General features: G+C 38.2%; 1 protein-coding gene and 2 long non-coding RNA genes across 8 annotated transcripts; 2 read left to right on the top strand and 1 right to left on the bottom strand.

Moving 5' to 3' along the window:
• Positions 1 to 66,950: 66,950 nt before the first annotated feature.
• On the bottom strand, positions 66,951 to 165,519 carry LOC105476927 (cerebellin 2 precursor). 4 transcript variants are annotated; one of them, XM_071085188.1, is made up of 7 exons: positions 165,390 to 165,519; positions 83,501 to 83,566; positions 74,209 to 74,840; positions 73,711 to 73,755; positions 72,048 to 72,570; positions 68,926 to 69,045; positions 66,951 to 68,648 (listed from the first exon to the last, which is right to left on the bottom strand). In XM_071085188.1, exons 5-7 carry the CDS (start codon positions 72,402 to 72,404, stop codon positions 68,451 to 68,453), a joined length of 675 nt encoding a protein of 224 aa, XP_070941289.1. In that variant the 5' UTR covers positions 72,405 to 72,570; positions 73,711 to 73,755; positions 74,209 to 74,840; positions 83,501 to 83,566; positions 165,390 to 165,519; the 3' UTR covers positions 66,951 to 68,450. The 4 variants fall into 4 exon arrangements, with proteins under 4 accessions (XP_070941289.1, XP_070941291.1, XP_070941290.1 ...); XM_071085190.1 differs by having other exon boundaries at positions 165,363 to 165,493; XM_071085189.1 differs by lacking the exon at positions 73,711 to 73,755.
• LOC105489348 (uncharacterized) lies at positions 120,429 to 186,362 on the top strand. Of its 3 annotated transcripts, XR_011616780.1 has the most exons (4): positions 164,546 to 165,047; positions 182,091 to 182,239; positions 183,431 to 183,692; positions 185,391 to 186,362. It is a non-coding gene; the product is annotated as an uncharacterized lncRNA (long non-coding RNA). The 3 variants fall into 3 exon arrangements; XR_011616781.1 differs by lacking the exon at positions 164,546 to 165,047 and adding an exon at positions 120,429 to 121,063 and having other exon boundaries at positions 183,431 to 186,362; XR_011616779.1 differs by having other exon boundaries at positions 183,431 to 186,362.
• Positions 186,363 to 189,197: 2,835 nt separating this feature from the next.
• On the top strand, positions 189,198 to 195,564 carry LOC139359970 (uncharacterized). The gene is made up of 3 exons (XR_011616778.1): positions 189,198 to 189,286; positions 190,544 to 190,660; positions 194,149 to 195,564. It is a non-coding gene; the product is annotated as an uncharacterized lncRNA (long non-coding RNA).
• Positions 195,565 to 206,495: the final 10,931 nt, after the last annotated feature.

Genomic DNA, 206,495 nt, shown 5'->3' with positions numbered 1-206,495 from the left:
CTTTTATACAAATGTTCATGGTGCCATTTTTCCTAATAGCCAACAAGTGGGAAACAGCCCAAAATCCATCAACTGATGAGCAGATAACCAAAAGTATGGAGACACACTCTAATGTACACAAACCATAGAAACATTGTGCTAAGTGAAAGAAGCCAGTCATAAAAGGCCATACATTGTATAAACCTGTTTATTTGAATATTTCCTTTGTTTTCTTGTTTTCATTAAAATGTGTGCTTTCCTTAAAGACATAGTTTCTCCATCTAATATTTCGTAGAAGCTGTTTAATTTCACTTTTCTGAAACTGCTTTTCTACCATTGGGTCTGGAAGTAGCAAAGACATTCTTTGTGCTCTTCATTGTCAGTTTTCCGCTGTTCTTCCTCCATCGTCCCTAAATAACACCAAGAGTGAATCTCCCGTTATCAGTCTACATCATCTATCTTCCATCTTTGGTTCAAACACCTTATTTATCACTTCTCTGCCTCTTCAAGTTTACTTTAATTGATGAATATATTAACTAGCATAAAATGATCATGCAAAGTTCTAAACTAATCACTTAGTTTCCAGGAATTGGTGTATGTGTGTGTGCGTGTGTGTGTGTCTGTGTGTGTTTTGTTTGTTCCTTTGGTGGGGGATGGTGTCTCCCTGCATCCCAAACGCATGCACACAAATGACTGAAATAGTTAAAAAAAAAGCCTTGTGATGACTTTAGTACTCGACTACCATGGGTAACACAAGAATTTTACACAACTGATACTTCTAGAGTGTTCCTAAGGTTCTGTGGCAGACATCTGTCCAGCATCATGTAATTGAAAGTAAGGATGTCAGATGCTCATTTATCCTACAGGACATCTTCTGCTCACCCAGACAAGAGCTATGTAAGCCACAGCCGTTCTTTCTTAACTCAGAAGGAGGGTAAGATTGGCAGTCTAAAACCTGTTTGCTTATTGTTTGTTTAGTTCCTACTAAATGTCAGGTGCTTTTCTAAGATTTGAGAATATTAGATCATTTCATCATCACAATATGATATCCATTTAAATGTTGAGTTAATTGAGATGCTGATTAATAAAGTTACTAAAGTTAAACAGCTAGCTACGAGGAGAGCAGGGACTTCAACACTGCAACCTAATTCCAGACGTCTCCTTTGTAAATACAATGTGTCCTGCCTCCCAGACATGGTGAGGATGAGTCCATGTACTTTTAGCTTTATCAAAGAAAAAATTATTCTCTAAGTACATCAGAGGCGACAGAGATCATGAAATGCAGCGATGAAAAAACAAACAAACAAACAAACAAAAAAAAACATTTCTGAGACTCTAAGAACCCTAATTACATTTCTTGTAAATCACTTATATTTTACAGTTGGGTTTTCCAGGACTCTTGATACCTATGTTTATATTTCTGGGATTAGATAATATGTGGTAGATTTATAGAAGCTGGAGGCCAGGACTGTGCATAGTTTCTGATACATTGAAGTGATTTCGGTGGTTTTGTGACATCATTTTACTCATGGATTTATGATGAAGAAGATCACAGCAGGCAGACACCCAATTGCCAGTGGTGTTACAGGTGGGTAGTAATGATGCCCCACTCCTGTCTTGTGCAAAAATCTTACTGTCTCTCCATCATGAATGAAAGTCTGAATGTTACTGGCACTGACAGACACACTCTGGGATAAGTTTCTGTCTCCCAAGTCATACTAATGTTCACTCCCTCTTTGCATATCATTAACCAAGCATGAAAGCTCAGCCCTGTACAAACCACTGAAGCATTTGTGAGGGCTGCTGCAATGGGCTGGCTGCTGACCACATACTAGCCATTGCAAGTGCCTAATGCATAGTATCAGGACCAGAATTCATTAGGCCATTTCAGTCAAAGTCTTACAACGTTGGTTGTGTTGGGTTCCAAGAAGTTCCTTGACCTCAGGTCTGTCCAAAAACACACCATTGGCTGGCAATCAAACAAAGCTTGTCTGAGTCACCTTGGTGGGACTGTTGCCTTTCATTGCAGCCTTACAACTCCTGTGCCCCTCATGCCTACATAGAACTGGTTTCTGGACTTGTGCGTCTCCCTGTTCTAACTGTGCCTTCTTTCGTTGGGCTTCTCTGTCTCTGTCCTTAGAAGGCTGCGTGGAGGTTTTACACTTTTGCTCTGAGTTGAAGATTCTGATAGAGAAGAAAGGCAAGAGAAAAGAGGAAATGGGCCACTGTATGACCGAAAGTGGTGGGCACCAGTAATAAACTTACTAACGTGACTTAATTGGACCAAATAATTTCCTTATTTCTGGTAAAATTCATTTTTTTCTTTGACTGTGGGTAAGAAGTGCCGTCTGTCTGTTTTTAAACGTAGTTAAAGGAAACTTCCACATTCCTGGAAAAACCCCAGCTACAAGTCGAAACGAATCGAAGGGCATCAACACGAGATTTCCTGTGACTTACCACAGTGGTGTGTATTCCCTAGAGGCCTCTTATGCTTAAATTAATTTAATCACGCTTTATGAAAATACCATATAATTTTCATTTGTGATAATCTGGCAGCGTTAAAAATATTACCGTATATTTTAAGCTAATAAATCTCTTAGGCTAATAATAAAAATCAGCCTCTTATACAATGATTGATAAAGCACAAATATTATTTCAATAATCATTAAAAGACAAAGAAAGTATTAAGATGGTTTTCCTTTTGAAGTAGTGTGCTAAATAAATGTTTCGTAGTAAATAGACAATGTATATTTCTACCTTCTAGAAAGGTGAATTATTTTAAATTGACTAGTAATCTGAATTCCACATGTCTACAGAAAACATTCAACGAGGTATACACAAAATAATGCTCAAGAATTGATCTCAATATTCCTTAAGTTATGCAAAATCATATCAATCTTTTGGAGTAATGTCAACTTTATGCTAATTTACAAGCACTACACAGGAGTTTATTAGATTTTATAAATGACTCTCACAGGAGGTATATATTGCAATAAAAGAACAAAACATATTTCCTTCGGTAATAAATGCAAAATGTACTCTTGGCTAAAAACTAAAACCTGGTAACAGAATTTAAATTAGAACTGTGTGCTTTTTATAAATTTTGTTTCTAAATATTAAGGTTTTTAACTAACATCCTAAATAAGAAATCATGTGGATGATTTTAAAAAATATTTAATATTCCATTGTGGACTAATTACTTAGTAATAAAGACTGACAGTTTTCCTAGGAGAAAAATCTAATTACATTGAGTTGACTGCCAAAGAGATGGCTCCACAAGTCAAGTCACTTTACTGGTAATGCTATGCAAACTGCCACAAAGAAAGTAGCAATCGAAGGGCTAATTTCATTGTTATATCAACATGTGTGAACAGAAGAGATTTACAATTATCCTGGCTAATAAACTTAAGGGAAAGTGTGTGGCATGTATTTGTGATTCTGATACTTGACAGGGCTATAAACTATAAAGCCCAGAGTTAAATCAATCAGCTCAGTCAATTAAAAGAAAATAAAATGAAACAAAGTTAAGTTGTTCTTTGAGTGAATTTTCCCCTTGTTTACTTGTTCCTTACCTTCTATTAAATCAAATGAACAAAACTTCGTATAGATTTGTCTTTATTTGTTACTACTTCATTACTTCAGCAATTGAATGTGGCTTTAAATGAAATGGGTTTAATATGTATTACAAGAAATACATCTTCTTGTGGTATATCTTAAATTGCCTGAGATCTCTTAAAAATGCTTAGAAGCATAGTACGCATAAAACTTAATACAGAAGATAAATGTTGGTCAACCAGATATTTATTTATTTATTTATTTGCTACATTTACAACATGTTAACAATTTTCTGGCATGGCATGGTGACTCACACCTTTAATCCCAGCACTCTGGGAGGCTGAGGTGAGAGAATCGCTTGAGGCCAGGTGTTTGAGTTCAGCCTGGCCAACACCTTTCTTGGTAGACCCAGTCTCTACCAAGAAACAAAAAACAAAACAATAACAACAACAAAAACATTTTCCTACATTTCTAATTAATTTATAGGAACCATTGTATAGCCTAAACTTTATATTAACTTAAGGCTTACTATGTGACAAAGCATGTTTAATCATTAGGAATTACCGTAAAAAATGGAGCAAAGCTCCCTGACCAATAACAGCCACCACTACTTCTGTGATAGTCATTCTAATTCTTGATCTTGAATCAAATCAGGGAAAGAAGCTCACATAGGCTCACTTTGTTAGATCTTCAGTGTTACAAGTTAGCTTAAGGAGCCCTGTGAGGACACGGACAAGCTTGTGTAAATAGAATGGGTCTAATGTGAACTCTGAAAATCCCAGATAGTTCGGCCTCTCTTCCAAGTGAGGTATGCCAAATGCTGAATACCAGAAATGCCAGGACCGAAGATGAGGCATTTCAGAGCTCTGGAAACCACAAATAACCTGAGCCTACCTCTGTTTGTATTATAGGCTTTGAGATGAAGCCAGAGTAAAATTGAATTTTATATAACTAAAAGAGGTTAGAAAACTGCACTTTCTCAGTGAGAATCTTTGATTCACTGCACAACTATTAGTTCCAGACAGAAATCACGTAATGGGATACTGGAAATATTCATTCTGTAGCCAGTATAGGTAACTTTAGGCCCCCTCATTTGGTCCCACAAAACTGAAACATTGGCATTTATTTAATGCTTGGTATAAAAAGTCATAGGGCTCAGAAAGGGCAGTATTGTAAGCATATCTGGATTTACAGAATCAAGAAAGGCCTTTACACCAGAAATGGCAAGACAAGAATTAGGCACTTTAAGGCTATTGCAACCATGAATATGATGAGCTCCCCTCAAAAACAGTGAGAAATTAGCAGGATGCCTAACCATCTTTAATGAAAGGTTTAATTACTGTAGCTTCATGCATCTAATGTTTTCCTGCAAAAAAAATAAAAGTATATCAATGTGCTATTTTTGAAAAAGGTGTCTTAAAAAAACAAACATAAAACTGGTCTATCCAAAGAGGTGGGATTAAAAATAATGGTCTCTCTAGATCACATTTTATTAAAATTTAAGAGAAGATTCTTAGTTCTTTGTTTACATACCTCGCCATATCAGATTCATAACCAAGTACTATATTCCCTACATTTGAAATGTGCTTGAAACCATCCTCCTCTCTCCACTTCCCATGCTGCTACCTCGGTAGAACCCTCTTCAATTCTCACTGAACTCTCAATAGCCTCTGACTTGGCTTTTTCCACTTCGGGTCCCTCACATTCCCCATAAGAGTTACAGTGACTGTTTTCATCTAAAGTAATACCAAATTACTCTTCTACTTAAAACCTTTCATAAGAGATCACAGCACTAGAATAAAAACCTAAAAGTTATCCCTTAGGACACTCAAAGCCCTTTGCTGAGGAGCAGCCCCTTGCCAGGATCCTCCAGCTTATCTCCTATAACTTTCCAAGAATGAACTAGCATTCAGTCACACACTGGCCTCCTTTCTGCTCCTGGAATATCCTCTGCTAGTTCTTGACACGTGGTCTTCTCCATAGTTCCTTGTGCCCAAGTGCTTCCTGGTTCTCTTTGGGTGAACTTGCTTCTTCTCATCTTTCAGATCAGGATGAAACACCCACTCCTTGCAGATGGATTTCTTCTAGAATTGTCCCATCTCCTCGGTGGACCATCTATCATAATATCCTGTTTATTCTTTCTACATAAGGTTTCATGCTCTTGAATTATGTGAGTAGGAAGTAATACCTCAAGACTATTCTCCACTGTTTTTGTAGTGTCTTCATTTTAATTTAATGTATTTGTATTTAATTTAATGTATTTTGGTATGTGTCTACTTAGTAGTCAATATCTAAATTAATTTCCCCCCAAATAAGCAATTGTCTTATATCATGTAGCAATGATACATCACTTTTCATTTAACATAAAACTTAAATTTAGTAAGTATTTGATTCATATATATATATTCTTGTTTCTATTTCTGCACTTTTAATTCTATTTCACTGATTATTTTTCCTTGTGTTATCACTGGTACATTGCTATTGAACAAAAAGTAATTTATAATAATTTCACTTTCTGATGGGATGATAAACTTCTGAAATTCACTCTTTTTTTCTTCTTGTTTTTTTCTTTTTTTCAATAGGAAATACTTTTTAATTATCAAACACTTACTTTTCCAGATGATTTTAAATACATATTATCCATTCTTCTTCCGTACAGTATATTAATACACTGCTTATCATTTACATATGTAAACACACATATATATACCACATACGTATATATCAGGAAAATTTTGATAGATTTAACAATATTGAGTTATCTCTTCCAGAGGCATGCTGTATCTTATTTGTTATATTTACTACTGGACATGTTACAATATTTTGAATTATGAGTATGACTGGAGTTTCATAAACTTTTATTTTTTGAATAATTGTTGTTTATATGTAACATATTCTTAAACACATCATCTCATTTCACAGAAATTTGTTGTTTACCCATTAGTTCTAAGAGTTTAAAATTGAGTCTTTTTTGTATTTAGCCATACTGACTATAAATAATTATGTTTTGTATTATTCGAGTATGACTTTCTTTTATTAAGTGGACTGTATTTCTTTTTCCCCTGAAACACAGTATCTCTCTATTGCCCAGGGTGGAACACAGTGGAGCAATCAAAGCTCACTGCACCGTGGAACTTCTGGGCTCAAGCAACCCCACCTCAGCCTTCTGAGTAACCAGGACTACAACCACCACGCCTAGCTAATTAGAACTTTCTTTTTTTTGTAGAGACAGAGTGTCACTATGTTGTTGCAGGCTAGTCTCAAACTCCTGTACTAAAGAAATTCTCCCACCTCAGCCTCCAAAGTGCTCAGACTACAGTGGGTTCATAGTGGTTCACAGTGGGTGTGAACCACTGTGCTCAGCTGCAGACTAGATTTTTAAAACATTGAAGAATCACAGCGTTGATCCTTACCTTGCAGATGTACTTGAACATTTTTCTGTTGAATGTAATTTTTAGAATTAGCTGGTTTCTTATAAATTTATGCTTAGTAAGTGCCCCTTTATTCATAATTTACTTAAATTTAAAAAATCAATAATGGCTAATATTGCTAATCAATACTTGTAACATGTAATGATGGATTAACTAGTTTCCTTTTCACATTGTTAATATAGTAAATTTTGATTAATTACCTAAAATTAAACCAATCTTGTCTTCCTGGAACGAACTCTACTTTTTCTTTTGATGTTATTCTTTAAATAATGTTCTAGATTTTATTTACAAATGTTGTTATGTTATTTTAAAATATATATATATATATACTAGCCATATATATATATATATATATATATATACTAGTCACATATATATACTAGCTAGATATATACACACACACACACACACACACACACACACACACTAGCCCAGCTAAATTTTGTATTTATAGTAGGGACAGGGTTTCACCATGTTGACCAGGCTGGTCTCAAACTCCTGACCTCAGGCGATCCGCCAGTCTCAGTTTCCCAAGGTGCTGGGATTACAGGCATGAGCCACCATGCCTGGCCTAAAATTTTTATATTTACATTTAAAAACAAATATGTTTATGTATTTATCACATTTGGAAGCTAGGCTTATGGTTGCTTCTTAAAATGAAGTGACATGCTTCCCAAAGCATAGTAGTATAACATAGTAATAATCTGCTAACTGAAGGTTGGTTTGTACTTGCCAATGAAGCCATATGGACCCCACAATTCTGTAAAGTATACCCCAAAAAAGTCTCAACTTTTTCTATGGTTATTGATGCATTTGAAATATCTGATTTCATTGACTCCATTTTAACCATTTGTGGAGAAAACATGTATTTGTTCTGGACTTACAGGTTCACGACCAGCTAGTCATAAAAACATTCTCAGAAGGATACTGATCTCTTCCATCAGTATGGTTAAATCTCTTTCTCGCTATTTGTAGTTCTTGTTCTCATGAGCATTTCTACTTTATTTTCAAAGCACCAGCATTTAGCTTTAAACCTCAGTTCTATTTTTAACTCTAATTTATTAATTTTAAGTACAAGTTTTATCAACGCCTTCCTCTTTTAGCTTACTTAAAATTTTATTTTTCTAGCTCTTAAATTAAACTGCTTATGTACTTTAAATACTGCCAGGTAATAAAATCATTTTCTCAATAATTAAAATGATTAAAAACATTCTTCATAAGCATTATAGACAGTGTTCTCATTTGTGTCATTTCTAAATTTTTTATAAGATTCTCTTTATTTTACATTTTAAAATGAGTAACAATTTCAGTTGTTGCTGTTATTGTTAATACCTAATTTTATTTCATTGTGGTTACAGAATGTGGCTTTAAAGATCTCTATTTTTTGGAAGTTTCATTGTGGCTAAGTACATTTTGTACATAAATTAAATTTATGCTCATATCATTTGACCTGGTAATTCAACTTACAGGAATGTAATTTTTTTCTGAGAAAATAATAGATTTGTATACAAGTAAATTTATTATACATTAATTGTACAAGAAAACTTGGTAGCAACCAAATTGTCACACTACCCGTAATTTTGGTACAGCTCTGAAGAGATATGCTTTTAAATAAAAGTCAAGCATCTGAGAATTCCCAAGGATGTGAGAAATAGTAATTGAAAAGTATGTGAAGCAACATATCCTGTAGATATATAAAATTATTTACATAGGCACAAAAATGACTGATTCAAATATATCTCAAGGCTAACTATAATTGTTTTGCATAGTGTTTTGTATGTTTTATGTCTAACCTTACTTATTTGGTTATGAGAAAACACTTTGGGCCAATAAATATGTAATGAATTATATAGTGTGGTCCTCATGCACCAAGCCACAAAATCCAAACACAAAGTTTACTAATTCGATCAATAAAGGTGTCATTAGAAGGTTTCCTCAACTCCAGCCGTGGATGTCAACATTCAACCTCCAAATTTTAAAGACTTCAAAGGAATTCCTAGTCAACACTATTAGAAATCAAACCTAATTAGGAAAAGCTACTCAAAATTGTTGTAGATGTCACTCAGTATTGCCATTTTAAATTTCGTGTTTATGCCTTTTTATCCAAAAACAAAAACAAAATTCACAAAAAGTGGATGGGCAAAGGGAAGGCTTTGCAGAGAGACCCCGCCTGGTGTGGCATTCTCAAAGGTATTTTAGCTCACAGCTCTAAGCTGTGGTTTTTAATGTACCTTTGTTGGGAAATGATCAGACACAAAGAGCAAATACCAGAATTTTATTAAAGGATTATTATTGGGTTTTGAGGCATACAAACAAAACAGGTGTTTGTATATAATCTCCACATTTCCCAGAATATTATGACCCTGTCCTTGAGGATGAAAGTGAGAACATTTCAGGAAGCTTAGATACTGGAAAAAAAAAAGTCTTAAAAGATATTATATTAAAATTAAAGCGAATATAAGTAGATAAATATTCTGAAAACATATTTTATATGTCTCAAGAATCCTAGAGACTATTTCTCTAAGTTTGAAATAGGTTAATAATTCATTTTTCTGTTATTTTTCTTATGATATTAGCTAACTTTGTGGATATTTGTCTCTATGCATATAAATGTGTAGTATGTATCTAGCTATCTATCAATCTATTAAATTAAATCTCATAACACTGAATTTTGTAGTTCAAAACTGTATGGTATCAGCAATTTTATATGACTAATATAACAAACATAAGAGAAGTTGTGTTCTATACAAGACTGATATTTTGCAGACCAGTCTCTGAGAAAAGGAGTTGCCCTCCTTTAAATACCCCTACAAATTGACTAAAATCTAGTACCTATAGAGTCATACTCAATAGCAAAGCTGGATCCCAGCTCACAAGCATATCTTACCTGCACAGATGAACACTGAGCTGACAAAAGGGGACTAGTGTAACCCAGTCTCTGATCGTGTCAGGGAAGAGCCTGCTGCATCCATTGCACTCACACCCTAATCTAGCACACTAGGGCTGGAGTTAAATTCTTGCCACATTACATTGCTATTGTATCCTAGTGCCTGATGCCACTAGGAGAGGAGGGACCAACACTTCTCTACTCATGCAGTTTAAACTCTCCACAGCCCAGGATTTGGGGTGCGTTTATTAGAATCCAATGTCCTGACAGGTTTCTGTGCCATCCTAGAATGAATGGGCCCCTGGGAGTCAGTTGTGTGCATTCTTGCTACAGATCTTACTCTATTAGTTTCTATACTGCCTCAGCAGGTCTGGTATGTGCTGTCTGTCCTGTTTGTACATCTGTGCATGAACTTTGCACTGACTTGACTTAATGCCCAACAAGTACAAGGAACCATACCAAGAGTGATGTTGGGACTTGGGAGATGTTAGTGGTAAGACCAAATTCTGTGTACTTTCTGTATCCAAGATACCTATACTCTATTTTGGGGAAAAAAAATACATATATATATTAAAATTAAAAATGGTAAATCTCTAAGCAATGTCAGAGGGAAGACTATCATCATAATTTGAAAGCTACAGAAAAATGCATGCATAAGAAAGGATGGAAAGAAATCACTGACCTAAAAGAGTCAAGAATGGCTTCAACAAAAATAAATTCGTTCTGGCTAGGGGATTGCAGATAGAGAAAATAGTGTTAAAAGAGGCATGGAAATGATAAAGAAGAAGAATATACTCAAAAGATAGTGATTCAAAATTTTTGTTTGGAGTGCGTGGCTCACAACAAAATACAGTGGGAGATCAGGACTGAGAAAAACATCAGGGCGAAACCACAGTAACTTTGGTTCTCTGTTGAAATCCATCCCTTGAAGTCTTAGAGAAAGAGAACACTGATGAGGAGGGGCCTGTAGGTCTGTGAAGAATCTGCCCATATTACATAGCACACCTGGAAACTCTCTATTTGATCCCTGATATGGTTTGACTCTGAGCCCCACAAAAATCTCATCTTGTAGCTCTCATAATTCCCACAAGCTGTGGGAGGGACCCACAGGGAGATAACTAAATCATGGAGATGGGTCTTCCCCATGCTGTTCTCGTGATAGTAAATGAGTCTCACCTGAGCTGATGGTTTTAAAAACGAGAGTTTCTCGGCACGAGCTTTCTTTTTTGCCTTCTGCCATCCACCCAAGATGTGACTTGCTCCTCCTTGCCTTCCACCATGATTGTGACGCCTCCCCAGGCATGTAGAACTGTAAGTCCAGTTAAACCTCTTTTTTTTTTTTGTAAATTGCCAGTGTCGAGTATGTCTTTATCAGCAATGTGAAAACAAAAAATACAGTAAATTGGTTCCAGTTGAGTGGGGTGTTGCTGAAAAGATACATGACAATGTGGAAGCCACTTTGAAACTGAGTAACAGGAAGGGGTTACAACAGTTTGGAGGACTCAGAAGACAGGGAAATGGGGGAAAGTTTGGAACTTCCTAGAGACTGGTTGAATGACTTTGCTGAAAATGCTAATAGGAATATGGAAATGAGTTCCAGGTTGAGGTGATCTCACATGGAGATGAGGAACTTGTTGAGAACTGGAGTGTAGGTGACTCTTGTTATGTTTTAGCAAAGAAACGTGGCATTTTGCCCCTGTCATAGAGATTTGTGGAACTTTGAACTTGAGGAAAGTGATTTAGGGTATCTGGTGGAAGAGATTCCTCAGCAGCAAAGCATTTAAGAGGTGATTCGGGTGCTGTTAAAGGTGTTCAGTTTTAAAAGGAAAACAGAGGACAAAAGATTGGAAAATTTGTAGCCTGACAATATGATAGAAAAGAAAATCCCATTTTCTGAGGAGAAATTCTAGCCAGCTGCAGAAATGTACTTAAGTAATGAGGAGGAGAATGTTAATCCCCAAGACAATGGGGAAAATGTCTCCAGGGCATGTCATAGGTCTTCGTGGCAGCCCCCGCATCACAAGCCAGAGGGTTAAAAGGAAAAAATGTCTTCTTGGGCCCAGCCTAGGGTCCCAGTTAAATGTGCCACCTAAGAACTTGGTGACCTGCGCCCCAGCTGCTCCAACTGTGGCTGAAAGGAGCCAACATAGAGCTTGGGCATGGCTTCAGAGAGTCCAAGCCTCAAGCCTTGGCGGCTTCCAGGTGTTGAGCCTGCCAATGCACAGAAGTCAAGAACTGGGATTTGGGAACTTCCACCTAGAATTCATAGCATGTATCGAAACACCTGGATGTTCAAGCAGAAATTTCCTTCAGGGGTGGGGCTGTCATGGAGAACCTCTGCCAGGGCAGTGCAGAAGGGAAATGTGGGGTCGGAGCCTCCACACAGAGTACCTGCTGGAGCACTGCCTAGTGGAGGTGTGAGAAGAAAGCCACCATTTTCCAGACTCCAAAATGTCAGATTCACTGACACTTTGTACCGTGCACCTGGACAAGCCACAGACACTCAAAGCGAGTGCATGAAAGTAGCCAGTAGGGAGGCTGTACCCTGCAAAGCCACAGGGGTGGAGCTGGCAAGACCATGGGAACCCACCTCTTGCATCAGTGTGACCTGGATGTGAGACAGAGTCAAAGAATATCGCTCTGGAGCTTTAAGATTTGACTTCCCTGTTGGATTTTAGGCTTGCATGGGGCCTGTAGCCCCTTCGTTTTGGCTAATTTCTCCGAGTTAGAATGGCTGCATTTACCCAATGCCTGTACCCCCATTGTATCTAAGAAGTAACTAACTTGCTTTTGATTTTAGAGGTTCATAGGCTGAAGGGACTTGCCTTGTCTCAGATGAGACTTTGGACTATGGACTTTTGAGTTAATGCTAAAATGAGTTGAGATTTTGGGGTACTGTAGGGAAGGCATGATTGGTTTTGAAATGTAAAGATATGAGATTTGGGAGAGATCAGGGGCAGAATAATATGGTTTAGCTCCGTGTCCCCATTCAAATCTCATCTTGCAGCTCCGGTAACTCCCATGTGTTGTGGGAGGGACCCAGTGGGAGATGACAAATCATGGGGGCAGGTCTTTCCCATGCTGTTCTTGTGATAGTAAATGGGTCTCACGAGATCTGATGGTTTTAAAAATGGGAGTTTCTCTGCACAAACTCTCTTTTTTGCCTTCTGCCATCCACCTAAGATGTGACTTGCTCCTCCCTGCCTTCCGCCGTGATTGTGTGGTCTCCCCAGCCATGTTAAGCTCTAAATCCAATTAAACTTCTTTATTCTGTAAATGGCCCAGTCTTGGGTATGTCTTTATCAGCAGCGTGAAAATAGAATACAATGCCCCAAACTGCTGGGGCACATCACACTATTCTTTACACAGAAACAAATACCAGTGGCATGGACTCCTTCACTGGAGACCATGGCCTACCCTAACAGGCCCCGGCCAATTTTACTTTTGATTTCTATGACATTCTTCTTCCTGCTTAATAATTCTTCAAAAGCAAAAGGAATAGAAAAAGTTAGGAAGCAAAGTGCATATGAAAGAGATTTCTCATACTGAAAAAGGGCTTTGGATTTGAAGTGTCTCATGATGTGCTTTAGCAGAAGCTAACATAAAGCAAAAATCTTCTCTCTCCAAAAAGCTACCCTTGAAAATCTAAAGTCAGACCCACTATTAAAAGAGGTCACTGAAATTATTCCGGTCTTCATATTTTGTTCCTTTTACCAAAGTTAAACTATTTTAACATTTGTTTAATGAATCTAGAAGGAAACCTGAAAATTGTGTGGTTTTGTTCTCCTGCAATGTACATCCCCTATGATTTATTTATATTAGTCCACTTCCTCATTGCTATGAAGAAATACCTGGGACGGGGTAATTTATAAAAAGAGAGGTTTAATTATCCAATGGGTCCACAGGCTATACAGGAATCATAATGCTAGTATCTGCTCAACTTCTAAGGAGGCCTCAGGGAACTTACAAGCATAGTGGAAGATGAAGGGGGAAAACGTTCCTCTTACATGGTGGGAGCAGGAGGAAGAGAGAGAGTGGAGAGGTGTCACACACTTTAAAACAACCGAATCTTGCAAGAGCTCACTATCGCGAGAACACCACCGTGTGGGAAATCCATCCCCATGATCCAATTACCTTCCACCACAGCCTACATTCAAAGTTGGGAATTATAATTTGACATGAAATTTGGGTGGAAACCCAGATCCAAACTATACCACTATTTATTTAAATATTTTACTTTGTAGTAGTAAGGTTTTTTTTTTTTTTTTATGTCTTTGACTATTATTGAAAGTCAGTAGCTGAGTCATTTGGGGGTGGCTTCATTTCATAGTGAGTATTTCATGCCTATCTAGGTGTTCTATGTGAATGAATTTTAGTCTTCACTTTATGTCACAATTCACGGAGCCTTTAAAAGTTCTAAACCCCAGCCTGGCCTGAGACAACGAGATCAGCACTTTCGGGGTGGGATCCAGGGAGTGAATTTGTTATACTTCCCCACCGTCAGTGAGCAGCCAAAACCAATACTCCATACCATTTTTTCCAAATATATATACCATGCTCTTGGATCAGAAGAATTAATAGCATTTAAACTTGACATACTGCCCAAAGCAATCGACAGAATCAGTGCAATCCCTGTCAAAATACCAACGTCATTTTTCACAGAATTAGAAAAAAAGATTCTGAGATTCATATGGAACCAAAAAGGAGTCGAATTGGCTAAATTTCTTATACCTGCAATACAATCTATACTCTTCCTTGGCACCAGGACACTATATTGATACTTTAGAAAGTATGTGTGTAAATCACAAAAGAATTTTGATCAATTTGTTGTGAGACTGCACAAAATAGCAGACAGGCTCCTTGCTCTGAAAATCATCTAACAAAAAGATTGACATGGTCGACATTTTTCAAAGTAGTTTAAAAAAAGGCATTTTTACTATCTTGTCTCCTGTGAAATAAGTGATTTCTATGATGTAGTGTGGGAGATTTAAACATTTACTGTTTCTACAATTTGCGAACATTAAAATATACACTGTAAAGTCCGGCAGAGTTCTGTAGGGAGAATACTAAGTTGGGGAGCTTCAAGAACACTGTGTTTCTATAGCACCAGAGCTAACCACCCCAAATTTCTCAATAAAATAACAAATCTACTGAAGCATTTGAAACTCTATAAAAAGTAAAAGTAATATGGCTCAGCTTCTGACTAGGCCAGTTTAATAATTTACATGTCACTTATTTTTGTAATTCCAAGTAAACTGTGATATAGTTATTCCATTTTAAAATTTACAGCAAGCAAATCAAGTTTATAAATAATAAAATTATTAATTTGTAAATCAAAGCAAAAGGCTGCATTTAAAGGCAACAAAATGTTGGAGCTAAGCACCTAGTCTCTGGTGGTATACACCAATAAAAAATCCAGAATCAACCACTAAATAGCTGTGGAAAATTACGCAAATTATTTACTATCTCAGGACTTTGTTTTACTTATGCTTATTATGGGAATAATAATATCTGCTTTGTAAATGCTTTTTAGGCATTAAATGAAATAGAATGTGTGAAATGCTTAGAATAGCCCCTAACGATTATTTTTAAAAACACCCAAACGATGTTATCTAATGATTATTGTCATATAATCTTTTTGGGGAAAGGGACACTCTAAATAATAAATGTATCTAATTATATAAATTTACTTTGGATAAAAGGCCACCAAGTAATTTTGCAAATGTACATGTGTATTTGCTTTCAAAATAATGATGAAAAAACCTGAAATACATTATTACTTCAAAGAAAAATCAGCATATCCTAGTGGCTCTGCTTGTGCAATTTTATTTAGACTGCCTGAGCTAGAATTCTGATAGTGCTGCAGTACTTAAGTTTCCTAACTACAAATATGCCAACTCTAAGACTGGATTAATAAGAGCCCATACTTTGTCACATTATGAGGATTCAATGAGGTGCTTCAGGTAAAACATGGGGAAAACTAAATGCATATTATTCTCTTTTTAAAATTATTTATTTATTTGTTTGTTTTTGAGACTGAGTCTCGCTCTGTCGCCCAGGCTGGAGTGCAGTGGCCCGATCTCAGCTCACTGCAAGCTCCGCCTCCCGGGTTCACACCATTTTCCTGCCTCAGCCTCCCTCTTGAGTAGCTGGGACTACAGGCACCTGCCACCGCACCCAGCTAATTGTTTTGTATTTTTAGTAGAGACGGGGTTTCACCATATTAGCCAGGATGGTCTCAATCTCCGGACCTCGTGATCCGCCTGCCTCAGCCTCCCAAAGTGCTGGGATTACAGGCATGAGCCACCATGCCTGGCCTATTATTCTCTCAATAAAATGTGCATTTATTATTAACAGCACCTTGACCAATAATTGAATCAACATAACAAGGTCTTATTTTTTTTTTTTTTAATGTTACTTTGCAATGGAGTCAAACAGATATCACGCATACACTTTTCTTAAATATACTCTTAGGTAAACCAAAGAATCTGGGGGTGCCAGCAGTCAGTGGGAATCACATTTTACATGTTAAAGTGCCTCTGTTTCAAGTAACAAAGATTTCCACATCAAAGGGCTTGTACAAGGAGAAATGTGTCATCTCATAGCTATCGTCCAGAGATAAGGCCTGTTTCAGGGTAGGATACTTCAGAGATGGCGATTTCATCAAAGATCTAAGTTCTCCCTGCTTGTCCACTCAGCCCGTTTCTGTACTGAAGGCTTAACTCCCCCACCGTGGAGGCAGCTCCATGCATCACAACCCAGCATTCCAACATCTAGAGGCAGAAATGACCTGCTATCAATGTCTCTGACTCAGGAGCCAAAAGGTCTCTCATTGGAGGGACTAGGACCTATCTTCAACACTAAACCTATCCCTGAAGAAGAAAAAGGTACCATAGTATTTGAATTAGAACAACAACAAGTTAACTCTAAAAGCAGCCATAAACCCACCTATCTCTGAGTCATGTGGGGGACTAGTGATCACCATGAAAAATCAGGGCTCTATCTCCAGCAGGAGGGGCAAATACATTTGTGGTATGAAATAGAGTTTCTTCATATCCCCAAGATGAAATATAATTCTTTTACCTGCTAATGCAGTACAGGATACAAAGTATGTGCTCAATAAATCATTTGTATTCCTGCAAATGCCAAGAAAATGATGTCTGGAGGTTGAAGACAAAATGGTAGGCAAAACAACTTAAGAGCATGACACGTCTTGTTCAACATCATATGAGACTGAAAGAGTCAAGGAGACTAACTGAAAACTTGATTCTAAGTGTCTCATAATTCATATTTTCAAGGCATTTAATTTATGAGCATATGACATTTTATTTGCTTTTAAATGTCTTATGTTAAACTGTGCATAGAATTATAATTTATGAGACGTTTTTTCATGAATAATAATTTCATGAAGTTGTTTGCACAACACAAAAGGACAAAATAGTAAAGGTTTAAGGTGAATGAGCTGGCTTTATCCTTATTTATCTGGTACCTGCCAAGCATTAGTCAATCCTGTGGAGGTATTTTGCAAAAATAAATTTCCTAATACATTTGCCATACTGTGTTATATCAGCAAACCCCTGGAAAGACTTGGCTAATAACTGAACTCAGCCAGCATTTTCAAGCGAGTGTTTAATAATAAAACTCATATGTCAAAAGATAAACTGTGTGGTCACTAAATTAAGCTCCTACTATTGCTACAACTCTCCAACCCTAACTCTACCAATAGAATCCATAAAAGTCTCTAAATTTGTATTTACAAAAATGTTCCCATTATAGTTTAAAGACTTTACTATTTTAGAGCACTTTTTGATTCACAGAATAATAGAAAGATACAGAAATATCCCATATGTTCCCAACCCCTACACATTCACAGTCTCCCCTATTATCAACCTCACCTATCACAATTAAACACCCTGTTAAATTGAGGAGCCTACATTACACATCACTACCCCCAAAAGTTCATAGTTTACATTAGGGTTTACTCTTGGCCTTGTGAATTCTATTGGGTTGGATAAATTTACAATGAGATATGTTCATCATTATAGTATCATACAGAGTATTTTCACTACCCTGCCCTAAAAGTCCTCTGTGTTTTACCTGTTCATCACACATGCTTCCTTCTAAACCCTGGCAACAACTAATCTTTTCACTGTCTGCATAGTTTTGTCTTTTGCAGAATGTCATATAATTGGAATACATTATACAGTATACATATATACATATACAGTATACAAATATACATGTAATTGGAATCAGAGAGTACACAGTATGCATATATAGTCTATACAGAAATATGCATTTAAGTTTCCTTCATGTCTTCTCATGACTTGATAGCTCATTTATTTTTAGCACTGGATAATATTTTGTGGCCCAATGTATAATACCACAGTTTATTCATTCATTCCTTCACTTATTGAAAAGTACCTTGGTTGTTTCCAAGTTTTGGTTACTATGAATAAACCATGTACACTATAATATGAATAAACTATATATTATAAGCATTCATGCGCAGGTTTTGTGTGGACATAGATTTTCCCCTCCTAATACCAAGGAGAGTGATTTTTGGATCACATGGTAAGAGGATATTTATTTTTATTAACAAATCGCCAAACCGTCTTTCAAACTGGCTGTAGAATATGCATTCCCATGACCTGTGAATAAGAGTTCTTGTTGCTCCACACCCTCACCAGAATAACATATCACCAGTGTTACCAGTGTTCTGAATTTTGGCCACTCGGATAGGTGTATAGTAGTAGTTCATTGTTCTAATCAGTTCACATTGTTTTGCTAGTTTAAAATATGTAAACCCCCAGCCAGGCGCAGTGGCTCATGCCTGTAATCCCAGCACTTTGGGAGGCTGAGGAGAGCAGATTACAAGGTAAGGAGTTCAAGACTAGCCTGGCCAATATGGTGAAACCCCATCTCTACTAAAAATACAAACATTAGCCAGGCGTGGTGGGGGGCACCTGTAGTCCCAGCTACTTGGGAGGCTGAGGTGGGAGAATCGCTTGAACCTGGAAAACAAAAGTTGCAGTGAGCCAAGATCGTGCCACTGCACTCCAGCCTGGGCAACAGAGTGAGACTCCATCTCAAAAAAAAAAACAAGAAAAAAGAAAAAAAAGGTAAATCCCCAAGAGACTAAGTCCTTTAAATGAGATTCATAAACAGCATTTATACACAAATACTTTGAGTGCTGATTGTATTTCAGCAATCTGACTTGACTCATATAAAAGCATTCTAACAGTTTTAAAACCTAAAATGTTTGTTCTATAATTGTGTGGATAATTTGAGGCACAATGCATTTTTTATAAATATTTATAAAACGAGGGTCTGAAGTGCCTTATATTTATATCTTTTGGATGAATGGCTATTTTTTGGATGAATGGATGGCATATTTATATAAAGCACCTGAATAAAGTCATGGTGCATGGCATGTTACCTACATCTGTAACACATAACAGCTGTCGATAAGGGGGAGTTTTAATTTCTGAAATGAACTTTTGAAATAAGTTTCCAATGTACTGTTAGGAATCTATGAGGTTTATTTTTGAAAAGCTAACCACGCTCCATGCTTTCAATGGTTACATAGCACTCAGCGAGTGCCACATGCTGGTTTTGGTGCTTTAGATATATTAACACTTAATCATACAGCAAATGTGTTAGATGAAAGCCATTAATATCCCTATTTTTAAATGAGGAAAATGAAACAGGGAGAGGTTAAATACCCCTCATATAAAAGTATCAGAGCCTGGGCTTGACCTCAGGTAACCCAGCTTGGAGCAAGTGCTTACCACAGTATCCTACTGTCTGTCCCACTCTCTCTTTAGCAAGTCAGAATCATTAGATTTCCTCAATAGAACTATTTCAGCGAAATGCAGCTTTTAATGGCTAGACTGGTGTACACCCTTCTGTTTGGGTACAAAATGAGATGAAAAAGATGATGGTTTTGATTTTTATTGAACCAGGTTGATAGCCCATTTCTAAAAACTGATGAAAAAATGTACCAAATCTATAATTAGTAAGATAAAAGTGAAGCTAGAGTGTCTTTTAGAATATGAAGTTAGTCATCTACATAGAATGTTTTTTTCCATTTGATAGGTAATTATGACATATTTAGTAGAAGTATGGCATCAATTTTCTTTGTAACATACAATTAATACCCTGGTGTTTTGTCATTTTTGAAATCATTGTCCTTACATTGAACAAGGGAAGGCTTATTTTTGACCATGAAGTGCTCCAGGAAGCGACCACATGAAGTAGAGAGAGAAAGGAGATTATATAGGTATTCATTTTGTATTCATTAGGTCTGGGGAGGAGAATAATAATTTGCATTTTCACAAAAGCCCTGGTGAAACTGATACTGCCGCTGAGGAAATCACACCTTAGAGAACCACAGTGTACTGTGGTTACAGATTCACACACGAATCTCAGCGGCTGCACACAACTCAGCTTTATTTCCCACTCAAGTTAAGTTTACTGTGCATCAGGAGGATTTTCCCCATGTTGGAGTTTCTCCATTAGGAACAGGGCTGCTGAGGTCAGAGTGGCCAGAGTGTGGGGGGCCCTGTGTGTCCTGATCTTAAGGACAGGCTTGAGGGGCTCATACAGTTCCAACCCACATCTTACTGACCAGTGTCTAGTCACGGCCCAACCTAACTAAAACAGTTAGCAGAAATGTGGCCTTCCTGTGTGCTCTGGAAGAAAACTATGTTCTGGGGTTAATGAACACATGGCATTGTGTCTACCCCAACGTTATGCACTGAGTTAGCATGGCTGAAATGATTTTCACTCATTGATCATTATGATTGTCAGACCACCCTTGGGTTTAAAGAAGCACATTAAAAGACTGTGTGATACAAGGCTTTAGACCTTTCCTGCAACTAGCATAGTGCTTCCTCTATAACAAGTGTTCACTAAATATCTCTTGGATGAATGGATGGTACATGCTCTGTATGTTTTCTAATCATAAGGACAAAAAATTCAATATTTGTAATACTGTGCCAAAGATACCATATGGAATTATATAATAGATAACATTTTTCACGCTTAGGACCCAGTACTTAGTAATTTTCAGGTATGATCTTATTTAACTTTTAAATCTGTGGAGGATATATGCTTATAACTAAGATTTCATGATAAGAAGACAGGCCTCATAACTTCTAGGGGAACTAGACATTCCCACTTGTACATCAAGGATAGAAAGAGGCTGGGCACAGTGGCTCACGCCTGTAAAACATCCCAGCACTTTGGGAGGCTGAGGCGGGTGGATTACTTGAGCTCTGGAGTTCAGGACCAGGCTGGGTAACATGCCAAAACCCCACCTCTACAAAAAATACAAAAATTAGCCAGGCATGGTAGTGTACACTCGCAGTCCCAACTACTTGGGAGGCTGAGGCAGGGGGGTTGATTGAGCTCCTGGGAGGTCAAGGCTGCAGTCAGCTATGATCATGCTGGCGTACCCACCCTGGGCAACAGAGCAAGATCCTGCCTCACAAAAAAATAAATAAGTAAAAATAAAAAATAAAAGTAGAAGAATAGAAAGATATATGGGAGGAAACTCTCTGCTTTTCATTTGTTCATACTTCCTTGAATAGAAAGTATGCTTTTTAAAGATTAAAAAATAAAAATAAACAATTCTTGAACTGAACACCTCTCTTATAGGTAGAGGGTTCATGAACATCCTGACATCAAATGCCAGGCAAAGGGGTTATTGTTCCTAAGCCAAGTTACTGATAAACAGGTTAATATCCATTCTGTCCAGGTTCACAGCTGGCTAATGGGTTGATTGGTTCTGTGTGTCGATCCACTGCAAGTTTCTCTCTGACTTCCCCACCAGAAGATGATGCTTGAGGCAGCCCTAGAGAACCCGCTTGAGTTCACTGCTTACTCCCTCTCATAGAGTACGTAATAAGTCTTCAGAAGTAACTTATAGAGAACAAAGCACTCTAAAATCCTATATAAGTGGTGAGAAGTTTAATTTTTAATAAACTGAGCACACAGTGACCAATATGTCAGAAAGTACTAGTTATTGTCAGCAGTAACAGAAATTTGTAGTCAGTGGTTTCCAGGAGAAATATTTATTTATTTATTTATTTTATTTATTTATTTATTTTTTTTTTTTTGAGACGGAGTCTTGCTCTGTAGCCCGGGCTGGAGTGCAGTGGCCGGATCTCAGCTCACTGCAAGCTCCGCCTCCCGGGTTTACGCCATTCTCCTGCCTCAGCCTCCGGAGTAGCTGGGACTACAGGCGCCCGCCACCTCGCCCGGCTAGTTTTTTGTATTTTTAGTAGAGACGGGGTTTCACCGTGTTAGCCAGGATGGTCTCGATCTCCTGACCTCGTGATCCGCCCGTCTCGGCCTCCCAAAGTGCTGGGATTACAGGCTTGAGCCACCGCGCCCGGCCAGGAGAAATATTTAAAAAGCAAAGACACTCATAATAGTCTTTTGGGTAACGCTGTTTATCTTCCTCTTGGTTTTATCTACTGGAACATTTGAAACTCTTCTCACTTCCGCATGCCTGCATCCAACACAAGCAACTGCACAATGCACCTACACACACACGGAAATATCAGTGGACAGAAATGTAACTCACTATAATCTGAGAATAGCCATTTATATTTTCAAGATCAGAAATTTGGAACAAAAATTACCACCTTTCCCCATTTTCATTGTTAGTAATCAACTGAGAATTTATGCAATTATTCAGAAATTACTCATTTGAGTCTGAAAACAATATTGTAACAGAAAAATATTAGAAATAATATATTTAAATAGTATTACAGCTTGAGTGATTACGTTTGTTGACAGCAAAAACAACTTATTGTCTTTTCATTGTACATATCCTATATGTATTGTGCCTACTAATGTACTTTTTTGTTATATAGTTATTTGATCAGGGGAGCTAAATAGTACATATATCTGCATGCAACAAAATTTCATTAGTTTATTAGTTTGGTGTGATATCTCATTTTATTTGCAATAAAGTGAATAACTAGTTTAACTGAATTGTGGGTATAACAAAGAAAATCGTTTGTTATTCTCTAAATTTTGGCTTTGCATTCTATAATATTCAGGGTTAAATTTGAGTCTGCTGCCATAAAATGAGACCTGATATTCTTGCCATTCCCATCCATTATTATTCCCTAAAGGAAAATAATAGCGATAATGGTCCTGGGACCAACGATATTAAATGAAAAAGGATTATTTTCTTTTCATTTCTTCAGACTAAACTGAGTATCAATAACACTTTCCAGATATTTTTTGTCATACTCCACAGTGCAAAAAATAACTGGGAGATCAGAAATCAGATATGTAAGTTCAGTTCACCCACAACACAGAGTCATACACCTGCATATACATCTTCTTCTTCCTGAGTATCTTGTTTTTATACTTTTTAAAATGGAAAGGAGATGGACATCAGGATACACTGGATATAGTTCTATTCTTAGGAACCAAACTGGCAGGGAGGGAGATATTAACAAAAGAGGGGTCCTCCAATTATTGCAATAGGGTATAGAAGATAATTAATAGCAGAAGCATGGGATCTTGTTCAATAATAAGAGATGTGCTATAATTCCGGACAGGGTTTTGTCTTTATAAATACTACATATCAAATTAAATCTTAAGAATCAGCATACATAGAGGACATAGTATATCTCAGATTTGTTTCTTTTAATTCCTTACTTGAAGTTAGTTTCTATGAACCTCCAAACATCCAGTAGAACTTCAAATTTCATTATCACAGTTAAAGTATTTTCAATAATTTAGCCTATAGGCATTAAGAGCGTATATACTGGTGACAGCTTCCCTGAATTTTGACTCTACTTCTAACAATTACTTAGTGGCTTGGGGCAAGTTATTAAACAACCCTGTACATCAGTATCCTGATCTGCAAAATGGGTATTATAAGCTGATTTCTATGTTGAGGCCCTAACCTCCTGTACTCAGATTGTGACTGTATTTGGAGATAGAGATTTCAAAAAATAATTAAGTTTAAATGAGGTTATATGGAAGGACCCTAATTCAACCTGACAGGTGTCAGGAAAGAAGCTATCTTTGTTCTTAGGCCTCTGACTGATTAATAGAGGCCCATTCACATTATAAAGGTAATCTTTTTTACTTTAAATGAATTGAGTATAAATATTGATCACATCCATAAATACCATTACAATAACATCTAAACTAGTGTTTGATCAATCTGCTCCATAGCCTAGACTAGTAGACTTGTAAAATTATCCATCACACAGAGAAATTTAAAAATATGTTAATTATGAACATTTGTCTCATTTACATAATAATTAGTTATAGGACCAGGGGAAAGAGTGCCATGATACAATTGCAAATACATCTGACTTCCTAAATCCAAGGTTTTTGGGTTACAGCAAAAAAAAAGAAAAAAAAAAAAGCATTTACCTTGATTTTAAAATTGGAGGTATTTTTAAGCTGATAGGTGTAAGCTGATAGTCTAAATGACAGCAAATCATCTAGACTTTCCACTTCAATATTCTCATCCTGAAGTAAATGTTGTGATCTCTGTATTGCCTAAGTTATGGGGCTATTTAATGAACAATGACATTGTGGGTTTAAATATTCCTTGTTTTGTGCAGGTATTTTCCTAGGTAGTTTTTGCTACATATAATAATTCACAATGCCAAGAAATATGATTTGTTTAGTACCAAGTTTCCAGAAGACAACAAAGTGTGGTATTGAATGAAATCACATAAGATCAGAGGCAGATCCATTTTTCCAGTAACCAGAAAAAGTTCTTTGAGAAGTGATTAGCAAAGGCCTCACTAACCCAACAGGAAGAAGACCTGCAGGGCTGGTCTTCGAGTCACCTGGCTCGTCCAGGTAATGGTGTAGGCTGTTTAATGTGATACAGAATCAGAGTCACGTTGGTCACAGTTTGGTGGATTCCTGGCCATTACTTTTGGTCCTTCTACTTGAAATCACAAAAGCACAAAGAAGGAATGGTTTGGAAGTTTATTTTATGTAATGAGGGAAAATCTGATGAAATACTTTATACTTTCTGCTTGAATTTCATATTTATAGCCTTTTGTTACTTGATACTATTTACTCTTGAGTTCTGCTTTTTACTTCATTGATTTTCATTATCTGATAAATAATTAATAGTGATATACTTTGACAAGTTGTGTTTCCTGCTTTTTAGGTAAGAATAAAATAGATTTAACTTGTATTTTTTAATAATACAAAAGCACTCTTCAGACACTAATTACACATATCTTCACTGAAAATTAAATATAGATGTAGAATTTATAAGGATTTATTTCTTCTCATCATGAGTTAAACCTTGCTATGTGTTTGCAAGTCCACTTCTTTCATTTTACTCTTTTTCAAGATGTTTATATTTAATAAAAAATATTACTTTAACACAAAATACCTGAAAATTCTAAGATATAAATTTTGATTTCCATGGTTACATCATGGTATCCTCCATCAATTTGGGGATAGGCTCAGGAATTGAACACATTTCTTTAACTTACTTAACTCCTAATAACATGTGTTAATGATCATTTGTCCTGAAAATTCTCCATAGTTAGAATGACAAAATACTTTGTCAAGCAAAATAGGGCACATGGTTAAATTATGTGCTGAAGGACTGAGGATGAAATTGAAAATGTAAAACAAAGACCATTCTGAAAAATGCAAAACTAATGTATCCCTACTTAGTTACAAAGGTAACTATCTGATTCAATGTCTTACATGTTAAGGAGACTTCTCAAGAAGTCTCCGAAGAAGAATAATGTACCTAATTATGTAAATCCCAAATGGGTCATAAAAATCTATTCTATTTTTCATATTTCTTCAAGATTCTTGTGTGGCCATTAATGATCAATCATAGAATACACAGTTATTGAGTACCTACTCTATTATAAAAATGAATTGGCCAAAATCCCTCTGCTCAAGAAGCTAAACAGCTAGTAATGAATCAATAATTATAACTTAAATAAAATGTACTCATATCTTATTTTAAAGTAAATAAAGCGAAGTTAAAGCAAAAGAAGCAATAAAAACAGAAAGGAAAACTTTATTTTGCAAATCCTAAGGCAGAGATAATCTCTGTAGTATGTCTTGAAGATAAAGGAAGAGATTTATTATCTTCAATGTCCAAAAGAATACTAATACCTTTTCAAAAAGTAAAAGTCCTATATGTTGAATAAAAACAAATTAAGATTAGAAGACACATATTAATCATAATTACTTACATTTTTCTATCTCACTTCCCAGGCACTGTTTGAGATATGATGATCATTTACCACAATCATCAAATCATCATCATCAAAAATATAAATATTTATTCTAATAGCCCTCAAGATAGACACTATAATTCTCAGACATAAAAAAGCACAGAGATTTGTGGGCAGCAATATCTATGATGCTTTTAATTTTAAAAAGTGAAATACGCTTTGAAACGCAATGATGGCCACTATATGATACATATCCTATATGTATTGTGCCTACTAATTGCGCCTACTAATGTATATAATAATTACATATAAAAATAATAACTATATAATAATAATTGAGAGAATGGTTATGGATGGCAAGTACCTTCTTTCTACTGAAACTGAAATACAGTCCATGATAAAATAATGTGTTAACCACAAATTATTTACATATTTCTCTGATCATTTGAAAAATTACATTTGAATGCAAAATATTAATGTATTGTATACAGTACATTTTATTTGGTAGAGGGTGTTTCATGTTTTCATAGCTGACAAAAAATATATAAAGTTATATGCTGGTGCCAAATTGTAACTCCTCATAATTTTAATGTGTTGCCACATGGAAACTAAATGGACAAAAATTCTACATTATCTCAGGCAGTTTTAGGTGATTGATTGTGTATAAGTTGATTTTAGAAGATCTAGATGAGTAGAGTACTAGCAGAAAGCAATTCTCCCTTTTCCCACCGTCTTCCACTACCACACTATTTTCACCTATAGGGGGTTCGAGTATCCTAGTTTGCATGGGACTTGCCGCGTTTTAGCACTGAGAGTTTTCTGTCCCAGGGAAATACCTACATCCTAGCAAACAGGGAACTGTTGGTCACCCTAAGACTAGGAGTGAAGCAGAGCATCTCAAGTCAGCTTGTTGCTGTGCCTCCTCAAAAAGCTGCCACAGATTCATGGGGAAATATTCAACACTACTTAGATGGCACTAAAATCCAGATGCACTGGAACATTATCACAGAAAACTTAGAGTTGTAATATTGAGGCCCACATTACCCTTAAAGAATATCTAAGAATAATAAAGATGAAACACCATTAGAATAAATGGGAGGTTAATACAGTGTCTCCATGGGTGTTTTTAAAAAATCTTAACTAAAACTTTTGTTAGGAATACCCAGTAATAAACTGTTAATACGGACATCTGTTGAGCATTTAGATGGTAACTAGACACATAAAATTTTAATCGGAAGTTTCTTCAGTATTTAAGACTATATTGCTATCAACATATTTTTCATAAAGAAAGTCATGCACTACTGTCAGTTATATTTATTACACGAAGGAATGTTTTAATATAATAATGCAGATGTCTTCATTCTATAAACCCCAATGGTACTTAAAGCTAGGATTTTATTACTTGTGCTGAGGGCCAAACAAAGCTATAAGCCTGTTAAATTCTAAGTGAGCTACTGCTGTTGAGTTGTGCACATCTGAGTTGTAAATTACAATATAAGGTAATCAAATATGTATACAAATGGTAGTCATGGAAGCAGTATCCTGGATTCGTAAGATTTCATGAGAAATCAAGAAAGGAATTTATAAACATCAGCACTCTGCTCTGGGTTTATGAAATTCTCTTTCCAAACTATGATAACAGTGTTATAATAACTTAAGAAATGGTCTGTCAATCAGCACCACCTACGTTGTTCTCCTCTTTATAATCTCTCCTTCATTCACGACCTATTTCCAAAACAATCGTCTTAGCCAGCCTGCTAACACTCAACTTCTACTAAGAGTGACCAAATGCTTCACATAGTATTATTATAAAGATGTTAAAACCATTACAAAGGATCTCTCCAATGACATTTTGTAACATGCAGAGCACTTAGAAACACCAGTAGCAAAACAACAGATTTAAAAGATGGGAAATTCTGTTTTCAGGTAGAAAAAAGTAGCAAAACAGCTGAAATAAACCACACTGAAACACGGAATTTTACATATGTGTGTATATAAAGTCAGTAATAAATATGAAAATAAACAGGCTGTTTACTCCTAATGCATTGCTAGTCCTTACATAACCATACTATGCACTCTTCCATAAGAAAAAATAAAATTAAACATTGCATATCATGTGAGCATTAAAACTGTACCAGTGGAACAAAAAATAAACCCACATTTTTGTCTCAATATTCTTAGCAACTATATTATGAATATGTAATTTCTGGAGTGGACTATTTATTAAAACATATATTATTAAAATGAACAACAGTGAAAGAATGTGACCCATATCTTAATGCTGTAAACTGCCTCCAATAATCCTTTACAAAGCTTAGGTTTGCTATGTTTTACACATTTGGAGAAAATCTGTATAATTACACTTTTATAAAATATGTCTCCTAACATATATGGACCTTTGGGGTAAGTCAGTTCTCAGATGAACTTCAGTTCTGCAGCATATTCAATAGAATAGGCAAATTAAATGATTGGAGATTCAGGTTCTTTATAATTAAAATGAAGATAATAGTAACAGATTAATTGAACTGCTAAGAAGAAAATATGAGCTGATACTACATAAAGAGAAAAACATCATAAGTGAAACATAGGACATGAATAATTGGTAATTTAGTGTTACTAATATTTTATTATTATTATCATGGCTATATTACTTTTATTGTCATGGAAAAAAACCGAAAAAGACACTTACCAAATATAGGAATTATAGGTGGCTATATTTCTTTGAAGAGCTTCTCTGGTAAATTCCCTGTAGAAAATGTACAACTTAAAGTGAGAAAAAATATTTTTAAAATAGGGGATCAATATGTTATGCTTTATATTCTCTCCTCTATAAAATACTTACTCATGAATTTTATATTATAAATAACTTCCAGTAAAGAATAATTTTTCACTTTGGTCTGAGAATATCATCACATAAGCATACCTTTGCTAATTAAAGCCCTCACCTAGTAAATGAATGTCCGGCATTGATACTTACTAAATGCAACTTGCTAAGTAAAAAGAGCAGACACTGACTTAGTACTTACTGTATGGCTGGCACTAAGTGCTTTTCATCATTCTCCGAACAACCACACAAGGTAAGTATTGTTGTCATCTACCGCACAAAGATCGTGAAATATACCTAAAGCTATGAAGCAGCAAGGAATTTAAACTCAAGAAATATAACTCCAGAGTCTGTGATTTTAACCCCTATGGTGCATGGGCTTTTCAAGTAGTGGATGCCATTAATCATTGAAGATGATGACTGTGTCAGAACAGTTAGCACGCTTTATCCTGTCCCTCCAGTCTCAAAAAAGAGTTTATATACCAGGAAAGTGAAGTATCCTGTAAATATATCCATAGATAATCCAGTTTATCCCAATTTATGAAATAATGTTACATACCTATTTGTATTAAAAGATTTATCTCAGTTAAAATTAGGAATAAATTTATAGGAAAAGCTTTGCCATTCAGTACAGTGTGTGTCTGTGTGTCTGTGTGTGTGTGTGTGTGCGCGCGCGCGCGCGTGTGTGTGTTTTAAGCAAAATAATGGTGAGAAGGCAATTATTGCTAACACAGAGACAAGACATCGGGTGACACGAGGGTACTCTAACAGCGTGTAAAGTATTACTAGAAACGTTGCATATGTTTAGATAGGAAATATGTTAATATTTTCACATCTTTAAAATATTTTGTGCACGTATTCTAAAATATGTTTTGAAATCGTGTCAGTATAATTAAGTCAACAGTTACTTGAAGATATTTACTTAAAGACAAGAAATGTTGATCATCATTTAGTTTGTTTTTGGCACAGTGCTCTATCCTCTTAGCAATACAAAGAGAAATAAATGTTCTCCCTATATAAAGGAGTTGCATAGATGGAAAATAGTGCCACTTCCTGATACAAATAAATGGAATGGTGTATGTTTTGCAAGGAAGATAATGAGTTTTTTTTTTTTATGAGAAGTCAGGGTAAGAAAAAAGGAGCCAGGATATAATGAGATAGTAGCTTGAAAAATTATTTTTGAGAATAAGGGACACGTTGGTGGCAGAATCTACAAAAACAAGAGGGTAAGTGTGCAACAAAGAAAAAGAACTAATTAGTAAGCTGGAGACTAAATTTCCATCAGAAAAATTCAGAAAAGAACTCAGAGAAACTGATTTCAGAAACAGGTGGAGAAGAGGGTTATAGATAGCTTGAGACAAATATGGGAATCAAAACTCAGAGAGAATAAAGATGCAGAGAATTTTTTAATCAAGACATATGTAATTAATTCACTTGAATTCTCTTGATTTAAGAAAAATACAGAAATTCGATAAAAACTGCAGTGTGGGAGCAGAGTGAGGTTGCACTGTAAGAGTTTGGAGGTTGAAAACAACAACTGTGAACAGTTTGTAGAGTTTACGTACACATTGGACAATAGCCTGGCTGAGTGACAGAATCCTTCAAATGGTCCTGCCATGATTCAACCCTGACAGCACAAATGGGTCAGGGACACTGGAACTCTGTTAGAGGACAGCACCTTACATTCTGGCTTCATCACTTCTTGACTATGTGAATTCATTCAAAGTACTTAAAATACTCAGAGATGTATCTGTTAATTGAGGAAAACAGATGTGTTCTGTGATTCTTGTAAGATATTTTGAAGATGAAGTCAGGCCATGTATAAGCATATCTGTATATATAAATATATAGATATACAGACATGCAAACTGCAATGCTTCATTCCAGTGTTAGCTGTTATATTCAAGGAAGAGTAGCATACAGCAAAAAATTGAAAAAGAAATAGACACTCAGTTACCCAGGGCTGATAATTAGCAAGGCAGGAATCAAAGAAGAGAAGCGTGAATGAGCCTGTGCACAAGGAAGGACGTGATTGTATGGAAGGCAGAAGCAGCCAGCTAAGGGGGATGAACTCAGAAGATAAATATTGGCTGAGGAACTTCACATCATGGAGGGGGGTACAAAAGGCAGAGGAAATTGGAGATGTAGAAATGAACTGGAAATTGGTGTTAAAATGGCAAATTTCAAAATTTCAAAAATGCTTTCATGTAGAACAGTGTTAATTGGTGAAGTAAGTGACTGAGGTGGAAGTGTTTGGAGATGGAGCCATTGAAAAGGAGAAAGTAATGAATCTCCCAGTTGGGCTGGTGGTATTCAATGAAAGATGTTTTTTCTTCCTCTGTCCATACAATAACAGCTAGTATTTGTATGATGCTTTGGTTTATGAAGTCATTTTAAACAACTGTTGATTTTAATAATGACTTTATTTGGTCACTACACCTTGCATGGTGGACAGAGTTTCAATGTTTCTTTGGAAAAGAAAATGAAGCTTAGAGAGATTAAAATAACTACCCAAATTCAGAATACCAGCATATAAGGAGTCAACTGCTTTGAACTTAGAAATCTGACCTTCAAATACGATACTATTTTCATGCATTAATTTACTACATCTTATTTAACATAACATTAAATTCTACATAAGAATATATTTTCCTCCAAAGCAGAAAAAATATTAGGGAAAAGAATGAGGAAATGTATGAAATGAGAAAAATGATTAAATGCTTACATATCACCAATGAATTTGCATAGCCTGAGACTAAAGACATAGTTAATATTCAAGTTCATTACTTACTGCCTTCTTCAATAGATAAGCAGATCATAACAATTCCTCAGGAATTCAAGTGTCCATGCCAGAGCAGCAATTTGCTAAGAATGTGATCAATGAACAATTTGCAATACTAAATAAATGGTACAGTTCTAGGACCAAATTCTTCTTTGGTTTTAAAATTAACCATTGTTAGTTTTAGTGTGGGGCTACTTCACAAAAAAAGATACAAAATATTTTTACAGTTTTAGGGATAAATGATATATATTTATATTAGCTGAAAACAATTAAATTTTTGTAAATTTTTATTAAAGACATAATTTAAGGTGAGGTGACCATGAAGTTCCCTGGTTGTCCCTATTGAATCTCTCTCTCTCTCTCTCTCTTTCTCTCTCTCTCTCTCTCTCATCCATGCTCCTTTCTCTCTCAGTTCTTGAATGAGAACATGACGCCTTTAACATATGATACAATTTTCTTTATTAAATAAGCTTATGTCAGGTTTGTTTTTCTTGTCTGTGATTATACCATATCCTAAATTAGGTCTTATACAAGCTTTCAAATCTCTTTTCATATTAGAAGATAAACTTATTAAATGAAAAATATTCTAAGTTTTAAATAACTATGGCCATGAATACTATTATATAAAGCCATACTGACTTGCTAATTCAATCATTAAAATGAATTCATAAAGACAAAGCAAAAAAAAAATTCCTTATGCATGAAGCCCTTCCTGAAGTAAAGCCACAGAATAACATTTCTCAAAACTGCAATTACTTGAAGAGAAAATTAAGAAAAAAAATTACCTCCCTACATTTGAACATAATATATTTAAAAGCAAAGATGTAATGTTTTCCTAATTCATTTTGCAATCTTTCTTCACGATCTAAATTAGACCACCTTATCACAACCTACTTTCATTTTCCTGTATAGTATGTCACTGTAACAAAGACATCAACCAGGATTTTCCAATTCATTTAGAATTATCCAAATTGTCTTACACCTTAACCTTTTTGATCTACATAATTTCTCCTTTCTAAAATCTCTGAAAAACTAATTGCATGCCCTTCCTCCTATGAGGAAGCGTGTAAATGGAGTTTCTCACAATGTCCTCAGATATCCAGCTCAAGATATTCATAGCTAGTCGCTGGCTAAGGCAAGATATCTTGTTTTTGACATGTACATTCTTTAAATGACAAGTGAATTCACCTACCACCTAATTTCCTACGTGTGTGTATGTAGGTGTGTGTTTAGAAATGATTGTGGCAGAAAAGATGTCTACAATACAAGCACAAAGAAATCATGGAGAAAAAAATATAATAAGGAAAAGGAATAGAGTTACTTGTGCCATTTTTTTCTTGCTTTTATTTATTAATTTATGTTTGCAGAGTGGAGTTTTAGACATTCTTTTCTTTCTCCTCGAATTTTTTTAAAAAGCCGTAATTAATTTAAAGAGTTCTCTTATTAATAAGTATTAGTGGATTATAAAAGTTAAACACACAGTAGCAACTAGGAGAGGACTCTTCAAGCTCAATTCCCTCTCCCCTACCTCTGCCCACATCCTCAGGACTTTATGCACTTTCCCACTAGGTCCTCAGCTATAAAAACTTGCAAAAAATATTTCAGAGAATGACGCATAAGTAGCAAATGAAAAGATAGTGTTTTTACTCCTGCACAGTCTTCACCTACTTGACGCTGTTTTGATTTGCATTTCCTGGTTTCATTTCATTTTGTTTTGTTTTGTTTTGTTTTACTTTGTTAAGTCTTCCTTCTTTGAAGGTCTTCTTAGCCTCAACCTCAGGCTTTGCTGGAAAAACTCATTCACCTTTCAAATCAGCAGAAGAAAATAAAATAATATCCTAAGACAATTATAATATTTTACTGCTGTTGTTTCCAGGTTACGCATTGCCTTTTTTTCTCTCCTAAAATCATAATGATGTTACTTTGGGGTAGAGAGGAGGAGGCAGAAGGGCCCTCTTTTAGAAAGTTTCGGTAATGAGTTCTCTTCAAGTCCCAGTGTTAGGAGATCTTTGGGGTATTTCTTTGCTGACTGGAGACCTCTATGGCTTGTTGGGCCTTTGCCTGAGTTCTTGTCCTGCGCCCAGGAAGAATGAGTTACACAGACAAGTGGAAAGGAACAAGATAAAGAGGAGCTTTACTGAATGTTACAACAATGTAGAGGGGACTACAGTGGGGAGCTCCTCTCTGAGGCAGGTGGTCCCATCGTCTCTGCTGCTCTCAACAGAGAGGGCAGCTCTTCTCTGCAACGGGTCTTCCCATCATCTTGAGCCCTGAACTTTTACGAATCTCAGAGAGGAGGAAGTGTGTGCCCACTGGTCCATGCGTGGCCATGGGCAGGCCCAGGACAAAGCACCGTGAGTTACCCCTCTGGTGGGCAGGACTGGCAGCCCAGTCCCCAGGTTTCAAGCCTGCCCCGGCCTGAAGGTGGAGCTTCACTGGGGACCCGCCCCCTTCTGCCCAGGAGCCTGCCTCCTGGGGCCATCCATGGCACCCAGGCTGCTGGCACCAAGGGGCACTGCTGGCCAGTGCCCAGCCACCTTCAGCTCCTCCTCAGCTTCCCTCTCAGGATCCTCAGTGGCCAAAGTCCAGAGGGGGTCACGGCTGCATGGGGCTGGCATGTCAGCATTGCTTCAGGGGTGCGCATACCTGGCCAGGCTGTGACAGTGTCCGAGTTAGCCCCAGCCCTGCTCCCTGATCGGAAGTGGGCTGGGAGATGGGGGAGTCTAGGCAGCCGGAGCAGGCAACTCTGATCCTGCAAGGGCAGGGGTGGCCTTCCCAGGACCCCAAGAGTGCAGGGATGCTGAGTTGGAGGGCTCTTGCCTACTCCTGGCACAGGGAGGAGTTGGGTGGGGTCAGTTGCACCTGCGGAGCTTCCACCCCACCAACTTGGAAGAGGCAGGGCTCCTGCTTGTCCTCGGCTCCCACCGGCTCCTGGGGCACTGCACCTACTGGCCTTGCCCCCTTGCATACTGGGGTGGGGATCCAGGTCCTCATTGGACCTGGGCCGGCATCTGGGCAGAGGTGACATTGCCACAGACTCCCTCAGTGGCCTCCGGCGCTCAGGGGTGGCCCAGAGCTCCTGCAGCGGGCCCCCAGGGAGGTGGGCTGGGGTTGGGAGGACTGTCCTCAAGCCCCTCCACGCAGCTGCTGGCGGGATGGCAGCGCGGCCCCAGACCGCCCACTGCGGCGATCGCCAGTGGTACTTACTCTTGTTTGCTTAATTACCCACCAGCGTGAGTATTAAACTCTCTCCTCTGCATTTGTTTCATCTTAAAATGGTAAAGCCTATGTCGTATCTAAACATTCCAGTCTCTTCAGCAACTAGCAGAGCTATACACACTTTGATTAAATAAATTTCGTTACATCCTATGCCTAGTTTTTATAGAGCATTGCAAATGAGAAACATTCTCCACGTGATTCTCGCTGATCTTTCTCTCACCCATAGGATGCAAGTGCACAATGACAGGAAAACCATGTCTAAAAAAGTGTCTAAAAAAATTCACTCTTTACCCATCAGAATTCTAGACAAGGTATTAGCCAAAAAAAAAAAAAAAAAAAAAAAAAAAAAAAAAAAAAAAAAAAAAAAAAAAGTTGAGATAAACAAAGAAAGTTTTCGTGTAATGGTGCATAATCTTCTTTCATGATCCTGCTGTTTAGGATAACTTCGTCATCCCTATCTTTCCTATTCCTTCTAACTCCTTTTTCAAATTCACTAAATAAAGTATACCCACATTTTTTTCTAACATTCTGAGAGTTTAGTAGTCAGTTATCTGCTATTTGCTCACTTTCCTCATCTAATTCATCAACTTGCTATGAGATAATCTGTGAAAAATATTATGCATAGTAATTGGTTAGTTGTTGGGCAAAATTAAATATGTGTTAGTGTCATTTATTTTCTATTATGCTTGATGGCATCTTCTCAAATGCAACTTTACTGAAGATTTATACGTAAAAAAGGGAATTAAGCTGCCTACAATTGATTCTATCTCTTGTGGCAAAAGGAGTTTGTTAAACAAATAGCAAAATTACTAGTTTAAAGTGAAAAACACAGTGAATTAGTAGTTTACACTTTAATATTTAAATACAATAAATATTTAAATATAATAAATACATACAATAAAACAGCATGAGCAAAGTCTTTTGGTAACAAATTACTCTGATCAACAAACTTAGCACTCATAAAATATGTGGTAGAAAATTCTATGTACATACTATAAGAATAACACTGAAATATATAATATTTTGGCGAAGGCCCTTCATGTTTTTTGCAGGATCAACCCCATGACTCTATTTCCAATGTGTTGTTTTAAGTAAAAAATATCAATATCTTGATTTATAATTGCATCAAATAAGTTATTAAAATGGATGATTTGTACATTCAGGCATAAAGTAAAGGAATTAAAGAGACACAATGAATAAATTTGTTTGTCAGAATAGACTAAAGACAAGAACAATATTATTTTTAGAGAGGCTAATCTCAAAAACTAAAATATTGGGAGATATCCAACATTTGGGGAGAGGACCAAATATTATTTTATCCATGAAAGTTTTGTCATTCTGACTTTATTAAATGTTATTCAATATATTTTTTTATAAAATTGATGTGTTAGGCTTTTGATATTAATTTTATGAATTTTATCCTGAATTCACACATTAGGTTTTCCGGGCCAGAGAGAGATATTTATTAGTAAATGCAAGGCAGACATGCTGACTCACACCTGTTATCCTAGCACTTTGGGAGGCCAAGGTAAACTGACCGCTTGAGCCCAGGAGTTCAAGTCCAACCTGGGAAACATGGCAAAACCATGTCTCTACATAAAATATAAAACTTAGCCAGGTACGCTGGTACATACCTGTAGTGCTAGCTACTGAGGGGTGAGGATCACCAGACCCTGGGGAGGTGGAAGCGGCAGTGAGCCGCGATTGCCCCACTGCATTCCAGCCTGGATGACAGAGTGTACCCTCTCCCTCACTTACCTGACCACCTTGGCCCTGAGGCTGTGCCATGAGAGCCAGGTCAGCTATCCCGTATGAGTAGCCAGGCATTCCATAGGTGAAAGACAAGGAAAAATGACTTTGCCTTCTTGTAAAGGGGTGAAAGCAGCAGTACCCCCTCTCTTCTGAAAGGATATCCTAGAAAATGTGACAGGACTGAGTTCCAACTCCAGACCTTTGGTAAGTAAATAAAATCTCTCCAGGATCCAGATAGTGCCAAATGTATCCACGTTCCAGGGTATCGTCTCCTGAAACCTTTAAATGCCTGGGAAGGAAGTGCTCTGGTCTCTGGCCTCCTGGGATCTAGTTCAGGCTGTCAACATTCAGCCCTATTCAGAAAAAAAGAGTTTTATTATCTCTTCCTCTCAGGGTCAGAGATATTAACTACACAGATGGCTACCGATGTAGATCTTTTAGTATCTGAGGAGTCTCGGCAGGCTAAAGATTGTACAGGAACACTGAAAAACACAGCGGAGCGTTCTTTCCCCATAATATTTCTCAATATTAATTAATTCTACTTAATGGATCTAATTACATTATAAAACATAAAAGAGTAATAGCTGTTTATTTAAGTGTGTCATATATAAACAGCAATGAAAACAGTTAAATATGAGAAGTATTCAACCTTTATGCAGAAACCTTTGATCAGTTCACACATTTTTTAACACTTAGTAAACATATTTTTAAAATCATATTAATGTCAAATCTAGAGCTAGATTTTAAATGTTGCTCTAACTTTTCCCGAGTGAAATAACTGTTCCCTTTTTCCTCATTTGTTCATTCCTTACAAATCTGTAATTTTTAAAGAAAGAACAAAAACAATTATGTAGGCAGTACAAATTAAGTCCAGTGTTTGCTTGGCTTTCTATATTGAGAAAAAAACTAGGGGTCACGCAATGATAATTTACTATTTTACTAATTTGCAGATACATTGAGGATGCGTCTCTGTTCAGGGTTCCCATATTTTTAAACATTTACCCCATAACTATGTAAGTTGCTCATGATAGGTCACAGAGATCAATACTGGAATATTCAAACTTAGATGTCATATGTTTCATCCAATATGTCTCTCCTTATTTTCAAATCTTAATACCTAAAAGTATACTTTTAGTGATGTCCTGTCACTAGAGATAATATATATGGAGCAACTGTACCATGTTTGGTATATCATTAACACATAATAAATTGCAGCATTTGTTGTTAGGGTATTGTTTGCTCATAACCTTTGCAAATCAGGCGAAGAAAGTACAGCCATGTGCAGAAAAAGGAAGGATTATTTGTGAAAAACATAGCTCAAGGTACTAATGATATATCATCTAATTAGGTGAGTCATTAAACCCCATGACACTAAGTCTCACTTACCTAAGTGTTAAATGCATTTAAAAAATCAGGACAGTTTTCTTGTACAGATAAGTAAGATAAGGGAAAAATATCTCAGAATCTTCACATGCTAAAATTATTCTTAGTCACTGAGTAGGATGTAGAAAATAACCCAGGTATTCAAGTACTACACACCTAAAAACAAGCTTAATGAAAAGTCATCTAGTAAATACAGACACTGTAAGTCTATTCTCTTAACCTCATAATTGCCTCCAAACCTGCACCTTTACCATTGAGCATACATCTTTGTCTTCATGCACTGTGGACTGTCCTCCTGACTCCTAATGTCATTTAACTAACCTAGAAATTGATGTTTAAACTAGAAGGGATATGAGGGTTTCCTATTAATTGACATTATCAACAGGGTAAATATTTGCAAGACATGTTTTAAGTCTAACCATAAACCCCAAAACATAGTTTACAGCTCCCAAATATGGAATTAGATATGGAATTAGTCCCAAACTTTCCCACATTTTCCTATCATTCTCTGAGCCCTCCAAACTGTTCCAACCTCTGCCTGTTTCCTAGCTCCAAAATCATTTCCACATTTCAGATATCTTTACAGCAGCACCCCACTCTCTGAAGTACCAATTTACTGTATTAATCCAGGAATCAACGCACCATCAACCCTAGTGACCCACTAGCAAAAGTTTTTCTTTCTGTTCACATGACCTTATACTGGCCTAGATGTCTTAACTCCAGAGGGAGGAATGCTGCCACCAGGAGACACAATGATGATTTCATTTAATTGGATGTTAATATTGCCACCTGGCCACTTTGGGCTCCTCCTACCTCTAAGTCAACAGGCAAAGAATGGAGTTACAATGTTGGCTAGGGTAACTAACCCAGACTATCAAGATGAAATCAGTCTGCTACTCCACAGTGGAAGTAAGAAAGAGTATGTGCGGAATGGAGGAGATTCTTTAGGGCATCTCCTAGTATTACCATGCCCTGCGATTAAGGTTAATGGGAAACTACAACAACCCAATCCATGTAGGACTACAAATGGCCCAGACCCTTCGGGAATGAAAGTTTGGGTTACTCCACCAGGTAAAAACCATGACCTGCTGAGGTGTTTTCTGAAGGCAAAGGGAATACAGAATGGGTAGTAGAAGAATGTAGTCATTAATACCAGCTACTACCATGTGACCATTTGCAGAAATGAGGATTGTAATTGTCCATGAGTATTTCTATTTTGTTAAGAACATGGTTGTGCATGTATACACTTGTACTAAGAAAACATCTTCATTTTATTTTCTTTTTTTATTTATCATATTTTCAGAAGTTTCTATTTTTGTCTCGATGTTTATGACATTCTCTCCAAATTCATCTTAAAATAGTTGTTTTCTTTTTTTCTTTTTTTTTCACAGAGTTTCACTCTTGTTGCCCAGGCTGGAGTGCAATGGCACAATCTCGGCTCACTGCAACCTCCATCTCCTGGGTTCAAGTGATTCTCTTGCCTCAACCTCCCAAGTTGCTAGGATTACAGGCATATGCCACCATGCACAACTGATTCTGTATTTTTAGTAGAGACAGGGTTTCTCCATTTTGGCCAGGCTGGTCTTGAACTCCTGACCTCAGGTGATCTGCCTGCCTCAGCCTCCCAAAGTGCTTGGATTACAGGTGTCAGCCACTGTGCCAATCAAAACAGTTATTTTCTATTAGTCAAGCTGTATGCTGTGATGGTTAATGTTGAGTGTGAACTTGATTGGATTAAAGGATGCCAGGTATTTTTCTTGGGTGTATCTGTGAGGGTGTTGCCAAAGGAGACTAACATTTGAGTCAGTGGACTGGGAGAGGCAGACCCACCTTCAATCTGGCTGGGAACCATCTAATCAGCTGCCAGCATGGCTAGAATAAAGCAGACAGGAGAAGATGAAAGAGCAGAATTTCTGGGTCTGCCAGTCTTCATCTTTCTCCCATGCTGAATGCTTCCAGCTCTTGAACCTCAGACTACAACTTCTTCAGCTTTTGGACTCTTGGATTTATACCAGTGGTTTGTCAGAGCACAAACTGAAGCCTACACTGTTGACTTTCCTACTTTTGAGGTTTTGTGGCTCAAACTGACTCACCATTGGTTTCCTTGCTCCTCAACTTGCGGACAGCCTATCGTAGGTAGGCTTTACCTCTACTTTACTACTTTACCATAAGGTAAAGTCCTAGTTTCCCTCCTAGGCCTCCAGGCCTGTGATAAGAGGGGCTGCTGCAAAGGTCTCTGACATGCCTTGGAGATATTTTCCCTGTTGTCTTGGTGACTTGTTCCTCCAAGGCCAGCCTTGACATCTAGGCCAGCCTATCGTGGGACTTTACCTTACCTTAATAAACCGCCTTACCTATATACATATATCCCATTATTTCTGTTCCTCTAGAAAACCCTGACTAATAACGCACACTGATTCTCTTAAATTCAGGCAACCAGCTCTTCCCATTATGCAGCCTTCCTTTCTCCCCTTCTCTCTCTTCTTCCTACTAGCTAAGGCACTTTGCCACTTCCTAAAACCCAGTTATTGCCCTTTCTGCAATTGAGGAGGCCTTGTTCACACTTTGGCACTTGGTCAAACACTATGATATTATCTAATTTTTCCACTGTGTATTTTATATTAGTAAAGGAATGTATCAAAAGTTAATACAATATCTTTCAGCCTGGCCTCTTTGTACCCTCTACTGTACTATACGGATAGTAGGCCTTTCCTGTTGAGTCACTTGATAGGATTGTTTAGTCATATGGAGGCACTAGCTGAAGGCCATTTAGCTAGGAAAGCAGGTTTCTAGTAATACCTGGAGGAACCATACCCCAATATCCAAAATATAATTTATTCCCCCTGCATTAAACCCAGACTGCCTTCCCCAACCACTTGAAACAGAAACAGAAGCAAAGCAAATGTTTATCTCCTTTAGCAAGCAGGTATCTCCTGAGTAGAAATGGTCATTCACCTCCCCTCTGCCAAACTCAGTTACTAATCCCAAAACTCCATCAGACCTAAAGGTGATGAATACATCATTACACAGGGTGGCACGATAATGGCCAATAAAGTTTGCCTTTTCCCAGTCTAGTTCAGAGTAGACTATGCCTGTTTTAACATGTTGAAGATGAAGGTTTTAATGGACTTTAATTTACTTTTTTTTCCACCTTATATCAATTTCTTATTACAAATGAAGTTCCAGGAATGCAGTGCCTATGGACTTTACCAAGGCCAGGAAAATAAATATAGAAGGAGAGGGAGAGTTTGTATTCATGTGTTATCAAAGGTTGTGGATTTTCACAATAATCTTGCTGAGAGATTAATGGTAAAATAATGCCTTCTAAATCTGAAAGATAAACTCCATTCAAACTGATCTCCTAATTTTTGTTATCTTGTTCTGGTACTTTATTTTGCAAGTCACTATAATAATGTTACAATAACATATTTGTTTCAGCTACAATATCAAGAAAAATGCCTTAGACTGAATAATTTATAAGAAAACAGCAATTTTTGCTCAAAGTTATAGAGGTTAAAAAGTTCAAGATCAAGGTGCCGGCAGACTCAGTGTCTGGTTTAGAGTCTATGGATATATCCGTAATAGATCATAGGGGTAATTTCATCAGAGGAAACTTATAATAAAGCCTCAAATAAAAATATTAAAACAAAAAATAGAAACAGATGAAAAATGCCTTTCACGGACTCATCAGTTAATTCAACATAGTCAAAATAAGAAACAGGAATTTCAAAATATTTTAATAAATATTGCCCAGAAGTAAAACACAAGGAGGAAAAGAAAGTAGGAATAAACATACAAACTCACGCGTGCACACATGGGAAAACACCAAATATGACTGTGACACATGAAATAAGAGTTTCAAAAGGTAAGAGAGAGAAAGAATGAGAATGAGGGGAAATGTCTGAGGAAACAAGGGCTGAGAATTCTCCAAAATTAATGATAGATACAAAACCACAGGTCCAAGTGTCTCAGAGAATACCAAGCAAGAAAAACAAAACGCACACCGAAGCATGTCAAATTCAAACTTCTAAAAAGCAAGGGCAAAAAGACAATCTTGAAGTTAAATTTAAAAATAAGATTGTGAAAACAGGAACAATTATAAAAATTGCAGAACTCTTTTCATAATAAGTCATATAAGCCAGGAGATAAAAAAGTAGTATCTGTAAAGTGCCAGAAAACCAAAAAAAAAAGCTACCAACCAAAGTTATATTCCCAGTGAAAAGAAAGTTTCATAATAAAGAAGAAATAAGATCTCCATGACAAAGATATGTTTTGTCAGGAGAATTCATTGCCAGAGGCCCGCACTACAAAAAACGTTAAAAGAACACTTCAGAAGGAATACAAAACCAGATGGAAATTTGGATAGACACAAACAAATGAAGTGTGCAGGAAATGGGATAAATGAAGGTAATTTTCACATTTTTATAGTACTCTAGAAGATAATATCCAAAACAAATATAGTTGCAATGTATTTTATGTTTATATTATATGTAAAAGAAAAATATATGGCACACGTAACAAAAAATGGCAGAGAGGAATTGAAAGTAACTGTTACAAGATTGTTAAACTACATGCAAAATAGCAGAAAAGTATCTGAAGGTAGTATTTGATTAATTAAAAGTGCATATTTGGCTGAGGATGATGGCTTCCAGCTGAACAACGAGAACACGTGGACACAGGGAGGGAAACCACACACACTGGTAACTGTCAGGGAGTTGAGGGGAGGGAGAGCGAGCATCAGGACAAATAGCTAATACATGCGGGACTTACTACCTAAGTGATGAGTTGATAGGTCCAGCAAACCACCATGACACATGTTTACCTATGTCACAAACGTGCACTTTCTGCACACGGATCCTGGAATTTAAAATAATTTCTTTTTAAAAAAGTGCATATTTTATTGCTAAGGAGTAGATTTTCAATATTCTCACAACAAAAAATATATATGTGAAGTGATGGATAAGTTAATTAGCTTGATTTAATCAGTTTGCTAAGTATACACATATCAAAACATCATGTTATACATCCTACATATATATAATCTTTATTTGTCAACTGTACCTTAATAAAAAGGCACATACTTTAAACCACAGAGAAATCACTAAGAAAATTTTTGTGATAGATAATAACCCAAAAGTAGAAATAAGATGAAATAATAAAAGTTACTCAATCAAAAAACGTAGAATAAATGATAAAAGGAGAGAGAATAAATGTAAAACTCTTAGCAAGATGGTATATTTTTATCCCATTAAATCAATTGTACAATTAATGTTCTAGAATGACTGATTAAAAGACAAAGAGTTTAAGGTTTGTTTGTTTGTAAACACCCAAATCCCAACTATATACTCTCTACAAAAAAGTAAACTTTAAATATAAAAGTATAAATGGCTTAGAATAAAAAGATAGAAAAATATGTACTAGTTCAACACAAATTAAAATAAAGCTGAATTAGCTATATTAATATCAGAATAGTCTTTGGAGCAAACACCATTGGGATCAAGAGACATACTATATTATGATGAAAAGGTCAATTCTCTAAGGAGATATATCATACTTAAGTATATATACACGGAACTTCAAAATACATAAAAAATAGATGAAAAGAAAAAATAAGAACTACAATAGCCAACAAATTTTGAAAATGAAGAAAGAAAACATTATAATCATCCATACTTCTTGGTCTTTACCTAACATAAAGCCACACACACTAGTCCAAACAGTGAGGTATTAGATAAATTTTGACATATAAATTAATGAAATAGAATACAGAGTCCAGAAACTGATTCACAGATATATCGTGAGTTTATTTTCAATAAAGACATCAAAGGTAGTTATTGAAGAAAGCATAATTATTTTAAGAAATATTGCAGGAACTAATGGATATTCATATGCAACAAAATAAACATCTATCTACATTCATACCCTGTATAAAAACTAACAATGTGGAACATAGAAAGTGCTATGTATGAAAATGCATATCAACCAGCTTTGTGGGGGTAAAAAAAAAGACTTGAATTTTTGCATTTGTTGATTTTTACTGTGTAAATAACATAGACATGACTGATCTTTACCTAATAATGTGACATCAGCAATTGCACACAAATTTTAGGTATTTACTATTAACTCTTAAGAGCCAATAGCCAACTAGCTGGCTAGAGAATACCACTGATTTGAAATTGTAAAATCTAAATTATAAGGAATCCAGGTATTCCAAAGGAGAAAATCTTTATGACCTTATATAAATAAAAAAATTAAAATTTTACCACAAAATGTGATCCATATAAGAAATAATGTTATACTGGACTACATCAAAATTTAAGATGTCTGCTTTCCATAACAACAAGAAGACAATATAAAAAGAAAATACTAGGCCGGGCGCGGTGGCTCAAGCCTGTAATCCCAGCACTTTGGGAGGCCGAGGCGGGTGGATCACGAGGTCAGGAGATCGAGACTATCCTGGCTAACATGGTGAAACCCCGTCTCTACTAAAAATACAAAAAACTAGCCGGGCGTGGTGGCGGGCGCCTGTAGTCCCAGCTACTCGGGAGGCTGAGGCGGGAGAATGGCGTGAACCCGGGAGGCGGAGCTTGCAGTGAGCTGAGATCCGGCCACTGCACTCCAGCCTGGGAGACAGAGCGAGACTTCGTCTCAAAAAAAAAAAAAAAGAAAATACTGGAATAAAATTATTTCTAAGTCACACATGTTATTGAAAATCTGTATCCAGTACTCATAAAAGACTTTCGGAATTCAACAATAATCACTGTATTAGTCCATTTTCATGCTGCTAATAAAGACATACTTGAGACTGGGTAATTTATAAAGAAAAAACAGGTTTAATGGACTTACAGTTCCACATGGCTGAGGAGGCTTCACAATCATGGCAGAAGGTGAAGGAGAAGCAAAGTCATATCTTACATGGCAACAGGCAAGACAGTGTGTGCAGGGGAACTGCCATTTATAGAGCCATCACATCTCTTGAGACTCATACACTATCACAAGAACAGTACGGGAAGACACACCCTCATGATTCAATTAATCCCACCAGGTCTTTCCCACAACACATGGGAATTATGGGAGCTACAATTCAAGAGAAGATTTGGGTGGCGACAGAGCCAGGCCATATCAATCATTTTGGTCAACATAGCAAGATACTGTCTCTACATATTTTTCTTTTAATTAGCTGGTCATGGTTACTTGCACCTGTAGCCTTAACTAGTTGGGAGGCTGAGGTGAAAGGATTGCTTGAGCCCAGGAGTTGGAGGCTACAGGGAGCTAAGATGGCGCCACTGCACTCCAGCCGGGGTGACAGGGAGGGACTTGGTCTCAAAAAAACAAACAAAAAAGATCAATAATAAGAAAACACTTTTTCAAAATTCATTGGCTATTTACAGTTCCTAGTTTTTGCCAATTTTTAAATGTGTTTTCAGTAGAATTTCCCTATAGAGTAGTATTTCCACTCTCACTTATAATGTCTTAAAAGCAATTAGATATTAATTGCTTCACTCTACTAGAATGGGGGCAAAAGAGTCACTGCAAAGTGCAGATGAAGATCTACGCAACTGGAACTCCTAATCGTGACTGGTAAGAATGCAAATTTGTGCAGCTACTTTGGTGGTCAGTTTGACAATTTCTTATAAAGTTAACCAAACCCTCAAGAAGACAGTCAGCAATCTTACTCATAGGTCCTTACTCAAATGTAATGATGACCTATGTCCAAACAAAACTGCATATAACATTTATAGTGGCTATATTTGTAACAGTCAAGAAATAGAATACAATATTATACTATTAATACTCAGCAAGTAAAAGTAATGAACACTGACACACACAATAAAACAGATAAATATTAAAATGCATCATGAAAAGTGAAAGCAGCCATACAAGACTGCCTGCTGTAAGATTATGATATTCTAGAAAAGGAAAAACTATGAGACTGTAAAGAAATCCATGGTTTCCGGAAACTGAATATGGAGGAAAAGGTTGGCTACACAGAGGAGGAATTTTGGGGGAGGGATGGACCTATTCTCTATCTTGATTATGGTTGCTTGGCTCTATAACACTTTCAAAAGTTGTAGAACTGTACCATAAAAGAGTGGGTTTTACTGCATGTAAATTGTTTCTGAAAAATTGGAAGATACTTAAATGTTCTATGGGCTTTTTAAAAAGTCAATAAATCAACCATATAAACTAAAATTAAACACTATAAATATAACAGACACATTTGTTCAGGAAAATTATTATAGCATATATGTTGCCCTGCAAATTGTCTTAGAAATCAGGATGAATTTGTTTTTAAAATAGCTATTCTTTCCTTAAAAACCCGTATATTGTGCAGGTGGGAAATAATGATAGACTAGAAACGAATGAGTGATCCCTGGACATTTCTTTTATGCCTCCATAACAAATCAGTGTTCAATTACATCACCAGTTAATGCATTTTCATAAGGAACTATGGAAAGATGTGCAAAGGCAGAAAATGTTAACTATCAACATTACATAATACAGTTTCTCTATAGGTTTTTCTATTCATATAATAAGAGCTCACTAGAGTGATTTAAGTTGGGTCATAACACTTGTTAAAACTGTAAAGAATTTACCTTCTAGCTAAATTCCAAGTTCTTCTTTAGGTCCTAAAAGCTTTTTCTATGACTTTCTACCTCTTTTCCAGCACCTTCACCTCTCCTCTTCCTCCTCCCTGCTCCTCTCCTCACTTAGACTCATTTCTCTGAACCTTCAGAGGAGCTTGAACATCACCTCCCTATGATGGCTTTCTGAGAGATGGGATCAGATGCACACAGTGTGTTTCCGCTCTGGGAGTTCTAAGCCTGCCAAAGTCCTAACACTTCTTGCAGGGTGTGTTAGATTCACATATGCTTATCAAAATCCCCCCAAACCTCATGCTTCATGAACTGTGACTGTGCATGTCATCATATCTCCAGCACCTAACCCTAGTAAATAAGTGAAAAAATTGAGTCTGGTTGCAGATGTATCAAGCCATCAAGATACGTACTCTAGGGTTTGGATTTACATTGGCATTGTATACTTGGCCAAAATATATTATTAAATACATAAATTAAATCAACTTCAGAGATACTTGAACTTACAAATGTGATGAATAATTGATGGAGTGAAAAGGAAAACTTTCATAAGACAGGCGTCTGAACACAATAACCAATTAAAGAAGGAAGTTTTCAGCCTCTATCGAAATTTTCTGATGCTCCCAACACTCTATGATGCCATAATTCATAATTGTACAGATTTTGAGCCAGTTAGGCTGGGCCCAGACCTTGGTTAGGACAGCCCTCAGTGAGGCCCTGAACAATTTCACTAACTTCTGTTCTTCAGGTTCCTCAGCTGTAGACTAGAGAAAATGAGAGCACATGGCAGTATAATGAGATGTAACAGGAGTCAAACACAGAATGACACCTGGCACCAGGTAAGCTTTCAGTAAATGTTAGTCATTTCCATTAGTGATATCATGTAGCCTCTAAGTAACAGAATTAACATATAGAGGTCAAAAAAGCAAATCTCCTAGTTAACATTTGCTTTTCTTTAAACATCTTTTAGGGGTAGTCTGATGCAGTTTTAGAATCCTAAACATAAAGGAAAATGACAGATATGACTATAACAATTAAGATGTAACAAGCACGTTAATGCTGTAAATAAACTTTATTCTCCATGTGTCTTCTACATAAGACATTAGAGGTTTTCTGGATGTATTTTATGGTATTTTATCATTTTCTAGTTCCAAGATTGGGGCTCAATCAGCCCCAGGAACTACTGAATCATCAATTTAGATTTGATAAAGAATATTAAATCATCATTGTAGCAAATTTAGTGTTATGTTCTGAATACAAAGATGGAGTTTATTTATATGTAAAATAACAAAACCCACTAATCATACATATCAAATTAAAATAAACCAGCCTTGACAGATGAAATTTGTTCATTTGGAATGCTTCATGGAGGAAACAGAGATAAAACATCCCATCCCTGGCTACTCCTGAGTTACACCATAAATAATTTTCCCATATGATAGAGGTCCCTCTTTTACAAATCACAGCCTACATATTTCTGAGGTGCAGAAGATTTCATTAAAAGTAATACATTTCACTATGTTGTAAATCACATCACATTTCTGACTCCCGTGATTTGTCATAGGCACCATTATTTTGCTATTCATCTAGATCCAAAAACTATGGCAATCAGTAACCAAGTGTTTATTTTACTACCAAGTCTCCTGCTTTGATCATTTTCTTCGTATTCCCAGATTTTGCATTCTTTTCAAGTTCTTCGGCCACCTGGACAGCAGCAACAATCTGCCCGCCAACCTCTGTTCCTTCACGTTTTGCCTTTTCACATTGGCTGCACACCATTGATGAACTGACCAATCTAAAACCCCATCTTTATTGTTGCGTTTTTCACGGAAAATTACCATTATTTATACTGGTTGCCTCTTATTAAGACTGGCAAAAAAAAAAAAAAAAAAAAAAAAAACCCAAAAAACAAAAAACAAAAAAAAAAACAAGAAAAAATAGAAAGCTGAAAAGTGACAGCTGTCTGCAGGGGTATGGGGCCGTAAAACACTTGAACACTGCTGGAGGGAGCCAACTGGAGCTGTCATTCTGTAGAGAGAATTCTGGCTGAACTCAGTTAAATTTAGGGTATCCATTGTGCGTGTGTGTGCACATACAAGTGTGAGCATGCGAACACAGGCATTTTCTTGAAATAAGGTTATTCATCTTTTCACCTAACCGAATTCTAATCCTTCTAGCATTCTAACGATTTACTGGCTACTTAATTAGAGAAAGTCATTTAATCTCTTCTGAAAAAATGGGAAAAACAATGCCCAACTTACAAATTTATTGATTATTACTTTTAGTAATATGGATCAAAAAATAGATAAACATGCTATAGTGGCTTAATTAATAATCACTGAAAACCAGAAGAAATCCAAAGATCCTTAAGCCAGTGAATTAATAGTAAACTTAGGCTTATGATGAAATACTAATCGGAATTAAAAACAAAGAAATAAAGCAAGCAGTAACATGGATGAATCTCAAATACATTAGAGTAAGGGACAAATCCAGCCTTAAGAGGTTGTGTTTTGTTTTACCGTGTTTGTTTGATGTTCTGGAAAGCAAAGTGGACCTGGAATTGTCAGGACTTGGGAACAGTTGACTGCAAAGGGTCCTGTGCTGAGGGAATGGTGGGAATGTACTACATCTTCGTCATCGTGGGCTACAGGTCTGTTTGAGCTTATCAAAACGAAGAGAACTGTGCACTGAAAGGGCCGAAATGTACTATAATCTATTCCTTCATAATTCTTACTAAAACAGAAAGTTGATTGAGCTGACAATGTAAAGTAACAGTTTAAAAAGTAAACAAGCCACTTTGTAAGCTGCAACGTGATACTCGAATTCAACAGATTATTAAAAGAATCATTCATTACATAATAATTGATTAACTAAGTGGTTACATGCATATATAATATACAGATAAATTGCTATTACTTAATGAAATAAATACATAAAATATCAAAGTAACTCAATCATTAAAATTTATTTACTCTGGGTGTATGAAACATTAAAAAGAGACAAGGTAGTATACTATATACAATTTCAGTAACATTTGGCACTCACATATATGACTGTGCTAGATTACCTTTGGTTGTTCTTATCCCATCTTGGTGAAGGTGACCACTGTATTTCTGTGACTGAAATAGCCAGTTATGGGAGCCCTCTATAACGCTCCTCTCTCCTCCATTCCCGTGCACAAGCAGTGAACACATAATGTCAACGCTGCTCCCTTTGCATCTCCCTAACCCATTCATCCACATCATTAAACTAATACTATCTGAGCTTGAATTCTCATTGTTTCTTACTGGACTACTGAAATATGCTCTCAATAGTTTTCTGTGATAGTTGATAGTCTTCCCTTTTAAGGAAGATTGTTTCAGCTTTTTTTTTTGAGATGGAGTCTCGTTCTGTCACCCGGGATGGAGTGCAGTGGCACGATCTCAGCTCACTGAAACCTCCCTTTCCTGGGTTCCCCCCATTCTCCTGCCTCAGCCTCCTGAGTAGCTGGGACTACAGGCACCCGCCACCATGCCCGGCTAATTTTTTTTGTATTTTTAGTAGAGATAGGGTTTCACCGTATTAGCCAAGATGGTCTTGATTTCCTGACCATGTGATCCACCCACCTCGGCCTCCCAAAGTGTTGGGATTACAGGCGTAAGCCATTGCAATCAGCCCACTCTTTCTTAAAAATGGAAGAGCTTCCAAAAGAGAGCTTAGTAAAACAGTAGCAATTATAAAGATTTAAGAAAAAGGTACTGAGGGATAAGATATCCAGGAACAAGAGATATTTGGAGATCTGAGGAGCAAGCAAGCAGATAAACTGGGTGACCAGCACTCCTTCACGATTGGAGAGCTCTGTAAATATATAACAGGAGCCCAGGACCTCAGGAGAATGACATTTTTCTCAGGAAAAGCAACTAGCAGGAAGAAAATTGGGGATATCTAAACATAGAGAAATTCAAATAAAAAACAAATACTAATAATAAGGCACACACATAAGCAAAAGGTCAAGGATGGAGTTATTAAAATTAGGTGTATGTTGGAAACCGGGTCTTACGAACACTTTATTCCTGGCTGATACGGAAGCACAAGCCAGACCAGAAATAATCAGGATGCAGGGCTCAAATTTAGGCTTCTGTGCTATGTCATCTGCACGGTATAGCTGTTAGGACTTTAGCAGAGAGTGTAATGGCTTCTGCTTTGGAAATGTTAGGAGTGCACGTCTGGGAAATGAGTGGAACTTGATAGCTCAGTTGGGCTGTTCTTGGGAAGGACTAAAATAGTTTGCTGAAATCTTTAAAACTCAGGTGTTTAAATCTTTAAAACTGAAAGATTCATCATCCCTATCACAGCATTTATTTATTTTTGCTAACCACTAAAGTTGATTCAGCCATCATGCTGGTACAGTCTGCTTGCCACATCATTGGAGTTTATGTCACAGTCATCCAGAGAGATAGTATAACATAGTTAGAAGCAGAGACTGGGATCAGACTGGCTAGGTTTGAAGCAGAGCTCCTCTACTTACGATCTGTTTGACCTTGGGAAAGTTAGTTAAATTATTAGTATTTGTGACCTTAAACTGTTAACATTCAAGCTGGAGATATAAATAATACCTATATTACAGGGTTAATATGACTAAATGTACTTAAACCACTCAGAACACTGGCTGGTACACAGCAAGTGCTACATAATTGTTACACTCACCTGATCGGCTGTGCGACTTACCTGAGTTTACATCATGTATAGCAGGTTCTCATGCAGAAGATTTACTTAAGTATTCGGAGAAGATGAACATGTTTCATATGTATTTTTGAAAAGATGCATTTCTTCTTTGAATGGTAGTTTTCCTCATTACTCTTTTTTTTTTTTTTTTTGAGACGGAGTCTCGCTTTGTCGCCCGGGCTGGAGTGAGTGGCCGTATCTCGGCTCATTGCAAACTCCGCCTCCCGGGTTCACGCCATTCTCCTGCCTCAGCCTCCCGAGTAGCTGGGACTACAGGTGCCCGCCACCTCGCCCGGCTAATTTTTTGTATTTTTTTAGTAGAGACGGGGTTTCACCGTGTTAGCCAGGATGGTCTCGATCTTCTGACCTCGTGATCCACCCATCTCGGCCTCCCAAAGTGCTGGGATTACAGGCCTCATTACTCTTTTTAACCCTTTGGTTTTATATCTGTGTGATGGTATGTTTTATATATACATATATATAACATATACACATATATAATATATATGATTACTTACATATTAATTATATATACATATATAATATATACACACAGTTAAAACATATATAAATTCTACTTATATATTTATCTAAATATAGATTATCTTTATGCCTACATTTGTCAAATAACATATTATTCTGACAATGGTTAAAATAGTAAGGAAGATTTTATTTAGGGCTATCATATTAAGTGTCAAGACCATCACACAATGGTGAGACTCCAAATACAACAAAGACAGCTAGAGATGTGAAGCCTTAGAGCAGAGTTAGTGGACAGAAAATTACTAAGCGAAGACTTCAAGTGCAGGGAATCTTGCTAAACCGATTTAAACTGATTCTTTTTTCTGAAGTTTAATTTCAGGTTTAGGGGAACATGTGCAGGACTGTTATATAGGCGAACTGTGTCATGGGGGTTTGGTGTACAGATTATTTATAAAAAAGGTGTAATAGGCATACTACTCAATAAGTGTTTTTTCTTTCAGATCCTCTCCTTCCCCTCGACCCTCTACCCTGTTGCTCCTCTCCTTGTGTTCATGTGTTCTCATTGTTAAATGGACACCTGATAAGACAAGTAAAGTGATCAGGTATCAAGGGAAGGGAGCTTCTCCTTAAGCCAATTCAACAGGATTCTTGCTATAACCAGCTAGGCAGTACTGAGAACAAGGCCCACAGACCAGGACTCATCAAAAAGAGGATTCAGTAGAGCCTGTCTAAAGTTCACTCAGGAGAGAGTCTTTGTAAGTCTCTCTTCTTATTCAAAGAAGAGGCATTCTCTTTTCTTCTGAACAATATAAGTCCATGTCCTGTTTGATTGCCTTTATTCATTAAAAGCAAGCCCTGTGCAGTGGCTGCCAGGTGCAGTGGCTCACACCTGTAATCCCAGCACTTTGGGAGGCTGAGGCAGGTGGATCACTTGAGATCAGGAGTTTGAGACCAGCCTGGCCAACATTGAGAAACTCTGTCTCTACTAAAAATACAAAAATTAGGCAGGCATAATGAATGGCAGGCACCTGTAATCCCAGCTACTTGGGAGGCTGAGACACAAGAATCACTTGAACTCAGGGGGCGGAGGTTGTAGTGAGCTGAGATGGTGCCATTGCACTGCAGCCTGGCAACAGAGAGAAACTGTCCCAAAAACAAACAAACAAACAAACAAAACAACCAGTGAACCATTTGTCCAGACTTAGTGGTAGAGCAGTCAGCAGAGAATATTTCTAGATGTTGGACTGGAAGCTTCCTGATTGGCAATTACCACACGGCAGCAACTCCATGCACAAAGATCTTTCAGTGGCAGCTGGGAGGGCTGCTTTATATCCTGGGGTTGGGTGGGGGAGGATCAAGAAGAGGGACAGTCAGCTATCAGATAACCTAACCTTCCAATAAGGTTGTGAAAAGTAGGGTTTCAGTTATTAGGGACTCCATGTTAGGAGAATGGAATAAATATTGGAAAAATTAATTTGAACAATTGTAGCCACATATTGAGGAAATGGGAGAACTGAGAATTTTGTAAGGACTGAAAAATGTGCAAGATGCAGAATCCATTCTGATTTAGAGGTGGGTAACAAAATCTCAAAGACAATGAATAGGACCAGAACCTGATAACCCACATCATGTGCAACAGTTTGCTACTGAAACAAAATTTCTCACTACAGTCACCATCATTTTTGGTCAAAGATAACCAAAGTTAGATATTCTTGTTTCCAAAATATGTGTGGTCTCATTACATTTGGCCAAACGATTTACACGAGTGCAACAAAAATGGTAACTGACCACATTGGCCTTTTTAAGTTTCCCTTGCTAAAACTTTATATATGGAATTTCAGATTTGACTTTTAGAAGCCTCTTCAGCAAGGAAGAAAGCCAAGAACCTACCAGCACACTTCACCTACATTACCTACAGATATGGGTGAATTCCTCTCTTCTCTAGGTCCCCAAATTTTCCTTTTTCCAGAATCTCCCAGAAAGTGATTTTCCTTACTGACCTCTAAAGCTGGAAACCCTGTAAGCCAAGGCCAGGCTTGTTTTTCCAAGGCAGGTTTGCAAGCACTGACTCTACAAAGTCAATCTTAGTTTCTTAAAACTGTCTGATCAGATCTTATTTTATGCACATCATTCTCAAATATGACTTTCCAGTAAAAGCCTTTGTTATGTAACCAATTTGTCCAATTATGCCCTGCTATGAGGAAGATAGACTCCTATTGAAATACATAAATATTTATATTGCCATGAAATGAAGAACACTCAATAGGAGTCACCAAATTTTTCCTTTGGGAAAGCAAAATGTTAGTAATGTTAATCTTCCTTGTTTCCTAGGGGGATTAGTGAGAAAGAAAAGGATAAATGCTTTTCTTCTATTTATACTACATTTTTATGCGTTATAGATAGTTTAATACAGAAGGGAAAGGAGTTGTCACATCCAGAAAATAGAACATTGAAGAACCAGCAATGTTCCAAACAAATGCCATAAAAATTATAATCATTTTTTATCAGTTCATTCAGTCCCATGTAATTAATTATTATTCCACTTGATATGGGGTTAGAAATTTTACAAATCCATCAGCTTCTTCACTGGAGTTCTGAAAATCTTTATTCAGTCTAGTGGGATGGTCTCAAAATAATTTAAAGACTACCATTAACAGCCTGTACCCACAAGTACCTATTATAGCTTTCAAAGTGTCTTTCAGACCAGTCCCTTTTTGTTTAAGATAAGCACTCTGGCCTATAGGTGACTGCAAATGCTTTTAGAGAATAACCAGATTAAAATAAAAACTATCTGTGAATTAAAAAAAATGTAAATGGCCATGGTGAAAGATCTGATGAGAATTCATTTGACAAGGAAATGTGGTTATTTCCGTGACACGTAATATTTTAAAAATATTATCTGGAATTATAACAATAACATTATTACCAGAAATAGCATGGACCATGAGGTTATTGAAAGATTTCTATGAACTTCATATAATTTTTGAAATTTTTATGCTAATAATATTTACTGAAACAAATATAACTAGGAAAGATTAAGCATCTCTTCTTTGACAATCCTTTTCATGAAATTAAACATATCAAACAAACCTAACTATTTTTTAAAGGATGTTTAAAAGGACAAATCCTTTGAGATTTTCTAGGCCACTTCAGAGGAATCTCAAAGTCAGTTCAACATCAAGAATATTTCATTTGGGATTTGATTTTGGGAAGGCAAAATTTTAATAATATTAAAATGTTGACACATTTGATTAAATGGGATCTTAGGTCATTGTGAAACAATATTAGCTACCTATTTAACCAAAGTGTCCACTTAAAAATTCAAAACTAAATATAGGAGGAATATAATCATCACAAAATTTTAATTTTCATTCTTTTAACAAGTGAGAAGTAAGTTCTCTTAAATAATCAAGAACATGATAAAGTCAATACAAAGCACGGGAAATTATTCTGATAAAAACAGAATCCTTGTTGCTCAGGCAGATTACTTCTTAAAAAAATCTTTTTCAATCTCTTATTAAGAACAGACAAATAATCTGAGAAAACATTGTCATTTTAACAAAGAAAACTAAATTCTACTTTTGTATTCATGTACTCTTCATAGGAAACCTTAACAAAATAAAATAAACAAATCTTATAAATAAATTCATCCAACCTTATCCATGAGGTAAGATTCCTTTTCCAAGATTCATTTTCTGTAATTTTTCTGTAACTTTATATAACCATTGTTTTTCCCCTATATTTTTCGTTTCTTTTTACCCAGAACAAAATTACACTCTTTTTTCCTAACAAAAATACAACTTAACATTCTTGAATATGTTGCATATCACATTGTTTCCCATCTCTATATTTTTACTAGTTTTGTTTTCATATCTTGATTAGCATATTTACCATTCGTAATTGTTTTCTTTCTCTAACAATGAAAATGAGGAAAGAGACAATTGTGAATTGTCTCTTATATGTAAAAGTTCTGTAGCTGACTAGTAAACTTTATGACTATACTATCTCATAATTTTTATAGGTGTATGCCTCTTCATAGTACAATTTTTCAATGCAGCATAAAGAACATGTTTATTTACAGATCCAAATATATTTAATCTCTCTTTACCACATAAAAATAAGAGTTAAAATTATACACACTTAAATGTAGGCTTAATAATTAATGCTTCAGGAATTTATCCTACTTATTAGTGAATATGCATTACTTAACTTTGCCTAAATCTAGGACTGAATGTTACCAAAAACGATTGTGGAAACTATTTTTGGCAGATATATTATAACTTAAACTAAGTCAGCTATTATCTCAAGTTGTTTTCCTGTCGATTGTATTTAACAACACATGGATATTAGGCAAGTATCAGAAAAAAAAAATCTAAAAAAGTTATATGTATGGGTTTTTTGTTTCACTGCTGTGGTTGATATGAATGAAGTGATTCATTCTTACCACTTCTTTGTACATTTGTTCTTAGGTTGAATTTATAATTTTTATACTCTTAAACGTGTCATAAATATTACTTCATTTGACAAGTAAATCAAAGCAGAATAGAAATGTATGTTTATATTTTACTTAATTATTGATAATTCAGAAGACATACTAATTTTTATTAAACCAGTAATACCAAACTAAGTCTTATTTATCAAAGGTTTACTCAAATCATGTGAACTGGAAAAACATTTGGTTTAGTTTTATATTTCTGAGAGTTTCAGGATTTAATATATATTTAAGTGTTTATTCATCTCTAAACAAATTGAAATGGAGCTTCCTACAGGACTTTATGAATTGATTTGCTAATACTTTCCAGATGTAGAAAGATGTCACATATATGTATACATAATATATGTATACACACATAAACATAAAGACTGATGCATATAGATACTCTGTGCCTTTCATTTTAAAATTCTAGCTAGGAGTCAGGTAAATATAATAATACAAAATTCACTAGTTGATATAAAATAATTGGTTCTCTCTTTGCTTTACTTTGTATTTTTATCTAAATTGTGTTTCTGGTGGAAGAAATGTGTTAAGGTTACTTGTTCAATACGAAAACTAATGATTTTTTAATAATTTTTTTATTTCAATAGCTTCAGGGGTGCAAGTGGTTTTTGGTTACGTGGATGAACTGTATAGTGCTGAAGCCTGGGATTTTAGTGTACCCATTATTCCAGTGGTGTACACTGTAACCAATGGGAAACTTTTCATCCTTCACTTCCCTTCCACCCTCCCTGCATCTGGGTCTCCGATGTTCATTATGCTACTCTGTATGCCTTTGTGCACCTACGAGAGTTAATGATTTTCACCAATATTTATGAAAAAAAAACTTGATATGGTTTGGCGGTATCCCCACCCAAATCTCAAATTGTAGCTCCCATAAATTCCATGTGTCATGGGAGGGACCCATTGGGAGGTAACTGAATCACAGGGGTGCGTCTTTCCCATGCTGTTCTCACCATAGTGAATAGGTCTCATAAGATCTGATGACTTTATAAAGGGCAGTTCCCCTGCATAAGCTCTCTTGCCAGTGGCCATGTAAGATGTGACTTTGCTCCTCCTTTGCCTTCCACCTTGATAGTGAGACCTCCCCAGCCATGTGGAACTGTAAGTCAATTAAACCTCTTCCCTTTATAAATTACCCAGTCTCAGGTGTGTCCTTATTAGTAGTGTGAGAACGGACTAATACAACACTTTAAGATTGCCTTTTGCACTGGTATGTAGTGGCTTTGGTGGTCCATGAGATCCTTGAGGATCCTAAATATGGGGCAGGGGCCTGAAGTTCAAGGGATAGTCAGGAGTTGAGGGGCTGGAGTGGGGATGGAAAAGCCTCACAAGAGCGGGTGGAGGAATGGAGAAGGCAGGGGTTGGGATGGGGACAAATTAAAGGATTCAATGTGACCTAAGCTGGTAAGAGGAGGGAGGAGCCTAGGCACTGGGAAGGGAGAGGTCTGAGAGGAGCCTGTTAGAGGGCATCTCAATTTTCCTGAAGAAGCCAGTGAAGTTCCAAAATACCTAGTAAAGCCATGCCAATAAGAAAGGAATAGGACAGAGTTAGCATATTAGTGTAGAGCATGTCAGTGGGGGTTTGAGAAGGCTGTTGGGGCAGGAATGGGGAGTGAAAGGGTCTAGTTCACTGAGAAGCTCCCATGTTCTTAACTAGTGGTGCCTTGCAAACAAAGAAGCCTAGGACTCTAACCCAGCCTCTATGTCTTATAAACAGAAAAACTTGAGACTGTTGCCCAGCTTCTAAAAGAGCGGCATGTATTATTAGTCTATTTTTATACTGCTATGAAGAAATACCCAAGACTGAGTAACTGATAAAGAGTTTTAACAGACTCACAGTTCCACGTGGTTGGGGAGACCTCACAATCATGGTGGAAGGCAAATGAGGAGCAAAGGCACATCTTACATGGCAGCAGACGAGAAAGGATGTGCAGGGGAACTGCCCTTTATAAAACCATCATATCTCTGAGATTTATTTACTATCACGAGAACAGCATGGAAAAACCCATCCGATGATTCAATTACTTCCCACTGGATCCCTCCCATTACACACGGGGATTATGGGAACTACAATTCAAGGTGAGATTTAGGTGGGGACACAGTCAAACCGTATCACAGCCTCATAAAAGAGCCAGAAGTTTCCACCTCAAACGTCAAGTCCTTACCCCCACCCCAACCCCTCAAAAAAAAGACAAGACAATTTCCATCCATGAAGATTTTTGCTCAGAGCCTGGGGTTACAACCCATTCTTGAGAGTACATTCAGAATCTTAAAATCAAAATCCTTCTTACTGTGCTTCCATGGACTGTAATTTGGAGCACTGGATTGGATCAGCAATTGGACTCACCTCTCCTTAAATATTAAAGTGACTTAACAGGAGTTTTGCTACAACTGGGCTGGGCAGGCTCCAGGACAATGCCAAAGGACAAGGCCTCATAAAAAGAGGGATCAGAGGAGCCTGTCTAACATTAGGTCAAGGAGAGAGTCTCTGTCATGTGCAAGCCACCATATATTGAAAGTATCTGTCTATCTATCTATCTATCTGCCTTCCTATTCATGTGTACATTCATGTACAAGTTAAAAAAATGAGAATTTTTATTCTTTGTTTAAAATATTATGAAAATATATATTCAATCAAAAGTATTATGAAAATATATATTCAATTAAAAGGCTTGGTAACAAATTCAGAGTTAATAATTTTAAATATAATCCATTTCCAATCTTTAAGCTAATAATATGTGGGCTGAAAAAAATGTAATTAAAGGCAACAAAAAAGAAAAAAATATACATATTCTTAGCTGTGCATGGTGGCTCACGCCTGTAATCCCAGCACTTTGGAAGGCCATGGTGGGCAGATTATCTGAGGTTAGGAGTTCGAGATCAGCCTGGGCAACATAGCAAAAACCCATCTCTAATGAAAATACAGAACATTAGCTGGGCGTGATGACACACACCTGTAATCCCAGCTACTTAGGAGGCTGAGGCAGGAGAATTGCTTCAACCTGGGAGGCGGAGGTTGCAGTGAGCCGAGATGGTGCCATTGCACTCCAGCCTGGGTGACAGAGGACTCTGTCTCAAAAAAAAAAAAAAACAAAAACTAATTCTCGGAAAAGCTTTTTTAGACATATTTTGTGTTGTCATTTACCACCTAAACTAAAAAATGTGTTTTCCTCTGATATAAGAATGCAATAAAAAGATTTAATACAACCAAATGCTGCTAACCATCTTTAAAATCTGTAATTACTTCATGTAATTCATTTTAATTTTGCTTAAATAAACGATTATGCTTTCAGGGAAAGATATCTAATCTCTGAAGGAACTTTCTGACTCCTGATTCTGAAAGATATTTCTCAAACCAGAGTTTAAGCTTAAAGCTTCAGGAGCAGCTTTAAAAAAGCAAATTGTTCAATTTAAGGATAATTTGCATCTTGCACTTGATTTCTTAGGCTAAACTTCAGAATTCTAAACAGAGAGGGAACTCTGGCCTTTACAAAATATACATTATAGTTGGAAAAATGAACTATTTGTATTTACATGCTTGAGTATTTTGAGTTTATCTTTACAAAGAGTGCCAGCAACAGAAACAGGGGAAAATTATTTCCATTATCATTTTCTGCATGGGGATGATGACTAAACATGAAAGCCCAAACTTTGGTGTTTCCAATATAAGCAGTTTAGTAAATTTTATCACCTGTTGCAAGACTTCTCTTATAATTACAATGGAACAGATTTTATGTTTGCAGCATGCAAATCTAAATTCTCCTTTTTAAAAAGTGTGTTATATTTAAATAACTGTGATAGAAATATTTATGAATAATGAGAATATATAGATTTCTTACTTGACAAAATTATTTTTTCACACAGTATCTCTTACACTGGACATGTAATATAATACGTGTTCAAAGAATATAATATAATAATTCAAAGAATAGGTTCTGAAGTTAGAAAGTTCAGGATTCGAATCCCACCTTTGTCATTTACTTACTTTGAGACTTTGATCATGTCATTTAATCTTTTAGAGCATTATATTCATCATGTATAAAATGGTAACAATATCCCTTGTATGGTTGTCATAATGATAAAACGGAAAGATAATTGTTCAGCACTCAGTATCATGCCTAGCTATATGGAATGCTCATTGTCAACATCAGTGGCAGCATCATTCTGCCAAAATGCTTCTTGCATCTGCAATTTTTTCTCATCAATATGAAGCAGGAGTCTGTTATACTTTGGGCTATAACCTTCATATTATAGCTTCACTAACAGACCCTTGAAGCAGTATGCCGGAAGAAACTTGGAAGGCCTCTCAGCTCATCTTTTGAAGCATTCAATTTTGTTTGCGTTTATGTTTCAAAGATATTTGAGATATGAACAATGAAATGAGGAGTAATTTCTTGACCTCAAAACATCAAGAAATATTTCTGAAGTTTTCAAATTATACAATTATGTCAATTTGCATTTAGCAAAAATAAAGCCACATTCTTGTCTTTCTATAACTTGGTGTCAGGGAATTCCCGGAGGCCTCTCTCTGGAGCTTTTTTGCATACTAATGATGCAGTGGTTTAAATCACAGCACCAGCACCATCTATTGGGGAGTTTTTTTCCTGAAACAAATGTTTCTGCAATTTTGGAAAAATACAACCAAACAAATTTAGGTTCATTTCAATTCTCCATTAAGATAAAAAGAAAAGTTTATTTTAGTATAAAATTTCTTCTAATGACTATACTCAGGAATTGGTAAGAATCATAAGTAAAAACTGTATGACATTCACTATTTGGTGCAGTACATTTGGAGACATTAAAAAAAATAAGTATCAAAAAGTAACAGGCCTTAGGGGAGAATAAGTCTTTTCTAATTATCACAGTCTGATGCACGCATGCCTTTTGCCTGCTAATGACTGGGGAGATGTGGCAATTTCCTTTAAAAATCCAGCCCCTTGTCATTCTTTTGTGCCAAGATAATTCAGATGCAATGGATGAAGAGCAGATTAGGCCATGATCCACTGATCATAACTTTCCATTGGATTTATAGCACCAGATGGTCTAATTATTCTCAACAGTTCTCAATCTCTGTCTGTCAGGGAGACCAGATGTAATTTCTACCTTCTGGTGAAATAAACTCCTAAGATTGAACACAAGAAATAAAATGTGAAACATGGACCAAATAATTGAGATTAAAAGTTAGTAGAAGCATGTAATGGGTAAAGGCCCTTGGGCCCATCATCTCCTCATCTGCTGAAAACAAGTTTCAGGAACGGGGCAGCTTCAGGGACACGAGAGGCATTTTTGTAGTGGCTACATTTTGACTATAAGTATATGTTTATATTCAAACACACACACACACTCACACATGTGTGTCCGGCCCCTAGTGTGTGGATCCTAGGATGCTATACCTAAATGCTGTATAAAACATACAGAATTCAAACTTTCTTCCGGTGCCATTTGGTCTCACATTTATCCTTTGTTTCTTCTTACATTATGCCTTTATTCAGTAAGTTAATATCTTGCCCAAAAAAAAAAAAAAAAAAAGTCAATGGGTTAAAACGGTCCCCCATTCAGTTCTGTTTAAGATAGCCTTCAAATCATGCCTCATTTGTATCTTGCTACATGACTATCTTCTAAGGATTTGACTAATTCTAGCATGCCTTCTGTCTTCCGAAGTAATTCACTACATAGAAGACAAGAAAATATAATAAACTGCAAAAATGGCTACTATAGTTTACTCTTCATGTTTTAAATGATGGAAATTCTCTGCCACTTCCTGTCCACTTCAATGCTTCCAAGGTTGGTTCACAAGCCCTAGTTTGCAATTGGTTTGCTAGACCTGTGGCCATATTCAAAATGGAAGGCCCTTTCAGTCAGGATATCAACTGATATTCAGTATTCAATGTCAACGTCACAATAACATTATCTTCCTCATACGTAAAAAATGAAATTATATTATTCGCTTCAGTAAATATGCATTTACATTTCCACCTCACCCACCCCAGCCCACACCCTCACCATCAGTTTAGCTGAGTATCCTCCCAGATGATTCTGAATGCTATTTTCTAAGGACTGCAAGCTCTTTTTGCACACCGAGGGTATCTTCAATTTTCTATCACCATCCTTAAGCACATTCTCTGGCCCCTGGGCTGCTATACATAAATGTTGTGAAATGAAAAGAAAATATCTATACTCTGTTCCCAAAAGAATAGAACATTTTTTATAAATCCTATAATTGCTTCTTCCACTTAAGAGTTTACAATTTCAGAACAAAAACTGTGCTATGACATCCTGACATGGTGCTTGGGAATCAGAAAAGAAGATAGTATCACATTCTCATGTCCTACATTTGTGTTTCAGTGATAATCTCCTCTCTGAAAGAATTATAAAAGAAAATTAGCAATTCGAAGATAAATGTTACATAGAATAATATAATGTTACATAGAATAATAAAGACTGGAGGGAATCTTTAAGATCCACGTAAAAACACTGCAAATGAGGGATTTTAGTAGTAAGAAAAATTTGCCAATTTTTTCTCAATTAATTTGGTTATTTTTAGATATTCTTTTTCCTATAATATTTTCATTGTGTCAGTTCCACAATAATGCTGCACCCAGAATCACAGGAAATGTTTCTTTTTGGTATAAAGTGAAGAAAATGCCCCTATATCCTAAAGGACTTTGAAGACATAAGAGATTAATATAAGTATTTTTACATGAATAAAGTTAGATCAAACAGACTTCAGCAAAATATTCAGGAGTTTCACATTCCAGATTATTGCCAACATTCTTCTCCAACTCAGTGTTTATTGCAACCTGATACAAATTCAAAAGAAGTCAGCATTCCTGAAGAAAGCAGGGGAACAATAATAAAAGTTACATTCATTACTAGTCAGGTTGCAAGAGTGGTAGTGGCTCATTAATTAGTAGCTTCCATTTTGTTAGGATAGCCTCAGTGCAAAGCAGCATTCTAACCATGGGGAGTCCTGCCGTAGGCATTAAGAAGAGGGAATGAAGATTTCTTTTCCAAATTAAGTTGTCAAGGAGCTCATTTACACTACAGAGTGAGTATATGTGGGTGAGCTGATGAAGATGATGATTTATGTTGCTATAGACACTTGAGTAATTCTGGTGATGGAAATCCACAGCAAAACCCACTTAGGATGATAAAACAGAACTCCTATTATCTGTAGGAGGCACAGTCACGTGGCTTTTGCCCTTACAAATTTCAAGTTACCCCACTGGGTCTGGGAATGCAAGGAAAGCTCATTTACTTAAGATTCATGTTTGAGCATAATGCTATTATACAGACTTGCATACATGCCCATTTTTAAAATTTTACATCCATTGGATCTTATGAAGGATTTTTAATGTGATGTCTTCTTTTGGGGACTGGGGATTTGAGGACTGGATCTGTCCAATTGCATCATGGATAGCTATGTAACAAAGCAGACGTTTAAAATATCTTTAAAAACTGTAGCCATCCATCTGCAAAGGCAGTAAATATGCCTTTTGGTGAGTTCTCTCTGCAAAAATAAGTTTTAAAATGCAGGGCAAATACGCGAACACATTTGACTAATAATTGTGGTCATCATCAGCTAATTTCTTCATAGTGTATCATAGGAAAAAAGATACAGAGCACAAAAAGCATCAAATGATAAAACCAAAGCAAAATTTGTATTTTAACATACTTCAGTATATTTGGTGTGCTTGCTCTTTAAATGTCAAGAGAAAATAATTTTAAGAGTCTCATGAGAATTAACAGGCTTTGATATTAAATTTAAAAATATGTTTGTAATATCCCATTTTAGTAGCAAAGTGCCAGCTTTAGAAATAGAATCCCAATGACAAATAAATCTCCATATAAGCAAGGCAAAAGGGCAAAACTCATTGTAGTTCTACAGTTAATCATTCCACATTTTTACAAGTGTTTTCACAGAGTACTCAATAAATCTTTAGAAGGATTCACTGTAAGCTCCTTCTATGAGTTCCCCATCTTAAACATAATGTAAAAGAACCTTTCATTCATGTGTATCTGTGCATTAGGTTATTATATACTTCTTACGCTGTCAAAACATAAACACACATTCACTACTTTATTCACACAAACATTATATCTCATTGCAACATTTTTCCTTATAAAAGATTGCAAAATTATGGTCCTACAAATTGACAGAACATTCTTTGTTCCTTTTGCGACATCTAATGTATTCTGGAACAACCAGCGCTTTTATTTTGCTTGCATAAAATAATTTATCAAATTTTCCTCTCACATATTTCTCGATTCCAGGAGTATGTGGCCAAACCCTGCAGTATATTTTGTATTTCTACGCTAAAAATTCAGAGGGGGATGTTCATGTATTCACAAGCAAACAGTATTTATGTGATAGTTACTAATATGTGACCACTGTAATTTCTTGATGGTAAGAAAATACTACAAATAAAGTTAAAGATTCAACAAATGTTTTTGGCTTTATATATATATTTTCTAATTCTTCTGATGCTTAATATAATTAGATTTAGCTTTAAAATATTTTCAAACAGGTAAATCTATGAATCTATGTATCTCACAGGATTATGTAAATCTATGAATCTCACAGGATTCTGTGAGTTTTTATGCTAATATTCAATAAGTTTTTAATCACCTTTACTCTGAGCTGCTATTATAAGCACACACTTTAAAACTGTAGATAATTTCACATATACATGAACACATAAATCAAAATTATTAGGATGCAATGAAGGCTCAGAAATTACAGATAGTAAACATAGTTTCTCAGGACCTAGAGCTGACTCATCAAGTGTGTGATTTAAATTAGAATATATTTTAACTTTAAAAATTGTATTGTTTTATAAGCATTTACAATTTAGTAGGGCTAATATTTATCAGCCAAGGCAACTTACTGTTATAATGCCATAACATTACTACTTAATTTTTTTATTTGTGTTAAAAATATTACAGTTGTATATTTTTATAAAATGTTGGCATTCCACACGGAAGCAGAGAGCTGAACTTGAACCACACAGGACAGCCAAAGAACATAATTGAGAATTGAGTTAATATTACAACATATAGATTTTGATATTATCATCATCCCTACAATCAAATGAGACAAAATTCTAACCCAGTACTACAGTTTTGTCTATTCAGAAATATGGATATTTACTTTCATAAAATTGTCCGTCAGTCATTTTTTTTTCATAAATTGCATGTTAAAAATATGCTTTTGCAGAAACACCTTCCCTGCCAAGAACACACCCCATGTTATCCTGGTGCCTTCCAGCTTTCAAAGCACTTCTGTGCGGTCCTCACAGCTGTCCTGTGAGGTGGGGGACCTGGCAGGGCTACTGCCCTCACCCAGATGAGAAAACTGAAACTCAGAGACAGGGCTCAGATGGCCCTTCAGATGTTACAGAGACCTCTCTCTTTTTTTTCCAATAAAAAAATACGTATTTTACATTTTGATCTGACCTATATATTTTTGTAGACAAAACACAGGAGTTTCAGATGCCTCATAGATCCTCAGCCAAACAGAACTTTGGCAGATGCTGCAGGGGATGAGAAACCACTTTAGGGACACTGGCAGCATGGCTCCTTCCTAAGGCAGGTTTTGGAATCCATCTCAAGAAAAAGAAAACAAAGAAGAAGAAGATGATGAACTAAAGTAGAATAATCAGGATATCATGTTTTTTCTAATACAAAATAAATGCCTGAACTATACTCTTGTTTAAACTGTCTAATTAATAGGCTGCTTATTAGCCAGGATAGCCCAATAACAACCTGTATGTAATAAAGGTGTAAATACAAACAGACATGTGTTATATATGATTAAGTGACAAAAGTAACAAGTACTTGTATACGCTTCAATCTGTGGAATATTATACTGTCCTCTAACGAGGTTTCCTGTTTGAAATTGAACATAAGTTTAAGGAAATGGGGGAAAGAGGACTAAAATAACCAAGAGTAATAAACCATATTCCAGCATCCTTCTCGTTATGTTATCAGCCTTCACAAATAATGTTCTTATTTAGAAGTATGTCTCCTAATCACAAAGCCAAGGTACCCCAATGCTCTTTTATTGATTTTTTCCCTCACAAAATGCAACAGCATTTCAATTCAAATAAAATTCTGCATCCCATTATGCTCTTCATCCGAGGAAAGTAAAACTTAGACCCTTAGTCAAACTATACATTTTGTCATTTATATAATCACCACTGAATTTCTTTTTCAAAAATGGAATCTAATTCCTCTCCATCCTCACATACACATTTTTGGAAACAACTTATGCTCTTAAAATGTTAGTTTCTTTTATATCAGTGTTCACTGATGAAAATACTGGATTGGAACTTGCACCACATCAAAGATGACATGTGATAAAAGCAGACTGCCTATCCCTAAAACCTTCTTAAGCTGTCTTTTTCACATATCTCCCCCAAGATCTTCCTTTTAAAGAATACATATGTATAAACTGAAATATATCTAAGTGTACAATATCCATCCAGACCCACAGCCAGGTCTGCACATACCGGTGTGTGTGTGTTTGAGAGTACATTTTTTTACAGAGGCACTGTATAGATTTATCTTCCCCAGGTCCTTGACAGTCGGCCTTTACTTCCACACATTTTATGAGTTGGGAGACGAAGTGGAGGATAAGAGCAAGCCAGACATCAAACCCATTTATTCTGAATCTTAAATTATGACTTTCATCATCAATATTTTGGTTACATTGTTACACAAAGAACAAATTAACATCTGGTTTGAGGTCTCCTCTTTGATTGCTTTGGGATCAGTGACATTTCCTTGGCATATGAATTACACACCCATCAACTCTCAGCTGTGTTTTAATAATGTTGTTGTAAGAGGTGCCAAAACAAGAAGGATTTGTAACAGTGCTCCTGGGGTACCTCCACCAATATCTTTAACCACAGTGACTTCCAGGTGGCTTCTCGCCAGGTGCATGCAGGAGAGTGGCAATGCATCCCTTTCCTGGGCAGATCAAAAGAGGATCCGGAGGAAGAGGAGCTGGTCTGTTGGCTTCGAAGCACCTGATCACTGTGCGCTCACTCAGAGGTGGATCCAAACAAATTAAAACACCCGCTGAGAAGTCACAGCACACGTGGCAAAGAAGCAGTATGTTTAGGGGACTTGGTCATTACAGCTTCCATTCCCAACTTATACGATTCAGGACCACCCAGGAACACCAGGTTCTTAAAGCATTCTGAAGTATAAATTTAAAAAAAATCCAGGTTGCTATTAATAGTTATAAAGGTGCATCTTAGAATCTCTTTGAGAGACTAAGCCGAATTGTACATTGTGTTATTTTTACTTCGATAAACAGATTCTTTTTGTTTGGTTTGGTCTCGTCTAAAACAAAACATACAGGTATTTTAATGTTTTGTTTTGTTTGGTCTTATCCAGGAATTCAACATATATTTTCTCTCCCCAATCCCAGCAAGAAAAATAAAAGTGGGGTTGAGGAGGGAGAGCTGAGTGTGGAAAGAAAAGTAAAGCTATTCAAGAAAAAACACAAACAATACAAAACAAAAGCTGCAGTCCAATCGTGCAAAACTTGCTTCTCTGGATAAAGCACTTCTTGACAGGTTCACAATGTCCCCATCCCCCTCCCAAGTCCTCCCATCCACACGGTGGGGGGAAGAATACAGAATGAAAGTGAAGCCATTCTTTTTCTTAAGGCTATACAGACGCACACAGAACACATGTCAAGGACTGTCCATCAGGTGGTTCTTTGTTGGGCTCCTGCTTCAAGCCCTGACTGCAACCTGCAGTCCATCCTGGAATCAGGAGCTCTCCTTCCATTGGGACAACAATATAACATACAAACAAAAGAGGTCCATGGTCCCAACAATAAAATCCGATATTGACTTTACAATCACAGGTACAAATTGCTCAAATCGATAATTTCATTTCTCCTTAAGACCTTGTCATCTAAAACTAATTAGAGGCCAGGTTCCCGAGGAATTGTCAATATTCCAAAAAACAAAAACAAAAGTACTGGAGGTTTCAAAGGAAATCATTCTTCTACAGCAACAGTCTGATGGAGGTTGGAAACAAGGTGTCCCAATTCCAGCAAGTTCAGGGTGTTTTAAAGGGCGGATTCCTGGGTCCAGATTGCCATTCCCCCACCATCTAGGGTGCTCTGTGTTTATAGAGGAAACACCAAGAAGCCCGAGAATGTGGAGTATTTCCAACCCCCCATGAGGTTGCCTCTCTCAAGTTTGAGATGCACTTTGTCTTCCCTTTCCATGAGCAGCAGCACGCCATTGCTAGCAGCTTCTCTGGTGACATCCTGGTCTCCTGCAAAGGCCGAGATCACTGGGTAGCCATTCTGCATTAAACTGACCTAAAATGCAGAGAGTAGAGCTCAGCAGACCATAAAGGACCCAACTCCTACACACTGTTCTCTCCTCTGCCAATATCCCCATTCCCACCCCCGTCCTACCCTTCCAGTACACATCAGGGGGCCTGACAGTGAGCACTCCCAGCTAGTTCAGAGCCGCATCACCCCTAAATAGCCCAATACCCTGTTTCCCTCAACCTCAGAGACCAGGTGCAGGGGTCTTTAGCGATGGGGAACTATTAACCCAAACCTGAAAGGATCCAGTTTCAAGTCTACCCACCTGGATGGTTTGTCTGTTGTACACTTTGACCACGTGGAAGCTGAAGCTATAAATCCCTTTTCTCGGTGCTACAAATATACTGGAGGCAAGATCAAAGTGGTTGCCAATATTTACTAATACCTGAAAAAGAAGAGGGAACACAGCACACAATAGCAAGCCCCTCCTCAGTGTATGTTTTCATCATCCTTGGATAACCAGCAACACTGCCTCCTTCATCAGCGGCTGGGAACACAAATTCAGCATCCTCAGCATTCTGGCTTCCCAGAAAGGAAGCAGTGCTGAAGTTAAAAGATCCTACAGCAGGAAGTAATCTCAAAGGTATTTTAATACATTGTAACTAATCAACATTTTTAAAGCATATTTTATTTATGCATTCAAAAACCGGCTGTGAATTTTGTGAGTTAAAGGGGCAGGGCAGAGAGAAAGGAATCAAAGCTTGTAAGCTTGTTAAATCCTAAATTGAGTCCAGGGAGGTCCGCGGGATTATGGGTACATCAACATCATACCTTGTCTGACAAAAAAAAAAAAAAAAAAAAAAAAAGAGTTCGATTCTGAGTGGGTAGAGAAGGGGCTATGGAGCAAGAGGCCAATTAAAGATCACTTCTGCAAGTTCAAGCTTGGGACCTAACTTCATGTGTTCCCAGAGACAATGGGCTGTATGAGGTGTGGATCTCCAGTGGTTCCCAGTGCCTGGCACACTCTGGACGCACACAGTAGGTAGTCGATGATGGGTGTTGAATGAAAGACCTTTGCAGAAAAACATTTGCTACTCCTGCTTTTCCTTACTTTTCCCTGAGCAATGTGCTGCTCCCTTGCCTGAGCTATGGTGCCCTGTAAATGAGCTTGAATAAATAGAGAATCGGCAGCTTGGACATCCTTAGCTTAAGCTAATGCAAACTCTACAACATGCAAAACAATGACAAAATTAGCCACCTGGAATGAGCTCATGACCCTGCAGATGGCTTTTCTCAGATAAAAGGGCAGGAGTGAGTGTTTCATAAGCAGAATTTCAAGAGTGGCGGGACCCCCATGATGACCCAATTTCTTTCAGATGTTCAACACAGACTCTGGCCACTTTGGATGCCATCTCCATCCTCATCCATAAATGCACAACTCCTTTATAATAATAAGATGGCCTGCCTTTTAAAATAAACAGCCAGCAACAACATCAAAATCCTGGGTTTAAGATCTTGTGATCTAATGAGAATATAAACTTCAACCGCAATACCTTTGCTGTTATTTCTTACACGCTCATTATAGATAAATAACATGCAATTCCCAACGCAATGTGAAATGCTGCCAATGACGATCGCCGAAATGACTTGTGAAATATGCCTGTTTCAGCTTCTTCAACCCAGCTGGGAGCACCACTTCAGCTCCACTCAAGGGCAGGACTGAGACAGACACTCTGGGCTCCATTGTTAAGACAAGCACCTCGGGATGCCTATTCTCAGTCACATAAGGCTATGCTCGCTGTCTTCCTTACAAAGCTTTAGAAAAGGATAAAGCAGTCTCCATTTAAGCCTCCGGAGCTGCTTCTTTCTTTCACCTCAACTCCTTCATCTCAATTTTACATTCTGGAAGCTGATAAATTCAGGTAGAATTTATCCCTGCTGTAGATGCAAGAACACCCAACAGACCCAGAAAAGCAGACCTCAGCTCCTCATTAACTGGGGAGCCAGAGAAACATTGAACGCACCCTGCCATAGTTTGCTCATGTATAAAATTAGAATCCTGCTACTACTTATCCTGCCCTACATCACAGAGCTTTCTTGATACACAAATGCAAAGAGGGATATAAAAATGCTATGAAAACTTTGCAAGACATTGTAAGTGAATAATAATAATATAACAATAACAGCATATAAAGGAAACCGTACTAATAGAGTATTAGTTCCCAAATGCCTATTCCATTGTTATCTCATTTGGACATAATCAAAATAAATAATTTTACATTTTGTAAAAAAAAAAAAAATGAATTAAAGAGACACATGCCTCCGCCCGCCCCCCCCAAAAAAAAACCTCAAATACTTGAAGCTTAACAATGATTAAGAAATAAATACCCTGGCTTAAATAGAGTCAAGAGTGTGTGTCTGTAGGTTTATGGTTATTAAGTTTAAGAGTTGCCTAACAGACCAAAAGAAAGTCAATTAAACACGTACAGTAAGCCCTGGTAGGTTGTCAGGGACTGCTAGGCGCTCCATTCTGTGGGAAACACTTTGGTAAAATGATTGGGCAATTAGCTAATTAGCTAAAGCTTGGAAATCTCTATAATGCTTTTAATTTTTTTTCTGAAAAACAACAGAAACCAGGCGAGCGGGACCCAAAAAGAAGGTTACAGCCTTTAACCCTGGGCACCAATAATCCAGAGAAGGGTTTGGAAAGGCCTGATCATATCTCTGAGACCTCTGCATTGAACCAAATGGCATAAGTTAAGTGGCTTAAGGTGATGTAAGTCACTGCTCTTTTAAAAGATTTGTATATATTGCATTTGCTTATGGTATATATTTTATTTACTATATATTTTACTTATATAATCACAATATTTTGTTTAGTATTTATATAACCATCCCTGCTCGTCCTCACGTTTTTTTCTTTCTTTCTTTCTTTTTTTTTTTAAGATAAACATCCCTCCCCCAATCCATTCCTCAAAATAAGCAATAGGCTGTATTTTCCAAATGCTGGCAGAGACTTGGGAAGAGTCCTTTTCTGAGAGTGGAGAGATTTAAATGCACTCAATCCTTCAGGTGGGCACCTGGGTGACTGAAGACCATCAACCACACCGCCGTGAAAAGTAAAACGTGCAATGCTTCCTTTTGGGAAATACATTTCAAATCTTTAGGTTTACGGAACTCTTAGAAAGCTTAGACAGCCTTAAGGGACTCTCAGTCATCCAAGTGCCAAGTTGGCTGATCATTTAAAAGTTTTTAAAAAGCCACAATGTGGAAAAGGGAAAGAGTAGGAGTGCGTTCTATAAAACGGGAGGAAAGAGAGTAGCAGGGCAGAGGGGGAGGACAGAGCCTGGGAACTCCACGTCCAAGAAGCCTGAACCCCAGCCCGCGCGCGCAGATCCCCGCCCCTCTCCCCGGGCTGGGGGCGGGGTGGGCAGGCTGGCGGCTGACCTGGTCGAAATAGATGGTCATGGTGCGGTTGCTCATCTCGGACGGCTCGTGGTTGGTGCTCCGCGTGGCGGAGAAGGCCACCTTGGCGCTGCCGGAGCGCACGGAGATGCCCAGGGAGGAGGTGACGGCGCCGTCCGCCGACGGGCTGGAGTCGCACACCACCAAGCACTTGCCCTCCAGCACGATGGGCTCCGTGTCGTTCTGCGCCCGCACGGGGCAGCAGGCGGGCAGCAGCAGCAGCAGCAGGGCCAGCGCCACCCCCAGGCAGGATCCGCAGCCGCCCGGCTCGCGCAGCGCCCCCCGGCGCCAGGGCATCGTCAGCCGCAGCCCGAGGGGCCCCTGGCCGGGCGCCTGCATCTGGGCTGGTGGGAGGCGGCGCGCGGGGGCGGAGGCCGGCGGGGGCGCGAGCGGCGCGGAAGGGCGCGCAGGAACGCGCGGGGCCCGCAGCAGCCTCCGCGGGCCTTTGTCCCCCGCTCTGACGGTCAAGGCCAGGGTCGTTCTCAGAAGAAAGGCGCCCGTGGACCTGTCAGGGCACAGAACCCAAAGCCTTACACCGGGAGGTGGAGCCACCGGGAAGAAGGGGGACTGGGAGCAGATGCCTGCAGCTCGGGGGCTCTCCCCGAAGGCCACCCCCTTGGTCCCGCGCACAGCCAACCCGCTTTCCGATCTGGCACAACAGGTCCGGAGAAACGCCCGGGCGCAGCGGGCAGCGCATCCCTGAAGGCTCCCGAGCGGCGCGCGGGCCTGCGACAAGGGAGGGGGCCGCGCTTGTGCAGGTCCTCGTCGCTAAGATGGGCCCCGAGACCCTCAGAAGGCGTCACCGCCACCCCGCCCATTTACCAGCGCGGAGGGGGCTAAGACGTAGGCAAAGAAAAACCTACGAATGCTTGCCTTCTCGCCTTCATCTCAAGGCATTTCCTTGGAGCAGCACCAAGGAACCCTTTTCCTTTCCCTTGTTTCCCTGCTATCCTCTGTTTTTCAATCCTCGAGATGTTTTTAAAGTCCATTTAAGTCCCTTTGGTACAGGTTTTATCTATTTTCCACCCGAAGAACAAACCCCAGGAATCTCCTTAGGGCGAATAAGATTAACAGGGGAAAAATGACACCCCACACACACACACACACACACACACACACAGGCAGTAAAACCACTCACTCACTTCCAAGGTCCCTGCAGCCACTAGCGAGCCCCCTTGGTGAAACCCCTGGGATTCCTCTCTCCGCGGAAGGACCGATTCCAACGACGGAATCCCAGGCTTGGCTTATTCTCCAGCTCTTGTTTCCAGACCCAGGGGATTCTCTCTTTCTGGCTGGGCAGCAGCCCCTGCAGGTTTCTGCGAACTTACGCGCCCATCTGCACTTTTGCCCCGTCCCCGCTCCTCCCAGGAAAGCAGACCGGCCATTTCAATACCAGCCCAGAGACACGCAGAGAAACCGCCCCCTCGCCGCCCACAGCCTCCCATTAACTCTTCCAATATTCTTTCTAAGAACGGAGAAGTTGGCTCTTGATAAATATCGCTGTCCGCAGCCCCGATCCTACATTATTTCCCTTCTCTCTCTCTCCACCTCCCCCACCCCTCGATCTGGACCAGCGAGAGTCCTGGTTAAAATCCACGCAGAAGGCGCTTGCACGCGGAGGGGAGGGCAGGTCGGGGGTGGTTACCTGGAACATCCATGCTGGGTGAGCTCCGCTGTCAGCGAAGTTGCTCTGCTTAGAGAAAATGAGGCGAGTGGGAGCTGTCGGGAGGAGGACACGGAGCGCGACCCTGCTCCCAGCGCGTGGCCAATAACCGCGCCGCCCCGCCCTGCCGCTTTCCCGCTCCAGCCTGCGCCGCTTCAGGGGTGCACCACGCCCCGCGCCCAGCGCGCCCGCTTAGGTGCCGCGCCCGGGACCGCGAACCCCGCGTCTCGCCCTGCTCAGCGCCCCGCGCTGTGCGCCCGGGCGCCTCCAGTCCCTGGGCTTCGCGCCCGCACCGCTGCCTGGGGCCCCTCGCACTCCCGCGCCCAGCGCGCCCGCAGCGCGGCTCCATCGCGGATCCCCTCGGCCCCGCAGCCCCGCCAGTCTCCAGAGGGCATAGCCGAGCGCCGCCGCCGCCCTAGGACTCCGAACCTTCCCTCCTCCCAAGCCCGCCGCACCCTCCAATGCCCCCGTCCAGCTCACCCAAACGCCCAGAGCAAAATCCTCCCAGACGTCTCGTTTGAAAATTAGGCACCCTTAAAAGCACCGGTCGCTTCTCTTCTTTTAGATTCTTTCTTTTCTTTCCCCAATTCCCTCCAAGTCTTAATCTTGAATGGCGTGACCACTTTCATAATGAAAGGGGCGAAAAAAACAATAAGTTTAAAAAAAAAAAAGAAGACGACGATGACTGGGATGACTGGGACGAAGAGAGGAAAAAAAGCTTGAGAATCTGATGATTTAGGAGCTGTGGTTCCAGAGTCCCCAGTTGGGGAACTGTCCGGTTCCCGCAGGGCTACAAGAGGGGCCTCCGGCCCGGGTCTGTGTGTCTGCTCCTCTGAACCTTGGGCTGGTGGAGCGGCTGGCACTCGCGCTTATTTATTAAATTGCGGTCTCCGCGCTGGCTCCAAAGACCCGGGGAGACGCGCTGGGTTTCCTAGCTGTGCCTGGAGCGCGGGCGAGGGCGCAAACACGGACGTGGGGCGCCACCTGCGGGTGCCCGGGCCTCCCTGCCGCAATCTGCGGACCCGCAGACTCGGACAGAAGACGGTGGAGTCCTGGCGGCAAGGCTGAGGTTTGCTGATGGTCTTCTTTCACCCCAAAAGCAGCGCTGGCCTCTGTAATAATAATAATAATAATAATAATACTAGCAACCACAAGAAGAACAATAATGACCAGTCCTCCCGGTATCCTTCAGTACGTTTACTCCTGGCAAAACCAAGCAGCAGGCTGCCTGATTTTTCTGGATCTTCACTGATCTTAACAAACAACCCTGCCAAGATGATAGATGCTGCGGTGAGGTTATCATCGGTTATTATCGTCGCCACAGCGTTTGCACAGACAGCTGGGCCGTATAGTTCATGCCGGTCTAAAAAACGATCAATATTTAAATCTACACTCTGTAGCCTGATTTTTTTAAAACATGGTTAAAAAATACTTTGTCTTTTGACATGAATGATATGTCTTTTCTGATAGGCTAATAATAATAATAATAATAATACAAAGTTAGCCAGTGCTGTTCATTAGAGCACCTGTATTTCTTATTCCTCCAGACTTCACACCTAACCCTCGTCCCTTTGAAGATTTCAGCAGTGTCTGATTCCACCTTAACAAACGGAGGTCTTTTCAGGTAGGGGGTTTTGAAGGCCTTATTTTCCCATAGGCCCCCTCACTGCTATTCTCCCCATTTAGAACAGAACTGCCAAGGTATCATCTCTAAGCGCTGGAGATGAAATTCACGTCGGATCAGTTCAACTGGAATGGATGTGCAGAAAGTCATTGCACACTGCTAGGTGAGACAAAATGTTTAGTATGGGTGTAAGGATGTGATTAAAAGTACCTCTAAGCGAAATGCTTCCTGGTTAACCTAACATGCAACCGTAGTAGAAAATATACAATACTTCCAAAATCTCTCATCCTCCTAAGCTATACTCACTGTAAATGTCATACTTCAACATTTTTGTACCATGCTGGAGATAGGTACTGGCATTTGCCACGAAGCTTTTTCAAATCCACCACAGTTTGCCATGTTTTGTTACCATTTTTGTGAGTTTAACAGAGTGGAAATAGTACATTCTTACTTTCAGATAGTTATTTTATTCCAATATTTCATCCATTTGATAGTGTCTTATTGTCAAACTAAGCCCCCATCCATCATTCCATCATAGAGAGAACTGATTTAAGTGTAAGCAGAGATAGCAAAGAATACTAGATATTTGAAAGGCATGTGAGATACAGACATAATTAGACCAATCTGGGGATGCTAATTTATAGCAATACTTCTCACACATCTATAAATCTTTAAACAGCAACTCTACTCAGCAACTTTCCTCAATCCTGTAAGCATTTCTTTTGGCTAATACAAATGCAAGCACACAGGAACTATCATCATCAACACTGGGGGAAAAAGAAAACCACTTTCTATGTGGCAATGTAAATGTTTAAATTATATATATGTAGAGACACCTTTAATCTATGTGACTTATTGGACTAAATTATTGAAAAAAATGCTATAAGCATTCTTATATAATAAAGAGGCTAGGTTTAAATTTAGACTACAGATTATTTTAGAAGAAAGTTCATAACCATAAAAGATAGCAAATTGACAGAGAAGCAGATTATGTATTCATTGATTAATTAGTTGTTTCACATAAGAAGATATTTAAGTCAAGTGTTGGAATTTTAGCTTGTAAATATGCTTAGAAAAATTTTCAGAAAATGTCAAGATTTAAAAGCAAACGTTTTTCTAGTTATCTCAGGGATTCCTTTTTCTCTCCCTTTTCCATGTTAATAATTGTTGCTATTACTACTAGAACTTTAATAGTAGGACATTCCCACAGACAATAACAATGACAGGCATTTATGGAACACCTGTGGTATGTCAGATATTGCACCATGCCTTTTGTCTAGGATATAACAAACAATTTAACACCCACAACCACCCTGTAGTAAAGACAGGTGTTCACATAGAGCTGAAGAGGAAAATATTCTCCTATCAGGGGAAAATGTGGGAAGGGGAGAGGCTAGGATAACTCAAGTACCCCTCATTTGCTCTAAATATCTATCTCTCATAGAACTTAAATTTGAGTTCTTTGGATATAACCTATCCCTGAAATGCATCTTCAGCATGCATTATAGATTTACTGTTGGATCCATTGATTCCACCACTGACTATCTACTCAAAGGAAAATAAATCATTGTATCAAAAAGGATACCTACACTGGTAGGTTTATTGCAGTGCTATTTACAACAGCAAAAATATGGAATAAATCTAAGTGTCCATTAACAGATGATTAGATAGAGAAAATATCACACACACACACACACACACACACACACACACACACACAATTGGAATACTACTCAGCCATAAAAAGAATGAAAAGAATGAAATCATGTATTTTGCAGCAACATGGATGGAACTGGAGGCCTTTATCTTAAGTGAAATAACTCAGAAAGTCAAATACTGCATGTTTCCAGTTATGAGTGGGAGATAAAGAATGTGCACACATGAACAAAGAGAGTGAAATAACAGATGTTGGAAGCTCAGAAGAGCATGAGGGTTGGAAGATGGTTAAGGATAAGAAATTCCTTAGTGGGTGCAATGTACACTATTTGGGTACCCATGTAAGAAAACGGCACATGTACCCCCTAAATCTATTTTTTAAAATTTAAAATTTAAAACAATCTGTTGATCTAGGAGGTAGTAGAAAATCAGTAATATGCAGCTAAAGCAATTTCTAATTTTAATTTATTTATTTTCTTTTAATGTAATTGTGTAGCTTTAGTTTTAGAATGAGCTACAGGTATGATTTTAAGGCTTTTTATATCTGGAATATTTTGAGTACACATAATATATATAAATCATATATTTTTATCCAGAAGTGAATTTCAGAAAAAAGAAAATTAATGATTTAAGGAAAAAACTTGTTGCTTTTGTATCTGAAAAAGTTTATATGAGGTGATACATCAGCGTGTATTTCCCTCTCAAGTGTTCTCCCGTAGAAATAAAATATAAAACTATGTTGTATTTTTGATCGTTTAGTAAAGTTTTAACTCCAACAGTTGGAAGCGAATTTTAAGCACATATATAACCATTTTGGCTTTCCAAAGTATGTTTTCTTTTCAAATTGTCCTTTAACATGGAGGCGATTGTTCTGTTGGCTCTTACCAGAAGACATGCCTACATCCTCGAGAAGCAACAGATCATAGGGTATGATGAATTAAAGGAGTGAAAAACTGGCGGTTTAGGAAAGAATCGTCTAAGAGGCTCTGTTTTTGAAGAGGCTTAGAGATCTGAGTGTGGTATCAGTGTCTGGAGTTGTTGATCTGGAGTCAGCAGAAAGTTGAGAGGACTCCTTGTCACCAACTCCTCAGTGTGTCCCACTAAGCTGCTTTCCATTGCCTTAGGGATCTGCCATCCGAATGTATTCTGACTGTGCCGCAGCCACAAAGCAGATTACAGATGTGACTGTTAATCCAAGTCAGAAGAAATGTGGCTCAAATATTGCCTAGATCTGAATAGGACTTTTGCTGTTTCCAAAACTATTCACTAGCACTAACTAGTTATTTTATACTTGATATTTATTCTTGCTCTTGAGACTATTCTTTGAAAATACAACATCCAAAGGGAATATTAAGGAAAGATTCATAGGACTATTTTGTTTTTAAACTGAGCTACTATAAGGCTAGTGTTTCACAGAGTTCCTCATTGCCCAAACTAAGAATACCTGGTTATCACTCCGGATCCATTCTTCTGATGTAATCCACTATAAAAGCCATTTTATACTGATCATAAGTTTTTAAGAGAAATATGGTTATGCCCTGCACAGAAATCAGAGTCCAGGACCAAATATATTTAAGAAATGACTATTGATCTGAAAATGAAGGCTGTGCAGCCTGGTCATTTCAGCAAGCCACAAGTCAGCAATGGCTGAATTGTATTTCTGACCTTGTGCACGCAGCATCTGTTTTCCGTGGGCATCCTCTGCACACTCTGTCCTAGCTTCCTGCACCGTAAATGCACCCAGGCTGTGGAGATGTGTGTTAACACCAGATTCACATTTGATAAAAAGATAGTGAAACTGAGAAAGGGGATCCAAACTGTAATGAGCACATAAATTATTGTGAAATCCTATTACAAATGCTGGGTGGAGCCTGAAATTTTACACGTCTGCTTTTCTCCCTTCCCTTCCCTTCCTTCCTTTCTTCTTTTATTTATTTATTTGTTTATTTTTATTTTTTTTTAACGGAGTCTCGCTCTGTAACCCAGACTGGAGTGCAATGACACAATCTCAGCTCACTGCAGTCTCTGCCTCCTGGATTCAAGAGATTCTCCTGTCTCATCCTTCCTACTAGCTGGGATTACAGGTGTGTACCACCATGCGTGGCTAATTTTTGTATTTTTAGTAGGAACGGGTTTCGCCATGTTGACCAGGCTGGTCTGGAGCTCCTGACCTCAAGTGATGTGCCCACTTTGGCCTCCCAAACTGCTAGGATTATAGGCATGAGCCACTGTGGCCAGCAACATTTCTAACAAGCTTGCAGCTGACGCTGATGCTGCTGGTCTATAGGCCACACATTGAGTAGCAAAGATCTGTTTTTTCTTGTGGGGATATTAATATCTGAAAAATATTCTGACGGTTTACTGCAGACATATAGGAGGAAAAGTATGATTAAATATACTATGTTAAACTCACATCAGCAAATGGTCTAGTGATCATATAATAAATATGGAAGCCACTATCCAACAGTATGATTATTCCAGCTGGTATTTTTCTTTTCTTTTCTTTTCTTTTAAATTTATTTATTATTATTATACTTTAAGTTGTAGGGTACATGTGCATAACGTGCAGGTTTGTTACATATGTATACTTGTGCCATGTTGGTGTGCTGCACCCATCAACTCATCATTTACATCAGGTATAACTCCCAATGCAATCCCTCCCCCCTCCCCCCTCCCCATGATAGGCCCCTGTGTGTGATGTTCCCCTTCCTGAGTCCAAGTGATCTTATTGTTCAGTTCCCACCTATGAGTGAGAACATGCGGTGTTTGGTTTTCTGTTCTTGTGATAGTTTGCTAAGAATGATGGTTTCCAGCTGCATCCATGTCCCTACAAAGGACGCAAACTCATCCTTTTTGATGGCTGCATAGTATTCCATGGTGTATATGTGCCACATTTTCTTAATCCAATCTGTCACTGATGGACATTTGGGTTGATTCCAAGTCTTTGCTATTGTGAATAGTGCTGCAATAAACATACGTGTGCATGTGTCTTTGTAGCAGCATAATTTATAATCCTTTGGGTATATACCCAGTAATGGGATGGCTGGGTCATATGGTACATCTAGTTCTAGATCCTTGAGGAATCGCCATACTGTTTTCCATAATGGTTGAACTAGTTTACAATCCCACCAACAGTGTAAAAGTGTTCCTATTTCTCCACATCCTCTCCAGCACCTGTTGTTTCCTGACTTTTTAATGATCGCCATTCTAACTGGTGTGAGATGGTATCTCATTGTGGTTTTGATTTGCATTTCTCTGATGGCCAGTGATGATGAGCATTTTTTCATGTGTCTGTTGGCTGCATGAATGTCTTCTTTTGAGAAATGTCTGTTCATATCCTTTGCCCACTTTTTGATGGGGTTGTAAGGGCTAATATCCAGCTGGTATTTTTCATTAGCATCTGCTCTTTTGTAGCTACTTTCTCAAGTTCAATGTGCTATATTCTATACAATCATTCCAAAAAGAAAAGAAAACATGTTTGTGTTAAAATGTTATACTTCTTTTCACTTTTCTAAAACCCAATTTGGGCAAGACAAATGAAGCATTACTGAGAAAACAGGAGAAACGGCTTTGTAAAGGCACTTGTAATTGGCAGCTAGGGCATTTTATCATCCTGCATAAGATTATTCTATCAGGGGTTACTCTGTAATTGTCATGGATGGAGTTTCAGTTTATCTGCATGTTACTGGGCAAATGCTTACCTAGGGTTGAAGATTTTATGTATTTTTGTGAAAAAAATGAAAACCCTCTGACTCCTGGGTCAAAGGTATTGTGGTTCCTAACAGCAATAGCAGAGGGAATGGTGAGACTTATATTCGGATCTGCTAAAAACTGGTAGACATAGAAAGCGTATACACATGCACAAAAGCAAATGTTCTCCTGGATGTAATACCAACATATTCCTCTTCTTTATATGAAACTTGGGCTTTGCTTACTCACTGCCAGAAATGTTAGGAAGTTAAAATTTCACTTTAAAATAAGGAAAATGAGAAATGAAGTTCATCCCTTGGCAGGTTTTCTGAATGTATGTTTGATAAATCATGGGACTGCTATCTCATTGAAATCTACAAGAAAGTATATGGATTTTCCCTCAGGATCTCATCGTCTCCAATAAGCCTAAACATTTGTGAAATTTCTGATATATCTGAGGAATAGATTACATTGCACCATCATTCTCTTGAGAAAACTTGAACCATACAGGGAGGTAAGGAAAAACCTCAATGAATCAAAATGCAGGCAGGCCCAGAAACAGCTGATAGCAATCAGTGCTGATAAGTCACAGGGTGGAGAGACAGCTCAGTTTGGGAGCTGATACTGTTGTACTGAGTTTATGGAGAAGATGGGCTATGGGGGAAGGGGGAAGAAAAGCACTTTCATTAGTGAAATGCTATTCATATTAAATTTTCTAGACATTGAACCCTAAGCAACTAGAAATATTTTACCTACCTTTCAAAAATACTAAAATTAAAAGTTTATATCATGAAAAATAGCATAACACACATTGCCTTATTCGAAAGAGAAATTTTCTTTTTCTTTTTTTTTTAAATTTTGTAAATCCTTTATGTGCCTTTAGGGAGATTTCAGTGAATATTAAGTATTAAATTAAGTTTTGGTTTAATTCAAAATGTTATTTGAGGTGCTCTGCACAGAATAGTTTTTAAATGATAGACTACTACTAACCTATTCCTTGATTTATTTTTATGCATTAAATATTCCCCTAAAATGATAAGTGACTATATTCTTAATAGGTACCTCATCTTGTCTGCAGCTCTGCTATGGTGCTTATATTGTGTCCTGTATGCCGATGGGTAGTGAAGGACACAGTGTAAGAGTAACACATATACATGTCTTATACACCCATAAACCGTAATTTCATTGCAAACAAGTACCATGACATTTTGTTTCACTGTTTTTCAACACATCTAGTATAGCATCTTTACTTTTTGAGAGTCCACTATTTAAACATTGATAAATTGATTCTGCTGCTTATTAAATAGAAATTTTAGGTGTTTCTACCATGTATCTTCATGCTCACTTTCAGACATGTCTAATGGGTAAAATGTTTATATATATATATATATACACACACACACATATACACACACATACACACACACACATATATACACACACATATACATACACACATATATATACACACACACACACACACACACACACACACACATATGAAATGAAGAGAAAATTGTTTTTTAGTTACCCTACCAGATTGAAGGTACCTTTATTTTACTGGTGTATGTTTTGGTTTATAGAGGTTTCACATTCTCTAGACTGGTCTGGGAGATTCTGGTGTATAGCCAGAAGACTAGACATATTTTAATCCTGTTGTTTCCCTTTGTTGGCTTTTATATTTCTGAGAGATCTAAATCTTGCTTGAAATATAATTGACTAAAAAAATAACAGAATTGGGTAGACTAAAAGTGTCACAAGGTCTTCAGAAATGGAAGACGCACCATCCTTGCCCTCCTTGAACACACCCCATCACGAAAGTCTATACATCTGCATGGAGCTGGATTGATGTGTGAGTCTCTGTGTGTATACACAGGCGAAGGATCTGTTTCAGAGAAATAAGTCAAAAAGTACCAAGCATTAATAGTGTAACCATGCTGAGATTATTCAGATGCACACATTACATGAAATTATATGAACACCACTATATATATAAACACATATTTATCATTTAGGTTAATATTAATTAGCATGGCTTAATATTTCATTAAAGAAATAAATTGCCCTTACCTTCTTGACTCACCTTAGGGAATGTGAATGCTCATCTGAAGCTTTAAACTTAGAAGGTCAACTTTTTCTTTTGTGATTTTGTGATTGTACAGTTGTGTTGACGTTTCAAATCAAAAAGTTAACTACTGATTGTTTCTTTGTGTTTGTGATTGTGTTACCCATTTCCTATGTTCTCTTGGCCCTTTCTTCTTATTTATCTAACCTGTTATGTCAGTGTTTTCTGAATTTCACCGTTTATTAAAATGTCCAACAAAGCAAGATACTTTTTTTTTTTTGAGACAGACTTTCGCTCTTGTTGCCCAGGCTGGCACGATCTCGGCTCACTGCAACCACCGCCTCCTGGGTTCAAGGAATTCTACCTCACCCTCCCGAGTAGCTGGGATTACAGGCATGCACCACCAAGCCCAGCTAATTTTGTATTTCTTAGTAGAGACAGGGTTTAGTCATGTTTATCAAGCTGGTCTCGAACTCCTGACCTCAGGTGATCCACCTGCCTTGGCCTCCCAAAATGCTAGAATTACAGGCATAAGCTACCAAGCCTGGCCAAAATACTTTTTTTTAAATAGAAGAAATAGATTTAAATCAGCTTATCGTACAAATATCTAATATTTATATTTTTTCAAAATACATAAAAATCAACAAACTCCTTCCTTAAACATGTCAGCAAAAAAACCCTTTCTGCAATACAAAAGCTAACAATCTTGGTAACAAAAAAATAAAAGTGGAACTCACATAACGTGAAGTGAAAGCCAGTGACATCCACGTTCTCCTTTTTCACAAAAGATGTTGAGATGCTCACTGAAATTATGAAAAATAAGTACATCATTTCCAGATACATAGCAAATTAATAACATAATTTTAAATAATATATTTCTTTTTAAATTACTGGAGAAAAAAGAAATAAAGAAGGCTAGTGATAGTGAACTAAATCCCCATCTTTTATGCTGAAAATAGACATTGAATAAAGTTGACATACTTGTAAATAGGCATATAATCATTTGATTTTGACTTTAGGAAACAGTAGGAGAAATGGAATTAGGAAATTAGGAAAGTGTTTCTTCTGGAATCAGGAAAGTGTTAGGCAATAGATTGTTATTACTATTATTTAATCCTGTGTGTCTCTGTATTTTTAAATTTTCCACCATATTGATGCCTTACTTTGGAAATAATTTTTTTAAATGACATTAAATTATTTTCTGATATATGTGCATATGTGAATTTTGTGCAAAATGGTGCTGAGGAGAAAAGATTGGATTTTACAGAACAGATTCCACAGGAGCAGAAAAGGAGGACTCACAACAGGCGATCAGAGAAGAGAAATTGTCTCAGTGCTTTTCTGTCCCTGGGCTTCACTACTCTGATTTATGTGTTCATGAACAAAACACTGAGCTGGAACTCAGGGCCCAGCAACTCCAAAAAGAACTCTGAAAAATACAATGACAAGTGCACGTGTAGAATGGGAATCTGCCCTGGTCCCTCAGGGGCTTCGTCCAACATGTAAATGAGGGAAGGAGCGATAAACTTAGTTTTGTAGGCATAAATGGAAAATAAGAAATATAGCTCAGGAAAAATAGCAAATATCCCAACAGACAAAGGTTACTACCTAGACTAACAATTTGTGATAGATAGATAGGTAGGTAGATAGATAGATAAGATAGATAGATGATAGATGATAGATAGATATCAAAACAGATTATACGTGTATATATATATTACAAATGTATGCATAGTTTTGGTTAGGTTACTCAACAAAACCTTACTTTAAATAAATACATAGAAAATATAATTTTAGTGATTGGAAAGCTCAGACAAATCCTTATGTTTAGATAATTTCAGCAAAAGAGCTAATTCGTCATTTGGTTGATACACAATCTAACTGTAGGAAATTTCCTAATCCTGGCCATAGAATTGGGGAAACCGTGGAGCAATGAAAAGAGGACAGGGTTAAAGGCCATAATTCACGCCTCGAAAGTTGAAAACATTATAGAGTGACAAAAATCATCAGACTATTAATTCTGATTGATGTTATTAACTCTGATTGATTTTATCAACTCTGATCAAAGGTCTGCACTGGGAGAAATTCGAAACATTTGGCTAAAACGATATTTGAAGACAACTGTCAGATTCATTTTTCAGCTTATGCCTGGCCTTCTTGCCATGCCTGGGCGCAATCTGATTCTATTACATGAAGTGCATATTTCTGTAATGAAGAACTAGTGTAGCGTCCTTTGGTTCTCAAACCTGCAGGGAAAGAATTAATAACGAATCGCATAATCTCTTCTATAATTTATTTTGCATAATCCTTAGAGTATAATATGATGAAGAATGTTTAATGAATTGAAAATTATAAGGTTATTATTATTTGCTGTTTTCATTACCCTTTTTTTTGTTTGTTTTGGTTTGACTCTGATTAAAGCAGTCAAATTGAAATGTATTATAAAATTTGAAATCTATTATGCCTGATTTGCCTAGTGGATGTTTGCAAGAAAGTAACAAGAATAATTTTTAAGAGAAAAATAAACATTTTCTTTAGCCAGCCTTTTAGATTTCTGCAAAACAAAATAATAAAGTATATGAAAAAAGGGTTTTTTGTTGATGATTTTTCAAGTTATTCTAACTAGAGATATTGTTCCCTTTCCTTTCAAATTTCAAGTATTGGAATTAAGTTCTGGAGTTTAGAATTACTATTTTAAAATGGTACATGTTATGTTAATTAGCCTAATATAATCATTCCACAATACATACATGTATCATAACACCATATTATATCCTATGTTTGTCAATTAAACACCTTTAAAGTGGTTCATATTAAATAATTGTTCCCAATAACCTGAGTATATTAAATGAGAAGATCGACATAAAAAACTCAGGTTAAATAACACAAAGTTAAAAAAAAATGGAATGCCTGCAAAGGAAAAAAAATTAAAAATTCAGTGACAAAAAGTTACATATGATCTCTAAATACCCTTAGCCAAAATTTCAGGCAAAGTCCTCAATAAAAAAGTCAAAGAAAAAAAAAAGTTAAATGTATGAAAGTTCATCTCTTACCATTGCAACCCCTATTCATTTCCCCCTTGTTGATATTTATTAAAAAGAAAAAAAATAAAAATAGTGGCCGGGTGCGGTGGCTCATGCCTGTAATCCCAGCACTTTGGGAGGCCTAAGTGGGCGGAACACTTGAGGTCAGGAGTTCCAGACCAGCCTAGCCAACATGGTGAAAATCCGTCTCTATTAAAAATACAAAAATTAGCCAGTGCGGTGGCATGTGCCTGTAATCCCAGCTGCTTGGGAGGCTGAGGCAGGAGAATCGCTTGAACCCAGGAGGCAGAGGTTGCAGTGAGCCGAGATCGTGCCATTGCACTCTAGCCTGGGTGACAAGAGAGAAATTCTGTCTTAAAAAGAAAAGAAAAGAAAAAACAGAGAGAGAGAGAGAGAGAGAGAGAGAGAGAGAGAAAAAAGCAAATAACTGAAGGCACAATGCTGTGTTTAAAATAGGGAGAGGGCTTTACTCTAAAGGTGCCCTTGACTGGAAAGCCTTCTGGTGGTCAGATAACTCAGAGTGCATTCACTACTTTCAATTTGTGTTCAAAAATCTGTCGTGGTTGTTAAGGTATTCAGTTTAAAAAACTAGATAGTTTTTGAGGGGGAGGGAGAATTTCCTATTGATGAAAATGAGGCCGGGCGCGGTGGCTCAAGCCTGTAATCCCAGCACTTTGGGAGGCCGAGATGGGTGGATCACGAGGTCAGGAGATGGAGACCATCCTGGCTAACCTGGTGAAACCCCGTCTCTACTAAAAAATACAAAAAACTAGCCGGGCGAGGTGGCGGGCGCCTGTAGTCCCAGCTACTCGGGAGGCTGAGGCAGGAGAATGGCGTAAACCCGGGAGGCGGAGCTTGCAGTGAGCTGAGATCCGGCCACTGCACTCCAGCCTGGGCGACAGAGCGAGACTCCGTCTCAAAAAAAAAAAAAAAAAAAAAAGAAAGAAAGAAATTCACTGTGAATATGTGTTTGACTATGTGTGTGTGGGTGTGTGTGCATGTGTGTGTGCATGTATATGTGTCAGGGAAGCGGAAAAAGTATAAATATTAGGTTGAGTTGTTGCCATTAAAAGTAATGGCAAAACAGCAATTACTTTTGCACCAACCTAATACAGCCTTAATCTGTGAATTATAGAATTTTACATACAGTAACGTACTTTTTCCATTTCCATTTAATTCATCATAAGCATTTTAAAAATGTACTTTAGGTTCAAATCTGAAATTAAACAGTCACAACTTGAAAATTTCCTCTCTCTACAGAAACTGGAACTTAAGCAAAGTAACGTAATTTGTTCATGACCTTGTAGCAAAGTAATAACCATGTTATCTAAAATTGGGCAAACACCTACTATAAGCTCAGCACTTTAGACAAATATCTTACAGAGAAAGTCCGTAATTCTAGTCCCTGAACAAGTTCCCTCTGAGTGCAAGGTAGCCGTACTTTGGGGCATCCTGGTGGTTATGTGGAGCAGGACAGCTTCAGGTGAGCCGTGAGGGAAGTGCTTCCTGCTTCTGTGGCACCAGGCTGGCGACAAACACCCCGGAGTTGAGCCATTCTCCTACCACACCCACTGGCAATGTTTGGGATGGCAGGTGCTCCATTAGCCTGGGTCCCAGGCTAAAGAGGTAGGGAATAGGACCCCTAATTACCTGTCCTGTGTTTGTAGTATGAGGAAAAAACAAGTTTTTTTTTTTTCATTATGAGTTGCTAAATTGCAGCACACCCCACTCTATGCTGACTAGAACACACACGTTACTTCACTTCCTCTTTTTAACCAGCTAATACATGTGGAATTCTTTTACTAATTGTAATAATGCAGACACAAAAAAGAAAAAGAAAACATTTAGGGAGATAGGATACCTCTTCCAAATAAGTAAATAATGTCAGGTCTGCAATTCTAAACCTGGCATCAATATTATCGATCTTCTATCTTTCTATCAGTGAATGTTCTGCTACATAAGTATGAAATTTCAGTTAGCAATAGCTGCTGTTTAGTGTTATCTGAAAGAAAGAATAGAAGGAAGGAAGGGAAAACACAGACAGAAAGAAAGAGAAAAGAAAAGAAAATTCCTCCTGCATGCTTAGAAGGCCTGTTGACTGAGTTTGCTGTGGTTGGAGGAAGAGGTGGTAATTGCTCAGCATAAAACAGTCCTTTCCTGTCTATTTCTGTTGCACAGCAGTAAACATGCGGGAGAGTTATGGAGCAATGAAAAGACTTTACTAGTGAGACTATTGGTTCTAAGACTAAAGGTAAATGAGGGTGTTTCTTTAGACTATCTTGAAAAAAATTAAGAAAAGTGGAAATTAAACCAACTTAAAGCAAATGACTGATAGGTAGATTTTCAGTGTATTATGATGCCCAGGAGTGGAAAGTACAGAACCATAATGAAAGGCTTGAAACAAGAAGCAGGGCTCAGGAAAAAAAAAGTCTTAAAACCAACAGAGCTAAGGATTTGAGAAAAAAGAACCAAATTATATGCAGACATAGGCTTTTAAACCACTTCATAAAAACGGAAAATGTTTTCATCATTCTTATGCTGACATCTAAAGAGTAATTGAAGAAGAGAAATATATTATTTTCTATCTTCTATCACATCAAGCGCTTTGAAATCTACATGGTTTTTCTCCAATATATCCAATGCAGTGCTTACCATTGTTTACCATTGTACCATGCAAACAAATAAAAATATGACAAATACAGTATATGCTATTTAATTTGCTTCAATTTAATTCTTTGACTTTCTCATAAAATGAACTCAAACTGAATGAAAATGATAAAGCAAAGTAAGATATATATGTACCACATTTTCTTTCCCCAGTCTCTCAGTGATGGGCATTTGGGTGGATTCCACGTCTTTGCTGTCATGAACAGTGTGGCAATGAACATACATGTGCATGTATCTTTGTAATATAATGATTTATATTCCTTGGCTATACACCCAGTAATGGGATTGCTGGGTCAAATGGTATTTTTGGTTCTAAATCTCTGAGGAATTGCCACACTATCTTCCACAATGTTTGAAGTAATTTTCTTTCCTACCAACAGTGTAGAAATGTTCCTATTTAACTGTAACCTTGCCAAATGTGGTACGTGTACACCATGGAATACTATGCAGCCATAAAACAGAATAAGATCATGTCCTTTGAAGGCACACTGATGGAGCTAGAAGCCATTATCCTCAGCAAACTAATGCAGGAACAGAAAACCAAACACCACATGTTCTCACTAGTAAGTGGGAGCTGAACAATGAGAACACGTGGACACAGGGAGGGGGAAGAATACATACTACAGCCTTTCTGGGGGTGGTGTTGGGGGAGGGAGAGCATTAGGAAAAATAGCTAATGCATGCTCGACTTAATAACTGGGTGTGGGTTGACAGGTACAGCAGGCCACCATGGCACATGTTTACCTACATAACAAACCTGCATATCCTGTACATGTACCCTGGAACTTAAAATAAAAATATGTTTTTTTTGGCCGGGCGTGGTGGCTCAAGCCTGTAATCCCAGCACTTTGGGAGGCCGAGGCGGGCGGATCACAAGGTCAGGAGATCGAGACCACAGTGAAACCCCGTCTCTACTAAAAATACAAAAAATTAGCCGGGCACGGTGGCGGGCGCCTGTAGTCCTAGCTACTCAGGAGGCTGAGGCAGGAGAATGGCGTGAACCCAGGAGGCGGAGCTTGCAGTGAGCCGAGATCGCGCCACTGCACTCCAGCCTGGGCTACAGCGTGAGACTCCCTCTCAAAAAAAAAAAAATATATATATATATATATATATATGTATATATATATATATATATGTTTTTTTTTAAAAAGTAAGTACAAGAGTCCAAACATAAGAAAAACAGGAGGCTGGATGGGCTATTCCAGCACAGAGTGATGGCAGAATTGAATAGTTCTCATGAAATATGTCACGGAAGGGTTCCTAAAGGAGCAGAGTGATACAGAGGTGAACACCCAGGTCCTGCCTAATGAATGTAGGATGCAAACAACTTTTAGGATCCTCCCACAGAAGATCTATGCTCACCATGTGACTTAGCGTGGTGCCTTGGGCCAGGTGGTATCAGCTTGACTCTGGGGGGGCTAGACACTAATGTGAGGCCCATGGGGGCTCAGTCATGTCTATGTGACCTACACCCAATAACATCTCTGGACACTATGGATTTGGTGCTGGTCACTGGTTAGGGATACCCCATGGTGTTGTCACACATCATAGCTAGGAGACATCAATACTCCGGGCACCCGGAAGCTCCACACTGGGTCTGTCCTGTCCCTGCTCCATGCGCCTTTTCCCACTGCTGATCTTAACCTGTGTTGTTTCACTGGAGTCTATCAGGTTAGCTGAGCCCGCGAACCCTTCTAGTGGATCCTTAAACCTGAGGGCTATCTTGGGGATCTCAAAACATGCAGTTGTTCTCAAGAAAGGATGTGCGAGGCTTCTGTTTTTATCTGGAAGTCATCCCATTACTTCACTCCCCATATATTGTGACAATACAGTTTTCTGTAGGAGTAAGAAGGGAGAGGCAACTGTTTGAGGAAAGGGTCAACAGGAAAAGCATAGAACATTCCAGGACCAGAAATCGCTTTGTAGATAACCTTATAAATATTTTCTATTGTATATGCATATGAGGTTTTAAAATATCTCTAGTGGTCAGGCATGGTGGCTCACTCCTGTAATCCTAGCACTTTGGAAGGATGATGCAGAAGATCACTTGAGCCCGGGAGTTCAAAACCGATCTGGGCAACATTGCACAACTCCGTCCCTACTAAAAATAAAAAAAAAATCAGCCAAGCATGGTGGCACACATCTCTAATCCCAACTATTCTGGAGGCAGAAGTGGGGAGAATCACCTGAGGCCAGGAAGTCAAGGCTGCAGTAAGCTGTGATCGCACCACTGCACTCCAGCATGGGCAATGGGAGTGAGACTCCGTCTCAATTAATAAATAAGAAAATATATTCCTAGAACCATGCTAATACAGTGAAACCCTGTCTCTACTAAAAAATACAAAAAAAAAAAAAACAAAAAAAAACACAAAAAACACTAATCGGGCGAGGTGGCGGGCGCCTGTAGTCCCAGCTGCTCGGGAGACTGAGGCAGGAGAATGGCGGGAACCCGGGAGGCGGAGCTTGCAGTGAGCTGAGATCGCACCACTGCACTCCAGCCTGGGTGACAGAGTGAGACTCTGTCTCAAAAAAAAAAAAAAAAGAAAGAAAAGAAAATATATTACTAGAAATAAAGGATATAAAGTACACCCTGAAGCAGTATGGCATCCCACAGCCCACCAGCACTCCCCAGGTCTGGCAAAGTTAAGCATCTTTGATGTGATTGCTCTGGGTCCCAGGCAGCAATGCACTTGATGTTTTGTGACCTGCAACACAATGAACCAATCAGCAATGGGGCAGCCATTGACTTCCCTTCAGGATTTGCAAGTTCCCTTTTCAGAGGTGAAAAGAACAATTTCTCTGTAGCTGTGAAGTCCATGTGAAGTGAACATTTGATGAATTTGACTGAGAAATATCGTGTTCCCTAACTTATTAGGGGCTTCAAGAAAGGCCTGTGCCAGGCTCAGAGCACACATCTAAGTCGTGCCATTTTGGATTTGACTTTGCTGGTGAGTTTATGGCTTGCTTTCATTTTCATAGAAAGCATAACTTATTATGAAATATTTATATTAAATAAAATATTTTATTGATAATCACAGCAGAGTATGACATAAAATGCAATTACATAAAACATCTTGATCAATATGGGGTTGATTGTGTATTTGAAAAGAGATTTGAAGAAAGCACTTTTCATTGCCAGCCGTTGGCCTGCATTTAAAATAAATTCACCACTAACACATCCATTTGATTTTTTCGAGGATAAGTCAATGCTGAGTGACATGGACACAGATGACATTATTGTGTTTAGACTTCTAAAGGGCACTTCATATGGTATTGGAGATAAAAGCCATTTTGAAATGCAGTCTCTTGGGGTTTCTGAAATCAAATAAAGTGCAATGAAAAGTAGCAAAGAAAGACACAAAGCACCTTGATTTTGTAGTCAGCCCAAGGCACTCGCCTCAGTGACATTTGTTAATTTTTTATGTATCCATTGATCAAATATCTATTATTTTTATCCTTTCTTTCCATAGGGATAATAATATCAGCTCTCTTCTCACTGAACCCAAGAAGGAGCTCATCGATCAGGGAACAGGCAGAGGAGTTCGTGTATTTCCTGAGCTCTCAATTTTCCACTATTTATGTGCTGCTCACTGACAGGTCTTAAGAAAGCCACTGTTCTGGCCGGGCGCGGTGGCTCAAGCCTGTAATCCCAGCACTTTGGGAGGCCGAGACGGGCGGATCACGAGGTCAGGAGATCGAGACCATCCTGGCTGACACGGTGAAACCCCGTCTCTACTAAAAAATACAAAAAAACTAGCCGGGCGAGGTGGCGGGCGCCTGTAGTCCCAGCTACTCGGGAGGCTGAGGCAGGAGAATGGCGTGAACCCGGGAGGCGGAGCTTGCAGTGAGCCAAGATCACGCCACTGCACTCCAGCCTGGGCGGCAGAGCGAGACTCTGTCTCACAAAAAAAAAAAAAAAAAAAAAAGAAAGCCACTGTTCTTCGTTCTTCGTAAGCACAAAGGCTGTGTCTACACAGATCCAGCTGCTCCTGCCCCTTGTGGGTCTAAAGAGGGAGGGCGCAGGATGGCTGGGTTCCTTCCTGCACCCAGATGCAGGCCAGTCATGGAGAGAGATCGTCTGTGCACATAGAAAGAGAACTCCTCTGAGTTTAGCAAGGTGCATGAGCCGTCACATGGCGCCAGGAAAAGGGGCAGGCTTCTGTTTGCCTCTTAAATAGAAAAGTGAACAGCTTTATCAGCCTACAATGGAGAATTTCCAAAGCCTTCGAAGCATGTTAAGACAACGTAGGGAATTGTAGAAAGACGTTAGAATCAACTTGCTTTTGGATCAATTTTTCCTTGGGACAGGGGTTTGCAAACTGTGACCAATAGACCAAAACCAGACTCATTCGCAAATTGTTCTGTGATTTCAATACAGCAGCAGAGTTGAGTGGCTATGACAGAGACTGCATGGCCTGCAAAGCCTAAAATAGCTACTCTCTTTTATAGAAAAAGTTCGCTGATCTCTATTCTATGATACATGCATAGACTCCAAAGGCTTACACTGATATGAGTTTAAAAAATAAAAATAAAAAATCAAATGACTGTGAATAATATTGTGACAGGAGTAAGTGGTACTTAGATAAAACATATAGATAGCTGTGATAAAAGCCATACACACACGCACACGCACACACACACACATTAGCATTTATTTTCGTTAAGTTAAAAAAATCATAAACTTGAAATCACTCCCAGGAAACCAAAATAAAAACAACAACCAAAAAAAAAAAAAAAAGATGCTTGACATTTATCTCCATAAAATTATAAAGAATATGAGAAATTAATTTTCAAACCAGAAGAAAACTAAAAGACAATATTATATGGGAACACTCAATGCATGAAACAAAATGTTCTGATTACTTAAACCATGTTAGTTTTAGGTCCTTACAGTAAACATAGCATCCATGACTTTAACACATCTTTATTTTATTCCTCTCTCTCTCTTTCCTCTCTCTCTCCCCGCTGTCCCCTCCAATTGAATATAGCACTCCTCTGATGATTTGGCACAATTTTCTCTCTCTAACAGGAACCTGAGATTTTAGATCTATTAACAGCACATACATTATTTATTAACTTGCATCAGGAGTAATTTCGCAATTGGCAAGCTTCAGAAAGCAGCAGAAATTATCATACCACCACCATAGTGTGTATTACTTCTCAGCACTTTATGACAGATAAAAACATTTAAAAGGCAGTCCCCTTTTCTGAGAGCTGGATATGGAAACTATAACATATTGCTTGTTTCATATACAATTTTCCCTCTGTCCATGTGGCAATAACTTGTGCATTAGCATGAAGGCTTAAAAGTATGTAAACTTTAATCTCAGAGTGCTCCGGAGGCTCATGTGAATTATTATCATATGTCAGGGGTAAATAAAAGATATCTCAAGACACTAGGTGTGATTTTGTAAACTTTGGCAGGTGGTCTATATGATAAGTCACCTTATCATGTAACAGAATCATTGTTAGGTTATACATTTCCCCTGTGATAATTAATTATAAACAGAAGTAACTCACAGAACAGGACCTCCAAATTTATTGTTTTATGTGCCTGCTACTACCCTTTAGGGAGCATTAAGCCATGCACACGTTTGGGACTTCATTTACAACAGATGACAGCTATTTGAAGCCAGCTATGTATCAGATAAATTGAGTGTATGTGTGTGATAGGAGAGGATTGATATGGGGTGTGAGGAGCATGAGTAGCAGTAGGGATGACAACGTAGGCCATCGAGGGACAAAACTATAATGAGAGATGGTGGAAAAGAGGATAAAATATATATCAAGCACAGGAATGAAATCATATCAGAAGAAAAGTAAAACATTTGGACATGGTGGAAAACAGGATAAAGCATATCTCAAGGACAGGAATGAAATCATATAAGAAGAAAAATAAAACATTTGGATTTGGGAAGAATGTTTTCTCTCCTCCAGAGGTAAGATATGGTCCAAATGACCCATGTAAGTATAATTTCTCAGGATATCATTTATCGTACTAAAGTGATAGGAACACATTTGACCTAATTTGACTGATGTGGTTAGACAACTCTCTTTGACTAGCTTTGGTATAAAAATTGTGGAAGATTATTTTATCTCACTATTTTGTTTTACTTTTATTTTGGTTTTAAAAGAAACCAGGATAGCACAAATGCTGAATGCATATTTAGAGTCTTTGGAAACAGACAATAGTGGAAAATGAATCCTACTTTTAAGGAGGCAGTTTAAAATGTTAGTCTGCCAAGTATAATTTAGGTTTGATGTTATGTAAAAATGTCTTCATTATTCACGGGGTTTTGAGAAGTTGGTTACCTTAGTGATTTTATTTATCTCTCTGATACTGTCTGACAGTTGAAATGTGCTTGGATACACCTGCTGGCAGTTGCTAGTTTTAAACTACAGGAAATTGAAAGCAAGTTGCTTCTAGGATATTGAACCTAGAATTCCTTTTCCATTTTAGCAAGTGGTGCTCAAATAGTGTAAGTAATACCATCGTGAAACTTTGTCTTAATATTTACAGAAAGCTTTCATTAAAATCAGCACATATAGATAGTTACATAGATTTAGATACAGATAGAGAAATACATACAGGATGCTTTCTCACACAGACACACCTATAGAAAATAATGAACACGTGCTATGAATCTAGAGATTAAATCACAATGGGGCAAAGCCAGATTTACATTATACAAAGGGAAACCTACAAGATGCAATAAACCCAGATTATGTTTTTACAAGTAAGTTTAAAAAATACTAAATGGCCAAAGTTTCCTCAAAACAACCAATTTAATGAGTTATTAATATTTGCATTATTTATATAAGCTTTATTCATCTATAAGATGAGTATAAATGGTTCTGAAAGAAGACTTGTCAAAAATTCAGCTTTATTTAAACCAGTCTATCTCTAGGACATCAACAAGATAGCTGATTAGAGATGCCTAACTTCCCCCCACCCCATAACAAAAGGAGGAACAAATAAAATAAATGTTTCAACTTGAGTATCTGGACGAGAGCACTGGTGTACAGCAGAGAAGTGTTAAAGATTCAGGATGGCCACATAGAGAAAAGAAAAAAAAGACTACTCCTGCCACCTCATCTTCCCAGTCAAGATCAGCTTGGAAACAAGAGAGTTCCAAGTGCACCACCCACATTCAATAGGCCATTCACATGCCCCATTAGTTTGTAAACCAACCAAGAGTAGCTGTGCCCATCTGGTGGGCCAGGTCTGCTCCCCTCTGCACATGAACAAGTCCAACACTTCACTGAAAAGGGAGCAGTGTCCAAGCTAGTGGGCCAGCCTTGCACTCTCTCAACATCCATACAAACCCAGCAACTCACTCCCAACGGAGCCATGACTGAGCCAGCAGACCAGCCATACAAACTCCTACAGCCTAGGCTACTGAGGCACTCACAGAGATTTCTGACATTCTATGAATGTCATTCTATAACACTCTAAGGAAACTGCATGGAAACCACGTCCACTCGGAACCAAAGCTAACACATGTTACCCAACTGACACTGTAAAACGTATCTGAGGGTGGAAGACTTGCATTATGAAATCCATCTTATAAAACTAGAAAAAGTGACTATTTCACCAGATATGCAGAAATCAATGCCTAGAAACACACAAAAAATTAAAAAGCAAAACAACATAATACCACCAAAGAAACACAATTCTCCAGTGACTGATCCCAAAGAAATGGAAATTTAGAAATCATCTGAAAAGAAATTCAAAATAATAGTCTTACGAAAATTCAGTGAGATGCAAGAGAATGCACATAGACAGTTCAATGAAATCAGGAAAATAACTTATTATTTGAATGAAAAATCCAACAAAGTGATATCATAAAAAGGAACCAAACAGAAATTTCGGAGCTGCAGAATTCAATGAATGAAATAAAAATACAATTGAGAGCTTCAACAACAATAGATTAAGCAGAAGAAAAAATGTCTGATTTTGATTTTGAAGACAAGTCTTTTGAAATAACCTAGTCAGATAGTCAGAGATACAATTAAATTAAAAAACATATACTAAATTGTCAAAGTTTCCTCAAAACAACCAATTTAATGAGTTATTAATATTTGCATATTAGTCAGAGATACAAAAAAGAATGGAAGAAAGAGAAGAAAACCTACAGTGTTTATGAGGTACCATTATGTGAACAAATATTTGCACTGTGAGAATTTCAGAGGGAGAAGAAAGGAAGAAAGGCATAGAAACCTTAATAAATAAAATGATAGCTGAAAACTTCCCAAGTTTTGGGAGAGATATGAACATCCGCTCCATGAAGTTCAGAAGTTTCCAAATAGATTCAACCCAAAAAGATACTCTCCAAAACACATTATAATCAAGCTGTCAAAAGCCAAAGTCAAAGAGAGAACTCCAAAAGCAGCAAAAGAAAAACACTAAGTCACATGTAAGATTTTCAATAGACTTATCAGCAGATTTCTCAGCAGGAGCGGTTAGGAGAGAACAAGAAGACAGAAAGTGTTGAAAGAAAAAATCTGTCGGCCAAGAATAGCACTCAGCAAAGCTATCCTTCATAAATGAAGTAGAAATAGTCTTTCCCAGACAAGCAAAATCCGAAGAAATTCATCAGTAAAGAGCAGCATTACAAAAAATGTTTAAGGAAGTATTTTAACTGGAGGAAAAAGGATGATAGTTACTATCCTGAAAACGTGAAAGTATAAAATTCACTGGGAGAGATAAATTCATAGACAAATTCACAATAGTCTATTACTGTCATGGTAGTAATACACATTGCCATTACAATATGGTAATACTACCATTATAGTATTTAATATTATTACAGTATTACATATTATAGTATGTAGTATAAATATTTCTAGTATGAAGGTTAAAAATCAGATTTCTAGTATGAAGGTTAAAAATCAAAATGGTCAACAATAATTGTAGCTAAAAAACTTAGTGAGGAACATATAACATAAAAAGATGTAAAGAAATGAAAATTATAAATTGTGGGGCAAGGGCTGATGTCCAGAATATTTGTATGCAACCAAAGTTAAGTTATCAACTTTAGAAAGTCTATATGAGAATTTCTATGTAAGTCCCATCGTAACCACACATAAAAGGTACAGTAGTTACACAAATAAGAAAGAGAAGGGAATCAAAGCTTACTACTACAGAAAACCACCAGAACACAAAACTAATTAACAAAAGAGGATGAGAGATTCATGGTTGCATGACCTTCGTCTGAGCAAAGATTTTTTGGCTAAGTCTTCAAAGGCGCAGACGACAAAAGCAAAAATAGACAATTAAATTTACATTGAACTCAAAAGCTCCTGCACAGCAGAGGAAACAATCAATAGAGAAAAAGAGACAACCTATAGAATGGGATAATGTATTTACAAACAATATGTCTTATAAGGAGTTAATATCCAATATATATAAACTTCTCAGATAATTCAATAGTAAGAAAACCCATAACCAGATTTTTTAAATGAGCAAAAGAGCTGAGTAGACATTTCTCAGAAGAAGACATACAAATGATTCGCAAGTATACGAAAAAATGCTAAAAGTCACAAATCATCGGGGAAATACAAATCAAAAACACACTGAGGTATCACTTCATGCCTATTAGAACAGCTAAAATTAAAAAGACAAAAGATCACAGGTGTCGGCCAGGATATGGAGGGAGGGGAACACTTGCACACTGTTGGTGGGAATGTAAATTAGTGCAGCCATTATGAAAAATAGTATGAAACGTCCTCAAATATTAAAAATAGAACTACCGTACGATCTAGCAATCCCACTACTAGGTATATCATCAAAGGAAATGAAATAAGTATGTCAGAGACATTTGCACTCTCATATTTATTGTGGCATTATTTATGGTAGTCAAAATAGAGAATCAACTTAAGTGTCCATCAACAGATAAATAGATAAAGAAAATGTGGTATACATATACAAATTCAGTCATAAACAGGATGAAATCCTGTCATTTGTGACAACATGGATGAGCCTAGAAGACATTATGTTAAGTGAAATGCCAGGCGTGGAAAAACAAATACTGCGTGTTGTCACTCATGTGTGGAATCTAAAAAGGTTGATCTCATAGAATTCAATAGAGTGGTGGTTACCAAGGCTCTGGAGGGTAGGAGCAAAGACAAGAGAAGAGATTTGTTAATCAGTACAACGATACAGTTAGATAGGAAGAGTAAGTTCTGGTGTTCTATCGCACAGAAGGGTAGTTAACAATAATGTATAATTCAAAATAGCTGAAAGAGAGGAATTTGAACATTTGCACCAAAAGGAAATGTTATTATTACTATTATTTTTTTAATTGAGACAGAGTCTCGCTCTGTCACCCTGGCTGGAGTGCAATCACAGCACACTGCAGCTTCCACCTTCTGGCTCAAGTCATCCTCCCACCTCAGCTGCCTGAGTAACTGGGATTTCAGGTGCTTGCCACCCTGCCCAGCTAATTCTCTACTTTTTGTAGAGACAGAGTTTCGCCATGTTGTCCAAGCTCATCTGGAACTCCTAGGCTCAAGCAATCCACCTGCCTCAGCCTCCCAAAATGCTAGAAATACAGACGTGAGCCACCGCGCCTGGCCAAGAAATGTTAAACGTTTAAGGTGATGGATATGCTGATTATGCTGATTTGATCATCACACAGTGTGTGCATGCATTGAAATATCATACCATATTCCATAAATATGTATGATTATCATATGTCAATCAAAATAATAATAAGAAGAACTAAACTAGGATATTTTTGTTTCTGGAGCTTAAAATGTGAATTCTTTTCAAAAAATCTATTATGTATTCTATGAAAGTCCAAACTCTTCCTAAAATGTATGTGAGTGGTTTGGAAGCTAGCATTCTGTCAGTCACCTCTTGTTCTAAATTACTGCTTGTCCAGAATTATTATTTCTGTTATATGTCATCGGGATGCTGTTATCTGAGTTTTCTCTCTCAGGCATGTCCATACACATACTCAAGCACGTTAGCTGATACATGCACACAAGTGCACATGAAATATAAAGATACAGAATATGGAGAAGTGGAGGGTTACATAGACAAGTCAATTTCAGATTAAATATTTCATATTCTTATTCATTATTTCACAAAGTCTCCAGCCTCTAAGATGAGTTCTCGTCTTCCCTCTTTCCTTTTCTCTTTCTCTTCTTCTTTCTCCTAGATTACTCTCAGAACTCCAAAATTCCTATTACACAGATGCTCTCCCATGCCTTCAGGCTTAGCTTAGCCTTATTTTGCACATCAGATCCCTCAAGAAGTTTAACAGATCAAAAGGCCTTTCTTTTAATAAGATCTTAGAAAGCAGTTGCAATTATACATTGCATTTATATTTATCTATTGCACAAGTTAAAATCACAAAAGAAGCAATAATTTTCCATTAGAAATAAAAGCCTATAATAAAATTAGTGTTAGGATTAACATGACATCACAGTTCTTTTATGTTGCTGTTGTTTACATACTCATTTTCACCTCTTTTCTCACTCAGAAGCTTTGATTTCATTTCTTGTCACTTTTTATTTTGTTTCAGTACTCAGGTCCTCTGTCAAATGCTGCTGTATCCATTATTCATTCTGTAAGTTTGCCCTGTTGTGTATAACCAGTCACATTCTAGGCCACTGGGACTCTCCAGGACCGCTATCATCCATGCACTGGCTCCAGGGTTAAAACAAATAACCTCTCTATCCTCTAACAGGGTAATTCTCAAACTTTGGTCTCAGGATCCTTTAACCTTCATAAAACTATGGAGACCCTCAAATAGTTTCTGTTTATTAAGGTGACACCCAGCGATGTGCTGGAGCTGAGAAGCAGCATCAGCCAAAACTGATTCTGAACATCTCTCAACTGTGCTTGCTGTGACTTCATGTCGGTAGCTTCCAAATGACCACGGCAGGTGTGTTTCAATAGTGTGATGGAGTCCGCTAGCAAAAATGAATACTTATTAGATTTCCAGGAATTTCTCAAGCCAGTCTTTAAAATTAATTATTAAAAATTAAATTACATAAACTAAATAAAATAAAATAAAAATAAAAAATAAAATATTAAAAACAAATGTAATAAACATTTCTTATTATTACACTATTACCTATTCTTTTGAGGTTAATTTCTACTATATTTGCACGGTGGAAATGCTATTTAATGTTGTGTTATTGTGCATCCCTTTAAGACTCTCTGTTCGGTGATGTGAGGTCGGTGGCTTGAAATCAGCCATGGTAATATTTATACCACAAAATTGGCAAGTGCTGCAATGTGGGGCTCGATTTGTTGTTTTGCCGATTTAAGAAAATGTATATTAGGCAGATTATATTTAAAGTGTTTCCAGTCTGTAACAGTTATATTAGGAAATGTGAAAAAAAGACTGAGGAAATAATCTAATATTCAAAACGTATTATCATATTCAGCTTAAAAGTCAATCCCTATGAATGAGTGAAGTTCCAATTCGGGGATCTGCTGTTTCTCATTTGTTTCACTTGCTAATGCAGACGTTCATGTTGGAACTTCTTTTGGAAAACTAGTTGTTAAATGTTTACTATGACATCGCCGGAGTCTTTACCATAGAAAATCAGGACTTCTTATCTTTTTAAGAGAACCAGTTTACCAGCGTGCCACTAGTGATACCATTGACATTTTAGACAAAAATTTGTTCTTTTAAAAAATAACAACAGTAAACTTTTTAGATGTTAATATAACAATAATGTATAGCCACTAACATTGTAATATAAGCATCATTTTAAGATAGCTGTATTTACTAAAACAAAAAAACAATTTAATGAAAATAATGATATTGTTTTATATTTTTCCAAATCTTTTCAGTATCTGGTTTAATAAAAGATAGCTAGATTTTTACATCTGCCTCTGGAAGCAATCAGTTATGCTAAATTATTTTGTTTTAATATACGAAAACAATTATCTTAGTCTGTGTTACAATGAAAGAATACCTGAGAATGAGTAATTTATGAAGAAAAGGGGTTTAATTTGGCTCAAGTTTCGGCAGGCTGTACAGGCAATGTGGTGCCAGCATCTGCTTCTGGGGAGGCCTCAGGAAGCTTCCAATCACAGCAGAAGGTGAAGGGGGCTCAGGCCCCACACATGGCGAAGGGCAGAGCAAGAGAGAGAGGGAGCAGGTGCCACACTCCTTTAAATGACCAGATCTTGTGTGAACTACCAGAGAGAGAACTCACTCACTTATCACCAAGAGGAAGGCAATAAGCAAATCATGAGGGATTCCCCTCTATGATCTACACACCTCCCACCAGGCCCACCTCCAACACGTCCAACACTGGGAGTTCATTTCAACGAGAGATTTGGAGGCAGCAAACATCCAAACCATATCATCAATACAGTGTCGTAGAGTGACATAGAGATGTGCAGTTTAAATGGGAGACTCACAGACCCACAGAAACGTCATAGAGACTGAGGAGGGTCCTTACATTACATTTGTCACATTTAAAGGCTTCGAGGGTGACATTAAATTTCCAGCGAGTGTATACATACAATTGATTCTCATTATTTGTGGTAGTTATGTTTTATGATGTCACGTGAACATTGACTTATCAAATCCTAAAGGAATTACAGATTTTGTGAATCTGTGGTCACATTTTTACAAACTGATTGATACTTAAACTTGTATGTGTTTCTGTTTAAAGACACCTATTTAATATGTATTTTTGATTCATTAACTTAGCACTTGTGGCCAACAGCACTCTTTTCTTTCTCTCTTTCTGTTTTTTTGTTTGTTTGTTTCACGGCTTACTGCAGTGTTTACCTCCTGGGCTCAAGCAGTAGGCCAACCTCATCCTCCCAGGTAGCTGGAACTACAGGTATATGCCACCTCGCCTGGCTAATTTTTGTAATTTTTTGGTGGAGACGGGTTTCCCCATGTTGCCCAGGCAAGTCTCGAACTCCTGGGCTCAAGCAGCTCACTCATCTCAGACTCCTGAAGTGCTGGGATTACAGGCGTGAGCCACTGTGCCCAGCCAGCCAACAACATTGTAACTCATGCCTGAATGAGGCTTATCTAACACATGCATTTTTTTCCCATAAAACACCTCACAGCCTTCTTACGCTTGGGAACACTCGATAGCAAGCACATCAACACTATGCTTGTAGGACATCCAAGCATCAAAAACATCAACACAAACCCCACAGTTTCATGAAACTCACGGCACAAAGTAAACTGCAGGAAAGGAGACAGGTTTCCAGTAAGAGAGCTGCCACCAGAAGGCAGAGTGTGCCCTTGTTTAACCTCAGCTGAGATGGGCTACTAACGTTTTTAGTGCTCCGAGCACATCCGTGAATGACTGCAATAGAGTCACCAATTATTGATTTGAGGGTCATAAATAAATGTTAGTGATTAGGCAAATTCACAAATGCACAATTTATGAAAAATGAGGATTGACTGTGTATGTATAGCTTATATCTCTCTCTATATATTACATTTGTGTGGATGTTTATCATATATTATAAATGTATATTTATACATTATATGTGTATATTTATGCATTATATTTTAAGGAAATAGAAGATAAATATTTTATATTGATAGATGATAGAGGGTATCAGGGCACTTCTAATTTCTTAAAATAAGAAAGTGAAGCATAATTTCAAGAATGTTGTTTATCTAAATTAATTCTTACTTTAAAGTCTGCAATATCAATTTTTGAACACAAATTTTAACAAGAAATCCTAAACACATAAGGACTACAAAATGTGAAAAAATTAGTTTTACTAAACGAGAGTGCAATGTGATTGGGCAGTTCGTCAATCAGTCATGTAACATGCTCATTGGCTAAAAATGGACACAGAGGAAAAACTGATTGGTGACAGATGGAGAAGCCAGAAAAAAGAAAAATAAAAAAAAAAAAAAGAGAGAGAGCATTGCCTAGAAGGTGGCAAGCAGTTGAAAAGAGCAAAAGTGGTAAAAGACATGGTGAAATTTATGGAGTAAGTAAATAAATCAGCCTGTTAAGTGCAGTGAAAGAAAATGAGTGGAATCATTGGTGCTTTGACAATTAGCTCTACATATTCTAAGAACATGATGAGATTTAATTCTGATGCGAACAGGCCCATCAACTACTTGCTTCCACCACTTTCCATGGAGATTCAGCATAGAATGACAGCAAACTAAACCACATATTCTGATAGCCTATTCAGTTATACACAGAGAAATGTTAGGACAGATCTAAGAGTATTTGAGCTGAATGTTAGCCATATGGAATCTTCCAGTAAACTGCAAAGACAAAGAAACTTACATACGAAAGCTGTGTCAGAGTGAAATGAGAGCATTGACGTCTTAATCTAGAGAGATGAAAATTTTTTGACATATTATTGATTAATGTAAGAGTAACATCATTGCAAGATACCAAAACCGGGAATAATCTTCTATATCATTAAAAATGAATCTCTCTATTAGATTATATAATACTTTGTATATACAATACAATTTATCATACATAATTTGCTAGAACGCGCACTGCCAATTTTAACATTGAGACTGTTCTCTCTAAATCTTACCATAGAGGCTTTTACATTGACTATTACTGTGAAACCCATGGTCTAGGGTATGGGCTCTGAAGACAGAAACTTCAGCTGGTCATTCCTCCCCATCTTCTGCACGATATGAAGCTCGTGGTCATTGTTGTATCATGCATGTGGCTCAACTGAGATTTTCCATTTATTTATAAGAACTAAGGATCTATTATCTGGCAGAATCATTGATTTTTTTTTTTTTTTTTACAAAAGAGTTTTATGCAAAAACATGAATCAAAGGAGTTTTATGCAAAAATATGAATATATTTTCAGAACTGTGGCTTTGGCATTTCATAGTCATTCTGTAGCAACAGATGACTAGTGGAATCTTTTAAAGTATAATTAGAAAACTACAAAATTTAAAATAATTTAGAATTCTTGTAAGAAAAGTATTTCTTACCATAATGTGATTGTTACAGTTTTCAAGTGTCCATTTATCTCTCAGTTTCTGAATGATTGTCAAATTTGTCCATGGCAGTAATCAACAAATTGATCATAACTTGAATTATAATCAGTTTTACTGCCTTGTTTTGAGATTGGGTCTCACTATATTACCCAACTCCTGGCCCCAAGGAATCCATCCACCTTAGCTTGCTAAGTAGCTGGGATTACAGGTGCTTTTCATCATGTCCAGCTTGCTTTTGATGAGATAAATCTAATAAATTCTATTTTTAAAAGAGCTTCATGATTAGAATATTATCATAGTTTTTGAATTTAACAAGTTTTATGTGTTTCTTGTAAGACACAAAAAAAGACTGTTATTATACATGAAAAAACAAAAATAAAACATATTTTTAAAATTTAAGTATGCTAAAGAATAAGAAAGAATAATTTTTTTATTGATAATTATACAATCCCTCATATAAATTCCAAAACAGATTATCTTGATTAGTGAAGGAGCTTTTCTCTGAAAAGTTAGCTCCTTCACTGACCCAGATTTTTTTATTTACTTTGTGGCTTTGTGATTTTCTATAAAGTTGCCACACTTGTTTTCAATAAATCATGGGCTGATAAAAGCATAGGAAAGGTACCAACATTGTAAAACTCAGGGCAAACACACATCACTTCTGCTCAGATCCTGTTGTTAAAATCTGCTCAGATGGCCCTACGGTATTTCAAGAACAGCTGCAGACTGACGCCAGTTTTGTTGCTGGGATCTGGCAAGAAATATTTGTTATTTAAAATAAATATCTTGGAGGGAAGGTAGACGTATCTATCACAACTGAAATGTAAAATTTTAACATTTAAATCTGACGTCCATTTAAAAGTGAATTATTAAATAAAACAGTAGGAGTGTCACACAGAATAGTTCCATTTCCCTGTTAACCTTCCGTTCTCTGACTATTCATCTGTCCTCTCCTCCCTCCTTCTCCCCCAAGCCCTGGCAACCACTGATCTTTTTACGATCTCTACATTTCGCCTTTTATTAGATTGTAATATAGTTGGAAGCATATGTATGTAACAGTATGTAACCCTTTTCAGATTGACTTCCTTTACTCAGTAATAGGAGTTTACGTTTCCTGTGTCTATTCATGGCTTCATTGATCATTTCTTTTTAGCACTGAATAATATTCCATTGTGTGTTGTACCATAGTTTATTTATCCATTCAACTACTGAAATATCTTGGTTACTTTCAAGTTTTGGAAATTATGGATAAAGCTGCTATAAGCATCTGTGTGCAGGTTTTCATGTGGATCTATGTTTTCAAATCATTTGGGTAAATACAGGTGGGTACGACTGTTGCATCTTATGGTAAGTAGTTTTGTAAGAAATTGCAGCACTGTCTTATGAAGTATTTGGACCATTTCTCATTTCTATCAGCAATACATAAGAGTTCTTATTGCTCCACATCCTCGCCGCATTTGCTGTTTCCCTTATTTTTGATTTTTGCCATTCTTGTAAGTGTATAGTAGCATCTCATGCTGTTTTAATGTGCCATTTCCTAAAGGAATGGGAAGTTGAGCATCTTTTCATATCTGTAATTGCCACCTGCATATTTTCTTTGATGAGGTGTCTGTTCAGGTTCTTTGCTCAGTTTTTAAATGGGTTGTTCATTTTGTTTATTGTTGTATTTTAAGAGTTCTTTATAATTTTTGATAATAGCTATTTATTAGATATGCCTTTTGCAAATACTTTCTTTTAATCTGGTCTTTATATTCTCTTGATAGCATCTTCACAGATCAGAATTTTTAAAATCTTAATCAAGTTTTATGGATTGTGCATTTGATGTCGTATCTAAAGAAATCACCACCACTTACAAGGTCATTTCGATTTTCTCCCATGTTTTCTTTTAGGAGTTTTATAGTTTAGACAACTGTTCTGAAGACTTTTGCTGCCACAGGAGCAAAGAAATGGGGTGGTACCAGGAGAAGGGGGTTGTGGCCAAGAACAACGTTCACTGAAATCATTATATCAAAAGCACGGGATTGCCTAAGGATATCATCCTTGTGTATGTGAGAGGTGATGGAATCCACTGTACAGATGGAGGGGATGGTCTTAGATGGGATCATGGCTCATTCATCTACGTGCATAGCAGGAATGCAAAGTATATGGGTGCAAATGCTAGAAAGTGAATGAGTGTCATAGTGAGAGTCCGCAAAGTTATATTCTAAAGGCTTAATTTTTTCAGTGAAAAGAAAATAGAGAACACAAATGGGAAAGTGGTGCTGGGTGTCTGGGGAGAGAGGAGCAGAAAATAAGGGAGTGAATGAGCTGGGAAAGTATAAATCGCTAAGGACCCTTTGGAAGTTCCCAGTGATAAATTTGAAGGGCAATTTCAGTCATCATGGTTGCATGTATTTCTCCAGCTAGGTGAACTATGGAAATGCAAGCAAGACTTGTGGGTTATCTCAGGTTGTGGCGTTCTCCAGTAAGGACGATGAAACAGGTGAGGAAAAGGGGATTGAGAGTATATGGAAGGATGGGATTATATTGAGTAAGCAGAGGGTTAAATGAGGTAGTTAAGGAAAGGAGGCATTCAAATGTAGAACCAACAGATTAGAGAACCTGGGAGGCTAGAAAGATGATTGAAACTGGGCTGCTAAAAGGATGGAGCTGAAAGTCTGGGAAGCGCTGGTTGGAGAGTGTGATACAGGTACTGAGATAATGGAGAGTCTGGCATTGTTGCCGATGGCAAAGCCAGAGACTGGCCATGGCTGTGAGTGACTGAGGTTGGGTGTGTGCCTGTGAAGATCATCAGAAGAGAGTATTTTAAATACCTTGAGGATAGGGTGTTGGAAGGATCATCATGTTAAGACAGGGATATTTTGGACAGAGTGGCAGTGAGTCAGGAGCTAAAAACATCAGAATGAGGGAGAACAACTACGGGATATGCGTATGACAACAACTGTAAGGAACAGTGGCTGACACAATCTGCTGAGGCGGGATTCAAACGGGAAGGTTTTTAGGAAGGGGGGTGCGGTGTGATCTGAAAGCAGCGGTGAAGAGAAGGGAGGTCCCCTCCTCCAGGTCCTATAGTAAAAGCACTGTGGGAGAAAGAAGCGCCCCTGTTTCAGAGGGCTGCCGGGGAAACTGGGCCCTCAGGAGGCGACTTGACGGAGTCCATAGGAGCCAGAGGATGAAGGGCCAGTCTCTGGAGAGGCTGAGGATGCAGGCGATTTTGTTGATGCTGGACTGCGATTCTAAAAGGGCCAGGGCTCGGATTTGGGGTTTGGAAGGAATGAGGCAAGCAAAGAGAACGGGAGATGTGCAGTGACCTGATTGACTGAGTAATCATCCCTAGAAGGTTAATTTTGTTTGCCAGTTGCTGGATTAAAACCATTCGATTCTGAAGCTGACCACTGGAATAAAAATAAATGAGGCAAGTCAGAGGAAAACAGGTTTTTCCTGGAGTGTAGCACCCTTTAGCCCTTATTACCCTAAACCTGAACCCAATCCTTCCATTTTATAAGCTATTAGTTACGTTATTCATTCAATAATATTTACAGAGAATATACTATAGGTCAGGAAGTGAGTAGACGTTGGGAATGCAAAGAAATTTGTTAGCTAAAACTAACATTAAACTAAATCTTAAACTAAACCTCCGCAGTTTGCACGTTTACAACGGCAGGTATTTCTGTGCAGCTTCTTGTTGCTTTCTCTGCTGGCCTTAGTACTTGTGGTTTCTTAATGGTGACTTTGCGTCCTATTTTGTTTAGAATGTGAGCCTTCTGATACATAACAGACTATGCAAAAGAGTTATGAAGTAAGCACACACTTTTTTGCCTTAGAATGCTTAAAGCAGTTTCACATCCAGTCCAAACGAGTGTTATCACCGAGGCCAAAACACTGCACCAAATAGAGGTCACAGCTTGTCCACCTCAAATTTTGTCAGTATTTACAAAGTGCACAGCAGGTTATATCATAATGAAAACACAGATAAAATAACAAATAAGTTAAAAGGAGCACTCTCTAATCAAAGGTTATACAAAATGAAATGAAAAGGTAGTGGTTTTAAAACTTATAAATGTTTTAAAATATGTACCCTCAATGCTATTATAATATTGTTTTCATATACTGCTGTCAAGGGTATAAACTGGTTCCATTTGCCCAAACAGTACCAGTCAGTTCAGTTCTAAAATCCTTTTATTTAGCGTCTATTCTGTACCAGAGTCTGTGCTGGGATATGAGAACAGAAAAATAAATACCAAAGGGTCTTTTAAAGGAGATTTTAGTATTTTGGAAAATTAAAAACACATCTTAAGAGTTTTAACAATAACCATTTCTCCTGACACAAAAATTCTGTATGTAAAAAACTCCACATGTAAAAAACTAACTTTAGAAAATTAGTCATATATATATATATGTCTCACTAATGTGTGTATATATACACACACATACACATACGTACATTTATTTTCATTCTAGAATTTTTTATATATACATATAAATGTGAATATTTAGAATTATAAAAAGGATTCGGTCCTTAAAAATTATATGTACAAAGAATGTTGATGGCAATAGAAATGTTTGTAAAATATAGGCTTTAAATGCAGTTTCAGTAATATATAAACAAATATATATGAATATGAAAGAAAAATATTATACTAATATATTAACAATGGTTATCTGTAGGGTATTTTTATTTTCTTATATGTAAGTTTTATTTAAAAAACTAATTTTCCACAAATTAGTTTTATAATTATCTTTTACAAAACACATTTTAAAGTGTGTGGATGAGGAGAAACTTTCTCACAAGTGTATCATTTTATTCTAGCTTATTCCATATTTTTATAGTATTGGTGACTTAAGCTAAATAAAGGGTAGTATCTGAGGGCAAGATGTCAGAATTTTTCATAAGTCCTTGCTGACCCGTGTTCTCCACAGCAAAGCATCCCATTTGAATGTGAGCTTCAGCAATTGAGAAAAACAATTGCAGGGATTTTCACTGTCTGATGACTCCATCCTATCTTGGGAAATTAACACTTGGATGTTAACTATTTCTCAAATACAATTAGCCTCCATGGACAAGAGCCAGCGTGTGCAAAGTTTCCCAGGTATGCTCTGGCCTGGTGCTAACTGGTGTCCTTTTATTTCTAATGTGTTTGGTGCAGTAACACAGATGGATCCATCACAACTGATTTCATTTTCATGTCGTGAGTTGCACATTTCAATATGTAGACGTATATGTTGTTCACTGAATATGATGAGCATTTGTAGTGTAATAGTTTATACTAAGAATTATACCATTGCCATCAGCATTAGAGCATGGTGAAGTGAATAAAGCATAATAAGACCACTTTCCAATCTCATGCTAATCATAGATTAATAATGATATGTTATGCTTCAAAGACCGTATTATTTCATTTTTCTGTAGTTGTCATACAGATTCTGCAGTCAGACAGATTGGGGTTGCTAGGTCAGCTCTGCGTCTTCTTTGCTGAGGGAATCGGCAACTAAGTTCACCTCTTGAAGCTTCAATTTACTCTTTTCTAAAATAGGGATTTTACTACCCAGAGTATTGTTATAGGGACAAGCACCTGGTATACTATACACATTCAATAAATGGTAGCTGTGATCTTAAAGTGTTTAAAATGTAATTAGCAAAGCTATCATACAAGTGTTACCATTTTAACAGTTCCCATAACCCTACCAAGCCAGTGATCAATTTACTGTTTAAAACTGTCTATGTGGAAATTACTACTAGAATTGTCTGAACACTTAATTTGTATTCAAGGATAACCTGATGTATACATACAAAATAGATTCAACTTATATTGAGGTAATGGGGACACCAGCATTGCAGAACGGTTGTGAACTGTATGGTTCGAAGTCACTCAATGAGGAAAAAAACAAGGATGAAAATAACTTTCTAAGCCAAAGTCAAAACCAGTGGTGAAGATCATCATTCCTACTGCCTGGCATACTCTCTGTCCCCTCCTTTTTCTATTAAATATGCTGATGAAGTTTTGTTTTTTAAAAGGCTTACAATGTTTCACATTTAAACCATTTTGTTTTTTATTTGTGTAAATCCTTATTACCAGGCTACTAGAGTCTGTGGTATTTATCATGCAGTAATGCAGAAAGAACTCTCAATCCATTGATTTTCCATTCTTGTCTCCTGCAGACACTCTTTAGTGTGTTACTTGCCTAGAAAAATGCAATAATGATGAAGGTTTAAGAAAAACATGCTGTTCTAAACTATATTCAGTTGCACGGCATAAAGTAAAATCAATATTCATGATGGAAATAGCTTTTCCTTTTTCCTCCTGAAAGCACCCTTCACCTTTCTTCAAAACAGTGACATTGTCACTATCTGTATCACAATCTGTGTCACTATCTCTCTGAGATGGAGCTCTCCTACTGTCACCAAGCCTTAGTCTAAGCTTGGTCAATTATAGCTGATGCTCAATATCTAATGCACTGTGGTCTATGGTGGACATCTATTTGTTGTTTTTGAGTAAGAGAAGTAAGACATTGAATGACACCACTGGTTGAACTGCTGGGGTAACACAGTACTATTACTGCCTTTTAACGAAGTATCATTAAATAAGATAGTAAAATCTTCTCCAAAATTTAAAGTGTAAATCACTCTGACGTGAATAAGAATTCCCACTAATGTTTTCAAATTCTCAAAAGCATAATGAAAGTATCAATCATAAATATATACGTATCTAACTTGCCATAATTAAAATGATTTATTTGCTTGATTTAATGCTTTTAGACAAGCTTTTAATATTACTAAATCAAAGTAAGAGGTCTAGCAATTTCCAATTTCAAAACACAATATATTATTGATCTGGAAGACTTTAGGCATATTCTAAGAACTAATAATACCACGCCTGCAATCCCAGTACTTTGAGATGCCAAGGCAGGTGGATCATGAGGTTAGGAATTCCAGACCAGCCTGGTCAACATGGTGAAACCCCCATCTCTACTAAAAATACAAAAATTAGCCGGGTGTGGCGGCAGGCACCTGTAATCCCTGCTACTCGGGAGGCTGAGGCAGGAGAATTGCTTGAACCTGAGAGGCAGAGATTATAGTGAGCCAAGATCATGCCACTACACTCCAGCCTGAGTGACAGAGCAAGAGTCCGTCTCGGAAAAAAGAAAAAAACAAAACAAAACTAGTAATAAAAAATAAATCTACTCAATTTTTTTCAAGGCCTTCCCAGAACCACTAACTTGACTGACATGAAGATTTTTGTTCATATGATGTTTGTCTCTGAGGCTTAGTCATTTAGGCTCTGAATCTTAATGCAAAGCCGGCCTTGCATTAAGGAAATGGAGAATTTAGGAGATAATGAACATAAAGTATTTTGAAATTTAAATAAGTCAATAATTAACACTTCTGAAAAGAAATATGAAAAATGGAGTTTTATTCTCCTTTTTCAAAAGAAGATATGATTGTAGCAGTGCAACTACTCTTTTCCAAATTATAGCACAATATATATACAAGAAAAAAATAGTAGGAAAGAATGGCATGGGTGACATTTTAATTAATGGTATTTCTGATTTTTATATGAAAAATGACTAGAAATGTTCTTAAAAGCCAACAGGAAACTCAATTCTAAATATTATACTTTATAAAAATGCTTAAAAATTCATTTGAATAGAGGTGTCAACTCTTTCTATTATAAAATACTAACGGATGCAGAAAAATATATTAAGGAAAATATTCAGCTATTGACTTATTCCATTTCATACACATACATAACTACTACCCAGAGCAAGGACTAGAATATTGACAGAAAGCCAGTAAACCCTCAGAGGTTTGTTTCTATCATAAACCCTCCCTTTAACCTCTAGAAAATGACTACTTATCTGAAAATCATGTCATCCATTCATTGCTTGCCTTTTCACTACCCAAGTTTGCATTCCTACATACTATAGTATAACTGTGGCTAATTTTAACTGTATAGAATTGGAATCACATATCTATGTTTACTTTTTACCTTTCATCATTTGTTCACATTAAACATGATGCTTTTGAATTCATTCATATTATTTTGTATAATAATATGTCATTTGTTTCAAAGTATGTTATTGTGTAAATATACCACATTTTATTTATTCATGCTACCGCTGAACATTTAGATTATTTTGAAATTATGTCAATTATGAATAATGACCCCATGAACATTCACATTGTCTCTCTCCTAGAACACATACACCTATGCTTTTGTTGAGTATTGACAGACTGTCTCTTAACCAAACTTCAGTCAGGCTCCTCTGAGCCCTCTTCTCAATAAGGCTTCCACCTTGGCCCCATCCTGCCTTCAGCCTCCTTCGTCCAGTATTAGCCTGTTGGCTAAGTCAGTTTGAGAATCCTCCCACCCTTGATATCTGACCACGTTTTATGTTTAAGTCCTTGGCTGGCCTTTCACAAGAAACCTGTTAGGTCAGTTTATCAAGAATCTTCCTACCCTTAGTGATTTTCTATCCACTGACCGCCTCACTCTGCTCTTTAAATTCTCAGATCTCTCTCCTGTATCAGGAGCCCAATCTCTTTTCCCTATCACAGAAGTCTTGAATAATGTCTTCCTAACTTTTTTAACGTGTGTCAGAATATTTTTAATCATATACGTTGAGGAATAAATTGCTTAGTCATAGGACATATGCATCTTAACATTAATCAATATTTCCTATCTTCTGCAATGATTATAACAATTTATATATCTACTGTCAATATATGAGAATTTTATGATTTCTCCTTGTCTGCCATCCCCTGGTTCTTTAAATTCTAGCCATTCTTATGGATGTATCATAAATTTTATTACGGTTTAATTTGTATTGCCCTGGTTACTGATAAGGTGAAGCACATTTCCTCATGCATACTGACCATTTAAATCATTAGAATATCCCACGTTGTGTCTTGTATATGTTAACTTATACCTGTTTGGAGCTTTAGCTTATGTTCTCATGAGTTTTCTCTCGATTTCTTGTTTACATGAAGTTATCTATATATTCTCAAAATAGGTCTTTGTGATTACATGTGTTGCAAATAACATCTTTTCCCCTCTTTAATGCTGAATTTTGGTTTACATTTAGAGATGTTACATTTCATGCCATTTTGTTTGTAAATTTTTTCTCTATGATGAGTGTTTACTTGTATTCTGCTTAAATATTTTTCTAGTCTGAAGTCATATTCTATTAGTTAAACTGATTTGCTTGTTTCATTGATTAGTTTGTGTATGTTTGTGAGTGTGTTTTGCATGTCTATGTTCAATCTCTGCGGGTTTCAGATTTTTTGTGTCCGATATGCAATAACATTCAAAGTTTTGGGGTTTTGTTTGTGAGGAGCTTCTCTTGTCTTCGCACCATTTATGAAAGGACTGCCTTTCCTCCACCGCTTCGATGTGACATTTCTGTTGTAAATCAAGTGTCCAAATCTCCACGGGGCTATTTGAAGCACTCTATTTTTTCCCTGTTCTGTCATCTACCCTTGCATCAGAACCATATGCTTTGGAACTTGGCTTTATATATGGCAGTGCAAGTCCTCCCACATTTTTCTCCAAGAGTGCTTCGGCTATTTTTGGATCTTTGCATTTCCATGTCAATTTTAGAAATATCTTGCCAAGTTTTATATAAAATATTGTGAATGAATGATTTAATTTGCAGGCAGAAGCCTTTTAGTGTCTCCTAACTGACATTATCTGAGTGTGGTGGAGCATCCGGGAACAGTATGGAGTTTGTAGGGAAGATAACATCTTTTAAGGTAATTGGCTTCTACCACTCAAGCTGCCCCATACTCTAAGTCTTGTTCATTCGGATGTCAGCAGACAGGCACACTTGCCATAAAACTTCCTGGTTCTGGGAAGCAGAAACATACTGTTTCTTATATGAGGTGAGAAATGTGAAGGAGCTTTTTCCTGGGGTCTGAGGACAAGATTAATAGGAGAGAATGCATGAGTGGTGCTGTGCCTCCTGCACCCTCTGGGAACCAAATCTTGAGTAAAACAGGTGCTCACACATCCTTTAATAAATGCATAGAATATGTGCATGAGATATCCAGGACTGTTTAAGAGCAGGGGCCCACATTCCCAGCCTAAAGCCAATATACTTAAACAGATTAGAAAAGCAGTTTCCCTGGGATTTGTGGCTCATGCTCAGATTAAGCCCCACATGAGACCTAAAGTTAGACAGCAAACAGTCCTTAAGGAAATACCACGATCTTACTTGGAATTAGAATGCTTCATTTAGACCTACATCTTACGTTTGTATGCTGTGTCTAAATATTTAAATGTTTCCCATCAAAACGCTGGTATCTCAGCCTGCCTTCCCAGGCAGGGTCTTCTTGCACCCTCTGCTGAGGTTCAGTCTGTGAGATGGACTAGCTTCCTCCCTTCCAACATGAGTGGGAGTGAGAATTTGCAGAACGGAAGTGAAGAATGGAAGCTGGGCCCGGGCCCAGGCCTCCAGGGCAGGGACTAGACCTGCCAGGACGAGGGTGAGGTCTGATCAGATCAAGACTTCCAGGTTACCTGACAGGAAGCTTTCTGCTTAAGACATACATGTTCACCTGAACATTTCCAATCGTTTTTCTCAGCCCCAGGCAGAGCTAAATCCTTGAGAAGAGAGGAAGGAAAAGCGCAGTTGTCTGGAATACCTCGTCTACCTGGACTTTGAGGCAGCTCATGTTGAACAAAAGCAGCGACTCTTTCTTGGTTTTCTAGAGCAGAGCCTGTGATTTCCCCTCACCCACACCCAGTCCCTCCTTGCAAACACAATCCTACACTCGTGCTATACTTTGGGGGCTCAATACTGCTCCTGGGGTGTTACCAAATCTGGAACTTTGCCAAAGCAGGTGTGAATGAATTCCATTTATCCTGGACATTGTAGAAACCATTGCATTTTAGCTATGTTTTCAACTTAAAAACATTAATTTCATAGATTAAGCATCATAAAATGTATAACCTTTTTTTGACATTTATTCTTTAAAAAAAATATATACACCAGAAGCTTTAAAAAACGAAAATGGCCCAGAATTCTACTAATCTCTCAGAAACCCTTGTCTATAAAGTAACAAAGTGAGCATTCTTACCACTTATATAGTAATAATAAAATGTAATAAAGCACTCTGCAAAATACTTTGTGCAAGACGTTTGCTACATGTTAGAATCATGGCCTGGTGGCCATCCCACTCCTGACATTTTTCATCTTTGAGACTCAGGCTCTTTTAAAAGTTGCCCTGGCAATGTGATTGCACAGTCACACTTGAAAGCCATTGATCTCATGTTCATTAAGCTCCTGGTCTGTGCAGGACACTGCTAAACTCCTTGAATATATTTTCTTTCTTTCTGTAATAAAACTTCATCCTCACTTTGTTATCATGACCTGGAGGGCCTAAAGGATCTGGCTCCTGCCTGTTTCCTAGCTCAGTTGTCTCCAGGACCTCTGGCTTCTGTTTGTGCATTCAAAGCACCAGCTGCAAAGAGAAGGCCACACACATTCCCTGTGCCTAGGTCACTTGTCCTGCACATATTCACAGTTGCTGCTTGATTCTCATTCAGGTCTCAGTTAAAAAGCCTTCTCCTCAAATAGGCTTTCATGAACTCTTAGCCAGTGGCCTTCCTCCTGTCACTCTTTATCATACCACACCACTCTCTTGGCTCTCTTCAGAAAAATTACTTCTTACAATCCTTTTTTTTTTTTTTTTTTCCTGAGACAAAGTCTTGCTCTGTCACCAGGCAGAAGTGCAGTGGTGCAATCTCGGCTCACTGCAACCTCTGCCTCCCAGGTTCAAGAGATTCTCCAGCCTCAGCCTCCTGACTACAGGCGCATGCCACCATGCCCAGCTAATTTTTGCATTTTTTTTAGTAGAGACAGGGTTTCACCATGTTGGTCAGGATGGTCTGGATCTTTTGACCTCAATGATCCGCCCACTTCAGCCTCCTAAAATGCTGGGATTACAGGCATGAGCCACTATGCCCAGCCTACAATCCCATTGTTTATGTATATAATCTGCTTATACATTCTTTTACAGGGAGAGAACTAAAATTGCTTATTTTATTTGTTACATTGCCAATAGAAAAAAGACTGCTTGGGACATAATAGGTACACAATAAATATTTGTTGAATAAAAATTGAATATATAAACCTTAAAGTGTCACAGGATCCTTGGGGTGTCACTTCACTAGTCAGAAACCTCTGTGGGCAGTGGCATCTTTTTCCGAGTTTTTATGGGGCCCACTGGGCTCATTCTGCCCACTAGGCCTGGCAAGCTGTGCTCAGCTGATACCACCAGCCTGGATCCCACACCTGCCAAAGGCGAGCCAGGCCCAGAGCAGTGAAGGGTGTGTGAGCAAGTGAGCACAGGGTCTGGTCACTGTGCACAACCAGACACACCACCTCCCTGCGATGCTGCGGCTGGACCAGGTGTACCACAAGCAGCTTCCACTGCAGGTACCAGGGAATGCAATGGTGCCCAGAAGCTGGGAGACAAGAGGAACCACAGAGCCCCAAAGAGGGTGTCACAGCCCTGGCTCCGGGAGCTCCTAGATTTGGGCTCCCCAAAGGGCTGCAGCTCTTCTCTCCTTCTGTCTTCTCTCCCTCTCATCACTCACAACATGGTGAGTGGAGGTGGACGTGTTTCAGACCCATTTGTGTTAGAGCTCTTTTAGTCCCACAGTTTGGCAGGTTCTGAGTTCCTGTCTTGCATCCAGGAAGAATGAGGTAAGCAGACAACTGGAGGTTGAGCAAGGTGAAAAGGTGCTTTATTGAGGACAGTACAGCTCTCAGAAGACCTGAAGTGGGTAGCTCCTTTTCACAGGCAGGTCACACCATTGACTCTGCAGCCCTCAGGGAAGAGGAAACCTAGACTGAGACTAGGTAGCTCCGAGCCACAGGCAGGCCATTCCATCATCTGTCTGAGTCTGGCTGAGTCCGGAGTTTTTATGGCTTCAAAGGGGAGGAAGTGCATGCCGATTAGTCCGTGAATGGTGATAAGTTCTCACTCCAGTGTGTGCAACTGACAGCCCAGCCACCAGGCCTCAGGCCATCCCTTGCTTGAAAGTGGGACTTCACCAGGGACCTACCCCTTTCTGCCCAGGAGCCTGTCTGCCTCCTGCCGCCATCAGCCTCTAGGGTGCCCAAGCTATTCATGCCAACGGACACCTGCAGACCCATGCCAAGCCAACCTCAGACCCCCTTGGCCTCCCTCTCATGCGCATTGGCACCCAAAGTCCAAAGATGGCCAAGACATCAGGGAGCCGACGTGTCGGCACCACCCCAAGTGTGTGCCCACATGGCCAGATTGCAACAGTGCTGGGGCTCAGCCACAACTTGGCTCCAAAATCAGAGTGGGCACCAGGAATGTGAAGATGCCAGGCAGCAGGAGCAGCCACTTCGAGCCTGTGGGGGCAGGAGAGCTTCCCAGGTTTCCCAGAGTACAGGGATACCCACGTCTGCAGCTGCAGCTGTGTGGCTGCAGCTGTGCCTGGGAGGGCGGGGCTCCCACCCCTCCAACTCAGAAGGGGTGGGGCGTCTGCCTGTTGCTGGCTCCCCGCTGGCTCCCTGGAGCATGCATCCCCAGCCAGGCCTCCCCTGTTGCAGCCAGCAGTATGGCAGTAATGCTCCAGATGGGCTGTCGTGGCCATCAAAATTATTGTTTCCTCTCTCCCTTTTCCTTTCCATATTATTCCTCCATTGTATAACTGTGGCTGGCTTTTTCTACTCCTTTCCTTTAATATGTATGATGCAGGTGGAATATATAAGTTCTATACACTAAAGGTGGGGGAATTTGCCAAAAATTTCTTTACCAACACTGTTAGGTCCATAACTTCTTAAATGGAACCAAGAGGTCTGCTGAGGCTTGAAGAGAGTGAAACAGTGATAGTGGAAAGAACATAACTGTCATGTGGGCTAGTTTTCTCAAAGAATCACTGAAAGAAAAGTCATGCCCCATGCTTCACAAGTATTCTCTCATCTCATTTTAATTCATGAACGGTTAAGCATTCAGCTTAAGCTAAACTTGAACGTTTTATTGATTCGTTCAGTACTATTCATGAAGATCATTTGTACTCACACAGTACATTAGTGCCTGGTGCTATTAGGTGAAAATGGAAATGTAGCTGAAAAGAGAAAAAGGAGACATATATTGGGGAGCAATTACCATATAAATAGACATTAACTATCTAAGAGAATTCTCCAACACAAAATAAGTGAAATAGGTCTTTTGGGGTGTTATTTCTGAGATTTCAAGTTGAAATGCTATTTTAACACACACTCTGTCTCTTTGGCATTAGCAGAGGGAGAAAATCCTAAGGTTAAAATTTTCAAATTTTACTATAACTATTATATATATATATATATATATATATATATATATATATATATATATATAAATGTGCTATCCAGTTACAGTGTATAAAAGGGTGCAAAGTTAGAAACAGTACTAGATTTTTTATATGTAAATCAAAATAGCATATCATCAGCATTCAAATAACATATAACAAATATATTATGGAGGTTTAATAAAATCATGCAGATTAAAAATACTCAAAGTTTTAATGTATTTTTTGTCAGTTTTTAAGGGTTATAGAGGAGTTTCCTGAAATCAGTTTGGCATGAGGTGGTGATATTTTCAAGATAAATAGAAAATACAAGAGAATATGAAACCTTTTAAATATAAGTCCTTATGGAATTTCAATACATGTATTGATTTGCTTTGCCATTAACTTAATATACAACTTGAAATATAAGTTATTCCTTTACTTTATTTATCTAAAAAATAAATTAAAGTTGTTACACAATAAAATAAATTTTAAAAGAAAGGATAATTTGTTACAGGGGCTTTTAATTCTTTTTATGTATATGTTCAAATACATCTTTCTATAGTCTCCCCAAAAAGTGAATTAAGGTTATTTAACTATAAAGAAAGTAGGTTTTAAAAAAAAAAGACTACAAAATTATGAAAGATTTTTCTCTCTCCTTTATTTCTAATATCTGTTTTTTATATTTTGAAAATCTTACAGTTTTTGCATATTTGTTGAAGATACAGGTTACTCTTTCTGTTTAACTTCAAAGACAACGGTGATTTACATTCAAGTAATGGCTCACATTTCACAAAATCAATTTAAATTATGTAGAACTGATATTAACTCTGCAAGGAAATTAATGTTCAATGAGCATGTGCAACATAGCTAGTGTCTAAAGTTGAGTAAGAATTACTGAGACACAAAGCCAAGTGTCAACTTCCACTTCTGTATTATATCCAGTATACTAAACTGCTTCTGAAATAACAATGCAATTGATAATCTTTTTAAATAATAAATTATCCCTTCCTTGCAAGTATATACATTGGCTAATGTAATTTATAGAGTCCCTGAACATCAGCCAAGTCAATATTTGGCATCACCTAATATTGTTATAATAATTATCATAGAGATTGCATTGTATTTGAATAAGGCTTTAGGGTTTACAAATCGCTATTATGTAAGTTGGCTCATGTAGCTATAACCAAATGTATGGCTTAGTCACTTGCTATATGACCTCATCCCAATTCACATAGGAAAATTTCCATCCTATCACTTATTCAGAGCTAAAGCTTTCCAGGGTGTCTGTGATAACAGTCTTTGGAAATTCAAACAAGTGTGAGGAGGTTATGTTTATTCAGCAACAATTCCCGCTCCAAATCAGTTGATACTGACCTCCAAAACATTTCAGTGTCTTTCTAAATAAGGTTTATTCACCCACTGAACCCAAATGTTTGGAATGAAACTCGAAACAAATATACATCTTCTCTTTTTCTTTTTTATTCAGGTGAAATTTGAATAACATGAAATTGACCATTTTAAAGTGAAAAACTCAGTGGCATTTTGTACATTCACAAAGCTGTGAAAGCACCACCTCTCTCTAGTTCAAACACATTTTGTGTTTTCAGTTTTGACTGTGTTCCGCTCACTGTGCTAATGCTGACTGAAGGCTGAAGAGACGTCATTTCTGAGCTCAAGAAACTCCCAGACTAGTGGGGAAGACGCACTTCCACGGGACAGCTTCCAGTGCTCTGTGCTGGTGCCAGGACAGAGGAAAAGACAGAACCCTGGTGGATGGGAAAGGAAAGCTCCTCTTAGGGTAGGGAAAGGGTTGGCAAAAGTGAAGCTTATCACATCTGATTAGATCTTTGAAGGCTAGAAAAGAATTATCCATCCCAGGGAGTAAAGGAAAACATTTTCCAGGCTGAGAGATGCAGAGATGAAACTATGGAAGCTTGGAACAGCACCGTGTAGGCAACATTAGGTCCTTCACTCAAGCTGGAGCCTAATATTCGGAAGGCAGGAAGGAAAAGTGCCCGGAGATGGGACTAACACGTGGGCAGAAGCAGATCATGAAACACAGTGAAAAGCACTCTTCTTAGGAGCTGGAAAACATTACTTGGCATGAAACAAGCAACTATGAACCATTGTAGCTGCTCTGGTCAGAGGTTCATTTCTCATAGATCACCTCTTTGCGGTATAATTCACTCATTCAAGGGAGGAAAGAGTGGAGGCGAGGATGGCCACAAGAACGTCGATTGCAGCTGTTACTGAAATCCTGGATGGCCAACGGCAGCCGGAGAAACAGAAAAAGAGCATCTAAGTAATAATTGGGGAGTAAAATCTGAGAAACATGTAAATTCTAGGTAAGTTTGCTGAGAGTAAGAGAGGCCAGAAATAGTATCCAGGTTTCTGAGTTGACTGACAGGAGAAAAGCTCATACCAACAAATTCAAAAGTAAATTCAAGTATAAAATGAGTTAATTTCATGTGTAATGAGTTCTGTTTGAGATATACTGTATTTGCAATGCCTGTGGTCCCTCCAGTGGTGTAACCCTGGAGTTTGGGATAGAGGTGGGCCACAGATACAGTTAGCATACCACATATGGGCTGTGGCTAAACTCAATCTCAGGCATGGATGAGATAGTAACGGGAGATAATGTAAACTAAGTAACTCGGTAAAAATCAAAACAACGCCACAGCCTAGAGATATTAAATAAGGATTACCATAGCATGTGTATACCTATGTAACAAACCTGTATGTTCTTATTGTACTTAAAGTATAATAATAAAACAAATTTGCATGTGCCAAATTATACCTGCATACCTAGGATAAATACCATTTTGTCAAGATGACTAATCTTTTTAATGTGTTTTTAAATTCAGTTTGCTAGTATTGTGTTGAGTATTTTTGCATCAATGTTCATCATGGATATTGGCCTGTAGTTATCTTTTTTAAAATGTGTCTTTGTCTGGTTTTGGTCAAGGTGATACTGTCCTTTCCAAATGAATTTCGAAGTAGTTTCTCCTCTTCTGTGTTTTGGAATAGTTTGAGGAGAATTGGTATTAATTCTTTAAATGTTTGGTAAAATTCAGCAGTGAAGCTCTGGAATCCTGGGGTTTTCTCTGTTGGGATTCTTTTTATTATGGCTCTGATCACATTACTTGTTGTTTGCCTGCAAACACCAACTAGAAGAAATCTAGTTTTCAGATTTCTTCTTGGTTCAATCTTGGGAGGTTGTATGTGTCCAGGAATTTATCCGCTTCTAGGTTTTCCAATTCATTGGCATATAGTTGCTTGTAGTAACCTCTATTGATCCTTTGAAATTCTGTTGTATAAGTTGTAATGTCTCCTTTATCAATACTGATTTTATTTATCAGGGACCTTTCTCTTTACTTCTTAGTCTCAAAGACTTGCTGGTTTTGTTTATCTTTTGAAAAAATCAATTTTTAAATTTTATTGACTTTTTGTCTTATGTTTATTCAATTCAATTTCATTGATTTCTGCTGTGATCTTTATTATTTCTTTTCTTCTACTAATTTTGGGTTTGGTTTGCTCTTCCTTTTCTAATTCTTTAAGATGCATCATTAGGTTGTTTATTTGAAGTTTACTCCTTGATTGTCACAGGTGCTTATTGCTATAAACTATTCTCTTAAGGGTGTCTCTGTATCCCAACACTTTGATACATTGTGTTTCCATTTACATTTATTCCAAGTAATTTCTAAATTTCTGTCTTAATTTTTTTTAATTGACCAACTGGTCATTCAGGAGCATATTCTTTAATTTCTGTGCATTTGCATAGTTTTCAAAACTCCCCTTGCTATTGATTCCTATCTTTATTCCATTGTGATCAGAGAAGATTCTTAATATGATGTCAACATTTTTGAAGACTTGTTTTGTGGCCTGACATATGGTTTATCCTTGAGATAAAACCATGTGCTGAAGAGAAAAATGTGTATTCTGCAGCCATTGGATGAAGTGCTCTGTAAATATATATTAGGTACATTTGGTTTATAGTGTAAATTAAGTCTGATGTTTCTTTGTTAATTTTCTGTCTGGATGATCCGTCCAATGCTGAAAGTGGAATGTTGGCATCTAGGGTTGTTGTTGTACTGGGGTTTATCTCTCTCTTTAGCCCAAATAATATCTGTTTTATATATCTCAGTGCTCCAATGTCGAGTGCATGTATATTTACAATTGTAATATCCTCTTATTGAATTAACCCCTTTATTGTTATATAATGACCTTCTTTATCCCTTTTCATTGATTTTATCTTGAAACCTGTTTTGTCTGATATTAGTATAGCTACTTCTGCTTTTTGTTTTTTGTTTTGTTTTGTTTCAATTGGCATGGAATATCTTTTTCCATCTCCTTATTTGCAGTCTATGTGTGTCTTTATAGGTGAAGTGTGTTCCTTGTAGGCAACAGATTGTTGGGTCTTATTTTTTTTATCCATTCAGCCACTATATGTCTTTTGATTGGAAAGTTTAATCTATTTATATTCAATGTGATTAGTGATAAGTAAGGACTTACCCCTGCCATTTTGTTCCTTCTTTACTGTTTGTTTTGTGGTCTTCTCTTCCTTCTTTCCTTCTTTCCAGTATTCCTTTTACTGAAGGTAATTTTCTGTGGTGGTTTTTATTTTTTGTGGATCTGTTTTATGTCTTATGGTTTAAGGTTGCTATGAGGCTTGCAAATAATATTTTATTACCCATTATTTGAAACTGATGACAACTTAACACTGTATAAACAAAGAAACAATTAGTAAAAACTCTACATTTTAACTTCATCCTCCTGCTTCTTAACATTTTGTTGTTTCTGTTTGTATCTTATTTTACCATCTGTGTTTCAATAAGTTTTAATTATTTTTGATCAGCTCATTTGTTCATCTTTCTACTTAAGAAATGAGTCGTTTACCCACCACAATTTCAGTGTTATAATATTCTATGTTTTCTGTGTACTTTCTATTATCAGTGAATTTTTTACCTTCAGATGATTTCTTACTGCCCAGGAATATCCTCTTCTTTCAGATTAAAAATTTCTTTCAGCATTTCTTGTAGGACAGTCTGTGTTGACGAAAGCCCTTAGCTTTTATTTGTCTGGGAAGGTTTTTATTTCTCCTTTGTGTTTGAAGGATATTTTTACTGGATATATTATTGTAGAATAAAAGTTGTTTTCTTTCAACACTTTAAGTATGTCACGCCACTCTCTCCTGGCCTGTATGGTTTCCACTGAGAAGTCTGCTGCCAGACGTATTGCATTTCCATTGTACGTTATTTTTTTCTTTTCTCTAGCTATTTTTAAGATCCTTTCTTTTCCTTGACTTTTGGAATTTGATTACTAAACACTTTGAGGTAGTCTTCTTTGGTTTAAAGCTGCTTGGTGTTCTATAACCTTCTTGTACTTGAATGCTGATATCTTTCTCTAGGTTTGGGAAGGAAGTTCTCCATTATTATCCCTTTGAATAAATTTCCTATCCCTATCTTTCTCTCTACCTCTACTTTAATACCAATAATTATTAGGCTTGCCCTTTTAAGACTATTTTCTAAATCTGGTCAATGTTCATTGGTGTCTGGGCATTGAAGAGTTAGGTATTTATTGTAGTGTTTGCAATCTGGGCTTGTTGGCACCCATCCTTCTTAGGAAGGCTTTCCATATATTTGAAGTGACTCTGTGTTGTGATCTAAGTCTTTGGTCGCTGCAGCCATATCTGCATTTAGGGAAACCCCAAACCCAGTAAAGCTGTGACTTTTGCAGACTTGCAGAGGTATTGCCTTGGTGGTCTTGGGTAAAATTTTCAAGAATTCCTTAGATTACTAGGCAGTTACTCTTGTTCTCTTCCCTCACTTTCCCTGAACAAACGGAGTCTCTCATTCTGGGCTGAGCTGCCTGGAGCTGAAGAAGGGGTTGCACAAACAACCCTGTGGCCACTACCACACAGATTCCACTGGGTCAGACCCAAAGCCAGCAAAATACAAGGTATTGTCCAAGGCCCATAGTAACCACTGTCTTAGCTACTGCCTATGTTCACTCAAGGCCCAAGGGGTCTATAATCAGCAGGTGGTGAATCCAGCCAAGCTTGTGTTCTTCTCTTCAGAGAGGCAAGTTCCCCCTGTCCCTGAGAAGGTCTAGAGATTCTGTCTGTGAGCAAGGGCTTCTAGTCTGAAACCTTAGGGATCTACGTGGTGTTCTATTCTACTGAGGCTGAGCTGGCACCCAAGTCACAAGACAAAGTTTTCCCACTCTTCCTTCTCCTTTCCACAGGCAAAGCAAAATGACCACCACTGCCCCAGGCCCACAGCAAGTACTGTCTGGCTGTCCTCAATGTTCAGTCAAGGCCCAAGGGCTCTTCAGTCATCTTGCAATGAATGCTGCCAGGCCTGAGTCTTTTCCTTTACAGACTTGGGTTCCCCTTTGGCCCAGGGCAAATCCAAAAATGCCATCCAGGAGCAAAGGCTGGGAATTGCAGATCCCAGCTGCCCACTTAGTGCTCTACACCACCATGGCTGATCTAATACCCAAGCTTCAAGACAGAGTCTTCACTGTTCCTTCTCCTTTCCTCAAGTAGAAATAGCCTTTCCCCATAACCACCAGATCTTGGAATGTGCTAGGTCACACATGAAACCAGTATGTCTCTGAGTTTCATCCAAGGTCCAAAGTAGGTACTCCCTGGCTCCCACTGCTCATTATTCAGGGCCCAAGGGCTCTTTAGTCAGCAGGTGATGAGTCCTGCCAGGACTACATCCTTCTCACCAAGGAAATGGGTTGCCTTCTGACCTAGGTTGTGTCTAGAAATGTCATCTGGAAGCTAGGGTCTGGAAAGAGGGCCTCAGGACTCTGCCTGTTGACTTATTCTACTGTGGTTAAGCTGGTATCCAAGTTGCAAGATGAAATCCTCTTTCCTCTCCTCTTTCCACTGCTTAAGCCTAAAAAAGAAGCCTCTCCTGGAGCAGTGAGCTTCACTGCCTGGGGTTGGGGCAGGGGTGATGCAAGCACTCCCTTGGCCACCCTGGCTGGTGACTCAGTAGGTCACATGCCCCCAAAATCCACTGACTTTGAGCCCAGTTCAGCACTAGGACTCATCTAGGAGTTGTAGTCCTTGTGTCTTAGACTGTCTTTCTAGTTTGTTTTGGAACCCAGAGCATTTTAGCTCATGGTGGCAGGGTGCTCGAACTCAGATTCTGACCACTAAGATGGACAATTTGCCTCTGGCTATAGTTGGTCTAAATGCTTCCTCCATGGACATCAGCTGAGTTCTGTCCTGTGTCACTTTCCACTGATACAGGACAGCACTGAGTTCCAATGCAAAGTACTACAATTGCTGCATTCTCTCTCCCCTAAGTGCACAGATTTTCTCCATGCCACAAGGTCACTTTCAGGGGATGAGAGAAGGGTGGTATAGGCAATTCAAGACTGCTTTTCCTAACCTCTTTAGTGCCTGGTTCCTTAACATGATGTTAAAACAAGGTACTGTGATCACTCAATGGATTTTTGGTTCTTATGAAGGTGCTTTTATTTCTGTAAATAGTAATTCAATTTGGTGCTCCTCTTAGGGGAACAATTTTTGGAGGCTTCTATTTGGCCATGTTGCTTCACTTCCCCCTGACTTCTAATTTTTTTAAACTCAAAGCTATCAATAAATTTTGTGTGGTAATATTGTGAAATTCCATGTCATTATTAATTTTTAAATTTTTAATGAAGTACATTCTTTATAAATTTAGCCCTTAAAATGTGTTAATTTATAATTAAAAATCATTTAAAAGACATTACTAGATAACAACAGAGTTAAACCTTTTCAACAGAATAATTTGTGGGTGGTAATACAAAAATGGATGCACCCATATTTGTCCATGATTTTACTAATGCAAAGGACTCTAAGATAACTTAAAACATGAAAATATATGTGTATATAAAGGATATAATCTTCTTATGACAGTCTCTTAATTTAATTTAGATTTGAACTTTTCACTCCCACTTATAGAACTAATTTTGTGGAGTTTTTTTAAAAGTATATTACCTTCTGATTAACCAAATTAGACATTTATATGTGGCAAATAAATTCCTTGTGGTTAACATGAGACATTCATACCAGAGCCCATTTTTATAAAGCTGTGAGAAAGAGCCAGTAGAAAAAAAAGAACAGCATAAGATACTGGAAAAAGAAGGAATAATTGATAAATCAAAGTCTGAAACAATCTGAAAGAAAAGGATCAAGAGCACAAATGATGGATCTGGCTTTCAATTCAAGTATGGATGCCCTGCATCTTGTGAGATTACAAGGAAGGTGGGTGATAAAAGAGGCCGTGAAACAGTTTGAGAGCTGAGAGTTACCTCCTCGGGGTCTCATTTTTCCCAGTGAGAAATGATGGCCTGAGGGCCAAAGCTCAGTGAGCTGGAATTGTGTGGAAAGCTGGCAGAGTGGGAGTGCCATGGCTGTCCCTGAGAGGGACTTGACCTGCGCAGGTTGGAATGAGAGTCAAACCCCGCCTGTGGTTAGAGCCTGCTCATTTGTCATTGTCATTGCAGAAGCACTTGCGGCCACACCTGTTTCCCTAGCACTGCACAGAAACCCAGGTTTCCAGCTGGAATATATTGGGTAAACAAATGTCAGTAATGTGGGTTGATCTTCCTATTGCTACAATAGATCAATCATTTAGAATTATAAATTTTAGCTACCAAAATTACTCAAAAAAAAAAAAAAGGAATCTGTATGATTATCAACTTGATCCTGAAATTGGGGTGTGTCGAGTAGGTTTTTGGAAAGTACAGTGGGAAAGGGATTTGGGATGGAAGAGGAAGTAGTTTCTGTGCTTAATATATGATTCAAATGGGAATGGGGCAGTGAAGAATGTCAGGGGAATCAAGAAACATGGAGCTCTGTAAGGCACAGGAGTAAATGCTATGGGAATTTGGATGTGAAAGAATGGCAAGGCTAAATGTGAGACTAAGTGTAGTTTATTAGTGTTTCACAAATAAAATATTTCCTTTTGCAGACAAAGTCCTTGGCATGGCTGGAGAAGTCGTGGGAATCAGAATGATGAGAGTTAAGGACCTGGAAGGATATGGAGGGAAAAGGTGTAATTGCCTGATGGGGTCTTCCTACCCACTAAACAGACAAAATCAATTCACTGAGACTGCAACACTGCAGTAAAGAAACAGTTAAGTTGACATGACGCCAGCCACATAGGAGAAGGGGTTATTAGTCAAATCAGTCTCCCCAAAGGCTTGGAGGTTAGGGTTTTTTGAGGATGGTTTGGTGGATGCGGGCTAAAGAACAGGGAACATTGATTGGTTGGGGATGAAATCATAGGGGTGTGGAAAACAGTTCTTGTGTGCTGAGTCATCCTCTGGGTGGGGTCACAGGACCTGTTAAGTCACAAGTCAGGGGTCCCAGTAGAGTCAGCAGTCATCAGAAATTCAAATCTGAAAACACATCTCAAAAGGCCCATCTTAGGTTCTACAATAGTGATGTTATCCACAGGAATAAATGGGGAAGTCACGTATCTTGTGACCTCTAGAACTGGCTGGTTATCATTTAACTATGCCTATATCTTAATAGAATTCAGACTCTTCTCATAATCCGAACCTTGTGGCTTTTCATTGATTTTACAAAGGTGGTTCATTATCACCATTGTAAGGGCTATTACCATCCTTGCTTTAAGGTTGAAGTACAAACTCAATTTCTTCCCAAAGTTACCTATGCGCAGGATAGACCAAGGACAGCTTGGAGGACAGAAGTAGGATGGATTCAACTATGTCAGGTTGCTCTTACTGTCACAGTTTTGCGAAGGTGGTTTCAAAGGTTGGGATGGACTATTTCTGTAAGAATGTAGGATTCTCTCAGGTAGATAGGAAGGTTGAGGGTAGAGGGAGGTGTATGCCAGGTACCAGCAATTCCATGAATAGATGTGTCCAAGAAGGAAATAGATTCCCCTTACACAGCAAGCAGGGGTCTCCATGCAGAGGGGAAGGTTTCCCACATAAATAAAGGAGTGGAAGTTCCTGTTAGCCCAAGTCATGCCATTTTGCAGACCTTCACCATTTTACAAACTCAGGTCAGAGTGGAAAATTCCACCAGGGTCTAGGCCATGAGAAACATCCTGTTGGAAAGGAGATAGGTCCCAGGCCTAACCCCTCACCGAAGTAAATTCCTTCCTTATCAGCAGCCTGTTGTGGGAAGTCAGGGACCCCAAACAGAGGGACCGGCTGGAGCCAAGGCAGAAGAACATAAATTCTGAAGATTTCATGGACATTTATTAGTTCCCAAAATTAACACTTTTATAATTTCTTATGCCTGTCTTTACTGCAATATCTGAACATAAATTGTGAAGATTTCATGGACATTTATCACTTCCCTAATAATATTCTTATAATTTCTTATGCTTGTCTTTACTTTAATCTCTTAATCCTATTATCTTCATAAGCTGAGAATGTATGTCACCTCAGGACCACTATTGTACAAATGGATTGTAAAACGTGTGTTTGAACAATATGAAATCAGTGCACCATGAAAAGAACAGAATAACAGCGATCTTCAGGGAACAAGGGAAGATAACCATAAGGTCTGACTGCCTGTGGGGTCGGGCAGAATAGAGCCATAGTTTTCTTCTTGCAGGGAGCCTATAAACAGACGTGTGAGTAGGAGAAATATTGCTGAATTCTTTTCCCAGCAAGGAATATTAATAATTGATACCCTAGGGAAGGAATGCATTCCCAGGGGGAGGTCTATGAACGACTTCTCTGGAAGTGTCTGTCTTATGCGGTTGAGATAAGGACTGAAATATGCCCTGATCTCCCGCAGTACCCTCAGTTACTAGGATTGGGAAATTCCAGCCTGGTAAATTCTAGTCAGACTGGTTCTCTGCTCTCGAGTCCTGTTTCCTGTTAAGATGTTTATCAAGATAATGTGTGCATAGCAGGACATAGACCCTCATCAGTAATTCTAATTTTGCCTTCGCCTTGTGATCTTTATTGTCCTTTGAAGCATGTGATCCTTGTGACCTGTTTGTACACCCCCTCCCCTTTTAAAATCCCTAATAAAAACTTGCTGGTTTTGTGGCTCGGGGTCATCGTCACAGTCCTATCAATATGTGATGACACCTCTGGAGGCCCAGCTATAAAAATTTCTCTCTTTGTACTCTTTCTCTTTATGTCTCAGATCGGCTGACACTTAGGGAAAATAGAACTTAAGTTGAAATATTGGGGGCTGGTTCCCCTGATAGCAGCCCAAGACAGTGTACCCACCCTATTGTGCAACAATCCCAGGCCTTTCCTGCCTGGGCCTATAACTGCCCCAGCCTATAAGTAGGAGGGGTTTCCAACACTCACTGGTGCTCCCCCTCCATGGGTTCTTTTGTCCAATAAACCTGTGTTGCCCTTGAGCTGCTTCTGTTCCCTTCCTTCTGCCTTTGGCTCTAACACATCACACTCTACTAGAGCAGCCAATTTATAGCTGCTCAGAAGCTCCTATACCTGAAGATGCCTTGCCTGGAAGTGCCCGAAGCCTGGAAGGCCTGTGGCCCTGCTCTAGCCCCTGCTGAGCCACATCTGGGCTCTCTGGCAGATGAGACTGCAGGCTGACTGCACCACGCTTCTTTGGCTCCATTGTTTGAAGCAGAACAAAGACATCCCCTTCCAGTTCCCCCCAGAAGTGGTGCTAGTTGGACTTGTAGATGTTGGTTCAATTCTTGTGGAAACACTATTCATTTCACAGTTTAGAAAACATCTTCCATCAAGGACATCTTGGGATCACACAGGCCACTGCAATAAGGGAGGGGATGGCCAATGGCAAAGCCTGTTGCTGGCAGCTGTGCTCTGGGTCTGGTGAGGAGAAAGCCTCTCTTCTCAGCATCCCCGTGCTCTTACTATGCTTCTGGTATCCCATTCCAATATTATTTTCACTATGTTTCAACAGTTTCACTTTTTTCTTTCAATATTTTTTTCCACCTTTATTTCTAATTTTTACTGAGGCCTCTTTTTAACCCCTTATCCCCAACTCAGCCCTGCATGAAAACACGCTGTGATGGTCAGTTGGATGCCAACTCATCTTGGCAGCAGTCCCTAGTTGATCAATACAGCACTTGTCAGGGTGCTGCTGTGAAGGTGTTGTGCAGATATGGTTGAAGCCCATATTCAGTTTATGTGTAAGTGAGATTTTCCTAGATAAATCTGGGTAGGGCTGATTCATTCCCTTGAATGAAGGTAAGAGAAGAGCTGAGATTTGCCACAGAAGAAAAAAAAAGTGCCTGGAGACAGCAGCTTCAGCTCCTGTTGGAGTTTCCAGTCCAACAGTTCTCTTCCTGACTGACAGCCTGCTCTAGGGATTTTGGTCTTGCTTAGCCAGCTTCCTAATCAAAGCACCCATTCCTTGCAGTAAATCTCTTAATCTTATCTCTTACTGGTTTTGTTTCTCTGGTTGAACCCTACCTCATTCCACCTTTTTATTTTCTCCCTTCATGGTGTGCTGGAGGCAAATAGAACACCATTTACTAGCAGGACAGGTTGCCTAAGTGATTCCATCATCTGTAACAATCCAGCATATGAAAGCTTGTCTTCCACGCTCACTGAGAGGATTAAATGGTGTGTTACATGTATATTCCATGCCACAAGGCAAAATCACAATCCTTTAGTTCCATTTCCTTCCTCTGTTCTGTTTCTTTTTCCTCTTCTTTACATTATTCTTCTTCTAGTAACATCTTTTACAATGTGTATTTGATTTTATAAAAACCTTTCTCATTTAAGTATCCAATATCCATAAATTAATAAAGTATCTTTTCAAAGGCATGGGACTATTAGCACTTGAAATAACTGAAATCATCAGAATTTGTAAGCAGACCTCTTCATTTTTCAGGTTTTAATTCAATAAGTGAAAGCTGCAGATCCCTTTTTTCCTCCTAATAATGGATTCAGAGTGTAGATTACTAAATAGGCAGCATAGTGGTGATCAATAAGTGAAAAGTAGTCACTATATATCCTTGAAACAGTCAAAGCTTTTCAATATTCCCTTAAAATGCTAATTCAAGCATTCATATTTCATCGTTTTTCTGCTCTTGCCTTGCTCAGAATTATGGATTCTTGGTAGTAAAAATCACATATTTTTTTCCTTTTCCTAGAGGGTGCCTTTCCCTCCTCAAGCCCTCCTGCAAACTCCTTTCATTTGCCATCAGTTTGAGCACTTTACTGGTAGACGTTCTCTTTGAAATGTTTCAGGAGCTCAACATCTAATCCCAAATGCTCTATCCGGTGTATCATCAAAGAAAATAAAACCATACAACCAAAACTTAATTATAGATTGCCTAAATCATTTCAGTGGGAAATCAAAAACAGAAAATACATGGAATACACACGTAAAGTAGCATAATGCTTCGTCTTTCCATGGGAAGAAAATGACCTCTGGAACTCACTTGCTCTAAGTATTAATCCTGTTATTTCCTAAAATGTGGAGCACAGTCTACACTAGGAGCTCTCTGAGGTGGCTACACATGGAATCCCGCCAGGCTGGAAACATCTTGACTCTCAACTTGCATCCAGCACCAATTACATCGGCATCCCTGAGGGTGGGGTCTAGGAGACAGTACTTCTCAAAAGGTACAATGAAATTTGAGAATCTGATTTACACTGATCTCTTCCTCCTCAAAGTGTGGTTCAATGGTTCAAGGCCCACCAGCACTGGAGACCTGCAGAATTACGGGCTCTGCCTCAGACCTGTTGAAACAGTCTGCTTTTTAACAAGACTCACAGGTGATGCACTGTTCTAATTAAAGCAATGCTTTATTCCTCCACTTGTTTTGCTCAAAGACCTTTCATAATTTTTTTTGTTATTGTCTGCACAATAAGGAGTGGGTTTAGATTCTCACTATTCTAAGAAATAACTGTTTTGTCATATTTATTTTGCATAATTTTATTTTGCATAATTCACACTTTTCATTTTACCAAAATGTCTATTTACCTGACCAGCTAGCTTTTTAAGATGGAATATCCTGTGTTTTAAGCGACACACAATTTATCAAACCGTCATATTCTGTTGCCATGATTTGTGTGTTTGTCCTATTCAAAACTCTGGTTGAAATTTAATACCCAATGTGGCAGTATAGAGAGGTGGGGCCTTTTAGAGATGATTGAATCATGAGAGCTCTTTCCTTATGAAGGCACTAATCCGTTTGTTGATTAGTGGATTAATGGATTAATGAGTTACCAAAGGAGTAGGACTGCTGGCTTTATAAGAAGAAGAAGACAAACCTGAGCTAGCATTCTCAGCCTCCTTGCTATGTGATGCCCTCTGCAGGGTCCTAAGGCCCTCATCAGATGCAGTCCCTCAACCTTGGACTTCACAGCCTCCATAACTATAAGAAATAAATCTTTGTAAATTACCTATGTTGTAAGCAACCAAAAACGAACTAAGACATTTTTCCTTAGAAATATTTTCAGTGTGGCTAGACCAGGAGGAATGGCAAGCATTTAATTATAACCCAAGCATAAAAGAGTATTCCTTTAGACCTCAGCCTGTCACAGAAGAACAACTGGTGGATTATAGAAAATTTCTAGAAGAAATGTCCCTCCATTTTGTATTTAATTCAGTCCTTGTCATATCTAAACACTTGACCCTCCCTTTCACAAAGACTTAGAACCTTTTCCTTCTTCCTCTTTTAAAATTTCCAATTGAATTTAATTTACAGTCAACCAAATATGATGGCCTTATCAACTTCCTCACATGCACGTCTTTTTTATTTTATTTTATTTACTTTATTTTATTTTTCTCTAAAGTAACATTTGAACATGCTGTGGACATATAGGCACTGTTGTATTTAATTTATGATTCTACATGCTCTTCACTTTAACTTCTCCCCTTGGTAGAGATAGTTAATGGTTTTTTTTTTTTTTTTTTTTTTTTGTGAGACAGAGTCTCGCTCTGTCGCCCAGGCTGGAGTGCAGTGGCGCGATCTTGGCTCACTGCAAGCTCCGCCTCCTGGGTTCACATTCTCCGGCCTCAGCCTCCCGAGTAGCTGGGACTACAGGCGCCGCCACCACGCTCGGCTAATTTTTTGTATTTTTAGTAGAGACGGGGTTTCACCATGTTAGCCAGGATGGTATGGATCGCCTGACCTCGTGATCCGCCTGCCTCAGCCTCCCAAAGTGCTGGGATTGTATAAATCTTTCGCCTTTTACTTAATGGTTTTTTAAACAAAATTCAGAAGTTAATTATTGACTTTCTGTTAACAGTGCCAGGCAAGTTTAGAAACTAAATCCAACTGGCCTTGGCTAAAGTTTTTTCTACTTCTTATAATAGATGCAAGGGGATAATACAATAAATAACTTGAAACATAAAGTAACAGATTTTTATTAATGCATTTTTCTAACCTTAGTAAAGTGCTTTTTAAAATTTTATATCAACGATGTCATTTCATACTGACATAGCTGGTGACAAGAAAGATAAGTCAAACAATGGAGGAATTTAGGGAATGTTTTCCAAGGCTCTGGCCCTGGTGATATTTATATCTGGGGCTACTTCAAATTCACATTACATGTGGATAGAACAAAAACTGATGCACTACTTAAGAGTTTCCTAATGTATAGTTTTCCCTCTTTAGGAGAGTCACTACCAAGAAAATAAAAAACAAAGTCCACTTAAAGATGGGCCTCACAGTCCCAGGCTTCCTTCTTACTCTGATTTTAGGTGTTTTTTTGTTTCTATCTTGTCTACACATCAGTGCACACACAGAATAATTTGTTGTACAACCAAACACTACAATGGCACCTGTGTGACTGTACCCTAAATACATTCGAAGAATACCGCAGCCTCATTTTCTTTTGGTCAAGTCTCAAAGCGTTCAATCACTCCACTGCCAATGTGGTTGATGGTGGAGTCAAGCAGCCAGTTCCTTTGGGATTGAGGCTGCCTGCTGCATTTGCTGTCACCACATCCTTGAGATTCTTCCCAAAGTAGAAAGCTTTTCCTATTATGTAGGATACCTTCAGACAGAATAAGTATGTTGTTTGTTCTACCTTCTTTTTGTCTTTTTTTCAAGCCCCAAATCCAGTACAATTGCAATACTTTTATCTGGCCACAATTTTCATAAGTATTGTACCATTTCAATACAATAGCTCTCCAAAGCCACTGTTATTACTACTATGCATTTTATCTTCCACTAATGTAGAACAGGTTAATGACAGATTGGCATATTAACTAATATTGAAATAAATTTCCCATATAATAATCTGTATGATTTTTTCCTTCGGGGGTATAGTAGTAACCTGTCAACTCACCTACATATGCCCTAAGATATAGACATATTTGGGCTTGTCTGTGTTATCTGTAGAATGTTTTGAAAATGATAGTTCTGAGTACAACGAGATGTTTCCTTATGTCAGGTCCCTCAGAATCATATCCTAATGTAAAATCTAAAATCTCTCAGAGAAACTAAAATCAAAGGGAAAATATCTTTTAGTCTTTTTTAGTGGTTACTAATGACTTCTTAATTGAGCGTAGAAGAGGCTTAGCTGCTTAAGGAACAGGACACAACAGAACACATCTGGACTGGAGAAGATACCAGCTGGGGCAGGAGTATGGGGACCTCCTTCCAACGCCTCAGTGAGGATAAGTGGGACAGAAACCTGCAGGCCCCACACAGTCTGGCCAGTAAAGTACTTGGCAAACACCATCACACAGCGGGTCAAAAGTGAGGAGGAAGAAATTGGAAGATTCCAAAGTGAGACCATGGACTGTGCTCTTTCATGCACATAGCATGTCTCCCTTTGAGGGGTTGAATTGTGTCCCTGCAAATTCAAATGTTGAAGTCCTAACCCCCAGAACCTTGGAATGTGAAATTATTTGCAAATAGTCACTACAGAGGTCATAGGTTAAAATGAGTTCATTAGGGTGGGCCTTAACCCAGTATTATTGGTGTCCTAAAAAATGAGGAAGCTTGGGCACAGGCCTGGTTACAGGAGAATGTCCTGTGAACATGATCATATGTGAAGCAAAGAGGAAGTCCTGAAACAGATTCTTCCTCACAGCCCTCAGAAGGAACCAACATTGCAAACACCTTGAGTTTGAATTTCCAGCTTCCAGAACTGTGAGATAAATGCCTTGTGTCTAAGCCATCCAGTTTGCGGTACTTTGTTGTGGCAGCCTTAGCAGATGCACACAAATCCCTTGAAGATCTCCTAGGTTAGCATCTGGGAAGGTATATCAACCCACTTGGAAATGCACATGTGTTCATTTCTCACTCAGGAGATAATGAACATCTTTTCTAAGGAGAAAGAGTAACAACTGTTCCCTTTCTCCTGTGGGATCGGTTGTGGCTACTTTCTTTTTATTCAAGCTGTTAAACACAGAGTCTAAAAGCTCTCTTCCTTGTTGCTTCTAGAGTAACCTACCAAACACAGATTTCATGGCTGCTTTTCTGACATGCTATGCTAATTACACTTTATTCTGTAACATTTTCCTTAAGTATATCACCAAACTGAAGTTTTAGCCAAAATAACATTTATAGGAGCTATGTAGATAGCTCTCTTTCTCTCTCTTTCTCTCTCCTCTCTCTTTTCATCTAAATTTAAAAGACTAAATGGAGTATTGGATCCCTTCTTTCCTTTTCAATTGAGATTTTGAATTCCATCATTTTAGTCTAAACCCCTAATCAGCGATCCATTCCCTTCATCACACTGTCACTTTATTGAGAGCGTGAAACACATTACAAGCTTTTTTTCTAGCCACATCCAGCAGCAGTCTAATCAGTACCTTTCTGGCAGGTGTTTTATTTCCAAAGAGAATTGTATTTAACACAGGCACATTTAAAGGCATATTCCCTGGACTCTTTCAACAGGCTTACAACCTCTTATCTATTTTCCACCAGAATGAGCCATTCACATACCTGCAAGGTTTTTTTTTTTTTCTCTCTAAGGTCCATATGACTGCAAAAATATCTTAGAATTATACGTGGTGAATTTATAATGACATTTCCCACGCTACTTTTTATATGACAACTGCTTTATTCCTTGTAAACAAATCCTAGAAAGAAAACTCCTTCATAAGAATCCATTCCTTTCCTTCATAGATTTTGAAACATTATACATTTCTGTTTCAGCCTCTGACTTCTTTTCTTCTGGGGGGATGACTGCAGGGAGAATGAAAGAGTCAGAGGTTCCTGTCTTTTCATATTTTCCCTCCTCACTCTGTTCTTCCTTTGGGGCTCCCATGCACAGTGTCTCACATTGTTGGCTTCCTTCTGAAGCCCTTGCCTGCCAGCTGCCTTCCTTTCTTTGGGTGCTGACACTCACCAGGCACCTGGCTGCACTTGAAACTTCATAAATTCAGTCTCACATTTCCTGATCTTATGGATTTCACATTTTTCCAAATTCCTGATGAATACTTTATTAGTGAGCAGCAAATTGAGCCTGAAAGTGAATCAAACAAGCCTTTATCCTCTGTTGAAATGATAAGAACCCCATCTTCTCATGTTCATGTGTAAGGAGCCATTTTCACAATGGCAAGTGATTGTGAGAAAGATTTTCTCCCATGTGCCTAGGAGCACAGGTGTTGGGGCAGAAGGGTAGTGTATTACTCTGTTCTCATGCTGCTAATAAAGACATATCTGAAACTGGGTAACTCATAAAGGAAAGAGGTTTAATGGGCTCACAGTTCCACATGGTTGGGGAGGCCTCACAATCATGGTGGAAGGTGAACGAGGAGCAAAGTCACATCTTACATGGTGGCAGGCAAGGGAGCTTGTGCAGGGGAACTCCCATTTATAAAACCATCAGATGTCCTGAGACTTATTCACTACCGTGAGAACAATATGGGAGAAACCACTCCCATGATTCAATTATCTCCACCTGGCCCCACCTTTGACAGGGTATTATTACAATTCAAGGTGAGATTTGGGTGGGGACACAGCCAACCCATATCAGGCCACAACAGAAAGGATGGAGAGATGGTGTCTGTATCTCAGCACAGGCCAAGAAGGTAAATTTGACTGACTCTTTTATAACTTACTAATGCATTTGCATAAATAAAAAGTGTTATGGGCTGAATTAATAGAAATTTTTATGGGCCTCCCATAATTTATATGTTGTATCCAAATCCATAGTACCTCAAATATGACTATAATTATAAATAGGGTCTTTAAAGCTATCATTGTGGTAAAATGAGGTTATGGCGTGGTCACTGATGCAATATGACTTGTGTCCTTAAAAGAAGAGGGCATTAGACACACACAGAGGAAAGACCATTTGAAGACACAAGGAGAAGATGGCCATTCACCATCCAAGAGAGGTCTCAGAAGAAACTGGGCATGCTGACACCTTCATCTCAGACTCTAGCCTCCAGAATTGTAAGAAAAAACTTTCTTTTGCTTAAACCACTCAGACTGTGGTACTTTATGGCAGCCCTAGCAATCTGAAAGCCATCCTGCATGACCTCTACCTACAGCTATGAGAAGCTGTAAAACAGAAATGTTTCTTCAACATGTCACACATCAGTTTCAAAGGAGGTTTCAATTTGCCATCCCCAGGTGCCATCCCTGTCACTCCTAATCACTTTCTGTAACCTGGATGGGACGAGTAAGCATTTACTTAACTCCATTTGGAAGCAAACTTCAGAAGTGCCTACTTCTTGATTGTCTTTCCATGACTGGAAATCGTTGTCACTAGCTGGTGTACAAAACTTCCACTTCATACTTCATGTCATTGGGCCCTTCAGGCAGTTCTGCTTTGCTCACAGCTGTCATCTGGGGATGGTATTCCCTGGGTTGTCTGGCCACCTCTGCGCCTGTCTCACTGACACTTGTTGCCATTCTGTGTGGACAGGCAGGACCATTAATGTTCCCTAATGCTCCACAGACTCCCTCAGCTGGTTGTCAACCCCGGGCCACCCACACCTTTGCAGGTTGAAATAGGACATACTCAGCTCTTCCCACCACGACCACTTTCCCAGCATCATCCTAATGTTTCTTTCTTTTAGAAGTAAATGATGTAGACTCTATTTATGGCTTTTCTGAGGTGAGTTGTCGTTGTTGTTTCTTTTAGCCTGAGCCTCAGTGCACTCCTCTCCCCCATCTCTCTTGCACCCTTGCCCACCCTGTCCCTTCAACACCAAGCACACTCCATTCTGAGCATGTGTGCAGTGCTGTTCTCTAGGGTATCTGCTACTGGGAAAACAATGGCTCTTTCTCTTCCTTTCTTCAGGTCTTTGCTCAAAATGTTTCCCTTCTTATAAACTTTCCTGATTTTCTTAACTTAAAACACATCACTATCATTTTCTTTTTTTCATCTAGATTTATTTTTGTGTAATACTATTTTTCACTGCTCTGATACTACATCAAATATCTATGTATCTATTATTGTGCATTTACCTCCATTGGAATGTAATCTACATGACGGAAGGGACTCTGTATGTCCTGTCCACTGCTGCAATCCCAGCACCTAGAATAATATTGACTCGCAAAGGCTTCAGAATGTTGCTCCTCTGAAGCAATGTAGAAATCAATAAGGAGCATCCCTCCTTTATAGCAATTCCAACTAATTCCTAGACACAAACCCAGTGGTGGTAAATCTGGCTAGACCATCAAATGGCTCATTTAAAAAATAGAATTTAAAACTTTTATTTTAGATTGGGGGTATATATGCAGGTTTGTTAACTGGGTATATTGCATGATGATGAGGTTTGGAATACAACTGGTCACTCGGGTACTGGGCATGGTACCCAGTAGTTAGTCTTTCAAGCCTTACTTCCCTTACACCTCTAGTAATCCCCAGTTTATGTTATTATTATATTTATGTCTATGAGCACCCCCTATTTAACTTCCACTTGTAAGTGAGAACATGTGGTATCTGATTTTTTGTTCCTGTGTTAATTTGCTTAGGAAAATGACCTCCAGCTGCATCCATGTTGCTGCAAAGAACATGATATCATCCTTTTTTATGGCTGCATAGTATTTCATGGTGTATATGTACCACATTTTCTTTATCCAATCCACCATTGGTGGACACGTAGGTTGATTCCATATCTTCACTATTGTGACTAATGCTGTGATGAACATAAGAGTGCATGTGTCTTCCTGGTAGTAGGTTTTATATTCCTTTGGGTATGAATCCAACATCATGTAATTGCTGAGTCAAATGTTAGTTTTGTTTTAAATTATTTGAGAAATCTCCAAACTGCTTTCAGCATGGTCTGAACCAATTGACATTCCCACCAGTACTGTATAAGCATTCCTTTTTCTCTACAGCCTTACTAGCATGTACTTTTTTTTTTTTTTTGACTTTTTAATAATAGCCATCTGACTGGCATGAGATGGTATTTAACCATGGTTTTTATTTACATTTCTCCAATGATTAGTGATGTGGAGCATTTTTTCATGTTTGTTGGTTGCTCATATGTCTTCTTTTGAGAAGTGTCCATTCATGTCTTTTGCCTGCTTTTTAATGGGTTGTTTTTTGCTTGTTCAATTGCTTAAGTTCCTTACAGATTATGGATATTAGACCTTTCTTGGATGCATAGTTTGCAAATATTTTCTCCCATTCTGTAGCTTTTCTGTTTACTTTGTTGATGGTTTCTTTTGCTGGGCAGAAGCTCTTTAGTTTAATTAGGTCCCACTTTCCAATCTTTGTTTTTGTTGCAATTGTTTTGGAGGACTTAGTCATAAATCATTTACCAATACCAATGTCTAGAATGTCTCCTAGGTTTTCTTCTAGAATTCTTATAGTTTGAGGTCTCACATTTAAATCTCTAATCCACCTTGAGTTAACTTTGAGATATGGTGAGAGATAAAGATCCAGTTTCATTCTTCTTCATATGGCTAGCCAGTTATTCCTGCACTATTTATTGAATAGGGAATCCTTTCTTCATTGTTTATTTTTTATCAATTTTGTTGAAGACAGATGGCTGTAGGTGTGTGGCTTTGTTTTGTGGGTTCTCTATTCTGTTGCATTGTTACATGTGTCTGTTTTTGTACTAGTACCATGCTGTTTTGGTTACTGTAGCCCTGTAGTATAATTTAAAGTCAGGTAGCATGATGCCTCCAGCTTTGTTCTTTTTGCTTAGGATCACTTTGGCTAGTCAGGCTCTTTTTTGGTTTCATATGAATTTTAGAAGAGTTTTTTTTCTAGTTCTTTGAAAAATGATGTTAATAGTTTGATAGGAATAATGTTGAATCTGTAGATTCAAGTTGTTCATTTTTATGTGTGTATGTGCCTGTGTGTGTGCACATGCAAGTGCACATGAACACTCACATTTGTTGTGTGTCTGCTTTCTATGTTTAAGAAACATAAAAGTTTACTTCCCTCAAACTAAGTGTGGGCTCCCCAGCCTTACCTACAAAGCCCTTTACAGAATGACCCCCTTACCTCCTTCCCTCCTTTCTTTTGGGGTCTTATCCTGCTCTGTTGGATGCTTATTTTCTGTGTTTTTCTGTACTTAATGTCTTCCTCTAATAAAAAAATCTCCTCTCTGCAATACACACATTCTTACTGCACCTGCTCCAATTCTGTCAATTGCTTTAAGGTTTAGCTTAAATGTCTACTCTGCGGAGATTTGTCTGATCTGAAACACCCACTTACGTTTATCTAGAAGTTTAAAATCATACATGATTTTGTTTATTCTTCTCTTCTAACTTGTATTCTTATTTTATATTTTATGGATGTGCATTTGTATTTTATTTCTCCCAGAACAACTATCAAGCTCTGTATGAGTTTGCTGGGGCTACTGTAACAAATTGCCATAAACTGGGTGCCCAAGACACAGAAGTTTATCATCTCAGTTCTGCAGGGCAGAAGTCCAAAATCAAGGTGTCAGTAGGGTTGGCTCTTCCCCAGGGCTGGGAGGGAGAATCTTTTCCAGGCCTTGCCCCCCAGATTCTGGCAATTTTCCAGCAATCATTGGTGCTCCTTATTTTGGGGAAGGATCACTCTGATCTGTGCCTTCTTCTCTTTCTCTGTGAGTCTCTGTGTTCATATTTCCTCTTTTTATAAGGACACAGGCATTTTGAATGAGGGCCCGCCCTATTCCACTATGATCCCATCTTAACTAATACATGTAAAACAACCTACTTCCATGTGTGATCACATTGATACTGTAGAGGAGGTTAGGACTTTAACTTATGAATTTAAGGGGGGCAGATAACAAGCTTCTTAAAAAGGGTCTTTCTGTTCTGTCTTTGTAGGTCTCTCTATAGTGCCCAGCCCAGTGGGTTTCACATTACAGTGACTTCATAAACATTTTGTTGGGATTGAAGTATGCCACATACTCGTCTCAAGAGTGCCTTTCACAATATCTGGCACATAGTTAGCATTTCACAATTTCTTTTAAAGTTATTATTAGTAATAGGTACCTTTTTTTCTTACACACTTTAGTTGAAAGATTAACCTGCAATTCCATTTCCACCTTAATGTGGCATGCCCTGGTGATACAAGCCTTGGTTACAAGCTTTGCTATTTGCAATAACCTAATCCTGAACAATGCTGGGGTCAGAAGGCGGCAGGCTGTGAGTGAGGGAGTGTCAAAGCAGATGAAATGATGAAGGGGAGAAAACAGGACTCTTGTCAGGCCTTCAGCCTGCTCAGAATGCAGAAAATCACCTATTTGAACAGTATCTCTACACAGGGCCCCGGGGACTCATTTATTTACATGTTTTCCTCAAGCTATTGCTCATCCATTTCTTTGAAAACCTCATAGACTCTATGCTCGTTGACTCAAGAAGGGAAGCATCAGATTTATTCCTGTACACTGTTGCCTTTCAAATTCATATTATCGACTTCCTTTTCAGTGTCTTGTGGTATATGCGATTTGTATTCAAAACGTCTTCTAAGACAATATATCCCTCTAGCCCAGTGATGTGTTTTGAAGTTCCTTTGTAAGATAGTTCCCTCTGTTACTCCCTGTCAAAGAGATTTTCTAAATGTCCTCCAAGATCACATTTTCTTTGTTACATAATTTTTAATAGCCCTTGGTACAGCTCTCAGTTTGCTGCATAACTGACATCCTCAAAGGAACATTCGCCTGAGTCAACTATGAATGAGCTTCACAGATAAAGTGGTACCTTTACCTTTGGGACAGGAGCAACAACTTTATAAACAAATGAAAATATGCATTTATCTTAAAAGCTATTTGTACATTTCAACATAAAAACAAATTGATTTAAATAAATTAATCCAATCTCAGAACTGAAATAAGTAACACATTGACTTAACTTTTGTAGTGTCTATTTATGTATATTATTAAACAATTTAATGAAAGTATCACGACAGACTCTTAAGAGTTCATCGGGTAATATTATTATTAATTCTGAGGTGTGATTTCTTCTTTAATTCAAGAGAATTGCAAAATATTTTAAATATTTTTTGGTGTACATTAGGCTTCTTTACAGAACAAATTGTGTGGAAAGACTTACTCCATTGGATTTGGTGGTTTGAGAATTGCAGGTATGATTTAAAAGTGCCAGACTTATTTCTAAGTACAATGTTAATTTACCATACCAACATTCATCTAACCATTGGTGTTACAATGTAGCCTGTGTTAAATTCTAGGTTGTCGGCCGGGTGCGGTGGCTCACGCCTGTGATCCCAGCACTTTGGGAGGCCAAGACGGGCAGATCAGGAGGTCAGGAGATCGAGACCATCCTGGTTAACACTATGAAACCCCATCTCTACTAAAAATACAAAAAATTAGCTGGGCGAGGTGGCGGCGCCTGTGGTCCCAGCTACTCGGGAGGCTGAGGCAGGAGAATGGCAGGAACGCGGGAGAAGGAGGTTGCAGTGAGCCGAGATCACGCCACTGCACTCCACCCTGGGCCACACAGCAAGACTCCATCTCAAAAAAAAAAACAAAAAAAAACCAAAAAATTCTAGGTTGTCAAATGTAAAAACAAATCACTGATTTAACATGATATTTAATGTAAAGGGATTTGGGACTTTGACAAATTACTACATAGTTAAATATATTATTAAATTCATTCCTTTTGGTAGAGTTGGGTAATTTTTTTCTTTGATAACTAAAATATACACTCACCAAGCTAATAAAACTGTTTCAGGAAGCTCTATCTTCTCTGGGTTTTAAAAGTCTTTTCAATAATAATGACTTCATTTAAATTAACATTGTTATGTATTACAAAAATATTTCCACTGCTTTCAGCATAACGCGTGTCTATTGGCCTGAGCCTGATAATGCTAACTATACACATAACATAGTTAGGCTTTCTGTTTGTCACTTATCAACTTAAGGAGATCAGTGTGTGTATATATACATATATATATATATATATATATTTTTTTTTTTTTTTTTGACAGAGTTTTGCTCTTTGTGTCCCAGGCTGGAGTGCAATGGTGCGATCTTGGCTCACTGCAACCTCCGCCTCCCGGGTTCAAGCAATTCTCCTGCCTCAGCCTCCAGAGCAGCTGGGATTGCAGGCATGCGCAACCATGCCCAGCTAACTTTGTATTTTTAGTAGAGATGGGGTTTTTCCATGTTGGTCAGGCTGGTCTCAAACTCTAGACCTCAGCTGATCCGCCTCCCTTGGCCTCCCAAAGTGCTGGAATTACAAGCGACAGCCACCGCGCCTGGCCCGAGTAAAATCTTTTAAGATGTGAATTAGAAGGTATAGAAAATGCTTCTTACTGAATTGCTTTTACTAATACTGAAATACACGTTTCTCTTGCACAACATATATATTAAGCATTTTCTTTTGTTTGCTTTGTTTTTTACGATTATCTATGAAAAATGACCAGCAACAAACAGACTTATTTCATGACGTCAAGAGAATTTCTACAATATAACAAATGATGCAATCTAACTGATAATTCTAGAAAGAAATTAGAAGAATTTGGCTCACTTTCAGGGGCTGAATATTCTATGAAGTTGTCTTCTGAAATGTGATGTCCACTTGTATTAGTTTTTAAATATCTGAGAGAATAATCTTATCAGGGTTTCTAACTTTCTTCCTCTTCTATGAATTAACCTTCAATTCTAAGGACTCCTGTCGACTATTAACAGTAAAAAGAGCTTTCAGAAGTTTTCTAAGAATTACATTTTTAGTTTCCTCTTGTTTCAAACACCACTGTGTTCCTGATAATGTTGAATTTTACCCGAGTCTTGTGTTCCTAGAAAATAATCAAGGTTAAGAAATCCCCCTATCCTTTTGAAATCAACCAATGTTTTACATTCCAGAAAGTGGCTTACAATATATGACCACGACCACCCTGCTCTTTCATACCAAGATAAGACCTGTTTTAGTCTTCCTCCAGGAATCCCTTGTTTTACAAGGCCCGTTTCCTCCCTATATGTAGAGATGATACTCCTTAATGAATATGTTTCTACTACCATTGCCTGAATAAAAACATTTCCTTAATTGGTGCATTTTTTTCTTTCAGTCTTTGGATGCCATGGCTTGGGTCATATTGGAACTTGCCTTTGAGTCCCCATTTGCTCTATCCAGGTCTTGAGGTTTTGGGGTGCTTTGTGCTCTGTTTCTCATTGGAAATCCGGGAACACAATGGTGATTCTGATTCCAGTCTTTGTTCTGGACTCTAGCCCACTGGTAGCATGGAAAGGATATGATTTTGATTACTTTTGAGTATTTGTTTGAGTATGGATGCTGGAATATTTTTCCATTATTGTGTGAGCATGTGGCAATCTCTATAAATGGGTTAATGGTTTATAGAGATCTTTTCTCTGTGGAGTAAAAAATGATAGACAATCTAATTTGTTAGCCTTTTCTGTTTGTCCATTTCATCTGTCTTGAGCTCCAATTAAAAATTCATACCTTCTATGAAGAGATTAACTGCTTAATATAGACGAATTAGTTTTGTGTTTCTGTGTTTATGTTTAACCCACTGCTGAATTTCTGTGTGTGTCTGTGTGTTTATATTTCTAAAATTCAGAAATACCTTTATCTATTATGGTATGTATACAATATGTTCCTAAATGGTATTGTCAAATTAAATCATTAAACATTTTAACACAGTCCTAATCTGATTGGATTAGAGATAAATAAATGCTTATTTAAATGGTATATTCCTAATTTCTCAGAAATTAAGAAAATTGAACTTCAAATACTTTTCCACCACGCCTGGCTGACTTTCAATATACTTTAAAAACACATTCTTACAGAAACAAACTCACACATCTTAGTACATCTTACAAATTCAAGCTCACATAGGTAAGTAAACCTTTGGCAAGAGAGATTAGTATAACATTGTTGGTTCAATAGAAACATCTAATTGTTCTCTGAATTACCAGTGTTAAGTATAATACAAGCTTACATTCTTATTCTCCTTGGGTATGCTCTTCGTAAACTTATAGATGTTTACTGATTGAACGAATTATCATGAATTCTACTACTTAAAATTATGAAAAAAGGTAAATATGTATGTTATATAAGCAAATCAGATCATTATTCTGACAAACTTTATTTTAATAGTAAGTATGTTTTATAGTGTATCGGTTACAAGATAATTTCTAAAGGCTTGGAATGATACTAAATTGAGTCAATTAATGGAATTTTGTTACATATCAAGATCATTCTAAGAAAGATAAAACATTAAACCATTAATTACTAAACATAATTTTAAGTATGTAGCCATTTTGCCTCGCATGTTGTACGTGATATAGGAAGGTGAAATTTATTTGCAAATGCTCATGGACCTGTTTGATTTTGCCACTTTGAGGAGTTGTACCATATAGGATGCTGTGAAATGCTGGTGTGAGTACAGACAGTTCACAATTATTTTCCTCCTGTTTTTCTCTATGAAGTAGAAGTCAATGCTGTGAAAACATATAATCTATATATGTGAATGAGACTTAGTTAGTAGTAATAGTGTAAAGGAGGCACAACCTGGTGTGCAAAATATACTGGATGAGTTTTTGTTAAGAAAAAAGAGAATAATTATGTTGTAAAATAAAATGACGGCTTATTCCAGAATGAGGAAAAAGAAAACTAAAGGAAAAAACTTAAATGGAAGAAAAAATTTTAGAAAGTTATCAGAAATGGAATTGTGGCTGTTATGGTTAAACTGGTTAAGGTTTGATGGATTTATTTATAAGATGTTCAAGTAGAGTTTGAATATCAAACATTCTAGTGCTGTAAAACTAGATTTTGGTTTTCTGTCTGTTCTACTGAAATTTTCTTCTATTATTGGTCTTTTGAAAACAGGCTATAAAAGTTTCATTTTTATGAGATCTGTTTGGCAGCTTACTCCTTCTATCTGAAGTCAAGTTCTTTCTCTCAGACATCCAGCTGCTTCTCCCTTTGTCTCTGACTGAGTCTGGGATCTTTATAGGCACAGGATGGGGGGCAGAGTAAGCTGTGGGTAGTATAGGAAAAGGCAACATTGGAGCAGAAAAAGAGGGATACAAGTTCTCACTTTGGGCCATGGGTTTCAGGATTTTCTACTTGAAGGTGGGGTTTTGCCAGGGACCCACCCTTGTCTGCCTAGAATTTCTCTGCCGCCTGCCTCTATCATTGTATCAATATGAACTTGTTCAAGTGTTCAGATCTTCCAACAACTTTTGATATTTTCCCTTCCCAAGATTGGATTGTTATTTTCTCTAGGAAATCTGTCTTTAAAACCACCCAGATGGCCCCAGACATAAAAGGCTTTTTATCACATTATAAAAAGAAAAGTGCTATAAATAATCAAATCGATTTGATACTTTACTACAGATAAGTGTGTAGGAAGTGCTTGAAAATTAGAAGAGATCCTAAGCTTTCCCTAGGTGAAGTTGTTATGGGTAAAATATTGTTAATATAAATATCTCAGAAACTGTATGCTGGATTGGAATTAAATAGAGATTTGTCAGTGCCCTTTCTTTTCATATGTTTCTCTTTGTTAGAGTCTGGTGCTACTTTGCCTGGGTTAGACAACAACACCGTAGTGTTATCATTCATAATTTTAGGTATTTCTTTTAAATATTGACTTGGTCACAATTTTACCTCTTTAATTTGAATCTAATATCTTCTAGACCAGTGGTTTTGGACTAAGAATTTACATGACTTACTTACAACATTTTACTAATACTCAGGTGTTGAGGATCTAGTCTAGACTTCCATAATATTTTACTTGATATTCTTGATATAACCATAAGCTTGATATATTTGTGTTATATTATGTATCAAGATTAGTATATGTAATATCTGAACTTTTTCTGTGTAAAGATTACATAGAATATCTCCTCTTTTTGATAATAACTAATTGTTATGTTTATAAATATTCTGTCTAAAACCTTTTTGGATTTACTTTATTACCTTGTGTTGTAAGCAACAAAAACAACAAAATTTCTTTGCCTATTGAATTATTTTTTTAAAACAAATCTCATCAGACCTTGCACTTTTGAGCCTTACAAGTAAGAAATTAACCACAGGCATTTTAAGTCTTTGGTCATTTAGAGATATTGTTTGTTTTACCCTGAAGGTTACATGAAAGCTCTGGTAATCTACTACAGCTCAGAATTTTCCATCCTCAACAAAGGAGACTCTCAGAGCCCTGTAAAATAGGACTATGTCAGGTATGTTTGGAAATAGGTTTCTGATTGTATCATTGCTTAAATGAGAACCTACCAATGGAGTGAGCCAGGATTTCCAAAACTGATGGAAAAAAACAGTTTTTCAGTTGAGAAAACAGCTGAGAGACCGGTGGATTCATATTCATGAGACTGTCAACCCAAGATCGAGTGGAACACGTATTAATTACATCGGACTGAAAATACTGAAAAGAGATGGCTGTGGGTTTCGTTTGTGGTATTATTGGTGCTTTGATTTTCTATTTTTATAGATATATAAGGAAGCCTTTTCTCTTTATCTATAACTCAAAACAGTGCAGTAGACTTTGCTTTTGTAAACTGAAACATTTTTAAATGAAATATTTTTCTCTTTGCCCAACTCTTTCAAAATTGTGAACCTCTTGAATGTTCTTATTTTCATAGCAATATAGTTCTGTGCATACATTCACATTATATAATACAGTTATTTGCATGTCCTTGTCAAAAGAACACAATTAGAAACATTGCTTATGCAACCAAGATCTTGCTTGGAATGTCATATTTGAGAATGATGCTCATTTAATCAGATGCAACCAGACACTTTAAGCTAAGGTTGACTTTATGGGGCCAATGCTTACAATGCCCTCTTAGAAACCTGGCCTGACACTCAGCTTACAAGATTCTCAGCCTTATGAGTGAGTAAGAAGAGTGACTTACTGGCAGGTCCAGAAATCAGGATATTTTGAAAACCAGAAAGGAGAAAAATTTGCTCAAATTTCTAGTGCTGAATTGTTGCCTTGGATTCCTAGGCTTCCCAAATATCCAATCTGAGATCCCTTATAAAGATTTCCAGCACAGCAAACATAAGAATGCCTATGTGGTAAATTACCATTCTTGCTGTACCTGTGTACATAATCAGGCCAGATCTAAAGAGATCAGCCTTATTTTGTGATTAAGAATGCGCTTTCTTTGAGGTTACTTTTGATCAAAATGCTGTAGCGAAAAATGACAGGTCTCAATGGAAAACCGTGTATCACATGCCGTACACTGCTTTGTGTTATCAGATTTTATCCCTGCTCATCGTCTTTGAGCTGTGTTCTGCTTCTTTGTAAATTAAACATAACTTATGGATATGTACACTGTATTTTGCCTGGTGTATTAGTCTGTTCTTGCATTGCTATAAAAAACTACCTGGGACTGGGTAATTTATAAAGAAAAGAGATTGAATTGATTCACAGTTCCACAGACTACACAGGCATGGCTGAGGAAGTCTCAGGAGACTTACAATCATGATCAGAGGCATGTCTTACATGACAGGAGCAGGAGGAATAGAGTGAAGGGGAAGGTGCTACATACTTTTAAACAACCACATCTAGTAAGAACTCAAACGCTATCATGAGAACACCATGGGGGAAATTCACCCCCATCATCCAATCACCTCCCACCAGTCCCCTGCTTCAACACTGGGGATTACAATTTGACATGAGATTTGGGTGGAGACACAAATCCAAACCATATCACCTGGTGAACACTTAACTGACTTTTGCCCTCCCTGTGGAAAAAAAAGAGAGTTGGTGTTTAACTGCAAATTGGGCTGGAACATGTTACCTTTCCCAAACTGATAATCCTTATGAAATTCTCCCTTTTCCTCTATTTTCTTTAATATCGGGTCACTATTCTCTAAATGACCTTTTCCAGTTTTTCTTGTTTTTACTTGATTGGAAGTCACTGAGGACTAAAATCGAGCTGTCCAGATCCCTTACTGGGTCTCTTGGTGGCCTGGAAGCTGTCTCTGGATCTGAAGAAGCCCCAAGAGCTGAAGCCTGATGACTTTGTATAAACCTCAGAGACCTCATCGTGCTGCAGACCACCACTGGCCTGAGTTCGCCCTGGACAAGCTGCTTGTCTATAAACTACTAACGTAGTTTGAAGAAATGCTCAGGACATTCATGCCCTCATACGAGAGGGGACCTGGATTGTGAACAACATTACAGAGGGCATCAGCATCCCAGCTTGAGAGCTTCAAGAAACTCAAGAAGTGCTGTGGCATGACAAGGGATTTGCTTACACCAGTCTTCTAGAATTCACTGGACTGATCGCCTCAGAGCTCAACTCCTGGATCTTTAATATGGCTTTTATATATACTTCTGCTTTTTATTTCAGGAATCCCTCCTTTATGTAAATAACTTGCTCTCTGGGAGCTTAAATCACCTGGGATCTTCCCCAGAGGTTTCTGCAAACCAGTTGAATTTTTTAGAAACATCCTCAACAAGAGCCTTTCAGTGATGATTTCTTAAACTCTCTTCATCTCATTTAGGAAGTCTATGACATGCTCAGTATTGCTCAGTGACTCACAGTGGACACATAGGAGGACTGACAATGATGAATTTATCTAAGTCTAGCACTTTCAGAAATCAATGAGGATTAAGAAATCCAGATGCCTCTTTTTTTAAATTTAATTTAGGAAAATGGCTACCACAAAAGACCATCGTGCCCTTGCATACTCCAGACCCATCTCCACCCCCCCTCTTAACACCCTTCCTTTGTAAAACCTCAAGCTTTTTCCCTCTTCTTTGAGATGTTTCACTTACTATTGCAATTACCCTAATTAAAACTATCTTCCTGTAATGCCAGCATTTTGGGAAGCCAAGGAGGACAGATCACTCAAGGTCGGGAGTTCAAGACCAGCTTTGCAAACGTGGTGAAACCCCATCTTTACTAAAAATACAAAAATTATCTGGGTGTGGTGGTGCATGCCTGTAATCCCAGCTACTCAGGAGACTGAGGCACAACAATCACTTGAACCCAGGAGGCAGAGTTTGCAGTGAGCCGAGATCATGCCACTGCACTCCAGCCTGGGTGACAGAGCGAGACTGTCTCAAAAAGAAAACCAAAAACCTATCATCTTAATTATCTTTTTCATTCCTGTCTTTGGCACATCATATAATAATTTAAAAATGCTTAATTTTGGTAAGATAGCTTACGTTTTCCTTACATAATTGTGTGTGTGTGTGTATATATATACACACACATATATATATACACACACATAATACAAATATTCAATACAGACATATATATATATATATATATATATATATATATATCTGTATTGAACTGACAACTAGTGCTCAATGCACCTTGCAATTTCTTTTTACATTACATCCTATTAAAATATGGGGAGAAGAAAACTTTAATAAAAAGTTGTTAAAAGTTGTCAAATACTAAAGGAGGCTGGTATTAAATCCTGTTATACCAATGTATGGGGCAAATGATAACTAGAAGCAGCTTTAGAAAAAATAAAAAATTTAGGAAAAGTAAAGAAAAAAACAAAATTGCTTTCCTAGCTTTAGAATTATTACAAGTAAGTGAAGGTGCTTTAGGGAACCTCTCTCCATAAAGTCTTATCGTCAGGTAGGTTTTGACCACCCTGTGTTAAGGATATGGTGATTTGGAAAGCATATTTTCTAACTCATATGGAGAGATTACCTCAAAATCTTCTGGAAAATGACAGCCAGGAGTCTGTATGTCAGAGGGGGTGAGAGGCACATTGAGAATCTGAAAAATAACAGCCGGCTGAGCCATACCTACTTTGGGTATTTAACGCTAAGTTCCACGTCTCTGTCCAGTTAACTCTGAGAGTAACTCGGGCTGTGGGAGACACTCAGGAGGACAGTCAAGCCTTTCTCCTCCTCCTCCTCCTCCTCCCCATCTCTCTAAATTGGGACCCTCCTTGTTCCTTCTTAATGTTTACCACTCTTGTAGTTTTATGTTATTGGTGTGATTTTTAAAATTTTATCTGTATCCCTAGATTTTAAGTTCTAGGAGTGCATCAACCATGATTTTTTTTTGTGCTCACTCTTGTATCAGTTGCAGCAACACAATGCATGACACACCATAGCAACTATTTGTTACATGAATGAATGAATGTATAAGTAAATGAATCTGAGAGTAATACTATATATATATGAGAGTAATACTATATACATTACTATATACATTACTATATAGTATTACTCTCTATATATTACTATATAGTATATACTACTACTATATATAGTATTATATAGTATTACTGTATAATGCTATATATAGTAATATATATAGTATTATTATCTATATATTACTTTATATTACTCTCTATATAACTATATACTATATATTACTATATATAATCTATATATAGTATTACTCTATATATAGTGTTACTCTATCATTATAGTATTATTATATTAATTATTATAGAATTATTTTATATATAGTATTACTATATATGTGTATATATACTCTTGTCTGTTAGACCAAATGCTGAAGAGTGTGTATATATATATATATATATATATATGTATGTGTGTATATATATACACACACACACACATACACTCTTGTCTGTTAGACCAAATGCTGAAGATTTTCTTATACTATTTTGGATGTGTTGTGATTGAGGCTACTCCTTGGCAAAGTTGTGCAGAAAGCACAATTTGTTTTCATATTTTCAGTGTTTATTTCCAGTCATTTATCACAGCTTCCCAGCTGACCATCACTCCCCAGCCTTGTGGTCCAGTGAGAACAACGTCTCCATAGCAGAAAATATCCCTGAGGAAAGAATCTGGGATTGATTCATGGCAGCATGTAATGACTGAAGAGTTATCTCCCATTCGGCAAACACTTTTCATTTTTATTTTTTGTCAAAAATTGGTACAAGGCATTGGGTTTACAAAGAAGAATAAGAAATGATCTCTGTCTTAAAGAAGAAGTTGTAATTCATTACTTTCCCTAGGAGTATTTTTTTTTTAATCAGTAGAGAACAATGTCTTAAAAAATCCAACTCTTTACAATATTGGTATTAGTAGAATTTCAAATAAGAGTCAAGTTAGTTTGAAGTTCTTTTAGTGACATCAATGAAAAGTATTCCCTTAGCCACACGCTCACCTAAAAAATAGTCACCAATCCTTGAGGTGTAAAGAAGAAGTCCACTTTGGGAAGTCGAGGCAGGCAGATCACCTGAGGTCAGGAGTTTGAGATCAGCCTGGCCAACATGGTAAAACCCTGTCTGTACTAAAAATGCAAAAATTAGCTGGGCGTGGTGGCAGGCGCCTGTAGTCCCAGCTACTTGGGAGGCCGAGGTAGGAGAATTGCTTGAATCCAGAAGACGGAGGTTGCAGTGAGTCAAGATTGCACCACTATACTCCAGCCTCTGCGACAGAGCGAAACTCTCAAAAAAAGAAAAACAAAAAAAAGAAGTCCAGTTCATGACCCAGGAGGAGTCAAAAGGAAGACAAAGCAACAAATGAGTACCTGTCTGATTTCATGACCACTGGCTCAAGCAAGAAGTCTTGAAACTGAATTGTGGCTTTCATCCAGCCTCTGCTCAGCCTCTCTTTTCATGTGATTCAATCTGAATCCAAGGATTTTTCACCTCATTTCAATATTGTGGTTTCTAATGCTGCAGGTTTGCCTGTGTTTGAACTTTGTATAAATGGACACATGCAGTGTGTACTCTTTCATGTTGGCTTTTCCACTCAACATTATTTTTGTGAGACATCCATATTGTGGCAGGAGGTTGGAGTTGATTTATTTTTACTGTTGTGGATATTCTATGTGTAAAAACACAGAATATTCAAAAATATTGAGTATCTATTCATATCCATTGAATATCCACTTGGAGAAATATGCATTGCATCACTAACAGACACAAACTAAAATTTACCCAAATGCCAATCAATAGCAGATGGATAAATAAATATAATTGGGATGCTATTTTGACTGTTTGCTTTTCTTAAGCAAATGTAGCATAGCACACAGTACAGAACATATGTTATTCGAGGAGTTTCTTTAAAAAGGAAATGTGTCAGAAAACATTTTAAATCCATATGAGGGCTTCATAATTGCATTGCTATTTTTGTTAGTAATACAATAATAATAATAATTTATGTAAGAAGATGTTGCTGCATGGCAGGGCTTAACAGGTCTATGCCTTGCTCAAATACTCTTCAAATGGGGAGCTCTGCTTGCTCTGAATACTGTCTACCACTTTGAATACTGGCATCTTGATCGAGACAGTCAGTTGTGCTTCACCAAATCCCAATAACTATTTGTAACAATCATCTGGGCCATGAGGTCAAGGGGCGGATAATTTGACTGAGGACACTGCATTTATAACAAGAGATTAAGAGTGAGTGATCAAAATATGTGCAAGCACAATCCTAAAACCTTTTGAATGGTGTTTGCACATACTAGTCATCATGACATTAGCTCACATAAGATCAGAGTCTTTCTAAAATTTTAAGTAATTTCACTGTCTTTTGTGCTACAAGTGTTCAAAGTTCAAAATTTTAAATAGAAGTTGTTCTATTTCTTATATTTATAGCTTCAGATATTGCTGTAATTTCATGCAGTAATTTACAAAATTATGTTTCTTGTCAATGTGTTTAATAAAATGCCTATGGTAAATTTTATTACCAGGAATTTATTCGCATGGCTCTAAAACTGTCCCATTCTTTGAATTTTCTCCTGTCTTTGTATTATCTCCCATGGTAAATCATCAGAAATATGATTATATAGTCTCTGAATTCTTAATGACAACAGTGATTTCTGCCTAAATAGGGTGGGCATGCAATCAGTGTCATCACATTGGTCCTGCCTGTAGAAGACTCCACACTTGGTTTAATTTTCTGCAACACCATCTAGAGTCTTACAGTTTTTTAAGAGATCCCCTGTGTGTTCATTTTGCATTGGAACCTGCAAATTATGAAGCCAGTTCTGACATTAAATAGAAACTGAAAAAGTATTTGCAACAGTCAGGTTTTCCAGGAGGCAGGCTCTGCACTGGAGTTTAGTACACAGGATGTTTATATTAAGGAGGGCCTTTGGGATCCATATGTGTGGGAAGGATGGGAAGGACAAAAAAAATTGACAGAGGGAGAAACTAAGCTCTCATTCAGGACCAACCACAGCCCCAGCTGACCCCTTAGGGAGCTCAAGAGCTAGACTGGCCTGTCTGAATTGTCTAGCATTGGACGGAGATGGCCTGGCCTTCATACTCCTTCCCCCGCAGGAATCAGGTAAAGGATTTTGGCTGCTCCTGCAAGAGAAAGGGGTGAGGCAGTCTCTGAAAGGGCTGCGAGCCGAAGGGACGTGTCAACAGCACTTGAATCATCTCAGACAATAGTCCTTCATTGAAGGGGAAACTGTTCCACACATTTCTTCATCCCCTACAGTCTTCTACATTTATGGACAAATGTTTGATTTTTGAAGGTACTTATGCGTCATCTTCAAATATCCTCTTGGCATTAGGAATCAGCCAGTTTGTCACTATTCAATCATTTCCTAGCTGCTGGCTTCTAAGCTGTTTTTATTTTTCTTAAGTTGTAACACGTTTTATGGATCCATCCCCATGTTCTCATTATTTCCCCTTTGGCCGGCACATGGATTTATTTGTTGGATGGATGTCTATACTTAGAAATTCAGCCCATGGAAATGAAAAGGGGCAAAGCTAATTGAAGTGGAATTGAATCTATGACCTTGACCCTATTAAATATGCCTTGTAGACCAAACAAAATGACCCCATTTGCCTTACTAAACTAAGCTGTTCCAGTCCCAGACGAAGAAGTGAGAGCTTCCCAACCATCTGCTATATTTACATGTAGAGCTCAAAAAGTCTAGCAAATTTTAAAGAGTCCATTGGTCTTCATTTAAGAACAATGAAATCCATTTTTGTTACTGATTAATTAAAAAACAAGTGCTTAAATGTTTCAACTACACTAACAACATAACAGAATTTGAAGTGCAAGATAATTTTTCTACTTTGGTTTGCTTTATAAAACCAGAGAGAACATTGAACAAGCACACAAACACAATCAAAAATGTAAAAGCATGTCCTAGAAAGTAAAACTCCCAAACTTATGTGTAGTATTAGTATCCTTTGTAAGTGTAAAGGAATGAAGATAAAGAAAATAAAGAAGATGAAAAAAAGGCAGTTCATTAATTTAAAAAAAAAAAAAAAAAAAAGCAATGGCCTAGTGACTTCTAGGTAGAAAGAGGAAGAAGACAAATTACAACTGTTTTATGAAAACATTTCAGAGATGCTTGGTAGGGCAAGAAGAAGAAATCTAACTTTAATTTGAATTCATGATTTATATTGACTGGGTTTATTGCTAATTCTTTTACATAGAAGGCCCCTCAAAACATCTTATTATTTGTAAATATAATGTTTGGACTCTCTGAAAGCCTAGATGTCAGTATTTCTCTAGTAACTTGACTTCTTTTTCCTTAAGATTCCATAAATGCTGGCTGGTAACTTTATTTAAAGAACAGAACAGACAATGTAAAAAATATTGTATAGATGTTTTCATTCTTCTTAGTATTTCAAATAAACAATTCCAAAGATCTCTAAATATTTCTGAGACCACAATTTTTATATTTATATTTTTTATATTCCAGAGATACTGGAAATCCATTTGAACCAGCCCACTTGTCTCTTAACCAAAAGATACCAAAGTGGAAGTTACAAAATTAGCAGCTAAATTGTTATTGCTTAAAAAGGGAAAACAAAATATTATGTTATATAATTTTAGATATAGTAGAAGTATCTAACTACACTAGCTGAAAATGTATGACTTCTATTACCACGGCTTCATGGCAATAGATTTTATACCTATAAAACTGTCAATCCCCTGGAAGACTGTATACTAGCATGGTATCATTTTTTGCCACAAAATGAATTATCATTCGACATCTAGGTAGCAGCACTGGGGGTATAAAGGTAGACAGGAAGCTTAAGTGCGTCATAGAAAGGATTCATACATGAAAATCCAAGTGAAATATTGTAATTAGTCCTGTCCTTACTTTTAGCATTATAATTGTCTTTTGATAGGCTATTTGTCTATCTTTTTCATTACACTGCAGACTTCCTAAAGTTAGGAATTTGTTTAATCTCTCTAGCACAGTGATGAAGTAAACTGTCAATGAATAATTACGGAAAGACGAGATAATTAAATTGGTGATATCTACTGCTCCAGCACACACACACACACACACACACACACATCCTGCACAACACTCACACCCCCCCCACACACACATATGCAGAGAGAGAGAGAGATAGAGAGAGAGAGAGAGAGACTTTCTGTATTTAGACCAGAAAATTGAGATCCAAGCTGTTTAACTGACTTATACAAGGACACTTAGCCTGTTGACAGATATGATTATAACATGAAACCTTTTGATTTGTAGTCCAACGTCCTTTCATAGGTACTAACTCTTTCTTCCTCTGCAATCATTTTAATATCTGCTGAATTCTTTGCTGTTTCCCTTCCTGTAGAACTGAAGGACACCAACATTCTTGCACTACAATTTTTTCGCTACTTTACTCAAACACATAATAATGGATCCATTCTTATTCTGAAATTAATACAAGCCATATATGCCTGCTGTGTGAAAATAGGCCTTATTGAATTCTCAAGCATGGAAGTGTAAGAGCCATTATTAAATTGTTTCTGCCTTAAAACTAAAATCTTTATGGTAATGAAGAAAAATTGTTACCTGTCTAATAATAGGATACTTGTCTCTCTCTCTCTAAGAAAATCAGTGGAATGCACTTTCCTGTGGAGGACCTCAGCGATACAAACATACAAACAAGGAGATTAGATGCTTTGCAAACTTTTTTAGTAAAGAGACTGCTCCGTTTCTTTTTAATGGGCATTTTTGTCTCCTAGCAACTGGAGTGTTCTAAAGCAATCTATACTGGCCTTCTTATGGGAATAAATCAACTCAGGTGCTATTTATGGCAGTTAAGCTCTGGAAAGAAGACAAGCGGGAAAGCTTGTTTCATTTTGTTTTGATCCCTACTGTTGGTTCAAATTATATGGTCCCAATTTGACTTTCTTGGGGTTGCAAATTACAACATTGAAGCTTGATTCTAGAGGTGCTCTACAGTTATTAAATGGAAAAGGCTAGTGTGTATTAAAAAAAAAAATCTTTCCCTATTTTGCTTAATCTCAACTAATAAAATTATTCATTTTAAAATCTATTCCAAATCCACAAAACATTTTCTGGATTTGGGTGCTTGGAAAACATGGGGTGACTATCTCCCACACATCTGTGTTTCTAAAGGAATTAGCGAATGGAAAATAACAGTGTCACATCTCAACTGACTCAGGCAAATCTGGGGAGAGACGTCATGGAATTCGAACTCAGGACAATTGTTTGCCAAAACCCAACCCTCATAAAGCTTGACACTCCTGTCTTACACCAAATTTTCTCAAAACACCTCACTAGCATTAGAGCTTCAAAAATTAATCTGAAATACACTCAGGAAACACAGTTCAAACACGCACAAATTTAGGCATTACACAATGTAGCAGGGATGCCGTCTGAATCAGTAGCTTACAAACATTGACATATGCAATTTACAGGAAATTTAATATCATCATCTGATTGATGATTTTGACAGTACTAAAATATGCCCTTTTGAATTAAAATTAGACTTATCTCCAGTTTAGGCTATTTGCTTTTTTCTTATTCTCTCATCTCAATCCATTTCTAATTTAGAAACTATTTTTTAGTTAATATTATAAATGAAAATAATCAAGAGTTATATTGGTATTTTTCATAGTTGAAAAATAATAATGATCAAAAACTATCATAATTTAGACCTTACTCTTTGTTAAGCATTTTCAATATTTATATACGTAAGGTTTGTGTAATTAGTCAATATGAGAAGCTCCTAAGGGTTTAACATCATTCATACAAATTATAAAGGACAGATTCAAAATTTTAAATGAGGTCTCTGTTTTTTGATAAGGTAATGTTTTACCTTGTTTGTTTGTTTTCAATATATAAGACTGCCCCAGGAAAAAATCAGTGATTTGAAAGTATTTTTTAATTGAAGTCAAAAATAAATCAAACAAGCTTTCATTCCAAACATGGAATAAGTTAAATACCTCAAACTCCACTGATGGGTGTATGTATATGCTTTACAAATAACTTAATCCTATGTGATTATGTTTTCATTTTCTGCCTTCATGCTATGAACTTTTTCTCCCAGCTCTCCTCCATTTAATCACTCGTTTACAATGTGGCCATGACTATCTTCTTAGGACGCCATCTGATAATGTCACACACCTGCTTTAGATTTTCTTACAGTATCAGATTACCAGGTGAAGTTCAAACTCCCTAACATGACAGAAATAAACTTAGCTCAGATATCTCTTTCAAATGTTACCCTCTAGGCACTATTATTTATAGACCGGTATTCAGATTCAGCTACACTTGACCACTAGGTTACTTCAAACTCTCTTTGCCCTTGCAGAATAAAAGCATAGACTGTATCCAGAGAACCCCCAAAGAGCGGTTCTGCTGTTTTATAGCTGGATCTACAGGACAGAAAGCTCCTTGCAGGCAGGTCCCACATCCCTGGTAATTAATGCAGTGCTTGACATAAATTTTGAACACATTAATGAACACATGAACCAATGAATGCAATGTGATTTTAATAATTCACTTAGTGTAACCATAGCTCAATTTCCTTGTTCGTTAAATGTAAAAGTTGCTCCGATTGTTTCATTACCTAACTTTGAGTAATAGTATAAAAAGTTGGGTACGTACTAAGTATTCAAAAAATCAATGGCTATTGTTACTTTTGTCATTGATATTTCATTATCACCTTTTCTCTCCTTAGAATTTTTCTCTCCATCTACTGAAATCAACCCCATTTTACAAAGAGTTGCTCGAATTTTACAAAGCAGACTTACTTCACTCAGCATCTGTGTTGTGAAAACATTGTGGGCATACCTTTAATGTAGTTTTTAACACATTGTGTTTCATGTCTACGTTTATAGGATTTCAGTTCCACTGTGCTATGACTGTTCCTAGGACCAGAGCCCTGTGTTACTCACCATTTTCCCAAAACAAGGCTACATTTGTTACTTATAAGAAACGCTCCGTTTTAGTTGAATACAAAAACACAATAGTAACAGGATAGTAGCTAGCTTAAAACGCTCCGTTTTAGTTGAATACAAAAACACAATAGTAACAGGATAGTAGCTAGCTTAAAACATCACCAGCTTATTACTGTATCTGTAAGAGCTGGAGCAGCAGGAGAACTCACAGAGCAAAGAAGGACATGTGTAGGTAGAAAGGTATTTTCCTGAATACACAACTGAAATAATTTCTAAACATTCTGCTATAATAAACTACTGAAAAGTAATCAGAACAGTTACTGTGTAAAGATAACAATGTTAAATGTGCCTTATCCTCTGTTTTGTTGATTCAGCTTTCACAGAACACTTCCAAATATTCTAAACTTGTGTACTGAAACATTTTAATTAAGTGGATTTAAATTGCAAATTGAATTTTATAAACATGCATCTGGCCTCTTCTTTACTTCTTTACTTTATTAATCTTTACTGATTAATAAATATTATAAAAGCAATCAAATCAGTCAACAGTTCTACTGTTTATGAATCTTGATGAGAGTAAAATAAATAATCCAGACTGCTCAAAAATACAAATAAAACTATTAAAGAGTAATTACAAAACTATTAAAGAGTAAAACAGGATTCATGAGTAAGTACTTCATGAGTAAGTACTCATGAATCCTGTTTTAGAGAAATTTTCATTTATTGTAGTATACAAACTTCTCTTTAAGTTATGTTAAATAAAAAAACTAAAAATTCATCTTTAAAACAATAACAATTATTTAATAATCTGAAAGAAGGAAATGTTTATATGGTATGCACAATAAAGATTTGGACATAAACGAAATTTATCTCTTTGTGATTTTAGAATTGATTTTACAGATGCCTTAAGTTCATCATTCCAGAATATACAAGGGTTTTTAAGAAGTTCTGTAAGCAGTAATTTTGTAGAAAGATGTTACTGTAGGAGCCTATGAATCTACTCAAATATGTTAAAGGAGATTTAATATTTCTCCTTTCTTTTTCAATTTATTTACTAACCTTTCTATTATGGCCAATGTTATAATTTAATTAAATTAAATATTGTTTATTCCTTATAAAATAATCCATGTGATACATATGATACTGAGTTGACCTAGATAAACTGAATAAGACCCTCATAATTATTAAAATTATAATATAAAGTGTATCTTTGCTGGGAATGTAGGAACACATAGGGCCTGAGGGTATTACAATACAAAGGATGTGATGGACACGCAGATAAGTATTCTATAACATAACATGCTAAGTGTTAGACAAGTGGTATTCATATTAAAAATTAGTTACACTATTCTGCATGGCAGGCTGGTGTCAGGGATTTATAATTGCAGCCACAGTGGCCTCCTGTGGCCAGGAGATATTTCTACAAAGTAATACTCTTTAGTTATGCTCAAATAAAATTTTACAGCTTATTTATACAGATTTTCCAAGTACCGAAGCATAAGAATAGTGACAAGTCATCCAGATAAACACTCTTCTTTAACACTTCTCTTCTGCAAGCACATTTGCTTTTGGAGATTTGGAAAACCCAATGTAGTCAAACAAGCAAAATGAACCACGCAGTTTTTGTTTTCTAGATGAACCCATTCTTCTTTGATCAAATTAACCAAAGCATGTTTCCTTCCTGTTCCCCCATTTTTTCCATGGCTTATATTTGTTAGTGTTGGTGCTTTTCTGAGGGCATGGGTTGTCTGGGCAATGCTTTGGCTCACATTTTTCTGCACAGAGTTCCCACTTGGAAAACTGTTAAACCCTCAATTGAGCTCAATTAATATTAAATTAGTTAAATAAGCTGCTTGAGTACCGGACTCAAGTAGCATTAATTTCAGTCTCAAAACAAAATCAGTTTCAACCTCCCTAATGCAGTTTATTCACTGTTAGTATTTAAAAAGCAAGGTCCCTAACTCTGGTCAGCAAATATTTATTCGACAATTTACTGAGCATCTAAAATGTTCTAATTGTTCAAAGTGCTGAATGCAAAATGGAACAAAAGACACAAAAGTTTGTTTTTATTTTCTTATATTCTATGGGACGGAGGCTAGAGTTAACAAGCACAAGAATGAATGTTAGGGGGTGTTAAGTGCTACGAAGAATGCCTTTCAAAGTAAAATTGCAAATCTATGACTTCAGCACATTTTGGCTTTCTTTTCCATAATTGTATTTTGTCTTATTTCCTTAGGTCAACTGATTTATAATAATGTTTTATAAAAGACTGTGGAGCAGACATTTTTAGAAAATACATTAACCTTTTAAGAAACGCATCAGTTTTTAGGAAACTATGTTATTTTAAATTCAAGTAAAATATTTAGAGAGTTCAAAAACACCAAAATTATTAAAAACTCAAGAGAGATTCAGATTTTTATCTTTAAAAGTCCAATTAGGTGTCATAGTAATAGCTTATTGAGGCCGGGCACGGTGGCTCAGGCCTGTAATCCCAGCACTTTGGGAGGCCGAGGTGGGAGGATCACAAGGTCAGCAGATGGAGACCACAGTGAAACCCCGTCTCTACTAAAAAATACAAAAAAAAATTAGCCGGGCGCGGTGGCGGCGCCTGTAGTCCCAGCTACTCAGGAGGCTGAGGCCAGAGAATGGCAGGAACCCGGGAGGCGGAGCTTGCAGTGAGCCTAGATCTGGCCACTGCACTCCAGCCTGGGCAACAGAGCGAGACTCCGTCTCAAAAAAAAAAAAAAAAAGAAAAAAAAGCTCATTGAAAAATGAATCCACTAGCTTATCATTTAAAAGAGAAATTCTCAAACCATACTGAATTCTGTCATATTGGTAAATAAACTGTCAGGGATCACATGTCATTATCTTCATGCACATCAATGGGGAAGTAAAAATAAAAGACAGTACAAATGTTTCTATAAAGGATTGCAACATCTGCCTACCTGCAAATTCTTTTAAGGTATAAATATAGAGGGAGATACATCGATTTACCCTGAATCAAATATGTTATTTATTTTTAAAGTTTGATGTTCACAGTTAAAAAGAAAAAGCACCCTTTTCTTTATTTTAGAAATTTCCAAATAAATGATCTATGTCAAAAATACCCAGTGATATTTATAGTGTTAATCTTTGGACATTTACATTATCTAAATTCAAATTTAATTTTCTTTCTAAAATGGAACGTTATCTAAATAACCCTTTACTCAAAATATTCAAATACTAGTTACATAGCTCTTGAACATGACCTCACATTTTTATTTAATTTTATTTTCACATAAGCAAGCATTTATTTTCCTCACTCAGTACACCTTATACAACACAGCACAAGGAATTATTTGGCAAGTTACAACACCGGAAGTTAACGTAACACAGCCAATAGAATGATAAATGAAATTAATTATTAAGTGCCAAACAGATGATTCTGTTCTATATGGCAGAGTGGTTTGGACACCTTTCCCTGCATGAAAAGCGTGCAGGGTGAGGGATGGTTGTATCTTCATCAGACTTGGGCCATTTCTCTAGCTGGGCACAAGTATTTTCTAAGCGTCCACAATATAAGGATATGCACATGGCACTGACCCCCCAGAAGTCTCCCGTTCCTGTGGTACATGTAAAATTTTTAGGTGACTTATCTTCTCATTCCCTTCAAAAGCAAAAGATAACACACAACTCTGGTTTTATATTTAGACTGAGAAATTATATACAATAAAACAGATTTAGAAGAAATTTCATGGCACAGTCCTACCATGAGTCTGGGTTTTTCACATGTAGAATGGAAATTGTTTCTCCTCGGTATGGTTGTTGTAAAGAGTAAAGATACATTTGTAATACCCTGGTATGAAAAATTCATGACTTGAGATTTTATAGCTCTTGTCATTCTGACTATTGATAACAAAATTGGCCTTGAATTTTCACATTTAAATTTCAGTTTCAGTCATGCAGAAGCTCAATACACATGAAAAAAATCTTAAATGTTTATCCCATTTAGGCAAGCAATCATGATCATAATCAGTGTTTATTAAAAACAAAACTGCAAAAAACCCCAGTTGCAATGAGAAAACAGCTGAAGCAGCAATGAGGTAGGCAATGGAAAGCAAGGAGAATTTTATTTTCCTCTTCCATGAATTTTGAACCTTAGCCACTCTGAGAAACAATTGTATTGTATGTTCCACATATGTTTCTATTTGATTAAAGACAAAAATCATTCTTGATGAGTTTAAACACTTGTAGACAGCTCAAAGTTGGGCGATTGTGCCATAGAACAAGTAAAACAATGGCCCTCGTACATATCTACGTGGTATGAACTAGTTACCAGTGACCAGTCCTTGAAGAATGAATTGCAAAGAATCAGATTGTTAAGCAGTCAGCTTGGTGACAGCAAAGGCAAGCCTCTAAGACTCTGATTACATTTTCTGAGCAGAGCCACAGCCCTGACACCCCAGCAGCTGGTAGTTTTTCTGGGCACAGAAACTGGTGTGAATAGAAAGCGACAGCAGTGTGCCCCATGTCACATGTGAGTGAACAGCTACCATGACAGGAAGACTTTTCTTGTCAACACAATCACGGTGGCTCTGTGAACACCCGAGTTATGTGCTATTTTCCCCTGGAGGGAAATTGGTACCTGATAAGTAAAGACTTCATTCAGTGAAATCAAAATATATTTATTAAGTGTCTACCCTTGACAGACACCGCAATTACCCAGAGATTGACAGGGGAGCCCCCATCCTGCCTCTCCTAGGTCTTTCATTCCCTGAGAGAGACAGGGGAGAAAAGCAGTAAGCAGAAATCACAACCATAAGTAAGATAATTTCCAAGAGTGGTGTGTGGTATGAATAATGCAATCAACGAGGCAAGAAGGCAGTCACTGGCAGGCGTTGAACAAGACAGCGGAGCTCTGATGAGGAGCCAGCCGCAGCGACGAGACTTGAAGGATACGACGGAGCAGAATGCGAACACCAAGGAAGTGAGCATCCCAAGACTGTGGTAAGAAAGCTTGGAGGGGTTGTGGAAATCGCAGGTTTAGAGTGAGGGCCCTACTATTTCTACCTGCAGAATGTATCATACATGTAAGAAAATGAAACTGCCCCTGAAATAATTGGTTTTCAAAACAGCCTGTGGCTTCCAGTAAGTTGTAAAAGAATACCTATTATCACGAAAACAGAAGTAAATACTTTGCATTGCATTTATTCCTTAATTATTTATCATGTCTCCTTGTTGTTCATTCCACAGTCTTCGGGAGCTGACCTTTGCTAGGATAAAATGCTTACGTTCTGTCTAGCCTAAAGTTTTGACACCCACCTTGTCCCAATCCATTCCAGTACTCACAGAAAATGAAAATATGTCCCAGCAGATCTGAAGAATGTTGTCCAGTAAATTCAATGTATTTCTCTTTTATATCTAATTTCACTTAGGATCTATCCAATGACAGACTTGTTATCCTCACTGATGGATGCAAAGTCCTGTTGTACACTCTTAGAACATTTATGCTTATGACTAAATTTCAAGCTGCCCGTGATTCATCTGCTATTTCCCACATATCTATTTTAGAATTCCCAAGGGAAAAACAGTTATGAAATATATTGTTCAAGCAGTGCTTTTTTTCAAATGACATATGCCACATGGCTCCTCACGCTACAACAGAACATCCTGGGCAGTTTCTCTGTCAAAGTCACATCCACTGCTATCAATAGAGTTACCAGTGCAATATTTGGCAATGGGATATTACACTACCCAAAAGCAAGCAGTATTGTGAGCTGGAAACTAAAATCCAGTTGTATTTTGAGACTTTCAGAGAGAACAGACAACTTTTCCCAACACGAGACGGTCTGATTGACGCTTCCTGGCCACATCGAGTCTCCTGTGCGTCGACACCACAGTATCAGACCACTTAGAAAAAGGCCAAGCTCTCAGATCAGACTGCAAGAATTTCCAGAGACCTCATCTTATTTTGAAGGTTCAGTTTCAGGCACAGTTCCTTTTTTTTTTTTTTTTTTGCAGAAATGGGTAGTCAACAAATTAGTTTTAAGCAATTGAAGTTTTCAGGAATGAATCATGGTATGCAAATCATGAATTTACAATTTTTTTCTTAAGGTAGAGTGGTTTTATTTAGAAAAATACTATTTTGGGTCCAAACGAGTGCTTTTTTAATCTGTAGTTTATTTTGTTCATGTGTGTGTGCGTGTATGTATAACAAAGTATGTCTTCAGATAGGTAGGCGACAAGAATGGCATATTCGGGATGAAGTATGCTGAAGACTATCAACAAGTAAGACATTGTTAGTCCAGCTTTCTGCTAATCATACAGGATGGAAACCCATTGAATAGACTCTTACTGACTCTACACGAGACTTGATATTTCAAAATCATGGCATCAAAACAAAATAGTCTGGAATAATCAGACATTTACATACTTTCATTGTCGTTTCTTCATTTTTAGACCATCTAGACACTTTTAGCTGTATCTGTCATGATCATACAGTGTCTTTGTCCAAGGTCAGCTACCTCTTGGATTAGGATAGACGTAGGGGATCCACCCAAATCAGTACAAACACACACATAATTTAGCGCTTTGGACTAGTTGGGTTACCATGCATCTCCTTGGACTGTCCAGGTTTATGCCTCTTGTGAAATTAATAGGAGCAATGCTAAGATATTTTAATATTGAGGTATATGAGTATCATACGGATGATGAAAGTGTCAATCTCAGTTCAGGTGGTGAGACTTGGCCACTTAGCATTTATGGTAAGATCATGGCAAATGTTTTCGGAGGGATGGTTCACACTGATGTATTATTATTGAAGTGGGAATTATTGTGTCTATGTCCTCATGCATATATGTGATTATACTTAAACATATAAACCTAGAAACAGAAAAAATGAGTCAATAATTATCAGTGTTTTTAAGTCTCTTGATAATTATTTTCTTTAGGAAAAAATTACACAAATTTTAATATATGTTAAATAATAGTGTTCTTTTGTATTTCTGGTCACATTAAGTATTATCTTATTCATACTTGCTTATTTGGAGTAAATATTTTTATTACATTTAAATTATGCACTTTTTACCAATGAAAATTAATATTGATAATTTTTATTCATGTAATGCCACTTATAGTTTTCTTTTATAAATTGTAAACTCATGTCCATTCTTTTTACTGGGTTGTTGGTTAAAAAATATGTTTATAAGGCTGGGCATAGTGGCTCACACCTGTAATCCCAGCACTTTGGGAAGCCGAGTTGGGTGGATCATGAGGTCAGGAGTTCAAGATTAGCCAGGTCAAATGGTGAAACCCCATGTCTACTAAAAAAATAATTTAAAAAATAGCTGGATATGGTGGCAGGTTCCTGTAATCCCAGGTACTCAGGAGGCTGAGGCAGAGAATTGCTTGAACCCAGGAGGTGGAGGTTGTAGTGAGCCGAGATCATGCCACAGCACTCCAGCCTGGGCAACAGAGCGAGACTCCATCTCAAAAAAGAAAAAAAAAAGTTTATAAAAGCTTCTTTAGAATGAATTTTTTTCCTGGTCATTTTTAATAAAAATAGTTTATGTTAATTTCTCATTTGCTTATGATATTATTAAATCATAGATGTTTTAATATTTTTATGTGGTCAAACAACTTTTTTCTTCTCCTTTTTTAAACCAGGAAAGATAACACATTTGAGTTTTATGCATGTACATGTTGAAAGGACTATGGACTTTGCAATTAAATTTGGAAAGCTGCACCCAAAAAAAGTGCTGACACAGCGAAAGGACAAATTATGTAAATGAGATAGATATAAGACTGGATGAGATATTGAGAAAAACTACCTTGAGAGGAAAGAGGAAATAAGATGAAAGTTGGCATAAACCCAAATGAGGAAGCAAAGGGGAAAAGACAATTTAGAAAAACAAAAAGGAGCATTTGATTCAGGAAAAAGAGATAAGGTCAGCACAGTATGAAAGGAAAATTCCTGGGACAAGGGCATTCAAGAAGAAAGCCATTAGGAGCATTAGATAATGCAGAGCTGTCAAGAAAAACAAAGATTGAAAAAAAGGCACTTGAATTTATCTGCTATTTGTAAAACCCTCACCTGCCACTCAAATTATTCAGTACTTCCTTGATAAGTCCTAGTTAATGACTCCAGGTATCATCTATAATACAACAGAGATATGGGGAAAATCCCATTTAATATAGCTAAGAAACTGACGTTTATCACTCCTCTCACCACAATGAAGAATTTGCTAATATACAATATCCTGGCATTGGGAAGAGTGTGGAAATATGAACACTGGCTATGAAAGTTCACAATGTGACACTGATTCAAAAAGTTGTCATGACATGGTATAGATATCTACTGTTAAAAATGCGATTTCAAGAAGCATTGTCCCAGAATAAGGACATCTCCTTTAACAGCCTCCGTTGGAAAGCACAGTTACTGTTTGGGAAAGCGCTGTGGCCGTCCACCCTGGGGAAGAGACTCAATCTGTACTTTCCAAGCCAGTCCTGCTGAGATATGCATGTATGTGTGCACCTCCACCATGCAAAGCCCCCTCCTACAAAAGCATATAAAACTGTCTCAAGCCACAAGCCACTGTCTCATTTTTCATCTATGTCTAAACATCAAGCTTCTGAAAAACAACTGGCTACCATCACCATTCTTCATGTCCTTGCCCCGCTACTTGCCTTTCCAATCTGACTTATGCCTCTGACCCCCACCCAAACAATTCGATATGACTTTCTCAGGTGTCTATTGACTGAATTCAGTGAACTTATTTTCACATATCTAACAGTATCTTCTGCATTTGCCCACCAAACTCTTTTTTTTTTTTTTTTTTTGAGACAGGATCTTGAACTCCTAACTCAAGTGATCTTCCTGCCTCAGCCTTCTGAGTAGCTAGAACTACAGGTGTGAGTCATCATGTCTGGATAATTTTTATTTTATTTTTATTGAGACAGGGTCTTGCTATGTGGTCCAGGCTGTTCTCAAACTCCTGGCCTCAAGCAATCCTCCCAACTCAGCCTCCCAAAGTACTGGGATTACAGTCAGGAGCCACCGTGCCTGGCCTCTGGGCAAACCATTTCTCTCCTTGGCTGCTAGGATGTGGTAGTTTTCTTGCCCTCCACAATTGTTCCTTCTCTCTACCCTTTAACACATCCTTTCCCATTTCCACCTCTTAATACTCCATTACCAGTATTTTCTAAGGTTCCACATTTAAACTCCATTCTCTGTCTCTCTTTCTCTCCGCCTCTGTCTCTGTCTCTTATCTTTATACTTTCCACCCCACCCCCCTGGCAATCCCATACTCCAGGAATTTAACTCCATCCTATCTTTGTTATGTTTAAAGAAGAGCCATAAGAAGAAGAAAGAAAGATTTTCTTTTTAGGATTTTCCTTAAGGGACATCTGCTTTTTGATGTAGCCACTGTAAATCCAGTAGCTTCTCTGCTGTATTGGTATTTCTTAAACTTGTTTTCATCTACTTCTCAGTGATAAAGACAACCCAAGAAAGAAACCTTCCTTGTGAGCTCATGAGATGTTTGAGAGCCGAGTGCCTGGCAAAGGCCCCTTCCTCCTGCTGGAAACAAAATAATGACCAGGAGGTTGCTGTCAGAGAAAAGAAAAAAAGAGTTAAACATTTTCTCAATGAAATTTTGATCAAGCCATGGTGGCTGGATGAATTGCATTCCTCTCTTTGATGGTGATTTTTATCTGGATAATCAGGAGTAGTTATTAGCATCAGAGAATTCTCTCTGCCAGACAGTACAAGAATGACTCTGACAACCTCGCTCTCCAGTCTCCTAATGCAGAGTTTCCTACAGCCACCTGGTAGGTGTCCATCATTATAATACTTCCCTGTGCTGGGTTTGTCATCAACACCACCGCCTTATGTCACTTTAGTTACATTTGGATTTGAGATGCACTTCTGTTACAAGAGACCTCTGACTTTCCACTCAGGTGCAGAAAACGACCTAGTTCTATCACCAGAACCCTCAGTGATCACTTTTACAATGGGTTATTTTTGGGAACGATTCTGCAAGTAGCTCACATCATTCATCTTGTGTTGATTTTTATTAGTCTGAAGTTATGTTTTCTCACTTTACCTCAAATGCTGCTGGACATTTATTTCTCACAGGCTGTATGTATAATATTCTCTAGCTTTTTCCTGTCTTTTTAGTTCAAATTTAAAAAAAAAAAACAAAACTTGTAGAACATTTCTGTTACATTTTCATAACTAACAACCTTAAGACACATTTAAGGTGAAGTTCATCACCACTCCCTGTCCCCTCAACCCCTTCCTTTCCAGGCCCTTAGCAATATAGATTTGCCTACTTTATTTCCTATTAGATATTGATATCAATATCCTACATGCTCTGAAATATCACCATTGTCTTTGATTTCTCACTAACTCAATATCCACTCTCTTGTGTGTATCTACCTTGGAAATATTTCTAATCCCAGGACATCCATCATGGTTCAAATGTCCAATACTTGTAATAACCTCTTCATTGCGCTCCAGTTTCTAATTATCTCTAATAAATCTATCCAATGCACTACAGCTAACAGAATCATCCTAAAATACAGTCCTATTTATATTACTCTCCTACACTGAAGCCTTTACTGGCTCCCCTTGGACTTACTAAAACCTAAGTCATATAAAGAGAATAATTAAAACTCAGGCTCAATCACACCAAGCTGGGTTTTTATCTAAACAATGCCACCTGTTAAATGTGTGACTGGACTGGATTTCCTCCTCTGTAATACCGGTGTAACAGTGTTACTTGTCCCTTGGTGGTTGTGAGGATTACACTGGAAAAACAAATATGAGAGTTTAGTGTACACATAGCATATTAAGCTATTACTATTATATATATTCTTTAGCGGAATATTGAGGGTAATTTGTCTCCAAACTCTTGATCGATGTTTTCACCTAACTGACCCACACATAGATTCTCAATAATCATTTCACTTTCCTGTTTCCATTTTTCTCTTGTTATTCCATTTTTAGAATTTCAACTCTAGATGTCTACTTACCTAGTTCTACTTATTATTTTAAATCCATATTCATTGCCATTATCTTCAAGAACACAACTTCTCTCTTCATCACCCTCAGACAGGATAAAAATGATATCCATAGTGAGAACTAATAATAATTGAACAATGGCAACCTGCCACACTATGTCTTAAGAGCTTTATATGTATTGCAACATAGCCTCCTTCCCTGGATTCTCATTGCATTGTGATAGCTCAAACTCCTTATATGTACTATGGGCAGAATCACAGTACTAAATCACTGTTCTGATTGTGTCATCTCCCTGCCCAAAAATGTTTTCCTGGATTCCAATTACACCCCAAAGGATAATGCTGAAATTGCCCAGGTGCTAATTTGATCCACTGCTCCTCACTGCTCCCATCTTCTTTTCACCCCTTGGACACAGTGCTTGTCGCAGTTGGCGCCATGCACCTTCCTGCACATCCTCCTTGCTCTCCTGTTGCCATGCCTCTGCCCATGCCACTTCTCCTACCTAGACACCCTCCCTACTTCTTTACTCTCTCTGTCATTACGGCCTCCTACCTAGACACCCTCCCTACTTCTTTACTCTCTCTGTCATTAGGGCTATGCCAAGTCCTACCACCCTCCCGAAGTTGTCTTTAATAGCTCTAATCCCAGATGATGTCATGAAATATGCAAGCACTGCTGGCATCACTCATTTGGAAGCTAACAATGCAGGGAGTTTTCAGTGTGTTCTTTGTATTTGTTTCTTGCCTCTACAAATAGCTTCTCAAGGACAAGGAACATGTTTTACGCTTCCTTGTATAATGAAGAAACTATTTTAAGTATGACAAAATGACACATCGCCATTTCAACCTTAGGTTGCCTTTCCTTGCAGCCTTCTCTCTCCTTGGCTAAGCAAAGAGGCAGAAGATTATATGAAAAGAGAACACAGACCCTGACCAGAAGAATGAGACCCAGATGAGCTTTGAACCTCAAAGAGGACTGCCTTGAATTCTGCAGCCAATAATAATCCCGAAAGCCCAGCTTTGCTGAGATGAAACTACCCATTGATCTCATGTTCTTTAGCTTCCCTTTTAAATATCAAGAGGCAGGTTATGCTAACTTAATCACAGACCTTAAGAAGGAAAAACTTCAACCAGACATGGGAAGGAGATGGAAAGCCTAGAACTTCAGATCCTTGGTGGTTGAGAATGACAAACTCATCAAGAAGGAGCAGGATTGGAACACCGAGATCCTGCCCTCCCCTCTGCAGATCACATCTTAGAGGGAAGGCAAAAGGTGTGTTCCAGTTACTATGGCTTTTTAATATAATGTGTGCCTTAGAAGAGCTTGACTCTGTAGCCTGGGCAGGCGCTGCTGCACACTGTCACCCAGGGCTACTGTAAACGGGAGTTGAAATCATCAGAAGGTTCCCTCACTCATTCACTCACAGGCTTGGCACCCATGCTGGGAAGACACTGGTGCCTCTGCCATCTGGGGAAGGGGCAGGGGAGCCTCCTCACGAATGTCTCTAACTCTGTGTGACCTCTTCCCCTTGTCCCTCAAGCTGATAAATCAAGGTAGCTGCACTTCTCACATGGTGGCTCACTACTTAGAGACCAAATGAGAGACACAGACTGTATGGAAACAGCTTCCTCTTGGCCTGGCTAGCCTGAAAATTAATGCATGGCTTCATCAACTCATTAGAAACAAGACACTGGAGATAGGTCATGTTCAGTGGGAGGAAGTATGACACCATGGTTTGTGAAGGAGCGTCAAAGATTCTGCGGATCTCCCTTAAAACTACTACGACAGGTTATGTAGTTTGAATGAAAATGCGAAAATAGAGAAACACCCTTGGACCAGTGCCCACATGGGAACCCCGCAGGAGACACCATCCCAGGTAGAATTTGCACTGATGAGGATGAAGATGAAGCAGCGTCTGTATAAAAATGACAGTGCAGGCTGCCTGGGCAGATAAAAAGCACTCCTGAACCCTATCCAGTTCCATGCAGGACAGAAAGGATTCTGAAGTTTCCACAGCCTTACATTGATACAGCAAGTAGCCCAAGAGAAAGAAAGAAAGGGCTGCCAGGCTGCCCGCAGGCCAGAGATCAAATGACACCTGTAACCACACGTCCTCACCTGTAAGAGATAAGGGTGGGGACAAGACAAGAAGAAGGACCAGTAGGCCCTGACAAGGTCAGTGCAAATAGATCCTGATTGCATTCTGGTCTTCACCAGAGGACACCTGCAGAACTAAGGTCTCAGAGGAACCGCTCAGTGAATCTCATCCCAGGGATGCAACAACAAGTATCACGCACGTTATACACATGTACCCTAGAACTTAAAGTATAATAATAAAAAAAAAAAAGTATCATGAGTACCCAATAACACCCGTGTTTTTACTCAGACTCATTTTCAGGAGAAGGAAAAAAGCACTCTCAAAGACTGATGATTTCCTGAGCAACCAGGTCATAGGACTTATGTCAGTTTGGGACAGAAACTAAGCTTCAAACAGTTGCGAATTATTTATGGAAAGGAAACAGTTAAAACAAGAGGAGACAGAGAAGCTGCCTTAATTTTCCTAGGATGCAGTGGGATGGGGACGTAGACGTGATAAAATATAGAATATAAAAATGTATACTGTAGTTCCTTTGTACATCTTAATGTAAGTAGACTTTTGACACTGGTATGATTATATCTACATGACAACATGCTATAAATGTCTTGCATACAGGCAAGATTCAATACATATGTATGAAGTTGGTCCTTAAAGGATTTTGCAAATGCAGAGAATTTCAGAATATTCCAAGGGTAAATATGTTTTAAGAGTAATCAACACCAAGAAGCGTTTAGATAGGGCACCAGACAAGCCTTTCAGTTTCACATGAGAAAATGCTCCGCAATGAGCATGGGTGAGCAACGTCCCTGGGTTATCGCTCCCTATGGCTCGGAGGTTCAGGTGCTGCTGCTGTTGGCAGCTGACTCCCGGCCTCCTGCCCACCAGCTCTGCTCCTTTGCTTTTGCTGTCATCTCCTCGCTTCCTTGATCACTGAGCCGTAAGTCCTCACAGCTGCAAATGCAAGGCTGAGTTTCCCAGTGTTACCTGCCTGGATTCTAGCTGATTTAACTTCAAAGTTGTTAATATCTTTTTCACTCTCGTTAAAGAAGTCTTAATCTTATTTTATGTTAATCACAGACTGAGTTAGGACTGATCAGTGTAACACCACCTTTCCAGTGCTGAAGCCGGCCTGGTGTCTAAAAGCCTGGAAATATTTTCAGCATTCTCTAAACTCAAAGAAGAGTCCTATCTCTCTGTGTATATTATGTCCATAGACTATCAAGATTACTACTCTCCTCACATCATAGACCTTTCCTTTTTAGGGATCTAGTCACCAGTTCCAAACACCCCTCCTCTCCCTTTAAAAAAAAAAATCAGACAGGATTGCTCTTAATTTTCAGGTAAAGGGACCCTATTGGTCGCTGAATGGGGCAAGAATGTCAAAGGCTGATGGAGGTTTGAAAAACAGGCAAAAATGACCATTCGGATAAGTTTCTACCACTTTTGTTCACTATCAGTGGTTTCCAATAGCAAAACTCACAAGGTTGAATGTGCTGAAGCCCTAGCTTCACACATTCACACACTGGACAACACCACAATGTGTGTTGGTCCAAGTGAAGCCCTAGCTTCTTTGTGCTAGGGCTTGAGCTATCCTCAAGCCTCTGAAGCAAAGGAAAGAATTGTGCACCTAGTCGAGAGGTTTTGATTCTTTTTCAGAGGCTGTAGGGGTCACACCAGCCACACCATCCAGACTTAATCCATGATCCTGGTTTCATCCTGTTTGCTCTGCCATATTGATTTATAAATCACAATGACTTTTTGCATTTCATTCCTCACAGTACTGGGTTTCCGGGGTACCTTGACGTTACAGGATTTTTGACATGGCTAATAAGCTCAGACTTCACCTAATTGACTTGATGTGTGTGTTCAAAGTTGCAATAAATATCAGGGAGGATTTTTATGTGTGGATAATTTTGTATAATCTTTGAAACCAAAATGGATATAACAGAATATCGATTGTTATGACGGGGAGAAGGGAGGAAGAGAGGAAAATATGGAGCATCTCCCAGGTCGGTCTGATGGGAAGAATGGTAATTGTATAAAGAAGGAGGCTTGAGAAAGTGAGGACACTCCCCTCCCCAAAAAGGATATAAGAAAAGAGGACAAGTGAGCAGAGACCCAAGGAGAAACAACTAGAAAGTTTGTGTTTATGATCAGAAGGAGAAAAAAAGAGAGAGAGAGAGAATAGGATACCCTGGTGTGGGAACTTCTATGCTAATAGACGTTTGAGCTAAAATCCGATTTTAGGCTAGACTATCTGACCAGTGTCCTATAAATTATTGTTTCTGAGATCAATGCCATGATAAGGAGTCTAATGACAGGAAGAATTGGAGAGTTGAAGAAAAGTGGAAATTATTCTCCAAAATGCTGTTTCCATTGTTTGGGTTCTAGGTAGAAGCCATACAGACTTTTAAAAAAATGTACAGATGTAGCAGGAAAAACAGCAGACATGCTAAATTGCAAATGTCAACGCCTTTATATATGCAAATAATTTGATTGTTTTCCTATCTTACAGAATCCTCAAGCTTAACCCCTTTTATATATTTTCAGGTAAAATTATATAACAAATAATGTAATAAACATCAAGCTGCCTTATAGATTAACATGGTTGTCATCTAAGGGGTTGTCTCCTGATTAGAGTTTTATTAACTTCTTATTGGTCAATAGCCTCTCTCCAACCAGCAGTTAAGGTCTTTGAGAGTAGGGGATTTTGACTTGTTTGTATTCCCCACAGTGACCAGAAAACTGTCTTACAAATATACATAATAATATTTCATTGATTTTCTTTAAAGTAATAGCATCAGGCAGAGTTTAGTACCTGTCAGTTTTTGGAAAAATTGAAAGAATGTCTGTGCATAACGAAGGTCACTCCCCAATACACATTCAGGGCAGGGAAGGAAGAGAGGGTCGAACTCTGCAAATGTTTAATTTGTGTCAGGATCGGGTAGCCTCTATCAATGTAATTTAATGCAAAATCAGATTGGTGTCTGAACACTGAATAATTCATACATAGCTTACATAAATATGTTTCTATTTGTGTTACCTCATGCACATTTAGGCTAACTTGAGTTTTGGTCCTTAACCCTTAAAAAGACACCCCTCAAATTAAGCATAAATGTGTTATTTTAAAATGGACTTGTTATTCCTTAAGAAAAGATTTGTCATGTCATCTTGCGATCACACATTTAGCTAGTTTGCATAACATCTATGGTTAAATGCGGTCAACAATATCACTGCCTTACAGTCATCTTACATAAGCTTCATATAATAAATTAGAGTCAATTCATTGTTGACATGGGAAGAAAAAAAATGTTTATTACAAAAAGTTAGTCTTGCAATGTTTAAAAATATTTCCTGTCTACATTCTCCTAATTTTAATGTCTTAATTGAGAAATAACTCATATACCATAAAATACACCCATTTAACAACATACAATTCCATGTTCTTTAGTATACTCCACAATGTGCAACCTTCATCACAGTCCAAGTCTGAAACATCTTCATTACTCCATAATGAAACCCTGTACCTAGTGGCTATCACTCCCCGTGTTTCCTAACCCCCAGCCCTACACAACCTTGTAGCTCCTCCACCTGGTCTCCAAAGACTGCCTATCTTGGACACTTCGGATCAATGGAATCACACCCTATTCAGTCTCTCTTTTGCTTTGCATCCTTCTCTCAGCATAATGTCTTCACAGTTCACCTAAACTGTATGATGAATCCGTTTTTCATTTAATTTATTGCAAAAGAAAAGTACCATTGTATGGATATACCACATTTTTAAATTCATTCATCAGTTGTTGGATCTGGATAGGTTCCACTTTTTGGCTACATCTTGCAGCATTTTAAAGAGATGCACTGTTAAAAATGTATAAAACCCACTCTCGCTTTAACACTTTGGAAGTGCAAACATCTCTCTACTCTCCAACAGGGCAGCTTTCCCAGCTTGTTGGTGGGGCAGCCATTCAAGCCCCTCTGGCGTTTACTGTCTAAGGAAGGACTTCCATTTCTTCCCTAAAACATGTTTTTTCTTCATTCACTGGCTGGATTCATTTTACCAGTTCAGTCTTCATAATGCAATGGAATAAAAATACACATTTTGTAAAATTTAACACAAAGAGCACTGATGTGGAAGTTAAAAATATCTGTTTCTCTCCTCAATTTTATCATTACCTTTTGGGGAAAACAAGTACAATCTGAAATTTCTCTGTACTCAGAGTTACATCATAGCAGAATGACCGCCTAATACTCTGCAGTAAGCTTTAGGAAACTTGATGAGGAGGAACTCCTACAACACAAACTTGCACCAAACCAACCAAATGAAAAACCAAAACCAACACCAAAAACCAAAGAATGAGAACCTAATAAAACTCTCACTACTATGTATTTTGTTTCTTTGCTTTGCTTTGCTTTTCAAGTTTCTTGATTACTAGCATTTTCTTTAACTAGAGATGGAAATTTTAACACACACACACAAACACACACACACACCATTTAATTCAGTTAAAGTAAGTTGTTCTATGTTTCTTTTTATTTTCTTTTCTCCCTTTTTTTTCATCAGAGCTGGCTCCCAGAGACTTTGTCCCTGAGCAATATAAAAATTGAGCCCTAATTATTTCTCATTTTTGTGGACCTGGGTATCTCTGGTAGGGATGTGGTGAATAAGATGAAGCAGGTGGGGTGGCTTGCAAAAAAAAAAAAACACACACACACACGCACATTAAAAAGTTGAATGGGCTAGATTTATGAAGAGTTACTTAAGAGTGGTGTATGTTTTTATACTTAAGAGCGGTATATCCTTTTTACAGTCAGTACGCAAAACATAGGGGAGATGGCCAGCACCTATAAGGTTGAAGTTCTGCTGCACTTAATAGAAAAATAAAATAGAATAAAGTGGCCAAGCACAAGAGATATGTTTACCTCCTATGTAAATGAATCCAGAGGTTAGCAGTCCCTGGCTGGTATGAAGACTCCCCTACGTCATTAAGGAGCAGGCTGTGATTGTTCTGTGTAACGACCACCACACTGGTTTCCATCACGCAGATCAGCTCATAGCACAACATGACTGCTGGATTTCCAGCTGTTTTATCTGTTTTCCAAGCCCCAGAAATGAGAAAGGTATTGGGCAGAAAGCAGCACAAATGATTTAGCATCTCTTAAATAGGTGTTTTCTTATGTCATAAACTATGCTTTAACATAATTACATTAGCTAAAACTTAGTCAAGCGTCCACATCTAGTTGCAAGAGAATGGGGAACACAGTCCCTTAGCTTATCCAAGCTTCCCGCATTTACAACCAGAGGATGTTAAGGAGGTGATGGAGAATGTAGGCTGGGCAGTCTCTGCTCCAGGGTCAGCTTCCCCATGTCCACACAGTACCCAGGACAGATCTCACTCCCTGGAGAACTGTGGCCTTTGGACATTCTAGTGAGAAGGATATTAGCACAGTTCCTGGAGTCTATGAGCATGAGCAAAAAATGTAGGTCCCAATATTCAGAGAACACTAGCGTAGGGGCAACAGAGCAAGAAAGAGAAATCTTTACTGACAGTGAGTAGGCATAGGGTAAACATATGGATGTGTCTGATGGCCTTAGCAAGTGGCACACAGGAAAATAAAAGAGAAGCATTTTGAAAGGCGAAGAAGAGTGGCTGAGTCCTACTCCCCAAAGACAGCTCAATTTCATGCAGTTTGGGTATTGAACTTATTAAGACCCCATCCCATATTCACATGTGTGAAATGAAGCCTGTGCAGAGTCACTGCAAGAACCTACACTAACAGCCTCCAAACGCTTTGATCATGTTCACACCCCTATCAGAAAAGAAAGATCAAGCAACCACTCACAAAATGCATTTATGAAGCATGAATGAAATGCATCTACTACTGTAGTGATGTATTAATATGTGAAAGATTACACACAAAATGGAAATTGTAAAAAAGATGAGGTGGAACAAAATGTTGAGAAAAGTGCTAATACTTTCCCCAAATCTGATGTATGATTTTACACAATCCTTGGCATGAGCCTCCCCACCCAGGAGACTATGGATGCGGGGACTTGGAAGAATGAGGCTAATTCGACATTTATAACAGGCACTCTGCTAGTCTTTCTGATAAAAGTAAATAACATAATTTCCAAAAATAAGTAAGTATCTTTAAATACTTAAATTTTCTTTGTAGAGATAAAAGATATCGACAAATCATTGTAATTTAGGGATAAGTACAACATTCAAGTTTTGTACTGGATACTGAGACAGTGATGATCGTGTCTGACAATCAGAAATGCTTCATGAAAAAGAAGATGTCATAGAAAAGAAAAAAAAGACGTAGAGAGATATTTTCACTGGTGAAGCAAGCTCCGGCAAGAATGCGTATATTAAGTGTAGAAATATCTCACCTCTTGATATGATTCTCTGTGCCCCCAAACTAGTACTGTACAGTTATGTGTGTGTAGATAGATATGAGTTAGAAAGACCATGATTATTATAAGTAAGATAAAAATAATCTCAGAACTTGCATTGATTGATTCATGTGTTCATTTTTACATATATTCATTGCTTTATATCTCTACTTATTCATTCAGTCAAAAATATTTTACCAATCCCAATTATGTTGTGGGCATTGTTCCAGACCTAGAAGTCAAGAGGGGAATATGGTCTCATAACCCCTGTCCTCATGGGACTTATATTTTATAGGAAAAGACGTCATGAATAGAAAGATGGATACACATATTATGTGGCAGGTACTGATATAGTCTCTGAATAAACGTAAATAAAGGAAATTTGACAGTGACAAAGGTGTGGTTTTTAGCTAGGGTATAGAGAGAAGGGTTCCCTGAAGATATTAAGGATTTGCCTACAGAAAATAAGGGAGCAGGACCTGTGAACATTTGTTCATAAAACAAATTACAGTACAGTTTTGGGCAATTTAAGTTTGAGGTGCCCTTTAGCCACCCAAGTGGCAATGTCCAGTGTGCTATGCGATATACAATGCTGGGGTTTGGGAGAGAGGCTAGTCCTGGAAAGCACTGTGGACTTCATTGCTGGTCTCTACAGCCAGGGACAAGATGTGTTAACCTGGGGAGAGGAGAACAGATGGACTCTGAGCCCTGGGACTCCACCGCATGCAGAGGTCGGAAGAGGAAATACATCAGGGAGAGACACTCAGGAGGTGCAGCCATTGAGCAAGGAAAAATGCCAGGCCAGTGCCATGTCACAAGAAAACAAAAAGAAGAAGAAGTAACAGCCTCAGGAAAGAGAAGTAGCAACACTGTCAAGTACTGCTGAGAAATAGAAAACAATGAAATAGAAGAACTGGTCTTTACTAATCATGAAAAGATCTGGAAATTTAGTTCTCATATAATAATCACAGAGGCAGTTCTTTTCAATATACGGCAGATTAGAACAAAAAAGTTACAAAAGATGTTAGTGATTTGGATGATGAGATAGCCTAGGCTGGCGGGTCCTAATGAACCAAGGGCTTGAAATTCGACTTAATTTTCCCACGTATTAATATAGAATCACACATCACCAATGCATTAAAAACTAAGTCACATACAAGCATAATTTTAATTTGTATTGCACTTTCTCTCTGAACTTTTTTTTTTTTTTTTTTTTTTTTGAGATGGAGTCTCGCTCTGTCGCCCGGGCTGGAGGGCAGTGGTGCGATCTCGGCTCACTGCAAGCTCTGCCTCCCGGGTTCCCACCATTCTCCTGCCTCAGCCTCCCGAGTAGCTGGGACTACAGGCACCTGCCACCACGCCCGGCTAATTTTTTGTATTTTTAGTAGAGACGGGGTTTCACCGTGTTAGGCAGGATGGTCTCGATCTCCTGACCTCGTGATCCGCCGACCTCGGCCTCCCAAATTCTCTCTGAACTTCTACATAGATCACTCGTCGAGGCTCCTCTGGTCTAGGCTGCAGGAGGATGGGTAAAGGTAGAGGTTCCAAAGGTTTTAGCAAAAAGACTCTGGGCACGGTCTCTGAAATGACGATTAGAACAAGGTCTCAGGGAAGAAAGAGCTCCTGTAGCATGGGTAGCAGAAAGGACCGCCTTTACCCTTTCCTTCCATTTTCACTCTTATTCTTCCTTCTGTTGACTGCCCTTTACTATCCCTGTTGTACATTAAGAGACCCAGCCCATAGGGTGAGGAAAATGGTTTTGGTTTTAAAGAAGTTTGTCAGATGAAATTTGTTGGCAATAATACGGATTTGTTTTCCGCCCTCTCTCCACCTTTCTCCTCATGGCCTTCTGCAATTGTGTGAGGTGGTAGGTGGGGAAATGGGGTTGCATAGAGTTATCTTAGCAGGGATGGGGAAAGAGCACAGAAATTACCAAAATAAAGTGACTGCTTCCTTTTCTCTATAAGTTTCTGAAGTCTGCATTAAATTCTGGCTGAGCATTGGCTCTTTATAAGTTTCTGGAAAATGACAATGAGCTTTGGTGAACATATAGCAGTTTAATCCTGTAATCATGCATCGCATTGATTTAGTTTTAAATTCTCAGGAAACCTCAGTCAAGCAAATGAAGGCTTAATTTCACTCAGAATCAAACATGAAGATGACATTTCAAATGACCCTCTCCTGTCTATCTCACCATCTTTTTCCTTCTACCCTAACAGCATGACACAGTACGCAAAGCGCCACACAAACACACTGGAATGAACTGTGAAAAATGAAAATAATTCTGTTTTTCTACTTGAAGCTCAGCTTTCCCAGGGAGAGAGCCTACAGTTGCTTAGAGAATACAGCATTGTTTTGACTCCGGACTCCGATTCACATGTTCCACCTAAAGTTCAAGGATTGTGTATTTTTTCAACACTGGATAAACTTTAAGGGGGAACCCGAGGAACAGCAATTACTTTGGAATTCATTCTGCCATTTAAGTGGCTTCTCACTTTGAGGAAACAATTAAAGTTTTTCTCTTCTGGCCCTTAGATCCTGGGATAATTTGGCATCAACATTTCCTCGGAATGAACTTAAGAGACGAAGCTGAGAGAGGCACAGGACAATCAGTCTCATACAAGCGTCTTGTCTTTGTCACTCCACAGGGCTCCTGCAGTGAGCTCTAAGTCACAAGATACCATGTGAGTGTCAGAGGCCTAATGGTTTTGAAAGCTGCACACACACATTTTTTTTTTGCACATTTAATACAGTGTTTCCTAAGGCAATATAGGCTTGCTGTTTGCATAATCCATAAGCACCCATATCATGCTGAAGGCATGCAAAGCAAATTGAGAAGCAAAGAAGAATATCTCCCACTTTAAGGGATGCACAAACAGCAGCAGTTTGACAGATACTGTTGAGCACAAAGGCCAGCTGGAGTCAGAAATTACGGGATGTTAGATCCATACTCTATGATTTTGAACATCTCTGGCTATATTATCCTTTCTTTGTTGCTGTTTCTTTCTAGAATTCATGGATAACTTATATCTAAAGCCAGAAAACATTCACAGTAAGAAATAAGTTAGTGCATGCATTATCTAAACAGCAAATTATCAGAGATTGGTGTTACAGATATATACATAGATAGGAAGTATCTATCCACAGGATTATTTCTTTAGCAAATGAAATTATGACATTCGAATGACTGAATACAATGGAACTGTTTAATCTCAACCCTCTAAGATTTGGGTTAGATCCTAGTAGAATACAGTTACTTTGGCTATCTATTTACCTAAGGTTTATAGTAAAAGGACAATAATGAAAATTTTAATATTATTTCCAACACAAATTTCTACTAATATCATCCACTGAGTATCTCTTTATGCCAGTGTTTGTTCTATAGCACTCTGATTCTTTGATGGAGTCTTGCTCTGTTGCCGAGGCTGGAGTGCAATGGTGCAGTCTTGGCTCACTGCAACCTCCATCTCCTGGGCTGAAACGATTCTCCTGCCTCAGCCTCCCGAGTAGCTGGGATTACAAACGCGCACCACCATGCCCGACTAACTTTTGTATTTATGGTGGAGACAGGGTTTCACCATGTTGGCCAGGCTGGTCTTGAACTCCTAACCTCAGGTGATCTGCCCACCTTCACCTCCCAAAGCGCCGGGATTACAGGCATGAGCCACCGCTCTCGGCCGCTCTGATTCTTTCCTCCATGATATGCCACATTGTCTGGCATGTCCAGGTATACTAAACTACGTTTCTAGAAATACCTAGTCAAAGCAAACATACTGTAAAATGTAGATGCATAATTATGACTAAAATATTATGATGAATTAAAGTGAGGTTATTTCACTTCTAATCCTTCTTCTGTTCTTTCTCTCTCTGTGTAGGCAATATTCAAGAAGGAGCCATCTACCTTGAGAATATAGTCTCAGATTGCCTCACTAGAGGAAAACAATTTGAAGAAATCAAGGATGCTCTTATGCCACAATCAAAATAAACTAATCTAAAATTGGTTAAGGAAACAGCCTAAAGGATGAAAATCCTAAAGGATGCATCTCTCAGCTGGAAAGATGATCAGGGATTTCTAGACTTATTAACACCATATGAAATAAATTAGCATCTCGTCCTTTCCAAAGTGAGAACACCAAAGTAAGTTTTTGATTTCATAGCATTATACATGAAAAACTGGACAGGGCTCTAGCCTTTTCTGTAGTCCCAGTGACTCCCCGCATTGCTAATTCCAGGGCAAGATTTCATCCTCATGTCTGTGACCCATCATCAATATTTAGCAGAGATGCTTTCTTCTTCCTCCTTGCCATACTTTCTGGATTTGCTTCTAGGACACTGTTTTCTTCTGGTTTTCCTTCTCCTTCACTGATTTTCCTTCTTAGAAACTCTTTTGTGGATTCTACTCCTTTGTCCCAATCTTTTAAAATCGAGGGTCAAGAATTCAGTTTGGGGTTCTTTCCTCTACCCTTACTGACTCCCTTGGTGAACCAATCTTCCCATGGGCTTATATCATGTATATGTCTGGATTTTATTTAAATGCATCTTAAGCCTCAGTCCTTCTCCTAAAATCTAGACTCATATTTCCACTGAAAACATGATATATCACCTTTGATGTCTAATAGATATTCCAAGTACAACATATGCACACTTAGCCCCTACACGTTTCAATAAACCTGCTCTATATTGGCTTTCTCAACTTTGTTAATGTCAAATTCTTGCTTTAATTTGCTCAAGCCAAAGTCCTTGGAGGCTTCTTTTACTGCCCTCACTCTCTTATACTTTATATCTAATGAAATGGTTAGAAAATCCTGACAACATTGTTGCTCTGCCCATTAAAAAGTAGAAATTCCTTTTGGCTCTTTGAAATGTATCCAGAGTCCAATAATTTCTTGCTACACTCAAAGTAGTATACTGTTCCAAGCCAGTATTATCGCCTGCTTAGATTACTGCAAAAGTCTTCTAGAAGCTCTGTTCCTCTGCTCTCTTTTGTCTATTCTTAAAATAATAGTCAAAATAATCCTTTTAAATATTGCATTATGTCACATCATTGCCTCCGACTCATGCTCAAAAGTCATGCTCTTTACAGGGAGCTATTTGATATGGTTTAGCTGTGTCCCCACCCAAATCTCATCTTGAATTCCCACATGTTGTGGGAGGGACCCAGTGAGAGGTAATTGAATCATGGTGGCAAAGTCTTTCTGGTGCTTTTCTCATGATACTGAATAAGTCTCATGAGATCTGGTGGTTTTAAAAAGAGGAGTTCCCCTGCACAATCTCTATCTCTTTGCCTGCTGCCATCCATGTAAGACATGACTTGCTGCTCCCTGCCTTCCACCATGAGACTTTTCCAGCCATGTGGAATTGTAAGTCCAATTAAACCTCTTTTGTAAATTGTTCAGTCTCAGGTACACTCTTTATCAGCAGCATGAAAAGGGACTAATACACTATTAGAATGTCCATAACCTGGCTCTGGCCTTGCTGGCTACTCCAGTCCTCACCCATGGCTCCTACACTACAGTACTCTTGCAATTCACAGAGAACTACAGGAAAATTCCCACCCTAGGGCCTCAGCATCCTCTGTTTCTCTGAATGAAATGCTTACTCCTCCGGTGTCCAGTGGTCAATTCCTTCCAGTTTCTACAACTTCATAAGGCCTGCTTTCCCTACAATTTTGAAAATTGCAACCCTCTCCTCAAATCCTCTTTGCTCTACATTTGACTTTTTCAAAACATTGATCAGCCTCTGAATTACTGTGTGATTTACTCATTAATTATAATTACTATTATGATGAGTAAGAATGTAAGATCCTCAAGGGATGGCATCTCTGTTTTGTTTTAGAATATGCACCCCCCAATATCTAGAAGAATATGAATTACACAGTGTGAAATGCAGAAGAACTACTAAACTGTCAAGATGCTATGAATCAAACACCAAAATTTTAGAAAATTAAAATGGCATAAGGAAGAAATTTAAAGGAAAGTCAAGCCAAGTATTTATATGGGAGCCCTCTCTATCAGGTGAGGGCCCTTTCTCCCTCCTTTTTTAATCTCCCCTGATTAATACTCACTTCCAAAGGACTATGTTTACATAGATCTAAAAACCATAGCACAGAATAAGCAGAACAACTCAAAACTACCATGAAGCATCCATAATTCTGGGCTTATTTTGTTTCTCTCAGCCTCCTGCTTTTAGAGAGAGAAACTTCTGTCCTCTCTTCTCGAAAACACTTTAGTTTGAAAGTAAAAACAAACAAAAACCATTTTGCAATATTGTGATGGTTAACTTTGAGTGTCAACTTGATCGGATTGGGGGATGCAAAGTATTGTTCCTGGGTGTGTCTGTGAGGGTGTTGTCAAAGGAGATTAATATTTGAGTCAGTGAACTGGGAGACTCAGACCCAGCCTCAATCTGGGTGGGCACCATCTAATCAGCTGCCAGTGTGGCTAGGATAAAAACAGGCAGACGAATGTGGAAAGCTAGACTACCTGAGTCTTCTGGCCTCCATCTTTCTCCCGTGCTGGATGCTTCCTGCCCTCCAACATCGGACTCCAAATTCTTCAGCTTTTGAACTTACACCAGCGGTTTCCCAGGGGCTCTTGGGCCTTCAGCCACAAACTGAAGGCTGCACTGTTGGCTTCCCTACTTTTGAGGTTTTAGGACTTGGACTGGCTTCCTAGCTCTTCAACTTGCAGGTGGCCTATTGTGGGACTTTACCTTGTGATCATGTGAGTCTATTCTCCCAATAAACTCCCCTTTATATACATATATATATATACACACACACACACACACAAGTTTATTCTCCCAATAAACTCCCCTTTATATATAAACTATATATATACTATATATATACTGAATAAACTATATATATATACTGTGTATATATATACACTGTGTGTGTGTATCTATCCACAGGATATATATATTATATATATATATATACACACACACACTAACACAAATATCAAGAGCGATTTGACTTACATTTTTCCTAGTTCTTATCACGTTGGCCTCATTTTTCCAACTCAGAAGAGTAAAAAGATGAAAACACAACTGATTTTTTCTTCTCTTTGTTTCCTATGGTTTCATGTCACTATCAAGATATTCCCTTTTCAATCCTTGACTTTTATGTGGCAAAAATAATTCTTTGAATTATTTTTCAGAATTTCTAAATTGCCTTGCATATTGTTGTTTTTATTCTCTCCACCTGTTGAGGATGAGATATGCCTTGTTTTAAAGGAAAAGTAAATGCCACTTACCTAAAGAATCTATTGCTACTAACCTTTGACTTTCAAATGATGTGTTTCAAAATTTATAATAGAGAGGATAGCCATTCAAAACCTGTACTTCTATTGGGAGGGGTAGAGAGAATTGTATATGGAAGAGAGAGAGAGAGAGAGAGAACTGTACAGAGAGAGACAGAGAGAGAGCATCTAAAGGTATAATTTTCATAACATAAGTTATTGTTTAGGATACTTCAGTGTATAATCTAACCCTAACTTCCTGCCTGCTATTGTTTGAATGTGGAATGTATCCCCCAAAATTTCATATGTTGGGAAACTTAATCACTAATTCAACAGTATTAAGAGGCGGGGCTTTCAAGAGGTGATTAGGCCATGAGGGCTGTGAGTTTTCTCCGGAGTGGAGTCATGATTAAAATGAGTTCAGCTGGCTGGGCACGGTGGCTCACAGCTGTAATCCCAGCACTTTGGGAGGCCAAGGCAGGCGGATCAGGAGGTCCTATACTCTGTTCCACATTAAGTGACAAAGGGTGGCCTACAATCCTAAACAAACCATAGCTTAGCATCTGTGCATTGAAGTTAAGATAAGACTCCTATCTTCCTCCAGCAAATGCATCACTGTCTCTAGGACCCTGTATAATCTGTTAATGATCATGACTCCAGTTGGGCATCAGGATGAGAAGGAATTAAAGTCACTGTGTGCCTCCCATGGGGTTCACCCAGGTAAAACATGAGGATTTCCCATAGCTGAGGCTGTGGAGCAGTGCCCAAAGCACTCAGGGATGGATAGAGTAGGAGGTAACTGAGTCTCAGTGAATGCTGATCATGAATTCCATGTCTGAATATGAGCTGCTCCTGCGTAATAGTCCCAAGAGATCACAAATTGAAGTACCTGGAGAGACTCAAATAAGATGCTATGTTAGTCCATTTTCATCTTGCTGTAAAGAACTGCTCAAGACTGAGTAATTTATAAGGGAAAAATGTATAATTGACTCACAGTTCAGAATGGCTGGGGAAGCCTCAGGAAACTTACAATTACGGCAGAAGGCAAGGAGGAAGCAAGGCACCTTCCTCACAAGGCAGCAGGAAGGAAAAGCACCAAGTGAAGGAGTAAGAGTCCCTTATAAAACCACCAGATCTTGTGAGAACTCCCTATCACAAGAATAGAACGGAGGAAACCGCCCCCATAATTGAATTACTTCCACCCGGTCTCTCCCTTGACACATGGAGATTATGAGGATTACAATTCAAGATGAGATTTCGGTGGGGACACGAAGCCTAACCATATCGGATGCCCTTCTCCTGATGTCTAGAGGCTTGATTAGCCTTGCCCATAGATTCACCTCAGGAGAGAAAAGGGGAAAGGGAGAAATCTGAGAGGGGAGAGAAGCCATGACAGAAAAGTTAAAACTTTCCTTACCTGAACCTAAGTCATAAAGTGGCTAAGTAACTTGAAACAGGCTATGAATTCTCAAATATTAATAATAATAATAAAGTGAAAAATGTTTTGCAATATTGTAAAAGTAGGAACTTCCAAGGAAGCTAATTTCATCTTTTAAAAATAAAGACAAAAAATCATTAAAATATTATGTGTATATTTTGAAAGTAATACCTATCTACCTATCAGTGCTTCTCTGACAGTCTCATGATTCTGTATCTGCACTGAAACCCGATTTCAAGCCCATGTCCAATTACTGTTGAACAAAATGACTGTCTTCAATGGTCTTTGCCTTGCTGTATCTCTGCAACATACTACCACATGCTGTCAGGCTGAATTAACATTGAATACATGCTTTTCACTAAATCTAGGAGATCTTCAATAACTTTTGTGGCTGATGATTATTTGTAGGTATTGTATTACTTCTACAAAATTTTTCTAAACTTTTAAAAATAATTTTGAAATCATGTACTTTAATAAAATATAAAACCAATTTCTGAAAATTATTTTCATATACACTTTCTTCTTCAAACTGATAACAAATTCATAAGACAAAAAATGCTAACACAATTTGAGCATCTAGATGGCATGTATTTCTACTTTTGTCTCTAAATTGCCAGAAGCCTGTTCATGAAATATATTTCAAAAATAAAATAAGAACTTATTGGAAAGACAAAGTTTGTTCTCTACTTGAAAACCTAAAATTAAAGAATAAGTAACTCCTCACCTGGTTTTAGTGGCAACATTTCCAGGAGACTAGTACCAATGTGACGATAAGACGGATGATACATAAAAGGACTGAATATTATTTTTTAGTGTATGGTAAACAATAATTGATTTTTTTTTAACAGAGAAGGCCAAGGTCTTGGCCTTGACATGAGTAGAATTATTATCACTTTAAATAGGAAGTGAAGGGTTCTCTCTTATTTTATTTTATTTTTTGTTTGTTTTTTTTTTTTTTTGGCAGATGGATATCATATTGCTCAAAGTGTCCTCAAACTCCTGGATACAAGGGAATCCTCTTACCTCAGCCTCTGGAGTAGCTGGGAATATAGGTGCGCCAATACTCAGCTCTACCTCTCTTAGTAATGGAACTAATCTTGTTTTACAGTTATATTTTAATGATTTTCAGGATTTAGTTCAAGTGATTCTGTCTTCATTTAAAGATTATCTGTGGCTCTCAGATCTCTCAAATAATGTTTAGGAGAAAATTAAGTCTGAATCCAAAGGCAACACACAGTATACCTCAATTTTATAAATTCCTACTTAGAGACACAGAAGAAGGTACTTACAGCATCCACTGATGGGCAAATTCTCCTAAATACCCCCTTTAATTTTTCCCCCTTAGGATTTCTCCTCCCTCAGCAGACACCACCTTCTTCTTTCTCCCTCTCTCCAACTGTTCGACTGTTCAGTAACCACACCAACTCCAATCTCTTCCCCACATTCCTTTCTAAAATCGTGTCCATCTGCATGGAGATAATTTGAGCAAAATGAAAAGTCATCCTTAACTAGAACTAGAATCACCTCCTGTTGCCTTTTAAGCTGTTGGGGGACATTTATTCCCACCACAGTGTTCTACAGAACAATTTGAAATAGAATTACTATGTTTAAAAAATACACAAAATAGGCCGGACGCGGGGGTTCAGGCCTGTAATCCCAGCATTTTGGAAAGCCGGGGCGGGTGGATCATGATGTCAGGAGATTGAGACCATCCTGGCTAACACGGTGAAAACCCATCTCTATTAAAAATACAAAAAAATTTGCCAGGCGTGGTGGCTCCTGCCTGTAGTCCCAGATCCTAAGATCTTAGCTACTTGGGAGGCTGAGGCAGGAGAATCGCTTGAACCCAGGAGGCAGAGGTTGCAGTGAGCTGAGATCACGCCACTGCACTCCAGCCTGGGTGACAGAACGAGAATCCATCTAAAAAAAAAAAGAAAGGAAGGAAGGAAGGAAGGAAGGAAGGAAGGAAGGAAGGAAGGACGGAAGGAAGGAAAGAAGGAAGGAAGGAAGGAAGGAAGGAAGGAGGGAAGGAGAGAAAAGAAATACACAAAATAATTTAGCTATTGCTAAGCTATGATGAGGATAAGTTATGCATATCCTTGCTACTAATAATGACAATTTATTATTCAGGAGACAATGCAAAAATTAAGTCCTTTTGTCAGTTGATGAGAAGAGAAGGGTGTCTATATTGCTCATTCACTAGTCAACAAATTTAAATCAAAGCAGGGAATTTATATAAAATTAAAATAAAGCAACTAAGAGAAGAGAAAAGAACAGCAGTCCCTTGAGTCACTTGTTCACTCTCTTAGGTACAGTTCTCTAGAGAAACAGAACCAGAAAGACATAGACAGAGAAAGAAAGAAAAATACATTTATTATGGAGGCTGAAAAGTCCCACGCTCTGCATTTGGCAAGTTGGAGACTCAGGTGAGCCAATGTGTGCCAGCTCCAGCCATAAAATAGAAAATAACCGAGGCACCAGTTTTTTGTCAGTCAGGTAAGAGAAATTCCTTTTTGTTTGTCAGAGGGTCAGACTTTTGTCCTATCTGGACTTTTAACTGATTGGATGAGGCCCACTCACATTGGGGAGGATAGCCTGCTTTACTCCATCTACTCGTTTAAATGTAAATATCATCCATGAGTACATGCCTGTAATCCAAGCTCCTCGGGAGGCTGAGGCAGGAGAATCACTCGAACCCAGGAGGCGGAGGTTGCAGTGAGCCAAGATCGCACCACTGCACTGCAGCCTGGGTGACACAGTGAGACTCTGTCTCAAAAAAATTCAACACAACACAACATAATACAATGCTGTGCTATGCAACACAAAACAAAATTTAAAAATACCATCCATGAACACCCACATGGAAACACACAAAATAATGCTTATTGCATATCTGGGATCCCTGTGACCCATCAAGTGGACACATAAAAGTGGAAAGCATACTGACTGTCCATGGGGTGGAAGGACAGGAACTGAGGAAGTGGTGGCTGCACTGTTTTTCTCACTGGGTCTGGCGGTGTCTGATATTGAGATGCCAGGATATTTGGCTGGTACCTCTGACCAGCAGGTCAATAGGGGTGACATGAGCACAATTAAGTCTGTGAACTTAATTCTTTTAGCACTCAAGCCTGCACAAGTCTGAATTCTTCCAAACTATCTTTAGAAAACTCAACCCACTGAGCAGTAATAGACAAACAAAACAACTCCTTTTTGTCCCTAACTCCCATGAAGAATTTTGTCATTTCTCAGTAAAAACTATGCCCTCTGCTTTAAGAAGAAAGAAGAGAAATCTTTGTTGTTGTTGTTGTTGTTGTTGTTGTTGTTGTTGTTGTTTTCCCATACACAAGTCTTAAAAGAGAAGGAAACCACCTCAGTTATCTCTGGGATATTATTAACATTAGCTCTCATCTTGCTGTTTTCCCCACAGGTGACAGAAATGTTCTTAGAAAATCACAAACTCTTTTGCAGATTACTTTTGGTGCTTTGATTTTTGTAGGCCTATTTATTGAATTCCATGGCTAGGCACAAAATAAATTCCTTTTTAAGGATAGTTTGCTCACTTGATTGAAAGACCTTAAAGAAACCACTAATGTAAGTATACATTTCCTCAACTTCATACAACCATTAGGCAGGGTTATCATAGCTAACCTCTCTGGCTAATACTGTGTAGATGGCAACTGTAGTGAGTGGTTTCAAGGAGAAAAAAAAAATGAAGAAAAAGTGGTGTATTAGTTCGTTTTCATGCTGCTGATAAAGATATACCCGAGACTGGGTAATTTATAAAGAAAAAAAGGTTTCATGGACTCACAGTTCCACAGGGCTGGGGAGGCCTCACAATCATGGTGGAAGGCAAAAGGCACATCTTACATGGCAGTAGGCAAGAGAGAATGAGAGCAAGAGTAAGGGGGAGCCTGTTATGAAACCATCAGCTCTCATGAGTCTTATTCACTACCATAAGAACAGTATGGGGGAAACCATCCCCATGATTCAATTATCTCCCACTGGGTCACTTCCAAAACAGAAGGGAATCATGGGAGCTAGAGTTCAAGATGAGATTTGGGTGGGGACACAACCAAACCGTATGTAGAGGTGAGGATTCTACTAAGTGTAATGAAGTAATGGGTGCCCTACCAAATGTGAGTTAATGTTTTCCCAGCATGCTCAGATATTAGGTAATGTCTAAGTTTGCTGTTAAATGAGCACAGCAAATTACTCTTTCTGAAGTTCAACCCCATGCCCTGGTGGGAAGTTCCCACCTTGACTGCTCCACTTTTATCACTAGTTACGTAGTAGGTGATCATTCCCTCTATATGTGGAAATTCATAGCTAATCCATTTCACTTTCTCCCATTGATGGGTTCAGAAAATGAATACTCCATTCAGGAGCATCTTAAGGAACATAGATTGGAAATGCAATAGGTTTGTCTGATAGTTTTTTTCCCAAGCATAGAGCAATGTGGATGGATATTTGCTGGATACTAGCACATATGATTCATATGTTCTACGTTCATTGTAGTCTTACATTTAAATTGTGTATCCTCACTGAATACACTTGTTTGCTTCAGCACAATGGTCTGTGCAATATATATTTCTATGCAAATCTAAAGCTATTTATTGGAAATTTTTGGAGGATTTCTTCTATACTCTCAATAGACTGAAGAAAAAATATTCTAGGACTATAGTGAGGGATATTGTATTTTAAAATATAGAAGGGTTTACTCTTTTTTTTTTTTTGGTAACTCATAGCAAATAAACCCTCACTAAACCATAAACCCTTTATGCAATATACACTAATGATTTTCCTCCTCCATAGTTGTCCTAATACATTAAGTATTTCTACATCCTTAACCTATATGGCTCACACGGATGTCTTCTTCTCCAGTAGCGAAATGCAAAAGTCAGTGCTGCTCTTTATTATCAGCATCTGGTGGGTGAAGTAGAGAGGTTAAGGCATGATGTATTCAGTGTTTGCTTTTATCAGTCACTGCTTCTGCTCTCGAGTCATATTGCTTTTATTGCTTTCCAGAATTATGAATATTGTCAATTTTTTTCTGCCAGGAGCCCCCACCTCTACTGCCAGTTCACATGGCTGTCAAACAGTTGCTATATTACCCGTAATTCACATCTTCCTGGTCCACTGGCAGAGGCTGGACATTGGGAACCTTTCTTGAGGTTTATTATTATTATTATTACTACTACTATCATTACTTTGTACATGGAGAGATGGGTAAAGTCTCTCTGGGAGCCGAATCTCTAAGATGTAGACGTTAGGAGTTATTGGTAGTGTTTTCCACAGTGTAAGAAATGCAGTCCCAATGAGAAACATCACACGGAGAGATTCAGAAGAGAGGTATGAAGAAGAGTCCTCTGGGAATGATGTCGGGATCTTCCTGGGACTCAGGTCTGTCATTGTCTTTTCCCTCTGCTGTCAATTCATGAGCTTGTCCAATCATCCCTCAATGCATTTCCTTTTACTTCCCCCTGCAGACTAGTTTGAATTCTTTGTTTTATGTATAACATATTTTTGTCACCCCTTCCGAGAAATTTAGGGCAGTTTCAAAGAGGATGAGACAAAAGGTGACTTTTGTTTTTTGTTTTTTTTGTTTGCTTTTGTTTTTGTTTTTGTTTTGCCATAGCTCCTTTTGACCCAGATTCCAGGAAAGTTTCAGGCAGCTACTACCTGCAAATTATTAAGCACCTATTATGTGCCAGGGACACAGGAACAATATGAGTTTTTTTAATGTTAAAATTCTTTTTTAAAATATATTTCTCTCCATTTTTTCCTTCCTTCCTTCCTTCCTTCCTTCCTTCCTTCCTTCCTTCCTTCCTTCATTCATTCCTTCCTTTCTTTTTCTCTCTCTCTCTTTCTCTCTTTCTTTCATTTTATTTTATTTTATTTTATTTTTTTGAAACAGGGTCTCCCTCTCTTGCCCAGGCTGGAGTGCAAGATCATGGCTCACTAGAGCCTCAACCTTCCAGGCTCAAGCAATCCTCCTAAATCTGCCCCCTGAGCAGCTGGGACTACAGGCACAAGCCACCATGCTCAGCTAATTTTTTTTTGTTGTTATTGTTCTTACTTTTCTGTAGCTATGGGATCTCACTCCTTCTTATTTTATATATTGTAAAACTGAAGCTCAGAAGAGGCAAGTCAATCTCCAAAGTCACAAAAGAGATAGTGATGAAGTTAAGATAGAAATCCAGTTTGGTTTGGCATCCGATTCAAAACCTGTTCTTACGAGACACCTTAGTATGCTATTCCTCACTCCAACCCTCCGCTTAAATCTCCCTTTGAGAGAGACAATCTGCATAACTCAGCTCCTTAATCACTTAGTCCAAACCCCACAGTTCCTCATTCAGTCTTCTCTCTAAGAGCACTAGCAGCAGAGTGATCCTGCTATCCTCTTGCTTTGGGTTGAATGTTTGTTCTCCCCAAAAGATGTTGAAACCTAATCTCTCATGTGACAGAATTAGAAGGTGGGGATTTGGAGATGTGATTAAGTCGTGAGGGCAGAGACTTTATAATTGAGTGGGTGTCTTGTGAGAGAGGCCCCAGAAGGCTGCCTCTCTGTGTCTACCATGTGAGGATGCAGCAAGCAGGAGCCATCAATGAACCAAGAAGTGGAGCTCACCAGAAGCTGAATCTGCCAGCACCTTGATCTTGGCCGTCCCAGCACCCAGAATTGTGAGAAATAATTGTCTGTGGTTATTAAGTCACCTAGCCTATAATATCCCATTCCAGTGAATCACACAGACTGATAAGAATTGGTACTGACAAGTAAGGTGTCCTAACAAATACCTACAAATGTGGAAGTGGCCGTGGAACTGGGTAGAGGCTGGAAGAGTTTGGAAACTCACAGTCCTACACTGCTGCCAACAAACCACTAAGCGTGATTCTAGTGAGGACTCGGAAGAGGAAAAGAGAGTTGCAGAGAAAGCCTCAGTCTTCTTAAAGAAAACCTAACTGGTTGTGAACAGAATGCTGTTAGAAATAGGAACGAGAAAAGCTGCTGTGATGAAGTATCCGGGGCAAATGAAGACTATGTTCCTGGATAATAGAGAGAGGCTAAATATCCTCGGCTGTACTCTGTTCATGTCCTAGTGTTTTGTGGAAGCTAGAACTCGTGAAGGATGAAATGGGGGGGCTGAGGAAAGACCTAAGCAAAGCCTTGAATGGGTGGGCTAGTTTCTCTTGACCGCCTATAGTAAAAGTGAGGAGAGAGGGAAGCAGAACTTAAAAGATTTGGTATATTTTCAGCCTATTCATATTGTAAAGACTGAGAAAGGATGTTCAGGTGGAGTTTGATAAGATTAGTCAGCCACCTCAGCAGAAGTCAGAGGCTAAGTCACACAGGCACCAATGGTCCCTCATTCAGTTCTTCCATTGTTTAAGACATCATCTAAGACAACAGAAGAACGTAAATGAGGGCCAGTTGTGCCTGTGGGACTTTAGCATCTCCTGACCACCTGCGCCTCACATAGAAGGCTGTAATCCCTGACTCCTGTGCAGCACTCCTCAGCTACCCCAGGTACCACTCTGATGGGCCCTGGTCCCCAGCAGAGCCATGGGAGCACAGCTGCATCCACCAAGATTTCAAAGGACAAAACTGTAGGCTTGATATCCCAGCCTCAGAGAGCCGTGGGGCCCAGGCACAGAGCTGCCGTAAGCCAAATTGTGAGGATGCAGCTCCCCAAAGCCATGGGGGCCCAACCCACGCTCAGCAAAGCTGCAGGGGCAGAATCATCATTCCAGTGATTCCAGAGAAGGCAAGACCCCTGACCACATGAGTCCAGGAGGTGGGACCCCAGGCAGGCTGTCCAGAAGGCAGGACCTCCACCCCAGTGGGCCTAAGGAGCAGAGCATCAAGTCAAAGATTATTCATGAGTGTTAAGGTTTATTGTTGTTTGTTCTGCCGGGTTTTGGACTTGTTTGAGACCCGTAACTCCTTTCTTTCCTTTTCTCCCTTTTGAAATGGATGTGCCTGTCCTAAGCCTGTCCCACCACTGTATTTTGAAAGCACACGATTGCTTTGGTTCACAGGCTCATAGCTGGAGAGGAATTATCCTTGGAATTAATTGTACATTGAGCCTTATCCATTACCTGATTTAGATGACATTTAGATGAAACTTTGGACTTCAGATTTTTGAGTTGATGCTGGAACAAGTTAACATTTTGGGGTTGTTGAGATTGAATGAGTGCATTTGGCATGCAAAAAGGACATAAGTTTTGGGAGGCCAGGTGTGGAATGCTATGGACTAAATGTTTGCATCCTTCTATTAACTCGCATGTTAAAACCTAATCCCCAATGTGATGTTTGGAGGTGGGCTCTTGAGAAATAATTAGGTCATGAGTGCAGAGCCCTGAAGATGGGATTAATGTCCTTATAAAAAAGACCCCAGAGAATTCCCTCAACCTTTCTATCATGTGAAGAAACAGCGAGAAGCTGTGATCCATAGCAACGAAGCAGGCCATCACCACACTGACTACCAGCACCTTGATCTTGGACTTCTGAGCCTCTCACATTTCTATGTGAGAAAAACATTTCTGTTGTTTATAAGATACCAAATCTACAGTATTTTGTTGTAACAGCTGCACCTCCCATAATAATTTGTGGTAATTAATGTTCTAACCAGATTTTTTTTCCTGGGTGTGTGAATCCTTATTTTGGAACTTTAAAACAAAGGTATTTTGTTTAATTAACGTTCTAACCAGAAATGTGGTACATAAGTCGTGTGTGGGGCGTTCACGTAGTATGTGAAGTCTGTAGTGTGTATATATATGTATATGCATGTACATACGTATATGTCTGCAACCTGTGTGTGTATATGTGTATGTACACATAGTCAATAAAAATGCATTGCCTACTTAAATATAACTAAGGGTGAATTTCAAATGTCTCTCTCCAAAAAAAATGACAGGTAAGCAAGGTGGTGACCATATTAATTAGCTTGATTTAATCATTCCCTTGTATGTACACATATACACACTACAGATTGCAGACACACACACAGTTTAATAGTTTTGAGGTAGGCTGTGTTCATCCAAAATTGAGATACAGTATCTTTGTAGCAACAAATTATATATGTCCATCTATGAACACGAGTTATATGTACAGATAAGCAAACACTTGTTAACATGTACAATTAATAATTACCAATCAAATGTGGCAAGTGATTACTGTGTGCCAAGCACCATCCTAATGATTTGCTGGGTAATATTCCATGCAATCCACCCATTAAGGCTGTGAGGTAGACACTACAGTGATTTGCCTAACTTCGAGAAACCATGAAATCAAGGCATACGTGTAAGCATAGCCAGAGTTCAACATGGTAAGAAATGAAGCCTAAATCCTCTAAGTCCTGTCCCTTCCTGCCTACCTGCCTTCTCCTTCTCAATTTATCCAAGGGGGTACACACTGTTAATACTTGTTTCTCTGCTCATATGTTATTTTTATGATTCTGTTGCATTGGGTGAGTCCTAACTGCCAAAATAAGATTTTTGTTTACTCGGAATTGATTCAGTAAATAAAGTAAATGTAGATTTTCCCCCCATTTTTAAGTTAGTCTGAAGGAAGAATTCTTTTTACAATAACTCTGTCCTGTTATGTTAAATGAAATAAGCCAGGCACACAAAAAGAAATACCATATGATCCCACTTGTATGGAGAACAGAATCTAACAAGCTCCAGCTCTTAGAAGCAGAGAGTAGAATGGTGGTTACCCGGAGCTAGAGGGTGGGGTGGGAAGGGTAGGAATTAGGAGTTGGTCAACGGAGAAAACATTTCAGGAAGACAGGAAGAATAAGTTTTGCAATCTATTCCACAGCAGAGTGACTATATAGTCAATAAAAATGCATTGCATACTTCAATATAACTAAGGGTGAATTTCAAATGTCTCTCTACAAAAAATGACAGGTAAGCAAGGTGATGATCATATTAATTAGCTTGATTTAATCATTCCCTTGTATACCTAGACCAAAACACTGTGTTGTACCCCATAAATGTATATATAATTATGTTTTGTAAATTAAAACTAACATTAAATATATACCTTTGTTTTAAAGGTCCAAAATGAGGATTCACAAACCCAGGAAAAAATGTTATGGAAACATATATAATAATTTGGGGAAATAAAGTGTAAACTTATAGGTAATGATGAGACTGCCCAAAAAGGCTAAATAAAGTCAATATGACGAGGACTGGTGTGACTTAGGGGTGAGTACCCTGAAGACTTGCTATCTGAGCAAAATTAAAGGATGACAGCAAGAGGGGCAGGTCTGGGGCTGGCCAAGGAAAGGCAGGAGGACATAGTTGGTGCAATACACAGACCCAAATGGCTGGCTGGGGAGGACTTTACATTGGTTTCTATAAGAAGAAGCATTTTTATATTTGTGTTAATATTTTGGCATGTTCAAAAAAACTGTCATTAATGGAATGAATTATTCAGTTATGTCCCTTTTGGATAACATGATGGTCAGTGTGTCCCACAAGAACAAGTACACCACATTTATTTTAGACCAATCTACTGATTGTCTATTCCAATAGAATTGTTAGTAGACTTTTTTTTAACACGAGTCATTATGTATTTTTCAGTTTTCTCAAACAAATGCTTGCTTTATTTGAGACATTTGTCTGTGTTAATTATTGACATTCACTTCTTAGGCAATTTGAAGTAAATAAAATTGACAACGGTTTTAGATCTTTTAGTCCAAAAGGGTCTGAGAATTGATCAGTTAATCAAAACAGCAATTTATATTGGGAAATAAAAAGAATGATACTTACGTATGTTAAACATCAGATGTGACAATGAAGCAAACATTGATATTCATTTGCTAATCTCTTGATATGGAGCCAGAATTCTTCTCCTAGTTTGAGTTTAGATCTTGAAGTTTGATCTCATCTATCATGAGTAAATTACAGCCCTACGTCATCTTTTATGATTTCTGGCTTCATTTAATTTAGCGGGAGCAGGAATCTGAAGACTTGTGAAGCAGTCTGATTTCAGATTCAGAATTTAACATTTTTACATTTTTTTAAAGATCTTTTAAATTTCTACTTCTGTGTAAACAGTGATTTTTTTCCCTACACGTATCCAGTTTTTCACATCCATTCCACATAGTCTTTACAGGAATAAAAACAACCACCTCTAGATTTGCCTTCACAGTTGATCTATTTAGATGATATTTGATTATATTATGTAATTTAAATAATAAACTCAGTCATTACAAATGGTACTTTGAAGAAATAACACCACGTCTTGGTAAACATACAAGTTAGCCGTAAGAAGCAGAAATTACAGAATATTCAGTAAGTCGGGAGCAGCACTAGGCTGTGGGTTGGTATCACCGTATCTAAGAGACAAAATAAATAAACAAAAGAAGCAATCTAGGTGAAACGAAAATCCATTATGAGAACATCTCCATTAACTCCAGTTAACTTCTTAAATAATTATTGCCTTAAACTCTTCCGAGAAGCCAAAACTAAGCTCCCGTTCCGAAGACCATGCCTACTATATAAATGCACACAGCAACAGAGGCCCCAAAGCTAGGGAAGTAGACGTCGCCTCTCATACATACACAAATACACATTCCTGGGTGTCCCTCATCCGCACAACAATAAACATAGGATCGCATAAAGAGGAACATAAAACAAACAGTTCAGAATCTCTCCTCAATGGTCTTCTTTAAATCACTTACCCTCAAAAAGACAAGTCAATTGCTAATAGAATTTTTCCTAATAACAAGAAGTTAATGCATCAACAAACTAGAAGCTAAGCATAAATTTTTAATCTGATTTGAAAACAGGATGTCAAGATGTGTTTTGCAATTAACGCTGCATTTTATTTTATTTCTGATCAATATCTGGAGGCGAGTGTGAGTGGACTGTGGAAACTGAAAGCATTTATTTGCATGTGCAAATGTCTGGGTGATTTCCCTTCTACCTGTACCATCCTTACTCTACCGTCTTGCTTCTGGAAGCAGAAAAAGAGAAGGGGCAGGCTTTGGCAAAAATAATTTTATTTTAAGGCTTTAATCACATTTTGATAAAAATCAATACATCATTTTAAAATGTGAGTTCACTGGATGAGATCCAGCAATCAGATTTTATAACCTCCGGGTTTATAAACTGTCCTTAATCTTTTCTGAGATAATGGTCCATGTGAAATTAATTAGCCCCCTCTGGTGGCCTCTTGAACATATTACCAGCACACAGTTTTCAAAGGATTTTAGTAAGTTTCTAGGTTTTCAGGAAGTCATTTTGTAGAAAGAATCAAGAATATATTTTTGTTTCCATAACTGAAATTTATTTGAGAATGTCATAAGCAACTTATATTTATACAAATTTTAATAAAAATGATAATTGCCTGAATCTCTAATAAATTTGATAGCTACATGTTTTTAGTTGAAGAAGATGGCTAAATCTTTTTTTTACCTTGGGCAAATCTTAAAACAAAAGCAGGAATATGTCAGTGGCCATCTCAAAATTTTGAACTGAAGAGCCTGACATGGTGAGACAAGGAATCCTGCTTTGCTGGTTCCTACCCAGTCAAGCAGAAGATTTCGTAAGTCCCCCCAAGCACTTGCAGAGAGAAAGGGCATAAAAAATACACACTTCACATGCTACATTATGAAGACACCAGGGCAAGTTTTAACCAAACCCGAGGCCCCATGCGGCCTCATTCTTCTCAGTTTGCCAGTGATGCATGGTGATTGACAATATTGAGAATGTCATGGTTATTACCCCGAAAGAACACAAGCACACACAGCCAGGAAAGAGAGCTTGTGGAAGGCTCGGTGTGCAGAATTACACCAATGACACGTTCAGGGGCACACAATACACAGCGTGTTTGCAGGGAGACAAAGAGGCAGTGAAACGATATAGTTAGGCAATTGTGAATTTTTATAATTAGTGTCACGTCTCTTTAGAAGTTTCTCTGAGTAATACAAGGTCAGAACTAAAACACCACCATCAAAATAGAGCTGTGTAAGCATCGTAAGAAATTTTTTCGGAGGCAATTTATATGGATTTTTCAATATTTGAAGAAATTGTCACGTCAGCTATATATGTGTGTACATATAGGATTACACAGTCGAACGCCCACTTCAGTTTAAGATACAGAAGTAATTCACCTTTCTTACATGTTCCAACCTCAGTGATTTCCGGTGACTCCCTGAACAGGGTAGCAGGGATCCAGGGTTCTCCCTCGTGGAGATGGGCCACTGTCACTGTAGTTGTCTGGACTCTGCTTCCTTCCTCCCATCTGCGGCTGTGCTCATCCAACCAGCCGGTTAGGGCTCTGAGGGTCCCTCTAGCTCCCTCAAAATCTTTGTTTGGAGTTTAGAGTTCTGTGTTTAGAGTTTCAGAAACCGAAGATGAAGGTGTTAAGAGGGTGATGTTCCTTTCTGGAGGTGTTGACGGTGAATCTTTTTCAGTCTCATTCCATTTGTTGGCAGAATTTGCTTCCACTGCAAATTCTGGTTGCACGACTGAGGTTCTTAATTCTTCACTGACTGTTCACTGGCCACCATTCTCAGTTTGGAGACACTGCCCACATTCCTCACCATGGCCTTCTATCAAGCCAGGAGACGCTGCCCTCATTCCTTGCTCAGGGCCTTCTATCAAGTCAGTGTTGGAGGACTGGGTTCTATTCTGCAGGTTTCTTTGGCCTCCCTCTCTCTTCCACCTCCCTTTCCTGCTGCGTGTGACTGTTTTCCTGGTTTTGAGGGCTCATATGATTACATTGGGCCAACCCACAGGTATGATTACTTTATCTTAAAGTCGGATAATTGGTAACTAAATTGCATCTGCAAAGTCCCTCCACAGCAGTATCTGGCTTCATGTTTGATTGAATAAGCGGGGATGGGGGTCTTGTGGGGGTGGCGTCATTAGAATTCTGCCTTTCATAGGCATGTGGTCCAAACATGACATGAAGCCTTGTGGTACCATGGACATGATCATTTTGACCCATAGATAACTTTTTCTGTGCCTTGTACACACTCCATCCCGTATATATGCACATACGCCTATACTGAAAATGACTTTAGAGGAAGGGCTGTGTGTAACACAATGTTATCCTTCTTCTTTACTCACAAACCTAGTTGCACATTTGCAATATGAAATAAATATCTGTTCAATGTAGACGGAATTATATATATTTTACACAAACCCACACACACACACAGAACACTCCACATATTCATAGAAATGTGGTATTCCAGGTCAAGTTATGGACTGCGTAGGGCTCCATGCACCTATGCACTACCTCCCACCTCTACCACATATTCCGGACTCAAGTAGCCAATTGTTTCCTTCCTAAATTTACTTGAAACACCCCGGCAAGGTGGTGTTTGTAGACTCTGTGTCTGTCTGGGAAGCTTTTCTTCTGTGGATTGCTCCCCAGTGGTCGACTTCTACCAAGGACATTTCTACACCAATCGAGTCCTATCAGAGTCAGGAAAGGAGCTGCCATTGTGTTGTACCTCTGACTATTTTTTTCCTGTTCCAAAATAACTTACGGTAATATCTGTCTTTGAATATGTGAGAACTGTGCTCTCCTGTTTCTGAATTAGTTCAGTATCAGTATTGTCATCCAAGGAGGTAATCCAAGGCAGTGACTAAGGACCCCTGAGCAATATTTGTGTTTCTAGTTCTGCAACATGCCGGAAGTGTTCTCTTTCAGCAGCTCTGTGTCGTCCAATAAAGCTTGGAGGTTCACCAATAGAAAACTCTGTGACCCTTCTTAGCTTCCCAGAAGTCATTAGGAATTCTCTCAAGAGAAAAGAGTGCTCTTATTGCACTGGAAGACTTCAATCTTTGTGTATGTGTTTTGTGTGTGTTTTCCTTTACCTGTTATCAGACACTCTTGTATCTTCTCCGTTTGACAGCCACTCAGCCTCAAAAGGAGATATAGTTAAAGATTTGTCTCAAAGACAGGATTTCCAGTAAATGAACAAAAACAACAAAGCACAGATGTGGGCCTTGTCAGCTTTTGAAGAGATCTCATAATTGCTTTCAAAGCAAATATATTCATGATGCTTTATGAGTCGTTTACAGTAGCCCATGCTATTTCATAAATCATTTTTATTAAATTATTTACTCCCTTGTTGATTCTAAACTTTTCATATTAAAACTTCTACTTAATTGGCAAGATTGTAGCACACTTTTATTTCAAAAGCATATTGAAACATTTCGGCAAGAATAGAATAATCCCGGCCGGGTGTGGTGGCTCACACCTGAATCCTGGTACTTTGGGAGGCTAAGGCGGGCCGATCACCTGAGGTCAGGGATTTGGGAACAACCTGGCCAACATGGCGAAACCCCATCTCTATTAAAAATACAACAATTAGCCGGGTGTAGTGGCGGGCACCTGTAGTCCCAGCTACTCCAGAAGCTGAGGCAGAAGAATCTCATGAACCCGGGAGGCAGAGGTTGCAGTGAGCAGAGATTGCACCACTGCACTCCAGCCTGAGGGACAGAGTGAGACTCCGTTAAAAAAAATAAATAAAATAGAGTAAGTCCGTTCCTCCCAGTTTCTCCTTCTTACAATTAAAAAAACCCTGAACAGAATACAATACCACAGGAGGCTATGAAAGAAGAAAAGAACTGCTGAGATGCCTGAGGATGTGAGGAATGGCACAGGCTGAGTTCTCTGGGTTTCCTTAATAACCTCCCATGTATCCCAGACAGGACACTGGAGAAGCCTCAAACGCACGAGGGCCAGCAGAGAAAAACATATACAACTCCTAGAAATGTGTGATTCCCTGGCTAAAGGACCAGGAAAAGGGCAATCTAAGAACAAAACAAATATATATTAGCAATACCTCCCTACTTCAGCCAAACACCAACAGAAAAAACATAACCTCGGTCCTTGACGTTTCAGCGGGGTGAGGAGGAGGCTGAACTCTCACACTACCATCCTGCCCCACTGGAGTGGGGGCCAGCATGCTAAATGCTTCACTGGAGTGATGCTGGTGGCTGAGTATTTAGCTAATGTTCAATGGAAGATCATGGAATCGGGCGGTCCTCAGATTCCCATAATAAGATAGTGTCATCAGGGTCCAACTCAGAGCTCCACCTCCACTTCCACCCAGGGATTACAGACAAGCCAGTGTGAAGCGGGGATCATCAGAGTTCCATGGCTACATCCCCCGCAAACATTAGGAGGATTGATTGGGAGCTGAGCGCCCACTCAACCAGCACCAACAAGGTAGAATGAGGTGATTGGGGTGGTACTGGTTGGCACTTTGCTTCTCCCCGCTCCTCCCACAGTGTCAGGGCACCTCATGCGGGGCTGAGCTTGCGTGCAATCCCACTCAGAAGCAAGGAGGTGGTGTAAGTCAGTGCACCACTCTCAAAGTAAAAACGTCAGTGGGGCCATGGGCAAAGCTGGACGTCCACTTCCTCCATGATGGAAGCAGACTGAGTCAGTATCCCACATATGCCGGTGGTGCTTTCAGAGCCCAGCAAGAAACAGCAGAAACACACACCTGGGCCTCCAAACACACCTCGACAGGCAGGGAGCTTGATTAGAAAGAAAATTAAGTAGAATCCAGAGTCTGATAAAAATGCTATCCAAAATGTCCACATTTTGGATTGACAATCAACAGATGCCAGCATCAAGATAATGCAGATATTAGAATTATTCAGCAAAGATTTTAAAACATTCATCATAAAGGTGCTTCAGACAGACAATTACAAATTCCATTGAAACAAATAAAAAAAATAAGAAATCTCTGCAAAGGAAAAAATCATAAAGCAGAACCAAACGGAAATTATAGAACTGAAAAATATAATGGCTAAAATATCTCACAGAATGAGCTCAACAGACGGAGGATAGAATCAATGAACTTAGTGAGAGATTGAGATAACTTACCTAATTTGGACAACAAAAACAAAATAGACTGAAAAGCAGATGAACAATTCGAGACAGGTGGGAAAATAACACATGAATTGATATTCATTTCATCAAAAACCCAGAAGGAGAAAAAGACAGAGAAAGTGTTTGAAAAAATAATGGCAGAAAAATGTTCAAATTTCGCCAAAGAAACAAGTGTATAGATGCAAGAACATCAACTAGAAAAACTCAAATCTTCAAGAATATGTATCATGATTAATTTCTGAAAGCTAGATAAATAATCTTGAAAACATCCAGAAGGAAACAACATATCACACACAGGGACACACCAATTTCAGTGGCAGTGGATTTCTCATCTAAAACCAGGGAGGCCAGGAGGAAATGGCACACTTGTGAATTTCTGTGAGAAAAGAACTATTAAACACTAATTCTATTCCTGAAAAAAATATCCTACAAGACTGAAGCGGAAATAAAGGCATTCTCAGATAAAGAAAAATGAAATAAATTTGTCACTAGCAGACCTATGTTAAAGAAGGCTAAAGGGGCGGAGCAAGATGGCCGAATAGGAGCAGCTCCAGTCTCCAACTCCCAGCGCGAGCGACACAGAAGACCGGTGATTTCTGCATTTTCAACTGAGGTACTGGGTTCATCTCACTGGGGAGTGCCAGACGATCGGTGCTGGTCAGCTGCTGCAGCCCGACCAGCGAGAGCTGAAGCAGGGCGAGGCATTGCCTCACCTGGGAAGCGCAAGGGGGAAGGGAGTCCCTTTTCCTAGCCAGGGGAACTGAGACACACAACACCTGGAAAATCGGGTAACTCCCACCCCAATACTGTGCTTTAAGCAAACAGGCACACCAGGATATCATATCCCACACCTGGCCGGGAGGGTCCCACACCCACGGAGCCTCCCTCATTGCTAGCGCAGCAGTCTGTGATCTACCGGCAAGGCAGCAGCGAGGCTGGGGGAGGGGCGCCCGCCATTGCTGAGGCTTAAGTAGGTAAACAAAGCTGCTGGGAAGCTCGAACTGGGTGGAGCTCACAGCAGCTCAAGGAAACCTGCCTGTCTCTGTAGACTCCACCTCTGGGGACCGGGCACAGTAAACTAAACAAACGCAGCAGACACCTCTGCAGACGCAAACAACTCTGTCTGACAGCTTTGAAGAGAGCAGTGGATCTCCCAACACGGAGGTTGAGATCTGAGAAGGGACAGACTCCCTGCTTAAGTGGGTCCCTGACCCCTGAGTAGCCTAACTGGGAGACATCCCCCACTAGGGGCAGTCTGACACCCCACACCTCACAGGGAGGAGTACACCCCTGAGAGGAAGCTTCCAAAGCAAGAATCAGACAGGTACACTTGCTGTTCAGAAATATTCTATCTTCTGCAGCCTCTGCTGCTGATACCCAGGCAAACA

Source organism: Macaca nemestrina, chromosome 19 (genome assembly GCF_043159975.1).
Source record: "Macaca nemestrina isolate mMacNem1 chromosome 19, mMacNem.hap1, whole genome shotgun sequence".
Taxonomy (NCBI): domain Eukaryota; kingdom Metazoa; phylum Chordata; class Mammalia; order Primates; family Cercopithecidae; genus Macaca; species Macaca nemestrina.
This window is presented reverse-complemented; position numbering and strand designations above follow the sequence as displayed.

What these genes read in the sequence shown, in the direction of transcription:
- LOC105476927 (XM_071085188.1), bottom strand. Translation starts at nt 72,404, where the DNA reads ATGCAGGCGCCCGGCCAGGGGCCCCTCGGGCTGCGGCTGACGATGCCC. An exon ending in TGACCATCTATTTCGACCAG is followed by an intron (nt 69,046 to 72,047) that starts GTCAGCCGCCAG and finishes CTTCTTTTTCAG; the next exon opens with GTATTAGTAAATATTGGCAA. An exon ending in ACAACAGACAAACCATCCAG is followed by an intron (nt 68,649 to 68,925) that starts GTGGGTAGACTT and finishes TCTGCATTTTAG; the next exon opens with GTCAGTTTAATGCAGAATGG.